Below are 288,358 nucleotides of genomic sequence, written 5' to 3'. Positions count from 1 at the left end.
TCAATTTCTGACTTGAAATAAATTTTTTCTACCTTCAAATATTTTTTTGTTGGCTATAATTCATATGAGTGGGTGAATGAGAATGATAGGCAGCTTTTCTGCTTCCATTCTGTCTCTGCTTTATGGCATGGTTTACCCAGATTAGACAGACATTGAAATCATTAATCCTGAATTTGCATGTCCCCTACATCTAGATATGCTTTGCACTCTGATTCTTAGGAGAGAGCAAGGGCTCATGTATCACATGTAAAATGAAGAGGCTACTGGGGCTCCAAGGACAGGAATTCCAAACCCACTATGTGAATTTTCTGCATTTGGAAAAAATCATCATGAATCTCACTCTCTTCCATATATGTTTTTCCTGGCAACATCCAAAAAAAAGGGTAGGTGAGGATAATATTCAGTCTTTATTGTTGGGCAACAGGTCTTCCCAATATGGAAAAGGATTGGACCAAAGAAGAATTAGTGAACCTATAAAAGCAGAGAGATGAACAACTTTTTGGTAGCTATCAAGGAGGGTTGAGGTAAGTAAGATGTTTTGCTTGCATGTATCTTTCCTGTTTAAGTTGCTAGGGATGTCACTAACTCAAGTGTGTCATTCTCTTCTAAGCAGAGGGATACGCTGTAGGATTAGGAATGGGATATTTAAATTTCTATTGCCTTGGATTTTCACAGAATCAGCTAAGTGTAGTGTTTTTTATTCCTCCTATTTTTATCCAGACCTACAATCCCCACCCTACCCTCCTTTTTTATCACCAAAGCTAGTTAGAAGAAAAAGATAAAGTCAAGAAAAGTATCTCTACTCTTTTTTTTTTTTCTTTAATGTTTCCTTTCCTTCCCTAAACCTCCCGTTAAAAATGTCCTTATCAGGGCAGAGTCCCATAGATGCATCCCAATTTCCCAGACTTGTCTCTTTATGGCCACATATTAGTCCTTATGCCCATATACTCAAGATTTGACAAGCAAAATTATGAAGTTGGTGGTTTTTCTTAGGTTTCCTTCAAGCTATTGATAACCAACTTAAGGCATCTAGAACATTCCTTAAATTATCCCCTGCTGTCACAAGGTCTTGACCCAGACCTGTTTGTCCAGGACAGTATCTATCTCTGCACCTCTACCTTCCTCTCAACAAAACTTACCTAAAGTGTATTTATTTTTATAGGGGCCTGTTTTCATTTTTTTTTCCTGACAAATTCATATTAGGTTTTTAACCTAAAGACCTTTTCATAAATTATTCCTTCTTTTGTAAGATAACAATGCTTAACCAAACAAATGAGCCTGTACTTGTAGAATTTCAGGGGTGTGTGTGTGTGTGTGTGTGTGTGTGTGTGTGTGTGTGAAAATTTAGACTGTGCACTGGTCTTCAACTCATATCATACAGGTAGGTTCCTACCCATAAAGACTAGATAGGACCCTTTCTCCATTCTGCCTAGTAGGCAGTTACTAACTGTAGAAACCTGGGAAGATTACTTAACCTTTCTCATTCTTAGTTGCCTTCTATAAAATGGATATAATACTTGTAACAACTGTTGATAACTGTTGTGAAATAATGTGTAAAGGACTTTGTAAATCTTAAATCTCAACATAAATGTTAGCAATACTGTTAATTGTCCAGAGCATCTTAGGTTACCCATCCAATGCTGTTTCATGATGACCCAGAATTTCATGTTGCCATCTTCTTATGCCTTAATTCACTTAAGAAAACCCTCCCAACCTATAGCTCCCTTCCTCAAAGCCAGATTTATGGTATTTTCCAAGCTTTCACTTAGTAAATGTAACTTATTCGTGTTAATAAGAGCTGGCATAAATTTTTTTCTAGGAAATGTGTTGCTTTTAAAAATATATATTTTCTTCAGATAGCATCACATCTTTTTATTTCAGTCTAAAGGAATGGGAATTTCAAATTGGATAGAAGGAAGGGAATGATATTGTCATAGAAAGTTGGTAGGAGGACTGCTTAGGACACATGGGTTTTTATTGTAGTTCAAATTATTATGTCTGTTGGGCAGAGCCTGCTTATACCTCTCATCAACCTGTGTATTCAGCAGTCCCCCTTCAGTTTGATCAACAAGCATTCCTAAGCATTTTGTTTGCCAAGAAATGATTAACTAAGACAACTATTTCTTGGGTATTTCTGAATTTTCTCTGTGGTTTGTCCATTGCAGGTCAGATATTTCCACCAGTTCTTTTCTTCTTGTTGTTGGCATAATTATAAGGTAAGAATTCTGACCATAATATATTATAGACTCTTGAGCTGGTCTAAAATGCTTGTTGACTCAACAAGTGACAGAGCTCTTTCTTGCTTGGAGCAAGTTGCTCAAGATGTGTTATGGTCCTTTCGTTTTCATTTAATAATGATCTTCTCTGGTCTTAGACTGATCTTTCAACAGGTAGTACAGTCAATCTCTGTCTCTATACTTGAAGCCTTTCATCTTGGTAGGACTAGTTAGAGTTTGTACTTTGCTAGTATGGACTTTGGGATGTCCAGGGATTGGCAGTGTCCACCAAATCTAATTGATTAGGTAGAAATATGGAAAACATGAGGTTAAATGGCTTTTCTAAGATTAGGGTCCTAAAAGAGTTAACTGTCTCTGCCTCAGAATCCTTAGGCCTACTTCGATGTGCAGAGCAATTATTATAATCTCTAAGTTTCAGATAGTGAAATTAGCTTACCTGAACTTGGAGGGACTCTTGCTAATAACAAGAATTGTTTTGATTCTGGAGTTCCCAATTTTGGATTATGAAGGATGTGAAATTCAAGCATTTAACTCTGCCAGGACAAAAGAATAGTGCTTCCCACTGTTAAGGTTGTCAGTGTAACTGATAGACTGATAGATGGTGCCATGAAGCACTATCTTCCTGGTGGGACTCAGCTCTATACATAATCTAGCTGATATTGATTGCTTTTAGCTGGCATCATGAGTAGCGATGCTGAGATGGAAGTGTTTGGCACAGCTGCTCCTTTTCTCCGCAAGTCAGAAAAGGAGCGGATAGAAGCTCAAAACCAGCCATTTGATGCTAAAACCTACTGCTTTGTGGTTGATGCAAAGGAAGAATATGCTAAAGGAAGAATCAAGAGTTCTCAAGATGGGAAGGTCATGGTGGAAACTGAAGATTATTAAATCTAATAAGATTTAATAAAATCCTCATAACACACTTGTCAGGTTGCCATTATTTTCACTTTACAAAAGACAAAACTGAGGTCTAAAAAGTAAGTTAAATGGCTGTAAAATCATTCTTCAGCTCACCAGATTGTTGCAAGGAAAGCATCCTATAAATTTTATGATGCTATACAAATATAAATTATTATTGTTTACTTACAATCCTCCTTCACACATTCTTTAGCTTCTTTCAAGGAAGTGAAAGTTAGTATGGTTTGTTGTATAAGCTTGCTGGAAGGGGATCTGGACAGCTGCTTTTGAAATATATAGGGTCATTCAAGGAATTATGCTGATGGTTCTGGCCTAAATCATATACATCAAGGGAACAATTCCCTTTCTACTCTGGGTTCTGTCCTAGGAATGCTAAGGGATAAGGAATATAATATCTTCTCTGTGAAGGCAGAAAAGCACAGATGAGCTGTGCTCTGAGCCCTCTGAGCTAGATGGTAATTTAGGTGATTGCTATTGAAACAAAAGAGCAATGTGGTATAGTAGAAAAAGAACTAGCTCTGGAATAAGAAAGTATCAGTTCAAATCAAAGCTTTTAATGAGATCTCAGTTTCCTCACCTGTAAAATGATGATTTCTGATGTTTCTTCTAGCTTGAGATTTATGATCCTGTGAATTCCCACTTCAACTATCCTATCTCATCTCAGTTTTCCAGTGCTTCTATCCTCTGGAGTCCCAAAAATTATAATCTTACAACATGGGGTCTTAATTGGCCATCCTTTCAGAATTCTCTAATTCAGCCATTGTAAAGATGCACAAAGAAAATGTTGACTAATAGTCCCGATTTTCTTTCTTACTGAAGGCACTGATGGTTAAACAAGAAGATGTGTATTCAATGAATCCACTCAAGTTCGATAAGATTGAAGACATGAAGAATGCTGACACATCTGAATGAGCCTGCTGTCCTATATAACCTTAAGGATCGTTATACTTCTTGGATGATCTATGTAAATAACTTTTTGGTCACTTCTGGGAGAGTCCATAAAAGACCATGGGCTATGATTTAGGAAAGGGGAATAATATGTGCATATGTTTAGATGGCTTTTAAAAGATATAATGAATGAATGAAAAGAAAATAGCAAAAAAGGGGGAAAGTATGGGTGGTTAAAAAAAAAAGGTAAGAGGAAGGTTACAATGAGAGAGATTAAAGAAAATTGAAGAAGAAAGAGAAGAGAGATCAAAAAAAAAGATGAGAGAAAGAGATGACAAGGAAACATATCTTCTCATTAAGCTTAGTAAAGGCAGTCAGATTCATCATTTAAGACCATTCTCTGCTTGGCTTTGTAAATAATTTTGTGTCTTCTGGCCCCATATAGTTGGGTCTAATGAGTCAAAACTGTTATTAATTGACAAATAAGACTTAGTTCCCAGTGGGCAAAGGCATTTTGTGTGCTATTACTGTTGTTGAATTGTTTCTTAGATTGGGACCAACAAAGACTGCCTTATTGGAGACTTGCTCACAGTGTTGACTCAGTACTTTAAATGTTACTTTAATAATTTCAAAAAGAATGACTCATTAGGAAAAATTTCTTTACCAATGAAGATCACACTTCTCTGAACCATAGGCAATCTAATTGGTTATAAGATTGTCCAAATTTTGTTAGATTGGTTCTCAGATATAGTCTATCACTAAGCCTATATTCAAAACCTTCCCATAGCATAGTATCAGGGACCAAGCTAATTTCCATGTCATGAAAATAGATAAAGAGGGATTTTGGTTAAGGTTTTAGACAATATTATGAAAATGATGGGAAATGATGTTATTTTTTTCTATAACAAAGGGAAAAAAAGATTAGTTCAGTGATTTAAAGTTTTAGTCATAGTTCCTAGAATCTTGGAATTTTCATTTCAAAGAGTTATATTAGTTATAAAACAACCCTAAATGCAAAACTCTTAGATTTTCCTTGTTTGGAAAATATTAAAATTTAGTAGAAATGCTGTCCCTTTTACTCAAGAATCTAGACCCTGTCTACAAACAGCTAAAGTTTATTTGGCACTATTATTTATTTATTTTGATAAGGGATCAGTAGAACAAAGAAATGAGCCTTGGAATTTGCCTCCTTTGCTTCTCTTCATTAGTCTAAATAATGCTCTAAGAAAACTCTGCATTTCATTGAGGCCAGGAAGAAGAAAGCTGTTTCGCTATAACTAGTAAAGGATAAGAGTAGTATTTGGGCTCCATCAAATTGGGAAAGTCACACACTCAACTCTGCAACAAGATTCATTTTGCTTCTTTTTTTTTTTTTTTGAGAGTTATTCTAAATTCAAAACATGTATAAGGACTTTGGTTTTTAAAGAAAAGGAACTCTAGAAATCCTCTTTATAGTGTAATTTTTGTTTGTCTTCTTTCAGACTTATTCTGGCCTCTTCTGTGTCATTGTCAATCCTTACAAGTGGCTGCCAGTATATAACCCAGAAGTGGTGAATGCTTACTAAGGCAAAAAGCGCCAAGAGGCTCCTCCCCACATCTTCTCCATCTCTGACAATGCCTATCAGTTCATGTTGACTGGTATGTTTCATTTAAGGAAAATAGAGCACATCATCTTTGCTAAAGCCATTCCAGTAAATAGATCTATCTGTTTTATCTTCTTTTTTTGACTCCATCCTCTAATTATCCTGGATAGTGAAGAATCTAGTGCTGAAAAGACTATCAATACTGAGTGAAAAGATTATAAAGAGTCAGGGTTCTAGGTTCTAGTCTTGCCTTTTTAAATAGTTAACTATATGATCTAGAGGATATCTCTTCCTATTTTGGAGTCTTGATTTCCCTTTTATGTAAAATGGAAGAAGGAAAGTAGCCCTAATGATCTCTAAGGTCTGCAGTATAATAGAAGATATATTGGATTTAAAATCTGGGATAAAATCTCAGCCCTGCCCTTTGCTTTCTGTGTGATCTTGGCAAGTCACTTCTACCCTTCTTGCCAGATTCAGTTTCCTTTTCTATTAAAGTATATTTTGTATATATTTACATATGCATGTCTTCCCCAATAGAATGTTTTGACTTTATATCCTCAGTGCCAAACATATTCAAGTGATATGGTGATTGTTCTATAAGATATGGTGATTGGAGCCTGGAGTTAGGAGCCTGGGCTCCTAAAGCAAGAATTTTAGGCTAATTTCCTTTAACTTTTCTTAAATATAAAATGGACTCATAGAGCCAGCAACTGACATATCAATGGGTTCCGTTAAAATCTTATGATAATATGCCCATTAAAATTTCAACTAATATATGATATTACAAGGCAATGTGATTGGGTGGGAGTCCCAGAACTAAGGAAATGAAAAGTTGGCAGGTGAATGAATTAGAATAGTAACAGTACCAGCAAGATGTAAACTAGAGAAAATGAAAGGTAATGGCTCTTTTGGCAGCTTTTGGTAATGATTCCTATGCTTTTCTTTGACAGATCGGGAAAACCAGTCTATTCTAATCACGTAAGTAGCAAAATCATTGCTAGTCTCAGTGGTCATGGCCCTCCCTTTTAACTTAGAAAGCAAATATGCTCTTTACTATGGTCTGTTCATTTTTTTTTTTAATTGTGGAATGGGTGGAAGAGAGTTCATGTGCATGTGTATATTTGTGCACATGTGTGAAAGTGAGGGTGGGGCATAGGTGAGATGACAAATGAGCCTTAAGAAAGCTATACTAAGTTGCATTTTACTTCCCACACTGGTGTTTACTTTGAATTTGGGATTCAACAGGTCAGGTATGAACATGATAAAGAGAGGCTTGAACAGTTGGTTTCTTTGAGATGCTAAAAAAGAAGAAAGGACACAGCATCTTTTGTTGAAGCCATCCTAATGGACAGATCTATCAATTTTATTTTATTTTTATCCTGGATAGTAGAGAATCTGGTTCTGGAAAGACTGTCAACACCAAGAGGGTTATCCAATACTTTGCAACAATTGCTGCTACTGGAGATCTTGCCAAGAAAAAGGAAAGCAAGATGAAGGTAGGATGAGAATGAACAATGAAATCTGAATCTAAGTTGCCTTAGTTTTACTTTTGTGAAAAGTGTTAACACTTTACTTCTTCCTCTATTATCAATCACATTCTCCTCATTGAAAATGTATTTAAGTTTCAGTTTGAAAGACTTTTCAAAAAAATCTTTTGAAAAAGTTTGAGAAACTTTTATGTAACAAAAAGAGAAGAAAAAGACTTGTCTTAGTAGAACAAAAATGGGAATTTCTTAAAAGGTAGCTTGATACTGTGCAAGGAACATTGGTACTGAAGTTGGAGAATTTCCGTTCAAATTCCATCAGCTCTCATTTTTTAAAAATCATAACTTTTTATTTACAAAACATATGCATGGGTAATTTTCAACATTGACCCTTGCAAAACGTTGTGTTCTAACTTTTCCCCTTCTTCCCCCACCCCTCCCCTAGATGGCAGATAGTTCAATACATGTTAAATATGTTAAAGTATATATTAAATCCAATATATGTATACATATGTATACAGTTATCTTGCTGCACAAGAAAAATCGGATCTAGAAAAAAAGGACAAAAGAAACTTGAAACAGAAAGAATGGAAGTACTATGTTGTAGTCCACACTCATTTCCCATAGTTCTCTCTCTGGATGTAGATGATTCTTTTCGTTAGTGAACAATTGGAACTAGTTTGAATCATCTCATTGTTGAAGAGAATCACATCCATCAGAGTTGATCATCGTATAATCTTTTTGCCATGTATAATGAACTCCTGGTTCTGCTTATTTCAATTAGCATCAATTCATGTAAGTCTCTCCAAGACTCTGAAATCATCCTGCTGGTCATTTCTTACAGAACAATAATATTCCATAACATTCATATACTACAATTTATTTAGCCATTCTCCAATTGATGGGCATCCATTCAATTTCCAGTTTCTAGCCACTACAAAAAAGGCTGCCACAAACATTTTTGCATATATGGGTCCCTTTCCCTTCTTTAAGATCTCTTTGGGATATAAGCCCAGTAATAACACTGCTGGATCAAAGGGTATGCACAATTTGATAACTTTTTGAGCATAGTTCCAAATTGCTCTCCAGAATGGTTGGATTCGTTCACAATTCCATCAACAATGTATCAATGTCCCAGTTTTCCCACATCCCCTCCAACATTCATCATTATCTATCTTTTCCTGTCATCTTAGCCAATCTTAGAGATGTGTGTATCTCTCACTTTTTACCTAGATGATCTTGGGTATACCAATTAAATTCTCTGAATCTCAGTTCCTTTATCTATAAAATAAGAGGGTTAAATTGGATGGTCTCCAAGGTCCCTTCCAACTAGAGATCTACATGATCATAAGACTTAGAGCTTGTTGGAATCTTAGAAGTCATCTAGTATAACTTACTTGACAAATGAAAGAAACTGAGATCACGGGAGAAGAAGTGACCTTCACAGTTTGACATGTGGGAGAATTAGAATTTGAATTTGGATCTTCTGACTCAATATTTAGAACTATTCTGTCAATTTCTTTTTATTATTTGAATTTATAACTAACATCCTTTAATTCTTAGGGCTATAAAGCAGTGCAGTGGACACTGTACTGGATTTGAAACCAGAGACCCTGGCTTCAATTTCTGACTTTGTCGATTACTTTTCGATCCTGAGTGATTCACCAATATTATTTGGGACTTAGTTTCTTTGTCTATAAAATAAAAAGTTTAGACTTGATTACCTTCAATGCTATGACCCTGTGAAAGACTTAGGAAAAAAAAGTCCAGTGCATATAGATAACTCTGAGAAGTGATTCATTTGGTGAAAATCACTTGGATAGGCAGTTGTGAATTGAAATTACATCTTTAAATAAATATTACAAGAGAACAATTTCATAATTATAAATATGACAAAAGGCAAAATCATTTAAGGGCAATGCCTTACATATTTATTTGAATTTCAAATTGAGAAACAAGTGGAGAAGTTACCTATCTAAGGAGTTAAGAGAATTCTCTAGGTTAGTGTAATAAATGGTTATCACAAATAACCAGCTAAATGCTCATTTTGTTTGTGAAGGTTTTTTTTTTTAATTTTGTTTTTTGAGGCAATCAGGGATAAATGACTTGCCCAGGGTCACATAGCTAGTAAATGTCTGAGGATGGATTTGAACATAGCTCCTCCTGACTGCAGGAAGTTTGTGGATTTTTTTGCTTTAGGAAATGAAGAAATCATCCCCTTCTTATTCTATTTATTTATAAATTCTTGAAGACCAGATTATTAGTGCCAACCCTCTGCTGGAAGCCTTCTGAAATGCCAAGACTGTGAGGAATGACAACTCATCTCGTTTTGTAAGTCAGATTAGAATGATGATTGAATTTTCAATGTAGTCTCCCCAAACCAAGAGAAAACAATAGAGGAATTATAGAACAAAAAGAAGAATTCCTGGAGAACAAAGTTACCACCATCTTCATTCCCAAGCAAAGATACTATACTTTTTCTTTTTTGGCTTTTGTAAATCCATGACCTAGTATAGTATGCTATTAAGCAGATAGTAGGTGCTTAATAAATGTTTATTGAATTGGATTATATTGAATGAGGAAAGAAGGTGAAAGGGAAGGCCATACGTTGTCAATCTAAAAAAAAAGAAAAAGTTTTTGAATAATAAATTTATATTTATTTTTCAAGTAGACCTCATGGGAAATGTTAACACTCTTAAGTCAGTCTGACTTGAAAATTATATTTGTGTTTGATTGTGGCCAACTATGGTTTCTTCTTGTCCTCATAGGGCAAGTTTATACGAATTCACTTTGGAACCATAGGAAAGCTTGCCTCTGCAGATATTGAGACCTGTAAGTAAATAATTAAGATCAGTTTACTGCTTACACTAACCAGAGGCAGTTTGGCAAATAAAAATGTATTTGTGTTCTAGATTTGCTAGAGAAGTCAAGGGTTACCTTCCAGTTAAAGGCTGAAAGAAGCTATCATATCTTCTACCAGATTTTTTCAAATAAGAAGCCTGAGCTCATTGATAAGAAAGATCTTTTACTTCAATGAGAAATGAACCAATATGTCTGGCTCTTAGACATTTCAGTCTTTTTTTTTTAATCATGTCAGTCAAATTGCTTTGCCTGTAGGTAGAGCATCATATATGTGTGTATATATATATATTTTAAAAGTCATTGGATTATAAGATTATAGAATAAGATCTGGGTAAGATGAGGGAAGAGACTACTCAGGGAATGAGTGATTTGTTCAAATCTACAGAGAACTAAGTTTGGAACTTAAGTTTTTAGACTTCCAATCCTTTGCTCTTCTCATTGCATCAAAATGGAGGCCAGTCCATTTTGGTAAACTATTCTGGGAATATGACTATGTTAACACAGACAAATCATTAAGAAAAAAAATTTTCAAAAATCTCTCATCACAGTGTACTTTATTACATAATGAAGAAAGTAATTTAAATATATATGTATATATCTATAGATATCTAGATATCTAGAAATATAAAACTGTAAACCACAGGCCCTTTAAACAAAGCTTGCCTACCCTGCAGAAACAATTCTCTTGTCCTTTAGCGCCATCTTGTGTCCTCATGCACAATTTACTAACGTGGAAAAAATTGGTCATTGATATGCACAATGTGGAAATCCACCAGCACATTTTTAGTGGAGAAAAATTAAATGGTGGTTTTAATTCCAGACAGTTTCATTTTAAAATAACACACTTCACTGGACCAATGAAGAAGCATTCAAATGGTCCAAGACATCTCAAGAATTCAAATTCCTGGCTAAGTCCAAAAAAAAGGTATTTCTTTTTTTTTTTTTTTTTTTTTTTGCCTTTTTTTTTAATTTAATTTTTATTTAATAATTACTTTATATTGACACTCGTTTCTGTTCCGATTTTTTTCCCTCCCTTCCTCCCTCCGCCCCCTCCCCTAGATGGCAAGCAGTCCTTTATATGTTGGATATGTTGCAGTATATCCTAGATACAATATATGTTTGCAGAACTGAACAGTTCTCTTGTTGCATAGGGAGAATTGGATTCAGAAGGTATAAATAACCCGGGAAGAAAAACAAAAATGCAGATAGTTCACATTCGTTTCCCAGTGTTCTTTCTTTGGGTGTAGCTGCTTTTGTCCGTCATTTATCAATTGAAACTCAGGTCTCTTTGTCAAAGAAATCCACTTCCATCAAAATATGTCCTCATACAATATCATTGTCGAAGTGTATAATGATCTCCTGGTTCTGCTCATTTCACTTAGCATCAGTTCATGTACGTCTCGCCAGTCCTCTCTGTATTCATCCTGCTGGTCATTTCTTACAGAACAATAATATTCCATAACATTCATATACCACAATTTACCCAGCCATTCTCCAATTGATGGGCATCCATTCATTTTCCAGTTTCTAGCCACTACAAACAGGGCTGCTACAAACATTTTGGCACATACAGGTCCCTTTCCCTTCTTTAGTATTTCTTTGGGATATAAGCCCAATAAAACACTGCTGGATCAAAGGGTATGCACAATTTGATAATTTTTTGGGCATAATTCCAGATTGCTCTCCAGAATGGTTGGATTCGTTCACAACTCCACCAACAATGCATTAGTGTCCCAGTTTTCCCGCATCCCCTCCAACATTCATCATTATTTTTTCCTGTCATCTTAGCCAATCTGACAGGTGTGTAGTGGTATCTCAGAGTTGTCTTAATTTGCATTTCTCTGATCAATAATGATTTGGAACACTCTTTCATATGAGTGGTAATAGTTTCAATTTCATCCTCTGAAAATTGTCTGTTCATATCCTTTGACCATTTATCAATTGGAGAATGGCTTGATTTCTTATAAATTTGAGTCAGTTCTCTATATATTTTGGAAATGAGGCCTTTATCAGAACCTTTAACTGTGAAAATGTTTTCCCAGTTTGTTGCTTCCCTTCTAATCTTGTTTGCATTAGTTTTATTTGTACAAAGGCTTTTTAATTTGATGTAATCAAAATTTTCTATTTTGTGATCAGTAATGGTCTCTAGTTCATCTTTGGTCACAAATTTCTTTCTCCTCCACAAGTCTGAGAGATAAACTATTCTATGTTCCTCTAATTTATTTATAATCTCGTTCTTTATGCCTAGGTCATAGACCCATTTTGATCTTATCTTGGTATATGGTGTTAAGTGTGGGTCCATGCCTAATTTCTGCCATACTAATTTCCAATTATCCCAGCAGTTTTTATCAAATAATGAATTCTTTTCCCAGAAGTTAGAGGCTTTGGGTTTGTCAAACACTAGATTGCTATAGTTGACTATTCTGTCTTGTGAACCTAGCCTTTTCCACTGATCCACTAATCTATTTCTTAGCCAATACCAAATGGTTTTGGTGGCTGCTGCTTTATAATATAATTTTAGATCAGGTACAGCTAGGCCAACTTCATTTGATTTTTTTTTTCATTAATTCCCTTGAGATTCTCGACTTTTTATTGTTCCATATGAATTTTGTTGTTATTTTTTCTAGATCAATAAAATATTTTCTTGGAAGTCTGATTGGTATAGCACTAAATAAATAGATTAGTTTAGGGAGTATTGTCATCTTTATTATGTTCGCTCGGCCGATCCAAGAGCACTTAATATTTTTCCAATTATTTAAGTCTGACTTTATTTGTGTGGAGACTTTTTTATAATTTTGCTCATATAATTCCTGACTTTCCTTTGGTAGATAGATTCCCAAATATTTTATGGTATCAACAGTTATTCTGAATGGAATTTCTCTTTATATCTCTTGCTGTTGGGTTTTATTGGTGATGTATAAAAATGCTGAGGATTTATGGGGATTTATTTTGTAGCCAGCTACTTTGCTAAAATTATGAATTATTTCCAATAGCTTTTTAGTAGAATCTCTGGGGTTCTCTAGGTATACCATCATATCATCTGCAAAGAGTGATAGTTTGGTTTCCTCATTGCCTACTCTAATTCCTTTTATATCTTTCTCGACTCTTATTGCCGAGGCTAGTGTTTCTAATACGATATTAAATAATAATGGTGATAGTGGGCAACCTTGCTTCACTCCAGATCTTACTGGGAAAGGTTCCAGTTTTTCCCCATTGCATATGATGCTTACTGATGGTTTTAAATATATGCTCCTGACTATTTTAAGGAAAAGTCCATTTATTCCTATGCTCTCAAGTGTTTTTATTAGGAATGGATGTTGGATTTTATCAGATGCTTTTTCTGCATCTATTGAGATGATCATATGGTTTTTGTTTGTTTGGTTATTGATATAGTCAATTATGCTAATAGTTTTCCTAATATTGAACCAGCCCTGCATTCCTGGTATAAATCCTACTTGGTCATAGTGTATTATCCTGGTGACGATTTTCTGTTATCTTTTTGCTAATATTTTATTTAAGATTTTAGCATCAATATTCATTAGGGAGATTGGTCTATAATTTTCTTTCTCTGTTTTCAGCCTACCTGGTTTAGGTATCAGTACCATGTCTGTGTCATAAAAGGAGTTTGGTAGGACTCCTTCAATCCCTATTTTTTCAAATAGTTTATATAACATTGGAATTAATTGTTCTTTAAATGTTTGGTAGAATTCACATGTAAATCCATCTGGTCCTGGGGATTTTTTCTTAGGGAGTTGATTGATAGTTTGTTCTATTTCTTTTTCTGAGATGGGACTGTTTAGGATATTTACTTCTTCCTCTGTTAGTTTGGGCAAGCTATATTTTTGGAGGTATTTTTCTATTTCATTTAAGTTGTCGAATTTATTGGCATAAAGTTGGGCAAAGTAACTCCTAATTATTGCTCTAATTTCCTCTTCGTTAGTGGCGAGCTCTCCCTTTTCATTTTTAAGACTAACAATTTGATTTTCCTCTTTCCTTTTTTTAATCAGATTTACTAAGGGTCTGTCTATTTTGTGGTTTTTTTCATAGAACCAACTCTTAGTTTTATTAATTAATTCAATAGTATTTTTACTTTCAATTTTATTGATCTCTCCTTTTATTTTTAGAATTTCAAGTTTAGTGTTTGACTGGGGGTTTTTAATTTGTTCCTTTTCTAGCATTTTTAGTTGCAAACCCAATTCATTGACCTTCTCTTTCTCTATTTTATACAAATAGGCCTCTAGAGATAGGAAATTTCCCCTTATTACCGCTTTGGCTGCATCCCATACATTTTGGTATGATGTCTCATTATTATCGTTTTCTTGGGTGAAGTTATTAATTATGTCTATGATTTGCTGTTTCACCCAATCATTCTTTAGTATGAGATTATTTAGTTTCCAATTATTTTTTGGTCTACTTCCCCCTGGCTTTTTGTTGAATGTAATTTTCATTGCATCGTGGTCTGAAAAGGATGCATTTACTATTTCTGCCTTACTGCATTTGAGTTTGAGGTTTTTATGTCCTAATATATGGTCAATTTTTGTATAGGTTCCATGAACTGCTGAAAAGAAAGTGTATTCCTTTCTGTCTCCATTACATTTTCTCCAGAGATCTATCATATCTAACTTTTCTAGTATTCTATTTACGTCTTTGACTTCTTTCTTATTTATTTTGTGGTTTGATTTATCTAATTCTGAGAGTGCAAGGTTAAGATCTCCCACTATTATAGTTTTACTGTCTATTTCTTCTTGCAGCTCTCTTAGTTTCTCTTTTAAGAATTTAGATGCTACCCACTTGGTGCATATATGTTTAATATAGATAGTGCTTCATTATCCATGCTACCCTTTAACAAGATATAGTGCCCTTCCTTATCTCTTTTAATTAGATCAATTTTTGCTTTAGCTTGATCTGAGATCAGGATGGCTACCTCTGCTTTTTTGACTTCACCTGAAGCATAGTAGATTTTGCTCCAACCTTTTACCTTTAACCTGCATGTATCTCCCCGCTTCAGGTGTGTTTCCTGTAAACAACATATTGTAGGATTCTGGCTTTTAATCCATTCTGCTGACCGCTTCCTCTTTATGGGGGAGTTTACCCCGTTCACATTTATGGTTAGAATGACCAATTCTGTATTACTTGCCATCTTGTTAACCCCGGTTTATGCTTTTCTCCCTTCTTTCCCCTTCCCCCTTCCCTTCCCAGTATTAAGCTTGTGAGCACCACTTGCTTCTCACAGCCCTCCCTTTTTAGTATCCCTCCCCCCGCCTTAGAGTTCCTCCCCCTATCTTACCCCTTTCCCTCCCAGTTTCCGTATTCCCTTCCGCTTAGCTTATTCCTTCCCTTTTCACTTTTCCCTTCTCACTTTTCAATGAGGTGGGAGAAGTTTCACCATAGATTGAATATGTCTTAAGATTTTTCACTTAAAGCCAATTCTGAAGGCAGTAAGATACCCACTATATTCATCCCCCTCCATTCTTTCTCTCAGATATAATAGGTTTCCTATGCCTCTTCATGAGATGTACTACCCCCACTTTACCCTTTTTCTGATACAATGTCCTTTCCACATCAATTTCTAGAACAAGGTATACATGTATTCTTTATATATCTATATAGTCAAAATATAGTTCCCAAAATTAATCTTTACCTTTTTAGATTTCTCTTGAGTTCTATATTTGTAGATCAAACTTTTTGTTAAGTTCTGGTTTTTTCATCAGAAATAGGTGAAATTCGCTTACTTCATTGAATGTCCATCTTCTTCCCTGGAAAAAGATGCTCATTCTCGCTGGGTAAGTTATTTTTGGTTGCATACCAAGTTCCTTAGCCTTTTGGAATATCATATTCCCTTCGATCTTTTAATGTGGATGCTGCCAGATCCTGGGTGATCCTTATTGTGGCTCCTTGATACTTGAATTGGGTTTTTCTAGCTGCTTGCAATATTTTTTTCTTCATCTGAGGGTTCTGGCATTTGGCCACTATATTCCTTGGTGTTTTGATTTTAGGATCCCTTTCAGTGGGTGATCGATGAATCCTTTCAATGTTTATTTTTTCCTCTGTTCCTATGACTTCTGGGCAGTTCTCTTTGATAATTTCCTGGAAAATAGTATCCAGGCTCTTTTTTTCATCATGCTTTTCTGGGAGTCCAATGATTCTCAGATTGTCTCTCCTGGATCTGTTTTCCAGGTCTGTTGTCTTCCCCAGAAGGTATTTCACATTTTTCTCCATTGTTTGATTTTTTTGTATTTGCTTGACTGATTCTTCTTGTCTCCTCGAGTCATTCAATTCCACTTGTTCAATTCTGATTTTTAGTGAAGTATTTTCTTCACTCACTTTTTTAAAATCTTTTTCTAATTGTCCAATTGAGTTCTTTTGTTCTGTGGAATTTTTTTCCATTTCGCCAATTTTGTTTTTTAGAGAGCTGTTTTCTGTTTCTAGTTCACTAATCCTATTTTTCAAGGATTTTACTTCTTTATCCACTCTCTCTTTAACTTTCTCCAGGCTCTTTTGCCAAGCCTCCCTCTCCTTTTCCCAAGCCTCACTCTGCTTTCCCCATTTTTCTTCTAGCTCCCTTGTGAGAGCCTTTTTAATCACTTCTATGAGGTTCATCTGTGCTGAGGAACAGATGATCTCCTCCTTTGGGGATTCACCTGGGGACTGTCTGCTTTTAGTCTCCTCAGGATTTAGAGTCTGCTCTCTATCTGTGTAGAAGCTGTCAAGGGTTAAAGTCCTCTTCAGTTTCTTGCTCATTCTGTCTAATAATCAGAGACAAACTACCAAAGAAAAACAGAAAAAACTGGAGTCTTTCTTTGGGGGAGGGGCTGGGTATGTTATCGAGCTTCCTCTACAGACTGCAGGAGGCAGCAGTGAGGCACTAGCAGGACTGTGTTGCGCGTGCGCTCTGAGATCCCAGAGTGTGCTGAGTCACTGTGGGGGGGAAAAGAGGGGGCGGCCAGGTCCCGAGAGACTCCAGCTGTTTGGGGTTGTATTCTTCAGCCCCGGTGTTTTTAGCTTCTCTGCTGGGCTGCTGACTTGCTGCCGGAGCAAAGTATCCAAACCTGTAGCGAAGCTCTCCCCGCAGAGATGGCTGCGATCACTTCCCACCCCCTCTCCAGTCTGCTCCCGTGCTCTCACTGCCGCTGCCCGCCTCCTGTGCCCGATCTAAAACCGTCCCAGCCCTCCAGTAAAGACAGACCTTTCTTGGGGGATCTCAAGGATGGCTTCTCTTGGTAACTATATGTGGGTTTTTTCAGTCAAGCATTAATTCAGAGACTTGTAATGAAGTGGATAGTGAGAGAAAGCGTGGAGCTTATGCAGCAGTGAGCCTCCTCTCCGCCATCTTAACCGGAAGTCCAAAAAAGGTATTTCTTATTCTGTCTTTTGAGTCCATCACTGGAACTGTGACTTAATAGTATTTTATTATAGTTCTAAAGTCATTCAGCATTATTTAACAATAGCAATGCTATTGTCATAATATAAATTGTCCTCTTGGCTCTGTTCACTTTCCCAGTTCCTAAAATATTCCATTTTGTTATATCTTATGCAACAATATTCCATTACACTCACAAACTATAATGTATTTAGTCATTTTTCAATAGGTAAGCACCTATTTAATTTCTAAGTTTTTTGCTATTACAAAAAACCTGCTACAGATATATATATTCTCTATATAAATCCCTTTCTTCTCTCTTTGAATTATAAGACTCCGAGCAGTTTCCTTAATGATTTTTATGGCATAGCTCAGAATTTGCTTTCCCTAATGACTGAACCAATTCACAGATTTATCAATAGTGCATTAGTGTGCCTTTCTAGTGAAGATTCTCCTACTTGTCTGTATTTCCTTACCAATTTCTTTTTGTTCACTTGAGTGCAGTTTTCAAAATGTTTCAATTGTAATGCCGGAGAAACTGAGGCATTAGAGATTAGAGAGTTTTTAATATTTTATTAATGGGAGAGTAAAATTGACTGGACAGGACTCTAGTCTCAAATTATCCAGTCAGACAGAGATAAAGATATACTGGGATCAAGGAATCCATGTTGGTCCCAGGGCTGCAGGAGACTGTCATCTCAAAGAATCCAGCGTCCAGCATCCAGCATCCTGCCTCCAGCCTCCAGCAATGAATGGAGGAACCCCAATTTCTTAAATACCTTTTCTCTAAACAAAGGAAGGGGTAAGAAGCATGGGAAAACTTCTGTCAGGATGGGGGAGGCCATAAATCCTAAAAACCCAGAAACAGGATGTCTGAATACACAGAAGTAAAGATATCAGTGAGGTATCTTGGAATATTTTAGAGGGATATTGTAAATTCTTGAGGAGAAAAGAGTCAGGAGGTCTACTCTCTTGTTTATCTTGCTAACAATTTATAACCTTAGAGCAAATGGTCCTCAGTCTTAATGGCCTAGAGGGGGAGTTACAACTTAGGGACTGAGACAGAACAGTTAAAGAAACTGAGACAAGGGAAACTCGTACGGGGAAACTGAGTCAGGACAGTTAAAGAGAACTGTGGCATAACACAATGGCGCTTTCCCATCTTGCTTTTTCTTTCTTTCAGATAAGAGTGAGTTTCCTTTGATACCTGTTTTCCCCATCCTTCCTCCATATTTGTATATACTCTTTTTCATATATACCTGGATTATAAGAAATAGCTAGCTTTAGCTTTTTCTTCCTCCTTTATATAATCAATATATCCCTCCTTTTGTCTTCTCTTCTATTTACTTTCTTCAAATCCTCAGAACAGAACCAATCTATTTCCAGGTCCTCTTTTTGCTATTTAATTCTATCACTATACTATGAAGATATTAAAGTTCTGAAGCAACACTTGTTTTATCTCACTTACTGGAATACAGAGTCTTCCATTTGCTGAAATAAATTTACCTTTCTAGATTTCTCTTAATTTGTATTTGTATTTCAAAATTTGTAAGAGCTTTAGTTTTTTCATCAGAAGTGCTTGAAAGACCATTATTCAAGTAAAATCTATTCTCAATCTGTAAAATTATACTAAACTTTTCAAGAAAGTGAATCTTGATTGTGTTTTGCCTTTTGGAATATTGTATCCAAAGATCTCTATATTTTAGGAGAAATTGTTGGATAATGTGTTCTACTCACTGTGATCCTTTGTTACTTCAGTTGCTTTTTTTCATATGTTTGAAGTATTCTATCTTTAACATAGGAGCTCTGGGCTTTGGTTATGAAGTTCATAAGATTTTCTTTTCTTTATTATAATGTTGTAAAAAAATTACCCTGGCATGGATTCTGTCAATATAAAGTAATTATTAAATAAAAATTAAAAATTAAAAAAAATGAAATGACTTTTTTTTTTTTACAAAAAAGCAAGCTTTTATTAAATTTTTACTATATGTCACATTCTATGCCACATTCAAAGGCAAAATCATTCTTTTTTATTAATATTACTTACAGCTTTTTATTTACAAAACATATGCATGGGTAATTTTTTAACACGGATCCTTGCAAAACCTTCTGTTCCCTAGATAGCAGGTAGTCCAATACATGTTAAATATGTTAAAGTATATTAAATCCAATATATGTATACATATTTATACTGTTATTTTGCTATACAGGAAAAATTGGACCTAGAAAGAAAGAAAAAAAATCTGAGAAGGAAAACAAGAATTTAAGCAAACAATAACAGAAAGAGTGGAAATGCTATGTTGTGGTTCACACTCATTTCCCATAGTTCTTTCTCTGAGCATAGCTGATTCTCTTCATTAGTGAACAATTGGAATTGGTTTGAATCCTCTCATTGTTGAAGAGAGCCACATATGATCATCATATAATCTTGTTGCTGTGTATAATAATCTCCTGGAAAATGAAATGATTCTTAAATTACCTCTCTTTGACTTGTTTTCCAGGTCAGTTATGTTTTATTTATGTCCCTGGATCTTTCTCAGTGGTCTTGCTATTCTAGATGTTGTGATGTTCTTCTTCTTTTTTATAATATAATGGTTCTCTGGGAGCAGGTTTCTTGGAGAGGTTTTCTGAAGGCAGCCTTAATTTCAGTTAAAAGTAATAATCACTTCAAAATGCAGCTAGCTGATAAAATCCAAATGTTTATTTTTTCCTTCCATGTCTTATCTCTTTCCTTGGGACCGGTTAGCTTTCTTAAAGGCCTATCTCCCTCCTTGGTTCCAAGAGCTCTTGCAGCTTGTTTTTTAGCTCTTCCAGCTTTTGCCTCTAGCTCAACTCTGACCCGTGGCTTCTCAATCTCCAACTGACGCTCCCCTCTTAATCTTTTCAACTGACTGACTGACTGAAGCTCTAAGAGCTTCTTATATATGATTCTCTTAAAGGTGTGAACTCAAAGATTGACTCCTCCTCTGAGAGAATGGGATTGTGGGCTTCTGACTTGTGAATCTCCCAAACCTGTGAACTCTAATGTGTGAGCTAATGTGTGAATTCTCAAAGGTGTAAACTGGGCTTCTGTCCCTGGCTCTAAGAGCTTCTTGCTTATATGCTGTACACTGAGTATACACCAATCATTATATCACTGGGAAACCATCATTTGTTGTTGGGTTAAATCAATTCTAAACTAGATTTAAACATTGTCTCCTCAATTCCACTTAGTACCTTGTTTCAAGTTCTGGCCCATAACATCTCTTTGTAGGATCAGATCAACCATACTGAACCATGCTAAATTAGATAATTATTGTCTCTATCAATTCTAGTGACTTAACACTTTGTAAGGATTGCAACAAGATGTCACTGGACATAGAGCCTTCCAGTGTATATATGCCTCTGGCCAGTTGTAGAGGCTAACAGTTTGTCTACTCTAGCATTGGTTTTGCTGGTGGCCTCCTTTTGTATTGCTTATGACTTGACTTTTCATGCAGTTCTGAAGTAGACGACGCTACTTATTATAGTTTCTCATTCTGTTTCTTGATTATTATTTCACCTGGATCAGATTTTAGCTTTTTTTGCTGGAGTACATGTGTGTGAGAACTGAGTGATCTATCTCTTGTTTGTGCATCTATCTTGCACCTGAATTTCCATAAATTTTTAGGGCATTCCCACATTTTTTCTGTGACCAGAATTTATTTACTGCCAGATGAGTGTTTAAAAACTGTACTGACTGGGATATTTTCCATCCTCTAACTCCTCCCTCCCTCTTTAACCCCAAATTTTTATTTCTTCCTATGTGTTATTTAAAATTTTTACAGATAGATTTTATTTGGACAGTAGAAGTAATATCTAATTTTCTCATTTTTCAAAATAGGAAACTGAGACCCAAAGAGATGAAATGACTTGCCTAAAGTCATAGAGGTAGTTTTGTCAATAATGGAGCCAGGATTTAAATATTCTAGATTTAAGGCTTATGACATAACAACACAATAAAATTCATATGAATATCACTCCCAGGTCAGCAGATACCTTTATGATAGCTGGTTGATGTATATCTTATCTCAAAACTGGAGATAGAGTATATTAGAGGCTAAAGATAGATTTCCAGAAGATTCAATGCCAGACTATTCCAGAAAACAGCACATATTAAATAAGCTGTATTTTCCCCCTACATGATTATACATACTATTATTTCTTAGTTGAGAAATGTCAATTTTCATTCAGATTTCTTGGGCTTGGTCACAATGATGACATATAAAGACAAAAGATCAGGAATTCTCTTTAAAAGCTTTTACCTAAGTAATATGTGCTTTAAAAAAAAAAAATCACTCATCCCTTCCCAACAATGAGAGGATTCAAACCAATTCCAATTGTTCACTAATGATATGTACTTACACAAAGTAACCTAGTAAACTCCAAGGAGTTTAATTTCTCACTAAAGAAGATTTCACTTCTCAGATTTAGATTTGTTTCTAAGAGGAGGCGAAGAGTAAAATGTAATGTTTAAAATTCATGGTATGGGTTCTAGAATCAAACTGTTCTTTCTTCTATTTGAGTCATTTAAAAAAATTCCTATTTTGTTTTAGAGTTGCTGCTTATTACAACCAATCCTTATGATTACCCATTCATTAGCCAAGGTGAAATCTTGGTGGCAAGCATGATACAGAGGAGTTGGTAGCTATAGATATAAGTAGAATGGAACAAATGCAGAAGATTTTTTTTTATCAGATTTTTTATTTTTAAAATTTCAATAGTATTTTATTTTCCCAATTACATGTAAAGATAGTTTTCAACAGTCATTAAAAAAAAAAATTTGCATTTCAGCTTTTTCTCTCTCTCCCTCCCTCATCTCCCCTTTCCTAAGACAGCAAGCAATCTGATTCAGGTTATACATATACAATTATTTAAAATATTTCCATCTTAGTCATGTTGTGAAAGAAAAAATCATAACAAAATGGGAAAACCATGAGAAAAAAAAAAGCAAACAAACAAATAAAAAAGTGAAAATAGCTTGCTTTGAAGTGCCTTCAGTCTCCTTAGTTCTCTCTGAATGAAGATGGTATTTTCTTTCCCAAGTCTATTAGAATTGTCTCGGATCACTATATTGCTGAGAAGGGTTATAACTGATCATCATATAATCTTGATGTTATTGTATACAATGTCCCCCTGGTTCTGTTCACAATACTCAGCATCAATTCATGTCTTTCCAAACTTTTTTAAAATCAGCCTGAAGCAAAAGATTATTTACTTACCATTCAAGTCAACTTATTTGCTATTCTTTAAATTCTAGAGTGCCATTGACATCCTGGGAGTTAGTCCAGATGAAAAATCAGGAATCAATAAGCTGACAGGGGCTGTGATGCATTATGGGACCATGAAGTTCAAGCAGAAACAGCGAGAAGAACAGGCAGAGCCAGATGGCACTGAAGGTAAAAATCTTGACAAGCAACTATAGTCCAGGCAGGAATTTTATTGTAATTATTCTCTAAGTCTTTTTTGTGGAAATAACCTAAAAGTTTTCCTTTGGAAGCTGCTGTCTTAACTTTAGGAGTTCCGATGCCCTCATTTTAACATAAGGAGACCAAAGCATAAAGAACTTAAATAACTAGCCAAAAGCTGGGTGCTGTGGGGTAGAGTGCTGGGCCTGGAGTCAGGAAGACTCATTTTATTTAGTTCAAATCTGGTCTCAGACACTGACTTACTGTGTGACTCTGTGCAAGTCACTTAACCCTGTTTCCTGTCTCAATTTCTTCATCTGTAAAAATGAGCTGGAGAAAGAAATAGCAAATCATTTCAGTATGTTTGCCAAGAAAACCCTAATGTGGTAATAAAGAATAAGACATGACTGAAAAACAACTGAACAACAATTATGACAAAGTCACACAGATTTAGAGTGGCAAAGCAGGGATTTGAACCCAAATCTGCCACTCTTATCCCTTTACCATATTTGCAAAGGTAGAGAATTTGGAAACATTGTTAACTTACATTTATTAAATTACTAGAATGCTGCTATTTAATTTCAGTGCCATTAATGTTTGGAGTCACTCTATGTGACATGTTTCCTGAGAGGCAAAAACCTCATTCTAAAGATTTTATTCTTTCATTACTGATAACTTTCTTTCACTGTAGATCATTGTTGGCCTATGGTGTATTGGTGTATTGGACTATGTCAGTTTTGTATACTTGATAATATAGACAGTGTTTTTTGTCCAGTGGCTTTTCTATGTTCAGAGAGACTCATCACCAAAATATGGCAAAATATGGCAATTAACTTTTTTTTTTCAACATAACAATTAATAAAACCATCTACTAGTATCTAAAGCATCTGGGAGTATTAGTGGAGGGAGTTCCTTATATTGATATAGTCAGTCTTTCTTTTGAAAGAGCAAATAGAAGAGGTAAAAACTATTGAGGGGAGGGAAAACTATACATTTGAAAAGAGCATCTGAGAATAGTTTAATAATGTACTATGTGGCTTTTCCATTTGATTTAACCTCATGTGATCTCACATGTAATTTGTCTTTCTTTTTCTGCCAGTGGCTGACAAAACAGCATATCTGATGGGCCTGAACTCATCTGATCTGCTGAAAGCCTTGTGTTCCCCAGGGTGAAAGTTGGAAATGAATATGTTATCAAAGGTCAAACTGTAGACCAGGTAAGTTACTATCTCAGAGCCAATAAGTAATGCTTAATACTTGACAACAATTGGTTTTAAGTTAAATGCCTGTTTGTTTTTCTTCCTAAGTACACCATGCTGTAAATGCTTTTTCCAAATCAATGTATGAAAAATTATTCTTGTGGATGGTAACACGTATCAACCAGCAATTAGATACTAAATTGCCAAGACAACATTTCATTGGTGTCTTAGATATTGCAGGCTTTGAAATATTTGAGGTTAGTCATATTCTTTTCTAATAGCAAATTTGCCTGTGACTTTGGTTCTAGGGGCTTTGGTATTTTTGATATTGCAGTCACTTTAAACTAACTTTATTGATAAAGGGATTTTTTTCTGTTAAAGGGGGATGGGATATTTGTAAGGTTTGAGATTATTTTTAGAAGATGGAATGATAGCCAACTAGAATTTTGAATTATATAGTATAGATTAAAATCAGAAAAAAAAACAAATTTATTTAAGAAAAACATCACAAGTTGACTTGGGGAAATGGTTAGAAATCAATAATGACTATATAATAATCACAATACAATGTACAATATTATATAATTGTATATTATATTTGAATACATTATACAATATAATATATTAAGTATATATAAAAGTATACAATAGTTACAATAATAACTAACAATCAGATGTTTTAAAATAAAAATTTTCTTGGTTGTAATGTAAGGAACAGATGTAGATGCATAAGTGAGATAGTGATTATGATCTACTCAAATTTGATAAGATAGATCATGCTATTTAGAGGCTGCTCTCTGGTTCAATTCCTTCCATTTATGGGATTAAACTGATGAAGTTTGATTTGAGAAACAAAGTAGAAAGCAAAGACTGAGATTGCAGAAAAGTCAAAACTTGAGGCAGTGAACTTTTGTTGAACTTTTAAATTTTGATTTGAAGTCTTATGTTTCATACTAAAATCATATGAAATTATACTTCCAGTATAACAGCCTGGAGCAGCTGTGTATCAACTTCACCAATGAGAAACTGCAACAGTTTTTCAACCACCACATGTTTGTCCTGGAGCAGGAAGAGTACAAAAACGAAGGCACTGAGTGGGAGTTCATTGACTTTGGGATGGACCTGGCTGCCTGCATTGAGCTCATTGAGAAAGTATTTACCTATGTACTATAAAAATGTCCTCCTGTACAAAGTTACCATATTTACCTGTGTTAACTTGTCCTGACTTAAATACAGCCAATGGGCATTTTCTCCATCCTGGAAGAAGAGTGTATGTTTCCCAAAGCCACAGATGCTTCTTTCAAGAACAAGCTGTATGAACATATATTATATCTAGGATATACTGCAACATATCCAACATATAAAGGACTGCTTGCCATCTAGGGGAGGGGGTGGAGGGAGGGAGGGGGAAAAAAATCGGAACAGAAACGAGTGTCAATATAATGTAATTATTAAATAAAAAATTAAAAAAAAAAAAAAAAGAACAAGCTGTATGACCAGCACTTTGGCAAGTCCAGCAACTTTCAGAAACCCAAGCCTGCTAAAGGGAAGGCTGAGGCCCATTTCTCCTTCATATACTATGCTGGTACAGTGGACTACAGTGTCACTGGTTGGCTGGAGAAGAACAAGAACAAGGATCCTCTGAATGAAACTGTTGTTGGATTATACCAGAAATCATCTAATAAACTTTTGGCTCGTCTTTATGCCACCTTTTCTGCTGTAGAAGGTAATAAAAGTAAGATGTTATCTTCTTTTTTGTTTTGTTTGATTTAGCTGAGAATTTATATTGTCACTTCTTTCAACAGATGGTAGAAAGAAGAAAGTAGCAAAGAAGAAGGGATCTTCATTCCAAACTGTCTCAGCTCTTTTCCGGGTAGGGGACATTTTAAAAGTACTTTTATACATTAAACTCAAACCCAGTTATTTTGGAGCTGTTATATTGCTTTATTTTTTTAAATTTATTTTCCTTCCTTAGGAAGGACTTTGAATATAGTCAGTTGCAAAGCAAACTAGAAGATGAACAGACTTTGGGCCTTCAATTCCAAAAGAAAATCAAAGAACTGCAGGTAAAAAAATTCATAAAGATGATGGAGAATTTGAGGCAACCAATCATATGCCCTATTAGGATAAATTAGGATAAACATCTCCTTACTAGAATACATGATTCAATCTCCAAAAAATATATATTCATCTAATTTAAATGATAAATTTGAAATTCTGAAGAAAGTCTCAATTTTCATTTGAAAATGATTTCCTATCAGCATTTCCCCATTTCAATTAACAAATAAAAAACCTAAATCTTAGGGCTAACTATACCACTTCCCAGCTTAATAAATTCCAATAACCTTTACAAAACCCCAGTCTTGTCATAAATAATTTATATTATACAATATAAATCCAACCAAACTAGTATTCTTGCTGTTCCTCAAATATGACATTCTTTCTCCTGTTTCCGTGTTTCACCCTTGTCTGGAGTAAACCTACTCCTTATATCTATCTGCCTCTTAGAATTTCTAGTTATTTTCAAAGAGATATTTCTTTTCAAAACTCAGCTCAAGTGTCATTTCTTACATTTGGCTTTCTAGATCCTTTTCCTCTCTCATTCTAGATCCTCCTAACTACTGGTTTCTCCCATCATGCAATCCACTTTGCATATACTTTGTACAGGAGGACATTTTTATAGTACATAGGTAAATACTTTCTCAATGAGCTCAATGCAGGCAGCCAGGTCCATCCCAAAGTCAATGAACTCCCACTCAATGCCTCAAAGAAAATATCAAAATATAAAGAAAAATATTGTTGGATTCAGAAAGGACATTAATAATCATCCAAACTGTTTTACAAACAAGGAAACTGAGATGCCTTTAATATGTGCATGATTGGAAATATCACTTCAACTCTTTGAATCTCGTTTCTTCATTTATATAATGAGTTGCTTGGATCTGTTCATCTTTAAGGTTTTTACAAATTTAGCAAACCAACATTTTCCTTATATTTAAATTTGCAGATACCATGTATTGAATGCCAGTGCTATCCCAGAGGGACAGTTTATTGACAGCAAGAAAGCTTGTGAAAAATTGTTGGCATCTATTGAAATTGACCACACTCAATATAAATTTGGACATACCAAAGTAATTAATATTTCCAACATATTTCAAATGTTAGCTACTCACTTTCTTACTCACAATCCCTGGCCAACTAAGTAATGTTTTGATTATTCTCTTTTAAGGTGTTCTTTAAAACTGGCTTATTGGGAACTCTGGAAGAGAGGAGGGACGATCGGTTAGCCAAACTGATTACGTGAACTCAAGCTATATGCAGAGGGTTCCTCATGAGAGTGGAATTCCAAAAAATGGTCCAGAGAAGGTAGAGTACCATCACACACACACACACACACACACACACACACACACACACACACACGGAATATTCTTCTCAAAGTAACTAAGGTTTTCTTACAGGGAATCTATCTTTTGTATTCAGTACAACATTCTTTCATTCACGAATGTCAAACACTGGCCTTGGATGAAATTGTTTTTCAAGATTAAGCCCCTCCTCAAGAGTGCTGAAACAGAGAAGGAGATGGCTACCATCAAGGAAGAATTCCAGAAAACTAAAGATGAACTTGCCAAATCAGAGGCAAAAAGAAAGGAGCTTGAGGAAAAAATGGTGACTCTGCTACAAGAAAAAAATGACCTTCAGCTCCAAGTACAAGCTGTATGTATTTGGTAAACCTTTCTATCATTTCCTTTTAGTGGCTTATTATAATACAATGAAAACAATGCTAGTTCTGAAGTCAAAGGACCCGGGGATCTGGATTTAATTATTCCTCTGTTATTATTTGACTGTGGACAAGTCACCTCACCTTTGGGCTTCAGTTTCATTATCCCAGAAATGAGGAAGTTGGACTAGTTGATTTCTAAGGTCCCTTTTTATTCTCAATCTATGATTAATTGAGGCACTAATTAATCTTATTCTTTTCCATCTTAAAGCTGACATTTACTAGCTGAAAAATATTACATGGTGCTTATTGAATAATTGAGGGTGTAAGGCATACAGAAACGTTTCTCCTAAAAATAAATAATTCTTTCTTTAAAAGGAAAGTGAAAATTTGTTGGATGCTGAAGAGAGATGTGACCAGCTGATTAAAGACAAATTTCAACTTGAAGCTAAAATCAAGGAAGTGACTGAAAGGGCTGAGGATGAAGAAGAGATCAATGCTGAACTGAGAGCCAAGAAGAGAAAACTGGAGGATGAATGTTCAGAACTCAAGAAAGACATTGATGACCTTGAGCTAACACTAGCCAAAGTTGAAAAAGAAAAACACGCTACAGAAAACAAGGTATGCTCTTTGTGGGCATTTCTTCTTGATGTAAGTCAGGGAAGGACTTGGAATGGTTGCTCAGATAATTTTCCATGTCTTCCTGTGTGTTCTTTCACAGATTAAAAACCTAACTGAGGAATTAGCAGGCCTGGATTGTTATGCCACAGTTTTCTTCAACTGTCCTGACTCAGTTTCCTTGTATAAGTTTCCCTTGTCTCAGTCTCCCTAATTACTCCCCTAAGCTGTAAATCTCCCTCTGGTCCATGAAGGCTGAGGACCAATTAGTCTAAGGATATAAATTGTTAGCCCAAGCAAAATAAACAAGAGAGTAGACTTCCTGATTATCTTCTGTCCTTGAGAAATTTACAACATCCCTTAAAGTATTCCAAGATATTTCACTGACATCTTTATCATAGCCTTTTCCAGCTGGGCTTTTCCCGCTCTTTTTCCCTCTTCTTTGTCTCTAAAAGGTATATAAAGGTTAGAGATTCTCCATTCATTGCTGGAGAATGGCGGCTGGCTGTGGATGCTGGACGCTGGATTCTTTGAGATGATAGTCTCCTCCAGACCTGGGACCAACATGAATTCCTTGGTCCCAGTATATCTTTATCTCTGTCTGACTGGATAATTTGAGACGAGAGTCCTGTCCAGTCAATCTTACTCTCCCATTAATAAAATATTAAAAACTCTCTAATCTCTCTCCTGCCTCAGTTTCTCTGGCATTACAGGATGAAACAATTGCGAAACTAACAAAGGAAAAGAAGGCTCTCCAAGAGGCCCATCAACAAACTTCAAGCTGAAGAAGACAAAGTCAATATACTGACAAAAACCAAGAGCAAATTGGAGCAACAAGTTGATGATGTTGATGCGGGAAAGATTCCTTTCTAGATTCCCACCCTCTCCTAGTTAATAATGTAAATTGCCCTTTAACTCACAAATCCTGGTCCCTTTGAATTCCAATAGAAGATCTGACCTGTTCCCAGCCCCACCCAGATATGAGCCAACTTTGGGGCTACACCCCAAAGCCCCTCGAGCTAAGTCTCCTATTATAAAAAGTCCACAGTGGGAACCCCTCTTTGCAGAGATTCCAAACATGGCTACCATGTGAGGATCCTCTGTCCACTGGACCCTCTGTCCAGTGCCCTCCTTATCTCTACCTTCACCTATACTTTAGCTTTGCTTACCCAATAATAAATCTCTTTTATCAATCTAGCTCTCTGGGCCAATAAATGCTTTTATTGGGAACTCGCGCCGCTACTAGACCCCCTTGCGCTGAATCTGTACCCCAAACCTGCCACTAGACCTTAATCCTAATTTCATTTAGGTACCCCAAAGCTAGACCTCAGCAATGTGAGTGATAGCCAGTTTGGCAAATGATTGTAATTTACAAGTTATTTGCTATCAAACTAAAAATATTCTTTCAGCTTGAAAGCTCCCTGGAACAAGAAAAGAAAGTTCATGTGGATCTTGAAAGGAATAAACGAAAGCTTGAAGGAGAGTTGAAACTTGCACAGGAATCCATATTAGAATTAGAAAATGACAAACAGCAGTTGGATGAAAGACTGAAGAAGTATGCCATAAAACCACTTATTTTTATTTTTAAATAATTTGCGTCTCAGTTTCTTTGTTTGTAAAACAGTTTGAATGATTTTTAATGTCCCTTCTGGATCTAAAAATATTTTTCTTTATATTTTGATATTTTCTTTATTTTCTTAAAATTTATTTTCCTTCCTTAGGAAAGACTGAATATAGTCAGTTGCAAAGCAAACTAGAAGATGAGCAGACTTTGGACCTTCAATTCCAAAAGAAAATCAAAGAACTGTAGTTAAAAAGATTCATAGAGATGATGGAGAATTTGAGGCAACCAATGAGATGCCCTATTCTCTTCCATATCTTCTGCTCCTGTAAAATGTAAAGATTTGCTAGAAAAGGAGATTTGGAGAGCTATAAAGATTAGTCAAATGTGTCTGGCTTTGGAGCCTACTCGTTCCTCCCAATTTTCTCTCTTTCTGCTCTCAGAAAAGTGACTTCCACAAAGGAAGAAAAACAAATCATCGCTGCATCTGCATTGAATAGAACAACCCACTTTCCTTGTTCAACAATACTTTTTTTTTTAATACTTAAAGTTATCCTTGATATAGCTACCTAGATTATCTATTTTATGCAGGTTCTAATTGAAGAGTTAGAAGAAGAGATTGAAGCAGAGAGGGCCACTCCAGGCAAAGGCAGAGAAACAACAGGGTGATTATGCCCGGGAGCTATGCAGTGCTGAGTGAAAGACTGGAGGAGGCTGGAGGCGTCACCTCTACTCAGATTGAGCTCAACAAGAAGAGAGAAGCAGAATTCCTGAAATTGCGCGGGGATCTTGAAGAGGCCACGCTGCAGCATGAAGCTATGGTTGCTACTTTGAGGAAGAAGCACGCCAATAGTGCGGCTGAACTTAGTGAGCAAATCGACAACCTGCAGAGGGTCAACAGAAATTGGAGAAGAAGAAGAGTGAACTCAAGTTGGAGATTGATGACCTTGCTAGTAATGTGGAAAGTGTATCTAAACACAAGGTGATTTTCTTTGAATGTCAGAATCAAAAGCTCTAACTGGAAACTTGAATGTTGATTCAACAGCAGAATAATGACGCTATGCTTTCTCAACATTTTAGGCAAATCTAGAAAGGATATATCGCACACTGGAGAATCAGATGAGTGAGTCACGGAGCAAGACAGAAGAAACACAAAGGAGTTTGAATGAGCTGACTGCTCAGAAGGTTCGTTTACAGACTGAATCAGGTGAGAATGGGACAGAAGGTAGAAAGTCCGGACATTACAATTCTGTTTTGACACTTCACCACCCTCCATTTTGCCATTAGTGAAATCAGGTGATTCATTTTCTGTGCCTTTTTAAAAATTGGGTTTAACAAGAGTTTTTGTTCATGCAAGGAAGATAGACATCCTAAAGAAATTATTTTTTTTAAACAAAAGACTAATTCTTCTTTTTATTCCAAGTGCCTCGTATGGTGTCTGGAATACAATAGGTACTTAATAAATACTATTGGTTGATCGAATCATTGAAGAAAAGGTGTTTTAGAAAAAGATAAGGGTTTGGGGCTTGAAAAAACAAGATTGGAAGCAAATGTTTTTAGTATCTTTGACTGGGAATGCATAACTCTTCCCAGATCCTCTATTGCCACACAGGTAAATTAACTTACCAAGAGCAACAATCAAAAAATTGAAAGGAAGTTTTGTTGAAGTTATTTCAATGGCTTTTATAATGCATCATCATAGCACTTGACACTTAGCATGTGCTACTTGATACTATTTATGATTTAACATGCATATCCTTTCTCCCCAGCAAAATTATAAGTGCAATAAGGTCAAGAATTTCTGTATCTTTAATAACCAGCAAAGGACCATATGTGGGTACTTAATAGAAATTTCTTGATGATATTAAAGAGTATTATCTTCCCCCCTCACCTTGGATCACAGGTGAGCTGAGTCGTCAGCTAGAAGAAAAAGAAAACATTGTTTCCCAGCTCTCTAGGAACAAACAAGCCTTTACTCAACAAATTGAAGAACTCAAGAGTCAGTTGGAGGAAGAGACCAAGGTAAATACTATAACTGCAATTATACTTACCTACTGCTCTACATTTTCTGTTACAATCTGCAGAATAAGAAAATTCTGTAGCTAACAGAAATAATCAAAATTGAATTCAACAAGTACTCCCAACATTTTATTTTAATCTATTTTGTTTTCTCTTTGTTCTTTATTTCCTAGGCCAAGAATGCCCTGGCCCATGGATTACAATCTTCCCGTCACGACTGTGATTTGTTATGGGAACAATATGAAGAAGAGCAAGAAGTCAAGGCTGAGCTTCAAAGGTCATTGTCCAAGGTTAACAGCGAGGTTGCCCAGTGGAGGACCAAATATGAGACAGATGCTATTCAGTGCACAGAGGAGCTGGAAGAGGCCAAGTATGAAACAGTGTTTGTTTTGGAAAGAATTAACAATCTAAAAATTCCACTGTGAAATGACCAATATTGATCAAGGTTTTCCCCTCATCTAAAATTGATATATGTTGGCATCCTGTTTGTCCAGGTCAAGTGTGACTAAATAAGGTACACATAGGTCATTAACCAGTTAACAAAAGGAGGTTTACTCAGCCCTTAGAAAGGATATACAGTAGCACTTAGCTCAGGTAGATGTAGCCTTCTTTGTTTCCATATGGACAGGCGTCTGGTCAACAGAATAAGGTTGTGGTCCTCAGACATGAACCAAGTCTGAAGAATGCCAATTCTCTGTGAGTAGGATTTTTTTATGTTCATAAGCAGCCAGTAAGCCCCATCAATGGAGACAGAACCCATCAAGAGACTATATCAGGGGAAACACAGCTTAAGCTGTGATCCAATCTGGGGCTAATAAAGTCATTGCCTTGTCCCTTTTTTGAGGAAACCTACAAGAAAGGAAGAGAGAGAGAGAGAGAGAAAGAGAGAGAGAGAGAGAGAGAGAGAGAGAGAGAGAGAGAGAGAGAGAGAGAGAGAGAGAGAGAAAGGAAAGGAAATTATTTTAAGGATGACAAAATAAGAAAATGTTAGGAAAAGAAGCATAAGCAATAAATTAAAGAAAGATGACATGTTACAGTGGAAAGAACTTTGACATTGGAATTGGAGGACTTGAGTTGAGATTCTCCTTCTGTAATTTGCCATAACAAATGTATGACCTTAGGCCACTCCCTCATCCTCTATGGACTACAATTTTCTCCTCTGTAAAATGAGGTTGGACTACATGACCTCCAAGATCCCTCCTAAATCTCAATACAAATCTATGAGTTCCTTGAGGAGAGGAGAGGAGAGGAGCTAGGTTTACCTTTCTTTGAATCCCTAACACAGATGTAAAGTGTAAAGTACTTAATAAATGCTTCTCAACTTGACTTGAATAAATATATTTTAAAAGCATTAAAATAATAGAATTTGCTTTTGTTTCTTATCCTTTAAGGAAAAAACTTGCTCAACGCCTTCAAGATGCTGAGGAGCAGGTTGAAGCTGTGAATGCAAAGTGTGCTTCCTTAGAGAAGACAAAGCAGCGGTTACAAGGAGAAGTGGAAGATCTTATAATAGATGTTGAGCGAGCCAACTCACTGGCAGCTGCTCTGGACAAAAAACAGAGAAATTTTGATAAGGTATCTTCAAAATGCACAGATTATAAGCAGTGGGTTTCAGTAGAAAATATAGTGGTTTGCTGTTTGATAAAGAGAGCCTTAATTGATCAAAGATGGGCAGAAGCAGCTACACCCAGAGAAAGAACACTGGAAATGAATATAAACTGCTTGCATTTATGTTTTTCCTCCCGGGTTATTTATACCTTCTGAATTCAATTCTCCCTGTGCAACAAGAAAACTGTTTGGTTCTGCACACATATATTGTATCTAGGATATACTGCAACCCATTCAACATGTAAAGGACTCTTGCCATCTGGGGGAAGGGGTGGAGGGTGGGAGGGGAAAAATCGGAACAGAAATGAATGCAAGGGATAATGCTGTAAAAAATTACCCTGGCATGCGTTCTAGCAATAAAAAATTATTAAAAAAAAAAAAAAGAAAATATAGTGGTTTGGAAGAAAGGATGTCTGGGTTCTCACCATTAAGAAAAGAGTAATTATTTATATTCCCAAAGGCCTAGTCTAGAACACAGTAGAGATTTAATACTGTTGATTGATTTAATCATTGAAGAAAAAGTAATTTAGAAAATTACCTTTAATTTTAATGATTTGGGGCTTGAAATAACAAGGATGAAAACAAATATTTTTAGGGTCATTGACTGGGAAAACATAACTCTTCCCAGACCCTCTATTGCCTCCTGCCAACTAGCCACATGATCTTGAACAAGTCATATCTCTTCTCCAACTTTCAGATTTAATAAAATGAACTTTAAAATTCCTTCCCAATCTGTCATTCCATGGTTCAATTTGAACCTGTGGTTGTTTCTATCCATGCAGATTTTTCCAAACTATATTATGCTGTTAAGTTTGAAATGACTTTTAAGGAACAGTAGTGGAAAGTGTGCTAGACTTGAAGTTTGAACCCTGGTTCTGCCATTTACAAACTAATGTGTTGTTGAGAAATTTACCTAATGGAGTCACAGTTACCTCATCTGTAAAATGAAGGAGTATCTATGACCTCTGAGGTAACTTCTAGCTATGTGATTCTATGATTTTTCTTCACCCTGTTGCTAGTGAAGATAAAGAGATAGTTAAAGACCTATTGAAAAAAATAGCTTGAGTCTTCGTATGGAAAGGTCCCTTTCAATAGGTGTAACCTTCCATTCCAAGGCTACTGATTGCCAAGGTCATACATACCAATCTTCCCTGGATAGACATGGTGAGTTGGTGTTAAGGTGCCAAACAGCCTTTCTTTATTAGTAATCTCAGCAGGGGTTAGCAGGAAGCAAGAGCAAGTGTATGTATGTCTCTGCCTATCTCTCTCTCTCTCTATCTATCTTTCTACATCTCTGCCTCTCATTTTTCTCTCCACATCCTATGGTAAAGCATTTATATTTACTCTCCTCTGGGATTATCTCGTGCCTAGCCCACTCAGCACTGCATAGGTAGGTCCGCAAAAGGGAGACACCTGCAGTTACTGCTGCATCCTAAGAAAAAAAGATTTAGCAAGATATCACACTCCTCATCTTCTCAAGGAAACACCTGTAAGACACAACATCCTGCCTCAGAGGCCAATCCCCCTTCTACCTCGTAGGTCCACCCTACCAGCTGACATGGCATATATGGCAATTCTCAGAAGGAAAATCTCTAAACAAATGGGGCCAAATATACTAATTTAAACCCTATGCCTGAAACATTTTATAGAACCAATTTCTATAATACTAAAAGAATATCCACAGACAACAAATACCATCTCTCTATCTCTGTTTCTGTATCTCCTTTCACATATATGCATATGCAAGGCTTATATAATTATTTTGAATATGAGGAATATATTTTAAAAATCCTAAATTACTTATAGAAATATTTGGAAGCATGGAAGAGAACAAAGTCTTGCATGAGATACTGATTTTTTGGGTTGTGCTCTTTCACAGAATGAGATTAAAGGAAAGGAGAAGTCAGAGACAGAAATGGTGTCTAGTTCTGATATTGTCTCTCCATACTAATGGTTGCAGATTTGGGAAGAGCAAAGCAGAAAAATCTGTTAGCTGTATAGTGCTGTGAATAACTCAGTACACCTTTGTTTTTTCAGGTCCTGGCTGAATGGAAGACAAAGTGTGAGGAAAGTCAGGTTGAGTTGGAAGCAGCGCTAAAGGAATCTTGCTCTCTAAGTACTGAACTCTTTAAATTGAAAAATGCTTATGAGGAATCCTTAGATCAACTGGAAACTGTGAAACGAGAAAATAAGAATTTAGAGCGTAAGTTCTAGTAGTTATAGAATATTTTGTGAAAATCCCTGTCTTTGTACTTCTTCCACATTATTGTGGTAGAATGAGGAATTGTGCTGACCCAGAATGCTTTCAGACTCACTTAGCAGTTCCAGTAATGCCACAAGAAGAATGTTGTAGCCTTTGTTAGTAATTAACATCAATGAAATTTGTAAGTACACAGTATCTTGACTCTGGGAGTCTAATAATATACTAACTATTATTGCCTAATTGTGTGTCATTCCATGGTTTAATTTGAACTTGTGATTGTTTCTATCCATGCGATTTTTGGGTAGACTCTCAGTCTAGCACTCTATCCATTCTGCCATCTAGAAATTTGAGAATTTCAGATTTAGTGGTTGAGAAAATCTTTTGAATTCTAGGCATTTTAACTTAAATCCACTTTTTACTTCATAGAGGAGATAGCAGATCTTTCTTAACAAATTGCTGAAAATGGTAAAACCATCCATGAACTTGAGAAATCAAGAAAGCAGATTGAGTTGGAAAAAGCTGATGCACAACTGGCTCTTGAGGAAGCAGAGGTAGATTTTGGAAATAGGGTGGAAATGACGCTAGCCCTGGCTTAGGTTTGGGATATCTGTTTTTATTTCCTAATTTTTTTCATTTTATTCATTTTCCTTTCTTTGTCTCTTAATTACTCTTCTGTAAAACAGCAGTGATAAAACCTTTATTATCCTTTGCCTAGTATTATTGTAAGGTATAATAATGCTTTTGAAGGCTTTTAAGAAAATTATTTCACAAATACAAATATAAGCTTGCAAATATGAGATTTATTATCATTGCCATTACCAATATGAATGTAAACTGAAGATAAGCTGAGAAACTTAGTTTCAAATATTACAAAAATGACAGATGATACATTTAACTGGGCCTTTGCTGGCCCCAAAAAGTATTCTCTAGATTGGTCCTGGTACATTTATTTTCTTTTTTCTTTTAAAGGCAGCTCTTGAGCATGAAGAGGCTAAAATCCTTCGCATTCAGCTTGAACTGACTCAAGTAAAATCAGAAATTGATAGAAAGATAGCAGAGAAAGATGAAGAGATTGAACATCTAAAGAGAAACTTCCAGAGAACTGTGGAGACCATGCAGAGTGCCCTAGACTCAGAAGTGTGAAGCAGGAATGAAGCCATACACATAAAGAAAAAGATGGAAGGAGATTTGAATGAAATAGAGATCCAACTGAACCATGCCAACCATCAGGCTGCTGAGACACTGAAACACCTTAAGAATGTGCAAGGGCAACTTAAGGTTGGTGATGTACACCCTAGTTTTTGACTTAGCTAATAAACCCAATACTTCTACTTCCAAGAACATCTTTCTTATCTTTCTGATTAGGATAGCCAATTACATCTGGATGATGCTGTCCGAGGCCAGGAGAACCTGAAAGAACAGCTTGCTATTGTGGCGCACAGAGCCAACTTGTTGCAGGCAGAAGTGGAAGAACTCTGAGCTGCTTTGGAACAGACCAAGAGAGCTCGAAAACTGGCTGAACAGGAGCTCTTGGATTCTAATGAGAGAGTGCAACTCCTACACACCCAAGTATGTAAAACTGAGAGAGAAGAGATGGAACCTTGGACACAAGGCTAACTTCATTCTTTTTCTTTACATTAGAACACTAGCCTTATTAATACAAAGAAGAAACTTGAAACAGATGTCACCCAACTCCAAAGTGAGATTGAGGAGGCCAGTAGGGATGCAAGAAATGTTGAAGAGAAAGCAAAGAAAGCAATGACAGATGTGAGGTTTTATTTATTTTTAATTTAATAACTACGTATTTTTATTCTACAGTCAACTGCCAAGAACTCTAATATTAGTTAGCATTTTATATGCTGTTTTGCAAAGCACTTTACTATGTTATATCTATGTCTCACTATGAGGCAAATAAATAGTACCCTGTTGGAGAAAGGAAGAAAGAATGAAATAAATGGGGTTAAAGTAAATCCTACTGCAAAAGAGATCTTAGTAATAGATAATTGAAAATAGATAATATATATAGGAATTTATATGTATAAATATATGCATATATATTTTCTTTTTCAAAATTTATTTTATTTGAATAAAACAATAAGAAAAAAAAGAAAAACACAAAAGAAATACAAAACAAAATAAAGCAAAACAAAAGAAAACATTGTCATGTGCCTAGCAGAACAGCAGGGAGGATTCAAAATATGTAACAACAAATTACCAGATCAAGAAAGTATACATACATACATATATGTGTGTGTGTGTGTATATATATATATATATATATATGTAGAAGAAATTATATTCATGAATGTCCATTTTTTTACTTCTTTGTAAATTGTTTTTTAGTTCTCTGCTGTGTACCTTATTTACACTATTCTTTCCCCACCTTTCGCCCCTTCCACCTCCAAGGAAGCTACAATTAAAAAATTTTTATGTATACATAGATACATATATACATAAATACACATACTCACATTCACATCTTCCCTTACATGTACATACATTTCTTTTCTATCCTGTCTGCCTCTTAATTCTGCTCCATAACTTGCCTTGTTTATATATATATATATTTACAACTACTTTACATATGTAGGTATTATTATTTATCCCATTTTACAAACTGAGTATGAAAAGGGGTAAGTGGAAAAGTAAAAAGCTCAGGTTATATAGCTAGCAAGCTTCTAAGACAGAATTTGAACCCAGTCTTCTTATCTCCAAGTTCAATTAAACTAAACTAGCAGCTTCATCATTTAATAGCAAGATTATTAAATCATTACTAGAAGTGGTTCTTAACCATCTGTCTAGGGAATATATATGTGAATGAGTGTGGTCAATGACATTTTGCTGCAAATTTACCTTCTATTTCTTTTATGTCTGTTTTGTATTAAATCCACCTTTTTATATCTCTGGTAGTATCTCATTGATTCTTGGGTCTTCTAATGCTACTCACTACAGATGCATCTCTATCCTTTAGCTTTCACTTTCTCTTGAGACCTGTGTTTTTTACTGTCTGTACATCATTAGAAATTATTGGCTTTCATGCCCCAAATCAGAAATTACAAAAGCAAAACTCTATTGAGCCAGACATTGCCCTTAGCATTAACACTACTACCACAACTCCCACTTTTTCTCTCCCATGACTAGGAAATACAGAATGAGTTATTATTATATTTATGACTTTTCAATATGTTAGTAGTTTTATGATCTCCATAACATGAGTTTTATAAAGTTCTTTGACTTTTCACCTTTGTGATTATTTATCCATATTCTTTCATAGATACTTCCCAAAGAATTCACTCAACATTCTGAAGGTCTCCCTATAAGTTCTGATTTTTTTTTTTTTAAATAGAATTTGGAGATGGCAGTGGAGCACTGTTCTCTCTTTCTACATTATTCTTTCTTCTTGCTAATTGATTGAAACAAATTAAGATGGACCCAAGCAGATGGAATCAGAATGTTACCAAGTTTCCTGAAGAGCCACCTTAGGAACTTCAGATATCCCAAGATATAAGGCATAAGACAGTCCTAACATTCACTATTTCATGGTATAGTAAAGAGACTGATGGATTGGTTTTAGATTCATCTTCTCAGTAACCTTGAGAATTTAAGCAAATCAATTCATTTTCCTGGGATTCAGTATATTTATTAACTCAGCACAACGAGAGAGTTAGGCTAGTTGAACTCTAAGATCCCTTGTATTCCGATTCTGTTTTTCTAGAATTTGGTAAAGAAATAATAATAGAAATGAACCTTTTCATGCTTCAGTTTCCTTTGTAAAATTGATATTTTAACTTCCAGAAGGAAATTACCACTGTTAAGTAATGACTAACACTAAACAATAAATGCACTGAATATAGTTGATAGAACTAAATGAGCCTAGCCTAAAAAAAGGGAAAAACATTCTTAATTGAGGAATACCACTTCAAGAGCTAAAGATTTTATTCTTTTCAATATACTTCAGAATTATAATCATAATTATTTAAAATATTTTTAAATTATCAATTTTTCTCTGATAGTAATCAATTTTTAATTAATACCTAATTCTTGCTTATATATATATTGAGAAGAAATGTTGAGAAAGAGTTGATCTTGGAATCAAGAAGACATGGTTTCAAGTTTTACCCCTGAAACAATACCGTGTGGCTCTAAACAAATCAGTTGTCCCTTCAGTATCCCTGTATTCTTCTAATTCTATATGTTATAGAATAGTTGCTCCTTGTATTGTAAGATTCCTTTCTTGAATTTCCTTATATCAATGAACTAACAGGTCTATATCAAAATTGTACATATAAATTCTTATATATTATGTATTTTTCAATTATTTATTATCTGTTTTTCAATTACCTATTGCTAAGATCTCTATTATATTGGCATTTACTCTTACATCTGGTGTTGTAAACCCATTTTTAAAAATTCTTTCTTCTTTTTTTTCCAATATGATCCTCTCTATTAGTGAGAAAAATTTTGTAAAGCTTGAAATCTTTATAAGTATGTGGTATTAAGTGACTGTAAATTATGTCACCAGGCAGCCATAATGGCTGAAGAGCTGAAGAAGGAGGAAGACACCAGTGCCTACCTAGAGCAGATGAAGAAGAATCTTGAGCAGACTGTGAAGGACTTACAGCACCGCCTAGATGAGGCTGAGCAGTTGGCCCTGAAAGGAGGAAAGAATCAGATCCAGAAACTGGAGACAAGGGTATCTATCAGAACTAAATGAAATTTTATATTTTAGAAATAATTGGTTGGGGGATTGTGTCTCCTGAATACTTTCTTCTTTTCTATGTTCTACCTGCTAACTGTTTTCAATTATTTTTCCAGATTCGAGAGTTAGAGTTTGAACTTGAAGGAGAACAGAAATGAAATACAGAGTCAGTTAAGAGACTCAGGAAATATGAACGGCGGGTCAAAGAGCTGACTTACCAGGCAAGTGGAAGAAAAACAAATACTTTCCTATTTTGCCTTTTCTGATAAGTTTGAATCTTACCATTTTTTCCTCTAAAAATGCTGAAATTAGGAATATCTTAGAATGTCAGAAGTAAAGGATAGAGAGAAAGAAGACCAAAGGAAAAAGAAAAGGTGTTTAGAAAATAAGGGTTTTTATGATGTAACTGTGTTCAAGGGAACACAGTTATGAGACAGAAACCAAATTCTTGGAGAAATCCTTAGCTTGGAATTTTAGAATTCCTTGCTTTCTTCAAAGCTCAGCTCAAACTCCACCTTTTATGTGAAGACTTCACTTATATTTCAGGATGAACAAGCTAATGCTCATCTAACCAAATTCAGAAAAGCTCAACATGAGCTGGAGGAGGCTGAAGAAAGAGCAGATATTGCAGAGTCTCAAGTCAGTAAACTAAGAGCTAAGACACGAGATTTTACCTCTACCAGAGTAAGTTGGTATTGAAGAACTCTGTTAGTAGTTATTAAATTGAGTTAGACAAAAGGTAGCAAGAATGGGTGAGGGAGCATAAGCTACCTCTTTGAAGAATTTTCCCAAAGAGAAAAAATAGAAGACCAGCATTGTTCCACTGATCTTTTCTCCTTTTAAGACTCTAAGAATTATATTTTGAGGATTCATCAAAGCAGGGAATTGAAAGTCTGATTTTATACACTTCTAATAATCTTTTACTTCAGATATTTTGTGTCCAAGCCTTAGTTTGGGGAGAAGGAAGTGTCTCTAATAGTGTAGAAGTAACAAGATAATAACAGAGAACAAAATAAGACATGGCTCATTGGAGAATTGTTTCCTATTGAAATATTACTAATTTTATAATTGAGTTAATGGCAAAATTTATTTTAATAAAACCACCACATTTGCGTTATAGTTGTGCCTCCACATCATGGGGGCTGGGGGTACAGTGCCCCCACAATCTGAAAAATCCACATAAAATTTTTGGTTTTCTCTTTGTACCAGAGAAGGAGTTTTTCCTCCCCTCTTTTCTTTTATAGGGTATTTACAATACTTTATTGTAAAATTTGCATTAAGTATTTGGTCATAGATTCTGTGTCATCTGTGAATTTTTGCATAATATCTGCAGCTTCCACAAACTACTCCACAATTCCCATTAAATTTCTTATGCTGATCCATGATATATTAATATATGGGGAAAGTTGCCATATGGAAGAGATAAGTGTAGTCATTTTTACTAAAAAAAAAAAAAAAAAAAAATCACTATATTTCCTGGCCTAACTTGTGGTTTATTCCCTTTTTAAAGAAGCTTTAGAGCCAGAATTTCTATATAATAAAATGCCTGAAATTGTGTATGTATCAGTCCATAGACATAAGGACTATAAAATGTATTTGAGTTCCCATATTGAAATATGGGACTGTAAATCCAAGAAGATGCCTTGAGTAAGGGTCTAATAACAGTGATATCTGAGGTGAATAAAAAAGGCTTTTTTTTTTTTTTTTTGTTCCCAGATGATGCATGAAAATGAAGAGTGAACTACTTCTAGGAGCGGGGCAAAAAATATGCAAAATGTATATTTCTCTGATTCCAAATCACGTGTGCTTGTAGCTTCCATGTGGCTTTTCCTCATCTGTATATACGTGCACATAATAAACTTTTCTTTGCTTTCACTCTTGAACAGCTTCAGTCTATCTTTTCCACTACTCAGAGCTGAATAATGTAGAGACCTTTGTCTTTATGTTGATGTCTCTCTAATCATCTTTATACTTTGTTGAGTCAAAAGAGTTTGTATCAATGTTGCAAGAGGATAACAACTACATTACTATCTGTCACAGCTTTGGGAAGAATGAGAGTGAAAGTACTTTGAAATGTCATGTCATCATGTTATTATCATTGTTATAGAATGGTTTGAAATAACTTAGTCAAGATCTCATAAAGTATCACATACCTTATCACTTCTTTGTCAGAGGAACACAATAGCAAGATTTATATTCCTCTTCCTGCCCCAATTTTCATTGGTTTGTTGGAATCCTAGTGTTAACTCAACTTGAACAAGGTGATAACTCAAGGGAGATGTTAGAATCCTATTGTTAACTCAATGTAATTGATACAATGCTTGTGTTCACACCTTTACTCATTGGAGTTCACACGTTTGGGAGATTTCAGGGTTTAGTGTGAGATATCTGAATTCACACCTTCCTTGAAGCTCCTAGGGCCAGAGCACTCTGGGAGAAAACCCATAATCCCATTCTCTCAGAAGAGTCATATATAAGCCCAGTTGAAAGAATTCAACTGAATTACATGGAGAGTGGAGCTGAATTGGAGGCTGAAGAAAGCAGAGGCAGAAGCAAAGGACAAAGCTGCAAGAGTTCTTGGAACCAAGCAGAGAGATAGGCCTCTAAGCTAACCAGGCTGTATTGGAGATAATAAAAGATCTGAACTTTTATCATCTGGCTGCATTTGGGGTAATTATTGATCTGAACTGATACTAAGGCTGCCTCCAGAAAACCTTCCTGAGAAACCTGCTTTCTCCCAGAGAGAACCATCTATATATTATATTTAAAAGAAGAAAATCACCACACATGTTGTTTAGCTTTTTTTTTTTTTAAAGTAATATCTCAGTCTTTGTGACCCAATTTGGAGTTTTCTTGACAAAAGTATTGGAGAGGTTTATCATTTCCTTTTTCAAATTATTTTGGGGAAATGGGGAAACTGAGACAAAGTGGATTAAGTGACTTTCTTTGGATCACACAGCTAGTGATTGAGGTTGGATTTGGACTGAGGTCTTTCTTTTAAACTTTTGACTTAGCAGTCTATCCATTGCCTCTCCTAGTCATCCCAGAATCTTTAGTTTCTGTTATTTTTCCTCAGCTATATTCCTATTTCCTTTCTGTTAAATCTTCTTGTATTCCCTAGAAAATCTATAATCTGGATTAATGGGTGAAAATGACAACATATAGATGGAATCAGGGAACTATAGAAATTAAGAGTGGAAAGGGGCATTAGAATACATCTCCTCTGCTTTGTTGAATTTTAGATGGATGCTTTTTTTCACAGAGTTTCAGAATAATTACTCTCAGATATGGGAGAGACAGAGACATTGGTCTGTCCTTAAAATGGATGGTAGTCTATTCTCATTAGTGATGAACTGCATACTCTCATCTCTCTTCATTCTTTTAGGGACAGTACAACTCCTGAAAAATTAAAATAGAAAAGAGAGAGACAGAGACTCTTTCCCTGCCTCCTTCAAGTCAAGTTGTTCTTGCACTATATCTACTAAGGCCTGAATTTTATCTCTTGTTAAGGGCCACTGTTCTACCCACACTGGTGTATCAGTTTTCCACTGAATAGGAACTGGTGAGAGTGCTGGCAGGCCTTCAACAGCAGCCCTGCCTAAAATGCCGAAGTACTTAATTGTAATCCTATCTGTTGTAAAATGTCTCTTCCCCACAGATTGATGGGGATTTTTTCAACCACAAAAGGAGTAAAAACTCCTGTTTCATTTTCAAATGTCCATTTCATAGGGGCAGCACTAACTTCTACTGCTATTGATCTTCCTACACCAGACATATAGGTGTCTGCCTTAATCTTTGGCCAGTGACTGGGCCAGCTGGCACCTCTAATTACAGTACGATCTGCACCTGTGTCTACCAATCCTTTTAGTGGTATTCCATTCACATAAATAGTGAGCATAGGTCTATATATTATATTTAAAAGAAGAAAATCACCACACATGTTGTTTAGCTTTTTTTTTTTTTTTTAAGTAATATCTCAGTCTTTGTGACCCAATTTGGAGTTTTCTTGACAAAAGTATTGGAGAGGTTTATCATTTCCTTTTTCAAATCATTTTGGGGAAATGGGGAAACTGAGACAAAGTGGATTAAGTGACTTTCTTTGGATCACACAGCTAGTGATTGAGGTTGGATTTGGACTGAGGTCTTTCTTTCAAACTTTTGACTTAGCAGTCTATCCATTGCCTCTCCTAGTCATCCCAGAATCTTTAGTTTCTGTTATTTTTCCTCAGCTATATTCCTATTTCCTTTCTGTTAAATCCTCTTGTATTCCCTAGAAAATCTATAATCTGGATTAATGGGTGAAAATGACAACATATAGATGGAATCAGGGAACTATAGAAATTAAGAGTGGAAAGGGGCATTAGAATACTCTGCTTTGTTGAATTTTAGATGGATGCTTTTTTTCACAGAGTTTCAGAATAATTATTCTCAGATATGGGAGAGACAGAGACATTGGTCTGTCCTTAAAATGGATGGTAGTCTATTCTCATTAGTGATGAACTGCATACTCTCATCTCTCTTCATTCTTTTAGGGACAGTACAACTCCTGAAAAATTAAAATAGAAAAGAGAGAGACAGAGACTCTTTCCCTGTCTCCTTTCTATCACTCTCTCTCTCCTCATGAGTTCTAGAGTTTATTTTGAACAAGCAGTTAACAACTAAACTGAAAATTTTTGAAGAACAAAACCTGAATCTCATTTAAAGAACCCAATCAACTCTTGGGCAGAGTAGCAATTTAATATTTTTAAAAATTATATCATATTTCCAATCACTTAGAAAGTATTACATGGAATCATAATAACTTTACTGGCTCTGGACAATTTCAAAGTAAAACATAAATTGAAGGCATCCTTTCCAATATGCAAATAAGAATCCTTAGGACATGTGTACACTTGGACTTAAACTCTGACTCGCCCTGCATCTTGGAGGCCTGCCTGAACCTGAATATAAGAAAAGGGAAATGATTGAAACTACTTATGGTACTGATAAGTCAATTGCTTCTTTTGACCGAGAATCAAGTCCTCTACTTCTTTTAACATCAGCCTTGTTCTTTTCCTCCATAACAGATCTTTAAAAAGATGGGGAGGGGAGAGGGGGGAGAGGGAGACTCACTATGCAAAATACTAAAGTTAAGTCTTTTGGATATACCTATAACACCAAGGTCATCTCACATATGCATTACAGAGGCAACAGGAGTGAGGAGCATGCTGGAAAATCCACGGAAACAAATAACTACAAAATTTACTATCATCTTCTGGATTTTGCCTTCAGAATAGATGTGAGACCATTATTTGTATGAGTCTATATAGTGATGTTTTCAAAGTTGTCTCTAATAACAATAATATTAATATATTACAGTTTTCAAAATTATTTTCTATATGTTGAATTTTCATAATAGTTCTGTATTTTAGATAATACAGTATGATTATCCTCATTTTACAGATGAGGAAATGGAGAGTCAGAGACAAAGTAATTAAACAAAATTCACATTATCAAAAGTGTATATAATAGGGAGGCTAAGTGTTATAAATGAGACTAGAACTCAGTCCAACTCCTTGTCTCTGTATATCACAGAACTTCTCTAGAGCTGATCTTAGGAATGTGTTTTTGTTTTATTTAAATGTCTCAGCAACATAATGCTAAGTAATCAAGTGGAATGGATTCCTGACTTGTGATTATCACTGATATTCAGAGATCAAAAATCAATCTTAAAAAACTATTAGCCCTCAAGCATTGCCATGGACAAAATAGTCATTTAAAAAGTCATCTGAACATTGAAAACTATCTTTGCATATATTTTGATAATAAAAAGCTATTACTAAAAAAAAATTAGAATGTCTATTGCCTGGCCCGTAAGAAAATTTTTCATTCATTCAAGATTTTTTTTTTTTTCTGGGTGGAAGATTTGGCCATTTTTATTAAAGAGACTTTGATTTAAAAAATAAATTTTAAAATGACCACTTGCATTTTAATGAGAATATGTATATAAAAGACAACAATACAGATCTCTTTTTGATTTAAATTAACTAAATTAACTCATTGTACAACATGTCTAAATTGAGAACAAAAAAGTACAATTTTTAGAAAATGGGGAGCTTCAAATTGAAGTTTCAGATCAAAACATGATATGTTTATAACAGTTCAGAGTGATTTTATGATCTAGTGATTTTGTATACTATAAATTCTCTTTTTAAAATAATTATAACTTTTTATTGACAGAACCCATGCCTGGGTAATTTTTTACATTATCTCTTGCACTCACTTCTGTTCCGACTTTTCCTCTTCCTCCCCCCACTCCCTCCCTCCAGATGGCAAGCAGTCCTATACATGTTAAATATCATACTATAAATTCTAAACATGAAGAAAAAGGAGGGAAATTAAATTTTGGAAGCTATTCATGGATGTGTCTACTAGGAGAAAGTTTATCTATCCCCTATTCCTTTATAATGAAATCATTGGGAAATTAATTTTTAAAAAATTTCCTTTATAGCTCACTTTGCTAGAATTCCCATTCTATAGAATGCTGTAGATTAACAAAATGCCAAGCTCATTTTTTTAAGTGGGTAAAAGCACTCAAATAAAAACTAAGAGTGAAAATTAAAGAATAAAAGAGAAGTCCTATTTTGGAAGCAAGGCATCAGGAGATTAAATAGCTGGTAATATGACCAAGAAATAGAAAATCGTAGAAATAAGAGAGTTATAAAAGAATAAGTAAAAGTTAATATTGGGTAAAATTTTATGCCTGCCTTTGAATATATTGATTCTCTCTTTCTGTAAAAATTGTTTCTGTTACTTATTCTTAATAGCAACACTTGAAATAAACACACTTTTTCTAATGTTGGAGAGATATAGATTTTTAAAAGATATTGAGAACTACAGTTTAAGAGAAAATGGAGATGAAGCATGTGAACAACTTTGATGAGGATGATTTTGAGGTGCCCTGTAATTTGATTGACAATTCCCTGCATGTTCACATGTGGGACACTGGTTCTAAAAAAATAACAAGTCCTTATGGGGAGAAAACTAATGTTTGAAGTTTTCCACCAGCTGGGGAGGTCAATCTTCAATTTCTTTTAGGCTGGTTCATCAGAGCAGCTGAGAATGCGGGGCAAAGAATCTGTCTAGCACACAGGAGTCTGTTTATACCTCTACAAATGATCTGTTTCTAAAAACAGTGTTGGGCTGAGGGGATTTGATAGCTACTCTTTGGGCCTGAACTGGGATCTGGTTACCCTCAGCAATGCTGAGACATTCCCAGGAGCTAGCCTGCCTCCAGTCTTCATGCCATCATGAAACAGTAATCCCTAAATGGCAAAGTCTATTTTTAGCTAAGATATTTTATGCTTTCATGGTCATGAGAAGAAAGAAGTCACAACTGGTGAATAGATTATTAATAGATCTCTTCCCTTTTGCCTCAGCGCCCCAGAGATTGATCCTCTTATTTCCTCCTCTTTTAAAAAATTTTTGTCACTATTCAATTTTCTACTTATTCTTATACCCTAATTTTAGGTCTGTTTCTGAATTGGTTAAAATTCCCTTCCTTTCTTGTTGAACAGGAAGAGAACAAAGATCTTAGGTTTTAAAATTGGGAAAAAATAGAAATTATTTAGTATAATCCTTACATTTTATCGGTGAGGAAATTGAGGTACCAAGATGGAAAATAGTTTGCTCCATGTCACATAGGTAGTAAATGGCCAAATTATGCTTTCAAGCCAAGTATTCAGACTCTGAATCCAATATTCTTCCAACTATACTACAAACTCCATGGAGATTTTTCAAACAGGAAAAGAGATAGGGGCCAAACTAAAACAATAATTTACTATAAGTCTTAAGATTAATAATTGTCCTGAATTATTAAAATGTAAATGGTAGTAGAACTGGTTTCTAGGCTTTTTTTTTCAATATCTCTCTCCTTTTCTGATTATCTACCCCAACTAAACATTCTTTTGATTTATATTATATAAATGCTGTTTCTAAGAGTCTTTCTTCAGTCTTTATTTTGTACCCTGAAGGTAGTGGAGCAAAGCACAGGACTAATGGTCAGCAGAACATTGCAAAAGGGTTAGGAGAATGACAGAAATAAAATCTCTTCTTGTTTCTGCTAGCCAAATATCTTTTTTTTTCTGCATGTGAAGAATTCTTTGCAGAAAAAGGAGGAAAGCCAACTAAGATATAATGTGATTTGAAGACCAAAAAGAAGAGGGGGGAGGAAGGAAAAAAGGAAAAGGAAAGGAAACTTTATAGGATCTTAGATTTAGAACTTGAAGGATAATAGAAATCTTTTAGATGCAAGGCCCATGAAAAAATATAAATGTTTTAGCAAACTAATTAAAATACAACTAAATATAGATAATGTTAATTTATGCTTTTTAAGTTAATATTTGGCTGGCAAGGATTAGTTTCTATGTGGTTTTTACATCATTGATCTAGGTCAACCTCTTCATTTTATAGAAAGGGAAACAGGTCCAGATAGATTATTATCAAGATCTCATAGGTTTATAACCTGCAGAACTAAAATTTGGACCCTATTCTTTAGACATCAAATCTAGAATTTCTTCCACCAAACCACATGGACTTCTTGCAATTAGAGTTGCAAGGAACCATACCAAGTATTTTTTTTTCTTGGTGATAAAATTGGTGGAAATAGGCTAACTTACTTCTAATTCATTAATTTTTAGAATGTTTTAGTATATTCTGTGAGATGCTAGTCTAATCCTGTTCTGCCCATATTGTTAGCTGCAAAACATGACCTAGAGTTCTTTGCTTCATTTTACTGTCCTTTGAAACTTCACCTAAAATGGAAAAACAAAACAAAACAAATGAAAAGTTCAGAACCAAGGTATGTTTCTCAGGGCCAAAATATCTGAGGCCTTAAGACCTTTTCTTCTTATACCAAGGTTTCTTACCAGACAGGAGGAGTGAAAAAGTCACTTAATGAATTGAAAAGAGGCAAAGAGAAAGTTCATCTGAAATTCTCCCTCTAATATCTACTTCTTATCTAACCTTGGGAACAAAGTTTTCTCATCTGTAAAATGAGTGGGAAATTGGATTAGATGGCCTCTGAGGTCTCTCAATTTTTTTTTCCAAATAAAATCTTTAATCTTCTTTGCCGGCATTTAATTGGCCCATAATTCTGATGTCACCCTGGTTTTTCATTCTTCTCTTATAATATAATTTATAATTATATTTTCTTCTCTGTAGTCTATATTTTTTAGCAAAGTTAATTTGTAAGTTAAGCTATAAAGATTAATGCTGTTTTTGATAGATAGGAAAATAAGGTTCAGCAATAATGAGAATAATTTTAGATGTACATGAATTCTTAAATTAAAGATAGCTTCTACTTTTGTCAAGTATAATCAATAATTCAGGACCAGAGATACAAAATACTGTCTTAACCTAAGGAATAGGACCTAGTGTAGGGCCATGTTCACAATGTGACAAATAAATATTTGTTGATTTGACTTGATTTGGTAACAAACTTACTCCTATTTGTTTGTCCATGAGGATAAGAATCTACTCCAATTTGATGAGTTATTCCCTTTTTTGATTAATGTTTAATGTTCTGGCTAACTAAGTGTCACTGGAAAGATAAGCACTTCAGCTGTTATTTCACAGAGTAGATTTAAATAGTAGATTCCTTCAAATCACCTGTTGCTTCCTTTTTGCATCCACCATGGTTCAGATGGTCAAAGTGGCAGCAACAGCTGGGTCACTCTAAAATCTAGGACCAGTGCTTACAATAGCACAGAAAAGTACTACCAAAGCCTCTTCAAGACTCTTAAGGTGGGACAGGGTAAGGCCTCTGTCCAAGCTCTCAACCCAAACTAGACTTCTAAATAGTGGGAGGGAGGAACTCTTGAATGGCTGAGAGACATAATATTGGTGGGAATCAAGATGTGATTTTATTGGAATAGAGGCTTACAAAAGACAAACTTTTGTACTAATACAGGTCTTCAACTCTTTCAAGGTTCTTTAGAGACATTGACAAAGTAAGTAATTTGTCTGGATCCAACAGCCAGCATGTGCTCAGAATCCCGTATCAAACTATCCCTCTTTGTGATTTAATCCTCCTGAACCCATTCTTTATTATCCCAATCACTTCCCCAGTACTTTCTCAAGGTGACACCCCTACTCTGACTTTACTCCCTTCCTAATTTTGACCCCATAATTAATTCCAACCTATACTGTGCATTGATTCCTCTCTCCCTATTCCTAATCACTCATGTCTTGCCAAAACCTAACTCTGGTTAATTTCCACCAACCTAGTTCATATGTAAATTGAGCTGGAGAGAAGAATAAAAGTGTGGTGACTATTAAAAACATAGGTTATCTAATATAAACTCTGCTCTGGCTGAAGCAAAAAAATCCCAAAATTCCTTCATAATTGGTTCTGTATCACTCTCTTAACAATGGCTGTTCCAAAAGTCCTCTTTCTTCAATCAAAGCACACCACCCTTATCCTCACTCTCTTAACTTCATTTTGATGTCATATAAACATCATCCTTCATTCTCTCTTCATTGCTTAGGTCTCCAGAGGGGGTAACCCTTCTCAGCAGGGCCAAAACCTCTCCATATACTCTGAGGTTATGCCTTCATCTCTTCCAACATATTGCCCTCATGTTGATGTACTTCTTATTTATAATTTTAAAAGAGATAATTAAATTAAAAGAGATAAGGAAGGGCACTATATCTTGCTAAAGGGTAGCATAGATAATGTAGCAATATCAACATTCAACATATATGCACCAAGTGGTGCAGCATCTAAATTCTTAAAGGAGAAATTAAGAGAACTGCAAGAAGAAATAGACAGCAAAACTATAATAGTGAAAGAGCTCAACCTCGCACTCTCAGAATTAGATAAATCAAACCACAAAATAAATAAGAAAGAAGTCAAAGAGAATACTAGAAAAATTAGGTGTGATAGATCTTTGGAGAAAACTAAATGGAGACAGAAAGGAATGCCCTAAGAGTGCCTGCTAGGGTATAACTGAGCTGTGAAAGTGAGAAGCACCACACTCTTTAAGCTAATTAGCATGGTATTTAAGATCCAACTCTCTATGCCTTTCAGCAGCTTTCTCTTCTTTCTCCTCACACTTCTTTGTCTGGCTGTCCTCCTTAGAACTTTTCCTTTTTTTGGAGCTTGTGGGATTCTTTAAAGCCAATTGTATTACATTGTACATAAGGAATGTTTCGTCAGGAATTGAATCAGGATTCATAGCTTTATAATATTCAATTAGTTGCTCTCCCACTAGTTCCCACATATGTGGCTCTAATTTTTCTTGGACAGCCAAGGAGACGTGCACTCTAATATATTTAAGAGTCCAGTGATCTGCTTCCAAGTTACCAACAAACCTTGCTTCTTTATTAACCTAACTATGCATTCTGTATACCTCCCCGGGTGAAGGAAGCTCTTTTCTTAGTATTTGTTCCATTTCAGCTAAAAAAAGAAACTGACTAGTTTAGCCCTTATCAAAGTATCCTGCTTGTCTATTTTTATACTCACTCTATTTCCGGGTCACAGGGACTTCTCCACTGAGCTTACAATTGTGCTAGTTGAACTGCTTTGTACCCTGCTTTGCTAGGCTCTGCATTTTTAGTGCCCCCATTTGGATGCCAAAATATAATGTCTGGACTAGCTCCCTGGAGGGCCTTGGGATCAGCCTGAGTCCTTGGTCTTTAGGGAAGGAGGCAGGAGAGCTACCACGTGGCTGGTCAAAGATGGGCTCTGTTGTTTGAAGTCTGGAGCCTGAAGTCTTCTCTGTGTCTGTGGCTGAGAGAGCGTTCTGTGCCTGAGACTCCCTTAAATATCTCTGTATGATTACATCACTACAACACACTGAGCACACGCAACCATTACATCATTATAAGTATGGTACTACTACATTCAAGTAGATTAGGCCTCTTCAGAGTTCAGCCCCTCTACAATGTTCTACAGTTGTACAGTTGGCACATGTTCAGTGTTCTGTAATGATGTAATTGTACCGACAAAAATGAATCTGTTCTTCTTTTGAAGAGCTCTAGTTCTATGGTGCAAGGAGTGGTGTTTGTGGCAAGGGTGGGGTGGGGGTACGGGTGGGGGGACAAGAATGTGAGAAGTACATAGAAAAATAAATACAAAACATAGGCAATAATTTCCAGTAAGGGGGAGTTGATTGGGAATCAGGCTAGGCTTCTCTCTCTCTCTCTCTTTTTTTTTTTTTTAAATCTAAGCTTTGAAATAAGCTAAGGATTATATGAGATGGAATTGGGAAGGAATTTGTTCTAGACATCCATGATAGTTTGTGCAAGAGCTTGGAGATAAGACGTTGAATGATTTTTTTCCCCAATTTTTTATTTTTATAAGAATTTAATAGGGGCAGCAAAGTGGTGCAGTAGATAGAGCACCAGCCCTGAAGTCAGGAGGACCTGAATTCAAATCTGACCTCAGATATTTAACACTTCCTAGCAAGTGACCCTGGGCAAGTCACTCAACCCCAATTGCCTCAGCACTAAAATAAATAATAAAAGCTTTTCTTTTTTCTTTCTTTTTTAAAATAATAGCTGTTCATTTTCAAAATATAGGTAAAGATGATTTTCAACATACATTCTTGCAAAAGCTTGTGTCCCCAATTTTTTCTCCCTTCCTCTCTCCCGTCCTTTTTCTAACTCCCCTAGACAGCAAGTAATCCAATACATGTTAAACATGTCAATTCTTCTATACATATTTCCACAATTATCATGCTGTACACACACAAAAAAATCAGATCAAAAAAGAAAAAAAAAGAGAGAAAACAAAAAGAAAGCAAACAACAACAACAAAAAAGTGAAAATACTATGTTGTGATCCACATTCAGTCTCCACAGTCCTCTTTCTGAATGCAGATGGCTTTCTCCATCACAAGATGGAACTGGCCTGAATCACCACATTGTTGACAAGAGCCACATCTATCAGAATTTATAATCGCATAATCTTGTTGCCATGTACAATGATCTCTTGGTTCTGCTCATTTCACTTAGCATCAGTTCATGTAAATCTCTCCAGGCCTTTCTGAATTTATCCTGTTGGTTGTTTCTTATAGAACAATAATATTCCATAACATTCATATAGCATGACTTATTTAGCCATTCCCCAAGTGATGAGTATCCACTCCCTTTCCAGTTCCTTGCCACTACAAAAAGGGCTGCTACAAATATTTTTGACATGTGAATCCTTTTTCCCTTTTTTATGATTTCTTTGGGATACAGGCCCTTTGGACATAGTTCCAAATTGCTCTCCAGAATGGCTGGATCAATTCACAATTCCACCAATAATGTATTACTATTCCAGTTTTTATACATCCCATCCAACATTTTTCATTATCTTTTCCTATCATCTTAGCCAATCTGAGAGCTGTGTAATGATAACTTAGAATAGTCTTCATTTGCATTTCTCTGATCAATAGTGATTTAGAATATTTTTTCATACAACTAAAAATGGTTTTAATTTCTTCTTGAGTCAATTCCCTATATTTTTAGAAATGAGTCCTTTATTAGAATCCTTGGATATAAAAATTTCGCCCAGTTTTCTGCTTCCTTTTTAACTTTGTCTGCATTAGTTTTGTTTATACAAAACCTTTTTGACTTAATATAATAAAAATTATCCATTTTGCATTTCATAATGCAGTTCCTTTTTGGTCACAAATTCTTTCCTTTTCCATAGATCTGAAAAGTAGACTATTCTTTGTTTTTCTAATTTTTTAGAAAATTTTTTATTTTCAAAATACATGCAAAGATAGTTTTCAATATTCACCCTTGCAAAACCTTGTGTTCCAAATTTTTCTCTTTCTTTCCTCCCATCTACCTTCCCCAGGCAGCAAGCAATCCAATACAGATTAAAAGGATGCAATTCTTCTAAACATATTTCCACATTTATCATACTGTACAAGAAAAAATCAGATCAAAAAGGAAAAAAATGAGAAAGGGGAAAAAAGCAAGCAAACAACAACAAAAAAGTTGAAAATAATATATTCTAATCCACATTCAGTTCCCACAGTCCTCTTTCTGAATACAGATGGCTCTCTCCATCATGTCTACTGGAATTGCCCTGAATCATCTCATTATTGAAAAGAGCTAAGTCTATCATATAATCTTGTTGCTGTGTACAATATTCTCTCTTTTTTTTAAAATTATTTTCCAGATTTATTTATTTATTTATTTAAATTTATTTTATTTTATTTTATAATAACTTTATATTGACAGAATCCATGCCAGGGTAATTTTTTTTAACAACATTATCTCTTGCACTCGCTTCTGTTCCAATTTTTCCCCTCCCTCCCTCCACCCCTTCCCCTAGATGGCAAGCAGTCCTATATATGTTAGATATGTTGCAGTATATCCTAGATACAATATATGTTTGCAGAACCGAACAGTTCTCTTGTTGCACAGAGAGAATTGGATTCAGAAGGTAAAAATAACCCGGGAAGAAAAACAAAAATGCAAATAGTTCACATTCATTTCCCAGTGTTCTTTCTTTGGATGTAGGTACAATATTCTCTTAATGAGATTGAATGATTTTTATGGGGAATAGCAATCAAGTCAATTAGCCTGTAATAAGTATGGGAAAGGAAAGTATAGAAGGTACATGTGAAGGAGAGTTATGTGTAATATTCCTGGAAAGGTAGGTTGGAGTCATATTGTGAAAGTCTTTGAAAGCTTACTGGAGGACCTGGAGCTTATTGATTAGAGGAATGATGAGGTAACATTTGCATTGCTCAGGGTCAGGCTAAATCACTCTGACTGCTGGTGGAAGATGAATCATAAGAGAGAGTTGAGGCAGGGAGGTTAATTAAGAGGCTATTTTTTTTTCCTTTCTGTATTTTCAGTACCTTCTTCAAAGCTAGCACACAGCAGGTATTTAATAAATAATCTTGACATGAATTAAATGAATGAATGAATGTTGATACTCTGTCATTGCTTTCCCTGTCTTGTCTGATTTGTGTGCTTTCCTTTCTTAGATTTAGTTGAACAACTTTTCTCCCTTAGTGATTCCAAAATGTATTTAGGACTCCTTAGTGACATTATTAACAAGGATAGAATAGTGGAGATCTCAATAATTTTATCTGGAGTACCTTCCCCTTAGCAGTATTGAAGAAGAGAAAATGAATGAAGGGCCAGAATGGATGGGAGTAGGTGGGCAATAGACCCACAAAAAGACAAGGAGATAGCTGGTACTTCTTATAAGTAGAGTAGGAAAAGGAAATATGTTGTGTACTCTTGGTCCATAACTTGGTAATATGAGTAGTAGTAGGCTGCTGGTGTTCTCTGGATCTCCACCCTTTTCCCTTCTCCTCCCCACTAACCCCAGGAGAGTTCCTTGCAGCCTTTTAGTCTGTTCTGGTCTCTGAAAGCCTGAGGTCACACACTAGCTTACTTTGACAGCAGAGAGAGGTAGTTTAATATTAGGAATAGTACTGGACATTTTGTGTTCTACTTTTGCCTCTATTATTAACTAGATGCAAGACCTTTGGGCAAGCTCAGGCAGGTGGATCCTTAGGGTTGTGCTGATTTACTTGGCTCAGTTGCTGCAGCTATAGCAGACTCTGCCATAGGATCCTGTTCAGGGTCCTCTGGTAGTTGTTCCAATCATTTAAATTCACAAAGTTATTTTGCTTCTATACTTATTCTCCTATCCACTGTGCCATCTGTCTGCCAATTCTATAATCTTCTGGGGACTCAGTTTCCTCATTCATAAAAGGGTTTGGACTAGGTCCTATGATCGCAGCAGCTTATGGTCTTGACTTAGTTCCCTTTTTGTATTTAACAAATGAATGCAAAGAAATTCTTAAATTTCAGAGGTGTTAAGTACATTAAAAATAGGTAAGAAAACAGAGGGCTAGAGCTAAGGTCAGGCAAGTAAGCAAAGCAGCAACCCCCAGATTTGGGGTCATGAAGGCTTGAATTAAAATTTTGATTTAGACATTTAATAACTATGTGACTGAGAAAATCATTTAATTTCTCTTAGCTTCAATTTCCTCATCTGTAAAATGGAGATAATAATAGCACTCCTAAGGTTGTGTGAAGATCAAATGAGATAATATTTGTAAAGTGTTTAGCAAGCCTCATTGCTAATTATTATTAAGTGGCAGAGTTCCTCTCATTATAAATACAAAATTATTTCTTTAGTTGTAAGGTGAGGGGTTTGTATTGGACAATTTCTAACTTGCTTTCCAGCAATAATAATCAATTATTTTCTGATTCCTTTTGATTTCCCAGTGCCAGCCATGTTGGGTATTGAGGAAGTCTGAGAAGATCTATTTGATCAACAATGCTTCAGGGCCAGCCAATTTGGAATATTGGAGACAAGAAAGTCCAGGAGATAGAGTACTATTTCCATCAGCTCTCTATTCCCCCAAATACTCTGGGATCCATAGTAGGACTACTCACATTAACAAAAATAACCCTCACCAAAAGCCAGTGGCTTCTTTAGAAATTGTAAATTAAACCAACTCCCAAAGATGAACTAGTCCTTTAGAGAGTGTTCTCTCTTAAACCAAGGCGTATTTAACATGACTTTCCACTGGAAGGCAGTGCTGTGCTACAAGTCCACGAAAACCAAACTGGCTTTGTCTAGAGATTGGCTGTCTCAATTTTGTAGCTCAATTAGCTACAAAATGGGGATGGGTTGAAGAGAAAATGAAATATGCTCTCGGAAAGAACATTACTCACCCCCAATTTTTTTCTTTACAATCACAGTGCTGTAAATGAACATTTGTATTTGGAAATCTTTAGTTTATATTAACTAGAAAAGGGACACTCAGTAAAATCATCCTTGGCAAGATTTTGGAGCAAATTATTCTTTGTGATTCTGATGGTCATATTAACCCACATTTCTAAAAACTTCAAGACTTTCCGAGCTTTCTTCATAACAGCTATCAGGAAACAGCTCTATAAGTATTTATACTCATTTTACAAGATGAGGAAGCCTAAGCTAAAGTGAAAAGACTTGTACTTTGTCACATAGCTAGTAAATAACCTAGAAAGGCAGGTCTCAGAGCAAAGTCTTCATACTCCATATGTAGCACTCTTTTCATAATGCCATGCTATATAGACTTTCCTTTTTCACCCCCCCCCCCAACAACATTCTATCATATGAAATCTGATTCAAATGGACTTCAAGGGCAACCATGTAGGGGAAAGAGGAGAACATTATATGAGGGCTACTAACAGCTGAATGAATGTTTCATGGTTAACTGGTTGTCTTAATCCTCAGAATTTTATCTTGATGATGGTCTTAAGCCATGTAAAGCAAAAGAAAGAATGCTGGGTTGGGGCTTAGAAGCTCTGTAATCTTGGTATTTAATCTTACTGACCTTCATTTTCTTTATCTATAAAATATCAGGAATTTGTACTGTAGAAAAATATGATTCTCAAACATAGGGAAATCCAACTGGATATTTGGTGCTAACTGATACAAATTAGCATTTCTAGAAAGATTTAAGATTTGCAAAGCATTTTACAAGTACCTCATTTTATCTTCAAAACAAACTTGAAAGGTAAAAAATTTATAATTTCAGAAGGAAGACAATATATAGAGGAATCTAAAAATAGTAATATGGGACTGGGGAAGAAAACATGTTGTGGAAGTCATGGTGGAGTCCAGTTTAAACAATACAATCTGGTGGAAAAAAGAAAAGATGGCTGGATTCTTTAGATGGAGGTGCTGAGAAGAATTCTTTATTCTGCCTTCCAGCCTTCTAATAAGAGTAGTAAAGAGTACTGAGAAAACTGATGTAATATGAGTGCCAAAACTGATGCAATTTCCCAGGATGAGGTTTCCTAGGAGCACAGTACAATCTAGTTCAAGAAATGAAAGCAGTAGGAATGCCCTGCTTAGGGGTATTGAGATAACTATTTGTTGACCTGACCACAACAGAAGGATTGTGTAGTCCATAGTCTGTGTAATGAGATTATGATGGACCTCTTCCTAAGAGATATCAAATCTGATATTTACTAACCTCTTATGGTGATTCATGTGGCCACAGATGATTATTTCAAAGGGAATCAAGAAAACATTTCTGAAGATTATGAAATTTTGACCAAGATAGATGCGGAGTATTAAGTATATATTATATTTAAGCACTGTGCTATATGCTGAGGACACAGAAACAAGAAAACAATACCATCCTTATGTCGTCCTTACATTCAAATAGGGAAAGACAAAACATAAAGAGAAGTGGGAAAGCAGTAAAGAAAGGAAGTGGGAGTAAGCCAGCTGGTGTGGAGATGAAACAGACTAAGAGACTCAATAGGAAGTGATATGATAGGTATATAATTGTTCCAAGAAAAAGGAAAAGAAAAAAAGATAAGGAGTTTGGGAAATAGGTATGATACAGTAGTTTTGGAAGTCAGTTATATAGATATCCATTTGCGTTCTCTGTCAAAAGTAGGGCAACTGATAACTTCTTGATTTATAAGCCTGTCCTGATATGACTCACAGGGAGATAAGAATAGATTTTTCTAGCATCTTCTCCCCCATCAATCTCCAAAGGAGACTTTGGTTCCTGTCAAGAAAGGAGAAGCAGGAGGTTGGCTAGAATTATATCTATCTATTCCTAATTTGTCAAAGGATGTAGTTTTTAGGTATTGCTATTCAATGATTGCCATTCATTGATTGGAAAAGAGGCAGGATATACTTTATATTTAAGGCTTGACTCTCTTCCTGTCATATGCTGGTTCTACAGTAAATTCATCTAGCAAAGGGTAAGAAAACTTATTTATTCAAGTCAATAGCTAAACAAAAATCATAGAAAGTATTCATATAAATATAAATATATATCCCATGTAGATATACTCTGAAACACCAGCACTTCATATTCCTTTTGAAATTTGGAAACCAGTAAATTCTCCAAGTTCTTAACATCTATGTACCACTTTAATCTCTATCTTTTCATAATGTCTCCTTAATTCTTTCTAGTTATCGATTTGTATTGTTTTAGGTGTAAGCTGCTTATCCCTATAAACTCACTGTCATTTCAATCATGTCTGACTCTTCATGACCCTATCTGGAGTTTTCTTGGCAAAGATACTGGAGTGATTTTCCATTTCCTTCTCTCATTTTACAAATGAAGAAACTGTAAGCAAACAGGGTTATATGATTTGCCTAAGGTTACAAAATTCTATTAGCTGTGTCTAATGTCTGAGACCAGATTTGAACTCAGGAAGATGAGCCTTTCTGATTCCTGATCTGGCACTCTAGCCACCCCACCACCTAATTGCCTTTGTCATACCATTGTGTTCAGGAAAAATTCTCTTTATATTCCTCCCTCTAACAATGTATTCTTATGTCCATGTTTTTGCTCACACTGTATCTAAAGCAACAGTAATAAAACAAACAAACAAACCCAAACCAACACCTTCCAGCAGTTGAATATCTACTCATTCTATAAAGGTCTAAACTCAAATTCACCCTCCCTGAAGAAGCCTCTTGATTTCTCCAGTTGACTGATTTTCCCACTGCTGAATTTCAAATGGAACTTGGCAAACACCTCGCTTGAGCATTTATTATTAATCATTTTGTATTATCTTCCTTTGCAAATTTGTTAAGATCCTACCTGTGTCTCTAATGTATTGTTAAACTATAAGAGAGGATGTACCCACTTGGTTCTTCTTATCTCATCTTCTCATCTGTTTGTTCTCATTCTCATTAATTTTCATGGATTCAATTATCAGTTCTTTTTTTTTCCTTCCTTCCTTCCATCCTTCTTTCCTTCCCCCTCTTTTTTTCAAATTGAAGTTTTGTGGCAATCTTGTGTTGAATACATCTATCAGCATCATTTTTTTAATATGTCACCTTTCTTAATCACATTTTGATAATTCTCAAAACATTTCAAACTTTTTTGTTATTATTTTATCTGTAATTGTGATTTTGTGATCAGTGATCTTTGATGTTATTATTGTTAATATTTTAGAGCACTATGAACCACACTCATATAAGATGGAAACTTAATCAATAAATGCTATGTATTTTCTGACTGATTCACCTATCAGTTATCCTCTATCTTTTTCCCTCTCCTCAGACCTCTCTATTTTATGAAGCACAATATTGAAGAATATTACATAAACAATGTTAGGGTGTGAGAAGTTTGATGCAAATTTTGAAAGTTTCTACTATAGATAAATACTATCAAACACCATTGCTTGGTACAGAGACATTTTCCATGAAGAGTCAATAGATGCAGCAAACTTTATTGTTTTCTTATTTTAAGAAATTATCATAGCTACCTCAATCTTCAGCAATCACCAGCTTGATTAATCAGTAATCTTGAGGCAAGACAATTCACCAGAAAAAAAAAATACTATTTGCTGAAAGCTCATATGGTTATTCATCTTTCTTTCTTTCTTTCTTTCTTTCTTTCTTTCTTTCTTTCTTTCTTTCTTTCTTTCTTTCTTTCTTTCTTTCTTTCTTTCTTTCTTTCTTTCTTTCTTTTTTTCTTTCTTGTAATAAGGCATTTTAAATTAAGGTATGTATATTTTTGGCATAATATTATTGCACACCACAGTTATAGCATAAACCTAATTTTTATATAAATTGGGAAGTCAAAAAATTTGTGACTCACTTTATTAAAGAGATATTTGCTTTATTGCAGTGGACTGAAACCAAACCTGCAATATATTCAAAGTATACTAAACTTTTGTGTTTATATGTTTTGTTCCTCCAGTGGATTGTAAGTTGCTTAAGAACAAGGATTCTTTTTTCCCTTTTTCTTTTTATTTCCAAGGCTTCACATGGAACCTTGAATGTAATGGGCATTTAATAATTATTTGCTAGATTGGATTAAATTAGAAGGTACTAATTGATCCATAGAGCTGGATCCTTCCCACACCTTGAAGAATTCACCCTCCTTTGGTCGAGTTGTGAGAGTTTCCAGAATTTCCTACTTACAGATTTGCATTGAATATAACCCACTCATTTTATAGATGAAGAATACTAATACCAGAGAGGTGGAATCACTTACTTATGTCTGTTATTGTTTAGTGAGTCATATTGTCTCATCTATGCCCTTTGACAGCACAGGCTGTTTTTGTTATCTTGAGCCTAAAAAGTACCTGGTACATATTAAGTGCTTAAAAAATCCTTGTTCAATAGTAGATTAAACTCTAATATCTACTAATATATCACCAACTTGAGAACTTAACATACACAGAAACAGGATTTGAATCCAGTTTTTTTTTTTAACATCTAGTATTGTTTCTGCTATATTGTGATTTATGAAAACCACAAAATGAATTTGGTCAAACTCTTGTGATTGCTACAGGTGATTACAATTAGTTTTCAGGGAATGAGACTATCACTATTTCTTTATTCACCACTAAGATCATATAGAATGAAAATGACCCTTGTTATCAATGTTATTTGTTTTTTAAATCTTTCTTATTGTTATTAATAATATTTTATTTTTCCAAATAGATGTAGAGATAGTTTTCAACATATACTTTTGTATAACTTTGTGTTCTAAATTTTTCTCCCTCCCTTCCCTAACTCCCTCCTCCTCAAGACAGCAATCAACCTGATATAGATTAAATATTTGCAATCCTTTTAAACATATTTACATATTTATCATTCAACAAATCATTTCAAGGAATAGCTTTGTTATGGTGCAAACATTAAAATTGCTCTTAAGGGAGGAAAAACACAAACTATTCTCGCAGAAGAGTTAAAAACAAATATTACAGGAAAAATTTTAGAATAGATGTTATTATCTAACCTCTTGGAATTTTGTTTTTATTAAATATAAAATTCTGAATTCAATTAACAACAAATAAAACAAACAATTCCATATACAAAGTAAACCTGAAAACAGGATTGTACATGAAGTTATGAATCTGTTTCATGACAATTTGTTTTCGTTTATAAATATTTTTCAAAGCTATCCTGTTTATTATCTACTGACCTTCTTTGCATGAAAACAAATGCTTCAATAAACTTTCTTTATTACTCTTTTTTATCTTTTTCATTTTGGTTATTCTATTTCTAGCTCCCTTCTTCCTATAATTTCCTTCCCCACTTCCATATTAGTTATTTAAAGGCAAGCAAAACAAATTTCCTTATTGTCCATGTCCAAAAATATGTCTACTTATGAGCCTTTCTATAGAATTATGTTTGATCATTGTATTAATCAAAATTCTTCAGACTCTCTAAATTGTTTTTTCATTAAAATATTATTATAGAAATTGGTCTTGATTCTACTGACTTTACTTTGCATCAGTTCATTCAGATCTTCCCAGTATTTTCTGAAATCATTCTTTTTGTTATTTTTATGTTATAATAATACTCTATTATATTATTATACCATAATTTGTTCATCCATTTCTCACTAGTTGGGCATTCCCTTAATTTTCATTTCTTTGCCACCATAAAAGAGCTGTTAATATTTTGTGTGTCTTTTTATTTTTTTATTGTTTTGTGGTATAGACCTACTATAGTGACTCTAGCAGGAAAACTCCCAAATTGCTTTAGAGAATGATCATACAGTTCATATTTCCACCAACAATGTATTATTATGCCTGTTTTCAAGGAGGCCCAAGAAACAATTTTTCTTTTCTTTTTAACATTTTTTTGTCATTTATACTGACTTGATGAGACTTAGTTGGAATTTTAGAGTTATGTCATATGTATGGAATTTTAAATTCAGCATTCTCTAAGTATTTCTTTGTAAGAGGTACTGATGTTTTTCTTTTGATATATTAATTTTGCTTTGTATTTCATTTAACAGTTCCCAAATGTAATGCAGATTTCTGGCCTGGAGAATGGAAAGAAAGAACATTTCCCCAGGGTTGAATTGTTCAACTTTCCCTGTTGAAGCAAATTTAGGAAATATTGACTATACATTAACCAAACAATTCTCTACAACCAAAGCTTACATTGAGTAGAATTTGTAGGATTTTATAGGCTGGCAGACTTGATTGATACTTGAAGAGTGAGAAGATAATGTTGGAAGAAGGAGCAAGGAAATATCTCTTCAATTAGAGTATGTAATGGAGAAGCACTTAAATTTTTAATTTTCTATTTGGAAACTACCAGAAATCCAAGACATTTCCACTCCTCTTATTTATTTAATTCTCAGATTAAAATGATTTAATTATTTTAAACACTTTTTAATGTTAAAAAAATTAAAACCCAAACTGAGCTTTGACAATGGAGAGTGGGAGGTAGGGATGGGATGGGATATTCACCTAAACACAGGTGAATTTGCCTATTTGCAAATATAGCACTTCTTATATGTGATATTTTATCTAACTTACAGAAATATTATGGTAAAATGTGTTAAAATGACCAGATTAAGTTGTAATTTCAATTCAACAACTATCTACTGAGGTGCAAAGAAGAAGATAATTTTTATCCCCCAGAATTCTACAGATAGCATATTATGGAAGAAATCAGAGATGGGATGTCCTCTTCTCTTCTTTAAGATTATGTGCCAGCTGTTACTAATAATGTCTCAGTTGCTTCATTCCTTCTCCTCCTCTAACCTTCCTTTTCACTCACTCACTATCCTTCTCTTTCCTCTAACTTTATCTTCATCATCTCTCTCATCCCACTCATTCCTTTCCTCCAACTTCTGAAAGCTTTCCATGTCACTCACTTATTTAGTAACTAGAGCCCTTCAGCTGTTTGACTCAGAGATTCCAAGGACACCTCTCTGTTTTTCTCAGTTCTTTCTGCTGCAATTTACTTTACAGACTTCTTTAGCTGAAGTAACTATAACGACAGAAGACTAAGTTTTGTTACAAGAACTTCACATTCTAAAATTTCATTTAAACAATTTATCTTGATTTTTTTCCCTGAAATTCCTTTTTCTAATCATTTCCTTCTCTGCTTACTGTTTACAATTACGAAAAATGATTTTCTTTTACTTGCAATAATATCACGAGCAGGAAGCCTATTCCTGATTTCCATTGATTTAGGAAAGGAGAAAAGTTCAGAGGCCTTTTAATATATCTCAGATTAGTAGGCAGCACACTCATTGAGGAAAATGGAAAATAGTAAAGATCAACAAACACATCAGCATATTTATAATAAGAATGATAAAAAAAATTACATCCATATTGCATTAATTTTTTTTTTTTACATTTTTTCCCCTATATCCCATAAAATACTGGGCTTCATTGATTTTCCATCATATGGGATTGTTTTGAATTCAAATAATACTAAGTGTTCTGATCCATACTTCTATCCTAAATATTTATACAGATCCCTAAAGGGAAAGAAGTTGGCTGAATATTAAAATATAGCAAATAGAATGTACTAAGCAGGCATTGTGACATAATGGCTAGAACACATGAAACCAGTGAGACTTGAATTTGAATCCCATTTCTCTCACTTACCTCTTATGAGACAAGTCAGCTCACCTACTCAAGCCTTAGTTGTCTTATTTGTAGAATGAGAAAGTTAGGCTAACTAGGTGGATTTTAAGGTCTTTTCCAACTCTAACTCTAAGATGTCAGGATTATATTTACCTGATATAACTCAATTAGATCATATTAAACTCATCAGCTAAATATGTATAATACTACAGAGAAGTAAATACATTGAAGGGTCTTCAAGGTCCAATTTCTAAGTTATGTTAAATGCTCATATCTAAGTACAAATAGCCTTAGACTGGGAAGCATTTGTTTGTTTGATGCCAAGACTAGGATAGGATCATTTTACAAACATAGCTACAAAAATATTAATGTAATCCAAGGCTCTAGATGACTCTCTTGGAGGGTAATCTGAGAACTCTATGAGCCTGTTAGGCATGTCCTTCTGGCACCCTAAGCTTGGCAGAGAACCATTGGCACAAGCTGAAAATCCCTCAGGGGTTGTTTTTTAGAAACTAATTGCTGTAGCCATTCAGTCATTCCTGGACTTGTCCAACTGTAGGATCACTTCAAAGGGAGTCTCAGTCAACTATAATCTTTTTTTTTTTTTTTTTTGGAGGGGAGGGGAAAGTGCTTAGAAAATATCAATAATCAGAATAAAAAAATAATCTTCCAGAATCATTTAATGATCTTTCATCTATAAAATATCATTTAAATATGAGAAAAGATATTGGCAGGAAGAAATTATTCTTAATAAGGAGAATAACTTAGAATTTACTAATTAACTTTTGAGAGAATGAGTGGCATGGGGAATAAAGAATTGGCTTCTAGAAGAAAGAAAATTAGTTCAAGATTTCTTTCGGACACCTCCTGATTGTATGATTCCGAGCAATTACTCATCTTCTCAGTGCCTCAGACAATTTTCTCCCTACCCCCCTCAGGGAAACACTTATTTATTTATTTGTTTAAAACATATTTCCATATTTGTCATGTTGTGCAAGAAAAAATCAGACCAAAAAGGAGAAAAAGAAAAAAGGATGCAAACAACCAAAAGAAGCTGAAAATACTATGCTTCGATCCACATCAGTTTCCATAGTTCTCTCTCTGGATGTAGATGACATTTTCCATCCCAGGTCTCTTGGAATTATCTTGAATCATCACATAGACAATTTTTCAAGATTATAAATGTCAATATGATTGCTAATCTGCTTTAGTAAAGGAGTTCTATACACCAGGGGTATCAAACTCATAGCTACTGACAGCAAGTAGCAACAAAACTCCTGAGATCAGACTCCTGAATCAGACTAAAATATAATTGGGGAACATTTAATAAAATGAATAAAAATGTAATACAGCATAGATGATCTTAATTTATGGTTTTCTAAGTTAGTATGCAGCTGGTAGAGATTCCTTTCTTTTTGAGTTTGCCAGCACTGCCCTATAGCTATCAAATAATAGATCTGAAGATACAGTTTTTTAAAGTTACTAGCTTTCCAAGGTATTACTCAAAAAATAGATGTTCTCTCATTATTTAGAACAAGTGAAACTAGTCATCCACTCAGACCACAAAGGTGTTAGCAACATAACAAAGTTAAAATTAATTAATGTTGGTTCTCCATCCATTATACAGCTCTTTAGCTTATCATACCATGTTTGCTCACACTATATCATAATAGCATATAATTAAAACTAGCCCAAGTGGAAAATTATATCATTAACTCTTTATGTCTTGGCTGTGGTAAGATTCAGGAAGTTTAATTCAATCAATGAACATTTATTAAACACCTAGATGTTGCAAAATGGTGGTAAGTACTGGGGATACAAAAAGAGACAAAAAAAAAAAAAAATAGTCCCTGACCTCAAGAAACTCACAATCTAATTATAGGAACAAAGTTGAAGTCTTGGCTTCTGAATTATCAAGGAGCATCTTTTTATGCAAAATTGCTTTCAAGGGTGATACTTTTCTTCCAAGATTATTCTTCTGAAAATCTGAGGACATTAAGTAGAGGCAGCAACAAAAACTCATTTGCCATAATTAACATTTACATAGGAAGGCACATTATCTTATTTGATCCCAGCAGTCACTCTAAAATGTATGTGCTACAAATATAATTAATTCTTATTTTACATATGAGATCTCATGCCCAATGTCACACATTTTAGTAACATACTATATTGGTGGATTTGGGATCAAGGAGATCTAGGTTCAAATCTGCTTTAGCTACCAACTAGTTATGTGACAATGGCTAAATTGTTTAATTCTCTGAGTGTGTTTTCTCACCTAAAATAAGGATAAAGATAGCTGTAATGTCTACCACATATTATTGTTGTGAAGATCAAGTGATACATCAACCTTACAGTACTCTCAGTAATGCCTGACAAATCTAAATTTCTTCTTAGGAATATCATTTTATGTTCAGAAAACTTCATCTTCAGATTGATGCAAATCAGAATCATTAGCAATCAGATGATCCACAGAAGGTATTCACTCTATCTCACCTTTGGGTCTCCAGCTTTTGGATCTTCAAAGACATTCTCAGCCTGGATTAGAAGTCCCAGATAGTTATAAATTCTACTACAATTGGAAGATTCATTTAAGATGTAATGTTGTGAGTCGGATTCCAAGACATTCAGTAACTATTGGTCTTCAGGCCATTTAGCAAAAATGAGTCAAATCCCTAACCATAATTCCTGAAAAAAGTTACTGGGTACTTTAAGTACTCCAAGAATCACTTAATATCAGTTTCCAGAAGAAAAAGTAGATGCAGAGCTTAAAGATCATATCATGACATTCTCTCGTCTTCAGATTTTAGGATAATTATGCTCACTTTCTGAAAAAGAGATGATAGACCAGATATGCAGGTGTTTTTTCTTTTGTCGATTATTTCCTTCAATTTAGGACTGAAGGGAGATGGAAGGAAGAGAAGGCAGATGTTTGTGAATGGGAAAAAAATTAATATAAAAAAGTATTGTCTATTGATTTCTCTTTGAGGCAGCACTTTAACTTAGAAGATCAATCATTGAATTAATCAATTAACATTTATTAAGTACTTTCTATGTGCCAGGTATCATACAAAGTTCAGATTAGAAAGACAAGAGTCAAATGAGCCCTCTTTCAAGGAGCTTACATTTTAAAGGATGAGATAATATGGATGTATAATAATGTTTTACTCATTCAGGAGGCTTATATTTAAAATTATTAAAATGTAATCACTTTGTAGAATTGCTAAATTGATACCATGGATCTGCACTACACAAACACCCCCTCCAGGTCTGTCTTCTAGTAGGACAGGTGAATCTTTGAACTTCTTCCCCTGTCAATGGACATCATTTTCAATCCAAAAACACCTTCTGTTGCCAGTCAATTCTTATAAAAAGTTCTAGAATCTTTGGTCTTTCAAACACAGAAGATTGCCCCCAAGATTAGATTCTTTCCATCTCTGAGCAACTATCTAGTCCAATGATCAGGACAGAAATAGAAAACAAAGGCAGGCAAGGACTGAAGGCCCAAGCTCTACTCACTTAGCTGAGTGCTGCTTTAGCTGCCCTGTTCCTTTAGTTGCCTTGCAACAGGGCTTTGGGGAAGGCTACTAGTCTCTCTCACCTCCTCATAGTAATTCTACTAAAAGTATGACAGAAAAAAAAGAGAAAGAACTAAAAGCTGTCTCCTTCCAGAATTGATGCAGCTCTTTCCTTTCTGTTGTCAGTAGGCTAAAATACTTACATCCCTAGATATCTAAAACTTTTAACTGCTGAATAGTTTCTCAGGAAGTAGCCAGGGTTGGGACTAATCCTCCATGGAGTTATACTTTAATTTAAACATTTCTATATAAGTATCTAAAGAATATACAAAATGAATACCTGGTAATTATGGGAGGAAGATGATAATGGCAAGTAAGGGAAATCAAAAAAGGTTTTATGCACACAAGTTGAATCCTGAAGGAAATCTGGGATCCCAAAAGGCAACAGTGAGGAGAGACAGATAGACATACAGAGACAGAGACAGAGAGAAGGAAGAGGAGGAGGAAAAGAAATAGGACGAGAAGGAGAAGAAAGAGGAAGAAAAGGAGAGAGAAACATAGAGAGACAGAGAGAGAGAGAAAGAGACACTGCAAGACTGAGAGACTGATCTCATAATATGGATTCCAGCGCATAGGAATGAATAATATAGGAGGTAGAATACTGGATGTGTATGAGTACATGAACAAGTAGACCAGTGTGGCTGGATTAGAATGTAGGTGAGCAATGTGTAAAAAGATTGGAAAGGTGAGAAGAAGATTGTAAAGGTTTTAAACAGATTTAAAAGTCAAAGGAGTTTATATAGGATAATAGAGGTAATAAGTACTCATGCTCTGTAACTTTATGAAGCATGTTGACTTCCTACCTGGCTGAGCTCTTACAAAGTGATTGCCCAGAAACACTAAAGTTTATTATTATGATGATTATTATGATTATTTGCTAAGGCAATTGGGTTTAAATGACTTGCTCAGGGTCACACAGCTAGGAAGTATTAAGTGTCTGAGACCAGATCACTAGAGTTTATTAAAACTGGATGGGGTAGAGAAGGGAAGAGAAAGCGGTAGTAGCATAATTAGACATGATTTTATCATGGCTGTGTGGAAGATATATTGGAATTGGGAAAGGCTTGGGGTACAAGAAATGATAAGAATGTGAATAAAATGTATTACTCTGTGAATAGAGAAGGAAAAATAACTTTTGAGAGAAGTTGTGGAGATAGAAACAACAATTTGCCAAATGATTGCCTATGTGGGTCAAGGAAGATTAAGAAGTCAAGGATGACCCTGAATTTGAAATCTGGATAGATTAGAAGGAGGATGGTATCTTCCACAATAATAGAGAAACTCTGAAGGAGAGTGGATTTGGGGGAAGACATTATTTAAATAATTTTAAAGAATTACCTGAATCTAGGAGAATTTAAATAGCTTACCCACTCTAAAGCTAGTGAGTATCAGAGGCTGTACTTAAATCTAGACTCTCCTAATTCAGACCAGCATTCTTAGGATACCATTTCCTCTCTGTCTTTGTCTCTCTCTACTCTTCTTCTTCGTCCTCCTCTTCCTCCTCCTTCTTCTCCTCCTCCTCCTCTTCCTTCTCCTTCTTGATATCTCTTTGTTGCTGTCTGTCTGTTTTTCCTCACTTTTGCCTTTTGGAATCCCAGATAGTCTTCATGATTTAACTTGTTTGCGTTAAACCTTTGAGTTCTGAGTTGCCATTGTCAGCTTCCTTTCAAAATTACCATGTATTCATTTTGTATATGCTTTATATACTTATATAGAGATTTTGAACTAAAGTACATCTCCTGGGAAACTCTTCAGCAGTTAAAAGTTTTAGGTTTCTGGGGATATGGGAACTTTAGCCTCCTGATAATAGGAAGGAAGGAGCTGCATCAGTTCTGAAAGGTCTAACAGCTTTTTATTATTAAGTTGTTTTTAAATCCCAGCTCTAAAACTGGGTGATCTTACCCAAGTTAATTATCCCCTCAAAGGCTGTAAAATGGTTGTATTTGCATTAATCCCTCAGGACTGTTAGGTATCAAGGAAAGAGTTTTGTGAATATTATAAAGTTCCACATAGTTCAGGGTTATTATTCTTGAGTTGTTAAATCCAATTTATGAGAAGTTTATTAAGTGCTATTATGTGTAGACATTCAAAAGTTAGAAAAGGCATCATCTGTGCCTTTAGAGTCTAGTGCGTATTTTTTTTTTTTGTAATCTAACTCAATAAAAATTATGTCTCAGCAATACATTCTCACACAGCTAGTATCTTTTGCATATTAAAATCAGCTTCTCCATTGTGGATTCTCTGGATGAAGTGCTACATAGATATCTCATCAGAAGAATGCAAGAGAAATGTCAGATAGTAGTTGGCTATGGTTCTGGAATTACTACAACAATGAGAATGACTGAGAGTGGCAGGACAATAGTTTCCAGTTAATGGGTGGTAACATGGTGGAGTGCTTTGTCAACATTCCAGAAGCTTAGAGAACTATTAACCTTGGAGTCCCTACAGTGATAGGGCAAAGAGCATATAATACTCATGCTCTGTAATTTTATGAAGCATGTTGACTTCCTACCTGTCTAAGCTCTTACAAAGTGATTCCCCAGATTTATATTGTGGCTTCCAAATATCTCCAAACACTTAGTGTATACTGAATTCCACTGAATTTTATGTTTCTTTGAGAAACAAATATTCAGTGATTTCGCCAATGGCCAAAACTATGTTTCATATCTTAGTAACACCACAGTGTCTGCTGTATGTACTGTATACTCCACTCCTTTTTGTTGACTTGATTTGAATTAGAAGTGGGAAAGATTATAGTTTCTCATTACATTCTGAATCTGCTCCAAAATTGCTATGTGATAGCACATAGTCATTCATTCATTCAATAATCATTTGCTGAAGATCTATCAAATATTTGGTACTTTAGGGAGATGTAAAAGAGTTTAAAAATTTAAAGGAAAGTGGCATAGCCATACCACATCTAAAACTATATTATAAAGTGGTACTAATCAACATTTGGTACTAGTTAAGAAATAGGGTGGTGGATTGTTGGAATCTTTACAAACTGCTAACTCATTAGAGTTGATAGATTAACCCTAACCCTCTGAATGTCTTCAAATCCAAAGGTTTGTCCTTCAGTCCTCCAGCCAGCCAAGTAGAAAATGGAATGGATCTCTCTTGCCTCGGAGAGAGGGCTTCTGGCCTAATTCAGCTGAAATCTGACTGACTTATATATGAGAGAGAGGAATTGTGGGATATGAGAGAGAGGGATTATGGGTTTTCTCCCATAGTGCTCTCTGGCCCTAAGAACTTCAAGGGAGGTGTGAATTCACAAAGTTACACAGTTAACTTTGTGAATCTTCCATACTTGTGAATTCCAATGAGTAAAGGTGTAAACACAAGCATTATATCAATTAGTTCTACTTAGTAAAGACTGTAAAGATTCCAACATAATACTTTGTTTCAGGTTCTGGCCCAAAACATCTTCTTGTAAGATCAGATCAATAATCTATCAACTCTAATGAGTTAGCAGTTTGTAAAGATTCCAACAGTGAATTATGAAATAGGTTATATATATAAGACACAGTGATGACTTAAGTAGTCTACCATTTGATAAACTCAAAGATTTCAGCTTCTGGATAAGAACTCATTATTTGACAAAAAACTAGACATAGATCAATACCATATACCAAAATAAGATCAAAATGGGTGCATGATTTACACATAAAGGGTGATACAAAAAGCAAATTAGGAGGCAAGGAATAGTTTATTTCTCAAATGGATGGAGAAGGGAAGAATTAATGAATAAACTAGAGATAAAGGACAATGTGAAATGCAAAATGAATAATTTTTATTACATTAAATTAAAACTTGTGTACAAACAAAGCCAGTGTAACCAACATTAGAAGGAAACCAGAAAGCTGTTAAAACCATTTTTGCAGTCAGGTTTTCCGAGTAAAGAGAACAGAGTCAAATTTGTAAGCATACAAATCATTCCCCAATTGACAAATGGGCAAAGGATACAAACAAGCAGTTTTCTTTTCTTTTCTTTTCTTTGTTTGACTTATCAGGATGATGTTTATTTTTGATAAGATTCATTTACAAAATTACTCTTGGTTCTTGATAATTGGTGAATTAAAGAAATAAAGAATTGGTAAATAAATGGTGAAAGACAGATTTTTTTTTTTCTTGCCATTTTTTCCCCTACCTGTACAGATTAATTATGAGGTAGTTGTGGCATAGCAGATTAAGTTCTGGTCTCAGAAAAGATCTAAATTTTTCTTGCCATTTTTTCCCTGCTTGTACAGACTAATTATGAAGTAGTTGTGGCATAGCAGATTAAGCTCTGGTCTCAGAAAAGATCTAAATACAAATTTCACCTTTGACATTTCCTAGTTGTATGGCTCTGAGCAAATCACTTAACTTGTATATGTCTCAGGCAACATCCTGAGTCTGGAGTTCCCTACACTGACACCAATGACTAATTTATTACATTTTAGATAAGAGGGACACTGTGTATTATTAGCTTTAGAACTAAAAGAGACCTTCATGGTTGTTTGGTCTAATTTTGTTATTTAAAATTTGTGGGAAATGGGGCATGCAGAGGGTTAAGTGACTTACTCAACCTCATGAGACAGATTTTTAAGTAATAGAGGAAGGCCCTATTCTTTTTTCCCTCTATACTTTCTTGTGCTAGGTAACCTTATCACAAAGGCTAATAGAATAACATTCCTAAAAATAGTTTACATTAACATGGAATTTAACCAATAGGTAAGTTCATTATTGTTGTTCAATTTTTTAGTTATGTCTGACTCTTAGTGATCCTGTGGACCATAGCATGCTAATATTGTCCAAGGGATTTTCTTGGCAAAGATACTGGAGTAGTTTGCCATTTACTTTTTCAGTAGATTGAGGCAAACAGAGATTAATTGACTTGTCCAGGATGACATGGCTGGGAAGTATCTGGGGCTGGATTTGAATTCAGTTTTTCCTGACTTCACAAAATCATGTAGCTGCCTTCAGTGAAGGTCATACTGGCCTCATTTTATAGATAATAAAATTAAAACTCAAAATGTTTCATGATTTGCCTATGATCACTTAGTTAATACATATCGGAGCTGGTTGAACCCAGGTCTTTTAACTGCCAGCCTATCCATTCTATCCAATACGGTTATCACCTCTGAGTTTAAAGATGCATTACAACAAAATACATGGGGCTGGTTATTAAGTTCATTGTTGAAACATAATCCACTATTTTCTCTTTTGTACCTATTGAAACAAAAATTTCTCATATGCTTAGAAAAAGTGAAAATTACTTTTTGTTTTTAATTCATGCTTTGTTTTTTTCACTCTCCTTTTTATTGACAGAACATATGCATGGTTAATTTTTTACAATATTATCCCTTGTACTCACTTCTGTTCCGACTTTTCCCTTCCCTTCCTCCACCCCTCCTCCCCTAGATGGCAGGAAGTCTTATACATGTTAAATATGTTATAATATGTCCTAGCTACAATATATGTGTGCAGAACCATACAGTTCTCTTGTTGCACAAGAAGAATTGGATTCAGAAGGTAAAAATAACCTGGGAAGAAAAACAAAAATTCAAATGGTTCACACTCATTTCCCAGTGTTTCTTTTCTGGGTTTAGCTGATTCTGTTATCATTGATCAATTGGAACTGAATTAGCTATTCTCTTTGTCGAAGATATCCACTTCCATCAGAATACATCCTCATACAATATTGTTGAAGTGTATAATCATCTTCTGGTTTTGCTCATTTCACTCAGCATCAATTCATGTGATTGAAATTGATGATTTCACATCATATACCTCAACAATGATACTGTTTGAGGATGTATTCTGATGGAAGTGGATCTCTTCCAAGCCTCTCTGTATTAATCCTGCTGGTCATTTCTTATAGAACAAGAATATTCCATAACATTCACATACCACAATTTACCCAACCATTCTCCAATTGATGGGCATCCATTCATTTTCCAGTTTCTAGCCACTACAATAAGGGCTGCCACAAACATTTTGGCACATATAGGTCCCTTTCCCTTCTTTAGTATCTCTTTGGGGTATAAGCCCCATAGTAACACTGCTGGATCAAAGGGTATGCAGTTTGATAACTTTCTGAGCATAGTTCCAAATTGCTCTCCAGAATGGTTAGATTCGTTCACAGCTCCACCAACAATGCATCAGTGTCCCAGTTTTCCCACATCTCCTCCAACATTCATCATTATTTTTTCCTGTCATCTTAGCCAATCTGACAGATGGTATTTCAGGATTGTCTTAATTTACATTTCTCTGATCAATAGTGATTTGGAACATTCTTTCATATGAGTAGAAGTAGTTTCAATTTCATCTGAAAATTGTTCATATCCTTTGATCGTTTATCAGTTGGAGAATGGCTTGATTTCTTATAAATTAGAGTCAATTCTCTATATATTTTGGAAATGAGGCCTTTATCAGAACCTTTAACTGTAAAGATGTTTTCCCAGTTTGTTGCTTCCCTTCTAATCTTGTTTGCATTCGTTTTGTTTGTACAAGGGCTTTTTAATATGATATAATCAAAATTTTCTATTTTGTGATCAATAATGATCTCTAGTTCTTCTTTTGTCACAAATTCCTTCCTTTTCCACAAGTCTGAGAGGTAAACTATCCTATATTCCTCTAATTTATTTATAATCTCGTTCTTTATGCCTAAATCATGGACCCATTTTGATCTTATCTTGGTGTATGGTGTTAAATGTGGGTCCATGGAACAGGCAGTTTTCAAATGAAGAAACTAAAGCTATTGATGATTAAAAAAAAAAGTTCTAAATCGCCATTGATTAGAGAAATGCAAATTAAAACAATTCTGAAGTATCATTTCACACCTATCAGACCAACTAATATGACAGAAAAAGAAAATAATAAAGTTGGAGAAGATGTGGGAAAATTGGAACACTGTTGGTAGAGTTGTAAACTGATCCAACCATTCTGGAGAGTAATTTGGAACCATGCTAAAGGGCTATAAAACTGTGCATATCCTCTGATCCAGGAATACTACTACTAGATCTGTATGCCAAAGAGATAATAAAAAAGGGGAAAGGTCCCACATTTACAAAAATATTTATAACAGATCTTTTTTGTGGTGGTGGCAAAGAATTAGAAATTGAGTGGATGCCCATCAATTGGGGAATGACTAAACAAGTTGTGGACATAATGTGAATATAATGAAATACTGCTATAGTATAAGAAATGATTAGGAGACAGATTTAAGAAAATCCTCAAAAAAAACTTACATGAAATGATACTAAGTGAAATGAGCCGAATCAAGAGAACATTATACACAGTAACAGCAACATCATGAGATGATCATTTGTGATAGACAGTGAAATGGCCAAGTCAACATGCCATTAGGTACATATGAGATACATGAGATACATACAGAATAGATGGCAGTTTCTTTCAGAAGGGAAAGCTCTAGCAGTATGCAATAATGTGGATAGACTTCCTGTAGAAAGTGGGATTTAAACTGAATCTTAAAAGAAACCAAAGAAAATATGAGATGAGAAAGAACATCATTGTAGACATGGAGGACAGCCACTACAAAGGCCTAGACACAAGGAACAACAAGGATACCTGTATAACTGGGTAATGTGATATGTGTGTGTGTAGGAATAAAATATAAGAAATATGGAAAGATAGGCCATATGATGAGAGACAATAGACTCCAAACTGCAGAGGGCTGGAACTCTGGAGAAGTAAACTTGAAACAAGGGGTTAACTCAGTGGAATTAATGAGATAACAGTTCTCTAGTTCACATATATACTTAGTACTTAATATGGTAATGTAACGGTTCTCTAAGTTCACACATAATCAGTATGCTTTATGATGTAATTACAATAAGGTATATAAGGGCTAAGAAGGACTGGAAGATGGACATTCTATCTTTGACCAGCCTTGAGGTGACTCTCATGCCTCCTGCACTAAGATCAAAACTAAGCCAGAATAAAGAATTTAGACTCTGTTCTTGACCACTCTCGTGGTGTCTAGCCTGCTGAGACCAAGGCCTGTCTGAAGGACCTCCAGAAAGCTAGCCCAAATATTACACCAAACAGAAGACTCATATTTGATAATAGCAGTAATATGGAGCCAATCATATTTATTTATTAAGGAAGTTACAGGGTCAGTCTTATGTTGTAACGTAATCATTTTGACAATTAAATGAAGTATTAACTTGAGATAGGAGGGACCTGAGGCAAGGAGATTAATTAGAAGATTATTGCAATAAAATAGGTAAGAGATCAGATAGTGGTTGTATGAGTGAAGAGAAGGGTATCTGTAAAAGAAATAGTGTGAAGGCAGGAATGATAAGATTTGGAAATGGATTATCTGTATAGGGTGAATAAAATTGAGGAGTTGAAGTGCTATCCAGATATCTAGATGATTAGGAATATTGTGATGCCTTCATCTGTAATAAGAAAGTTTGGAAGAGAAAGTTGAATGAAAAAGATAATGAGGTTTTTTTTAGATCTGTTGAGTTTGAGATTCCTTTGGCATATACAGTTTAAGATGTACAAAAAGAAGTTGATAATACAGAACTGAAATTCAGAAAAGTTATGCCAACTTTGGGAATCTTCTGAAGATATCTGAGCCTATAAGAACTAATAATATCATCTAGATTTTGAAAGTTGAAAAAAGAAGAGAGCACAAAATAGGAGCAAGGCAATTTCTTTTTTTTTTTTTAAAGAATAGTATTTTATTTTCCCAAATACATACAAAGAGAGTTTTTAACATTTGCTTTTGCTAAACCTTGTGTTCCAAAATTTTCTCCCTCTCTTCTCTCTCCCTTCCCCCAGAGAGCAAGCAATTCCATTTAGTTTAATCATATGCAATTTTTCTTTTCTTTTTTTTTTTTAATAACTTTTTATTGATAGAACCCATGCCAGGGTAATTTTTTACAGCATTATCCCTTGCATTCACTTCTATTCTGATTTTTCCCCTCCCTCCACTCCCTCCCCCAGATGGCAAGCAGTCCTTTACATGTTGAATAGGTTACAGTATATCCTAGATACAATATATGTGTGCAGAACCGAACAGTTTTCTTGTTGCACAGGGAGAATTGAATTCAGAAAGTATAAAAAACCCGGGAAGAAAAACAAAAATGCAAGCAGTTTATATTCATTTCCCAGTGTTCTTTCTTTGGGTGTAGCTGCTTCTGTCCATCTTTGATCAATTGAAACTGAATTAGCTCTCTTTATCGAAGAGATCCACTTCCATCAGAATACATCCTCAAACAGTATCATTGTTGAGGTATATAATGATCTCCTGGTTCTACTCATTTCACTTAGCATCAGTTCATGTAAGTCTCGCCAGTCCCCTATGTATTCATCTCGCTGGTCATTCCTTACAGAACAATAATATTCCATACGTTCATATACCACAATTTACTCAACCATTCTCCAATTGATGGGCATCCATTCATTTTCCAGCTTCTAGCCACTACAAACAGGGCTGCCACAAACATTTTGGCACATAAAGGGCCCTTTCCCTTCTTTAGTATCTCTTTGGGGTATAAGCCCAGTAGAAACACTGCTGGATCAAAGGGCATGCACAGTTTGATAACTTTTTGAGCATAGTTCCAAATTGCTCTCCAGAATGGCTGGATGTGTTCACAATTCCCCCAACAATGTATCAGTGTCCCTGTTTTCCCACATCCCCTCCAACATTCCACATTATCTTTCCCTGTCACTCTAGCCAATCTGACAGGTATGTAGTTGTATCTCAGAGTTGTCTTAATTTGCATTTCTCTGATTAATAATGATTTGGATCATATTTTCATATGTCTTTAAATAGTTTCCATTGTCTGAGAATTGTCTGTTCATATCCTTTGACCATTTATCAATTGGAGAATGGTTTGATTTCTTATAAATTAGAGTCAATTCTCTATATATTTTGGAAATGAGGCCTTTATCAGAACCTTTGATTGTAAAAATTTTTTTCCCAGTTTATTGTTTCCCTTCTAATCTTGTCTGCATTTGTTTTGTTTGTACAAAAACTTTTCAATTTGATATAATCAAAATTTTCTAATTTGTGTTCAATAGTGATCTCTAGTTCTTCCTTGGTCATAAATTCCTCCCTCTTCCACAGGTCTGAGAGGTAAACTATCCTGTGTTCTTCCAATTTATTTATAATCTCATTCTTTATGCCTAGGTCATGAACCCATTTTGACCTTATCTTGATGTATGGTGTTAAGTGTGAGTCAATGCCTAGTTTCTATGTGCAATTTTTCTAAACATATTTTCATATTTGTCATGCAACACAAGAAAAATCAGAAGAAAAGGGAAAAAAACACAAGAAAGGAAAAAACACCAGCAAACAACAAAAAAGGTAAAAATACTATGCTTTGATTCACATTCACTCTCCATAGTTCTCTCTCTGGATGTAGATGGCTCTTTCCATCACAAGTCTATTGGAATTGCCCTGAATCATCACATTGTAGAAAACAACCAAATCCATCACAGTTGATCATCACATAATCTTGTTGATTTGGACTTTTTTTTTCTTGGTTCTGTTCATTTTACTTAGCATCAACTCATGTAAGTCCATCTAGGTTTCTCTGAAATCACCCTGCTCATCATTTTTTATAGAACAAAAATATTTATTACATTCATATACCATAACTTATTCAGCCATTCCCCAACTCAATCCACTCAATTTCTAGTTCTTTGTCACTACAAAAAAGTCTGCTACAAACATTTTTGCATATGTGGGTTCTTTTTCCTCTTTTACGATATCTTTAGGATACAGTAACAGTAGAGACATTGGTAGATCAAAGAGTGTGCACAGTTTGATTACTCTTTTTGGACATAGATCCAAATTGCTTTCCAGAATGGTTGAATCATTTCACAACTCCACCAATAATGTATTAGTGTTCCAGTTTTTCTACATCCCCTCCAACATTTATCATTATCTTTTCCTGGCACTTTAGCCAATATGAGAGGTATGAAGTGGTATGTCAGAATTGTCTTAATTTGCACTTTTCTACTCAGTAGTGATTTAAAGAATTTTTTCATATAGCTAGAACTGAGCCTCAGCAATTTCAATTCAGAGTAGGAATAGGGGAGAATGATGAGAAATATATTGGGAAAAATTGCTGAGGAGTAAGAAATGAAAGAGACCAAGGTTTCTTACATTGTCTCATGGAATTCTAACACCTAAAGGCAGAACATTTCTTTTAATATAGTGTTGGGAATTGCTGGATATGATAAGCAACAAGTTATAACAGAAATATATTAATTATGTCTTGAAAGAAAATACCCCATTGGTTAGGACATAGAAGTCTTTTGTAAGGGCAATCAGATTATTCATTTGTTAGAACAAAGAACAAAACAACCATAAAATCAAAAAGGAAAATTACAATTAAATAATATAAAAAGCAGGTCTAATCCAACCAAATTAAACAAGCTGTTCATGTTAAAAAAAAAAACTGAGAAATGATTAAAAGACAGATATTGTCAGGCAGGCTAATATCAACTCCTATGTTTATTTGACATGTTAATTGTATCAATGATGATATTTTAAAAAGCTTAAAAACCACCCAACTACACTTAATCTTGCCAAATGGTATGATATGACAATCAAGGAGCTAACACTATTTTAGAATATAAACTTGTTTCCTTCACAGTATGCAGTGTCTTTTTCATGATAGAATCTGAATAACTATCTGTTGAATTGAATTGAATTGATTTGTTAATGGGAGTTACTTTGTCATTTAGTCAGATGATCTATTGAAAAAAGTCAAATGGTCTGAAAAAATATTTTTTTCCAGTAATTTCCTTTGAATTAAATCCATTTGGAATATCCTTAGAATGATATTTGAGTGAAAGAAGATAGCATGTGAAATCTGAGAAGCACATTTCCTTCCCTAAAGTTATCTCTTCAGCACTTTCACTACATGGGTACTTTGTCATCTCTAAAAACGATGGGGTGGGATTAAATGATCTCTAAGATCCCTTGCAGTTCTAATTCCATGATCCCAAAATCTATTTTAAGGAAACTAGAAGACACCATATAAGGACCTGTGGACAGGCAAAAGGAGATGATCCTGGAAGACTTAAAAAAAGCTGGTGATGCTTATAATGAATGTATAAATCTTTGCTTGACACATAGTAACTTCTGTTTGTAGTTGGGCTGACCATATGCTATGTTCATTCATTCTTCAGGAGTCATCAGTGCCCTTTAAAAGTATTAACATGTCAGCGAAAATCTACCTTCTTGTAAAGAAATCTTATCTGAAGGAGCAGGGTGGCTGACACTCATAAAAATAACAGCCTAGGTTTATGGTTTCTCAGGGACACACACCATGAAGAAGGGATCATAGAACCCCAAAAAAGGAACGCAGCAATATTTAGAATCTTGAGATCTCAGAATGAGAAGGGACCTTAAAATCTTTTAGTTCTTATTTTTCATTTTGTAAATTAAAAAAATGAAACTGAGACATGAGAAATATTTTGCTTCAAGGTTACAGAGAATATTAGTGGCAGGCCAAGAATAAGATCCAGGTTTTTTGATTCCTAGATTGGTGCTCTTTTCCTTCTAAATTTTAAACTTCCCCAGCAGTATTATTACTGGGTTTATATCCCAAAGAAATATTAAAGAAGGGAAAGGGACCTGTATGTGCAAAAATGTTTGTGGCAGCCCTTTTTTGTAGTGGCTAGAAACTGGAAATTAAATGGATGCCCATCAATTGGAGAATGGCTGGGTAAATTGTGGTATATGAATGTTATGGAATATTGTTGTTCTGTAAGAAATGACCAGCAGGATGAATACAGAGAGATTTACATGCACTCATGCTAAGTGAAATGAGCAAAACCAGGAGATCATTATACACTTCAACAATAATACTACATGAGAATCAATTCTGATGGAAGTGTTTATCTTCAAAAATGAGAGTATCCAAATCAGTTCCAATTGATCAGTAATGAACAGAACCTGCTACACCCAGCGAAAGAACACTAGGAAATGAGTATGGACCACAACATAGCATTTACACTTTCTGTTATCGTTTGCTTGCATTTTTGTTTTTCTTCCCAGATCATTTTTACCTTCTTTCTAAATTCAATTTTTCTTGTGTAGCAAGACAACTGTATAAATATGTATACATATATTATATTCAACATATACTTTAACATATTTAACATGTATGGGACTACCTGCCATCTGGGGAAAGGGTGGAGAGAAGGAGAGGAAAAGTTGGAACAAAAGTTTTTGCAAGGGTCAATGTTTACCCATGCATATATTTTGTCAATAAAAAGCTATAATAAACTTCCCATCATAGGTCATGGACCTTCTGATTCTACTCATGGAGATCAGGTTAAGAAGCCCCAACTAAAAACTTTCTGCAGGGTAACAAAGAAAGTAACATCGTACAATCTTCGCCCCAGGTCTTAACTGCAGCTATGTGGTATCATGGTTAGAGTATTGAACCTGAAGTCAGGAAGACTTGAGTTCAAATTCAGCCTCAAGCCTTGTGACCTTGACAAGCAAGGTATTGCTTCGCTTGTCAAATGGGAATAATAATAAAATCTTCCTTACAGGCTTATTATGAGGATTAAATGAAATTATATTTGTTAAGTCCTTAGGCACGGTGTTTTACACATAGAATATATTTAATATATATACTTGTTGTCTTCTTTCCATTCCTTCTTCCTAGTCTCTTTTCTTTCCTTCCTCCCTTTCTTCTGTCCTTCCATGTTGCCTCTCCAATTTTAGTTTAACAACTTAGAAATATGTACATCAGAACTAGTTCTTTCTTATTAAAAATATTCTGAATTTAAACATCAAAATAAGAGAATACAATCTTTGTATACAAAAGAACATAAAAGATATTCTATATGAAATGTGAACTTGTCTCATTCCACTTTCTTTTATTTTTTAAGAATATATAATAAATTATTTGTATTTGTATAAATTACTTCAAAACTGTCCTCCTTGTCTGTGCTTCTTTCTGTACTTAGTAGAAGTTGCTGGATCTTTTATTATCTTGATGGCAGTTCTCTCCAATGCATTAAATACTACTTCAAAGGACTTCTTTTTTTAGATTTCTTTTGTAACCTAATGATAACCCTATTGTACCTCCAATATCCTTTTCCTTCAAATAAAAAAGAGAAATAAAATAGGAAAGAAAAAATGAAAAAAGAGTTCTTTTAAAGACGGTAGGGAGGAAGGAAGAAAGATAAGATAGAAAAAAGGAAGGAAGGAAGGAAGAAGAAAAAGAAGGATGTTTTGTAATGAATAAATCTAGTCGAGCAAAAAAATCCACATGGTGGCAAGTTTAAAAAAATATGTGTTTTTCTGTACTTTGAACTCATCATCTTTTTTTTAGATGTAGATAACAAGATTCATTATAGGTCCTCTGGAGACATAATTAATCATTCCCTTGATCAAGATACTTTAAAATTTCAAAGTTGTTTTTCTTTATAGTGTAGTCCTAATATAAAATGTACTCCTGATTCCAAAATTGTCTCTTTTGTTATTTCTCATAGAGCAACACTTTTTTATATGCTACAATTTGTTCAGCCATTTCTCAGTTGTCTAAGAGGTAATTCAAGGGACCCCCTTAGATTATAATTCTTTGCTTTTTTCCTTCTGCTTTTAAACTACTCTCCTCAAGATTAGGGAATTTATTTTGCTTGTGATTATTTCCTACAAGTGTTATTGTCTTTCTATTCCTTCTCTCCCTCTCCAATATTGCTTGTTTTTCTGTTGAGTATGATGTATTTCTAAACTAAACTCTCTATGGAATATTATTGTTCTGTAAGAAATGACCAGCAGGATGAATACAGAGAGGACTGGCGAGACTTGCATGAACTGATGCTAAGTGAAATGAGCAGAACCAGGAGATCATTATACACTTCGACAACGATATTGTATGAGGACATATTTTGATAGAAGTGGATTTCTTTGACAAAGAGACCTAACTGAGTTTCAATTGATAAATGACGGACAAAAGCAGCTACACCCAAAGAAAGAACACTGGGAAACGAATGTGAACTATCTGCATTTTTGTTTTTCTTCCCGGGTTATTTATACCTTCTGAATCCAATTCTCCCTGTGCAACAAGAGAACTGTTCGGTTCTGCAAACATATATTGTATCTAGGATATACTGCAACATATCCAACATATAAAGGACTGCTTGCCATCTAGGGGAGGGGGTGGAGGGAGGGAGGGGGAAAAAATTGGAACAGAAATGAGTGCAAGGGATAATGTTGTAAAAAAAAAAAAATTACCCTGGCATGGATTCTGTCAATATAAAGTAATTATTAAATAAAAATTAAAAAAAAAAAAAAAACTAAACTCTCTCTTTTTCCCTCCCTCCATTCCCCTCTACCCCCTCTCTGTAATGTAGTATAATTGGAGTGTCTTTAATCATCCTTTTTCCTATTTCATGGAAGAATGAAATTCATCTGATGAACACTCCTCTCTCATCTCATCCTCCATATTTATAAACTATTTATAAATTTCAATTTTGAAAAATGGCAAACCTCAAAACTTTACTTTTTTTCTACACTGATGTATTCCTTTTACGCTTCTTCCTCCTTTCTTCTCTTTAACCATCTGAAAAAATCATTGAAGTGCCAGGACTTTATTTTTCCTATTTAACTACGTCAATTGCCTCCAAAGATAACAAGGTTTTGAAAGTATATTTTTTCTTCACCTGTTAGATTGTTAGTCCTATACCATCTTATAATGTCTTCCAATTGGTCAAATAGGTTTGCTTTTCTGGCTTTCTCCTAACTCTTTTGCTTTTACTTCAAGATTTCTATTCAGCTTTGTTCTTTTCATCTGAAAAGATTTAATACATTAAAGATTTGAGGTTTTTTGCCCTGTAATTTTATATTCAATTTTTCTAGGTAAGTTATTCTTGATTGTAACCCTCTATATTTTCTTTTTTGTAGTATTGTAGTTGAACATCTCTTCTCATTTATAACAGAAGCTGCTAGTTTTTCTGGCTGTAATGTCTTGATACTTAAACTGCTCTTTACTGGATGCTTACAGATTTTTTTTTTCATGGAGGTGGAAGTACTGAATTTTCATTGTAACATTCCTGGAACTTTTCCATTGGGATTCCTTTCAGGAGATGATCAGTGGATTCTTTTCTTTTTTGTCCTTCAATTCTAATAGAGATGAACTATTTCCATTTATGATTTTTTTATGTTTGTGTAAATTTTTTTAAAAAATCAATTTTTTTCAGAAAATTCAATGATTCTTAAATTATCTTTACTTATACTATTTTCCAGGTCAGTCATTTCTGATATCAGATGTCTTATATGTACTTTTTTCCCCCCTTTGATCTTTTGATTTTTCTATAATGTTTCTCGCCATTTCATGGCATTTACTTTTTCTGGTTAGTTTCTTTTAGTTTTCAGGGAGTCCATATATAATATTTACCACTTCCTCTTCTAGTCTAATAACCTCCTTCCAATTTTTTCCTATAAAGTTTCCATTTCATTTTTATTTTTTGCTTCATCTCATCTAGATAATCATCGATGTCCTTGTATGATGTCTTTTTCTTTTCTTCTTTGAATCTTGGTTTACAGGAATATTGGGAGTGGTCTGGTACATACTAAAGCTCCATTATGTTGTTTGGTTGATGAAACTTCTCCACATAAAAGATAATGAGGGTGTGGCTCCATGATGCTGACTAAAGAAAGTCTTGCCCCAAAATAATTGTCAAGAGTTCATGATAATACGATAATTGATTTTTCTTAACCTTGTGATGAGGAGGAAACTTTTGAAGAATTGATTGTATAGCCAAAATGTTTGACTTCTTCAGAAAGACTTGAATCAACTTTAGTCATCTTTTTAAATTCATTTGTATGTAGGGGAGTTTGGGGACTCTTGCTCATGGCACTGTTTGTTAACACACTATGAGATAAGGTAAAAGGCCTTGGGGATTTCTTTATCTCTGAGGCCATATGTGTTAGCATCTTTGGTCTTTTTCATACTTTTTTTTTTTCATTCTAGATGCAGAGGAGTATAGTCTACAACTACATGATAGGGGATCATGGGAATCTGGGAATCAGAATCCATGATGACTTCAAAGCCAGTGTAGCATCAGTTCCCCAAGAAGTAAAGAATGATTTTCAAGAGTAAACTTTGGGATCCCAGTCCAGTGGAAGGAGATGATTGAAAGTCATGCCACATCTGCCCATGAACTTTTTAGGAACACCAAAATGGTAAAGAAGAGCTTTGCCCCAGAAATATTGGAGAAATATTTGTACGTTTGTTCTTGCTATATCTTTGAAGTAACAATGCCTATATAAAAATCCAATTCATGCTAAGTGGTAAATTGGTAGTAGAGTACATAACAATGGGAACAGGGAGTTAACTGATGGGAGCTTGAGCTAATGATAGTAGGGGGAAAGACTTACAAATCCCTTAAGGTTCACTAAGGTCTTGAGGGAGGAGATGTGGTCCACCTGTCTCTGAGAGAGAGTTCAAAGGATAGTCACTAACTCCTTCCTGTTGGAGATCTCTAGATCTGCAATGGAATTGGATGCTACTTTATTAAAGACTGGTGTGAAGTTCTCAGTTTTGTTTAGCAACTTTTGAATTTCCTCATCATATATACTAAACATAAAAACAATGAGAACATAGATCTATCTGCTTAGGTCTTCTCTCAAGTTATCTTAAGTACAAAAAAATTCCAATGTAAGATGTCAGTGTTGCAGGGTTGACAATCTTTAGATGTCAATCCAGAGTTATGTGATCATAGGTTCCTAATTTTGGAAAGACTTAAGTCATAGCAATTTAGGAACCTCTGAACAGGCTGCCAAGAGCAGCTATGAAGTTCAAAGTGCTAGGAAGTAAACATATAATTAAAATATCTAACATCCAAGAAAGATTTATGATGATGGATATATGTCTATGTCTATAAATATATCTATATTTCCAATATTTCTTATACTACAAAACCTTAAAGTTCTGAGAAAAGTTGTGTGTATGGGAACCTATTAGTTATGGTTTTCTTTTTCAGCACAGATATATTTAAGTAAGTCTGATGCACTGATATTCAAGTGAAACATTTAAGTATGAAAAACAAACCGGTACCCGAGGGAGTCATACTATGGACAATTTTCTTCTTGAAAGAATTTGTACTCAGGAGCCAAAAGAGTCTAAGTTCTTCTAAGAGTGTTAGTAGAGCTGTAAACAATAAACATGAAGAGAAAATATCAAAAAGGGGAATGAAGTTTGTTGTTTTCAATGTGTGAAAATAAGGCTAGTATGTGGGAGATAGAAGATTTCTGTTCTGCTTCTAAAGAATACTGGGGTCTAAATGATTCAGGTTTTTAAATCTCCATTATTTTGATTATTTAAAATATTTTTTCTTTCTCTAAGTTTATTTATTTAACTCCCTGAAAAAGAACAATGATTTATTTTTAAGATAATGATTTATTATCCAAATAGATTTATAGTGTTTGATAACTTATAGTCTTGAAAAATCTCAAGTCACATTTCAATCACAACTTCAATAACATTTATTAAAGGCAAAGCATTGGTAAATACTGAGGATACAAAAAACAGAATTAAATACAATAAGAAAATAAAATTATCCCCGAGCTCATATCCTATATGAATTAGGATACAATACAAATATACACATGTTGAGTACATATCAAATTTATATAAAATACATAAAAATAATTTCAGGAGAGAATAAGAACTATTGGCTAAAATCAAATAGCAATCAATCAATCAATAAACATTCATTAAGTACCTTCTCAGTGCTAGACTACGCAGTAAATTAAGTGCTACCTATCTTTAGCTTTCTTTTTTGTTAAACAATAAGGGTTAAATGACTTATTCAGGATCACATGGCTAGTAAATATGATGTGTCTGAGGCTAGATTTGAACTCAGGTCCTCTTGACTTCAGAACTGGTAGTCTCCCCCTAACTGTGTCCTTAGCTTTCATTTAAAAAAATGCAATAAGGATAATATGCATTCTGATATAGGGACAATGTATATGAAGTCATAGGAGCAGAAAATGGAATACTGTGTATGAGGAATAACTTTTCAGTCCAGTTTTACTGAGATACAAAGAGTACAAAAGGAAATAATATGAAAATAAGACTAGAAGTATGTGTCTAATTTAGTGGAAAGTCCAAATTTATTTAGCGAAAGAGTTTTTGCTAAAATTAAGTAAAATACATAAGCTAGTTAGATATCTGATTCAAACCCATCACCAGTGGAGGACATACATCCTAGAATAGAATTGAATCCTAGAATCAGAAGAACCATCTAAAATGAGACATCCAAATATCCTACTATTTCCATTAGTCATAAGAAGCCACATCTTGTTCTCTCACTCTATGCTGCTGATCCCTCTCTAAAATATCCACCAATTTTGAAATTTCTAGTAAAAAAGACCCCCAAATAAGATTTAAAAAAAAAAAACCAGTGATTATGATTAAGGAGAAATGTCTTCGAAAATAATGAGTCATGCTTTGGAAAAAAAATTTAAATAATAGAATGACATAATATTAGCATTGGAGGGGACCTTGGGCTCATCTATGCTTGTGCAAAATATTTATCTGAGGGAGAAGTAGTCAGGGACAGTTGAAGGTCACAATGTAATAAATGTGTCCCTGGCTTGCAGTTGTGAGCCCAAGATTAAGGTGGTTTGTGTTTCATATCAAGTCCTGACCTTTATCACACACTCCTTACAGCAACATTCCTCTTCATGTATCTGTGGCCAAAGCATGCCTGGTTGAGATGAAGGGGCTATGAAGAACCCAGGAGAAAAAAGAAAATTTCTTCTTTTACTATTAGAAGATATATTTCATTTCCCGCTTTGATTTCTTCCTATCTCTCTGCCACATGAGTGTAGATCAGACTATAGTGGTGAAATAAGGTAGCAATCAATTCTTTTGATATCCTTGTGTAATGAAAAAGATAATGCAATACTATTTTATTTAAGATTATTGCCTGCTAACCTGATAACCATTTATTTAAAAAGAAGTATGATTCTTATTATGCAATTGAAGTAATATGTATAATTCAAACATTAAAGTATATGTAAATGATAGCTATAATTATTACCATATGCTGTTCCTAGATCGTTCTGTGTGCTAAAAATCTATCTAAAATAATCAAGACAATGTCCAAATTAAGTTTGATTTAAGGATTCACTCTGAATTAGGATAAGACTGAAAAATAATACCTTTAACACTCAAATATAGAGCCAAGGAGAAGGAAAACAGAATATTATTAGAATAACCCTTAACTATCAGTCAAAAGAATAAACTTTTCTCCTATCCTTGAGAGTAGTGAAACTAAAAACTGTTTAGGATCTATAGACATTATTTCAATACTAAAACTTTAAAGACAAAGTACTGGCAGAATACGCTGAAAACAGATATTTCATTTATTTTCTTCCTTTAATCCCTTGACTTGGCTTTTGATTTCTTTCCACATCTGCAACAACAGAACTACAACTAGTACAAGGTAAATGGGACTTCGTCCAGAGTATCAACATCCATGTAAGGAATAGGGAGAATGTTTCTTCCCTCAGAGTTCGCACTTCTTTCTCCACAGTGATAAACATCTCTGCACTTTGCCTTGAAGTTCTCTCCCATTATTGAGAAGCCTATGGGTTACTCCTCTCCAAGGATGTACCCCTTTTGCAGAGCTTGACTCCACCTCTTAATCCCAGGAATGTCGGTGGTTGGATTACCTCCTCTTCTAGCATAACTGAACCTGCAATTAGACTTGCCTCTGCCTCATCGACTTTCCTCTTACAGCTGTTTTTATTCTGTGTTCATATGTTGCTTAAAGCTTTGAAAAGTACCGTTAATTTCCTCCTCTCCTCTCTTGTTTCAGAATCCATCTCACAGTTTTTCTAATTCCTTCCTCTCACTCCCACTTTAGATCCTGCATATGCTACATAACTATTACCTATGATTTAACTCATTCCATATAAGTAATACCCTTTTACACCTGCCTTTTAGTCTGTATTATTTCAAGACTGCTACTTTAACTCCTTCCTATTTTTTAATTGCTTTCCATTCACCAGTCAATCCCACTACTTTTCCATAGCAGAAGCATATTCCTTAACACTCTACATGACACTTATATTAAACTACAAGTCTTCTAAGTCATTATGCTTTTCTTTTCATCTCTAAAACAATGGAAATTTTGTTGTTTTTCTCTTTTGTATCACCAACATCTTTATGAAACCTTGCAAATAGGTAATTAATAAATATTTATTGAATTAAATTAATAGAACAATAGATTTAGAGCTGGAAAAAACCTTGTAGATCAACCCTCTCTTTTTGTAGAGGAGGAATCTGAAGAACAATGAGATTGTCATTTGTTCAAGGTAATATTGGTACTTCTTTCTGCCTAACTTTGAATTTCCCTCTACAGAATTGTATGTTTTTCTTCTTGATCTGTTTCTGAACCCTTTCTTATGACACTGTCACCTCCCATCCTTCAATTTGACTCTAGCTCATTGCTGAGTTTTGCTCATGCTATCAGTTTTCACAATGATGTGGGCAGCAAGTCTGTATCTGAAAGCTACTTAGCTATTTGTCTTCAGTATGTGGCCATCAAAGTTTTCTGCCTGAAAGTGGAATGAGAAGAACCAGGAGAATGTTGTACATAGTAATGGCTGTATTGTCTGATGAAGAATTGAGAATAATTTAGTTATTCTCAGCAATATAATGATCCAGGACAGTATCTAAGGACTCATGATGAAGAATGCTATCTGCCTTCAGAGAAAGAACTGATACTGTCTGAATAAAAGCATGCTATTTTCACTTTTTTTCATTCTTTTATTTACTCAAGTTTTCTTGTACAAAATGACCAATATAGAAATGTTTTACATGATTATACATGTATAAGCTATACCAGATTGTTTACCATGGGGAGGAGGAAGGGAGAAATAGATTTTAGAACTTAAAACTTTTTTAAAGTTTAAAAATTGCTTTAGCATGTAATTGGGGAAAATAAAATGCAATTAACAAAAATTTTTCTGCCTGTTATTTAGAGGCTATACTGTATTGGTGATTTTGTTTTTAGTTTCTTTTTTATGATCTTTCAGTATACTTCATTTGTAGCATTTATCATTTATATTTAAATGTAGATAGACTCTCTAAGATCACTTATTTAAAAATTTAGGAAGAAATTCTAGTTATTTAGTCCAAGTTCTTCTTCTTGCCCCTTAAAAATCATAGTGTTATAGACTTAGAACTAGATGGAATTTTAGAAATCAATTAATCTAACTCTGTTTTTATAGATTGGGAAACTGAGATTTAGAAGGGTGAAATCATCTGCCCAGGGTCTATGTGGTAGAGCAAAGAATATAACTTAGGTACTCTGAGTTCAATGCAATGCAATGCATTTTTCATAATATTATACACTCTAATGTGGCATTTATGTGCATATTTATATGCACACCTATACATACATATGTAAAAACACAATGCATTCATACAATATACATGTATTCCTGCACATGTACTCATCTCTGCATATGTATATGTACTATATACATACATATATATATATGTATTGTATTATATGTGTATATGTTAGGTAGAGGTGTCCAGTGACACTTTAGAAAAACTGAAGGTCAAGGGAAAGAGAGCTGGTGAGTAATAGAAATATCTCAGCTGCACATAAAGAGTTCAGCAAGACAATGAATGTGCTTTTAGGACAGAGACTATATTGATCTTTTTGCCCATTCATCTATTTAAAATTTCTAAAAGATCAGAGGAAGATAAAATGAATGAATTGAAATTAATCCCCCTCAAGAAATATGGAGTGAGTTACTGAGGGAAAAGACTTTTGAACCATGAAGAATTTGTTGATAAGAGAAACAAGCCTTTTCCCTTCTCCTGACAGGAGGTAACAAACAAACTCTAAGGAACTAAAAAAAAAAAAAAAAAAAAAAAAAAAAGGCAGCTTCTGCCAAGTCCAAGCTAAGGATGATTTCAGCCTTAGTTCAAAGAACACAGTACTATCCAGTCTAAACAGTGAATGGATGTGGGGGGAATACCCTACAGCTTCCCATCAAAAAGCAAGCTTGGGGAACCAGTAGATTGACAGAGATGCTGAAGCTAAGGAAAAATCTAGTGGTTAAGGAACCTTGTCTAGCCCACCTTGCCAGCCACTATCAAAAACAGATTAGCTGGCTGAGTCTGATTCTGTCTAATAGCCTCTAGAAACTGCCTGGCCAAAGCCAGTAGTATTGGAGCCTGGTGAAAAGCCATTGAGTTATCAACTCTATTCAGTCTAGCAGCAGTTGAACTTGATAAGAAGTCAGAAGTCATCATATCAACTTATAACAAACTTTGTGAAAAATCCTTTGGAGAAAAAAAGGACACATGTGCATGTTCATAAGCATGTACATAAATACCACATTAGGGTGTATAGTACAATGGAAAACACATTGTACTGAATACACTGAACACTTAAATTCTATTCTTGGCTCTACCACATATGTGACCCTGGCAGGTGATTTTACCCATCTAAATCTCAGTTTCCTAATCTATAAGGTAATGTTTTTCTTACATGTATACATCACCATTAATATACTTTAAGTTCATGCCTACTCTTCTTCATTCCTGGATAATGGACATATTTATGACAGAATACAATTATGGTATTGTGAAAAATGCTTTATAATCATGGTTCTTGTTATGCTATTTGAGTAATGACTTTACTAAAGAGCTGAGTCCTCTAGCTGATTGTTAAAAGGAAGCATATTAGTACAGGCTCAAGAGACAGTATTTAGGACTATAGCTATTCACAAGGATACCCACAGTACCCTGACTATCATATTCTGGGAATTCAGCCTACAGTGGGAGCATGACTTTTATAAGTGATCTGTAAAGAAAGTTACATAAATAATATCAATTCATTTTCTAGATTATTATCATTATCTAGATTATTATTATTATTATTATATTCTAGATTATTATAATGTGCATTGTGCACATTAAGTAAAATAACACTTATCTATGATTTGTATTTATTCCATGTATATAAACATACATATATTTTCTTCACTAGTAGAGTATAAGGACTTTAAGAGAAAAGAAGGTCTGATTTTTATATTTATATTACCTAAGATGGTGCCTGGGACATAGTATGTATTTAAGAAATGCTTACTGTTTGATTGTATATTCTTGTACATATGTAAACTAAGTAATAATATGACTTATAAGTATCAGCATAGTGCTGCAATTGAATGACCATCTCTAGTGTCTGAGGCTTGCAGTACAGCAATTTGGCAACTTATTAAGGGATATTTCAAACTCCAGATAATATTTCAGCCTACACTATTCCCAGGGCTTAGATCCAAAGTAGAGAGACGACTGTTTAGCTAGAAACACAATGCAATGGCACCAAACTATCAATTTCTTAGGTGCCATGCAGCCTACCTTTAAGAAAGAAAAAATCATCTATGGAATTTGGAATTACTAATAAAAGCATAAACATGTTAGAACTATGAATGAGTAGATAGCCATTTATCTTGATCATTTTCCCTATAACACTTTCTTCTCCTATCTCAGTCCCATACCCTCACTCATTTCTTCCTTCTTTGAAAACATTCAAGTCTCTCTTTTCTTTCTTTACAAAATCCTTTTTAGCTCTTCAATGGAAAATAATATCTTTACCTACAATTTAATATGTAGGAAAGACCTTTGGATTTAAAGTTAAAACACCGAAGTTTCAATTCTGGTTCTGCTATGTACTACTAAAATGACTTTGGATAAAGTATTCTATCTGGTCTTTATAGTTTCCTCACTCATAAAAATAAAAAAAAGGATTGTTCTAAATCTAAGTACCTAAAAACTCTAAAATCTTTTCTTGAAAGATTCTACTTTTTATAAATATTCACTGGCTAAATGGCAACTTTGGCAAATTTTAAATTATGATACATGCATATATATGAGTAGGGATTAGGAACATATACACATCAATAAATAATTTGCTCTGAAAGATAAAATCTGATATGAAGCTGACCTACCCTACCCACAATTGTAAAGAAAAAGCAAAACCTTGCAATCAGAAAATATTTGATAAATGTTTGATGAATTTGACAGACTTTCCTCTGCAATAAATTGTGAGTTATAATCCCAATTTATAGATGAGAAAATTGAGTCTTAGTGTTCTCCAAAGTGACACATCTTGGAAACAGTGTATTCAGTACTAAGATTCACCTTTACAAATTCTATCTTTAGAGCTTTTTTTTTTTTTTTTTTTTTTAAGAGGGATTAGAAGAATTACAAGCTCTAGGAAAGGTAGCAGAAATGATGAAATTCAAATGATGGAAACATTGTACAAATTAAATAATTTTTAAAATTATGTTTTTGAATAGCTCAAATTGTTAGGAAATCTTTCTTTAAGTCACATAAAAATTTTCTCTTCTGCAACTTTAACTGATTACTATTCATTGTTACTTTTGGGGCTAAGCAGAGCAATAGGAGAGGTCATCTATGCTTTTCAGTTTATAGATATGGGTACTCACACACAGAGAGATTATGTATCCCTCCCTTGAAGCCACAGCCTAGTAAGTAGCAGAGCTGAAATTCAAATCCATATTCTCTGATTTCAAATCTATATACTATACTACCCTGCAGTTTGACAAAGTTAAGTATAGACTAAGATAAGCATTTAGGTCTTTGTATTTGTGACTAAGCACAATGTAAATAAAACTTCAAAGGCAATTGATCCCTTACATTCTTTTATCTTTTGAATTCTGAATAGAAATCAAGGGGATCAGGGAAGGACTCTTTATAAAGTTCCCTTTAAATGTCTCTTTGAAATAAAAGACTACTGTCTGAGTGAAGAGCTGTCCCAAACTGAGAGAATCCCAGAACCCTTCAGACCTCAGAATAAAAGAATACTTCCATCATTCGGTAGTGAAGTTGAGGGATTTTTATACAAACTGAGCCTTGTATTTTCCAATAAACTTTTCTTTGTGGATAAGGTAATTTCCTCAAATGTTTTGAAACTATGTAGGCAGAAGCAATAGTAGAAATAATTAGTCTCAAAATAATGGGTTTGGCAGGAACTAGATCTTCATGACTATACTGCAAAGATGAGAATATGTGAGTCAGATGCAAAAGTGCTATATACAGTAGCTGTTAATAAATATTCAAACTTCTATAATTACCAATTGTGATGACCACATATTTAAAATCAGCCGGAGTCAGGAATTCAGGTTAAGGGAAAAATCTTCAATCTTTATTGAAGTGAAGAGGTGAATAAGGATTGCAGTAGCAATATGGGCAAGAAAGATTGTGATAGCAATATGGGCAGCTGTGATAGGAAGCCAGCTAACAGAGGGAGATCTGAGCTGAAGGACCATCGCAATGGCAATGCAAGCAGCTGTGTCAAGACGCCAGTCAGCAGTCTCTCCTTCCCTTTTCTTTTTCACTCCCCTGCCTCCACCAAATCGTCATTTCCTATACAACACATCAGGACTTGCACAAAGAGTGGGCGGGGGCCATTCTTTCTCCAAGCTTATATATTAATAGAGTATGGTCCAATTACTATTTAGCCTCATGTGCTTGGGGCCTCAGTGCATCAACTTGAGCCTCAGCCCATTACCACCAATCCTATGCTAAGCTCCGAACTCCACTTCTATAGAACAGAACACATGGGGCCAGAAAACAATGAATAAAGTATGAATTACCAACAATTTTGAAGCAGCATAACCAATCAACAAACGAACTGTCTAAATTTTAATAAGATATCCTACATTTTTAGTCAATAGCACATATTAATGGTTCCTTATTTCAATTATTTCTGACAATCAATTGTCAGATCCTTTGCAGTTGGGGAGCATATGGACAGCTGTGGTCATTTGTGCATGACTCAGCCTCTGCTTACAGAGCAGCAGGGCTCAAGATAGTTGTGCTGCCCATTCAGAGGGGCAACCTGCTCCAGGGAAGAAGGGTGAAACTTGGAGTAGCTCCACCTGTCCCTGCCCAGAGGAACAAACAGGAATACAGAAAGGATCAGATTTCTGAGCAGATTATGCATGGTTAGACCAAGGCAGGCAAACCCCAAACTTTTAGAGGCTCAATAGCAACTACAAGGTCCTTTTAGGTATGCTGAAATACTAATTAAGGACTTGGGGTAACAGGAATGGAGAAACAGATCAGAGAGACTACCAGTTCCAAGACAGGTATCCGATTTCTGGTTGTTTCTAAAAAATAATCCCCAAAACTGTGTCTTCCAGGGCAATTCCAACAGGATAAGGGATTTTAAAATTAAAGCACAACCAGCAAATCATAGTCTAGTTAATTTAAGCAAGGAGTAAAGGACTTCCAATTAAATCTGAACTAGTAAGATAGGGGGTAGGGCAGAAGTGCCTAAGAAAATATACCAGTTTCCCCCATTTCCTATTTCTTCCTCCCTTTTTTACTTTTGGAAAGGAATTATCAAATAACCATCCCACGTATAAATCATATACATATGCATATATATAACAGACTTAAAATCCCTCAAACATAACAGCAATAGTTACATAAGTTTAACAATTTCCATCCCAAGTCTTAAACACACAGTAATACAGTTAAAATTCTAACAAGTCAACCACTTTCCCACTCCCCCATATCAGTCCAAATTACATCAGGAAAAGGGGCGATGGTTCTCAATAGCTGCTTCCTGCTGAAAAGGGAAGATGCTCAGTCCAGGGAGTATAGGTATTTATAGGGTGGCGTTCTGACAATCAGGGCTTGATGTAGGTCCCAGAAGCAAGTCAATATATCTGTAATTTGACCAAGTCTAGAAATAAAAACAAATCTAACAAAGAAAAATTAGAACAGTCTAAGATAGAAAGACTGGTCTACAAGGATTGCTACAAGATGTGGCCTCTCCTTACTTCACTCCAGGCTAACTAGATACTCCAATAGTTGAAGTAGCATCAGTGGGGGGTGAGTTTAAATCTTTACAAAAGATCCCTACCCCACCCAACATTTAAAGTAGCAGAAATCAGTGGGTGGGTGGGGGAATTCCATAAAACCCACATGTCCAGCAGAGCTGGATTTAAAGCATAATTTACAAGTTATAATATAGGTAACAAACAGCTTTAAATTCCCAATAATATAAAACTGCTTTTCTTATCTCATTTCAAATAATGAAACAGCATAGTTTCTTTCTCTCCTTTTGGCCCTATGTGGCTATTATTCCCAATGGACTCCTCCTGTAGTCTTTTTGCTAATATCTTATTTAAGATTTTAGCATCAATATTCATTAGGGAGATTGGTCTATAATTTTCTTTCTCTATTTTCAACCTACCTGGTTTTGGTATCAGTCTGTGCCCGATGGACTCCTCCTAAGCCCCAACTTGGCCAGAGTTGAAGCTTTCAAAAAAGTCAGATCCCTTTTGTTACACACTTTACCTAATTAGAGGCACATGACCTCTTTCAGGCAAGTTAACAGATCTTCTTTAACAAGCTATTGTTCCTTTAAGATCTTGTACTTAAAGATAACCAATTTATTCCCCAAATTTAGAATCATCTTTAAATTCCTAATCAAATGTTTTTTCCAGCTGGAGTTCAGTATTGAAATAACCAATTCCCAAATTTGACCATTGTTCTTAAATTTAACAGAGCTCTTAAATTAACAAAATGGACAAAACAAATTACAAACAATTTAACACAGACAAAAATCACACAAACTACAGAGCACAACTAGACTGTCTAATAATATACAAGACATACAGAACACTGATCACACTTAAACTGCACAATTATAACATTCAGTAGGACACTAACATTAAAACCAAGCTAAATGGCTTCTTAAAATCCCGTCTTTGTAGACAGCCCCCTGAGCATGAAAAAACATAATTCTGAGGCTTCTACAGTTAAAAGGCTGTGACAGGAAGGGCATTGCTCTAACACAGGTTGACCAAATCAGGGAAACCAAGTCCCGTTTTCAAATTTATACTCTCTCCACTCCATGGAAGAAATGGGAGGAAAGGCCAGATTGAGGGTGGGGGAGGAAGAGATGCCATCTTACCCTGTGTGGTGCATCCCGAATGGTGAGGGCTCCTCTGGTGGTTCCACATTGGAACTTGAGGGTGGGGTAACTCACCTAAGCCCCCAAATCTTGCTGGGAGAGCAAGACCTGAAGGAGAGACTGCTTACCCCTGTCCAGGGAGTAGCAGCCATGGGTAGAGACATTCTCTAAACTCACCTCAATTCAGTGACTTTCCTCCTCGTGGCTAGAGCCTGACCATTTGAGCCCTTCTCCCACTCCACTATTAAATGCAATGGCGTCTCCATTGTGGAGTGGGAGAAGGGCTCAAACACAGCTCCTCTTTTCTCTGGTTATCTCCCTAGAACAGATCAAAGAGAGCGCTGCCTGGGACCCCCGAGAAAGGTGGGGTCCCCAGAATGGCCATGTGTCTCCTTGGTCTGAGGGGGGTGTTAAAAGAAGTTTCCTCAAGCAAAGCATCTGCTCAAGAAAAGATTTTTTATCAAAAAACAAGCCAAATGGTGTCTCAAGGACATCCTAATAGTGACAACCATGTAAACAAGCCAAATGGGTATCTCAAGAACACCCCAATAGTTTTTTTTAAAATAACTTTTTATTGACAGAAACCATGCCAGGGTAATTTTTTATCCCTTATACTCACTTCTGTTCCAATTTTTCCCCTCCCTCCCTCCACCCCCTCCCCCAGATGGCAAGCAGTCCTATATATGTTAAATATGTCTCAGTATATCCTAGATACAATATATGTGTGCAGAACTGAACAGTTCTCTTGTTGCACAGGGAGAATTGGATTCAGAAGGTAGAAATAACCCGGGAAGAAAAACAAACATGCAAACAGTTTACATTTATTTCCCAGTGTTCTTTCTTTAGGTGTAGGCTGCTTCTGTCCATCATTGATCAGCTGGAACTGAGTTAGATCTCTTTATCAAAGAAATCCACTTCCATCAGAATACATCCTCATATAGTATCACTGTTGAAGTATATAATGATCTCCTGGTTCTGCTCATTTCACTTAGCATCAGTTCATGTAAGTCTCTCCAAGCCTCTCTGTATTCATCCTGCTGGTCATTTCTTACAGAATAATAATATTCCATAACATTCATCTACCACAATTTACCCAACCCTTCTCCAATTGATGGATTCATTTTCCAGTTTCTAGACACTACAAAAAGGGTTGCCACAAACATTTTGGTACATACAGGTCCCCTTCTTTAGTATCTCTTTGGGATATAAGCCTAGTAGTAGCACAGCTGGATCAAAGGATATACACAATTTGATAACTTTGGGGGCATAATTCCAGATTGCTCTCCAGAATGGTTGGATTCATTCACAACTCCACCAACAATGCATCAGTGTCCCAGTTTTCCGGCATCCCCTCCAACATTCATCATTATTTTTTCCTGTCATCTTAGCCACTCTGACAGGTGTGTAGTGGTATCTCAGAATTGTTTTAATTTGCATTTCTCTGATCATTTGGATGATCAGTGATTTGGAACACTCTTTCATATGAGTAGAAATAGTTTCAATTTCTTCATCTGAAAATTGTCTGTTCATATCCTTTGACCATTTATCAATTGGAGAATGGCTTGATTTCTTATAGAGTCAATTTTCTATATATTTTGGAAATGAAGCCTTTATCAGAACCTTTAACTATGGAGATGTTTTCCCAGTTTGTTGCTTCCCTTCTAATCTTTGCATTAGTTTTGTTTTTACAAAGGCTTTTTAATTTGATGTAATCAAAATTTTCTATTTTGTGATTAATAATTTTCTCTAGTTCATCTCTGGTCACAAATTTCTTCCTCCTCCACAAGTCTGAGAGTTAAAGTATCCTATGTTCCTCTAATTTATTTATAATCTCGTTCTTTATGCCTAAATCATGGACCCATTTTGATCTTATCTTGGTATATGGTGTTAAGTGTGGGTCCATGCCTAATTTCTGCCATACTAATTTCCAGTTATCCCAGCAGTTTTTGGTCAAATAATGAATTCTTACCCCAAAAGTTAGGATCTTTGGGTTTGTCAAACACTAGATTGCTATAGTTGGCTATTTTGTCTTGTGAACCTAACCTATTCCATTGATCAACTAATCTATTTCTTAGCCAATACCAAATGGTTTTGGTGACTGCTGCTTTATAATTTGGTTTTAGATCAGGTACAGCTAGGCCACCTTCATTTGATTTTTTTTCATTAATTCCCTTGAGATTCTCGATCTTTTGTTCTTCCATATGAATTTTGTTGTTATTTTTTCTAGATCATTAAAATATTTTCTTGGAAGTCTGATTTGTATAGCACTAAATAAATAGATTAGTTTAGGGAGTATTGTCATCTTTATTATATTTGCTCGGCCTATCCAAGAGCACTTAATATTTTTCTAATTATTTAAGTCTGATTTTATTTGTGTGGAAAGTTTTTTGTAATTTTGCTCATATAATTCCTGACTTTCCTTTGGTAGATAGATTCCCAAATATTTTATGCTGTCGACAGTTATTTTGAATTGAATTTCTCTTTGTATCTCTTGCTGTTGGATTTTGTTGGTGATGTATAAAAATGCTGAGGATTTATGGGGATTTATTTTGTATCCTGCAACTTTGCTAAAGTTATGAATTATTTCTAATAGCTTTGTAGTAGAATCTCTGGGGCTCTCTAAGTATACCATCATATCATCTGCAAAGAGTGATAGTTTGGTTTCCTCATTGCCTACTCTAATTCCTTTAATCTCTTTCTCAACTCTTATTAATAAGGGAGAACTCGACATTAAAGAAAAGAAAATTAGAGCAATAATTAGTAGTTACTTTGCCCAACTTTATGCCAATAAATTCGACAACTTAAATGAAATGGAAGAATACCTTCAAAAATATAGCTTGCCCAGATTAACAGAGGAAGAAGTAAATATCCTAAACAGTCCCATCTTAGAAAAAGAAATAGAACAAGTTATTAACCAACTCCCTAAGAAAAAATCCCCAGGACCAGATGGATTTACATGTGAATTCTACCAAACATTTAAAGAACAATTAACTCCAATGCTATATAAACTATTTGAAAAAATAGGGATTGAAGAAGTCCTACCTCTAAAAACAGAGAAAGAAAATTATAGACCAATCTCCCTAATGAATATTGATGCTAAAATCTTAAATAAAATATTAGCAAAAAGATTACAGAAAATCATCCCCAGGATAATACACTATGACAAAGTAGGATTTATACGAGGAATGCAGGGCTGGTTCAATATTAGGAAAACTATTAGCATAATTGACTATATCAATAACCAAACTAACAAAAACCATATGATCATCTCAATAGATGCAGAAAAAGCATTTGATAAAATCCAACATCCATTCCTAATGAAAACACTTGAGAGTATAGGAATAAATGGACTTTTCCTTTAAATAGTCAGGAGCATATATTTAAAACCATCAGTAAGCCTCATATGCAATGGGGAAAAACTGGAACCTTTCCCAGTAAGATCTGGAGTGAAGCAAGGACACCCCAATAGTGACAACTGCGACTGATTATTCACACATAAGGCTAAGCCAATGGTGTCTTTATAAAACACCCAAGGTTATACTCTGGAATGCCCAGAGTTGTGCTAACTGTCACACCAGATGTGTCTTAGGAGACACTCAGGTAGGGTCCCCTGCATCCAGAAGATCCTACTCCCAGAATCTATGTCCGTCAGCATTTCCTAATTCTGGGAATCCAAACAAAACAGGTCTTAAGACATAACCAGATGATACCCCAAAAGGTACCCAGACAGACTTACTCTCCTGTGGCCAAAATGGGGGTGTCTACCATCAGGCTGTTGTGATTGGAAATTGCTCTCTTTCCCAGAGGCTTTGGAAAAAATTCCAGAGGGCCCAACCTCTCCAGGCCAAGAATTCAGATAGATCCGCAACCACCCTGTCTAAAGCAGAGACCGGAAAGTCTCTTATCTCTAATCCTGCTCATTTTCTAATTATCTCACTGGGGAGCACCAAAATGTAATGCTGAAGAAACTGAGCAAGACAAAAGATTAGATACCAATTCAATAGTTTAATAAATGGAGAGAAATACTGAGACCAATGGATCCATGTTTGATCCCAGGGATGGACTAGATATCATCTTAAAGAGTCCAGCCCTGAATCATCAGAGGGTAAGCCTTTCATAGGATAACAAGAACAAAGACACAATTGGAGAGGCACCTGGGTGAGGATAACCCAATGGGGGGAGGCACCTAGGATGACACAATGGAGGGAGATACTGGAGAGGTTACTGATATTCTAATGACATCTAAAATGGATAAACCTTTATCCTATCAAACATTAAGAAGGAATGTCTATAACCTTAAGATATAAAACCTTTATCTCATCAACCATTTAAGAAGGAATGATTATAGCCTGGGGTTTTGGGGCAGAGCAACTGAGGTAGACCTTTATTTAATCAAACATTAAGAGGGAAAGGTTATAACCTGAGGCAGAATAACTAAATAGGACAATGGGGAAAAACAAGACATGTTTTTGTCTTGTCAGAAATAATAAAGTGAAAGAAATGATAAAGAGAAAACAAAATGTTTTCTTGAACCAATGCAGAGTAAAGTGAACAATTTATATAATAAGAACAATAATGTAAAGAAAAACAACTTTGAAAGCTCTAAGAACTCTAATTAGCACAATGACTAACCACAATTCTAGAAGATTTATGGTGCAAGAAGCTAGCACTCTCCTGACAGAGAGATCATAAATTCAGTGTGCAGATTCAGATATATAATTATTAGATGTGGACAATTCAGGAATTTTTTTACTATGCATATTTGCCTTAAGGATTTTCTGATATTCTATATCACTCCTTAGGCATACAATATATAATATTCCAAGAAAACACAATGGCTGACCACTGTGAATTAAGAAGGATCAGTTAGATAAAAAAGTTGTCTGAGACATCTATGTTTTATTTAAGGATTTATTAGGAGACTGCAAACTCATTAGTTCCATATTTTGCACTCTGCCTTTTTTTTTTTTCTCAGATCTTTCCCATCATTTGATAGTTGTCCTTTTTGGAAAAAACTCAACTTTGTCTTGGGTGAATTAAGGAGAAAAGGGACTTTATCTTTGCCTATGCCATCTAGGAGACCCCTGCTGAGCAAGATTATTCAGATGTGAATCAGGATTCATGTATTCTGGTCTTTGCTGATATCTAGTAATGTTACTTAAGTCATTTATCTCCCTGGGCTTGGGTTTTTAAATTTCTAAGATAAGAATAATGAGCAATTAATTGAATTGTAGATTTAGTGAGAACTGGAAATGAATACAGGACTTTTAAAGTCAAGTTCAAGCATAATATGAGCCATTTTGTATAGCTCTTTTAACTCTAGAAGGCAACTTGAAGAAGGAATAAATGAAATACAAGATCAAAGAAGTAAGGAGATATTCTTAGTTTTCTGGAAAACTATTTTGAAGGGCAAATATCTGTTGGCACAAGGATTGAGAATTAGATAAATAGTCCTTGATGGAAAAAAACAATTTTGTATCTATCAAGTTTTTAGTTTGACATTATTGATATGGATAGACACAAATGGTAGTTTGCTATTTTGACTATTTAGAAGATATAATTAAACAAATTCAACACACATTTATGCCTCTATTGTACAAGGCGCTGAGTAGTACTAACAAGGTTGACATTATAGCTTTGACTCTTGTATTGGTATTCAGTACAATGAAAAGATTAACTATGTACGGAAAGGTCAGTTAATGTGAAAACTCAAAAAAAAAAAAAAGTCCTTGTGTTTCAGAGATCAGAGGTGCCACTGAACCATTGGCACAATAGATAGGCTGCTAGATCTGGAGACAGTAAGACTTGAGTTTTTAACTAACTCCATGACTCTGGGCAAATAATTTCCTGCCTCAAGTTTCCTCCCCTGTAAAACAGGGAAAATAAAACCACAGGGTTGTCATAAGGATCAAATGGCATAATACCTAAATAGTGTTTAGCAAAATACTTAGCAAAAAGGAGGTACTTAATGTCTTTGCCTTCCTTCCTTCATCCTACATGCAAAGGATAGTTTCTTTTCTCTCTGTGTGTGTGTGTGTGTGTGTGTAAATCAGGGGTTAAGTGACTTGCTTAGGATCACACAGTTAGGAAGTGAGGCTGGATTTGTAATAGAGGTGTCTAATATTAATATCATTATTATTATTATTATTATTTTTGACAAGGCAATTAGGGTTAAATGACACAGCTAGTATCTGAGGTTGAGTTTGAACTCAGGTTCTCCTGCTTCATGTTCTATCTACTATAACACCTAGCTGTACCTCAAGAGAGTAGTTTCAGAAGAGTAGTGGGAAGTGGAAAGCTAGATTTCAGGAGGTTGAGGAGAGACTGGGTAGTGATGAAGAAAAGGAATTGGGTATAGACCATTTTTACATTTTTAGTAGTGAAGGAATAGAGATGGGATGGGAGTTGGATGGGATAGGAAAATGAGGGACAAGCTTTTTAAAAAGAATATGAAATTTGAACATATTTGTGAATAGATGGGTGACCCTATTGAAACTAGAATTGAAGACATATGGGTATAAGTGCTAGAGAAATATTTTAGAGGAGATCTGAGAAAATGGAATCAGGGCATAGGAAGAAGTATGAAATCTAAGAGTAGTAGAGACTTGTTCTATGAGGGAAAGACAACAGGGTTATGATGCTGAATTTTGAAGAAAGTCTTCTCAGTGAAAGAACAGGTTAAGTCATCTACAGTAAATGTGTGCTAGGGCATATGGCTATATGAAATAGAATAGAAGAAAAATATAACAGAAACAATGACATAAGGGGCTGATAAAAAAAATAAAGTAGGAAAAAAATGAGCAACAATGAGGTTATGGCCTATAAATTTGTAGTGGATAAAATCTGCTTAATTTCAAGATTTTCTGTAGTAATGCTTGAAGGTATTACTAGAGCAAGAGTGGAGAAATGGAATTATTCAAGGATAAGAATTCATAGATAGAATTCATAAATCAAGAAATTTGAGGTTCTAGCTAGTAAAACACCAAAGGAGCTTACCAGTCAACTGTATAAGGACTTGAGTCAAAGTAGAGAAGATGACATGGGAAAATAGAATGAATTAAGGACTAAAAGTCAAGACAAGATGGAAAAAATAGGTGCAGTGTGAGCAAAAAGAAATGGAAAAGATAGAAGGATAAATGGTCAGTAGATATCAATGAGAAGGATGGAAAAAGGTATGCTGTGGGGAAAAGCATTGACTCTGCAATCAGAAGACCTGGGTTCAAATCCAGAAATGACTCTGGAGAGAGAAGACCTTGTGATGAAATCTTTTTTACTTACTACTTATGTGATCCTGGGTAATTTATTTCTCTGGGCCTCAGTTTCCTTGTCTGTAAATTATTTAGGTTAAAACATATGGCCTACTAAAGTCTCTCTTTACTCTTTATTTATTATCAAAGTACTTGAAAGAAGAAAGATAGCCAAGGCATAGAAATGGAAGGATAATTTGGAAGTGAAAGTTGAGAGCAAGTAATATGTCCACTCCTCTTTGGTCTATGAGTCATAGAGCTTGGAAAGAGTACTCCACGTGAGACAACTGCAAGGGATGTAATGTCCTCAGAGTAAAGTTAGGTTACAGAGACCTGAGGAAAGACCTCAAAATAAAGAGATGAATGGAATATTGATTGAAAAGTATCAGTTCTTGTCAATTCTGTCTCCATATCTTTTTCATTTGTCCTTTTGCATCTATTTACAGAGTTCATCATTCCTTCCCATCAAATTAACAGCCTCCAAATAAGCAAATAGGGCTCCTGGCTCTTGCTTTCCACCCTCTTCTATTTACATTTTATATAGAAACCAAAATAATCTTCTTTACAGCACAGCTCTGAGCAGGTAACACCTCTGTTTAGGAATTTTCAGTGCCTCCTTTCTCTAGAATAAAATATAAATGCCTCAGTTTGACTTTTAAAACTCTTCACAATGTGGTCTGTCTCTGTCCCAGATTGCCTGGTGACAAAATATTGGAAGGAGTAAAGTTCCAATACACATCTCCTTTTTACTCTATCATTTAAGAGAAACATCATGGCATGATGGAACTTGGAAATGTGGGTAGCAGTCTAGGAAATTATCCCACACCACTTAAAGTAAGTGAGAAGAAGTTTTGTCTTGATATATTATCATTTTAGAGCACATCTCAATTGTTCATTAAATATGAACATGACTTAGATATCTCTCTAAGTTTAACAGAAAGCTTCATTGAATTGACTGTAAGAGTTTGGTTATGTATTCTAGCCTATATAAATTGCTGTTTTTTAATAGTTTTCAGTCATATTCAGTCAAAATCTTTGTTTCCCCATTTTGGATTTTCCTTTATTATTAGATATTAGAGTAGTTTCCCATTTCCTTTTCCAGTTCATTTTATAGAAGAGGAAACTAAGGCAAACAGAGTTAAGTGATTTGTCTATCACACAGCTAGTAAGTGTCTGAGGCCAGATTTGAGTGCCATCCAGCTGCATGGAGCTAATTGGAATTTACTATGTTTTTCCTATTTTGAGGATCTAGCAGTGGAGAAGAAGGAGTAGGGACATCAAGAGCTGAAACATAAAGAATCAGCCGCACAGGAACAGCAAGCAAGGAGATAAAGATAAAAATAAGATTGAACTGTTACTGAGAAGGAAGAGATTAAGGAGCGTTATTTACCCTCTCTGAACACCTTGGAGAGGAAAACTCAGGATGATGTTACCAATGGTAGCACTTCTACAAGACATGAGAAGTGCCAAGAAAACACCAACTCTTTTCTCTAAAGTCCTTATCTTGGTCCCTATCTTTCAATAGATTATGTAGTAATACACAACCATTTCTAGTATCCTAAATTTTGCCTCAAAAATGAAAAGATCAGTTCCAATGGAGCAGTAATGAACTGAACCAGCTATGCCCAGCGAAAGAACTCTGGGAGATGACTAAGAACTATTACATTGAATTCCCAATCCCTATATTTTCACCCGCCTGCATTTTGGATTTCCTTCACAGGCTAATTGTACAATATTTCAGAGTCTGATTCTTTTTGTACAGCAAAATAACGGTTTGGTCATGTATATTTATTGTGTATCTAATTTATACTTTAATATATTTAACATCTACTAGTCATCCTGCCATCTAGCGGAGGGGGTGGGGGGAAGGAGGGGAAAAATTGGAACAAAAGATTTGGCAATTGTCAATGCTGTAAAATTACCCATACATATAACTTGTAAATAAAAAGCTATTAAAAATTTTTTTAAAAAATGAAAAGGTCAGCTAGTAGATAATTAGAAGTAGAAACAGCAATTCAACTGAACTCTACCAACATTCCCCTCTAACCAATTTTAAATTAACTTCCCAAATCAAATTTTGAAGTGGCTGAGCCAATAAAAGATTGAATGAGATATTTTCCAGTCTAAAACAACTTAGGGAGTCAGAAAGAGATAGCTATGATACTAGGGTGGGGACTAGGCCAGAGTACACCAGGAGCAGTGGACCTTAGAGGCGACTGAAACAGCAACAGTTTTAGGAGTTCTTAACCCAGCAATGGTAAGGAGTTCATACAATTGGTCAGAAAGAAATTTACAAATGACCCTTTGCTGGTACTATGTGCAGAACTTGGAGCTATTTAGAAATTCTGTTGTCCATATTTGGAGTCACAATTCCAGAACAGAGATCATTTCTTGTGTCTTGTCACAATAGACTAGGGGACCTGGTGGCAGTTTCTGGGCCAAAAATGACACTACCTCTTGTGGATACAGGGAAGCAAATGTCTTTCCTGAGTAAAAATCATTGCACAGACCAGAGGAGAAATGACCATATCTCTCCATATCACATCACCTTGAAAGCATCAAAAAGTTACAGACCTTCTCAGAACTATCCCTGAAAATAGTAGCACATAACAGCCTGAACTTTGGGACAATGCTTCCCCATCTTTATGGGGAGAACGCAACTTTAATGTAATATATTGTAATGTAAAGTTCTTAATCGAGAAAAAAGCTAGAATGATCAATGTAGAAATATGTATAGATAGAATTGTGCATGTTTAACATATATTGATTACTTGCTTTCTAAAGGAGGGGGTATGGGGAAGGAAGGAAAAACTTAGAACACAAAGTTTTGCAAGGGTGAATGTTGAAAACTATCTTTGCATGTATTTTGAAAATAAAAAGTTATTATTAAAAAAGCTAGAAAATGAGCAAACAACAACAACAAAAGAATTAGCTAGGTGGTACTGTAATGCCAGAGAAACTGAGGCAGGAGAGAGATTAGAGAGTTTTAAATATTTTATTAATGGGAGAGTAAAATTGATTGGACAGGACTCTTGTCTCAAATTATCCAGTCAGACAAAGATATAGATATACTGGGACTAAGGAATCCATGTTGGTCCCAGGGCTGGAGGAGACTGTCATCCCAAAGAATCCAGCATCCAGCATACAGCCTCCAGCAATGAATGGAGGAACCCCAACTTCTTAAATACCTTTTCTCTAAACAAAGGAAGGGGTAAAAAGCGAGGGAAATTTTCTGTCAGGATGGGGGAGGCCATAAACCCCCAAAAACCCAGAAACAGGATGTCTGAATACACAGAGATAAAAATGTCACTGAGATATCTTGGAATATGTTAGAGGGATATTGTAAATTCTTGTGGACAGAAAAGAGTCAGGAGGTCTACTCTCTTGTTTATCTTGTTTGGGCTAACAATTTATGACCTTAGAGTAATTGGTCCTCAGTAATGGACCAGAGGGGGGTTTTTTACAACTTAGGGGATTGACACAGAACAGTTAAAGAAACGGAGACAAGGGAAACTAGTGCAGGGAAACTGAGTCAGGACAGTTAAAGAGAACTGTGGCATAACAAGAGGATAAAACAAAAATTGAACATATTCACCTATCACCTTTGGAAAGGAATGCTTTTCATTGGAATTGATTCAAAGAGCAAAAAATACACCCATTTTCCCCCTAACTACCTCTCTCCCCTTTCTCCCCTCCCCCCCCCCCCACCTTGCAACAGTTGGGTATAGAAATCTGTCTTGTCCATTAGGGAAGTAGGAGTGGAAGGAGATAAGAAATAGGAGGTGAGGAGATAATAAAAGAGGGACAGACCAAGAGAGGCAGTGGTCAGAAGCAAAACAGACTTTTCAGTGAGACAGGTTAAAAAAAAAAGAATTGATTAAACAGAAGAAAATTGAAATGGAGGGAATAGATAGATTCATGACTATGAATGTGAATGGAATGAGATCAGCTATAAAATGGACACAGATAACAGAATGGATTAGAAATCAGAATATAGACTAGAATCAGAATATTTGCAAGAGACACACCTGAAATACACATACAGAATTAAAATAAATGGCTATAGCAGAACCTATCAACAATCACGATCTCAGACAAAGCAAAGGTTAAAAAAAAAAAAAGACCTAATTCAAAGAAATAATAAGGGGAATTATAGTTTGCTAGAGCATCATAGACTGTTTTCTGGAACTTAAAGGAAGTCAGGGAACCTTTGAGACGGCAGGAAGGAGAATTTTAAGCAAGGAGGAAAACTAGAGAAAATATTCAGAGCCAAAAGATGGATTTTTGTTCATGGAACTGCAAGGAAAATGAATAAGTGAATGAATTTAAATGCTTATACTATTTCAGGCACTATGTTAAATATTGGGAACAAAGATACATTCAAGAAAGACAGTCTCAGAGAACTTGCTTCCTAATAAGGGAAAACAATAGTTGATACTTGATTAGCATATCTTTTTCAAGAGAATTGTAATATAAATTTTACTGCTATTCTCAGAGAAGATGTACAGAGAGAGAGAGACAATAGATAAGAGATGGGAGAAGTCAATTCAAATGATCAGAATTCATTTCAAAATGAGATCCAAGCCCTGACAGGATAAAAAAGAGGTCTATTTTGCATTTTTTTTGTCTTACTTTGTTAATCACATTATTTGTGGCCTTTTTGAATGTGTAGGATCCATAAATGTCAAATAAAATTATATAAAAATCCATAGACAATGACAAAATATTTTTGCAGAAAGTTTCTTTGATAAAGGTCATTTCTCAAATACATTGGGAAATGAGTCAAATTTACAAAAATAAGAGCCATTCTAAGAAATAGAATAGTTGATCAGTGGAATAGGTTAGGTTCACAATACAAAAGAGTCAGCTATAGCAATCTAGTGTTTGACAAACCCAAAGATCCAAATTTTTGGGATAAAAATTCATTATTTGACAAAAACTGCTGGGAAAATTGGAAATTAGTATGGCAGAAATTAGGTATGGACCCACATTTAACACTGTATACCAAGATAAGATCAAAATGGTTCCATGATTTAGGCATAAAGAAAGAGATTTTAAAGAAATTAGAAGAACATAGGATAGTTTATCTCTCAGACTTGTGAAGGAGGAAGAAATTTGTGCCAAAATTTTGATTATATCAAATTTAAAAGCCTTTGTATAAGCAAAACAAATGCAAACAAGATTAGAAGGGAAGCAACAACCTGGGAAAACGTTTTCACAGTTAAAAGTCCTGATAAAGGAATCATTTCCAAAATATATAGAGAATTGACTCTAATTTATAAGAAATCAAGTCATTCTCCAATTGATAAATGGTCAAAGGATATGAACAATTTTCAGATGATGAAATTGAAAGTATTTCCACTCATATGAAAGTGTTCCAAAACATTATTGATCAGAGAAATTCAAATTAAGACAACTCTGAGATACCACTACACAGCTATCAGTTGGCTAAGATGACAGGAAACAATAATGATGAATGTTGGAGGGGATGTGGGAAAACTGGGACACTGATGCATTGTTGGTGGAGTTGTGTATGAATCCAACCATTCTGGAGAGTAATCTGGAATTATGCCCAAAAAGTTGTCAAACTGTGCATACCTTTTGATCCAGCAATGCTACTACTGGGATTATACCCCAAAGAGATACTAAAGAAGGGAAAGGGACTTGTACGTGCCAAAATGTTTGTGGCAGCCCTGTTTGTAGTGTCTAGAAACTGGAAAATGAATGGATGCCCATCAATTGGAGAATGGTTGGATAAATTGTGGTATATGAATATTATGAAATATTATTGTTCTGTAAGAAATGACCAGCAAGATGAATACAGAGAGGCTTGGAGAGACTTACATGAACTGATGCTGAGTGAAATGAACAAAACCAGGAGATCATCATATACTTCAACAACGATACTGTATGAGGATGTATTCTGATGGAAGTGGATTTCTTCAAAAAAGAGAAGATCTAATTCAGTTCCAATTGATCAATGATGGACAGAAACAGCTATACCCAAAGAAAGATCACTGGGAAATGAATGCAAACTGTTTGCATTTTTGTTTTTCTTCCAGGGTTATTTTTACCTTCTGAATCCAATTCTCCCTGTGCAACAAGAGAGCTGTTTGGTTCTGCACACATATATTATTTCTAGAATATACTGTGACCTATTTAACATGTATAAGACTGCTTGCCATCTGGGGGAGGGAGTGGAGGGAGAGAGGGGAAAAATAGGAACAGAAGTGAATGTAAGGGATAATGTTGTAAAAAATTACGCAGGCATGGGTTCTGTCAATAAAAAGTTGTAATTAAAAAAAAAAAAGAAAAAAAAAAAGAGCCATTTACCAAATGATAATGGCCAGAGAATATAGAGTTTTAAGAAAACAAACCTATTTATATCATATTTAAAAAATGCTCTAAATCACTATGTATTGGGAAAATGCACATTAAAACAACTCTGAGGTACTATCTCACATGTTCAGAAATGACAGATGCTGGAGAGGATGAGGGAAATAGGCACACCAATGAATTGTTGATCAAGTTGTGGATTGGTTTGACCATTCTGGAGATCAATTTGGAACTAAGCCCAAAAGGATTATAAAACTGTGCATATGCTTTGATCCAACAAAATACCATTACTAGGTTTGTCCCCCAAAGAAGTCAAAGAAAACTGCGCAAAAATACTTATAGTAGATTTTTTTGTGTGTGGTAGCAAAGAATTTGAAATTGAGAAGATGCTTGTCAATTGGGAAAAAGCTAAACAAGTTGAGGTATATGTTTATGACAGGATACTATTGTGCTATAAAAACTGATGAAGGGTATGGGTTCAGAAAAGACAGGGAAAAATTTATATGGACTGATTCAAAGTGAAATGAAAAGAACTGGGAGATCATTATGAACAATAAGCAATTGTACATATGATTATCATAATCAACTGTGAAAGACTGATGATTCTGCTCAATACAATGATCCAAGATAATTCCAATGGACTTATGATGAAAAAATGCTATCCACCTTCAGAGAGAGAAATGATGAATTCTAAGTGTCAATTGAAACATAATTTCCTTCCCTCCCTCCTTCCTTCCTTCCTTCCTTCCTTCCTTCCTTCCTTCCTTTCTTCCTTCTGTCTTCCCTTCTTTCCCTCTTCTTTCTTTTTATTTTTGATTTTTTTGTGAATAAGGAAGTATGTTTGGTTTGATTTCACATGTATAATTTATATACTTTTGTTTGCCTTCTTAGCAGGTGTGGGAAGGATGGGAAGGAAATCAAGAATTCACATCTCAACATTTAAAAAAATATCTAAAATAAATAATAAAATGAAAAAGTTTAGTCATGAATTTTTAAAAGTTATTTCAATATTTTACCCATATTGCATTTTTGATCAATGACCAGGCTAAGTTAAAAATCTTAATTATTTAAATAAAGTTAATGATAATGATTTTTAAATTTAATTTAGCTATCAAAATCTAGATGGATCAATTTTTAAATTTTTTTGTTGAAAATAAATATGTATGTACATGCATGTATATGTTAAATCTCTGCCTAATTGCTAACAATTTTCTTATCTGAGGACTCAGAGCAATTGTGATCATTACTCCTAACTTTTCATTTTTAATGTAAATATTCTAAAAAAGAAGAGAAACACATGCATCATTTAATTAATCCTAAGTGTAACATAAGCCAATCTTGTAAATTGTTTAAAAAATATTTTGGATTTTAGGTCAGATGAACTGGGTTGAAATCTCAGTTTTCCCACTGTTGACTTTCAGGAAAGTTATTTGGTATCTCTGGCCCTCAATTACCTTTATTTGTAAAAGAAGGATTTTAGATTAGATTAAATGTAGAGTCCCTTCTACTTAAGTTTCAATATTGGGATCTATTTTTCAGCCAACTATTTCTACATGTAAATCTTTGCATGCTACTCAAAATTTTCTAGCTAATATAATTTTTGCAAATTGACATGACAATTTATGGCTTTAAATTTTTATCTTTATTCTTTCTTATTAAAGGGCAGAACATAGGAACCCAATAGTCCAACTAAAGAAAGTGCTAAGAGAATAAAATAAAAAATTCAAGTAAATGAGGGGCTTAGGGAATGGAAAGCAAGAATATTCATCCTTAGATTCATCCTCTAATTTTTCATGTGGTTCAGAAGAATGACTTGAATATGCATAACATTCGACTTCACAGCCTCTCTGACATTTGGTTCACATTACATTAGGAGCTCAGGCTGTGCCAGGTATTCATTCCTTTGCATTACTGGAGCTTTGAATGGATTGACATCCTTTACTTCAAATTAAAAAAAAGTTTCTTCCTCAAGATCTAAAAATACATCCTATTATTGTAGCACAGCCTTGTTTTTGTTTTAACCATCATTTGAGCTAGTTGTCTGACATAGGAAAAAAAACTCAAAAAATATAACAAAACAATTTTGAGAAATTGAGTGTGCCTTGGAAAAGACCCATCTCTTGCAAATTATAGTTAAGATAAAGGCTGTGAACAAATCTATCTTTTTTTAAATAATGTAAGATCTCTTTCTCCTAGACAGGATAAGAACAAGATATTTTAGTTTATAGTAGGAGATAAAGAAGTAATATAGTGGAATATCTATATCTATATTTATATATATTGCACTATAATATAGTGGAATTTGCTGTTGGTAGCAGCTCATTTAGTGGTGGCAAAGAATTGGAAATTGAAGGAAATTGGAGAGTGGCTGAACAAGTAGTTGAACATGATTGGGATATAAGAAATCACAAGCAGGATGGTTTTAGAAAAACCTGGAAAGACTTACATGAACTGATACAAAGTGAAATGAGCTGAACCAGGGAAACATTATATAGTTATAACAATATTGTATGAGGATCAACTGTGAATGATTTAGTCATTCTCAGCAGTACAATGATCCAAGATAACTCTGAAAGATTTATGTTAAAAAATGCTATCCATTTCCAGATAAAGAACTAATGAAATCTGAATGCAGATTGAAGAATACTTTTTCCTTTACTTTATTTATTTTTCTGTCTGTGTTTTCTTTAACAACATAACTAACATGGAAATATGTTTTCTATGACTGCATATGTATAACCTATAGCAAAGTGCTTGCCTTCTAAAGGAGGGGTCAGGGAAGGAAGTAAAGAGGGAGAGAAAGAATTTGGACTAAATTATTTTTAAAATGAAAGTTTAAATTGTTTAATAAGTAATTGGGGGAAAATAAAATATTAGAATTTTAAAAATGTAATTTGAGAGATCAGAATGTTGTAGCGAAATTACATTAGACTTGGAAATCCATGTTTCAGTTTTAGCTATCTTATAATACATCCCTGTTAGTTTCATGGAACCCTTCCTTATAAAAATAGTATAGTTAAACAAAACTCAATATGCTCAAGTTTTCCTCTAGGCACCTTAATGTTTTATAGGTACCACTGCAAACTTGGACTGGTTGTTATCTCTCACTTTTGCTGATCTTAGCCTTTTTATTTCTCTGCTAAAAATTGTATTAATGATTTTTTCTTTTCTTTTTTTTTTCACACAAACTGTGCTTGTAGTTGATATGCTGGAGTCTATTGGCATTTATTATGAGTCTCTCTGTGGCACTTTTTATCCTTTTCAATTTTGATTCTATAGTGATCATGATGTTCCAAAGAATGTTGACTTTCAAAATTTTGTATAAGGATACTACTTACAATCCTTTGATTACCTTGATAATTGGTTTTTATCTATTATGAAATGGATTCATAGGAAAAAAAAGAAGTCTCCTGAAAATAAATTATGCAACTTAACCTATGAATCTGTGAAAGGATTTTAGTGTTTTATAAAGTAATATAAATGAAACACAAGGCTTGTAACTGATATTAATGTTATTTTAATTTATAGGATTTTGTTTTATTTATAACTTCACCATTGCAGATAATGCTCTGGTATAAAAATTCCTTTCACCTTGATAGAATTTTGGTAATTTTAGCTCATGGACAAATAAAAGCAAAATAAAACTGACTTTTAGAGATATGGAAGAGATGCATTTGCATTCTTTGTCAATTCAAACTATTTGCACTGGCTATTTAAAAATATTAAAAAATACACATATAATAAAATGAATTCAATGGATACATTATTCTTTTTGACAGAAAGAAGTTTCTGTATTTCATCTGTATTTCAGAATTTAATGCAGTTCCATAATAGTGTTTTACTAATTCATATTGTTAGTCTTTCAGTTAAAATTTGATTTAATTCTTGCTATGGATTAATTATATTAATTTATAATCACTGAATATTGAAATCACAATTAGTTCATCTTCTAGCATCAAAGTATTTTATAAGTTCCATCACACAAATTTCTAGAAAATGTTAAGTACCAAATTCTACTGGAGTTCTATTCTTTTTTCCTAGATATAATTTAAATTTTATGTTCTTTTATAAAAATTTTATAAATTTTATATTTTTATTTTTAAATAAATTAATTAATGATATTAAATAAATATTATAATTTTATATTATATTATATATAATAATGTTATAAAATTTATAAATTCCTTAAATTTTTTTTACTTTTTATTTATTAAAAATAAAGCCTATCTCCAGCAGAGAGGCATGTTTCTTTCAACTGTTTTCCTTTGTCCTTTATTCTCATTCTTCTTATTTGAAAGCTAATTTTTATATCTTTTAAAAGATCTTTTACCTGAGCATAGGCCTATTAATATTTCAGAAATATTGGTGTAGTCTTGGCTTATTTGTTTTCTTCATTGTTGCTATTTTGATCTGTATCCTTTTCTGTTCATACATTTCATTAATGATATCTTTTCTGCAATTTCTTGAACACATTTTACCTGTAGTTATACTCTTATCTACTTATACTTATGAGTATCTCTATTGACCTTTTGGTTACTTTAAATTTTTATTATTTGAAGATCATGATGATCTACTATTCATTATTTATGCAATGATCAGGAGAATATTGATTTTCAAAAGATGGGATTTTGTGTAAAACAAACAAACAATTTTGAAAGTGCTTTAAAATTTCTCAAACAAAATCTAGGCCTGTCAGATTCTATGCCCAGATCATTGTTTCTCTGGAATATGTGTTGAACTAATTCAATGGGATGTTCATATAACTAACTACCTGTAGCAATTTAGGCAGTGTAAGTCTTAACCCATTTGGTTTTTCCTAGAGGGATTACTAAGCCTTTCTCTTTTAAGTGACTATGGATTTCATTGAGGAGTCCCTAAAGTATTCTGGGACTCAGTTATCAATATAATATAATCACAAATAGGAACAACTAAAAAATTTTACCATTTTCCTTTTCTGTTTAGATTTTGCACAAGGAATCCTTGATCACACTTGACAACTCATTTGAATAATAAATATTGCCCTAGCTATACCTTGATTAACTCTAAAAATCAATTGATCATGAAGCATTATCTGTAATTACATCTATCAAGGCATCTTACAAAATCTGAACGTATGTATGAAGTGAGTAGCTACTGGCCACTTTGTCTCATCTTCACATATATTTGGAAGCTGACATGGAGATTTTCATTTCTTTTCTTTTCTTTTCTTTCTTTTTTCTCTTTTTTTTCTTTTCTTTTCTTTCTTTTTTTTTTTTTTTTTTTTTTTTGCTGAGGCAATTGAGGTTTAGTGACTTACCCAGTGTCACACAGCTAGGAAGTATTAAGTATCTGAGGTCAGATTTGAATTCAAGTCCTCCTGACTTCAGGGCTGATGCTCTATCCATTGCACCATCTAGCTGCCCCCTACATAAAGATTTTCACATTTTTCAAAACATGCTGGAAATTTTCATTTCAGTTCCTAGGTCAGAGTTCTCATGGAATTGATTTCACATTTATTTTCTTCCCCTGCTTATTTATTCCAATGGTTTTGATAACACTTTTTTTCACTTACCAGTTCAAACCATCTGATAGATTACAGATACAAACAAGACCCTATAGGAGTCTGATGTCCTGGATCTTTCATTAAGGAAAAATAACTCCCTTACCCCATCACTGCAGATATCTGAAGCCATTCTGTAGAGCTCCAATTAATGATAAGCTGCCCTATTACATAATCCTGGAAGGCATTTCATTGTAGTAAAACCTTTAGCTTTCATTTTCTTTTACATGTATTAGGATCTTGTTTTCTCTATAAATTTTAGTCAGTTACATGGCTGTATATAAGTGGTATGTGATAGAGATTCATCTGTAAATAACCTGCCTGTTCCTTTCTTAAAATTGTATAACATACTGTATTTATACACATAAGTTATTCTCAAAAAGGTTTTATGAAGATAAGAAAGTATATGCATATGGAGTAATAATTGGTGAATTTTCTAATTTGCTTTTTAAAAATAACATTACGATGATTTTTAAAAATTTTAAAACTTTCCTTCTTCTTGACACCTTGAAAATTAATCTTTAAGCATTTTCAAAATTATGTTACCATCAGAATAGATCTCTTCTATAAGCAGTTCTAGCTGATATTTCAAACTTTATTTTCTTAAGTGTCATTTTCAAATGTGGGTGATTTACTGTAACTGATGATAACAATTCATTTCCCTTCTCTGCAAGGAACTGGAGGAGGTATGATTTCATATCTTTTCTTTATAAACAATCTTGTCCCTTGAAATTTTGCAATGTTTATTTTTTAGTTTGTTGTGTTGGTTGCTTTTTTGATTTATATTTTTGTAGATATAGTGTATATTATTTTCTTGGCTCTACTTTATTATCCTTTACTTCATATAAGTCTTTCTTTGCTTCTCTATATTCAACAAATTTATCATTTAAGTAATATTTTATCACTTTAATGTAACTGTGTATAGTTATTTCCCAATCAATGGGCAACTACTTTGTGTCCAATTGTTTGCTACCACAAAAAGTGATGCTACAAATATTTTATAGTGTATATAAAAGTTTTCATTCCATAAGTGACATTTATGGGGTATATACCTAGTACTACAATCTCCTAGTCAAAGTGTTTAGACATTTTAGCCAATTTATTTGCAAAATTACAAATTGTTTTCTAGAATGATCAATAACTTTACTAGCAACAAATTATTGTTTTTCTCTTTTTATAATCCTCCCAATATTTTGTCATCTGGGTCAAATTGTTGGATGTGAAGTGAACAGATCAAAACAAATCAGATCAAGAGATATTTCTGAAAATCCTATTACATTCAAAGCATTATAAGAGCTGAAAATACAAACGCAAGGAAAAAAAATTCTTGTCTTCAGGAACCAAATCCTTGGTTTAGGAGGTTCTTATGATTTTCATAGATATTTATTTCTATCTCTATTACTGATGGTGGTTAGTAAGCTAATATTATTTCTAAAATGGCCTTTTTGCTTGTGCTTCTCCTGAGAATTGTAATGAAGTTGACAAAAGATTTCACGATGTTTCTTACAGTCTTTAGTTATACAACAAAGTCAACTTTTTATTCACTTTTCTGGGGAGTCATCATTCAATTTAGGTGAATATTCTTCATATCCTCTAGTTTCTTTTAGAGCAAGAATATCAGTACTAAAACAGTCTAGCTGCTAGACTTTAATAATGTCTCAGTTATCCTCAATAATGTGTCAATTTATCTATAATGTGACCAAAAAGTTATTATACAAAGGTCTTAGATTAAAATAATAGTAGTAATAATTGATAATGTAGTGATGATAATAAACTATTAATTCATGCACATAGATGGCCTAAATACTTTGTGTTACTTTCTGCCTTCTAATCCTCTTTCTTGCCAGGCCACCATTCTGCCAAAGTATAAGAGATCTTAAATAGGAATAAGTTCCATTTAATATTTTTATTTGTTTCAAAGGTAGCCATGTCCAAAATGTTCATCCCCTGGTAGTTAGCCTGCTAGTAATGAACTTCCTGTAACTGGCAAAGTTGGTTCCTATAGAAGCTCAGTTTTCTAGCAGAAAGGTACTTTTCATCTGGATAAGATCTTCCAAATTTATGTTCTGCTGACAGTCTTTGAGAATTTAGGGTAACCTCTATATGCCAGTGAAATTTTAGAAAAGAATTTTTAAGAATATAGTATTACCCAATTTTAGACTGAAGAATATAGAGAATCATCTTCTTTATACTGGAAACCTTTATGAAGTCCAGTATAAAGGAGATATTCTGCCCTCATCAGAGAACATTTTATGATTTCTGGACAACACACTTTAGGATGGATATTGGCAATATTTAAAACATTTCCAAAGAAAGGAAATCAGTGAGGGGTCTGAAAATCAGGCCATATGAGTATTAGTTCCACTTAAAGGAACTGGAATTGTTTAGTTTGAGTAAGAGAAGACTTATGAGGGACATGATAGAATTTAATGGTCTACCTTGAAAGGTGATAGGTTGTCTCTGGCTAGAGGTCTTTAAAAAAAGGTTGGATATCAATCAATCAATATTTATTTATTATTAAGTACCTACTATGTGCCAAATATTATGCTAAACACTAAGTATTAAAAAAGCAAAATACAGTTCCTGCCTCAAGGAGCTTGCAATCGAATAGGGATGACAAAATGCAAACAAATATATACAAAACCAAGACATATACTGAATAAATAGGAAATAGTTAACAGAGAGGAGAGAGTTAGGAAAAGCATGTAAAAGATAGGATTTTAGTTGGAAATTAAAGAAGTCAGGTCAATAGGGATAGTTAAGGAGGGAGAGTATTTCAGGTACAGGGTATAGAGAAAATCTTGAGTCAAGAGATAGTATCTTGTCTATGAACATCAAGGACATCAATCACTAGACTGAAGATTATGTGTCAGGAAGTAAGGTATAAGAAAAAGGGAAAAGTAGGAAGAGGATAGGTTATGAAAGATTTCAAATGCCAAACAAGATTTTGTATTTGATCTTGGAGGCAATAGGGAATCACTGAAGTTTATTGAGAAGAGAAGAGATGCAGTTTGAGCTGAACTTCAGGAAAATCATTTTGGAGGCTGTATGTTGGATGGATTGGAATGGGGACTGACTTGAAGAAGGCAAACCCATCAGCAGGTTATTGCAGTAAATTAGGCCAAAAGTGATGAAAGGCTACATTAGAATGGGGTAGTGTCAGATGAGAGAAAGGGGTATATATGAGAGATGTTGCAAAGATGAAATCAATAGGCCTTGGCAACACCCAATTGGATGGCCTTGACAATAAGTCTTGGCAACACCTTGGCAATAACCAATTTATGATTGGTAAGAGATTGTAACATGTCAAGCATAACTTCTAGGTTGTAAACCAGGGAAGATGGCGTTGTCTTCCACAGTAATAGGGAAGGTAGATTTGAGAAAATAGGGAAGTTTTGGGGGGAAATAATGAATTCTGTTTTGAACAGGTTTAGTTTAAGATGTCAATGAAACATATAGTTACTCCATTAGATGCAATTCTACTTCAGTCATCTTCAGTATTATTTCCTCTGGTATTTTGAACATTGATCTATTCAAAAGATCCATAGGTAGCCACAAGAATTCAAAAGCATTCTTAAGTAGTTGTAAAGATATGAAATTTTGACTATGCCTAGACTACTATAGGCAGCTAAGTGAGGATAATTCATCTTCCTGAGTTCAAATCCTGCCTTGGACACTTATTCGATTTATGGCTCTGGCCAATTCACTTAATCTTGTTTACTTCAGTTTCTCATATGTTAAATGAATTGGAGATGGAAATGGCAAGTTACTCCAAGAGAGGAAAAACTACCAAGAAATATTGGAAAGGGATCATAGTTGGACAAGACTGAAAACAATTAAACAATAATTTTCCTTTACTCTCTTTTTTAAGTATTTCATATTCCAGCAAAACTTAATTGCTCTATATTCCTGTTATATGCCCTGCATTTTCTTGCTTCTATGCCTCTGTCCATGTAAAGAATCATACCCATACCTGAGCCTAAAGGAATATAAATGTTGATAACTAAAAGCTTACTAGATATCTTAGAGTTTATAGGCTACATTTCTTTTTTAAGGACCCCTATGCCTCAAACCCAAATCACTCTGGCTCTCAATTGCCAACAATAGGTTCCAAGTTTCACTTGATCATTGTTTGGGCTCTCATAGCTCAGAGTGAATGGAAACAGCAGTTATTTTTACTTTGGCCAGATAGCCTGAAGATCTTCCCCTCCCAGATTAATTATGTTTTATCTAGGTAAAAGAAGCCATTCTTTGTCTCAATTCTTATCTAGCTTTAATCATAAATGAACATGGCCTGAGACAAACTGAGAACTGATAAAGATTTTGGCTTAAGGAGCCCAAAATCTCCCATTGCATACAGGGCCACCTCTGATCTTCCTGATATATATCTTCCCCCTGTACTCAGATGGCTCTGGAAGAGAAAGTGAAGTTGCTGACTTTGCACAGCTCCCTCTCACTTAAATCCAACACACTTCCATGATATGACATCACCTGATATCACTTTTTTGAGAATCTTTTCCTGAAATGCCCTTCCTTCCATTTTTGCTTGTCTAAATCCTGCTTGTTCTTCAAAGTCCAAATGATAGCCACCTCATGAAGTCTTCCCTGATGTCCCCTAGTCAGAGAAAGTCACCTTGTACTCTGAATACTGGTAGCATGTCATACTTCTATTATACTAATTTGTGTATTTATCTTATTTCCACTATTCCTTGAGACCCGTAATTATATGTAACGACCACACTCACACCCAGAATACCCCAGAATCAGCCAGAGTCAGGATAAGCAAAAATCCTTAATCTTTATTCTTGGTCCCCAGACACAGAATTGAACAGAATGGAAACAGATTCTCTGCAACGCCTTCTTCCTCATCTACCATCGAGAGTGTGTTCCTGTCTAGCTTTACTCCACCCCCAGTCCCTCCTACAATCTTCTATACCCCAATCATTGAGCCAGTACGGATAGTGGAAAGGACCATTTTTCAAGCATATGCCCATAGAGTATCATCCAATTAGAAGTTAGCCTCAAGCGCTCAGCAGTCCCGACCTCAATGTATCCCAATTGTTTCAGCCCTCTACAATTATATATTTTTTATTTTTGTATTTTCTCTTATAGTATGTGTTTGTATGTTTATGTAATATGTAAATAAAAATTATATTTGTATAATACATGAATCATTGTAAATATGTAGAAATTGTGAAGAGACATTCTTGGAAGGCTCATGAGGGAATAAGGATATTTGGCTTCATTAAAGATAGAAACAAGAAGTGGAGATGGTTTTTTTCTTCCACAAATCTGGGGAAAGAACTCCACTAAATCTTGCCAAGCTGGAAGTGAGGAGTCAGATTGATTAACATCAACCTTGCAAAAGATATTTTGAAAAATATATCTTGCCAATACGATGTTAAAAATGCTGATGAAATGCAGACTTAGATTAAATGGTATAGCTAAAGAAATCTGGTAAGAAAATAGCAAAATTGTTGAAAAAGTTGAGTATCTTGGCCCCATATTTACTTCTTTACTCACCATCCTGCTTCCTCCTTTTATATCATCCTCTCAAATTATTCAGAGGAGATTTATTCACATACCCAATAAGAAAAATATGTCTAATTATATCCAAACATGCTTAATATGAATGAGAATTATGCTTGGCCTCTCGATTGCCAAAACAACCTTTGCCAAACAATTTTTCTTGACTTAAGAAAGGACAGGCAGCTGCATTGTTTCCATATCTATCCTTATAAAAGAGCTCTTGGAATGAGTCTGACTTGTCTTGCTTTTAAAAGCTCCAAGGTAAGTGAGACAAGGACCTGGATTTACAGAGAGGGTAAGCAAAGGGACCACACAGTCATACAACTCAGTTTTAGCTGTGACTGATAGAATTAAGCCTTAAATGTAAGAGGTGGCTTTTTTTTTTTGTTTTGTTTTTTGGTTTGTGTATTTTGGCCTTGTTTTGTCCTTAGCCACTTTGTGTTCATTTAAGCAAAAATGAGATTTTATGACTATATAACATAATTTCTTTATTTTCTTTTATAGCATTACCCTGCTTCAAGTCTTCTTCTTCTTCCCTTCTTGACATCTTCTACCCTACCATAAGAGGTAAGATCTTAATTTACTAATCACTAGAAAGATAATAAGAGAGGCTCCCAGATGGGATTTATGTAACTTAGCAACCTTCTAGAAAGTGCTTATCTCAGTAATTGTGTCTTCCAACTGGTGCTTCAGGCAAGTTACTAGAAAGTAGATCTTTTCTTTCTAGCAGAGTGCTTAGGTCATTGATGGAATGAGATATCATCTGGGCAAAGAGAGAATAGAGTTTTCAATATTATTAGTTACAGAATAGATCCAAGCTAAAGTCCTCTTGTGGAAGAGTATGGATTTTTTTTTTTAAAAACTGCCCTATTTAACTTTGCTTCAGATCAGATTACACTTAGAAACTTAATTTTATTTATTTATTCCAATGAATGGAAAAAGAGAGTAGAAAATCTATGAAGTACCTTTCAGATCTAAAATTCTTTGATCTTACAATCCTGAGTTTTCCATGAAGACATTTGACTGAGAAGTTTTTGTTGTACTTGGGGACATTCATTAATTATAATGAACTATTGTGAATAATTCTCAAATAATTTCAAAGGAAAGGTTTTTGGACAAATGAGTTGAAAATGTTTCAAGTAATTTTGTTAAAAAAAATAATGTTGTAGCATTCTTCTTCAAAAGTCCCATGCTTGAATTTCAGCTCTATCACTCAACTCTGTAAATATTAAGTAAGTCCATTCATTGAATCAATCTTTTCAATGACAAAAGGGAGGTGGTATTATTTGCACTTCCTACCTTAGATGTTGTTCTGAGAATCAAAGGAGAAATATATAAAAAGAATTTTGTAACTTTGAGAGACCATATCTTTATTACTTACAAGCTAAAACAAGCTTTGGGAGTAGACTGATCTCAGTTCAAATACTGCCTAACTCTGATTGTGTTACTTTGGATAAGTCACTTATAATCTCAGTATCCAATTAATTTTCTAGGTATAAAAGTTTCAGAATCATTGTTGATTTGCATCAATAGTAGAAGGAACAACAAGAGAGGGAATTTCCTCTACAGTGATGAAATCATAGGTCTGAGGGGAAAAAATTGCTGTCATTGAGAGAATTTAAGTGACTTGCCTAATATCTTATAGGTAATAAGTAGCAAAGTAGAACCAGTTTTCCTGGTTATAAAGCTAGTTTTTGAAGAATAAATTGTGGAAGGAATTATGGCATCCTAGCCTAGTGACAAGGCAGATAGTGGCTCAATGAGCAGTGAGTCTGGAGTAAGAAAAAAATCCAAGTTCAAATTCAGTTTCAGGCACTTTCTAGCTGTGCCATCCTTGGCAAATCACTTAACCTCTTATTGTCTGACAAAATGAATCTATTGGTAAAGAAAATGGAAAACCAGTCTAGTATCTTTGCCAAGAAAACCCCAAATTGGATCATGAAGAATTGGCCCAGATAAAACAACTGAACAACAACAAAGCCCCATGACACCCTCAAATCATAGAAATATGAGAGTGAAAAGGAGGAAAAACGGGTTGATATTGTACATTGCAAGAATACAGGACTTATCCTATCAATCAGACCAGAGATTTAGAATTGGAAGGTACCTTAAGTGTCATTTTTTCTGAATCATGTAAATGAGTAACTGAGACCCAGAGTAGTTAAGTAATTTTCCCATGCATAATCAGATAGTAAGTGACAGTTGGATACAGTTCCTCTAGCTCTAAATTCAGTGCTTTTTCTTCTTGAAGAGAGAGGACCTAACAATAACCATTTGCAAATTCTGTGTTCTTGGCAAAGTTCCTCTCTTTTTTATGTATTTTCATTTCTAGAGGAAGTGATCCTAACCAAGTAATTTATATAATCAGTGCCTTAGAATCAAGTGATCTAAGATTCCTTTCAGCATTTCCCTCTTGTAGAAGGCAGAGTTGAAGACCCACTATACATAAACCATAAGTTAAAAATAAAAGATGAATCCTCTGCTGAAGAGAAATAGAATTAAATAGATTTTTTGGGAAGGTGTCTTCTAAGAGAGACAGTAGCATCAATCCACAATATCTCTTACTGGTGGTGAACTTTAAATACTCTTTATATGTAAGAACAAGGAACACATAGAGAATATAATATATTTCTTAAAGGCTAAGACATGATTGGCTATTTTCCCTTCTAAAGCATGTAGCACTAAATAGACACCCAATTCAGTTGAGCTGGAATGATGGAAATGGAAACCAAAGGACATTGTCAATGTCCTGCTAGGCCAGTCTTCCCTAGTTGGAATGAGAAATAGAGAAAGGCAGATCATGGTCAAGGAGTATTGTATTTGGGATACAATCTCTCAAGAGAGGAAGCTAAGCTCAATTGTTTTTATATTGTTGAATGACTATAAAAGCTGTAACTATCTTCTAAATTTCTATGCCTTTGGATAAGGCTCTGGTCATCCTGTCCTAATAATAGTCCTACTCATAAGAGTTGTAAGGGGGAAATAAGTCATAAAACATGAAAATATGAATTATCTTAATTTTTTCAGGAATTAGAACAGTATAATTGATTACATTTCTCCAACAAATAAATATTAAGCACAAATAAATTTAGTGCTTGTATGAGGATATGGGCATGCAAATCCTGAATGATGACTTTTATCTTTTTGTTTAGGCTCGTGGTTCATAAACCATAGCCATGAGTTCAGACAATGAAATGGCCGTTTTTGGGGAAGCGGCCCCTTACTTAAGAAAGTCTGAAAAGGAACGTATTGAGGCTCAGAACAAGCCTTTTGATGCCAAGACATCGGTATTTGCTGTAGAACCTAAGGAATCTTTTGTAAAAAGCACCATCCAAAGCCGAGAAGGAGGAAAGGTGACTGTAAAAACGGAAGCTGGAGTAGTAAGTAAAAATATTATTATGCTGAATTCATGTTCAATTTATTCTTTCTCCTAGGCTATATGAACTTATGCCTTTGTTACTTTCTAGACACTAACAGTGCGGGAAGATCAAATCTTCCCTATGAACCCTCCCAAATATGACAAGATTGAGGACATGGCCATGATGACTCATTTGCATGAGCCTGCTGTCCTGTATAACCTCAAAGAACGTTATGCAGCCTGGATGATCTATGTAAGTATATCTCAAAGTATCTGTGATTTAGAATACATGCTATCTTAGACCCAATTCTAAATTCATTGAAATGAATTTATAAAGTTCAAAGGCCCTACTAGATAGCTTATCATCTAGCTAAAATATTCATGCCTTGAAAAACTCCCATTTTTAAAGTGTTTTCTTCTCCTTTGTTTAATTAATATTGATATGATTATTGTTTCTTCTTTCTTTGTACAGACTTACTCAGGACTCTTTTGTGTCACTGTCAATCCCTACAAGTGGTTGCCAGTGTATAACCCTGAGGTAGTGGCTGCCTACAGGGGCAAAAAGAGGCAGGAGGCCCCTCCCCACATCTTCTCCATCTCTGATAATGCCTATCAGTTCATGTTAACTGGTGAGTGGATCAATATTTATTAAGTACTTATGAAAAACTAGGAAATTCCAATTTCAAAAAATATCTAAAGTAGAACCAAGGCTAAGTGTTTGGAAATGAAATCTATATATGTGTGTGTGTGTGTGTGTGTGTGTGTGTGTGTGTGTGTGTGAGAGAGAGAGAGAGAGAGAGAGAGAGAGAGAGACAGACAGAGAGGGAGGGAAGGAGGGAGGGAGGAAGGGTGGGAGAATGAAAAGGAGGGAAGGAGGGAGAAAGAGAAAGAGAGACAGAGAGAGACAGAGACAGAGACATGGAAACTGAAGCAAAAAATTATGAGGCAATATATTTGTAATCAAGGACAACTAGTTGTAATCAGAAAGAGTCATTTTCTTCAGTTCAAATCTAACCTCAGACCCTTATTAGTCACGTAACCATGTTTGCCTCAATTTCCTCATCTATAAAATGAGTTGGAGAAGGAAATGACAATGTATTTCAGTGTCTTTGACAAGAAAATTCCAAATAGGGTCAAAAAGAGTAAGGCATAACTGAAAACAACTGAACAATAATAAATATTTGCAATTAAATATACAAGCTTGCAAGATTAAGGGGATTTCACTTGAATTACTGCTCTAATGCTCAAAGAACTTGGAATTAAATTTCTTAATTTGCTAGAATAGTAATCTACATTTAGAAAATCTGAGTTAGAGTCTAGATTCAAATTCAGTAGGTGTTTGGCCCAGAGCACATAAGTTTTTACTTATACTCTCTCTCATATGGGATTCATAAATAATGCTCTCTGTGAACTTTAAAACACAATTAAAAGTGCTTAGCCTATACCTAGCATTTAGTAGGTGCTTAATAGATATTTATTTACTAATTGAAATAGGAGTGACTATGAAAAACAACTTAAAAACCTACTTGAAATCTAATTCCTGCACTTCAATTCTACCAGATCAAACACCTGAAATTAAATTGATTCTTTTGAAAAGTAAAGAATTTTGATAAGACCACATGACTCCTCTATTCAAGGATAACTTCAATATACCTCTATTACTGGGGAGGGAGGAATGGGGGAGAGTGGCTGTAGTATAAACTCCTTAACAATTCTGGTTCTGGCCTACTTGCCAGATTATTGCACATGACCTTCTTTCTTTCTTTTAAATTTTTTTTTTTTAATTTATAGAATAAAATAAGCATTTCTATAACATAGTAAAATTTTAAAAAGATGATTGCTCATAAAAGTACAAATCTATTATATACTATTTCCTATCCCATTTAAATATGTAATAAAATTTGTGTTGCAGAAAAACTTGCTGTTCTTCAAATATAACATTCAACTATTGTTATTGGGTCTTTGCATGAGTTGTTCCCCATGTCCAGAATATACTCCCACCTTCCTACCACCTCATAGAATGCCCTCTTTCTTCAAGTCTCAGCTCATGCATTATTTCCAGGTTTCTTGATCAACTCAGTGCTATTCTCTTACCCATAGATTACACAAATACTTACATCTTGTATCTTCAAGTAGAATGTGAATTTTTTACTTTGTATCCAGTGTCTTCTAGTACACCTCTCGCCATCTGGAAGGTTAAAATGAAAGGGCTCTTGCCCTCCAGTAGTTGGCATTTTATCAGTTAGATAGGTGGTTGAATAAAACATAAAACTATGTAATTCACTATCATTATTTGTGTCTCATGAATAACAGCATTAGACTTTTCATGATATAGCACAATCAACATTACATGAGTAGCAAACATATCCTCTCCTGAGAGATACAACTTATTGTCTACCTCCTCTTAAAGGTTATTTTATGAGAGCAAGAGCACCTCAAAAATTCAAGAAATCTATTCTTGGTGAGCAGCAATTCAGTGATTTAAAAAAAAAAAGGAAACAGGCTACTTTTAAGGAAAAATTATTGTTTTGGAAACCAAGTTTATTTAAAGTTCCTTTGTTTTCTCTTTCACAGATCGGGAGAATCAGTCAATCTTGATCACGTAAGTAGATATCATGCTGGGGTTTGATCATTGCATTACTTAAGATTGTTTAAGAATATGACTACTTCTCTTCTATGGATTTGACAGTGGAGAATCCGGTGCTGGAAAGACTGTCAACACCAAGCGTGTCATTCAGTATTTTGCAACAATTGCAGTGACTGGAGAGAAGAAGAAGGAAGAGCCTGGAAAGATGCAGGTGGGTGGTGAACCAAGTCAAAGTCAAATTTCTGCCAATGCTCTTTTTTGTGTGAAGTCTCTGTTGTGGAGAATAACTTGTTATTGTTGTTTGTTTTAGGGGACACTGGAAGATCAAATCATCAGTGCCAATCCCCTGTTGGAAGCTTTTGGCAATGCCAAGACTGTGAGGAATGACAATTCTTCTCGCTTTGTAAGTCTCTTTGGAAATACTAATGATACTGTAAGTGTGAACTCTGATTACAATACCCAGGGACCTTACATCACTATGGTACTTGGCTAGATAAATGTGTTCCCTCTGGTTCTAATAATGGAACAGCCTGGGCTGATGATAGGTACTAGTTTGGGATTAGCATGGGTCCACAAGTAAAACTTTGTCCCTGACTTGCTATATAACCTCTATAATGTTACAATGTTGTTGCTCAATCCTATCCAATTCTTTATGACTCCATGGATCAAACTGATCCTGGGATTTTCTTGGCAATGATACTGGAATGGTTTGCCATTTCCTTCTTCAGTGGATTAAGGGAAACAAAAGTTAAGTGTCTTGCCTTAGGTCACACAGCTAGTAATTGACTGAGATCAAATTTAAACTCAGGTCTTCCTAACTCCAGATCTATTGCTGTATCCACTGAGCCACCTACTTGCCTCCCTACCATATTTAATATCTGCATTTAAAAGCAAACTTTACAAGTGGGGTATACTCATATTTTTCTTACAAATTGAGGGTGTTTATGGAATTAATTGTGTGTATAAGGGGTATTGAGCTACTCAAAGATTGATGTTTCAAAAAGACAAAGTCATATTCTTTTTCCTTCCCAGGGTAAGTTCATCAGGATTCATTTCAGTACCACAGGGAAACTAGCTTCAGCAGACATTGAAACATGTAAGTAACAAAGTTCTACTATTCTTAAGTGATTTTAAAATATACCCTTCAAAATCTTTTCCATTTGCTATACCTATGATATTTTTTGTTTAAAAATTAAAGTTTGTTTCTCACTTTGACTATTTTATTTATCTCTTTAGATCTGCTAGAGAAGTCTAGAGTTACTTTCCAGCTAAAAGCTGAAAGAAGCTATCACATTTTTTATCAGATCACATCAAACAAGAAACCAGAACTAATTGGTAAGACATTTCATAATTCCCTTCATTAAATCAAATAACAGAATTGATGAACTTGTTTAGAATAAAGGACTGTCTAGCAGAAGAGTCAGTCTTTTCAGGAGAGAGAGATGGAGGAGGATTAATCTTACATCAGTCCCAATATATTTGGACTGACTTCTCAGCCATTTTTATTATTCATTAATTACTTGTTGTGGCATAGGTTATAGCAATTGTGTGTATATATTGAATTTTTTATAAGAAGGATAATCCTGTCAATTTTATTTCATCAGAAATGCTTCTGATTACCACCAACCCATATGATTATCCATTTATAAGTCAAGGAGAGATCACTGTTGCCAGCATTAATGACCAAGAGGAGTTGATGGCTACTGATGTAAGTATTTCAGACCTTAAGTAATTCCACACTGGATGAGATCTCCAGTCCATCAAATTAAGTATTCTTTCTCTAACTGTAATAGCAAGAGATGGCTCAAGAATAGGTTGTCCTTCTTGTTGTTAAATTCAAAAGGTTGAGGAAAACATCATCTCCCTCAAACAAACAAAAATTCTAATTTCCCATAATAACCCATTAGGGTTCTATCATTCTTACATTTATCTAAAAACCTTCGTGAAAATCCCTGTTTTCCCATCTGCATCACTCCTTAGTAATAAAACATGTACTACAATGTAAATAGTACTGTTCTTGATAATAGGTTATTTGAATTATTGAGTCTTAGTTCAGACATTCATAAGATGTCTGAGTTTGAGAGTTTAATTTCTCTCCACCTTTGAGTCCTTGTTAGTAAAATGGGGTTAACAACAGTTACACTTTCAGTTTCAGAAGTTTGTTGTGAATAAATAACTTTTAAAACCTAAAAGCACTATATAAATGTAAACTGTAAATAGTTTTAAAAGTTATACAATTTTGTGTATCATTGTTCTGTTCAGTCACATAGATTGTATTCCCTACATCCCTTAGCAGATGATCTCCATACTTTTTATGTGCTTTACAAACTTCTTTTATTTCCAATTTAGCAAACATTAAATAAAATTAATATTTCCACATACATTGTAGAACAGAAGGTAGAACTTTATAGGAAACTGAAATTCACTATTGAACAAAGCTAACTTTTCTTTTTAACTATATAATAATTTCAACATGCAATTTTCAGAGCTCTTCTGTTCATCTGTAATTTCTTCTGACCTCTTGTTCTCTCATAATTTGGGGGTAAAAATGGACTCTTTCCCTAATACTCCATTTCCCTGCCATCCTTGAAAAGAAAGAAAAGAAAAACCTCCGAGACAAGGATGTATAGGCAAGCAAAACAAATTCACATTTTTGCCATGTCCAAAATGTATCTTTCATTCCACATCTTGAGTCTAATCACCTCTATATCTGGAGGAGCAAAATGTTTTGTCATGAGTAATCTAGAATTATAATTGGTCATTACATTGATTATATTCTTTCAAAAATGCTTTTTTCTTTATGTTATTGTTATTATATATTTTTCCTCCTAATGCTGATCACTTCTTCAATTCATAAAAGTCTTCCCAAATTCCTCTGAAACTAGCCATTTTATCAGTTCTTACAGGACAAAAACATTCTATTACATTCATATATACTAATTTCTTCAGCCATTCTCCAATTAATTTGCACCCTTTCTGTTTCCAGGTCCTTGCCAGTGCAGAAAAAAGATATATATAAAAATAGTTTTTGTACATTTGAGTTCTTATCTGTTTTTTTAAAATTTCTTTGTTGTATAATCCTAGTAATGTTATCACTGTGTTTAATGATTTTTGGGACATAGTATAAAATTGCTTTCCAGAGTGACTAAACAGATTCACAGCTCCACGAACATTTGTCATTTCCTTTTTTGGTCACCTTTGCTAATCTGATGGATGTGAAGTGAAATTTCAATGTTACTTTCATTTACATTTCTCTAATTATTAGTGATTTGGATTTGAAGCACTTAGAAAATTGCCTATTCCTAATCTTTGACCATTTATCTGTTGAAGAACAACTCTCATAAATTTTAAGCTAGTCTTTATATTTTGGGGAAATGAGACCTTTATAAGAAAAAAAAAAAACTTGCGGCAAATTTTTCTTTCTTGTTAATTGATTTTATTTCTATTTCCAACTACAAAGATTTTATTTATGTAAAAACTTTTACAACTTTTTTTTAATAACAACAACAAAAAACAAATTATCCTTTTATATTTTTGTGGTCCTTAGCATCCCTTGTTTGCCATGAACAATTACCTTTTCCATAAATCTGAAGAATATATATTTTCCTTACTCCTTTAATTTTATTTACAATGTGACATTTTATATCTAATTTGTGTATTCATTTGGATCTTTTCTTGGTAAATAGTGTGAGGGATTGTTCCATATCTTATTTCTGTCAGCCTACTTTCCAGTTTTCCTAACAGTTTTTGTTGAATAATGATTCACTACCCCAGTAGCTGGGGTCATAGGATTTAATGAGAGTGTTGCTGTTTTTGTTTCTGTGTTTTATGCTCCTAATTTGCTTTATACTAATAAACTTTTATCTTTTTAACCAGTATGAACAGTTTTATGATCACTGTTTTATAAAATACTTTGATTATTAAAAATACTTTGAATACTTCTAGGTCTTCTTCCTTTCAATTTTATTTCATTATTTCTCCTGATGTTCTAAACCTCCAGTTCTTCCGAATTAATTTTGTCCTTATTTTTCTAATTTTCTAAAGTAACCTTTTGATAATCTGACTAAATAAATTAATTAGATAGTATGGTAATTTTATTATATTGAATCAACCTACAATTACATTAAGTTTCTATGCCTACAAAAATCATCAGCTAATGATTAAAATGATTATGATGAGATACATGACCATGTGGTCATTCCATGTATGACCGATGCTTCTTCAAGTTGGCCTGTTTTCTAAACTTTTTCACATTAATACAAACTGCCAAGAATTTATGGTCTGCTGATATAGTCCTTAATAACTCAAATTTACTTCTATACTAGGATAAGGCACTAGACTATAGCTATTGTCAAAGAAGCTCTAATAAAAATAATAATTTTATACATTTCAAAAAGTACCATCTTTTCTTTCTGGTTTAAGTTCACTTCTTTGTATATGTTTAAGGGATGACCTGTAGCTCCAACACACTGGATTCTAGTTAATGTGTTTATATCTATCTCTTGTCAAGTTAACTGGGGAAAAAAAAGAAACTGGTAGTAGTATTCACTCTGATTCTAATTCAGTATTTACTTCATTGATTCTATTGACAGAGTGCCATTGATATATTGGGCTTCACACCTGATGAAAAAGTGGCCATTTACAAGCTTACTGGGGCCGTCATGCATTATGGGAACATGAAATTCAAACAAAAGCAGCGAGAGGAACAAGCTGAACCAGATGGCACTGAAGGTATTCATTAGTTCTTCTTAAGTTGCTTGATTATATAACTGAAGTCAAATCAAGTTTTTATCTCCTATTAACCTTAAGTTTAAGGAGAAGCACCATGGAATGTGTACAAATATTCATTGCTGTGTATACACACACACGCATGTATTATGGATATATGATGCATGCATGTGTATATGTATTGTACATGTATGTACATTTTCCTCTCATCTTGTCTCCACAGTTGCTGACAAAGCTGCCTATCTTCAGAGTCTGAATTCTGCAGACCTGCTCAAAGCATTGTGCTATCCTAGGGTGAAAGTTGGCAATGAATATGTCACCAAAGGCCAGACTGTAGAGCAAGTATGTGCCTTACTTCAGTTAATTGCAAATGATTTGGGTATTCTTTACATTTTCCCAATAACTACAGGAATTATATTTTTGTACTTCAAGGTGACTAATGCTGTAGGTGCACTAGCTAAAGCTATGTATGAGAAGATGTTCCTGTGGATGGTCACTCGTATCAACCAGCAACTGGATACCAAACAGCCCAGACAATACTTCATTGGAGTCTTGGACATTGCTGGATTTGAGATCTTTGATGTGAGTTAGCAGCAAGCTGGCAGAGGTGAAATTGAGAAACAGAGATCTATTTTCTTCTCTTGTGATTTCCCCAATTTTGATTTAAAAGAGAACGACTAGATAATTTCAAGAAATGTGATATTCTAGAAATTCCTATATATTCAAAAGAAAGCTGCCCCCCAAAAGCTTGATGGGTCATTGTAGTAGAATTTGAAACTCTCACTACAAGCTAAGGCTGACATTTAAAAATCATCCAGATATACTTAAAAGAGACAAGAAATCCAGAGTGGATACTGGAGAAATATATCAGTAGGAAGGTTAAGACTAAGACAATTTTGATTCACAGATCAGAATTACTAACAATTTTTGTATCTGTTCTATTGTTAGCACATAGATTTAAAAAAAACTGATTTTTGGAGACTAAATGTAAATCATCCCACACTGTATTCACTTTTTTACCCCTTTTTCTTCTGTTTTTTTTTTTCCTCTTGTGGTTTTTCCCTTTTTTATAACCAGAAAAAAAGAAAACAATAAAAAAAGAGAAAAAAGAAATATCTACTTTATACATTAGAGTATAAGTGCTTAGAAATGGAATAAAATGTTATGATTAATCCAAAAAAGACAGAGGAAATACTTTTTTACTATGGGAATCAAAAGAAGTTTCATATGGAAGAAAATCTTTGATCTGAGCATTGAAGGTAGTATAGGACTACTAGTCATAATAGATGACACATATCATGCTTTACATTTTGCAAATCGTTTTGCATATTCTATCCTATTTGGCCACCTTGTCTTTATCATGTGAAGAGGTATTTCAGGTATTATTGGCCCCTTTTTACAATTAGGAAACAGAAACTCAGAGAGCTTAGTCTCTGTGTTCATACTCACATAGCATGTAGGTATATAAAGGGAAATTAGATCTTTCCAAACTCCACTTCCAGTTCTTTCTTCACAATACTATGTGATCTCTCCTACGTGATAGTGTTTCTCATGTAAAAAGAGGTTGGAAATCACTAGCTCTGAGTTTAAATTCTGATTTTCACATTTAAAAAATGAAAAATCTTGGGCAAATTATTTTATCTATGACAACTAGAGTGTCTAACAATCTTTTCCAGATTTAAATGTTCTGTTTCTATAATCTCTCCATTCAGTTCAACAGCCTGGAGCAGCTGTGCATCAACTTTACTAATGAGAAACTGCAACAATTTTTCAACCACCACATGTTCGTGCTGGAGCAGGAGGAGTACAAGAAGGAAGGCATCGAGTGGGAGTTCATTGACTTTGGGATGGACCTGGCTGCCTGCATTGAGCTCATTGAAAAGGTGTGTTTGGATTTTTAGACATTAAAAAATAACTCATGAAAAAGATCATGGTTGAATTTCATTTCAATTTTATGGTCAAAATATAACCTGTAAACAACATAGTATTTATCTATCATCTTCCCTCTAGCCAATGGGCATTTTCTCCATCCTAGAAGAGGAATGTATGTTCCCCAAGGCAACAGACACTTCTTTCAAGAACAAGTTGTATGAGCAGCATCTTGGAAAGTCCAGCAATTTCCAGAAACCCAAAGTTGTCAAAGGAAAGGCTGAGGCCCACTTCTCTCTGATTCACTATGCTGGTACTGTGGACTACAACATTGCAGGCTGGTTGGACAAGAATAAGGACCCTCTGAATGAGACTGTGGTTGGACTGTACCAGAAATCCTCAATGAAAACTCTAGCTTTCCTATTCTCTGGGACACAGACAGCTGAAGCAGGTAATTCTTGATTACTACAAACTGGAGGCAGTACATTTCTTCTGTATTCATGGACATAAGTTCATATTGGCAACTGGATTTGGAGGTACAGAGGATAATTAATTATCCTTTAGGCCTTTAGGTGATTAATAATTTCTCTTCTAATGACCTATTTGTGTTCTTTTCCAATACTGGTATCAGCCTGGTGTCAAACTAGACATAAGAAAATTTAAAATTTTCCACCAATGGTATGCTTTTATTTAATATATTTTATTTCATGGTCTTAATAGCAAAAACATGCTAATAAGGCCAAAAGGACACTGTTGAATTCACCTTTATCCCCATATCTACCATTTTAATCTACCTTTCCTTTCCATTGTATGACAAGTGCCAAAAAGCTCCTAAGGATTAAACATATAAGAACAAGTGCATAACAGTTTATATTTTAGGTCCCTTAAAGCTCTACAAGTCTAAAATTTTTTGTTTCTTCCAATTCCATGCCTTCAGAATCTTGGACAGTTGAAGATGGCAATTTAGCCAAGTCAAAAGCTAACACTTGCTTCTCGGTATTGCCCTCCATCAGCAACCAATGTTTACATAATTTTTTCCTATTTTTTGGTAAAGGTCCATAGGGTCCTGGTGGGAAGTTCCTGGTGTAGTAATGCCCTTCACTAATATAATTAGCAATTTCCTCACAGCCTATGTCTTGGAATCTTACTTGAGGAAATAAGTTGTATCAAAGGAAAAATGTAAATTTTTGACTTCCTGTCAACTGAATTTTTTTTATTTACTCTATCCACTGTGCCACATATGCTCTTCACAGTTTTACTAAGTATATATAATAGTATGTTTAACAGAGGGCATAGAAGTATACTCAAATTTAGAAATGAATTTTTAGTGAGACAGAATTCTAACTCTGAACAAAGAAGGAGAAGGACCAAAAGCAATCTCAAAACAATTCATTTGTTTTGAGAAAGAAGCAAAAAGGTAACAAGGATCATGGATGACTGAAAGCCATGTATAAATAGCATACTTTCTTTTTTCTTCAGAGACTACTGGTGGAGCTGCCAAGAAAGGTTCTAAGAAAAAGGGTTCTTCTTTCCAGACAGTATCAGCTCTTTTCAGGGTAAGATAGAAAAACTGATTTGATGTTTCCTCATATCTGATAGTAAATACTAGTACTAAGTACTAATCTGGTATCCGATTTAAAAAGTAATTGCCCAAACTACTTGGGTAAAGTCTGATCTTAATAAATAAGAGATACCCTTTTTCCTTCTTTTCCTTTCCACTACATCTCCCTGGCTTTACCTCAGAATGATGGACTTTAAATTGCCTAGAATCTAGATGACTAGAAATCATCTTTCAGGCTGTATTAGAGAAAAGGACCATTTTTTTCCAGAAGGCTTTCTAACACGTTAAATGCCACAATTTCATTAAACAAACAGTGATATATTGTCAGAATTTTAAACAAATCATAGAAACTAATGAATATAAAGCAGGTGACCTAAAAAAATTTAGAGTGCCTCTCCTTGGTGCTCATAATTCTTAATTATCCATGGTTATTTTGTTCATCCTGTAGATAATCTGGAAGCCAGCTTACATAGTAAGGAAATCTGTGTTTGTCAAAAGATAGGGAATTCAGTGCTCGCAAATGTAAATCTTTTCCTAGAATGATATGAAATTTGGTAGAATGAAAAGTGAATGAGTAGCAGGGGAATGAAGGGGAAGAGAGAGTGGAAGTGAGTGCCTAAAATGAATGCAATTTTATGAACTGAGTATAATTCAGTTTTCAAATAAGTTTTGAAAATTCTACTTGAGATTTACTTGTATAGGTTCTTCCTGTCAGTCTGTTTATGAGAAAAATTGGAACTTCTGGAAAGATTATTTCCTTTAAAGCTTGGTTCAAGTCTCAAGTCGTATCTTTTATGTGATGCTTTTCTTGATCATTCCAGAAATTAATGCTTCTCTCACTCATCCCTGGAAATGGCCTTGTATGGTGTTCATTTTGTATATACATATGTATGTGTATATTGTCTCTCCTGATAGATTGTAAACCCCTTGAAGGCAGGGTATGGTTTTATTTTTGTTTTTATATTCTCAATATCAAAGCACAGTGGCTGGCACTAAATAAATGCTTGTGAATTTGTTTTAAAATGGCCTTAATCTGGTATTCAAAAGTTTCTGATAAAGTTAAACAAGTATAATCCTTTGGATTGGGTTTTATACTTTTAATAAGTCTTCTCATGTGGTCTTCTAGGAGAATTTAAATAAGTTGATGACCAACTTGAGGAGCACTCACCCTCATTTTGTACGGTGTATCATTCCCAATGAAACTAAAACTCCTGGTAAGATACTGTCAGATAAAAATACATAGCAAATCCTTTGTTTTATAATATGATAATTACATATATTTGGTTGTTTCAGGTGCCATGGAACATGAACTGGTCCTGCACCAGCTAAGGTGTAATGGTGTGCTAGAAGGCATCAGAATCTGTCGGAAAGGATTCCCAAGTAGAATCTTGTATGCTGACTTCAAACAGAGGTCAGCCTCTCGATATATTTTTTTTTGCTAGACTTTATATAATATCTAAAAGTTTGCAAAAACTTACATACACATATATGTATGTGTGTATATATGTATGTATGTATGTATATATATATATTTATAAACACATATATAATCTCACTGTATTCCCACAATAATCCACCTTTATGGATTTTGGTCTTTGATTTAATATAATCTTGTGAATATTTCTGAATTCTTTAGCACTCATTGCAAAAGAAAAAGAAAAAATAATATCCAAATATTGAAATTAGGCTAAAAAATTAAAGCCCAACTTTTTAAATACTTTGTAGAATTTTCAGTGGGTTCACTGACATATATGATTGAGGAATATATTTTTAAATAAGCAAAAATACAATAGAACATAGCTAATAATATATCTGGGATTTCCTCAATGTGCAAGTTTAGTGGTCTCTGTGTCTATTGGAGTTTGACAACCAGTGATAACAGAGGAGCAGTGGAAGATGAAGTCTGAAAGCCAGGCTGAGGAATCTTAAATGGCAGATAAAGCATCCAAGTAAAAGTGTCCAGGGAGTAGTTGGAAGTGGAAAGTTTCAGACTGGGAGAAAGGTTGAGACTAGAGATAAAGATTTAGGAGTCCATTAAGAATAGATGATTTTATATGATCAGTCATCTTATCCTTGGTGTGAATGACCACAATGTCCTTTCTTAAAAATAGGTTTGATAGAGCAGGATAAGAAGGAAGGGTACAAAACACTTGAAGGTAGAAAGAGGAAAATATTAATTTGGGGAAGAAAAAGAAAAACAAAAAGAGAAAATGTTGACCTGACTGGCCTTATGGTTGCAAGGTTGATTATCCTGATAAATAAAGTTGTCCATTTCACTAAGAATAAATATAGTAGTATAGGAAAGTGTATTATTTCTTCATGAATTATTTTATTTTTAGTTACTAGCTACTAAACATCAGAAAGGTCATTTATATGATATTTATTCCATCTCAATAGGTACAAAGTTTTAAACGCAAGTGCTATTCCTGAAGGACAATTCATTGATAGCAAGAAGGCATCTGAGAAACTTCTGGGATCTATTGATATTGATCATACCCAGTATAAATTTGGCCATACAAAGGTAATTATCTTATCCAAACTCTGTCCCTTTGTATTTTCTGAAGAATGTATCACTGATCTGTCATCTCTCCCTTATGCAGGTCTTTTTCAAAGCTGGTCTTTTGGGTCTCCTGGAAGAGATGAGAGATGACAAGTTAGCACAGCTTATTACGCGAACTCAAGCCATGTGCCGGGGTTTCTTAGCAAGAGTAGAATACCAGAAGATGGTGGAAAGAAGGTATGAATCCAATTAGAGTAAGACTTCAAAACTGTTTTACTGAGATCAGAAAGTTATCTTATCTACAAATTTTATTTTCATTACTTATATAACTTTTAATGCACATTAATTTAATATGTCAATAGGGAATCCATTTTCTGTATCCAATACAATATTCGAGCCTTCATGAATGTTAAGCATTGGCCCTGGATGAAACTATTTTTTAAAATCAAGCCTCTACTGAAGAGTGCTGAGACTGAAAAGGAGATGGCCACCATGAAGGAAGAATTTCAGAAAACTAAAGATGAACTTGCCAAATCTGAATCTAAAAGGAAAGAATTGGAAGAAAAAATGGTATCCTTGCTGAAAGAGAAAAATGATTTGCAACTCCAAGTCCAATCTGTATGTAATATCTGTTTTTTTCTCTCTTTAATGATTATAGAGGAGTTGGGGGGGCAGTTCTCTTAATTGACCCATTATTTACCTTTTGTTAAATTTATCTTGGCAAATGTCATTCTTATTCCCTGATGGAACATAGGCTGTTTCTGTAGCATATAACAGTGCCTAAAACACTGTAGGATCTCAAAAATATATGTTGAATTGAATCTATCTCTAAGGCAATCTGACACTTTTTCTCTCACAGTGAAAGTTTTATATAAATATTGGTTGAATGATTAAATGAATGACCTACATTGACTTTTGGTTGCTTATTATATCAAATTCTTCCATTTTCCTTTCAAGGTTTTTCATTATCTGATCTTATTTTTCTTCTTTGCTTTTCTAATTTGGGTTTTCCTTTAATTCAAGGAAGCTGAAAGTTTGGCTGATGCTGAGGAGAGATGCGACCAGCTAATCAAAACTAAAATCCAACTTGAGGCTAAAATCAAAGAAGTGACTGAAAGGGCTGAGGATGAGGAGGAAATCAATGCTGAACTGACAGCCAAGAAGAGGAAATTGGAAGATGAATGTTCAGAGCTTAAGAAAGATATTGATGACCTTGAGTTGACACTGGCCAAGGTGGAAAAGGAGAAACATGCTACTGAGAATAAGGTATGAATCTCACTATGAAGAAATAGGCTAAAAGAGATCTAGGAAAGTATATGCCTCTACTTGATAGAATATAAATATAAGATGTAATGAACAATAATATATTTTATGAAAATAATTTTCACTCATAAAGGTGAAAAACCTCACAGAGGAGATGGCAGGGCTAGATGAAACCATTGCTAAGCTTACCAAAGAGAAGAAAGCTCTCCAAGAGGCCCATCAGCAGACCCTGGATGATCTGCAGGCAGAAGAGGACAAAGTGAATACACTGACCAAAGCTAAAATCAAACTGGAACAGCAAGTGGATGATGTAAGTTTGAAATTATAAAGGAGATACAGTTCTTTGATAAGAACAAACTGGAAATTGTATTCTTCCTAGAAATTCATTCATGGTATTGTTAACTTTTAGCTTGAAGGTTCTCTTGAACAAGAAAAGAAACTCCGCATGGACCTAGAGAGAGCAAAGAGAAAACTTGAAGGTGACCTGAAGTTGGCCCAAGAATCAATCATGGATCTGGAAAATGAGAAACAACAGCTTGATGAAAAATTTAAAAAGTAAGCAGAGGAGTTATTTGTGAAATTGACTATAAATATTGGCAAACACTAATACGTGCCCTTTTATTTTTGAAAAAGGAAAGAGTTTGAAATCAGCAACCTACAAAGCAAAATTGAAGATGAACAAGTACTAGGGGTTCAGTTGCAGAAGAAGATCAAGGAGTTGCAGGTAAAGTCAGCACTTTTCTTCATGCCAACCCTTGGAGAATTAGCCATTGACAGGAAGAGGCTGATGGATGTGGTTTTCCTTATTGCCAGGCCCGCATTGAAGAACTGGAGGAGGAAATTGAAGCAGAACGCGCCTCACGGGCAAAAGCTGAGAAGCAGAGATCTGATCTCTCCAGGGAGCTTGAGGAGATCAGTGAGCGCTTGGAAGAAGCGGGTGGAGCAACTTCAGCTCAGATTGAGATGAACAAGAAACGAGAGGCTGAATTCCAGAAGATGCGCAGGGACCTTGAAGAGGCCACCCTGCAGCATGAAGCCACAGCTGCCACTCTGCGCAAGAAGCATGCTGATAGTGTTGCAGAACTTGGAGAACAAATTGATAATCTGCAGAGGGTCAAACAGAAACTGGAGAAAGAGAAGAGTGAAATGAAGATGGAGATTGATGACCTTGCCAGCAATGTAGAAACTATTTCTAAAGCCAAGGTACTGTGAATTGTTTTAAAAAAAATCCAGATTTTAAAACTATTATGCAGAAATGATGAAATATCTGTACAGCTCTTGTGCCATTCTTGTACCATTCTCATACAGGTTGAACTAAGAAAAGAACTTAGTTCTTTTCTTAGACATCTTTGCTAATTAGAAGATTAGGAACTTTCCAGGCAGGTTTGAATAACATATTAATATAAATCAATGTGTCTTTTATCTCCAGCTTCATATTATTAGCTATTATTAGCTTCATAAGATAGGGATTATTTCATTTTTGATTTTGTATGGCTAGTATTTAGCACAATGCTTTGCACATAGTAGATATTTGGTAAATGTTTGGGTATAGATTAATTCTTGCTTTGAAACAATTACAATTTTTTAAAAAATGTCCTTTTTCAAAGTTCAAGATAGGTAAGAAAAATATTCTTCTCTGATTAATTTTTGTTTCATTTTTCAATGCATCTATATGTAAAAAAATTATGATTATCTTTTAAAATGTTATATTTTCCATGTCTTATTTTATACATGTAGGGTAACCTTGAAAAAATGTGCCGTACCCTGGAGGATCAAGTTAGTGAGCTTAAATCAAAGGAAGAAGAACAGCAGCGCTTAATCAATGACTTGACAACTCAGAGAGGGCGCTTACAGACCGAATCTGGTAGCTTTCTTTCTCCTGTGTGTTTTTATGATAATAGATTTGCAGTTTTATGTGCAATCATCTTTTTATTAGCCTATGTTTCCATGTTTTGTTTTCTGCTTTGTGTTTATTTTATCTATGATGTGGAATACTTGGTTTATTCCATGAATTAAAAATGAAATAAATTTTTGAAAAGAAAGGCATGATATTTTGGCAAATAGTATTCAGAGAGCCACTTGCCAGCCTAAGTGGAGAGGTCCATGTAAGACAACCTAATAACAGTTTCACACTGGACAGAATTGTAGACCACCAATGATTTTGGCTAATCCTAGAAAGTGTTTAAATATTGGATCTATTTTTGAGGTACCTGGGAATTTGGGTATATTTCAGAATAGATCTAATGACTCTGAATTTAGTTTAGTTCTCTTTGTTTGACCCTGGACTGAACTAAAGAAGTCTAAATCCTTAAAATAGCTTTCAAAAAAAGACTTCCAAATGTCCACTAATTTAGAGAAGGGTATCTGACCCTGTCCGGGTTCAACTCACATGTCTTGTATCATGTCACATTATTTTGAAAGGATATGAAAAGATTGAATATAAGTTATAGTTTCTGACTCAGTTTAACTCAGAATAACTCATCACTGTACTATGGAGAAATCTGACATAGAATATATGCATTTTAATCTGAAAAGTGTAATAATACTACCCTGAACCCAGTTATATTTGAGGAGAAATGATTGTTACAGTTAATTCTCAATATAATTCTTTAAAAGATGCAATTGAATTTCCAATACTGTTTTTCCTTTCAGTACTACTGGTAATTTTCTCTATGTGTATGTCTCTATGTACACATCTATATATGTATATGTATACTTATGTATCTGTAACAGGTGAATATTCACGTCAGCTGGATGAAAAAGATGCTTTAGTTTCTCAGTTGTCAAGAGGAAAACAAGCATTTACACAGCAGATTGAGGAATTAAAAAGGCAACTTGAAGAAGAGACCAAGGTATTGCAAGACTTTCCCCCTGACTTCATGATAAAAATTACTTCCAGACTTAACTTTCCTCAGGATTTTCTTGACTTGTTTTACTAAATATCACACAATTAACTCTGGTATCTGCCCATAGGCCAAAAATGCACTAGCCCATGCCCTTCAGTCATCCCGCCATGACTGTGACTTGTTAAGAGAACAATATGAAGAAGAACAAGAATCCAAGGCTGAGCTACAGAGGGCATTGTCCAAGGCCAATAGTGAGGTTGCCCAATGGAGAACCAAATATGAGACAGATGCTATTCAACGCACAGAAGAACTGGAAGAGGCCAAGTATGTGCAGGGATCTTTTGGAATAAAGAAAAACTATGCATTGTAATTGGCAGAGAAATAACTGAATTCTGAATAGATTCTAAAAGAAAACAATCAGGCATTAGAATGTAGCTGAACTAATAGGTAAACAAACTACTACCTTGTAGGTTCAATATTGGTACCAATAAGAGGAAATACCTTATAGTGAGGTCCCTTTGACATATATGTATATGTATATGTGTTTATATGTATATATGTGTGTATGTATGTGTGTATGTAGAATAATCACCCGTCATGGGCTCCTTGCAAAGGCATGTGTGTGTGTATATTGATGGGGGAGGTAAGGAATCCAACTAAACTGAGGAATCCTCAAAACTATGTATGGGAATAATGTTATGGGCCAGAACTTGAAACAAGGTGCTAAGTCACTGGAATTGATAGAGACAATGCTTATGTACTTAGTTCACACCTTTAGAGTTCACACCTTTAAGAGAGTTCATACATTAGTTCACATATTAGAGTTCACACCTGTAGAGAGCATATATAAGCTAAGAACCTCGACTAGGATTAACTTCAGGAGATTCACAAGTCTAAGAGAAGCCCACTAGAAGCTCATTCAGGAGGAGCTCTTCCAACCAAGGAGAAAGATAGGCCTCTAAGAAAGCTAACTGGAAAAAAAAAAAAAGAAAGCTAACTGGGCTATTTTGAAGGAAATAATAAAGGATTTGGATTTTAACTCCTGGCTACATTTGAAGTGATTATTATTTTGACTGAAAGGAAGGCTGCTCCCAGAAGGCCCCAAGAAACTTGCTTCCAGAGAACATTATATTTAAGAGAACATTGCAGAATAATGCTGTTTTTGTTCTAGATTTATGATTCATTGGTGTGTAAACTCCAAATATGAAAATTTTGTCCACTAATACAGATCAATAGCTTTCCTATAATGTATAATCTTACAATGAGAGTAAATGAGAGGCTAGGTGACTTACCCAGGGTAATGCATTTAATAGTTAAGCGAATCAGGGTTTGAATCCTAGTTTTTCTGCTTAAAGACTGGAAGTTTATCCACAGTGACACATTACATCTCTGAGTATATATGTTTGCATATAAATATGTTTATAAATGTATTTAGGCACATGTTTACCCAAGGAGTTTAAGATGTTCACTTTATGCTAAATTATATTTACATTTCATAATTGCCAGTATTTTAATGAAGTTCCAACTCGCTTCTCTTTGATAGTTATTATTATTATTGAAGTTATTTATTTCTGGAAACATACACAATCCTGTAGGAAAAAGTTGGCCCAGCGTCTACAGGATGCTGAGGAACATGTAGAAGCTGTGAATGCCAAATGTGCCTCTCTCGAAAAGACTAAGCAAAGGCTGCAGAATGAAGTGGAGGACCTGATGCTTGATGTGGAGAGGACAAATGCAGCCTGTGCAGCCCTAGATAAAAAGCAAAGGAATTTTGACAAGGTATTCCATGCAATAGTTGATGATATTTATGTCTCTAATTTCTTCTTATTACTCTATTTGCAGTAAACTGATTATTTTTTCTTCAGATCTTGGCAGAATGGAAACAGAAATATGAAGAAACTCATGCTGAGTTAGAAGCTTCCCAGAAGGAGTCTCGATCCCTCAGCACAGAGCTGTTCAAAATGAAGAATGCTTATGAAGAATCTTTAGACCATCTTGAAACTCTCAAGAGAGAAAATAAGAACTTGCAGCGTGAGTTCCCTTTACTTACTCTACTAACAGTGGCTTGAATGACCCTTTCATTTTTCCACCTGTCTCATTCAATATCTACCTACCTCTCTACCCCTAGAGGAGATTTCTGATCTGACCGAGCAGATTGCTGAAGGAGGCAAACGAATCCATGAACTGGAGAAAATAAAGAAACAAATTGAGCAAGAAAAATGTGAACTTCAGACTGCTTTAGAAGAAGCTGAGGTACACATAGCATTGTAGATCTATGAAATGACCTAAAGAAAAATATAGAATAAACGTGGAAAATAATAGTTTCTTTGGAACCCAGGTTATTAGAACACAGAGGTCTTTCAATCTGTTACTGACTTGATTGTTGGCTTTCATTAAGGCTTCTCTTGAACATGAAGAAGGGAAAATCCTTCGCATCCAACTTGAGTTGAATCAAGTAAAGTCTGAAATTGATAGGAAAATCGCTGAAAAAGATGAAGAAATTGATCAGCTGAAAAGAAATCACATCCGTGTTGTGGAGTCTATGCAGAGCACACTAGATGCTGAGATCAGAAGCAGGAATGATGCTATAAGGATAAAGAAAAAGATGGAGGGAGATCTGAATGAAATGGAAATCCAGCTGAACCATGCCAACAGAATGGCTGCAGAGGCCCTAAGGAACTACAGAAATACTCAAGGAATACTTAAAGTAAATGGAACCATGCATTTAGCTATTTCTGAATGGTTGCTTTTAGCTGAGACCTAAGAACATGATGTATAACAGAATTTGTTTGCTGTACCCAGGATACTCAGATCCATCTGGATGATGCTCTCCGAGGTCAAGAAGACCTGAAAGAGCAGCTGGCAATGGTTGAGCGCAGAGCCAACCTCTTGCAAGCGGAGATTGAGGAGCTGCGGGCCACTTTGGAACAAACTGAGAGGAGCAGGAAGGTAGCAGAACAAGAACTTTTGGATGCCAGTGAGCGTGTGCAACTCCTACATACTCAGGTGAGCACAATTACAACAAAGTATGGATTGGGAAAATGAAAAAAAAAAAAGTCCCAATCAGATTCTGCTTAAGTATATCTTGGTAGTTGCTAAAATTCTTTTGAGGAGCTAAATTTTTTCTAGCTTTATAATAATAAGAATAGCAAACACCTTTATGCACCTTAATGTTATTCAGCACTTTACATTTTTATTTCACATAATCCCCATAATAACCCTATGAGGTATTATTATCCTCATTTTATATATGAGGGAATTGAAGTCAAGAGAGGTTAAATCACTTATCATTTCACATATGTAGTAGTTATCTGAGGCAAGATTCAAACTTAGTTCCTGAATGAATTTATGAATACAAATCTAATACTATATTTATGGAGCCTCCCAGTCACATTATTAGTATACAATATCCAAGTAGATGAAGGGAAGGATATCTCCATTGGGATGTCCTTCAAGTATCTAAAATTTAGCTTGCTTAAAACTAAACTTATTCTTTTTATCTACATTTGAATCTATATTTGAATCATATTTTGAGTCACTTTGGTTCAACATCTTTCCTCTGTTTTACATCTATCATCTCATCCATGCTTCAAATCCACCTCCTTCCTAAAGTCTTTCCTGTTTTCCTTTAATTGAATGTGATCCCTTCTTAATCTTTACCTATTTGGCATTCTGTACATCCTCTATTAAAGTTATACTATTCAGCCTTGTCTTATACTCCATTAGAATATAAATTCTATGATAAAAGGGCCTGCTTTCTATTCATCTCTTCTATACCACACAATGGTCTAGTATTGTGCTTTAATAAGTCAGTCATACCATGAATATTTATGAATCAAATTGAATCCCCACTATAAATGTTACCTTTGATGCTTAAGAATTGACCATATAAATAATATTGGGAATTATAGATAATAACTTCAGGTATATAGCCTTTGAGAGGCACCCTGGCACAGTGGATAGATGGCTACCCTTGGAGTCAACAAGACTTGACTTTGACACTTAATACAATCAGGCACTTAATACAATGAAACACTTAACACAACTATGAGTTATGGCTGATTGATGAATTTGCATGGGTACAGAGAGTTTCCTTTTGAAGTTCTTCCCACTGATGAAATCATAGATCCATATCTTCTCTCCACCTTCCCTAAAGAGTATTATTTCCTATTCTTATTTGAATCCTGTTATTATTTCCTTATTTGAGAAAGAAGGAAAATGGCCATTTGTTTTTATTTTTTACTCAGAACACCAGCTTGATCAACACCAAGAAGAAGCTGGAAACAGATATTGCCCAAATCCAGGGTGAGATGGAAGACATGATTCAGGAAGCCCGGAATGCAGAAGAGAAGGCCAAGAAGGCTATCACTGATGTGGGCAGAAAAGTCATCAATTTCCCTCCTTGATCTATTTAAATAATTACTTGACATTTATAGTTTTCTTGTTTACTTACTAACTAGGCAGCCATGATGGCTGAAGAGTTGAAGAAGGAGCAGGACACCAGTGCCCATCTGGAAAGGATGAAGAAGAACATGGAACAGACTGTGAAGGACTTGCAGCATCGCTTGGATGAGGCTGAGCAACTGGCACTGAAAGGAGGAAAGAAGCAGATCCAGAAACTGGAAGCCAGAGTAACTATCCCAAATCTTAGCATTGTATGTCTTGTCCCATTCAGTGGTTATGGTGAAGATCTTAAAACAAATCTAATGTTTTTATGTTAGGTACGTGAGCTTGAAGGGGAGGTTGAAAGTGAACAGAAACGCAATGTTGACACTGTGAAGAGTCTACGTAAACATGAGAGGAGAGTGAAGGAGCTCACTTACCAGGTGAGGATAAGAACTCATCTGGAGTAACTACCTGGAAAAAGCAGTAATAAATGAAGTATGGGGAATAGAGGATTTGGAGTTAGGATTTAGGTTTAGATTTTCCCTCTCTTATTTACTACCTATGTGAGGTTATACAATTAACTCTCTAGTCATTGAGTTTCTTCATTGTTTAAATAAGGAATTCAACTGAATGTTCCCTAAGATATCTTCTCTTCCTGTATTTGTGATCCCTTTTAGTATCTTATCGAGTTAGTGTTGTTATCAGCAAGATAGCAGTCACTCATTTTAATTATCTACAATTTTTCAGACTGAAGAAGACCGAAAGAATGTGCTCAGACTTCAGGACTTAGTGGATAAACTCCAGGCAAAAGTGAAATCTTACAAGAGACAAGCTGAGGAAGCTGTAAGTATCTTTACTATGTAAGAGAAATGCTTGTTTTATTTCATAAATTAAAAATAAAAAAATTTTTTAAAGAAAGTAGAGGAGAGAATTCTTCAGGCCTATAAATCCTAACAAAAAAAGTCATAGGATTCATGCTATTAGCAGTATCCTGGGTAAATACACCCAAACTCTTTGTTAACATGTCAGTTTTTAATATCCCTCATAATACCATATTTAAAAATAATATAATAGCCAATAATTTCTTTCCATTTCTCCAATATTCACACCTAACATCAAAAGTAAATAAAACTTCATTCTTCCAGAAAAAGGCTGAGTGATCTTTGCTGTATGTTAAAAGATCTGGAGTAACAGTACTCAGTCTGGCATCAAAGGGCTTCGGTTCAAACTTTTTCTCTGATTCTTAGTACTCGTGTAACATTGGACAAATCATTTAATCTCTCCAGGTTTTAGTTTCCTCATGTGTAAAATAAAGGGCTTGAGCTAGATGACTTCTGAGATTTTTTCTATGGAATTCTTTCTATTCTAGCTATATGATCCTAGATTACACTAAAACTCCCCATTGATTTAAGAGTTGTGCCTTGTGAAGTTTCAGAATAAAGTCACTGTTGTCTAACTGTGGAAACAACATATATGAAAAGTGACCATAAGTTATCACCTGAAAATTTTATAGTGTGAAAAACTTAGACAGTTAAGTTTTTTTTTCTTTAGTTTGTTTTCTGTTATATTTGGGTATTTTGGTAAAAAAAAAAAAAGTAGGCAAATATTTATGAAAAAAACAAAATTTCAATTTACAAAGTTAATTCTAAAGATAAGAAAATGTCTTCAGAATTAGATAACTATTAAAATTTCCTGTTAGCTATTTTAAAGGGTCAAAAATATTAGGGCCTTTCCCATCAAGGCCTAGAAACAGATCCTTTATTGCTGACAAGTCTCTTTCCTTTATCAGGAGGAACAGTCCAACACAAACCTCTCCAAATTCCGCAAGATTCAACATGAACTGGAAGAAGCTGAAGAGCGGGCAGACATTGCTGAGTCTCAGATCAACAAACTGCGGGTAAAGAGCAGGGAGGTTCACACGAAGATTGTAAGTGAAGAATAATCATGGCCTACTGCTACATATAAGGTGGCTGAAGAAATATACATAATGTGAAATTCTTGGTCACTTTAACCTGTAATTATGTCTTTCAAGTAAAGGAAATAAAAGTTGTAGGATGTTTTGCAAAGAAAATACCTTAGAGTGGACTTTAATTTTTTTTAACCATCTGTTTTGAAATGTAAAAATTTGTTCCATTATAACCACATTAAATAATCAATCTGTTGATATGAGCAGGAAATCTATTGCTTTTCCTCCTTGATCTATTTAAATGTCAAGTAGTTATTACTTGACATTTATAATTTTCTTAACTGAATAAGAAAGTTTTCCTTTTAATGTCCCTGTTAATATGACAAGGTGATAATGGCAAAATTTAATAGACTGAAAGATACCTTACTGACTTGAAATCTTAGTATGATTTTTTCACTTCTCTTTATCTATTTCTCACATAATTCAATTTAGCTGATAAACTCCCTGGAACTTCCCATCATGGTTTTCTGAGACTTCAAGTCTATATGCAGTCTGGCCCTACTTATATGTGCACACAAAGGCTGAGCGATATACCCTTTCTTCACAATGATTCTCTTCGCTTGATAACTTTCATCAAGCGCACATACCAAAACATTCTCATTTAGATATTAAACATTGTTATAATTAAGCATTGACTGCATAGCCACTGTTATTGCCTAAAATATTACCCACTTTCACTGACATATATAGATTCTGTCTCCTTTCAGAGCTTACAGTCAAAGCACTGAGGCAGCATGGACACTAATGAATGGCAACTTTAACTATTAAAAATCCATTCTAACTCAACTAACTGGAAGTTTACTACAGTAAGACAGTATGGGAATATTAATTGAACTTGGATCTAGATAAGTCAGTGATGTTTTTAGAGGAAAGAAGATTTTTAATCTGAGTTCAAGAAAGCTACAGGTCCAGGAAGTAGAAGAAGTCAGCTAACTAGAACTTTTCCATTTCCATATATAGAAGGAAAGAAGAATTTGATGTTAGCTGGCACCATTTAGGAGATATTTAAAACAAGGACAAATTTACAGTCTAAAGAAAGTTTTTTTTTGTTTTTTGTTTTTTTTGGCTGAGGCAATTGGGGTTAAGTAACTTGTCCAGGGTCAGGAAGTGTTAAAGTGTTTGAGGTCAAATTTGAATTCAGATCCTCCTGACTTCAGGGCTGGTACTCTATTCACTGTGCCACCTAGCTGCTCTGAAAGTATTTTTTTTCTTTACAGAAAATAAGTTAGCATCATAATGAAACAGTGAAATATCCATTTCTAAACTATCATGTGGTATAGAAGAGGGAATTGGAAAACCATGTGCCGAAGTTGGCTATTCTGTTATTATTCATTATGTGACCTTGGAGGAGTCAGTGCTATTCTCAGAAGTTGAATTATAATAATTTCTACATTCTGTCTCCAACATTTTATGGCTAACATTTACAACCAGTATTTCTAGGTATCTAATTTCAGATATCATAGGGACATTTCCTATGAGGAACAAGCCAGTGTATTCCTCAGGACTTCATTTTTTAATAAGGCTGTGTGCTTGTATACAGAGTAATTGTGCCATGAAGCATCAACTTTCGTTGGTGTGTGGAGACTTTACAGAAGGAGGGCAAGCTATGAAGGAAGGAACAATCATGGTAATACTTGATATAGAAGGGGATACAGCAGCAGTTCAGCCTGATTAATGGCTTTTGAGATAAAAAGAGGGGAGCTGAAAGAGGATCTCCATCTGTATTAGAGATGGAAAAAAACAACAATGTGAGTGAAGAGATCTAGATGCTGCATGAATTACATTCATGCATTCTGTATGAATTACATACATACATGTAAAGAATACATTACATACATAAACCACATGATAGTTTAGAAATGGATGTTTCACTGTTTCATTATGATGCTAACCTATTTTCTATAAAGAAAAAAAAATACTTTCAGAGCAGCTAGATGCTCAGATTATAAAACCTGAGATGTCATTTAATTTCAGTTTTTTCATTTATATAATGGAGATAACAGCACCTATTTCCCTAGGCTTTTGTGAAGATAACATTGGATAATATTTGTAAAGAAATATTTTTAAAGAACTACATAAGTGATAGCTATCATGCCCTTTCCTATGTCTGAGTAGGAGCCTTGGAATAGATCCTTATTCCTCTGATAATTGTTTCAGTCCTGATTAAATGATTTACTTTAAAAATGCATCCACTTTGTGTAGTGTGTTATTTTAATAAAAGTGAATTTAGGTGATCTTAGAGGTTTCCAGAAAAGCCAAATGAGGTACATTTATCATCAGATATTCTCCATACAAACCAAGAGATATACACTGTATTACATAGTTGATTGAGTGTTCTATTCTAATCAAATTAAGATTGCCAATATTTTAAAAAGACAATACTAATACAAAATCATAATATACATCAATAATATGACAAATATTTTAAAAGTTCAATATAAATATCAATTATCTGTAAAATAAATGAAAAAGTAATATATTTAACCATAGTAGCAAAAAAAAGAAAATAATATTTGGTGCAGGAAAAAGGGAGGGAGGGTCATAGATATTGCATACTTCAGCAAAGAAATATAAAAAGGAAAGTTCTTACTCAAGGCTTATAAAAGTCAGATTTTACAAGCTACTTGGTTAATGAGAAGCAAAGAAAAATTTGTAATCTTACTGGGAGAGCATTGCAGACATCAAAGGCAATTTTAAAGAAAGCTGGCAAAGGAGGATAAAATGATTAAACATGGTTAAGCAACTATGAAAAGAGTTTTGGGGACCCTTTTCAGGGGTAACCAATTAAAATGGAGGTCTATCTTAGCTAGTTTTTCCTTACTTAAACTTCTATATTTATTTTTAAATAAAGAACATAAACAAAATAAAGTCTCTTTCTTCATGGGAAAAAGTCATATATTTTTACTAGCAAAGAATACAAACGTTTCCCCAAAATATGTTTGCAATTATTTAGAAAGTTTTGGAGTTTGAAAAAGACAACACTGTGAGTTGAGTACAGTAGGCAACAAAATCCTGAGATCTTAATCCTTGACCAAGCTCTATGTTAGACAACACCTACATTATAACAACATAGTCTCTCAGATCACTTTCAGATTGCTCCCTTCCTGAATTATTTATAGGAGATTGATTCACATACTTACCCAGTATGGGATAAAATATTTCTAATTATATCCAAACATCTTTAATATGAATGAGAATTATGCTAGGAGACTAGATTGCCAAAAAAAAGTTTTGCCAACAATGTTTTGACTTAAGAAAGAGGAGGAGGCTACATATTTTCCATATTTGATCCTATAAAAGTGCCTTGTGGAATGAGAATGACTTGTCCTTCCACATAAAGCTTCAAGGTAAGTGTGTCTGAGGATAGCTCTGTGTCTGCAAAGGATGGGAATCAGGGAAAGCATTTCTGGCTGTCCACTTGCATGCCTTTCATCCTTGTTCCTGCTGCTTCTGGCACTCCTTTCAGTACAATATCAACTTGATCTGTAGGGATTTTAATTAGGTATTATAATGTTCCCAGTCATTTTCAAAAGTTCATATTTTAAAGCTAGGCAATTGCTGGAGCTTGAAAAAGTCAATTAGAAAGAACTTATTCTTTCTCCCACAGTTCTGACCTCTTTCAAGCTTGCATTCTTCAGCTGTAAAAACAAAAGGTAAGATCCTATTTCTATTCCATGGGTTCAGAGAAGTTGCTTTTCCTCCCATCATGTGAGTTTTATTATCCCCATTATACAGATGTGGAAATGAGCAGTGGGACCCCCTGAAGTGTAATGTAGAGGAGGATACCTGTTAACAGTAAAAGCATGTTCTTCTGCATCCCTAAATGCCTGATGCTACTGCATCTAAACATATCTTTTTTTTCTTTTCTTTTCTTTCTTTCTTTCTTTCTTTTTTTTTTAATTATGAATGTTCAGTAGTTAAAACACAAAGAGGCAATTGAGGGTTCTGGAAAGATTTCTCATCACTCACAAATATTGCCGCACAAGCAAACATTTTCTCAGATCTTTAGATAGTATACATTTTTGTTTCTATCATGAAGGCAACATTTAATACAATATTATTTTGATGATCAAATTATAAGGAACAGAAAATTATGTTCTAAAATGTTATTCCTTACTTGTAGAGGAAGTGCATATATAACTGGCATTTTATATAGTTTTAGTCAAAAGTGCCTTATGTCAAATGCATGATTTGAACCTAAATTTCTAGAGATGAGTTGATAAATGAATAGATAATGCTGAATTCTCCAATGACCTTGCAAAATATAAATTAAAACTATTTTTTATGCTCTATGAGTAAAATGGAGCTAAATATATTTATGAAGCTAAGGTAGAAGACAAATAATTTTAATCTTATCATCTTTACATTATTCTATTTAGCATGAATGGGATGATATTATAAAGTCTTTAAGAAAATTACTCTGGAGAAAATAATTGCAATCTTAGAGTTCTACCAAAATCCTCTCTAATAATGTCAAAAAATGATGAATGGAATTTAAAGTTGAAAGGGAAAAAAATCTTTTAAAAAATGGAGATACTCAAGGCAACAGCAGGAAAGCAAAATCTGGAACAAAGAAAATATTGTAATAATTTTTAAGTAATAAATATGAAGGATTTATAAAGAAGAGTCAATGAGGTTCAACAGAAAGAATACTGTTTTTGGAGTCAAAGCTTGAGGTACAAACCTGTGTTCTTATATTTACTGGTTGGTCACCATGGTCAAATCATTTAAGCTTCTCTGAACTCATTCCACATCTGTAACATAGGGATAATGACACATTAAATAACAACAATTAACTTTCTGAACCCTGGTTTCTTTCCTTCCCTTCTCAAATTTTCCTAGAAAGCTTCATTTGAATGTTTCTCTTACTCACATTACATTCTACCTTAGATCTTAAGATCATAGATTTAGAATTAGATGGAACCATGTCCAATATATATAATAAAAATGCTTAACAAATATATATTTCTATATGTATATATACTTGTACATATATTCTAAACTTATTGTTTCTCAGGAAACAATATGTATATTGTTTCTCTTGTTGAGAAACAAATATTTAAAAAGTATAATGTGTTTCATAAAAGTAAGCTATATTAACATAAGAAAACGTAAAAAGTTTTCTAAACAATGGAAAAACATAACAATCTTTCTTTAGACAATGTAGCCTTTAACAAAACGATTATCTTAATGAAAGAGCATTCATTGAGAACAAAATAATTGCTACTTTTTCATTCTCTCTATTTTCAATTCACAAAGTATAGATTGAGAATATACCAGGTACTCAGTACTACTCTGAGAATTATGGACTGCACAAAGGAAGTGAAAGAATAGTCCCTGTCGTCAAGGAGCATATAGTCTACTTGGGAATGCAAACATATATGAAAAAGCCAAAGAAAGATAACTTAGAGAGAAATATTTTGGGGTTTTAATTTTCAACATAAGTTCCTGAAAAAGCAGCTGCTCTCATGTCATGGCACTTCATGCAACCATAGTTATGAAGTGATGCTATGACAAATGAAGCAGGGAAAGCAGTTTAAAAATGTCACAGTAGGTGAGCCAGAATTCACTGTCTCATTCCAAAGGCATGACTGATTTCTGACCACACTAGCAAATGGCACCTGGGATTAACATTTCACCTGAAACAAAGCCAGGGAATTATATGTGAACAATATTATACTTAGAGATAAACTAGTAAGGGAATCAAGTTCAAATCCTGAATTTTCCTTGTCCTATCATTTTTCCCTCTTTCAAAGTCCTCTTCTGTGGAGGCACACATAATCTGCAACCATGAGTTCGGATGCTGAAATGGCGATCTTTGGAGAGGCTGCTCCTTTCCTCCGGAAATCTGAAAAGGAAAGGATTGAAGCCCAGAACAAGCCTTTTGATGCTAAGTCATCTGTCTTTGTGGTGGATCCTAAAGAATCATTTGTAAAGGCTATTGTTCAGAGTCGGGAAACTGGAAAGGTGACAGTGAAGACAGAAGGAGGAACGGTGAGCAAGTTTTCTGTAGTTGTCCCACCTGTTTTGTATCTATTTCGTTTATTTCATATTTCTTATTCTATTTTCCCTAATAGACTGTGACTGTTAAAGATGATCAGGTGTATCCCATGAACCCTCCCAAATATGACAAGATTGAGGATATGGCCATGATGACTCATCTGCACGAGCCAGCCGTCCTGTATAACCTCAAAGAGCGTTATGCAGCTTGGATGATCTACGTGAGTAAATTATCAAGATTCCTTTTCAGTTATCCCCTTGAAAAATTTCATTTTACTTAGTTACTTCATTGGTTGTTATGTACTTCTAATTCCTTTTTTTTCATGCAGACCTATTCAGGCCTCTTCTGTGTCACTGTCAATCCCTACAAATGGCTGCCAGTATATAATGCAGAGGTGGTAACTGCCTACAGGGGCAAAAAGCGTCAGGAGGCCCCTCCCCACATCTTCTCTATCTCTGACAATGCTTATCAGTTCATGTTAACTGGTGAGTGATTTAGTTCTTTGTAAAACTGGTTGTGTCATCAATTACAACTAGTAGGTATCTTATAGTGTCTCTAGAATTTTGTGCCCTCTACAAAAATAAACAAATAATGGGATTCAGAATAAGAAACAACCTACACTATTAGAGTAGAATCAAAATGTTATTATTTAAGCCAAATCTCTTAAGAGCTTAAGCTACTTATTAGTTATCAATTTTTGGAAATTTTAAGAGTTCTTCAAGAATGTTTTATTACATTATGAAAATGATACATCATTAGCCTACTTTGAAAAGGACACATAAGTTTTGAATTACTTTCCAGTAGTGGATATATGTAGTATGACTCATCTATTATCTCCCAGTTGGTCTTGCTTTTGACCTAAAACATTTGTGAGATGATTGATCAGGTGTAGAGTATAGAATATGGCTAAGAAATGGAATTTCTTCCTGCTTCCTCTGGGAAGCTAATTGTTCTACAAGGAGATAAAATTCCCAATTTTAGTCTCATTAATTAGCACTACATTTTGCTAAGCACCAGCAACTAAGCTGATTAGCTCAAACATGACTTAATATCTTGTCATCTAATTAGTCAGGGACATGCAGTACAAAGAGCCCAGGCTTTTTAATCCAGAATCCTAGATTCAAATAGCAGTTCTGCCCTTTATCACACAGTTCTCTCTGTGTGAATTTGGGAGAATCACTTCTCTCTAGCCTTTTTTCACCAATAAAGTAAAGAAGCTGAACAAAATTATCTATAAGGACTTTTCCAGTTCTGACTCCTAGGATCTTCCTGTGCTCCTAACTCTCTATGTTAATTATATGTATAATTTAAGCCTGCAAGTGACAACTAGGTAATAATTCTGGTGATCTGGTATGTGACACATAATTAAACTAAAATGAGCTAGTTTTTTTGTACTTAAGGAGTTAACTATTTTTTCTTTTCTCAACACAAATAGGAGATTTTGAGATAAAAGTTGACACATCCACATTCAGGTAGTAAAGAATTTTGTTTTTAAAATGTAGTGTTTTTCTTTGTATATCTGTAGATTTGTGAGAGGATAGAATTAAAATTAATTATATTGTAGGCTTCAATCCATTAAAAAGAAAAGATAATTTAAGCTCTCTCCATAAGCCTGGAATATTCATATAGATGAGATCAAGATTAGTACCTTCAAATACATTCATAGACTTATAGAATAATGTTTGAGTTAGAAAGGGATCTCAGTGACCATCTAATTCAGTCCATATAACCAAATAATCTTCTCTGTAACATGTCCATCAAATAGTCATCCAACCTCTGCTTTAAAGATCTTTAATAAAAGTAAACCTAACAAAGTTTGAGGTACACCTTCCACTTTTGGATAATTCTGATTATCAGGACGATAATGACATTTTTAAATTACCTTTCATTATTTGTGGTTGTTAGGCATTTCAGTCATATTCAACTCTTTGTGATCCCATTTGGGGCTTTCTTAGCAAAAATACTGTAGTGGTTTGCCATTTCCTTCTCCAGCTCATTTTATAGTTGAGAAAACTGAGGTAAACAGGGTTAACAATCTTATCCAGAGTCATATACCTAGTAGAGTCTGAGGTTGAATTTGAACTCAGATCTTCTTGACTCCAGGTCTAGTACTCTATTCATTGTGCTATCTAGCTGCCCCTTTTGGACTTCCACTGGAATTAAATACATGACTGGGTACTTTATGTTTTTGAGTATAGAATAGATGTAATCAAATATGTGACCGTAGATTATTTTTACTTTTATACGGGGAGGGAACAAAAATAAGAACAAGAAGTCTAATTAGAACACTACTTCTGATAGAAATAGAATTAGGACAAGAAATGAAATTAAGTTTAGAAAGAGCATTCTGATGAAGGAACTCCTGTGATTTCCTATCATACCTAGATCTAAATACAAACTTCTTTGTTTGGCTTTTTATGGCCTTACCCTTTCCCACCTTGTTATTTTTCATACACTGTTCCATCAGCTCTAGACCATGTGCTATTCCTCAAACACACACTTATTTTTTCTCCTGCTTTTCTCCTTGCTTAGAATGCTCTGTCTCCTAACCTTTACTCTTTAGTCCCCTTATCTTTCTATAAGATTCAACTCAAACTTCACCTACTCATTGATTTCTTCTTCCCCATCATGTTCCTCCACACCAGCTGTTAATGACTTCATTTCTTAGAGTGCCTTTTATGTAGACTGTTTAGATCTTCTATCTACCTAGCTGTTTACATTTTGTCTCCCCCATTGAAATACAAAGCTTCCGGAGGCAGGGAGTGTGTTTTTGCCTTTCTTTGTAGTCCAACACTTAGTACAGTGTCTGGCATATAGCCAGTATTTAATAAATAATTATTCACAGACTACTACAATAGCCTAAGAGAATAAATCAAAGGAGTGAATGTTCCCAAGTTTAGCTGTTCAAATGGGATCCTGAGATCCAATCCACCATTCTATTGGTAGTCAAAATGTTTGTTTGCCAGGCTGTTAGTACATGCGGATTATGCAGTTACTCAATAGCTCTCATTTTCTTTTATCTTTCAGATAGGGAGAATCAGTCTATTTTAATCACGTAAGTATTTTTATGTTAACATCAATGAATAAGGCATTTTAGCAATTGTGAAAATGAGACATAGCAGAAATAGAAATTTTCTCCAATCATTTAGCAAAACAGGGGCAGAATCAGAATCATCTACATATCAATTTTCATCTTTATATGTTTTAGATTTCATTTGAATGTAAAATTATGGTCAGAGGAGAGGGAGAGAGAGACAGGAAGACAGAGAGAAGAGAAGGATAAAATAAGTTACCATTTGTGAAGAACTTTGCAAACCTTTATTAGCTACATAAATGCTAGCTATTGTTATATTATGAATGGCACAGATAAATTTTATGGTACATTGAGAAGAGAAAGAGCAAAATTACTTTGGTAAGAACCATAATGGGGGTAAGCAATGTTTGTCATGTACATCCCTCTTTCCCTTCTTGACCAAAGCCACGACTAGTTCCATATTTTTTTCTATTTCTAATAAGCATGAAGCTGTAATGATGTCAGGTACCCAAGAAGAAAGGCTAGGACAAAGTAGCATCATCAACTGGAATTCAAGTTTTCATTTTTTCCAATATGAAGATGAATAAAATATTGGTTCTAGTTTAGGGTAACTCTATTGTTTCTCTGACTGAAGTTCTTGAAGATCTTAAACTTATGATTATTGTTTGGCAGTGGAGAATCCGGTGCTGGAAAGACTGTCAACACCAAACGTGTCATCCAGTACTTTGCAACAATTGCAGTGACTGGGGAGAAGAAGAAGGAAGAGCCTGGAAAGATGCAGGTGAGTCCATTACCAGAGTTAGAATGAAACTTTTTGCAGTGCTCTCAGATGTATGTACAAAGCCTTTGTTCCTCTGTAGGGGACACTAGAAGATCAAATCATTAGTGCCAATCCACTGCTGGAGGCTTTTGGCAATGCCAAGACTGTGAGGAATGATAACTCCTCTCGATTTGTAAGTTTTTTGGTTCCTTCAGAATTACTAGAGATATGTCTCTAATATGTATTTCAGTAGCATAATCAACAATCTGATAAATATATTTGCTTGCTTTCCATTTTTCATAGCTACACTTTTTTTTTTTTTAATTTCAAGGGTAAATTCATTAGGATCCACTTTGGCACTACTGGGAAATTGGCTTCAGCTGACATTGAAACATGTAAGTGATTAGAATAAACCATTTAAAGTATATTTGAATAATAGTTCAAGAGGTAAATGAATTTCAGCAGATGACAATTGATTGCTTGAATCCCCTGACATATTCTACTGTTTTAAATTATAAATTTATAAATTTGTGCAATCTGAACTTCGTTAATTTCTGATTCTGTTAAATATACATTTCTTTTAGATCTGCTAGAGAAGTCTAGGGTTACTTTCCAGCTAAAGGCTGAAAGAAGCTACCACATATTTTATCAGATCATGTCGAACAAGAAACCAGAACTGATTGGTAATTAACAAGAAAGAAAGATAATATCTTCTAAACAACATTTTAATGTTTTCCAATGTTTGAGACATATATTCTTTCTTTACTATAGAGATGCTACTGATCACCACCAACCCATATGACTATGCCTTTGTCAGTCAAGGAGAGATCACTGTTCCCAGCATTGATGACCAGGAAGAGCTAATTGCTACTGATGTAAGTAAATGATACAGAGCAAAATTAACCAATTTTCTTGTATATGATCTTCACAGAACTAAATGTCTTGCAGAGTGCTGTTGATATCCTGGGCTTTAGTGCTGATGAAAAAGTATCCATTTACAAGCTTACGGGGGCTGTTATGCATTATGGAAACATGAAATTCAAGCAAAAGCAGCGAGAGGAACAAGCTGAGCCAGATGGAACTGAAGGTATTAACTAAATCCTCATCTACTTTAAGAGACTGGAAATATAAATGGAAAAGAAACTTATCTTAAACCGCACACACACACACACACGTACATATACATATATATATATATATATATATGTGTGTGTGTGTGTGTGTGTGTGTGTGTGTATTTTTTTTGTTTTTTTTTTTGCTGAGGCAATTGGGGCTAAATGACTTGTCCAGGGTCACACAATCAGGAAGTTTTAAGTATCTGAGGTCACATTTGAACTCAGATCCTCCTGATTTCAGAATCAATGCTCTACCCATTTTGACACCTGGCTAAATGTTCTTTAAGATTTATTTCTAACTCTAAAATCATGTGATTCCCATATAAAGCAATGTGTATGAGTATATTTGAATCAATTACAAAATTGGTCAGGAGTTTTTGAAAGGCTCTTTTGAAAGCCTTGCAGGCCTTCTTGTGGTATATCAAAAGACCTTCAATATTTCAGTGTTTCAGGTATCTATAACTACATTGGTAGAAGTGATCTCTCATCTCACATAGTTCTGATAATAATAACTTTGTTATTTTTTGTCTAGACTTGAACTAATATCTTTTTAACTTTGATACCAGTTCTTTACTACTATGTGAAACAATCTCCCAATATTAACAAAAACAATAATTACAAAAAACTTTAAATAGTACCTCCATGATTACAGAACTCTTAAACTATATTGTCTCATTTGATTTAGTAGATATTCATAAAGTAAAATCAACAAACATTTATTGAACACCCACTATGTGTTAGGCACTCTACTAAGCACTGGGGATAAAAACTAAAGTAAAAACAGTTCCTGCCCTGAAGGGGGTGAGGAAGGGACAATGTGCAAAGCAATTATGTACAAAGATTATATAAATGATAAATTAGAAATAAATTTAAAGGAAAGGAACTAGCATTAAGGGAGACCAGCAAATTCCAGAAATATTTTCATTGGGAAACCAGGAAAGCCAGAAAGAAGAGATTAGGAGTGAGAGAATGTCAGGCATGGAGGAACACAAGTGAAAATGTATGGAGTTGGAAAATGGTATGTTTTGTGCAATGACAAACAAGGAAGCCAGAGTCATGGGATCATAGAGAGTAAGAGAGTAAGAAGAGTGAGATAGAATGCCACTGGGATGGTAGAAGAAGAGCATGATATGAAGGACTTTAAAGGGAAATATTTTATGAATATAAATATTAAACAAATTATGGTATGATTGTGATGTAATCACAATGCTATTGATCACTACCAACCCATATGAGCTTGATGATCTCAGAAAAGCATAGAGTTGCATAAAATAAGGAAGAATAAAATTAACAGAACCAAGAGAACATTTATATAGTAGCAGTAATATTGTTTTAATAATGATTTTGAGTGAATAAGTCATTTCGACTACTATAAATACCAAACTTAACTGAAAAGGACATATGAAGGAAAGCACTATCTGCATCCAAAGAAAGAACTGATAAATAGAAGTATGAAGTATAATAGAATGATTTTAAGTATGTGTTTATGTGTGTGTGTGTGTGTGTGTGTGTGTGTGTGTGTGTGTGTATTTATGTCTTATGGCAGCCAGCTCTAGAGAAGCGGAGAGAAGGAGAATGAAAAGAAAAAAAAAGAAGAAAAAAGCAAGTTTCATAATTTTATTTTATATTTAAAAAGAATAGCAAGGTCTACATAATAGAGTTGCAGCTTCATGTAAAATTATCTTTTTTTATTTTACTATGTTATGGAAATGCTTGTTTTATTTCTTAAGCTCAGAATAAATAATTTTTTAAAAAGGAAATAGAGGGATTTATATTTGATTCTGAAATTAAGAAGGAGCTACTGGATTTAAATGAATAGGGAAATGACTTTATCAGATCTGTCACTTTAGTAGCTGCAAAGAGGCACTGAAGTGGGGAGATACTCGAAGAAGAAAGAATGTCTAGAATACTATTATAATATTTCAGGCTTGAATTAATAAGAACTTACATTAGGGTAGTAGCAGGGTCAGAGAAGAAAAGGCAGCATCTATGAGAGATGTTACAAAGGTAGAATCCATGAGACTTAGCAATGAATTTTATAAGGAGGAGAGATATTGAGGAGTCAAGGATGATATTTAAGCCTAGATGACAGAGAGAATGGTAGAGTTCTCAACAGTAAGAGGAAAATTAGGAGGAAAGGAGGGTTTTGAGGAAAAGATAAAGAGTTCAATATTGCACATGTTGAATTTTAAAATGTCTACAGAACATCCAGTTCAAGATGTCCAATAGGCAGATGGGAATGCAAGATTGGAGGTAAGAAGAGAGATAAGAGTTAGATAAACACATCTAAAATATCATGTCCATGGAGATGATAGTTAAGAAGGATGCTGATAAAATTAGCATGCAAAATAGTATGGAGGGCAACGAAAGGAGGATCCAGGACAGAGTCTTGTGGAATATCTATTCCAAGCAAGAGTAACTTGGATAAATAAAAGAAGACTAAGAAGGAGTGGTCAATTAGACCACTCAGGAAAATTTAGAGAGAAGTGAATATCAAGGGTTAAAATATGACTGATTATTGAAGGCTATAGAAAAGTCAAGAAGGATAAGATTTGAGAAAAAGGCATGATATTTGTCAATTTAGAGATCACTGGTAATTTTAGAGAGAATGATTTCAGTTACATGATGAGTTCAGAAGCAAGAACACAGAAAACTAATAAGAAAGTGAGAGTAAAGTAAGTAAAGGCACAACTTATAAATGATTTTCTAAAGACAGCTAGCCACAAAAGATATAGAATGATATTTGGTGAGGATTGATTGATCATGTGAGAATTTTTTGAGAATTGGAAGAGATGGACACAGTTATAAGTAATGGGAAAGTAGTTAATAGAGAGGAAAAGATTGAAGATTAGTGACATTAGGGGTAATCTGGATGTAGAGGGGTTTTCATAGGCTGAGAAGAAGGGCCACATCTTCATGTGAGACAGTGGAGAAGGAAGAAAGTGGCAGAAAACATTTGGGTTGTGTGAGATTAAGGGGAGGGAGAATTAAAGACTCAGTAAATGTCCTCAATTTTTTCAGTGATCCTTGATATAAAATATTAAGCTGAGATAGTTAGAGGAGGGGAGCTATAGATCCATTCAAAATTTTTTTCCTCAGTTATATGTAAAAACAATTTTTAACATTCATTTTTAAAACTTTGAATTCCAAATATTCTTCCTTTCTCCATCTCTTCTCCCCCCCCCCCATTGAGAAAGCAAGCAATTCAATATAGGTTACACATGTGTGGTCATGAAATACATTTCCATGATAGTTATGTTGTGAAAGAAAACACAGGGGAAAAGAACTCTCAAGAAAAAGAAAGTTTAGAAAAATACTTCTATTTGTATTCAGACTACTTCAATTCTTTCTCTAGGTATGGATAACAATTTTTCATTATAAGTCCCTTAGAGATGTCTTGGATCATTGTGGTGCTGAGAATAGTTTTGTCATTCACAACTGATCATCTTACAAATACTTCTGAGAGCATTCTGCTCACCATTTCTTATTGCACAATAGTACTCCTCTTACTCTTGAGAATACTACCATTCTCTCTGTCTGTTTCCCAGTTACCTACAAATGTGCCCATGTATTGCAATTGCTAAATCTCAAATCCACTACAATTTGTACAGCAATTCCCCAATTGATGGACATCTGAAAGGGGAGCAATGTGAAGTTTGAATAACAATGAAATGGTCTGGAAAAGCCACTATGGTGAATGAGTTAGTGAATCAATTTGAGAGGTATAAAAAGACTGCTTTGTTGCAATGAGCATTTTCTCCAGCTTTGTTCAGCAAAATGTAAATAGGAGCAAAAGTAGCAGAGGGTGAGAATATCTAAGTCTGGGCTTAGCAAGCGAGACTGGTGATAAAATAAAGAAGCAAAAACTCAGAAGAAAAGGATAGTGTGTAGAGCTGAACTGGCTCACCAACTGGTCAAGATGGGGAAGGGGAGAAAGTATAAATAGTGCAGGAGTAATGGACTGAGAAAAAAAACAAGAGGTGGAGGAATTAGAAGTCATGGTATGAACAAATAATAGGGTTAAGAATCAAAAGGTGATGGGAAAGATAGGGTGATAAACTACTATGAGATAAAGGAATTTCAAAATTCATGAATATATAAGGAAAGGACTCATAAGAGATGGCAAAAGGCTTGCTAAAAAAAACTCTAACATTTTCATTATTTGATCAAATTCTTGAAATTTTCTGAATACAGTTATTCTATTTTCAGATAGAAGATATGCAATTTACAATACATGTAACATATACAATATATGTAATATAAAAATATAATATGCAATGAGGCTTTAGAGGTTTAAAAATTTTGTTTTAATAAATGGGTTTCTTTGGCCTGTAATATTTATCATTAGTATCGTTGTTCCTCCACAGTTGCTGACAAGGCTGCCTACCTACAAAGTCTAAATTCTGCTGATCTCCTCAAAGCTCTGTGTTACCCTAGAGTGAAGGTTGGCAATGAATATGTCACCAAAGGCCAGACTGTGCAGCAGGTAAATTAGTTTCTTAGCTAGAGACTTAGCTATCAAACAATCAACAAATACTTATTAGTCCCCTATTAGATATTAGATTCTGGTCTTGAATATTTTAATAGTTGTATGACCCTGGGCAAATTACTTAATCCTATTTGTCTCAGTTTCCTTATCTACAGAATGATCTGGAGAAGTACTCAAATACATATCAGTTTGGAAAAGTGGTCAAATATATTTATCAATCTAGAGAAGTGATCAAATGTCTTTGTCAGTCTAGTATCTTCACCAAGAAAACTTCAAATGGGGGTCACTGAACTGAAAAATGACTGAACAATTGAAAATATATCAAGCATTTTACTAAGTGCTGTAAAAGATGAAAGTGAGAACTGACAAACTGTTAGTGGTGATTACATGTGCATGCACCCAATTCACTTGCATGTCATAGCATCACCTCCCTGATGCCACGGTTGTCTTTGAAAATGAAGGACAAACAACAACATTGATATATATATATAAAATAAATATCCCTTACAATTCTCTAATAAAGACAGGAATTCTATATTGACTGACTTATCTGTACTTCAGGTGGTCAATTCTGTGGGTGCCCTGGCTAAAGCTGTATATGAGAAGATGTTCCTGTGGATGGTCACTCGTATCAACCAGCAGTTGGACACCAAGCAACCCAGACAGTATTTCATTGGAGTCTTAGATATTGCTGGCTTTGAGATCTTTGATGTGAGTTTGTAAAAATTTAGAAGTTTGTAGGTTCTAGAGATTGTTCTCCATGAAATGATGGTACCCTAAACTAAATTAGGGTTGAAAGAGGATGAAAAATCCCACTGTATGACACAGATATTAGCCATATGTTTTAGTAGCAAATCTAATTCCAAATCTTGTCGAGTAGAGGAAAGTTGAGCAATAATTGACTGAAACATATGAAATCTGAGAAGCCATCTATCTTAGTGACATATCACAACCATCCAAGTACTTTGGCATAAGAAATATAAGTAATCTAGAATGATTTCAGAAGAACAATTTCAATAGTACTTGTGATTTTTTTTTTAAGAGAAGTGGTTAGTTGGTTCAAAGATTTCAAGAGTTGAAAGTATAATACAGGGAAGCAGATGGCATAACTGAGATAGCTATCATGTGACTGAGCCAGTTATCACCTTACTGAGGAACACTTCACTGATAGTGATTGAGAAGGTAAGGGGAAAGTTCTCTGAATTGTGTGAACAATGCTAATGGAAGTGTAAATAAGCAGTGGTGGAAAGTGAGTAATTAATCCATCATCAGAGGAATGTAATAGTGTGAGCATTGCTGATTTTGTATCATCTAGAGAGAAATACAATAGTGAATTATTTATAAAATTATATTTGAGTGTGACAAAAAAATAACAATCTATTCTTTTGACTATTTGCCCCTGCTAGGGTGCAGTTCAGCCACTATAATAAAGTTATGCCATCATGTTTCACTGTAGGGATGTTGACTAAAAAATTAAAGCTATTTCATATTAGATATTACAGTAACATTTGCCTCATTTATGAGGAAGGTACTTATCAGAAAACTTTAGTTATCTAGAAAACAGAACATAGGATTGGGAGCTAGAAAGGACCTAGACCAAACTTTTATTTTATTTTACAGATTTAAGGAACTGAGGTTTCCAGAGATTGAAAATTTTTTTTTAATTTTTTTCAGATAACAATAGCAAGTTTATTTTATTTTATTTTATATAACTTTTTATTGACAGAACCCATGACGATAATTTTTTACAGCATTATCCCTTGTACTCACTTCTGTTCTGATTTTTACCCTCCCTTCCTCCACTCCTTCCCCCAGATGGCAAGCAGTCCTTTACATGTTAAATAGGTTACAGTATATCCTAGCTACAATATATGTGTGCAGAACCAAACAGTTCTCTTGTTGCACAGGGAGAATTGGATTCAGAAGGTATAAATAACCCGCAAAGAAAAACAAAAATGCAAGCAGTTTATATTCATTTCCCAGTGTTTTTTCTTTGGGTGTAGCTGCTTCTGTCCATCCTTGATCAATTGAAACTGAATTAGCTCTCTTTATCAAAGAGATCCACTTCCATCAGAATAAATCCTCAAACAGTATATACCTCAATATATATATATATATATATGTATGTATGTATATAATGATTTCCTGGTTCTGCTCATTTCACTTAACATCAGTTCATGTAAGTTTTGCCAGTCCAGAGATTAAAAATATTGACAAAATTATCTAGAAGATAACAAAGGAGGAATGTCTCATATTCCATATCCTAAAGTTCATACATAGAAGAATCTCTCATGCTCTTATTCACATTTTACTTTTACTTAAAAAAACAATAATAATAACTTTAGTTATCTGTTTCCAAACACATAGTGAATTAGAAGGATAGGTCTATTAAAATCAAGCATATTGACAGAAACAAGAGATGACAGATAAGAGCCTGATAGGGAAAAAAATATATTAAAAACAGGTACAAGAACTCAAGAAGCACAGTAGTCTATAGATATTGAGCATAAAGATAAACACCCTTGCATTTCTTTTAAATTTTTTTTGTTTTATTTTTTAAAATTAAATTTATTTCAAACTTAAATACAAAATAGGAAAAGAAAAGAACCCATTGTCATATGCATAGCAGAACATAGGGGGATTCAAAATACAAAGTAATATATTTCCATTTCAAGAAAGTCTATTTAATAAACACTACATATTATGTTCAGAGTTATTCCTCTTTTCTTTGCTTCCTTGTAGGTTTTCTTTAGTTCTCTTGCTATGAAGTTTTTATTTTCTTCTTTTCTCTCTCTTCCTCTCTCCCTCTTCCAAGAAGACTACAATTAAGCACAGATATATTTATGTGTATGTATATATATGTATATATAAACACACACACACACACACACACACATATATATATACACATACATATATATCTATTTTTGCATATTTCATTGACATCACTGTATAGTTATGGCATGCCCATGATCTTGAATTCATGTTATAATTTATCTTCATAATGATGAATAAATTATCAGGAAGAGATTGGACTAAGTTTAGAATGATTTCTATCCCAAATAATTAAAATATGATAAGTTTTGATCCTTAGGTTACATGGAAAATAGTCCACTTGTGTGGAAAACATTCTTTAATGATACCATGTAAATGAAATACTTCTGTGTATCTCTTCACTCAGTTCAACAGCCTGGAGCAGCTGTGCATCAACTTCACCAATGAGAAACTGCAACAGTTTTTCAACCACCACATGTTCGTGCTAGAACAGGAAGAGTACAAGAAGGAAGGCATCGAGTGGGAGTTCATTGACTTTGGGATGGACCTGGCTGCCTGCATTGAGCTCATTGAGAAGGTGTGTTTGACCATTGATTAATCTGTAGGCTTAAGGACCTTCCATTCAAAAATTAAGTGGTCATTAAAAGAGAAATATAATATCTTGTACATGATGCTATTTTTAAAGATTTACTTTCCCCCCCTCCTTCACAATTGAAATATAAATGAAAACAACAACAAAAATCTTTCCTCTAGCATTCCCTAATTTTGAATATCACAAGCAAGATGTATATCTATACAGATAGATGTATATATGTACATAATTTATACATGTATGCACATATCTATATTTGTATGCATGTTCATTTATATGCACATATTTTACACATGTATATACATACCTACATTTGTATGCATACACATTTATATATACATATTTAGACTTGAACTATGCTTGTGATTGCCATAGTATAGGTAATTCCTACTGAAGGAACTCTTACAAGAATCATCTGAACCTATTGTATTTTAGAAAGTTATCAGCACCCTTGAGAGATTGAATGACTTGTCCAGGGTCCCACAGCATTGTCTGTAAGAGATATGACTTAAATTCAAGTTTTTCTAATTCTCAGACTAGCTCTCCATCTTTTACAACATAGTTCTTCTTATATATAACATGGATTTGAGTCCTGAGTGTGCCACTTGTTCTAGGTGACTTTAAGAAAGTTGTTTCTCTAAACTTCAGTTTAGTTATTTGTAAACAAATTCATACTTTCTATTTATGTAAAAAAGTATATATATATACATGTGTATGACTATGTATTCTAGGGGAAGCTAAGTGGCACAATGGATTCAGGAAGACCTGAATTCTAATCAAGCTATAAATATTTATTAGCTGTGTGAACTTGGGCAAGTCACTTAGCTTCTATTTATCTCAGTTCCTTCAGCTATAAATGGAAGTAAGAATAGCAACTACTTACCAGGATTGTGAGGATCAAATGAGATAATAATTGTAAAATGCATAAGACAGTAGATGCACATAGTCAGCACTATATAAATGTTAGCACTTATTATTAGCTATTAGTGCAATCTTCATATACTTAAATATGTGTATGTGTGGGTAAATGGAAGAATGAAATTGATGGGTAGATAGATAAGCAGGAAGGAAGAAAGGAAGGAAGGAAGGAAGGAAGGAAGGAGGGAGGGAGGGAAGGAGGAAAAGAGGGAGGGGAGGAGGGAGGAAGGAAAGAAAGGCTTTTTTTCTCTAAAAAGAGGCTTTATGGGATGGAATGTTCTGATCTTTTAGGGGATAGCTAAGAATATTTTTTGGTCTTCTAGGTTACTTTTTAGTGGAAATTGGGAAATGTGGACCTTGTATTATGAGGCCTTTCAATAAATTTTTAATAGGCATAGCAGATCCTTGTAACCTCACCCAAACATATCAAGAAAAAATACCTTTATTAAAATCAATGGATTCACAATATTATTTCTATATATACATACTAAATCAGAGAATAATAGATTTGCTCCTAGAAGGGACATTGAAGGTCTGAGGCCCCATAGTCCAACAGATAAGAGAAGAAAATTGAAGCACATAAAAGTTGAGAGCTTTGTCAAAGGTACACACAGGATAGAAAAACCAGAAGTAGGATTTTAACACAGGTCTTCTCACAATGCAAGTCTAATGTTCTTAAGACTGTACCACATTGTATTTTTCATCTCAACTTCAAATCAAACTAAAATTGTGTATCTATTGTTCTCTTTTTAGCCAATGGGCATTTTCTCCATCCTAGAAGAAGAGTGTATGTTCCCCAAGGCAACAGACACTTCTTTCAAGAACAAGCTGTATGAGCAGCATCTTGGCAAGTCCAACAACTTCCAGAAACCTAAGGTTGTCAAAGGGAAGGCTGAGGGCCATTTCTCCCTGGTGCACTATGCTGGCACTGTGGACTACAACATTACTGGTTGGCTGGACAAGAACAAGGACCCTCTGAATGAGACCGTGGTTGGGTTGTACCAGAAATCCTCAATGAAAACTTTGGCCTTCCTCTTTTCTGGGGCAGCTGCTGCTGAAGCAGGTAAATACTACCGTAATTAGTATTTCTTTAAATTTTCATGATTTTAGCTGCAATTGCCTAATAGAAAGAAGTATCCTCTAACTATATGCATTTTCTTGTCCCTCAGAGGCTAGTGGTGGAGGAAAGAAAGGTGGCAAGAAGAAGGGTTCATCTTTCCAGACTGTGTCAGCTCTTTTCAGGGTACAATTTTCATTTGCATTTTATAATGTTTCAAAAAACTAAAAACTATTATGTAGTTTGTAGGGAAAATAAACTCCATGAAAAGAATATTTAGAGGACCAGAATATATATTGTTATAGAGAAATGTGTGTGGGTGTGTGTATTAGATATCTACAGTGCCTAGCATGTGATAGGAAGTTAATAAATTAATTTATCTGGCTGATTATATAGACATATGGGATGCAATGGAAGCTTGAAGAGAACTCAACAAATAAAGATAAAGATAATAGGATTAATATATTTGATAAAGTATCGCTATTTAATAATGAGTAGGATTCCATGATTATATGGGGAGGGGAGGGCTTGGTCAAGATAGAAACAGAGAAAATCAAAGTAAAATGGAGAGAGAATTTTTCAGCATTGAGAAATTAAAGATGGGAGATAGATGAAAAGCTGGGAATCAGTAAGCAAACAAAGATGATTATTTTCTTTATAATTCAATAGATATTTATTAAGCATCTAATATACATCCTTGTGCCCCAGGGACACAAAACTTCAAAAAATAGCATAGTCCATACCCACAAGGAATTTATATTTCACTAGAAAGTTGACATAGTGCTGAAATTAGGTGGTTGCAGAAATATTCAATAGTATATGAATATCTTACTTTAAGAGCTTCAATGGGTCCTTAAATATCAAATAAGAGAACTGAAACCTAGAAAAATTCTTAGAAAAATAGAAATTATTTAAAAAATATGGTTGTGTAATCCTTAGGAAATGTGGGGATAGAGAAGGAATTTAGAGAATACAGCATTAATAGAATGAGATTTAGAGATTGAAGTCAACTTAGAAACCACTAGTCTAATTCCCTCATTTTTAGAAGAGAAAACTTGCATAAATGTATAAAGTGACTTGCTAAATGGGTTATAAAGGTTGTAAATGACAGAACCATTGTTGGATTGAGTCACTTTGGATACAGTTTTTGGATATTTTTCTTCCTATTAATGTCAAAAATCACATTAATTACCTGTTAATTGCATATGAATAAAATGATATATGAATTCCCATATATATCCTTATCTTATAACCTCTTAGGAGAATTTAAACAAGCTGATGACCAATTTGAGGAGCACTCACCCTCATTTTGTACGTTGTATCATTCCCAATGAAACCAAAACTCCTGGTAAGGAACTCTAGAATTAAAATTCACAGCTTGACTTTTAGATTTTTATTTTGTGGTATGGTAACTTCATCAGTTTGGCTCTTTCAGGTGCCATGGAACATGAACTTGTCCTTCACCAGCTAAGGTGTAATGGTGTGCTAGAAGGCATCAGAATCTGCCGGAAGGGATTCCCAAGCAGAATCCTCTATGCTGACTTCAAACAGAGGTCAGTCTCTTTTCATTTTGAATTATTCTAAAGTATTTGATACTTACCATTATAAATGTTTACTGCTCACTTTTAAAATGATCAATGAAAATACTGAATTTAACCTTAGAGGAGCTAGAGTTTTGACTACTTTGGGGACCTTTTGTTGTTGTTTGGGGCTTTTCTTTGGCAAAGATATTGGAGTGGTTTTGGCATTTCCTTTTCCAGCTCATTTTAAACATGAGGAAACTGAGACAAATGGGGTGAAATAACTTGTCCATGGTCACACAGCCAGTAAGTGTCTTATGCTAGATTTGAACTGAGGGAGAAAAGTCTTCTTGATTCCAGGTCTGGTACTCTATCCACTGTACTATTTAGGGCTCTCTTTTTGCTATATTTAGATGTTATTTCCATTATAACTCTAGATTTCGTTTGAGAAAAAAAAATTTAGCTTTATGATTTTATAGCAAAAGAGAGAAATCAATACAATATAATATAATTAACAGATTTTTAACTCAGTAAATCTAGAGATCTAAGCTACTTTTTATATGTAACAAAAACCATGAGTAGGAGAATACTATTGTGGTATATCCATACTGCCAAACAACAATAAAAAACTATACTGCATAATATCTGCTCCATTTTTATAGTGGTCTGGGAAGAGAAGATCCATTAGTTAATGGTAGCAGTTTCATATGTGTATATATATGTTTTATTTTTTACTTCAACAGATACAAAGTTTTAAATGCAAGTGCTATTCCTGAAGGACAATTCATTGATAGCAAGAAGGCTTCTGAGAAGCTTCTTGGATCCATAGATATTGACCACACCCAATATAAATTTGGCCACACCAAGGTACTCTGTTAATTCTATCTGTACCAGATCCAGTCAGCCTCTACTTTTTTGTAGAATGAAGTCAATGATCTGCAAATGACTCTTTCATGTAGGTCTTCTTCAAAGCTGGTCTTCTGGGTCTCCTAGAGGAGATGAGAGATGACAAGCTTGCACAGCTTATTACCCGAACTCAAGCCATGTGCCGTGGTTTTCTAGCAAGAGTGGAGTACCAGAAGATGGTGGAAAGAAGGTAAATGAATTCATTTATTTAGCCCACTTGGCACAAGTCTCAAAATTGATCTGCTGTTTTATTTTTACATTGGACCTATTAACATTTTATTTTAAAGTATATTTTATTGATATTTTTATATCATCTAATTTTTTTCATGCCTCACTTTCCCGTGCCCTCTCACAGTTCCAGTTAACAAAAAAAAAATGCATTTTTGTCATATCACAGAGAATCCATCTTTTGCATCCAGTACAATGTCCGTTCCTTCATGAATGTCAAGCACTGGCCCTGGATGAAACTATATTTCAAAATCAAGCCTCTGCTCAAGAGTGCAGAGACAGAGAAAGAAATGGCCAACATGAAGGAAGAGTTTGAAAAAACTAAAGAAAACCTTGCAAAGGCAGAAGCAAAAAGGAAAGAGCTAGAAGAAAAAATGGTGGCTTTAATGCAAGAAAAAAATGATTTGCAGCTCCAAGTTCAATCTGTGAGTATTATATATCATTTTACTGAATCTTTGTCTTAAAGAGAAATATTTTTTGACTCAAAGATCTTAAAAAAATAAATCTAATACTTCTTTTCATACTGCTACTCCTTAAATATTTAATTGTCAAGTCTTCTGCAGTCGTAAATCAATGATTCTTCTCATACTCAACATCATTTCTTTCCTAAAAGAAAAAAGTAGAGTAGTATTTTTATTCAGAAAGGTTTAACTATGACTCTCAGAGATAATATGATGTACTGGACAGAGTACTGGAGTTTAAATCCATCACTTAATTCTCAAAGATTACTCTTCCACTGAATTTGATTTCTCTGGGCTTCCTTTTCTGAGGCAGCTAGGTGTCATTGTTGATAGAACTAGATCTAAAATCAGGAAAACCTAAGCTCAAATTCAACCTCAGACACTTGCCAGCTTTGTGACCTTGGGCATTATGTCTTTTAACTTCAGCCTGCCTCAATTTCTTCTTCTGGAAAATGGAGATAATAATTCTATCTACTTCTCAGGATTATTATGAGGATAAAATGAAATAATATTTGTAAAGTGCTTTGCAAGCACTTTATCTCTAAAGCTTGTATTTATTTACAATTTTATTGTTTTTTGCAAAGGATTTTACATAAATTATCTCATTTCATTTTCACAATAACCCTTTAAGTTAGATGCTATTATTTTTTTCTGTTTTAGGCGGTTTGCTGTTGTCACATAGCTGGTAAGTTCTTGAAACAGAATTTGATCCTAGCTCAGTCTAGTTTCAAAATCATGGAGCAAATTCTTATACTAGTTAACTCACAGGAATGTTGTGAGTAAGGTACACTGTGAACCTTAAAGATAAAAATGTTGATTTTTGTTATTATCGCCTACCTTCACAGAGGTTCTTGGGGGAATCAAATGAGATGATGTATAGAAACATGTTCTATAACCAATAAAAGACTAAACAAATATAAGTTCAAACTTCCCCCTTTGTTTCACCTAGAGAAAGAAAACATTGTACTCTCTAAAAATTTACTATTAACAAGTCCTGACAAAAGATTATTGCTGATATTGCTGAAGAGGGAAGATCTTGTTAATGAGTAAGTTCTCAGATGAGATAATTGTTTTGAGCATAACAATAATGATTGTGATCATTATTTATATGGTGCTCTGAATACATCATCTTATTTGATCTTCATAACAATCCATCCTCTTCACTTTAGTTCTATATACACAGATTTCAGCATCCTTCTCCTTCTAGATAACATATATGCTATTTGTCTCTTTATCCTTCTTCCCACATCAGTGCATCACATCAATCCTTGATGGTTCTATCTCTTCTCAATTATGTGCTTCTTCCAGAAAAGACCCTCTAATGTCAATCTACTGTATCCCTTATTTGTATTTGTCACCTTGTCATCTGATACTTTTTTGTCCCTTTGCCCCACCCTAGAAAAAGATATAGACATCTACGCCATCTTAGTGTCAAAGAGAGCCATGTTCTTATTTTCTGAAGATGAATATGAAACAAGGAGAAATGTTGCTTATGACTGAATTTAAGAGCACTGAGATAAAGTTATAGAATTTTTAAAAATTACTAATTTAAATTCTCCATGAACAGGTCAGAGATGGATCATATTTTAGAAAATAATATGAGATTATATGTTTCTCTATAATTCCATTCTACAGAATTTTGCAAATGATAGGGATTTAATTCAAAGCAAATATTAGCTCTGTAATAGAAGCTACAACAGATCTTTTCTTTCATATGTGTACTGATCGAGGTAAAATCAAGTGAACCAACAAATAGAAAATATGTTATTGGTATAATATAGAGCATCAAAAAAACCTCTCAAATATCTAATATCTTTTTCAGGAAGCAGATAGTTTGGCTGATGCTGAGGAGAGATGCGACCAGCTAATCAAAACCAAAATCCAACTTGAGGCTAAAATCAAAGAAGTGACTGAAAGAGCTGAGGATGAGGAAGAAATCAATGCTGAACTGACAGCCAAAAAAAGGAAACTGGAAGATGAATGTTCAGAACTCAAGAAAGACATTGATGACCTTGAGCTGACACTAGCCAAAGTGGAAAAGGAGAAACATGCTACTGAGAACAAAGTACAAATAACACCCATGGGAATAGAATAATGTATAGTTGCATATGGTATGTGTAAGTATGATAGATACTAAATGCACAATAATACAAAAGCATTTTCCCTCAAAAGGTGAAAAACCTCACAGAGGAGATGGCTGGGCTGGATGAAACCATTGCTAAGCTCACCAAAGAAAAGAAGGCTCTCCAAGAGGCTCATCAGCAGACTCTGGATGACCTGCAGGCAGAAGAGGACAAAGTGAATACACTGACCAAAGCTAAAATCAAACTGGAGCAACAAGTGGATGATGTAAGCCTAAAATTATAAAGAAAAATTGTTCTTTTTTTGAGACAAACATTATGGAATCATGTTTACTTGATGAATCAATATTAATCCATTATCTGCTGGTCCTGGTAAGTATTTTATGTTTTTAAGAACAAATTTCTAGACAGAAAAATGACAAAGGTATAACTCAGTCTTCTACCCAGAGTTTTTTTTTTTTTAAACTTCCTTATTGGGTGGCTAATCAGAGCTGAAAAGGATGAAGTAACTTGATTAGGGATATAGTCAAGTCATTTGAAGAGCCTGGACCAGGTACTCCATTCATCACACATCCAATAGTAGTAGATATTATGAAAAATCTACAGAAGAAACATAAAATAACTACCCACCCATGAGAAATTTTTAATATTACAGAAGAAAAAAAGTATATGATCAAATGTTAATAGAGACAAACAATAACTTTAGAACCAATAGAAGTTAAAGAAGTAAGGATTATTGATTTGTTGTAGTCACAAGAGAATGGGTCTTATCAATTCTCCCTCTATAATATCTCTTTCTTGTAAATTCCCTTCTCTTTACCATGCAGTTGTTGCCACCCTAGTTGAGGAATTCATCCTGCCTTGCCTGGACTATTGTAAGAGTTCTTAATTAGTCTTACTACTTCTAGTGTCTCTCCTCTCCAATTGACCTGCCAAAATAATTTTTCTAAGGGACAGAACTGACCATGTCACTCCTCTGGTTAAAAAACATTAGGTGGTTTCCCATTGCCTATCAGACAAAATACAAATTCCTAATTCTGACAAGAAGGATCTCTGTCATATAACTCCACAGCTATCCACTTTCTGTAATCCATAGTTCATCTTCATCTTAAGCCTCTTCAGAGTAAATATACTTCAGAATTAACCATGCCTCAATTTCTTGAATTCACTTCTTTCAGAATAGTTGTCCTTTAGGTTCAATTCATGCTACTTCCTCGATGGAATCTTCTGTGATCATCACTTTGATTTCATTTTTAATGCTTTCTCCATCTTTCATTTTATTTTATTTTATTGCATTATATCTGTGTACCAAGCATAACCCATATCAATGAATAGTCCTTGTAGTTAGCAGGCCTATTTTGTTTTTGGCCCTCTGTCTTCAATACCTACATTGTGCCCTAGATATAATGAATATTTTAAAATTTTTTTTATTGTGGAATTGAAGAGATATTGAACAGGTAAAGTGAGAGATAGTACAAGAAAAGATTCTGTAGAAGCTGATGACTGAGGGCCAAAAAAAAAAAAAAAAAGCAAGAAAGAGGAAAAGATAACCTCAGAACTTCTAGACTAAAGTATTTAATAGGGAGTAAATTAAAGGACTTGGGGATTAGAAGAATGGGGCTATTAGCAGAAATTGCCATATATTAATTAAATTATTTACCATTAGCTTGAAGGGTCTTTGGAGCAAGAAAAGAAAATTCGCATGGATCTGGAGAGAGCAAAGAGAAAACTTGAAGGAGATTTAAAATTGGCCCAGGAATCCATCATGGATGTAGAAAATGACAAACAGCAGCTTGATGAAAAGTTTAAAAAGTAAGTAGTTGAGGAACACAGTTTCTTGTGGAAAAAAGACCTTTTGAAACTTTAAGTACAAATACAAAGCATGCATTGCTTTTCTAAAAGGAAAGAGTTTGAAATGAGCAACCTGCAAAGCAAAATTGAGGATGAACAAGCTTTGGGTATGCAGTTGCAGAAGAAGATCAAGGAGTTGCAGGTAAAGTCAGTACTTCTTTGGGTTCCAGACATCATAGAAACATTCATGACAGAAAAGGGCTAATGGATGTGTTTTTCCTTATTGCCAGGCCCGCATTGAAGAACTGGAGGAGGAAATTGAGGCAGAACGTGCCTCGCGGGCAAAAGCTGAGAAGCAGAGATCTGATCTCTCCAGGGAACTTGAGGAGATCAGTGAGCGCTTGGAAGAAGCTGGAGGAGCGACTTCAGCTCAGATTGAGATGAATAAGAAACGAGAGGCTGAATTCCAGAAGATGCGCAGGGACCTTGAAGAGGCCACTCTGCAGCATGAAGCCACAGCTGCCACTCTACGCAAGAAGCATGCAGACAGTGTTGCTGAGCTTGGGGAACAAATTGATAACCTGCAGAGGGTCAAACAGAAACTGGAGAAAGAGAAGAGTGAATTGAAAATGGAGATCGATGATCTTGCCAGCAATATGGAATCTGTATCCAAAGCTAAAGTAGGTCCCTGAATTTAATTTAAACAGAATAAACAATGCAAGGTTCCACAATATCTGAAGTTCTGTAATTAAAAATCATTCCTTTGGAGATGAACAATAACATAAGCATTGGGGAAAAATAACACTTTACAATGTATTTGCTTATTTTTTCCTGACAAGAAGAGTTTAGTTATTTGTTAGAGCAAAGGAATCACTGGGCAAATCATGACAATTCCCTGAGCCTCAGTTTCCTTATCTGTAAAATGAAGAATTTGACTAAGCTTCTTCACAATCTCATTTCCAACAAAATGTTTGAAATCCTACTCTACTAATTTTAAATCTACTATTTATATTTACATCCTAATAATAACTTACATATTATGGAATTTTAAAGCTTTAAAGGAATTTTTTATGATTGTTTTTTTTTAATCTTTATAACTCCTGTGTGAGAGATAAAAGGACTATTATCATTTCTGTTTTTCATATAAGAAAACCAAAACAATGAGAGATGAGTTAGTGAAAGAATTGTGGGAGAACTTAGTTGGCACTGTGGTCCTGGACCTCAAATCAGGAGGACCTAAATTCAAATCCAGTCTCATACACTTACTATGACCTTGGACAAGTCACTTAACCTTGATTGCTTTCAGACAGAGAGACAGAAATGTCCTTGCTTTGTTCCCCTATTTCCTGGTTATTAAGTTTAGCTTTCTTTCTCTCTATACTGGCTCTCTTGTCATGGTGATGCTGGACCTCTGAAAGTGTTTTAGGGAACTCTTACAATAATCCTCCTTTACAATGAGGAAATTCCCTGTATAAATTTAGCACATTCTTTTCAATTTAAAGAGTTGCATTGAGCTCTGAGAATTTAAGTGCCTTTCTCATGTCAGAGACAGAACTTCACTCTGGTTTTCCTGACTTCAAGGTATGTTATCTATAGATACCAAACTTTATTCTTCCAACAAATAGATTCTGTGCTGCTACAAAAACTTTAGATAAGAATATGATTTTATTTAAATATTTTGAGATCATGTAGCCCAAACCTCTTATTTTTATAGATGAGAAAATTGAGGCCCAGAGATGAAATGGCTTTTTCAAGGTAATGGTTAGTAGAGTTGGTCATAAACCCAGGTCCTTCAACTCAAAGTCTATCCTTCCACTACATCACAATGCCTTCTATAATTTTGCATGCAGGGCAACCTTGAAAAAATGTGCCGTACTCTAGAAGATCAAGTTAGTGAACTTAAATCAAAAGAAGAGGAACAGCAGCGTCTGATCAATGACCTAACTGCCCAGAGAGGGCGCTTACAGACTGAATCTGGTAAGTCATTTACTGGGGCCCATCTTGGACTACTAGTTCTAAATTGCTTTAAAAGTTTTTTGTGTTAAATCAATTAGGTACACATTTATATGCAGTTACTATGTACAATATACATTGTGCAAGGAACTGGGGATAAATAGATGAGCCAAGGATCTTACAATCTAGTAAGAGAGGGAAACAAAATCTTTGATAAGGGCATGAAAGCCCCAAGCTAAGTGATATAAGAAAGACAGATGATATACCCCAAAGGGCCAAATTCTATTAATAAAAACCTTTACATATTTTTTCACAAGAACTGTCTTTTTATCATGACTTCCCCATCCTTTACTTGGGTAGCTAATTTTTTGAACCCAAGTACAGAACTTTGCATTTATACCTCTGCACTTCCATCTTTTAGATAGCCAACCATTCTAGTCTGTTGAGATATTTTGAGATTCTGAATTTGTGAGCAATAAATTTGATAAACATTCATATCTTTATCCAAGTCACAAAGTCACAAATTAAAATAAAATGAACAAATGCAAGGACAAGTAGAGATCCCTATGTCTCCTCTAGAAATTCTTCTCTAAGATATCTTTAAATAAATGACTATTCTTTCTTTGGTTATTCAGATCTTTATCCATCTAATAGTGTTTTTATCTTCACATCATGTTCATAAACATAGCATGACAGATTTGGTTAAAAAGCAAATAGGATTAGTTTGATATGACCTATATTCTTAATGAAATCATGCTTTTTGATCACCATTTCTTTTTCTTCACTGACCAGGATTTGGGTAGAAACCAAAGTCAAGTCCAATATCCTAGAGTTGCAGATTTCATTCAAACTCTATTATTTTCCTATTTGGGGAAAATTGGGATAACAGTGGATCCAAACCAGAAATCCTTAAGATAGGTGCTGCTAATATAAATATCAAAACTTAAACAATCCCTATTCTCGCAGAACTTATGTTCCTAATTGTAGTCTTCGGACCCAAGATAAGCAAAATTTGATTTAATTCTTTCTCTACCAATTATTCACGTAACTTTCTGTCAAAACTCAGATGATATTAGTGGCATGTGGACTAGAAAATCTTGGAGCCCAGTAGTGGTTCATAGGTCAGAGTTGAGAAGCATTGTATTAGATTATGCTTCATTGCATAAGATCACAAAATTCAGAGCTGGCAGAGAATTTGAAAGTCATTTAGTACAAACTCCTCATTTTAAAATTTAAAAAAACTGAGTTCTAATGAGGTAAAAGGGCACAGGTAGTAAGTACTAAGATTTGAACCCACATTTTACTAATTTTAAATACCCTGTTCTTTTTACTATCTTACTACTACATCCTGATAGAAAGAAACTCAATTTTAAAAATCTTCCTTTTTAAAATGTTATGTGAATAGTTATGAAAAAAAAAAATAATCAAGTGCCCCAAAAAGGTTAAGTAAAACTGACACAGTGGTTTGAATATAATAGGAACTTAATAAAGTTTTTACTTCTAAAATCAGATCTACCTCCACTAATTTGATATATCTGGGAACTAAAAATGAGATTTGTGAGTCATAAATTCTTGTAGACCATTTTGCTCATTCAAAAAAAGATGTATTAAAATGTTTTTATTGTTATCTATTTTTAAATTTAAAATGTAAATACTTCTAGGCTCTTTAAGTTGTTCCCCTTCTCTTCCTCCTCACTTATAGGTGAATATTCACGTCAACTTGATGAAAAAGACTCTTTAGTTTCTCAATTATCAAGAGGCAAACAAGCATTTACTCAACAAATTGAGGAACTGAAGAGGCAGCTTGAAGAGGAGATAAAAGTAGGCTTCAGTGATTCTGTTAGCCTGAGTTGTAGTCATTTTCTTTATTGATGAGGAATCAGCAATTTTGGTTCAAATATCTAGTAAGAAATAAAATTATGACATCAAATTTGCTTTTTTCAAAGGCCAAGAATGCTCTGGCCCATGCCCTGCAGTCATCCCGTCATGACTGTGACTTGTTACGGGAACAATATGAAGAGGAGCAGGAAGCCAAAGCCGAACTACAGAGGGCAATGTCCAAAGCCAATAGCGAGGTTGCCCAATGGAGGACCAAATATGAAACAGATGCCATTCAGCGCACAGAGGAATTGGAGGAAGCCAAGTATGCTTGAAAGAATTAATGGGAAGGAGAAAATGTTAATAAATAATGAATATAATTATCCAAATAATCTAATCCAATTTGTAAATTGTGAGAGTAGCTTTCTACAGATTGCTTTGCTTCTCCTGGACAGAATAGAATAGATATTTTATATTTGTACAGAGTTATAACTAGAAATTTTGGCATTTAGGACAAATCACATGGAACACTCCCTAGTCAACTTTGTAATTCATAATATGAAAATGATACAAGTTGCAAATAATACAAATTCAGTTTATCTAGGGTGGGAATTATGATTATTAAAGTGCTGGAAAATGAATTAATATAGCCTCTTAGATGTTATTAATTAGTCCCATCTAGTAGTTTTCTATTTTAACAATTCTTACTAAGTATTTCTACTTTAGTGAAGAAGTAAGTTGTCAACATATAAATAAAAGTACTTGTTGAATTAAAAAATTATTGTATTTTTTCCACTTCTATTTTTTCTTCAAATTATTTTCACAAATCTGAATTTGTAAAATTATTCTTGCTGCTAATGCATGACCACTTCCATAAACTCCAAGTTGGGTGGTCAAGTATAGTTCTTGTGAGACAGATAAATGAGACAGATGAGACAGAGAGAGAGAGAGAGAGAGAGAGAGAGAGAGAGAGAGAGAGAGAGAGGAACTTCCACAATATATAGTTCTGCTTATGGTCACTAATCAGAACTGCAAACTACCCTTTTCAGGAAGAAGCTGGCCCAACGTCTACAAGATGCTGAGGAACATGTAGAAGCTGTGAATGCCAAATGTGCTTCCCTTGAAAAGACCAAGCAACGGTTGCAGAATGAAGTGGAGGACCTCATGATTGATGTAGAAAGGACAAATGCAGCCTGTGCAGCTCTGGATAAAAAGCAAAGGAATTTTGATAAAGTATTTCACACTAAGTTTTGTGCTTTATATAGTCAATTCCCAATTATCAACGTCAAGATTATTTGTTTGGATTCTAGAGGTATGCTGGAAGGGCTCTTGAGCAATGACTGTTAAATTTTCAGTGGGAACATTTATACCTTGGAAATCTGCAAACTACAAATCAGGGCTTAATTTTTGTTTCATTTTTATTGTCAAGTGAAAATTATGGAGAAGTTATTAACAATGCTGGTTAAACTTTAAAGTATTTTGTATGTACTCTCTCCTCTCCCTCCCAAGCATTAGTTTTTAAGCATTTATCATCACATACCTGTGTATTTATACATGAGTTATACATACATGATCCTTTATTGAAGTTGTTCATGTCTATAGAGCTATATAAGAATTTGAACCACATACTGTCATAAATATAAAATACCTGGATAATCAGGCATGTTGCTTTTCCTGTATTCATGTTATAAGAGATATGCAAGGGACAGATAAGAGTGATAAGACTAGGTAAAATAGCTGTAAGAAATCAAAATATCATGTATTGCTCCAAACAACCTAAAGGGGATATTTGTGGGTTTCCAATGTCTAATGTCATTTACTATATATATCCTTCCAAATCCATTGATGTTGATTATGTGAACTCAATCCTTGTAATTTCCTCCATTGAATAGGCTGATAAACTTATATTTTTCTTCAGGTCTTGGCAGAATGGAAGCAAAAATATGAAGAAACTCATGCTGAATTAGAAGCTTCCCAGAAGGAGTCTCGATCCCTCAGTACAGAGCTGTTCAAGATTAAGAATGCTTATGAGGAATCCTTGGACCAACTTGAAACACTCAAGAGAGAAAATAAAAACTTGCAACGTGAGTCCCTTTCACTTGCTCTGTTTATAGTGACTTGAAAGACCTTTTATTTTTCCACCTGTATCATTGCTTCTACCTACCTTTCTACCCCTAGAGGAGATTTCTGACCTGACTGAGCAGATTGCTGAGGGAGGCAAACGAATCCATGAGCTAGAGAAAATAAAGAAACAAATTGAGCAAGAAAAGTGTGAACTTCAGGCTGCTTTGGAAGAAGCTGAGGTAACATAGCATTGTAAACTAGTACATTTAGAAAAACTTAAGCTTGACATGGAATAAACGTGGAAAATAATAGTTCCTTGGGAATTAGATAATTAGAACACAGATTATTATTTGTTATTCACTTGATTGTTGGCTTTCATTAAGGCTTCTCTTGAACATGAAGAAGGGAAAATCCTTCGCATCCAACTTGAGTTGAATCAAGTAAAGTCTGAAATTGATAGGAAAATCGCTGAAAAAGATGAAGAAATTGATCAGCTGAAAAGAAATCACATCCGTGTTGTGGAGTCTATGCAGAGCACACTAGATGCTGAGATCAGAAGCAGGAATGATGCTATAAGGATAAAAAAGAAGATGGAGGGAGATCTGAATGAAATGGAAATCCAGCTGAATCATGCCAACAGAATGGCTGCAGAGGCCCTAAGGAACTACAGAAATACTCAAGGAATACTTAAAGTAAATGGAACCATGCATTTAGCCATATTGAATGGTTGCTTTTAGCTGAGTCCTGAGAATATGATATATAACGGAGTTTGTTTGCTGTACCCAGGATACTCAGATCCATCTGGATGATGCCCTCCGAGGTCAAGAAGACCTGAAAGAGCAGCTGGCAATGGTTGAGCGCAGAGCCAACCTCTTGCAGGCTGAGATTGAGGAGCTGCGGACTACTCTGGAACAAACTGAGAGGAGCAGGAAGGTAGCAGAACAAGAACTTCTGGATGCCAGTGAACGTGTGCAACTTCTACATACCCAGGTGAGCACAATTACAACAGAGTCTGTGTTGAGATCTATCCACTGGAAAGACAAATACTAAGCTGAAATGTAAATAATTTGGCCACATAATGAGAAGACAGGACTCATTGGGAAAAGGACCTTGACATTGGGAAAGATTGTAGACAAAAAGAAAAGTGAAGGGCAGAGGATTGAGATGGCTAGATATTGTCATGGAAGCAAAGAATATGACTTTGGACAGATTTCTGGAGATAGTGAAGGATAGTCAGGCCTGGCATACTATGTTTCATAAGGGTCACAAAGAGTCATACACAATTGAAATCCATTGGGAGAATAGAAAAAAAGGAAAAACTCAAATTAGGTCCTGCTTAAATATAGCTAGAGATTTGTCAAAACTCTGTTAAGGAATTTCTATTGGGCAGAGGGTTGGTTTTTTTTTGTTTGTTTGTTTGTTTGTTTTTAAGATTTTTATATTGGGGATTTGCTACTAATCCCCAAATATCCAATGGACATCTCTACTGATATATCCTTTAAATACTTAAAATTCAACACATTCAAAACTAAATTCTTTCTATTAATGTCTGTGTCATCTTTTCAATAACCTTAACTCAACATCTCATGTCACTTTTGACTCTTTCCTTTACCTTATACTCTCAAAGTTTTATTCATCTTTCAAGGCTTACTCTTTCTTGTTTCCTTTAACAAAATATGATATCTTCTTCCTCTCCATGTAGTATTTTTGTACATCTGTTATTACCCTGTATTATTTAGCCTTGTATAATTATACTCTGCTGGAATATAAATTCAATGGTGAGGGACCTATTTTTCACTTATCTTTGCAACTTATCTCTGAGGTATACTATTGTATCTTACATAAAGTGACCAAAATATTTATTAAATTGAATTGAATCCCTACCAGGAATGTTACTAGGAATATTCAGTAATTAGCTATATAAAGCTGTGACGACCGTGCTAGCACCCAGGATACCCCAGAAGCAGCCAGAGTCAGGATAAGCAAAAATCCTTAGTCTTTATTCTTGGTCTTTAGACGCAGGATTGAACAGGATAGAAGCAGAATCTCTGCAACTGCCTTCTCCCTTGTCTATGGCCAAAGTGATTCTGGCTAGTCTTACTCCACCCCCTAGTCCCTCCTACAATCCTCTGTACACACCAATCATTGAGCCAGCACAGGATGGGGGGAAGGACCATTTTCCAAGCTCATGCCTATAGAGTATTGTCCAATCAGCAATTAGCCCTAAGTGCTTGAACCAACCTCAGTGCAATGACTCAAGAGTTTCAACCTTCTACACAAAGCATCTTTAGCATTTTAGAGTCTCTGAGAGGTAGCATGGTATAGTGATAGATGACCAGTCTTAGAGTAAGGAAGACCTGACTTTGACATTGAGTGACTATGTAACCTTGGACAAGGCATTTAATCTTTTCAATATCTCAATATTAATCCTCCAACACTCTTTTATAGATGATTTTCTTTTTTTTTTAAACTATATTCTTTTTTTATAATATTTTATTTTATTTAATAATAACTTTATATTGACAGAATCCATGCCAGGGTAATTTTTTTTACAATATTATCCCTTGCATTCGTTTCTGTTCCGATTTTTCCCCTCCTTCCCTCCACCCCCTCCCCTAGATGGCAAGCAGTCCTATATATGTTAGATATGTTGCAGTATATCCTAGATACAATATATGTTTGCAGAACTGAACAGTTCTCTTGTTGCACAGGGAGAATTGGATTCAGAAGGTAAAAATAACCCGGGAAGAAAAACAAAAATGCAAATAGTTCACATTCGTTTCCCAGTGTTCTTTCTTTGGGTGTAGCTGTATAGATGATTTTCTAATATGCATGGACGTAAGGAGTTTCCTTTTGAAGCTCTTCCTACTAATGAAATTACAGGTCTATCTCTCTCCCACCCCTTTCTCAAAGATTATGATCTCTGGTTGTTATTTGAGAAAGATGAAACATGGCAATTTGTGATTTTTTTCTCTTTTTTACCCAGAATACCAGCTTGATCAATACCAAGAAGAAGCTAGAAACAGACATTTCCCAAATCCAGGGGGAGATGGAAGACATGATTCAGGAAGCCCGTAATGCAGAAGAAAAGGCCAAGAAGGCTATCACTGATGTGAGAAGAAAACCTACTAATTTCTCTCTTTGATATATTTATATGACTACTTGACATTTATAGTTTTCTTGGTTTCTTGCTAACTAGGCAGCCATGATGGCTGAGGAGCTGAAGAAGGAGCAAGATACCAGTGCCCATTTGGAGAGGATGAAGAAGAACTTAGAGCAGACAGTAAAAGACTTGCAGCATCGCTTGGATGAGGCTGAGCAGCTGGCCCTGAAAGGAGGAAAAAAGCAGATCCAGAAACTGGAAGCCAGAGTAAGTATTCCTGATGTCTGTACTTTTTTGGTGCTGTTTCAAATCATAACAAAAAAAAATTGGTGCGTTTTTTTGAAATAAGAAATCCCCAAAACAAAACAATGAGCAGGTGGCAATGGTTGAAGTCTGAGCTGAAATCCTCTCTCCTTTCTTAGGTGCGAGAGCTTGAAGGGGAGGTAGAAAGTGAGCAGAAACGCAATGCTGAAACTGTGAAAAGTCTACGCAAACATGAAAGGAGAGTGAAGGAGCTCACTTACCAGGTAAAGGGAAGAGACTTTCTGGACTCTGGAAGTCTACAATGGAATTACAAATATTTCTACTTTTAAGGATAATGAAAATGAAATGATATTTTCAAATAAACCACTTATTTACAAAATCTTTCAGACTGAAGAAGACCGTAAGAATGTTCTCAGGCTTCAGGACTTGGTGGACAAACTGCAGTCTAAAGTGAAAGCATACAAGAGACAAGCAGAGGAAGCTGTGAGTACAGATTTGCTCATAATAATGATTTTTTTTTAAATTTGTACCATTCTAGATTTTATCAAGGATTTTATGTGAGGCCTTTTATTTAAGCCTCACAAAAACCTTTTGAAGGTGGTATAGTTATTATCATTCCCCATTTTATGGATGAAAATATTGAGCAGAAAATGTCAGTCTCTTGTCCCAAGGGCCAGGCCTTAAAGATGGATCTTATAACATTAAATTCAACACTAATTCAATGACACTACACTGATTTTTTAGATTGAACATGTGCTCAAAGCTCCTTATTCTACTGTGCTTTCAGGCACAGTTCAGTTCCAGAGCTAAGTAGAAAAAAGGAATAAATAAGCAAAGGTCAAGGAAGGAAGGGAAAGAAATAGAAAAAGGGAAAAGGGGAGACTATTGCCAGCAAAGCAGTAACATTAAAAAGCCCATTTCAATGATGCCAGGACCACATTGAATGATTTAATCTCTGGCTTAGCACTTCTGTCTGCAAACTTTCCACTCAAAGATAATATAGATTTATCTTTTTTATCGATCCCACAAATAAATTTTTCTAAAAAATTCATATAAAATTTTTTGATTTGAGGATAACTAGGGATGATAGCCTAGGCACAGACCAATGTTTATCTATTTATTTTTTGTACTTGTAATTCCAGCATCTAGAACTATCTTATATAATAAATGTTTATTAAATTAAACTGTTGAATTCACAGATGTAGATTAGTATAAGGTGGCATGTACAATCAAGACTTAAATAAGATAGGAAATATCAGATCTTATAAGTGTTAAGCATTTTTTATTTTGTTTCTTTGCCTGGTTTCCAATTTTGCAGCCTTATAAAAATAAGCTTAGGGACTTGAAATTATTTATTTGAATGTTTTATTTACATATTGTTAAATTTTTTATTGAATGAAAATTACTAATAAGTAGTTTAAAAATCAAATAAGACATAGATAAAGAATTGAAGATACCTTAAAGGTCCATTGGTTAGTCCTCATTTTTAGATGAAGACCCAATAGGCAATAAGGTGGCACAGGGGATCTACAATTAGTATAGATGTGAGTTAAAATCTAGTCTCAGACACTTATTATCAATGTGTCCCTGAAAAACTCATTAAACCTCTGTCTGACTAAATTTTTTTAATCTGAAAAATGAAGATAATAATAGCACCTATCTCCAAGTGTTGTTGTGAGAATAAAATGAGAAATCTTAAAATGCTACATAACCAGTTATGTTGTATTGCTATTACGTTATTGTTGATGTTATTATTTTGGATAACTTCCAAGGGGACAAAAGTTAATCTCAAAGGTGCTCTTTCCATTGTGCCCATGTGTTGAAAAATATCAAGGAAATTAATCCTAATATTTTAAAGATGAGTTCTATAGGAGTCAATAGACCTTGTGTGATTTTGTATTCAAGAAAAATCAGAGAATCAAAGTCTAGAGCCAAAAGTTACCTTAGAAAATATTTAATCCAATCTCATTATTTTATAGTTTCAAAATCAAGGTCTAGAAGGGTTCAATGATTTCCTCATGGTCATATCTCATAAGTTTTTTTTTTTCTTTTTTTATTGTTATAATAACTTTTTATTGACAGAACCCATGCCAGGGTAATTTTTTACAACATTATCCCTTGCACTCACTTCTGCTCTGATTTTCCTCTCTCTCCCTCCACCGCTTCCCCTAGATGGCAAGGAGTCCTATGTATGTTAAATATGTGGCAGTATATCCTAGATATAATATATGTGTGCAGAACCAAACAGTTCTCTTATTGCACAGGGAGAATTGGATTCAGAAGGTAGAAATGACCCAGGAAGAAAAAAAATGCAAACAATTTACATTCATTTCCCAGTGTTCTTTCTTTGGGTATAGCTGCTTCTGTCCATCATTCATCAACTGAAACTGAGTTAGGTCTCTTTGTCAAAGAAATCTACTTCTATCAGAATACATCTTCATACAGTATCATTGTTGAAGTATATAATAATCTCCTTTGCTCATTTCATTTAGCATCAGTTCATGTAAGTCTCTCCAAGCCTCTCTGTATTCATCCTGCTGGTCATTTTTTACAGAACAATAATATTCCATAACATTCATATACCACAATTTACCCAACCATTCTCCAATTGATGGGTATCCATTCATTTTCTAGTTTCTAGCCACTACAAACAGGGTTTCCACAAACATTTTGGCACATACAGGTCCCTTTCCCTTCTTTAGTATCTCTTTGGGGTATAAGCCCAGTAGTAGCACTGCTGGATCAAAGGGTATGCATAGTTTGATAACTTTGGGGGCATAATTCCAGATTGCTCTCCAGAATGGTTGGATTCGTTCACAACTCCACCAAAAATGCATCAGTGTCCCAGTTTTCCCGCATCCCCTCCAACATTCATCGTTATTTTTTCCTGTCATCTTAGCCAATCTGACAGGTGTGTAGTGGTATCTCAGAGTTGTCTTAATTTGCATTTCTCTGATCAATAGTGATTTGGAACACTCTTTCATATGAGTGGTAATAGTTTAAATTTCATCATCTGAAAATTGTTCATATCTTTAACCATTTATCAATTGGAGAACGGCTTAATTTCTTATAAACTAGAGTCAATTCTCTATATATTTTCGAAATGAGGCCTTTATCAGAACCTTTAACTGTGAAGATGTTTTCCCAGTTTGTTGCTTCCCTTCTAATCTTGTTTGCATTAGTTTTGTTTGTACAAAGGCTTTTTAATTTGATGTAATCAAAATTTTCTATTTTGTAATCAGTAATGGACTCTAGTTCATCTTTGGTCACAAATTTCTTCCTCCTTCAGAAGTCTGAGAGATAAATTATCCTATGTTCCTCTAATTTATTTATAATCTTGTTCTTTATGCCTAAATCATGGACCCATTTTGATCTTATCTTGGTATATGGTGTTAAGTGTGGGTCCATGCCTAATTTCTGCCATACTAATTTCCAGTTATCCCAGCAGTTTTTGTCAAATAATGAATTCTTATCCCAAAAGTTAGGATCTTTGGGTTTGTCAAAACACTAGATTGCTATAGTTGACTATTTTGTCTTGCGAACCTAACCTATTCCACTGTTCAACTAATCTATTTCTTAGCCAATACCAAATGATTTTGGTGACTGCTGCTTTATAAAATAGTTTTAGATCCAGTACAGCTAGGCCACCTTCATTTGATTTTTTTTTCATTAATTGCCTGAGATTCTTGATCTTTTGTTTTTCCATAGGAATTTTGTTGTTATTTTTTCTAGAGCATTAAAATATTTTCTTGGAAGTCTGATTAGTATAGCACTAAATAAATAGATTAGTTTAGGGAGTATTGTCATCTTTATTATATTTGCTCGGCCTATCCAATAGCACTTAATATTTTTCCAATTATTTAAGTCTGACTTTATTTGTGTGGAAAGATTTTTGTAATTTTACTCATATAATTCCTGACTTTCCTTTGGTAGATAGATTCCCAAACATTGTATGTTGTTGACAGTTATTTTGAATGGAACTTCTCTTTGTATCTCTTGCTGTTGGATTTTGTTGGTCATGTATAAAAATGCTGAGGATTTATGGGGATTTATTTTGTATCCTGCAACTTTGCTAAAGTTATGAATTATTTCTAATAGTTTTTTAGTAGAGTCTGTGGGGTTCTCTAGGTATACCATCATATCATCTGCAAAGAGTGATAGTTTGGTTTCCTTCTTGCCTACTCTAATTCCTTTAATCTCTTTCTTGACTCTTATTGCAGAGGCTAGTGTTTCTAATATAATATTGAATAATAATGGTCATAGTGGGCAACCTTGCTTCACTCCAGATCTTAATGGAAAATGTTCCAGTTTTTCCTCATTGCATATGATGCTTACTAACGGTTTTAAATATATGCTCCTGACTATCTTAAGGAAAAGTCCATTTATTCCTATTAGGAATGGATGTTGGATTTTATCAAATGCTTTTTCTGCGTCTATTGAGATGATCATATGGTTTTTGTTTGATTGGTTATTGATATAGTCAATTATGCTAATAGTTTTCCTAATATTGAACCAGCCCTGCATTCTTGGTATAAATCCTAGTTGGTCATAGTGTATTATGCTGGGGATGATTTTCTGTAATCTTTTTGCTAATATTTTATTTAAGATTTTAGCATCAATATTCATTAGGGAGATTGGTCTATAATTTTCTTTCTCTGTTTTCAGCCTACCTGGTTTAGGTATCAGTACCATGTCTGTGTCATAAAAGGAGTTTGGTAGGACTCCTTCAATCCCTATTTTTTCAAATAGTTTATATAGCATTGGAGTTAATTGTTCTTTAAATGTTTGGTAGAATTCACATGTAAATCCATCTGGTCCTGGGGATTTTTCTTAGGGAGTGGGTTAATAGCTTGTTCTATTTCTTTTTCTAAGATGGGACTGTTTAGGATATTTACTTCTTCCTCTGTTAGTTTGGGCAAGCTATATTTTTGGAGGTATTCTTCTATTTCATTTAAGTTGTCGAATTTATTGGCATAAAGTTGGGCAAAGTAACTCCTAATTATTGCTCTAATTTCCTCTTCGTTAGTGGCGAGTTCTCCCTTTTCATTTTTAAGACTAACAATTTGATTTTCCTCTTTCCTTTTTTAAATCAGATTTACTAAGGGTCTGTCTATTTTGTGGTTTTTTCATAGAACCAACTCTTAGTTTTATTAATTAATTCAATAGTTTTTTTACTTTCAATTTTATTGATCTCTCCTTTTATTTTTAGAATTTCAAGTTTAGTGTTTGACTGGGGGTTTTTAATTTGTTCCTTTTCTAGCATTTTTAGTTGCAAGCCCAATTCATTGACCTTCTCTTTCTCTATTTTATGCAAGTAGGCCTCTAGAGATATGAAATTTCCCCTTATTACCGCTTTGGCTGCATCCCATACATTTTGGTATGATGTCTCATTATTTTCATTTTCTTGGGTGAAGTTATTATGTCTATGATTTGCTGTTTCACCCAATCATTCTTTAGTATGAGATTATTTAGTTTCCAATTATTTTTTGGTCTACTTTCCCCTGGCTTTTTGTTGAATCTAATTTTCATTGCATCGTGGTCTGAAAAGGATGCATTTACTATTTCTGCCTTACTGCGTTTGAGTTTGAGGTTTTTATGTCCTATTAATATGGTCAATTTTTGTATAGGTTCCATGAACTGCTGAAAAGAAAGTGTACTCCTTTCTGTCTCCATTTTGTTTTCTCCAGGGAGCTATCATATCTAACTTTTCTAGTATTCTATTTACCTCTTTGATTTCTTTCTTATTTATTTTGTGGTTTGATTTATCTAATTCTGAGAATGCAAGTTGATATCTCCCACTATTATACTTTTGCTGTCTATTTCTTCTTGCAGCTCTCTTAATTTCTCTTTTAAGAATTTAGATATGGTGCATATATGTTTAATATTGATATTGCTTCACAGAGTCTTTCATTCTCTCACAAATTCATTTCTATTCTCAGGAGGAACAGTCTAATGTCAACCTTTCTAAATTCCGCAAGATCCAGCATGAGCTGGAGGAAGCTGAGGAACGGGCTGATATTGCTGAGTCCCAGGTCAACAAGCTCCGGGTGAAGAGTAGGGAGGTCCATACAAAGATTATAAGTGAGGAATAATCTTCATACCTCCAGGTGATTGAAGAAACACAGAATGTGAAAATCTTTATCACTCTGATTTGTACCTATTTTCTAGAAGATAAAGACTCTAGGAAACTGAAAAGAACTCTCTTGTCTGTCTTTTTCTTTTACCACAACTATTCATTAATTATTATGTGACTTGAGAAAGGACTATGGGGGCTTATACAAAATTCACAATATTCATAGCCTTAGTCATTCAGAAATGAATAAAGAATAGTTGGATTCCTAGGCACAATCTGCAAAGGACATAAGTATATCAGGGGGAAAAGATAAGGAGTAGTTTGTTTTTCTGGCACATTTATATTTTTTAATCTTCTTTTGTCCCTTATTTCCTATGCACCTTAGTGCCCTTATGTATAGGTTGCCCAGAATCTAAAACAATCCCCCATGATAATTCTCCATAAATCCTAAATCCTAAAATCCACAAATCCTAAATCCTTCCTTTCATGTATAGCAATGCCTACCATGGTCCCCGCTACTAGAAGAAAATGTGTTACATTTCACCCTTTTCCCTTGGTTCTCCAGTATTCTTAAATGGCTAAAAGACATCTAGTCTCTCTGCTATTGACTCTAGTGACTACAAACTGTGTTGTTCCAATTTTAAGGGAGAGATCTTGCATTCCAGTTCCATTTAATCATTAAAAGTCCAAAGAGGCTTTATAAAAGAATATTTACTTCAAAAATATAAAAAGAGGAAACATATAAATGTTCCCAACTATCGGCCATATGGGTTCTTAATCCTCCTGTATCCCTACTCCCCATACACATACAAACACTACCTTAATCTCTGAAAAGGGGAGACCAATTAGGTTCATGGTCTAATCCAGTTCCTATAATGCCAACTTCCACTAAGTTCTAAATCTAAAGCTACTCTTGGGCTTAAATCCTAGGTACTTTGGCGTCTAAGAGTTTCTCTGCTATACTGGTTGAAGATCTGAATTGAAATCTAGCCTCAAAGACCAGTATTACTTTGAGACTAGATTTGGGAACTCCATTGCTTATGCCTAAAGTTTAATTAAAAGGACAAAGGAAATAGACAAGACCAAAATCCCAAGCCTAATTCTCAAAAACATAAGAGAAGAGGGAAAAGCAGTCCTTCTATTCACTCAGCTTAGTTCATGGTATATACCCATGCTATAGGTCAGGACTGAGAAACCTTTTTTTCTCTCAAAGATCATTAGGATATTTATAACATAATTCACAAGCCATACAAAATTATCGACTTATAGAACTCAAGTAGTGGAAGATTGCTGTATCTAGCTGTCAATTCATTATCCTGTGATTACCTTGGCAAGGCGAGACCAAATGATTTCACAGACCTTATAAGGCCCTCGGGCAGTTTGTTTTCCCCCTTACTACAGGTGAACAGAATCTTCACCCTTTGTATGGAACCAGAAAAAGAGAGACTATCTGAATCAAGTTAATATTCAATCCAATATTAGATTGGAAAAACATTTTAGATGCTTAATATGTACTAAACTATGTGGAAACAAACAGAAAAGTGAGCCAATCCTTAATCTTAAAAGAATGCATTCTAATTGGAAGAGACAACATATATAGGAAAGTTTTCATCTAAGTACTAGGACAAGGGATATTTAGGCTATCCAGGTAGGAATGAAAGATCCTGGAGAGAAAGGGAAATTTTGGAGAAGCTAAAAGTGAGAGAAGTGGCTTGATGGCTAAAGTCTGAGGTAGGGCTGTTAGTGTAATAGGCTCTGATGTCCTTAACTATGTGGTGGGCTCAAATAAGCTTAATTTTCCCTATTGTCTCCAAAAGAACACACTTTATACTAAATTCATGAAGCGGGGGTTCTATAGACACAAATAGAATAGTGGGTATTGGTTTACCTAATTTGGGACTACAAAATAATTTCTGACCAAATAATTATATTTTACTTTTGACTTTTATTGTAGAATAAGAGATATCCTTCCTACAAGAAAACTTTTGTTCCCCAAGACTCAATAAAATCAATTAAACTTTGGAAATCATATACCCAAAATTAAAAAAAAAACATTTTTCAGTAAAGCAATATATATATATATATATATATATATATATATATATATATATATATATATTATATATATATATATATATATATATAGTATATATATATAGTATATAGTATAGGTACTAGATACTAGGGGAAAAAAGGACTAACACAAGCCAGAATTCGCCTTAGAAAAATTGACATTCTAATTTATGATTCAGATTCCTACATGATAGCTTTCAAGTCACTGCCATAGGCTCACAAAATCCTGTATCTTGTGGATTTCCTAACAAACAGAAGAATGTGGAAATGACCGAAGACCTTATAATATCTATGGTACCATCTTAGACTTGCCATTTTTAACAGATAATGTGGGTGATAATAGAACAAGACAGAGCCTTCCAAAAATTGACTGGTTATATCTGGTGATTAAACTGCCAAGGTAGCTAGAATTCTTTACTTCTTCTCTTTCTACTAATGGGAACTTAGTTCAAAAACTTAATCTCCAGTTATCATCTGGATGTTTATCATCTTGTTTCCTTCCAGGAAAGGAGGAGAGAAAGGAAGAGAGACAAGCTATTTATCCCTCCCAGGCTGCCAATCAAAAGTGGACAGTAATGCCTTTACATTTGTTTGACTTAAAAAACTTATGTTTTATGAAAAAATTCTCTAAATCACTATTGATCAAAGAAATGCAAATTAAGACAACTGTGAGATACCACTATATACCTCACAGATTGACTAAGATGACAGGAAAAGATAATGATAAATGTTGGAGGAGATGTGGGAAAACTGGAACACTTAAATATATTATTGGTGGAGTTATGAACTGATTCAATCATTCTGTGGAGCAATTTGGAACTATACCCAAAGAGCTATCAAATTGTGCATACCTTTTGATCCAGCAGTGTGTCTACTGTATCTATATCCTATAAAAAAATAGAAAAAGATCCATTTGTGCAAAAATGTTTATAGCAGCCCTTTTTGTAGTGACAAGGACCTGGAAACTGAGTGGATGCCCATCAGCTGGATAATGGCTGAATAAAATGTGGTATATGAATGTTATGGAATATTATTGTTCTATAAGAAATGATCAGCAAGATGCTTTCAGAAAGGCCTAATGAGATTTAAATGGACTGAAACTAAGTGAAGTGAGTAGAAGCAAGAGAACATTGTGCACAGCAACAACAACATTATGCTATGATTAATTCTGATGGACATGGCTCTTTTCAACAATGAGGTGATTCAGGCTAATTCTAATAGATTAGTGATGGATAGAGCCATCTGCATCCAGACAGTGGACTATGGGGACTGAATGTGAATCACAACATAGTATCTTTACCTTTTTGTTGCTGTTTGCTTGCTTTTTTTGTTTTCTTTCTCATTTTTTCTTTTTGATCTGATTTTTCTTGTGCAACATGATAATTGTGGAAATTTGTATAGAAGAACTGCACATGTTTAATATATATTGGATTGTTTACTGTCTAGGAGAGGAGGTGGGGGGAAGAGATAGAGAAAAATTTTGGAACAGAAGGTTTTGCAAGAGTGAATGTTGAGGACAATTTTGCATATTTTTTGAAAATAAAAAATATTATTAAAAAAACTTATGATTAAATTCACCTAGGCTAACTTGTTTTATTATCTGAGGTGTGGAAGTACTGGAGGGAAGAGGGTTTGTCCTCCTAGAAATGATAGAGATGGCTCTCTTAATGCTTAAAGTAGAGAGAGAAATGTATGTATTAATATCCTCCCCAGGCCCATTTAGAAAATATATCTTAAGCAAACATGAGAAGCTTATGAGTTTTTCTGCCATTTTGGCTTGAGGCATCATTTCTGCAGCTGTTGATTGGGCACTGAGGGTGCTTGGCTGAGTCCATGTGTGCTTTCTGCTTTGCCCCTGATATTAGAAGGATTACTACCACTAAGCTAAGTTTGAAACCAGAAAATATGTGTGAGTATCTCAATTGTATAAAGACATTTGATAAAGTTTCTAATGATACACTTTTCTCCAAGACAGATAAATGTAAATTGATTTGGAATTCTGCTTCTGCTAATTACTGTGCTACATTGGGCAAAATACTTTTTGCTCTAGTCCTCAGTTTTCTCATATGTAAAATGAGGGTATTGTAGATAGAGATAGAGATAGACAGACAGAGACATCTACATCTACATCTATATATATCTATATCTATATCTATATATCTATATATAAATATATAGATATATGTACTGTATATAGCTATAAAATGATGAGGTTTCATTAGATAATTTCTAAGTTTCTAGTTCTAAATTCTATGAGAATGTAATCATACCCTAGCAAACTGAAATTTGACTCTTGAAATTTAACCTCAAATTTTACTTTCTTTGCAATGTCTCCCATGCTAGACATCCAACAGGACTCAATTCAAATTTCTCTCAGTTAATCTCAATAGTACTCTTAAAGCTACATAACAATCTTTTATTCTTCTCTGCTTAACTTTCTATCATGTTCCCTGCAGCAATTACTATTAGCCTTTTCTCTCATAAAGTCTATTATTGAATACCTACTTCCACTTTCTAAGGAAATGAATTTGCCTTTTACTTTACTAAGTAATTAACAATCATCACTCATGAATTACCTCATTTTGCCTCCTGAAATCTACAAAAATCTATTTTCATAATCCTCTCCTCCTTTGTTTTAATGTCCCTAACTGATGAAATGTAGACCTGCTATGACTATTCACATGTAATAATGCTTATTTATTAGATAGAATTGTGTAGATGATAGAATACCCACAAGTAAACAAACTCTTTGACTTGGGAGTAGTTAAAATTACAGCTAAATCAAGGAGAAAACAATTCCACCAGCTCTGGCTCCTCTCAGCAGTCTCTAAGGTTTCAGGTATTGGGAATCAATTTCTTGATTCCCAATGGAGGACTGGTTTATGATACTTCATGATACTCATATGAGTGCCTAATTAGAAAACTGGAAAAATTCCATAGATCACACTTATCTAGATTTTAGCAAAATATTTGACAAAATCTCTTGTGCTTTCTGTGTGGCAAAATGAAATAATATATGGGCTATGTGAGAACTGGTTTAAGTAGATTTGGAACTGATTCAATCTTAATTTGTCATGAGGTCTTTGGTGGAATAGATCTACATTTAACCTGTGCCATTTTTATTAATGACGGATAAATTCAGAGGTGTAATTCTTATCAGAGTTGCATATGACACAAAACTGGGAGCTAAAGTTAATACATCAGATAACCATGATGATATACAGATTTTTAACAGGCTAGAATCCTGGGCTAAATTGAAAAATGAAATTTAAGAGGGATGAATATGGAGTTTTAAACTACCCAATAATGATCCAGATTCATATCCTAAACGAGACTTAAGTTATGGGAATTAGAAACAATGAATAGATATTGAAGGGGAGCAAATTTCTACTCAACCTAAGAAGGAACTATTTAATACTATGCAACAGGCATTGTCTTAAGCACCAAAGAAGAGTAAAAGATTACCCTACCCTGAGATAATAATATGCAAACAACTATGTACATACAAGATAAATACAGAGTTGATTAAAAGTCATCTAAGAGGTATGGCCTTAACATTAAAGAAGATCTGGGGAAGGATACTCAGGAAAAATATCCTTCAGAAGATGGAGTGTGATCTGAGTCTTGAAGAAAGCCAGAGAAACAGAGGTAAAGAAAGCATCTAAGCATGGAAGGATAGTCAATGATAAAGTAGAGTTAAGTTATTGTGTCTTGTGAAAGAAGGCCACTGTTGGTGTATCATAGAATATTTTAAAGGGAGTAAAGACTAGAAAATTAGAAAAAAGATTAGAAAAATGAGAAAAGTCAAGGTCATAAAGAAGTGTAAATGCTGAACAACGAATTTAATATTTGATTTTGAAATTAATGAGGAGTTACTGAAGTTTGTTATTGACAGGGAAAATGATGCAAACTTGAGCTTTACAAAAATCTCTTTGGCAGTTGAGTAGAGAAAAGATTATATTGAAAAAATATTTGACCACAGGGACAAACTCTTGAAAAAGGATATCATCTCAGAAAAAATAGTGATAATTACAATAATAATAATTACCATTTTATATTTATTGTAATTTATTTATATAATAATAATAGCTAGCTTGAAGGTTTACAAATCCCCTTGCAAATACTATCTCATATATCATTGCAATAACCATGTCCCTATTACTTTCTTAAGCTCAGACAATCAATAAAACAATAAATTGAGCCCTGATTTATAGCTTTTGGTGTTTTCAAGTTGTAAATGCTTGCACTGTAAATTTAACAATGGAACTTTTTCAGACCTCCAACCCACCCTTGGGTAAAACCTAGAGGTGATTTTGATTGACATTTCTCTTATTATTAGTGATCAGGAGCATTTCATATAGTTGTTAATAGTTTGCAATTCTTTTGAGAATCATTTGTTCCCATCCTTTGACCAAATGGGAATGGCTTTCAGTTTGATATTTAAACAAATGAAGGAGAAAAAAATTTACTCAATTGTACAGAACTGATATTAAGAAAAGCAAAAAATTTTTTCTTCTTTGTCTCAGAATAAGTTACTTGTTCCAATGTATTAATCATAAAGTTCCAGTAAACCATAATTCAATTAACAGATATCTTAAGCCTGTGGATTACAATTCAAAATACATTGATACATATGATACTCATACTTCATTAGGTGCATTCTTTTTATTTTATTCAACACCAAGTGTCTATAAAGAAGCATGCAGTTCTTGTGTATAACTTGTAATTCTACAATACTTTCAGGTTTAAAAATTTTTCTGTTAACCCTGTAAGGTAAATTTTATGAAATTGTACCTGTTTTAAATTGAAGCTCAGAAAGCTGAAGCAACTTTTCCAGAATCATATGGAAAATGAACATCAAAGCTGAAGTTCAAATTCAGGTCTCCTGACTGCAGAACTAATTCCTGTATGTTATATTGAATATGGGAAAGTAGCCTACCTCCTTGTCCCATAGTGAAAGTACCTGGGAGATTTGTCATTTTCAATAAATAGTGGGTGAAAAATTAAGAGGTGATTAAGATCTATTTGCTGGGCCATTTGCTGTGGGTCACAGTGAAAAGTGACAAATCCTTTTCATATGCTTTTCACTATATCATGAGTATCATTAAGTATCATTAGTTATATATAATGTTATATGTTATATGCATTATATATAAATATATAGAAAGATATGTGTTAATATAAGCTATAGACCATTATACCATTATTATTTTATATACCATAATATCATAGGCATAATATAAAAATTATATAAATATATATTTATATAAAATATAATGTTATATATAACATAAGTTAGGGGCAGCTAGGTAATGTAGTGGATAGAGTGTTGACCCTGGAGGTAGGAGGACCTGAATTCAAATCCAGTTTCAGACATTTACTAGCTATGTGACAATCAACAAGTCACTTAATCCTATTTGCTTCAGTTCCTTGTCTATAAAATGAGCTGGAGAAGGAAATGTTAAATCACTCTAATATGTTTGCCAAGAAAACCAAAAATGGGATCACAAAGAGTCACACATGTCTGAAAATGATTTAATACACATAACATAAGCTATATAATATTACCCATACTCTGAATTCATCACTCTTTTCTTTGGCCCTAATACCAGAACTCTCCTTTCCACAATTCTCTAATTCCTCACACTGCCCAAGTGTGGCAATTGAATTGAAAGAAGGAAATTTCTGTCTCATGTTCATTAGTGAAGCAGTTTGGCTAACACATTCTGGGTTCTATGAACTTAAAAAAATAATTTCCATAACTTTCTGAAATTAGTTTCTTGGTAATCTTATATATTTTTATTTTATGCTTTTAAAAGCATTATTCTGACATTTTCTCTTTATTTAAGATAGTTTATTTAAGATAAGTTAAGATTTAAAAAAATTTAAGATATTTAAGTTTATTTAAGACATTTTCTCTTTTTGGTTTACAAGGAAAAAACCTCATCAATTTGCAAAAAGGGTCCATAACATAAAAAAAAAAAAGACAACCCCCAGTCTAGGGTACAGAGAGCTGACCTTGAAGTCAGGGAAAGCTGACATATAATACTGAAGAAGTTGTTTAACCTCTTTGTACCTCAAGCATATTACAAAACAGATGCTGATTTGCATTTATTCGGGGGAATTTCATCACTGAAAATTCCTTTTACCCCAATGAAATCAGAAGTCTAATTTCCATCTTCCCCTGTCCCCTAAAGTGCATTACTACTTACTCCCAAGTGAATTGCTTGAGGCTCTTCTACCAAAAAAAAAAAAAAAAAGATTGATTCCTTTTAAGAGTTAATAAATAACATTACAAAACCTTCCACACAATAGGCTACCTATTTTTTGGTGCTAATCTAATGAGAAACTGGCTGAGAGTTGGCAGAGAGGATGAGTGATACAATGATTGAGCTAGTTAAAAGCATCTAGAAGCCCTGAATCCCAATCTCCTGTTTAATACCGATATAGAACCCAGGATCATCCTATTTATAGGAGATTGATTCACTTACTTAATGTGACAAGAAATATTTCTAATTATATCCATTCACAGTTAGTTGTTGCATATTAAGCTAGGAGATTGCCAAAAATGTTTTGCCAAAAATGTTTTGAGCAACGAAAGCAGAGGAGCCTGCTGTGTTGGCAGATCGGTCTCTATAAAAGTGCTGTTGGGGCAGCTCAGTCCTGTCCTTCCTCAAAATCTTTCAAGGTATGTGCTCATACACATTTGCATATTTAGAAGTGTTCATATTTGTGGGAACAGGGGAAAATGAGATATAAACTTCTCATGAAGTTTGTATCTCCTCTTCCAAATGAGAGTTCTACTCCCTGTGGATGCTGTATTGATGCATCCCTGAACTGCAACAGTTATTTCCTGGAATTTTAATGTTGCATTCCTAATGATCCTGATGCCTTAATAATCCCAGCTCTCAGAGCTTAACTGACAATCACAGCATCACTAAGTAGCATCTTGTGATTAAATGTCATGTTTTCTTTCTCCCTCTACCCATCTCTTGTAGTGATCTGCCTCGAACCTGTATCTTCTTCATCTGGTAACACAAGAGGTAAGAGACAAATTTAATTGTATCATATATTAACAGTAATAATAATAGAAATAATAATGTCTTGCATTGATAGAGTACTTTATTGTTAATAGTGTTTTTCACATTTTTTGTCTTATTTGACCCTTGTAGTAACTCATGAGGTAGACAGAGCCAGTATTATCATCCTATCTTACAGATGAGAACACCAAGAAGCACAGAAAAGAAGTGGCTTCTCTTCTATCCCAGTTAGGATAGTCTCTGGACAAGAAAGCAATGATATCATTGCATATCAATGAGTAACTGTTTTATGTACTAGTATCAAAAATATAGAAACATAAGAAGCAAATTATCTCTTGAAATCATGAAAAAAATCTTCCTTATAATTTTTTACAAATTCAGCAAGAATATAGTCTTTCATATTTTTATCTAGAACAAAGTTCTGAACTTTTTTGTATTGCAGCTCTTTGCTAGATCTGGACTTCTCTTAAAATAATATTGATAAATGCATAACATAAAATACATAGGATTACAAAGAAAACCAATTCTAGTGAAATCCAGTTATAAAAATGTTCTTTTTTTAAAGTTCACAAATTATAGATTAAGAATTTTTGAATTCTAGATGCTTATCCTAATTGGAGCAAACAGATGTAACAAAGTATTCGTGGCCTAAACAAGCATAATAATTCATTTCTTTAAGCAGTCAAATTTACAAAGTATTTTCCTCCAACAAACCTTTGAGTGAAAATATCTTCATTTCAGATAGGTTATAGGATTCTTGAGGTCAGAGACTGTTTCACTTGGGTTTTTGTGTCCTGAGTTCCTGACACAGTGTTTGGCATACAGTAAGTTCTTAATAGACATTTATCAATGAAGAAATTAACAGTCATAATCACTCAGTAGCAATCCTGGTATTTCTATTGACTCTTGCTACTTATGTAAGGTTAGTTGACATCTCTCTTAGTTTACAAGTCATAAAATAGGGATTGTATATAACTGTTTTCTATTACTCAAAGCAATTGAGAAGCTGTATTAGTAAATAAATTCATAATTGTCTAGTGGTCAAAAACATTAGCAACAGACAAAATGACCTTTTTAGCTTCTACACAAATTCAAAAGTCTTATGAAGCACCTTGCCCATTGCTTTGGAAACCTCTGTTTCACTTCTTATTTAAAGTCTCTGCCATCAATGATAATATTCCTTAAATCTTTGTGGCATATACTTAGGTAGATAAATAAAATACTTAATTTTGCTTTGAAACTTTAGATCAGCAGGTAATTGTATTTAGAGGATTAATAAAAATAAATTAAACAATGAATAAATAAAAATATGAATATAAAATTATTTCAAAGTGGAAGCAAGCCAGACAAAATATAAATGAAGCAAAAAGCTCTGGGCTAGGATTTAGAAGTCTTCCATTCCAGTTGTAGTTCTGTTGTTATATGTCCTTGGGCAAAGAACTTTTTCTTATTTAGGCCTCAGTTTACTCCCTTATAAAATAAGAAAAGTGGACTAGATTAGTGTTTCTCAAACTTTTGTTTCCAGTATCTTTATACTACTAAAATTATTGAGGATCTGTCCAAAAAGTTTTTGTGATTTATATTTATAGATATTTATCATATTAGAAATAAAAAACAATTATGAATTTTCAGATCCTCTAAAAGAATTTCAGAGATGCCCAGAATTCTCTGGACCACACTTTAAGAACTAGTAGACAAGATGATCACAAAAGTATCTTTCTTCTCTAAAAATTTATGAACCTATCCAGGTAATCTTTTTGACACAAAATCTATGCACCAGACAACTTTACAACTAAAATTGTTAAATGCCCAACCACATTGATAGAGGGAGTTTACTCACCAGGAGTTCTCCACACTGATGAAATCACAGGTGTAGATCAAAAAAGAAAAAAAATACACACTCAAAACTCCACAGGTACCATGAAACTGGGTAAAAAAAATCTGATCTTCTAATCTTTTTTTCACCCATGAACTCATGAGAAACACAATTATGCCAAATAGAAAATAATTATACCTCTGGCACTATTGACTGAATTTTCACATTTAAAAAAATGAATAATTGATTATTCAGTCTTCATTGTTTTCTTTCCTTCATCCAGATTATTTATATTTAAGGCATTTTCTGCAAATAAGCCAATTCTTAGAGATAACTAGTAGCATTAATATACCTTTAGCTGTATATGTGATTTATAATAATGACCCAGAATGACTTGGGCCAGTAGAGAATCCACTTTGTGTTCTTTGAAAGTTCTCCTTTTAGACTCATTAACTCCTCAAAGGCAATGGATTTTAATTTAGTTTTTATCCCCTCAAGGTCTGTTTCATGGCTTTGCAGATACCAAGTGCTCAGAATACTTGTGTTGACTGGCTGAAATTTCAATTCCCTTGCACTTTTAACTGAGGGCTCAAAATACACAACATAGGATGGAACTTAACATGTCATAAAAAACTAAGTTGTTAAAACATAAGGTTCCAAAATCAGTGATCTGATCTCCTTTGTCAGGTATATCTGGTGGCAAACTGGAGTGATCATAGAACTAAAGCTGGTAGGGAAAGTAAACCTGGCAAATGGTCTATCTGAGGCTAACTCAGCAAAACTGAATCATCCTTTTATTAATTTGCATGATATACACAATGAATTTGCTGAATCACCTTGCCCATTTTTTGTCATTGTTGCTTTTTTAAAAAAATTAATCTAGACCTAATATTTCATCTATGTAAGATACTTCTGATTCAGAAATTTCCTCTACCAATTTAGATTTGCAAATTATTTGCAAATAGTAGTCTTAGAGAATTGTGAAAGTATTGAGAGGTTAAGTGATTTGTTCATGAACACACTCTCTAGAACTTGTCAGAGGTGGACTGGGGATACAAAAATATAAATGAAACAAAGGCAGTTTTTAACAAACTTGCATTATACATATATATGTATATTAGTACAAAAATATGTACATTTTGAAGAAGATCTATGAAAAAATTGTTATAGACAACTCCCATTTAGGAAATTCCTTCTTCCATTGCAAATCAGTATCTATTCTGTAGGTTATGGTATTCAAAAAATGCCTTGAACTCAAGAGATTAAATGACTTTCTCAGGAACACGTAGCCAAATATGGATCAAAGGTGAATGAAATTTATTAGCATCAAAGCAAAATCTCTAAAAATTGTGCCCTTCTTCTTCTCATACAAAATAAATCCAATGTATAATAAAAAAAGAAGTACTGAGGCATTAGAGAAATATTTATGTGGGATGGGGAAATTTTAAGAAAGGTCTTCTGTAGGAGATAGTAAGTCATTTTCTTGCTCTACTCTTCAAATTCTTTTCTGGAAAATGAAGAAGTTCAACAACTAAGTTAAGTCATCTTTAAGTTCCCCTTCAGCTCAAAAATCTCCTGAATCTATATTTTTCCCCTTCAGGTCCCTGAAGTGTGCTGCCACCAATAAGCCGCAGCCATGAGTTCAGATGCTGAGATGGCTGTTTTTGGGGAAGCCGCTCCTTATCTCAGGAAGTCTGAGAAGGAGCGGATTGAAGCCCAGAACAAGCCTTTTGATGCAAAGAATTCTGTATTTGTTGTGGAACCCAAGGAATCCTATGTGAAAAGTACCATTCAGAGTAGGGAAGGGGGGAAGGTGACAGTGAAGACTGAAGGTGGAGCGGTGAGTAAGGGATGGGTTGGGAGGAAGGAGGGAAGAAGAGAAAAAAAGAGAGAGACACAGAGAGAGAGAGACAGAGACAGAGAGATATAGCCAGAGATAGAAAGAGACAGAGATAGAAAGACAGACAGACAGAGATAGAGAGACAGAAACAGAGAGACAGAGACAGACAAAAGCAAGAGAGAGAGATAACAGAGACAGAGAAACAGAGACAGACAAAAGCAAGAGAGAGAGATAACAGAGACAAAGAGACAGAAACAGATAGACCCACAGTGAGAAATAGAGAGAAAAAAGTGGGGGTGGGGGGTGGGAGATGATTAGACAAAGAAGGGAAAGGAGCAGGAGGAGGAGAAGGAAAAAGAAGGAAAGAAAGAAGAAAGGAAGGAAAGAAAGAAGGAAGGAAGGAAAAAAGGAAAGAAAGAAGGAAGGAAAGAAGGAAGGAAGGAGGAAGAGAAAAATAGCGACATACAGAGGTGCAGATAGAAACAAGAGACAGAAGCATAAAGAAATAGAGAATGAAATAGAAATAGATCACAGAGAGAAAGAGAAAGAGAGGAAGAAGAGAAACAGAGAGACAAAGACAGACAGAGACAAAGATAGAAACAGAGAAAGACAGAGATAAAGAACAAAGAAAGAGAGAATGAATGAGAATTTCTTTTTTATCAACTTAGTTGATACTTACTTGTTTTCTGTTTTGAGTTTTATTTTTTATTTTATTTTTGGCCAGACTCTGACAGTAAAGGAAGATCAAATTTTCTCCATGAATCCTCCCAAATATGACAAGATCGAGGATATGGCCATGATGACCCATTTGCACGAGCCAGCTGTCTTGTATAACCTCAAAGAGCGTTATGCAGCCTGGATGATCTATGTGAGTACACACCTGAGTTCTGTAGCAATTCATTCAAGTTTGGCCCTCTAGCAACTCACAAATTTAATGTGAAAGCACAAACAAATGATGCATTCAAGATATTGAGGTTTATGAAACAAGTTACTAGGTTACCCAGATCAAATATACAGGTCAATTAAACAGAGAAATTGATGAGGTAATTATTTCCTTTCTTCATACAGACTTACTCAGGGCTCTTCTGTGTCACTGTTAATCCCTACAAGTGGCTGCCAGTGTATAACCCAGAGGTAGTGGCTGCCTACAGGGGTAAAAAGCGACAAGAGGCCCCGCCCCACATCTTCTCCATCTCTGACAATGCTTATCAGTTCATGTTAACTGGTAAGTGATTCAATATTAACCAATCTAAAGTATACAAGACATCTAATAACAATGATAATAATACTAATACTAGCAATGAAGAGCACAGCTAGGGCCAATACCTTGGAAGTAAAACATTTCCACAAAAGAATAATAAGTCATCAAGTCATTGGGAAATGTTTTCAGGATAAAATTCCATTCCAAAGATGAAGAGAGTATTTCTTACATAGCTATCCTAATGTTCTAGTTAACCAGAGCTAACTTCAATTTAACTAACTTTGAACTTAGAATCTCTTTTTCTATTATGCCAAAATAAATGAAATACTTGTGGTGGGCTTTATCTCTGCCAAAAGCTAATAGATAGATCATATAGACAATTTTACTTAAGAACTTTCAAGCATTATTGAAGTAATATTATATTTAAACTATCATCTTGACAGGTGATTGAATATATAACATGAAACTGAAATTTTTCACTACAATCATTTGTATCTCCATTACATATCACAGATTGTACCATAATCAGTAGTTTATAAGATTATAAACTTTACCTTTTCAGGAATATTTTATGATCTACTTAAATATGTTTGGAATTTTGTAAAACAAAGAAAACTCAAAATCACTTTTTATATCGTTCAGAAATGATCATTTTAAGAAAACAATCTTTTTTTATTTCAATTTACTCCTTCTAGGAAGTTAAGTATACTTAAAACTCTTGTTTTCTTTTTCACAGATCGGGAGAATCAGTCAATCTTGATCACGTATGTACATGTCATATTAGAGGATAGGGATGAAGGTTAATAATTGCATTGCTTATAATTATTTGAGAGTCTGATCATTTCTCTCATATGGGTTGGCAGTGGAGAATCCGGGGCTGGAAAGACTGTTAACACCAAACGTGTCATCCAGTACTTTGCAACAATTGCAGTGACTGGGGAAAAGAAGAAAGAAGAACCAACTCCTGGAAAGATGCAGGTAAACCCTTCCTGACATTGGAGACAATGGAAAGCAGCATTGTAGAGTATATACAAATGTCTGACAACAATCTTTCAGAAATGTAGTGATGAGATCCCTATTGCCAGAGGCTGTGACCATGGTAAAGGAAAGAGCTAAAATTGTGAGGCTAGGACCAGTGAATGGAAATATTTAACAAAAAGGTTGCCTCTTCTAGTATTCTTTTATTTATTTATTCATAAAATTAAATCCATTCATAAACATTTATTAATCATAAACATTTATTAATTGTTCATTAAATATTTTAAGGTAAAACATTGTTCTAGTACCAGGGAAATATAAAAATTAGTTAAGATGCTTTGCTTGACTGCACTGACATTACAGTCTAGTAACACGATAGATATCAATTCTGATAACACAAGGTAAGATGATAACTGGAGTAGCAAGAGAAGAACAGAAGAGATTATTTAGTAATACAGAAATCCCTTAGCTTAGTTGAATTCCTGTAAATTTCCTTTCTGCTGATTCTTAGAATCATAAGAAATATACAACATCAGCTAGATTAGAAGGGGAACCAGGTGAGTCATTTCAGCAGAATACAGACGATTTCCCCTAAAGACATTCATCCTTTACGCTTTTTATTTTAAGGGGACCCTTGAAGATCAAATCATCAGTGCCAATCCCCTACTGGAGGCCTTTGGCAATGCCAAGACAGTGAGAAATGACAATTCTTCTCGTTTTGTAAGTTTCCATCTATTCTTTCTCATTTACCAAGTATTAGGACTATCATATCTATGTGATATGTCAGTATTCCTGAATATAGTTCTCAGAAGCACAAATAAATTCTGTATTCCCATTGATATATATGACAACAAAAACTCTTTTATGATCTTCTTTTAAAGGGTAAATTCATTAGGATTCATTTTGGCACCACAGGAAAACTGGCTTCTGCTGATATTGAAACTTGTAAGTGCATCGAAAAGAGTAATCTAGCTTTTTTTTTTTCCTTTAGAGATTTAAAACAAAAATCATCTCCTTATCTATTTTCTTTTCTTCTTGTTTTCAGTCTTTATATTTACATTTTTTTCTTTTATACATACTTTAGATCTATTAGAGAAGTCCAGAGTTACCTTTCAGCTCAAGGCTGAAAGAAGTTATCACATCTTTTATCAGATCATGTCCAACAAGAAGCCAGAGCTTATTGGTGAATAAATCACTTTTGATTTATATGTCAGATATTAATAACTTTTCAAATAATTTATATTGTGATGTTTTATATAAAAGTAATAATTCTGTCTACATTTGCCCATTTGTGCAGAGATGCTTTTGATCACCACCAACCCATATGACTTTGCATTTGTCAGTCAAGGGGAGATCACTGTTCCTAGCATCGATGACCAAGAAGAGCTAATGGCTACTGATGTAAGTTGCACAGAGTGAAAAACAAAAGGATCATTTTCATTTGTGAAATATATTCAACTTTCATTTTTCCATTTATTTAAAAGGAATAGCAAGTTGTACATAATAGTTGTGCAGCTTCATGTGCAATCATTTTTTATTATACTGTTAGGAAAATGCTTGTTTCATCCTACAAATTTAAAATAAAATAAATTTTAAATAGGAAATAGCTAATTGACCTTAGGATCAGGTGATTCAAAATCAACTTCCAATACATATGAGCTAAGTGAAGGTGAGGAAATTGCTTAATCTCTTAGTGGCCCCAGTCAACTTCTTAAATTGAATAAAGTTATAGAATAACATTGGTAATTGGAATTTCCTCATTGAAAGTCCCCAATATCAATGAAGTCACAGGATTGGGATTTTTTTGTTTACAAAAGTAAACAGTAGTTAAGCATTTTTTTCTTTTTCTTTACCAAATCTGTAATTTCATCAGTATACAAGATAGAACCTACCTACTTTCCAACTCTCAGTCTTACAGAGGGTGTGTGTGTGTGTGTGTGTGTGTGTGTGTGTGTGTGGTCCTTCTGACTTGAAAGAGCTTTCATTGGAGCAAGGTTATTAAAAAAAATTTAATGCCTCACAGTGGGATAATAGAGAATTAAGTAACTGGAAATTTGTATGAATAAAAAAAAAGAGAAGCGAGAAAAATAATGGGGAAATAGGAAAGCTTTGCCTGTTATTGTTAAAGCAATCTTCAGGATTGGTAAAGTGATGAAGAAACCTTCCCACTCCCGTAATGAAGAGCATCTACAACTTTGACATTCTCCTTCATACATATCATATTTGCCTTGTATTATAGTTATTTGTGTCCAAATATTCAGTCCCCCTTGTTTAATTGTAAGTTTTTTGAAAATGAGTCTGTCTCATTTATCTTTAAAGATCCTCTAGTACCTAGTCTAGTGTCTCATATGCTTAATAAATGTTTGTTAAATAGATTTGAAGACAATATGCTTATAGATAACTGAGATTGGGGAATTTATTGTATTAAATCTTTTGTCAGAGTGCTGTTGATATCCTGGGTTTCAGTAATGATGAAAAAGTGGCCATTTATAAGCTAACGGGAGCTGTCATGCATTATGGTAACATGAAATTCAAACAAAAGCAACGAGAGGAGCAGGCTGAACCAGATGGCACAGAAGGTATTGATAATTCTAGATAGCACTTATGAATGATAGACTTGTCTAATAAATAACTAATTGAATCACAGAAATATAATATGCCTTTCTATACCTTGTACTGCTAAGCCTAGAAAAGACATAATAAACAGTTGTTAATGGAATAACAGTGCCATGTTCTCAGAAGCCAATTGGCCAATAAACATGACCGATGATTTTAATGCTGTATCCACACGAATTTAATTCTCTCTAGTTTCTCTCTGACTCTAGCCTGCATTCTTCTTTCTATTTAGCAGTATTCCAAATTAGTTATTCTTTCCAGACATCAAACTCCTCACCTATAAAATGAGGGTGTCAGGTAGCTAGGTGATTCAACAAACAAACATACTCAAATAGGGTCATGACATGACTAATAGACTAAACAATAACAACAAAAAGGTGCTTTTAAAATGTTTATTGACTAATTGATACAATCCTTCTCCTGTAGAGTTTATAATCTAATAAGAGCATCATAGTAGATTACCAATACTTTTGATCTATAGATAGTATTTATAGGTAAAATATTTTTATATCACATGTCCCAATTGTCACTGCAAAAATTAATCAACAAAATTCAAAAGACCAAATTGCTAATAAAAAACATCTTTGTAAATGAATTTTAATCAGAATCTAAAGGTTAGGGATTGTGGAATTAGAAACATCAATATCACAAGGGATCACAGTGTAAACTACTTTTGAAGAATCAAGGATTTGTTAACATCCATATTTCTCTCAGAAATTTTGAGATCAATTTGATTTTTTCTGCTCTGTGAACCCCCTTTTCTTCTCTCTATGCTTTTATAGTTGCTGACAAGGCTGCCTACCTTCAAAGTTTGAATTCTGCTGACCTCCTTAAAGCTCTTTGCTATCCTAGAGTGAAGGTTGGAAATGAATATGTAACCAAAGGTCAGACTGTACAGCAGGTAAATATGGTTAAAGTCAATTAATTCAAATCAATCAAAGAAAACTCTAAGGGTTCGTTCTTCTCTCTGACTTCAGAAACGATATATTCTTCTTAAAGGTATACAATTCTGTGGGTGCTTTGGCAAAAGCTATCTATGAGAAGATGTTCTTGTGGATGGTCACTCGTATCAACCAGCAACTAGACACCAAGCAGCCCAGACAATACTTCATTGGAGTCTTGGACATTGCTGGCTTCGAGATCTTTGATGTAAGTTATTAGGAAAAACAGAGCACTAAATGGAGAAGTCTACATAATTTGCTTTTCTCTAACTTCCCTTGTTTTTCAACTCATTCATATGTTTTGCATTTGACACATTCAGTTCAATAGCCTGGAGCAGCTGTGCATCAACTTCACCAATGAGAAACTACAACAGTTCTTCAACCACCACATGTTCGTGCTGGAGCAGGAGGAGTACAAGAAGGAAGGCATCGAGTGGGAGTTCATTGACTTTGGGATGGATCTGGCTGCCTGTATTGAACTTATTGAGAAGGTGTGTATACCTTCATTACTCAAAATGCTTAAGAAAATTTTAATTTTTGCTCAAGAATTTTTTTTATTATAGCTTTTTATTTACAAGATATATGCATGGGTAATTTTTCAGCATTGACAATTGCAAAACCTTTTGTTCCAGTTTTTCCCCTCTTTCCTCCTATTCCTCCCCCAGATGGCAGATAGACCAATATATGTTAAATATGTTAAAATATATGTTAAATATAATATATGTATACACATCCATACAGTTATTTTGCTACACAAGAAGAATTGGACTTTGAAATAATGTACAATTAATCTGTGAAGGAAATCAAAAATGCAAGCAAACAAAAACAGAGGGATTAGAAATGCTATGTAGTAGTTCACACTCATTTCTCAGAGTTCTTTTGCTGGGTATAGCTGGTTCTATTCATTATTGAACAAATGGAACTGATTTGGTTCATCTCATTGTTGAAGAGAGTCACATTCATCAGAACTGATCATCATATGGTATTGTTGAAGTACAAAATGATCTCCTGGTCCTGCTCTTTTCACTCAGCATCAGTTCATATAAGTCTCTCCAGGCCTTTCTGAAATCATCCTGTTGGTCATTTCTTACAGAACAATCATATTCCATAACATTCATATGCCACAATTTATTCAGCCATTCTCCAATTGATGGGCATCCACTCAGTTTCCAGTTTCTAGCCACTACAAAGAGGACTGCCACAAACATTCTTGCACATATGGGTCCCTTCCCCTTCTTTAAAATTTCTTTGGGATATAAGTCCAATAATAACACTGCTGGATCAAAAGGTATGCACAGTTTGATAACTTTTTGAGCATAGCTCCAAATCGCTCTCCAGAATGTCTGGATGTATTCACAATTCCACCAACAATGTATCAGTGTCCCAGTTTTCCCACATCCCCTCCAACAGTCACCATTATCTTTTCCTGTCATCCTAGCCAATCTGAGAGGAGTGTAGTGGTATCTCAGAGTTCTAATTTGCATTTCTCTGATCAATAGTGATTTAGAGCACCTTTTCATATGACTAGAAATAGTTTCAATTTCTTCATCTGAAAATTGTTCATATCCTTTGGCCATTTATTAATGGCTTGATTTCTTATAAATTAGAGTCAGTTCTCTATATATTTTGGAAATGTTGCTCAAGAATTGTTAACACTCCTAAAATTAATTGCTTCCTCACCTCTTCAGAGTAGGAAGCTTTGTGTGAATTTATTATTGTACTTGGAGCATTCCTGCCTCTAGGTCATTGACAAATAAATGGATCTCGACTTTTTTATTCATACTTCCAAGAAAAGTGCTTTTCTTCTTTTTCTAATTCAAAAGCATATTCTCAGTTATCTATTTCTTAAAGTATTGTTATAGGCACTTATTTTAAGGTCAGTAGTCTCTTGGTTCAAGACTGATGTTGAGATAAAATTATACACTCATAAGTTGCTGATTATCTAACAAAGGAGGAAGTTTACTTTGCCCTAACACAGCCAGAATATGCAAAAAAAAATATACAATGACCTTCTCTAATGTTAAATGGCCCCATCATCTCCAGTTGGAAATAGATCTGGTCAGTTAATCATCAGGGCATAAAAATTGTTGGTTCTACCATACTAGCATATTTTGACAATTTAAGCAGAGGGATTCTCATGAAGTGAATAAAATTTTATATCTTGAAGACTATTCTGGTTTTTGATACCACCTGAGATATCATGTTATTCTAACTATTAATTTAGATATTTCTTTTGAGATTGTCTTTTGAATCAGTCATGTTGTCTAATAGTTTAATTTTAATAGAAAACTAAAAGACAAAACAAATTATAATCATATATTTCACAATGTGGAGTCATAGTTCCAGGGGCATATAATTTTATAACGTAAGATGTACTTTTATATTAGAAAAGGTAGCTTTTTTTATCTCCATATAACTTTTCTTTTTATTTGATTTTGTTATCTCATTCTTGGTATTAACTATGTAGTAGTATTTATATTCACCTAAATTCACATATATCTACATATATCACATACATCTAAAAAGATGTATTTTCTGGCTATATAATTTCTACATACAGTTGAAGTAGTTTTTCCTGGGAGAATGTAATTAAATATCTCTTCTCTATCCTTAGCCAATGGGCATTTTCTCCATCCTAGAAGAAGAATGTATGTTCCCCAAGGCAACAGATACTTCTTTCAAGAACAAGCTGTATGAACAACATTTGGGAAAATCCAACAACTTCCAGAAACCCAAGCCTGCCAAAGGGAAGGCTGAGGCCCACTTCTCCCTGGTTCACTATGCTGGTACTGTGGACTACAACATTGCAGGCTGGTTAGACAAGAACAAGGATCCCCTGAATGAAACCGTGGTTGGGCTCTACCAGAAATCTGCAATGAAAACTTTGGCCTTCCTCTTTGCTGGAGGAGCTGCTGCTGAAGCAGGTAATTTTTCTTAGTACCAAGGATTCTTAACCATTTTTGTGTCATGAGCCTGTTTGGCAGCCTGGTGAAATCTATGGTTCCCTTTCAGAAGAATATTTTTATGTACATAAAATATATAGAGCTACAACGAAAACTATAAGTAATTACCAAAATATTTTCAGCATTGACAATAAGTTCATGAACTCCAGTTAAGAACCCTTTATACAGGGAGTTGGGTATCTGAAAAGTTATACTAAATGTTACCTCCAGGAAACAGGCCTATTTTGCTCAGGATAGAGAGATCCCATCCCTTCTCTATAATTCCTCTTATAATTATGTTTTGATGGATTTATCCTGGGAATCTCCTTTAATAAAATTGTATTCTCCTAGCCTACTGATATGTATAATAATCAATAATAATGAATAATAATAATAATAGTGTATGTAGGACAGTGTAAATAAGGACAAATTTTAAGAACTAAAAGGAATTTGGGTAGGAATTTTTTTAATTATAAGTAATAAATATGTAACATTTTATTTCTTTTTATTTTTCCAGAGGGTGGTGGTGGTGGCAAAAAGGGTGGCAAGAAGAAGGGTTCTTCTTTCCAGACGGTGTCAGCTCTTTTTAGGGTATGATATGATCTTTAAATCTATAGTAAGATGTAAAAACAATTATTCTTAAAAAGACCTAGAAAGTCTCTCAGGGAAAAATTTTAACTGAAGATATTCCAAAGAATTGATCAATCCACAAATACTTATAATGTCATTTCTCCAGTATATACTACAAATTTATTATAACAAAAGCCAAATTTCCTTTCAATCTAAAACTCAAGAGATATGCTCACATAATTATTGAAGGTTCAAGATTAAACTAAAATCTGCTTTCAGACCCAACTTTTTCTCTGTTATGTCAGTCTCACATAAGACTATTCAACCTTTCTCTGAATGGCAGTGTTTGAGATAAAGTTCAACTGAATTTGTATATAAACTTAAAGGATGAATACATTATTAAGATGTCCTTACTATCTGTCTGCTTTCATTTTCTTGGTGCATCCCAGTTTTTTTTTTTTTAACTTTTTTAAAGGTTAGTTATATTTATATCAACAAACCTAAAAGTCTAAAGAGAGCCCCAAATTCCTTTTCACATTTTTCTCCTTGCACAATAGCTTTTCTTGACAATATAGAGGAGGAGGCAACTAGGTGGCGTAGTGCATAGAGCACCAGATCTGAAGTCAGGAGGACCTGAGTTCAAATCTAGTCTCAGACACGCAATACTTCCTAGCTATGTGTCCCTGGGCAAGTCACTTAACCCCAATTGCCTCAGTCAAAAAAAAAAAAAAAAAAAGACAACATAGCACGAATAAACTTATTTTCTAACCCCTTTTAAATTTTTTCCAGGTAGTACTACAAAATTATAGTGAAGGATCATCAAAAATATTTATTGCTACTGTATATCTTGTTGGCATAATAAACTTACTATGTCTAAAACAAACCTTACTATCTTTTACTCCAAACCATTCTCTCTTCCAAATTTCACTTCTCAGGGCATCACTACTCTGCCAGTAATGCAAGGATCAAAACCCTGGTGTTATCCACAATACCTCTCACTCATTTCACATTTCAGTCCATTGATAAATCTTATTTCTACTTTCACATCAATCCTATATGTCTCATCTCCAACTACATAGACATTATCCTAGTTTAGGCTCTTATTACCTTACCTCTGGGCTATGGTAATAGCTTTCTAATATGTCTCCCTTTGCTCCAATTCATTCTCCACATAGCTGCCCAAGTAATTTTTTGAAGGCATAGGTCTATCACTCATCTACTCAAAAAATAAAAAAGGCTCCCTATCACCTCTAGAATCAAATATAAATCTCTCTGATAAAATCTCTTCAAAATCTGGCTCATTCCTACCTTTCCAGTCTTCTTACACTTTACTACTTTCCCATGATAACTCTATGTTTGAGACACTAATGTATTTGCTATTCCTAACACATGACATGTTCATTTCTCCATCTTCATGGTACTTTACATTAGCTGTCCACCATGTCTGGAATTCTCTCCCTCCAGTATCTGTTTCCTGGCTTCTTTTCCATATCACTTCAAACAATATCTTCTGCAAGAAGTCTTTTCCAGTCCTTCATAATATTTGTATTTTTACTCTGATATTTGTTCAAATTTACTGATTTTTCTTGTTTGTTTGTACATAGTCGTTTGTGTTTTGACTCTCACATTAGATCATCATCTCCCTAAGAACAAGGATTGGTTTTGTTTGTTTTTGTATCCCTAGCACTTGCCATAGTACCTAGCGCATAGTAAGGGCTTGTTGTTTGTTCATTCTTGAAGAGGACCATGATATCAGAGAGGTGATGCCATAGCATGCAAGTGAATTGGATTTGAGTGAGGGATGACTATATGAGATCACATGCTTCACTTTTCCCTCCAGACCATCTGGATCCAGTGGTCAGATGTAGATAAGGATGATTGAAGATGGCCCTGGATGAAATGGGAGACAAACCTTGGCCTTTTTAAGCTAAGATCTTAATAAATGCTTGTTGACTTATTAATATACTAGCATGAAGGTGACTCCTCTAAAAGAATATGTCAATAAAGCTCAAGTTCTGTTAGGCATAAAAAGCTTTAAGATGAACTATGTATCTGTTGCTTGAGAACCAGCCTAAATAATCTTCTGCTAAAAAGAATCATCAGATTTATTTAGAAGTTCTGCTTTGGTAAAGGAAGAATCCATGCCAAATGGAATCCCAGATTTTTGAGATGTTGAAGTGAGATAGGTGACTGATAAGGTTTTCAGGTAGTTAACAAGAGGAAATTATTAACATCTTTTCATGTGGTTTTATAGGAGAATTTAAATAAGCTGATGACCAACCTTAGAAGCACTCATCCTCATTTTGTACGCTGCCTCATTCCCAATGAAACTAAAACACCTGGTAAGAAACTGGTGATATTCAAGTAGGTGCCACTGTTTTTACCTTGATTTTTAAGTAAAATTTATGAGCTTTGGTATTGTTTTTCTCAGGTGCCATGGAACATGAACTTGTCTTGCACCAGCTGAGATGTAATGGTGTGCTAGAGGGCATCAGAATCTGCCGGAAAGGATTTCCAAGCAGAATCCTATATGCTGACTTCAAACAACGGTAAGACCTTCTCTATTAACATTATTTTCACCTTTAAATATCATATCATCTCTCTTTTACATGATTGCGCTTTTCAATGTTTCAACAACAAAATTTTAAATATTATCAATTGAAAAGTTATCTGAAAAGAGAAAAAGTCTGAGTAATTAATAGCACAGGAAATTTATTCTTCTAGCTACAGTAGAGAAATATCCTGGTCTGGATGGAACTCCATTTGATGGAAAACAGTACTATGTTTATTCATTCATTCATTCATTTGTTTATTTATTTATTTACCTGCCCATCTATTCATTTATTCACTAGTTTGTTTATTTATTTTTGAGACTGAGTTTTCCTATCTTGACCTATGTGGAAGCATAGCAGCTAGCACAGGCCCAATCTTTTTTTTTTTTTTTTAATAACTTTTTATTGACAGAACCCATGCCAGGGTAATTTTTTACAACATTATCCCTTGCACTCACTTTTGTTCTGATTTTTCCCCTCCCTCCCTCCACTCTCTCCCCCAGATGGCAAGCAGTCCTTTACATGTTAAATAGGTTACAGTATATCCTAGATACAATATATGTGTACAGAACTGAACAGTTTTCTTGTTGCACAGGAAGAATTGGATTCAGAAGGTATAAATAACTGGGGAAGAAAAACAAAAATGCAAGCAGTTTATATTCATTTCCCAGTGTTCTTTCTTTGGGTGTAGCTGCTTCTGTCCATTCTTGATCAATTGAAACTGAATTAGCTCTCTTTATCGAAGAAATCCACTTCCATCAGAATACATCCTCAAACAGTATCGTTGTTGAGGTATATAATGATCTCCTGGTTCTGCTCATTTCACTTAGCATCAATTCATGTAAGTCTCACCAGTCCTCTCTGTATTCATCCTGCGCATAGGCCCAATCTTACTACTGATTAGCATGAGACTTTTGATCTTTTCTGTTTCTGGCTTACACTGGTTCACCCTGCCTTTTAAACAGTCTACTGGCCCTTGATTCCCAGGAGCTTATTTACTAGTTTTAGTGCAGAATACTGATTTGTTTATCCAACTTCTGAAAAGAACTCCTAAAGTCAAGTAATCCCCCAGCCTCAACTTCTACCAGCAGCAGAGCCTACTTCATTAAAAAAAAATCAATATCTTTCATTTATATATCATCTCCATTTCCCAGCATATTCTTTCCTCCTCCAATATACATAAAGTTATAGTTCATAACAAAGAATACAAAAGAGGGAGGAAAAGTAGTCCATCAAATCTAACTAGTAAATCAACAAGTCTCCCACCTCTGCAAAGAAAGAGGTAGGGGGGTATTTATTCTTAGATATCTTCTTTAGGGCCAAGCTTGGTTATTAACCAAGTGTTTGTTTTGATTTTCTTGAATCAACACAATTTATAAACATTCTGGTGAGGCCGCAATGGTTATTCTTATTATTATAATAGATACAAGGTTTGTATAAGTTATTTGTATATAGATGATTCTCTTTAGCAGAAGATTAGCTCCCATCTGAAAATAACTTGATATTCTTCTTATTATAATAGATACAAGGTTTTAAATGCAAGTGCTATTCCAGAGGGACAGTTCATTGACAGCAAGAAGGCTTCAGAGAAACTTCTTGGATCCATTGACATTGACCATACCCAGTATAAATTTGGGCACACCAAGGTACCACTAACCACTAATTATAATTTCTACACTGGATAATTACTTTCCATTTGAAATATCTACTGGAAATTATCAAAATTAACTTTTCCTTTGTGAAGGTCTTCTTTAAGGCTGGTCTTCTGGGAACTCTGGAGGAGATGCGAGATGATAAATTAGCTCAACTTATTACCCGTACTCAAGCCATATGCCGAGGCTACCTGATGAGAGTAGAATTCAAGAAAATGATGGAAAGGAGGTGAGACCCATTTTTCACAGCGTCTATATTTCCTTTTCTTTTCATTGAATACTATTATACAATCTGCTAAATATATCCCTAATTAACCAGTCTATAAGCATTTATTAAATGTATTTTTCCAGAAACTATAGTAGGCATTGAGGATACAAATATGAAATTGAGACATCCTCTGTCCGTAATGAGATTGTATTCTCTTTTTCATAGGCCTCATTAATTTTTAATGGTACTTTATTTTCCAAATACATACAAAGACAGATTTCAATATTCACCTTTGCAAAACCTTATGTTCCAATTTTTTCTCCCTGTCTTCTCCTCTGTCCTCTTCCTAAGACAGCAAGCAATCTGATAGAGGTTAAACATGTACAATTCTTCTAAATATATTTTATATTCTTCATGCTGAGCAAAGAAAAAAAGATCAAAAGGGAAAAGACAAGGAAAAAAATAAATAACAATAAAAAAGTGAAAATACTATATATGATCCTTTGTTCTCCTAATTTGCTTATAGTATCACCTTTTATGTGTAAATCTCGAATCCTTATCTTTATACAGGGTGTTAGATATTGGTCTATGCCTAGTTTCTGCAATACTGGTTTCCAAGCTTTTTTTAATTTAATTTTATTTTTTTAGCAATTCTTGACAAATAGTGAGTTCTTATCCCAGAAACTAGAGTCTTTGGGTTTATCAAACATATTGACTATTGTGTCTTGTGAACCTAACCTATTCCACTGATCCAATACTCTGTTTCTTAGCCAGTACCAAGTGGTTCTGATGACCACTCCTTTATAATATAGTAAATCTCGCACATCTAGCTTCATTACTTTTGAAATGGATTTTCATTTACAGAGAATCCATCTTCTGCATCCAGTACAATGTCCGTGCTTTCATGAATGTCAAGCACTGGCCCTGGATGAATCTATTTTTCAAGATCAAACCCCTGCTTAAGAGTGCAGAAACAGAAAAAGAGATGGCCAACATGAAGGAAGAATTTGAAAAAGCCAAAGAAGATCTTGCCAAGTCTGAGGCTAAGAGAAAGGAACTGGAGGAAAAAATGGTGGCTCTGGCACAAGAGAAAAATGACCTCCTTCTCCAAGTACAATCTGTGAGTATCCTGCTATAGTCATTCTGCAGCAATCAGGTTTATTTAATAATAACAATCATTTAGTTTTTATTAAGTGTCTACTCTCATTTATTATTCTATCACTACCATATAAGATATGATATATTTTTTAAATTTATAACTTTAATTTAATTTAATTTTTTATAATAACTTTTTATTGACAGAACCCATGCCAGGATAATTTTTTACAACATTATCCCTTGCACTCACTTCTGTTCCAATTTTTCCCCTCCCTCCTTCCACCCCCTCTCCCAGATGGCAAGCAATCCAAATATGTTAAATATGTTGCAGTATATCCTAGATATAATATATGTATGCAGAACCAAACAGTTCTCTTGTTGCACAGGGAGAATTGGATTCAGAAGGTAGAAATAACCCGGGAAGAAAAACAAAAATGCACACAGTTTACATTCCTTTCCCAGTGTTTTTTCTTTGCATATAGCTGCTTCTGTCCATCATTGATCAGTTGGAACTGAGGTAGATCTCTTTGTCAAAGAAATCCACTTCCATCAGAATACATCCTCATACAGTATCGTTGTTGAAGTATATAATGATCTCTTGGTTCTGCTCATTTCACTTAGCATCAGTTCATGTATGTCTCTCCAAGCTTCTCTGTATTCATCCTGCTGCTCATTTCTTATAGAACAATAATATTCCATAACATTCATATACCACAATTTACCCAACCATTCTCCAATTGATGGGCATCCATTCATTTTCCAGTTTCTAGCCACTACAAACAGGGCTGTCACAAACATTTTGGCACATACAGGTAGGTCCTTTTTCCTTCTTTAATATCTCTTTGGGATATAAGCCCAGTAATAGCACTGCTAGATCAAAGGGTATGCACAGTTTGATAACTTTTTGGGCATAATTCCAGATTGCTCTCCAGAATGGTTGGATTCATTCACAACTTCACCAACAATGCTTCAGTGTCCCAGTTTTCCCCGCATTCCCTCCAACATTCATCACTATTTTTTCCTGTCAAGATATGATATTTTTAAAAATTATTTTAGAAAGATATAAACTGAACAGGAAAAGATATTGGTTGTAGAATTAGAAATCATGAGTTTGACTCCAGGCTCTGTTATTAGTTTTGTAACTCTGACAAAATTGCCCCTGTGCCTCAGTCTTATTTGTAAAATGAACTTAACAATTATATTACCTATCTCACAAATTTTTTTTGTAAAATATTTTATGAACCTTTAAGTGCTATGTAAATGTGAATTGTTATTTCAATCTAATTTTCAAAAACACCTGAAACAACTCTTGAAAGCAAAAGATAGACACTTCCTAAATAATTTTTACACATGTGTATACTATTCATTTAATGTAAACTTACAAACACATTTGTACATATCTACAAAAATCCATAAAAAACCAGAAACACATATATGTGGGTATATCCATCTACATGGGTGTAAATACACATGTACACACATGGTTCCATACATAAGTACATATATGTTTATATGTGCATGTATGTGTATGTGTTGTATATTCCTTGATTTTTTTTGTCCTGACTTCCCAAAATTCTTTAATTAGATTGGGCTAAATTTTCCTTTGGAAAAAAATTTTTTTGAGTGGCCAACATAAATCAGAATGTGCTTTTTCTTCATCAGGACAAAAAGTAAGCTAAAAGAAGTTACACATAGAACTCTTAATAATGGATAGATGTAGAAGAGGGAAATAGTCTCTGTTCTTCCATAGTCACTGATTTTTCTTTCTTCCCCCTTTTCCCCTGAAAGGGAGCTCCCTTTCAACTTCTTAGGGTACTGGCACTAATATTCAATTAATCACAATCAAATAAAATCGTAATCGATAGTATCTGCAATATAATAAGTTTAACTTATAAGCAAGATAGTGCTTTGTTGAATTTGAATCAACAGCTACTGTCTATTTCTACTTCCCTTTTAGTAGATATGCTTTGAACCTAAATCCTAGGTTTCAAAGGAAAAGAAAACAAAATAGATCACTCTGAAAATTATTTTGTGTTCTCATTCTCCTACCTGTTTTTTTTCCTTCAAGCTTTCTTTTATAGATTATATACATTTACAATGCCATTTCACACCTAAACTTTCCAATGTACTTCCTCATTTTAACCATTTATCCTGTAAATTAAGAGTGCAAGAAGTCCAGGACACAAGTGATAACACAAAGGATTACATGTTATTTGTCTTTATTACATATCTATTTCAGATTTTAAATATTTTAGGGAAATATGAATAAAGATGGTAACTTATGGTGTTCCTCAAAAATATATATTCCTATTTAGGGTTTTTTTTTTTTTAACAAACTGGAGAATTTCAGTTTTGTAAAATGTCTGCTTTTTTCTCTCTGCTCTGGCTCTGTCTTCCACACTTCAAGCTTGTTATAAGATTAAAATCAGATAATTTACATTGAAGGAATTTTTAAATGATAAAAGCATGATAGAATTTTAGGGCACTATTATGCAAAATAAATTGATAAATTAATTTTAACTGATCAGTTGGATGAATCAGTCAATCAAGTTAGCACATATAAATCCAAAAACTGATTTTTTTCTTGGATTTCTCTACTTTTTGGACAAGTTGCTTTGTGTAATATAGACATAGCTTTAGAAAAAAAAAAAACTTTCCTATCATAGGAAGCAGAAGGCTTGGCTGATGCAGAGGAGAGATGTGACCAGTTAATCAAAGCCAAAATCCAACTTGAAGCTAAAATCAAGGAAGTGACTGAAAGAGCTGAGGATGAGGAGGAGATCAATGCTGAACTGACAGCCAAAAAAAGGAAACTGGAAGATGAATGTTCAGAACTCAAAAAAGACATTGATGATCTTGAACTGACCCTAGCCAAGGTGGAAAAGGAGAAACATGCTACAGAAAACAAGGTACAAATAGTATCCATGAAAATGAAATGATTTATATTATGCGTATATTGTGTACAAGTATGACACAATGTAAACTAATGCAAAAATATTTTCTCTCATAAAGGTCAAAAACCTCACAGAGGAGATGGCAGGGCTGGATGAAAACATTGCTAAGCTCACCAAAGAAAAGAAAGCACTCCAAGAGGCTCATCAGCAGACCCTGGATGACTTGCAGGCAGAAGAAGACAAAGTGAATACATTGACTAAAGCCAAAACCAAATTGGAACAACAAGTAGATGATGTAAGTATTAAAACACATAGACCCATACAGTTGTGTGGTTTTTTTTAAACACTAATTAACTCATAGAATTTTAAAGCTGGAAATTTTTTTAAAAGGTAATTTTCTTCTTTAATACAAAATAAACCATTTTCATATCAAAGAAATAACGATACTGCCTTCATGAAATGTTTTTAACATAGCTGATTTTCCACCAACAATCGTATTATTTTAAAAATTGGAATTAGTTTGGTTTAAAATTTTTCATCTTACTACATATATATTAGTGACAACATATTCATATTTATAGAAAACAAATTAATAAAATGCATTTAAAAACAGCTTGAAGGATCTTTGGAACAAGAAAAGAAACTCCGCATGGATCTAGAGAGAGCAAAGAGGAAACTAGAAGGTGACCTAAAGTTGGCCCAAGAATCCACAATGGATATTGAAAATGACAAAGCTCAGCTTGATGAAAAATTAAAAAAGTAAGTAAAAGTACAGCATAACTCCATTATTAAACTGAATGATAAAATGTTGCTAAAAAAAAAAAGATAGGTCTGGAAAAGTTTTATAGGACAAATTTAATTAGCTTAGAAAGTGTTTATTTGTTAGCCCTGTTTTCTAAAATTCACATAACAGAGGGATACTAATGTTTTGTTTTAAAAAATAAAGAGAACCTTATGGAATTATTGTTTTCAACTTTCATTGCTTTTCTAAAAGGAAAGAGTTTGAAATGAGCAACCTGCAAAGCAAAATTGAAGACGAACAAGCTTTGGGTATGCAGTTGCAGAAGAAGATCAAGGAGTTGCAGGTAAAGTCAGCACTTCTTTGTGTTTCAGACATCATAGAAACATTCATTGACAGAAAAGGGCTAATGGATGTGTTTTTCCTTATTGCCAGGCCCGCATTGAAGAACTGGAGGAGGAAATTGAGGCAGAACGCGCCTCACGGGCAAAAGCTGAGAAGCAGAGATCTGATCTCTCCAGGGAACTTGAGGAGATCAGTGAGCGCTTGGAAGAAGCTGGAGGAGCGACTTCAGCTCAGATTGAGATGAACAAGAAACGAGAAGCTGAATTCCAGAAGATGCGCAGGGACCTTGAAGAAGCCACCTTGCAGCATGAATCCACAGCTGCTGCCCTCCGCAAGAAGCATGCAGACAGTGTTGCTGAGCTTGGGGAACAAATTGATAACCTGCAGAGGGTCAAACAGAAACTGGAGAAGGAGAAGAGTGAATTGAAAATGGAGATTGATGACCTTGCTAGTAATATGGAGACTGTTTCCAAAGCCAAGGTACTGTGGTCTCCCTTCATTTTTGTTTGCAAAGAAAAAATGAAAACAAATGTCTATTTTTGCCTATATTGAATATCAAGTTTTTGGGAATATAAGATTCAGAGCTAGAAGAGAACTTAGACACCATCTAACCTACTCATTTACCCGAGAAAAATGATGATTTTGCTGACTAGATATTGCCAGTATGAAGAAGAAGAAACTAAGGCTGACTCCCATGCAAAAGAGTTCCCAGTTAACTAGTTCTTGATAGAAGATAAAGCAATATCTTTAATAATGAAGTTTGTGTATCTTAATTAGAATTATTTTATTAGAAAGGATTACATTCAATCTTCCCACATTTAATTTGCTGATGCAAATTTTCTTTAAGTTTTTTTCTTTATGTATAAGATATGATGGCAAAGAAAATAATTCTCTTGACTTTAGGCACATCTCTTATAGTACACAATTTTAATGATGCTAAAAGCATAAGCCAGTTTTGAATTTTCTTTGATTTCAGACTTACAAACTAAATTATAATTTCTTTTTTAATTCCTTATTTTATAGGCAAATCTGGAAAAAATGTGCCGTACCCTGGAAGACCAGCTTAGTGAAGTAAAAACCAAGGAGGAAGAGCAACAACGCCTAATAAATGACCTATCAGCTCAAAGAGCACGCTTGCACACAGAATCAGGTAAAGTATGTAGGATTTCTTGTAATCAGAGGGACTAGGTTCAAAGCCAGTCACATCATATCTTGGGCAGGTTACTTATCCCATCTGGACCTCAGCTACAATATAAGAGTTAAATAAGATGGCCTCATATATCCTATTCTTATAATATCCCTGAAGATGTTCTGAAAGGGAAGAAAATATCTTTTATTTTACTACTTCTATCAAATACAAATACCACTCAGTCAACACTGCAACTAATTGCTTCATGCTCATCTCCAACTTAATCTTTAAAAAAAAAAAAAAAGTTTTTTTAAATACATACAAAGTTAGTTTTCAACATCCACCCTTCCAAAACCTTGTGTTCCAAATTTTTCTCCTTCTCTCCCATTCTCACCCTCTCCTAGACAGCAAGTAATCCAATATAGGTTAAGCATGCAGTTCTTCAAAGCTTATTTCCACATTCATCATAATGCATGAGAAAAATCAGATCAAAAGGGAAAAAATGAGAAAGAAAGAAAAAGACAAACAACATCATCAACAACAAAGTAAAAATACTGTTTTGATCTTTTTTCCGTCTCCATAGTTCTCTCTCTGGATTCAGATTGCTTTTTCCACATAAGTCTTTTGGAACTGCATTAAATCATCTCATTGTCTTCAACTTAATCTTAATAGTGAAATATGAAGTTTATGTAACTGACAAATATTCCCTATAATCAATCAAAAGCATTTAATAAGGGCCTATTATGTGTCAGTTATTGTACTTGGGATAGAACTATAAAAGTAATAGAGTCCCTGTACCCAAGGAGTTCATATTTTAGTGGGAGATATGATTGCTCATAGATAAATAAATATAGTGTGTAAATAAAATAAGTATACAAGTGATTGGGAAGAGAAGAGTGTTAACACAAATGGAAGATCAAGTAAAGCTTTTTGAAGAAGTTAGACTTTGAGATGAATCTTAAAAGATGATACAGTTTCTAAGAACAACATGGGGCAAAAGCTATGCAAAGTCACAGGGATGTGAACAATGTGTACAATATGTAACTTTTTATTATCTCAATAATCAAGGAAAAACAGACTCCTAAAAATTAAATAAAGCCAGTACTTTTGAAGAGCTGTCTATTATTCCAAATTTCTCTACATCAAAGCAAATTCATTAGCTAAATTCACTTCACAAGAAGTACAATGGGGAAAAAAACATGTTTTATATAATGTTAATATGATTCCATTTTACATTATACCTTCTCCTTGATAGATGTATAAAATTTCTCATATATTGTACTTCTGTAGGTGAATTTTCACGTCAGCTTGATGAGAAAGACTCATTACTTTCTCAGTTGTCAAGAGGCAAACAAGCATTTACCCAGCAAATTGAGGAACTGAAGAGACAGCTTGAAGAAGAGACTAAGGTAAAATTTTCATTCCTGAGGTTTTAGAATATGTCCTCTCATTGAAGCAATGAGAGAAATAACATTGTCCAAGGCAATCATAAATCTTCTCTTTTTCATAGGCAAAAAATGCTTTGGCCCATGCTTTACAATCCGCTCGCCATGACTGTGACTTGTTACGGGAACAATATGAAGAGGAGCAGGAAGCCAAGGCTGAGCTACAGAGGGCAATGTCCAAGGCCAACAGTGAAGTTGCCCAGTGGAGGACCAAATATGAAACAGACGCTATTCAACGCACAGAAGAATTGGAGGAGGCCAAGTAAGGATCTTGGTTGAAGGGGCAAGAAATGGCAAAGATTAGGAAAGCATGTGGGAAAGAATAAATAATTTAGAGCTAGGAAGAATAAAAAATGCTTTAATATTTTGATAGTTTCTGTAATCTCTACAGGCCCCAGTTTCCTTATCTCTAGAATGGGGAATTGGATTAGGTTATCTCTAAAGTCTCTTTCAATACTAACTGTGAGGGTTATCTCTACTTTGTAGTGGGACAAGAAAAGAGGTCATTTACTGGTCAAATTCACAGTGGAATGTACAGGAAAGGAATTGCGCCCACATCCTTTTCTCACAGACATTTCTAGAAGAGAATGGGATATATCAAAATCCATATTACTCCCTCCCACTCAACAATTTCATACTCCCTTTTTATGTCAAAATTAAAGGATTTATCCCTCACATATACCAGAAAGATGCATATGCATATACTCACACAAATACAAAGATTTCAGGGCTTTGAAGAAATAAAAGCTTTGTCCTCAAAATATTAGATTCCCTTGTGCTGGATCTAAGGAAGTAAAAAAGAAATTCTGAGAGACAGATTGTCTTGAGAGGAACTATCTTGAGAAACACAGGAAAATAAATATTTTAAGAATAGCCTTGTAAAATTAAATTTCATAACTCACTCTTTTCCTGGTCATTCACTTTATTAAATGTGGCTCTTTTCAGAAAGAAACTGGCCCAGCGCCTGCAAGATGCTGAGGAACATGTGGAAGCTGTGAATTCTAAATGTGCTTCCCTTGAAAAGACCAAGCAGCGCCTACAGAATGAAGTAGAGGATCTCATGATTGATGTAGAGCGCTCCAATGCCGCCTGCGCTGCTCTCGATAAAAAACAAAGGAATTTTGACAAGGTATTTCAAGAGAAGTTTCTGTTTTGTGGGAAATATGCAAAACACATTGTTCTTGCCCATAGAGAATAATTATTAGCTGCTCTCTTAGGTATTGTCAGAATGGAAACAGAAATATGAGGAAACTCAGGCTGAACTTGAAGCTTCCCAGAAGGAGTCCCGGGCTCTCAGCACAGAGCTGTTCAAAATGAAGAATGCTTATGAAGAATCCTTGGATCAACTGGAAACCCTGAAGCGAGAGAACAAGAACTTGCAGCGTAAGTGCTTTTCTTCTCTTTTACCAGTAAAATGCTGGAGGGAAATCTTTTTTCTTTTCCTTTCCTGTTTGTTTGTTATCCTCACTCAGTTGACTTTTGTTTTTTGTTTACTAACCAACAGAGGAGATTTCTGACTTAACTGAGCAGATCGCAACCGGTGGGAAGCAGATCCACGAACTGGAGAAAATAAAGAAACAAATTGAGCAAGAAAAAGGCGAACTTCAGGCTGCCTTGGAAGAGGCTGAGGTATATGACAATCAATTAAACAAACAAGAAATTATTAAGCATTTGCTTTATGCCAATTGCTGATACAAATATACAGATGATAACACAAATATAAAAATGATATAAATATAAAAATGAGCTGATCTCTGCTTTTAGGAAACTTACATTATATCAGTATAGAAAAATACAACAAATGCTGTTTTCCCCATCCATTTAATAATCTATAATAATAATTTAATAATATAGTCATTGCAACCTAGCTCTATCATGTTAAAAAGGGGTGTTTCATGCATATGAGAAGCATAGTTACAATACTTTCCAAAATTAAAAAAATGAAATCACTATATCAAGATATAGTAATTGCTTCTTTTAAAAACTCATTGTATTGTTTAGAAGATACCTTTGTGCTCAACTGATTTTTTTTTTCCCATTAAGGCTTCACTTGAGCATGAAGAAGGAAAAATTCTGCGTATTCAACTTGAGTTAAATCAAGTGAAATCTGAAATTGACAGGAAAATTGCTGAGAAGGATGAGGAAATTGATCAGCTAAAGAGGAATCACCTCAGAGTTGTGGAATCCATGCAGAGCACACTGGATGCTGAGATCAGAAGCAGGAATGACGCCCTGAGGATAAAGAAGAAAATGGAAGGAGATCTGAATGAAATGGAAATTCAGCTGAACCATGCCAATCGCCAAGCTGCAGAAGCCCTAAGGAATCTGAGGAACACTCAAGGTATCCTGAAGGTAAGTTGACTTAAGTACATAAGATCTTTTATTAAATCTTCCATTCAGTTTTATATTTTTTAATTTTATAGTTAATATGTAAATATGATCTTAAAAATAATTTGTTCATGAGTGATGGGTTTAAGACACAGTTTACTTTGACTACAGTTTTTCAGATCGTAGGGCCTGAAAAAAAAATGCATACCCATTTGTATGATGTGGTTCTTCTAATCAGTTTTAATTTAAAATTAGATTTGTAATTTGTTTCTCTTATATTTGTAATCTAAATTATAAAAGACTCTAAGTACATAATGATTTTGTTAAAAAAAAAAAACTGTATTTGCCTAAGCTTTACTTTGATGTGTGAACATAAGAATGATTAGATGTCCAAAAGTGATTTTCCTTTGACATGCAGGACACCCAACTGCATCTGGATGATGCTATTAGAGGCCAAGATGACCTTAAGGAGCAGTTGGCAATGGTTGAGAGGAGAGCAAACTTGATGCAGGCTGAAATTGAAGAATTAAGAGCTTCTCTAGAACAGACTGAAAGGAGCAGGAAGGTAGCTGAACAAGAGCTTCTGGATGCCAGTGAAAGAGTACAACTTCTACACACCCAGGTAAGATTCATTTTTATCAATTGATCAAGAAGCGTTTATTAAGCACATAGTACCTAAAAGGCTCTATCCAAGGCATTGAAGATACAAAGACAAAAATAGTCTCCATCTTCAAGGGGCTTACATTCTATCAGAAATTAGAAATAGTTTCTAAAGATTGAGACAATTTTAGAAGTTATATCTAGCACTTGATATAAAATAATTATTGACTTTTCTAAAGTTCTAGAAAGACTACATAGTTGATATAATAATACCTATCTGAGTTTCAGATATATTTAGAGACCCCTTAGGTTTCAAGTTACATGAAAAGTATGTTGATTACAGTCTGGAGTGTTGCCTATTTCTAAGAAACAAATATAGAAAAACCTCTTCCAACCACTCTAAAATTCTAAAATTAAAATTAAAAGAATAAGTTTTAAAATATAAACCCAGGTGGATGAAGAAGCTAAGAGGCAAATTGAAAGTTTAGTGCTAATTTTGCTTATATTCTAAACTTTTTTTATCATATTTATCACATATATATATGGTTTAATTTTAATTATGTTATCAAGATTACTAATTGTGCAATATTTTAAAAAATATTTTAATCAGAACACTAGCCTGATCAACACTAAGAAGAAGCTGGAAACAGACATTACTCAAATACAGGGTGAGATGGAAGACATGGTTCAGGAAGCCCGTAATGCAGAAGAGAAAGCCAAGAAGGCTATCACTGATGTAAGCAGAAAACTCATTGATTTCTCTCCTTGATCTATTTCTATGACTACATGACATAGTTGTCTTGGTTTACTTGATAACCAGGCAGCCATGATGGCTGAGGAACTGAAGAAGGAACAAGACACCAGCGCTCACCTGGAAAGGATGAAGAAGAACATGGAACAGACTGTGAAGGACTTGCAGCATCGCCTTGATGAGGCTGAGCAGCTGGCCCTGAAAGGTGGAAAGAAGCAGATTCAGAAACTGGAAGCCAGAGTATATATCCTAAATATTAGATCTTTTCTAGTCTATTCTGTTGTCTGATTTCAGCAAAAACCATTGAAAACCAAATCAAATTAAACTTTGTTTTTTTCAAGGTTCGTGAGCTTGAAAATGAGGTTGAAAATGAACAGAAACGCAATGTTGAAGCTGTAAAGGGCCTACGTAAACATGAAAGACGAGTGAAGGAACTCACTTATCAGGTGAAGCTTTCTACCATTTTATATACCTGATTCTCCTTTCTCTTTCCCCTCAACCCCTTCTCCTCCCTCTCCCCAGCCCATGGAAATGAAAGATAATTATAGCTGTTGCATTTGAAATAATGAAATTACCTATTCATCAACTTTCAGACTGAGGAAGACCGTAAGAATGTTCTCAGGCTTCAGGACCTAGTAGACAAATTACAAACCAAAGTGAAAGCATATAAGAGACAAGCTGAAGAGGCGGTGAGTATAGTTCCTTGGCTATCATTTTTTTTTTAAATTTTATTTTATTTAATAATAACTTTGTATTGACAGAATCCATGCCAGGATAATTTTTACACGACATTATCCCTTGCAATCACTTATGTTTCGTTTTTTCCCCTCCCTTCCTCCTCCCCTCCCCCCCCCCAGGATGGCAAGCAGTCCTATATATGTTAAATATGTTGCAGTATATCCTAGATACAATACATATTTGCAGAACCGAACAGTTCTCTTGTTGCACAGGGAGAATTGGATTCAGAAGGTAAAAATAACTCGGGAAGAAAATCAAAAATGCAAATAGTTCACATTCATTTCCCAGTATTCCTTCTTTGGGTGTGGCTGTTTCTGTCCATCATTTCTCCAATGAAACTCAGTTAAGTCTCTTTGTCAGAGAAATCCACTTCCATCAGAATACATCCTCATACAATATCGTTGTCGAAGTGTATAATGATCTCCTGGTTCTGCTCATCTCACTTAGCATCAGTCCATGTAGGTCTCTCCAAGCCTCTCTGTATTCATCCTGCTGGTCATTCCTTACAGAGCAATAATATTCCATAACATTCATATACCACAATTTACCCAGCCATTCTCCAATTGATGGGCATCCATTCATTTTCCAGTTTCTAGCCATTACAAACAGGGCTGCTACAAACATTTTGGCACATACAGGTCCCCTTCCCTTTTTTAGTATCTCTTTGGGGTATAAGCCCAATAGAAACACTGCTGGATCAAAGGGTATGCACAGTTTGATAACTTTTTGGGCATAATTCCAGATCGCTCTCCAGAATGGCTGGATTCGTTCACAACTCCACCAACAATGCATCAGTGTCCCCGTTTTCCCGCATCCCCTCCAACATTCATCATTATTTTTTCCTGTCATCTTAGCCTTGGCTATCATTTGGATAAAGCAAATGTGTTTTATTTTTTCTTCTCTAGTTCTTTGGTGGTTACTGCATGATAATTCCCCACACCCCACACATTGCCTCCAAGAAACTAAACAGATCTGTGTTTCTTTTCTTGCCTTGCTGGCAACATCTTAAATTTAGGAAGGGTGGGAAAATAACAAGATGAGGAGGAAGTAGTCAGCTGAATTGTTCCATAGTCCCAAACTCTTCATTGCCAGCATTCAGCAATATTTTCCTTCTTCCTCTGAAAAAGAAATGCACACATCTCTTTTTTTTTCTGATGAATATGTTTTTTATTCTTAGGAGGAACAGTCCAATGTCAACCTCTCCAAATTCCGCAAGATCCAGCATGAGCTGGAGGAGGCTGAAGAACGGGCTGACATTGCTGAATCTCAGGTCAACAAACTTCGGGTTAAGAGTCGAGAAGTTCACACAAAGATTATAAGTGAAGAGTAATCACAACCTGATGCTTTGATGTGACTGAAGAAATGAACATAATGTGAAATTCTTGGTTACTTCATTCTGTAATTATTGTCTACTCTGTCTTTAATATCAAGGTAATAAATCCTAAAGAAAAATTTGCAAACCAAAGTTGCATTTGTCTTCTTACAATATTACTCCAGTAATATTAGGGGTAATAATAGTTCACATTTATATGGTGCCTTAAATTTGGAAAGTATTTATGTATTAGCACCTGAATTAATGACCATGTAATATAAAGTATTCCCATTTTACAGATTAGGTTTCTGAGGCTCAGAGATTAAATGATTTGTGTAGGGTTACTCTAATAGCAAATATTTGAAGTTTTAAATCCAAATCTTTTTTATTCCAACTCCAACATTCTATCAAATATGCTACTAATACTTTGGTTAAATCTCCATAATTCTGTTTCATGTTTTAGTTTCTTCTTTAAGGAATTATTTATCAACTCTCCCTCCTCTTTAAGAGATAATATAGGTTTTATTAAATTAGGTCTTACTAGGTAGTGGAGAGTAAAGTTGATGTTGTTTTCTAAATGATTTTTTCACCACTCAGAATTTCAATGTTTAAAGAGACTTTAGTCAGTCAGTGTCAGACAATATTTATCAAAGGCTTTCTATGTTATAGCACTGAAGATTAAAAAAGTAATAATAATAACAGGCAAAAGACTGTCTCTATCTATAAAGAGATCACAATATAATGGGGGAAACAGTTAGTAAACAAATATATACAAACAAGCTGTAAACATAAAAAACAGGAAATAATTAGAAGAAAGAAGGCACAAAAATTAAGAGGGGTTGAAAAAAACAACAGAAGATGTGATTTCAATTGCAATTTGAAGGAAACCAGGCAAACCAGTATGTAAAGATGAAGAAGGACAGTATTCCAGGTATGGAGAACAGACTGCCAAAGAAAATGCCTACAGCCAAGAAATGGAGTATCTTATTTATGAAGTAGCATGGGGGATAATGTAACTAGATCAAAATGTAGGTATTAGGAAGAAAAGTGTAAGAATCTTAGAAAGGTGGGAGGTAGGTAGATTATGAAGGTCTTTAAATGCCACGCAGAGTATTTCATTTTGTATCCTGGAGGCAATAGATAGTCACTGGAGTTTATTGAGGAGGGAAAATGATCAGACCTGTGTTTTAAGAACATCACTTTGGTGAATGAATGAAGGATAGACTGGAGTAGAAAGAGACTTGAAGCAGGCCGGACCACTTGCAATCTATTGCAAGGTCAAAGTGTGGGGTGAGGAAGGCCTACATCAAAAGTTTGTAGATGTCAGAGGAGAGAAAGGGGTATTCAAGAGGTGTCACAAAAATAAAATCAACAGGCCTTTGACTACAGATTAGACATTGGGGATGAGGGAGTAGGCAGGGAGAACATTAAATTGCCAGCCTGAAGGACTTGGATACAGGGCTACAGAGTTGGCTTGACAATATTTGGGAAGTTAAGAGCAGGGAAGGATTTAAAGGTAAAGATAATGGTGCCCTGGATAGGGCACTTGAAGTCAGGAGGACCTGAGTTCAAATCTGGTCTCAGACACTTAACACTTCCTAGCTGTGTGATCCCTATAGCTAGAGGACATGACCCAGATGAAGATACAGCAAAGCAAATAAGTAGGAGGAGAAGTAGGAGAGAGTAGTGTTGTGAAAACCTAGAGAGAAGGGAGTATCAAGAAGAGGAGGATGATTAACAATGTTAAAGCCTATGGAGAAGTCAAGAAGAATGAGAAATGAGAAAAAGTCATTGGATATGGCAATTAAGAGATCACAGGTAACCTTAGAGACAACAGTCTTGATAGAATGGTGAGAGCAGAAATCAGATTACAAGAGATTATAAGAAAGTGAGAAGAGATTAAATGGAGCCACTTTTTCAAAGAGTTTAGTTACAAAGGGCAGAAGATAGACAAGACATAAGGTTCAAGTGAGGGTTTTGTTTGTTTGTAGTGCGAAGAAGAGACGGTCACATTTGTAGGTAATAGTGAAGGAACAAGTAGATAAGGGGAGATTGAAGAAAAATGGTAAAGTGGAGATACCAAAATGGACAATCTGTTGAGGTAGACTTAGAGATCATCTAATTTAACTCCCATCTTTGAAACAGCCATTCAGATAATTCAGAATGATTCCAAATTCATGAGTAATCAGAAAAAAAATATTGTAATATATTCCAAAGGACAAAAAAGCTCAAGATATAACTTAAAATAATATATCCTGCATGATTTTACTTAAAAATCACTGGGAAAAAAAAAGACTGATTTCCAAAAAAAAGTTATTTGAGACTCTCCTGAAGAAATTAAACAAAAACATAGTTTACTAGAGCTAAACTTTAAAGTGTCCCAAATAAAAATACAAGATAAATATACTTACTAAGGTGGGGAGAAGTCTAATCAAAAAATCCCTCATTTTTCTAAATCATTAAAAAATCAGATTGAAGAGTAAAAATGAAAAAGGAAAATGAATAAGGAAAAATTTTGTGGAATATTAAAGAGTTAGGAGAAAAAAGGAAAAGCTAATTTTAAATATCTATAGTTTATATCCTATAGTAACCTATAAGAAAACAAGAAGTGGGAAATAGTCAATTAACCACCATAAAGAAACCCATTATAAAGATAATGAAACCCATTAAAAAGATAACATGAATTAGAAAACAGAATGCAACAATATTTTCTCATAAACAATGTATTTGAAACACAAAAAGTCACATAGAGCAAAATGAGGGACTATAGCAAAATCTATTATGCTTCAGAATTAATTTTAAAAATCAGAGTTAGTAGTCATGATTGAGATAAAGCTACAGTAAATATAATTAAGATAAAAAAGATAAGCAGGGAAAATACATTATCTTAAAGGCATTTATATAATTAATAAATACTAACACTTACTATAGATGCACCAAAATTAAGGGAAAGAACACAGGACTTAACTATCTTATCCAAGAGCACTAGAGAGAGCTTGGCCATGACACAAAAAACAATAAGTTCCTAAGTGTTATTATTTAACTTATATGCAGAGTGTATCATACAATTCCAGGCTGGATGAATCAATAGCCAACATAAAGGTGGCCAGGAGAAATATCAATAATCTCAGAAATACAGATTATACCATCTGATGGCAAAATGTGAAGAATTAAGAAGCCTCTTGATAAGGATGAAATAAGGTAGCTTGAAGCTTAACCTCAAAAAACAAAAAAAACAAAACAAAACAAAAAAAAAAACCCTAAGTTCTTGACAACTGATTCCATCACTTCCTGGCAAATAGAGGAAGAAGAAATGCAAGAAATGTTAGATTTCATATTCTTAAATTCAAAAGACCACTACAGATGGTGACTACAACCATAGAATTAAAAAATAATTGCTCCTTGGAAGGAAAGCTAAAGCAAATCTGGACAGCATACTACAAAACAAAGACCTCACTTTGCCAACAAAGATCTATATAAGCAAAATTATGGTTTTCCCAATAACAATGTATGATGGCAAGAATGGAGTATAAGCTGAATAACACAAAATTATGGCTTTCAAATTATGACATTGAAAAAGACTTTTGAGAGTCCCTTAGACAGCAATATCAAATCAGTCAACATTGAAAGAAATTAATTCAGGTTGTTCACTGGAAGGTTATATGCTAAAGCTGAATCTTAAACAATTTAGCCATGTTAACAGAAATTCACTGTTATCTGTCTCTAAATTGTAAATATCTGAAACTGCACAAAGCAAGTCTAGAGATAGGTTTTTAGAGATCAAATAGTGGTTTAATTAATCATTTCAAACTGAGGCATGAATACAGTTTACAAAGCAGAAGCTCTCCTGGGCAGGAGATCTTGTCTGTTGCAGTAAAACCAGAGATTTTATATATTAATAAATAGGAAGAGAGGAAAAAGATGGATTACAATACATCATTCCCAGTATTTGAGCTGTTTCCCACAAAAAGCACATGAGTGAAAGACAGTACAACAATTCTTGGATTATTTAAAATCTTGAGGGTCATGACCACCCTCTCCTTAGGGCATAGAACCAGAGTTCTGTGACAGGAACAGTTTTCTCTAGTCCTCTATTGGTGCCACTTAACATACACAGAAGAACATTGTCAACATACAAAGAGATCACTTGTTTGATCTTTCCAAGACATATTGTGACACTAACTCCCAAGTCAGAATCTACTGGGAAAATGATAGTTCTGAAAAATTAAATTATTGGTATATTCATTACACATGTCATACTTATTATGAAACTCATAATCATCTTCACAGTCATATAATGAAAAGACAGGATATATTGAAGAAGACTTTGATGCTGAAAGAGATTGAAGACAAAAAAAAAAAAGAGGAAAGCAAAGGATGAAACTGAATTAGTATCATGGAAACAAGGAACATGCAATTGGACAGACTTTCAAGACAGTGGAGGATATAAAGGTCTGGGACACTATGGTCCAAGGAGTCACAAAGAGTCAGACACACATGAATGACTGAACAACAACAGTAAATGCATTTGAGCAATTGGAAGGTGATAAATAATGCCAAAGTACTTATATTATGCTTGGGGGAAAAAAAAAAGTGTTCCTTCAAAATCTAAATGTCAAAGATTACAGATGGAATTAAGACAGTAAGTCATTTGTTAAGCATTTATATGCTAATCATAAGCTAACCACTGAAAAAATACAAAGAAATATCTCTGCCCTCAAAGATCTTGAATTCTAATAGAGGAAGAGAAATAACATGCAAACTATGAGGTATATATAAGATATATACAGAATAAATAGAACATCTCAAAGGAAAGGTTCTAGCAGTAAGGGAAGACTTGGAAAGATCTCTTAAAGGTGAAACTTGAGGGCAGTGTTGCAAGAGATCTGGAGGAATAGCATTCTATGTATGGAGGGTAATCAGCAAAAAAGTCACAGAATTAGGAGATGAAATATTGTGTGAGAGAATACGCAAATAGCCCAGTACACCTGCATCAAAGCATAAAATGTAAAAAAGACTGCAAATGTAGAAAGAAGCCAGTTTAGGAAAGGTTTTGAATGCTAAATATCTTATATTTGGTCTCAGAGGTAAAACAGGGAGACACTGGAATTTATTGAGTTGGGGGAAGGGGAGTGACATGGTAAGGTCTGCACTTTAGAAAGATCACTCAGCTGAGTTGAGAATGAATTGGGAATAAATTGAAAACTATTTGCACCAGGTTGATGGGTGTGTGAATTAAGAGAAAAGGACAGTTACAAGAGCTGTTATGAAGATAAAAACATTGAGACTTGGTAACAAATTGAATATGTGGTAAGGGCAAAGGAAGAGTATAGGAAGAGGTTGTGAGTCAAATAAGTGAGAAAATGCTGGCGTACTGAACAATAATAAGCAAGGTTGGAAGAGGAGTTCATTTGGGAGATAAAGTATTACATTTTGTTTTGGACATGTATTTGAGATGCTTACAAATATTTAAAAGGCAGTTGGTAACATGAGATAAACAGGATGGGCTGTTTATATACCTCTGAAAATCATTTGCATAAAAACTGAATTTGTGGGAGCTAATGATATCCCCCAATTTAGTTAGTTTAGAAAGAGACAAAAAAGAGGGCTCAGGACAGAGATTTGAAGATTCACAGTTACAAGGGTGACCTAGAGAAGAATCAGCAAAAGAGATCGAGGAGTGTTTGAGTAAGAAAGGAGCCAGAGTTGTTACAAAAATATTGAGTAATCAACAGCAGCTAAGACTGCAATGAGGTCAATAATGAGATTAAGAAAACATATTTTTGGTACTTTGGATAGAGCAGTTTCAATTGAATGATGGTGTTTAAATTAGAATAGATTGAAGGGAGACAAAATGCCAACAAATTTGGTTTTGTTCTATTTTGATAATCTTAAAAGAAGAGAAAACAGAAGGGAAAAATTATACACTAGAGAAAAAATGTAGGAAAAGGTGAGAGATACTATTTTTTTCTAATCAGAGTAGATTTGAAGAAGAGTATATAAACATGGACAAATGAGTGGGGGAGAGGTTATGACACGAATCCCGCTCTTAGAAGAACTTAACAAAAGAGAGCTAACTAATATTTCTGGTAGACATCTTCCAACGTACTTTAACTTTTCCCCACTGCCAGGATTTGGTCTAGATCAATCTTCTGTTTTTATCCTGCTTTTTTCAGCATCCACAGTAGCAGAAAAGTCACATTGGATATTTTTAGTCTGTCCAGATAGTCAAACCTCAGTTCAACTCAAAAAAATCACAGTTGGAATTGCTCATTAGAAAAGTATGTTCTTTGTGGAGGAATGAATGGAATTGTGAGAACAGATTTTTGCTTTTGGTTGTGAGGCAGTGGTTAATCCAATCATCCTGGAGGTATGAAGCAATGAGAGTACTAAATCTAAATACTTCAAAATACTTCAATATGTGACAGGGAAAGAAGTTAATTTTGACCATAAATTCAATTGAAGTGAATAAAAATGCAGGTATACAGTATGAACTAATGTCCTTTGACCTAGATGAAGTGGAAAGAACTCCATGAAACCAGAAGACTCTTTTGGATTATTGTGTGTATATGTGTGTTTGGGGGGCTTTAAGAGGAGCAGTATATATTGAAACTGCAAGATGAGTACCCTCTAGTGGCCAATAAGGGCTATTGCAGTCTCTCAAGAGGGTTATCTAATGTGTACACTAGAAAGATATGGTGGAGCCCAATGGATCAGTAGTCTAAAAGGTAACTTAGATATTGCACTACTTCAGTGAATAATTAATCCAATGACAGGCTATCTTTTTGTTGGCTTAAAGAATGCCATTCCCAATCCAAATAATTGAATGGCACCAGGAAAGGAGCCACTTTATGTCACATCTCCTTAGAGGTCCCAAGATGAAGAGTGCTGTTTATAAGCCTTCATAACAATGGGACCAAGCAGAAAAGAGACAAAACCAGGTTTATATGGAGTCAAGAATGAATGCTTTTCCCCTTAAATTGAGGAGATAAACCCTTGGGCCCCAGAACACTAAAGAACAATACATTTTTATTTCAACACATCAAAAGGGATGAGTGAGTTCTGACAGCATGGTATTAAGTGAATGTAAAAAAGTATGCTTACCATAGTTTTATTTTTTGGTTGAAGGCAATGGAAATAAGTCTTAAACAATGAGCAAGGTGAAAACAATTAGAGGGTTCCTTGGGGCAGCAGAGAGAAGAAAATATTAAACTTTAATGGGGTCTTTTAATGGGGTCCTCAAACTATGGCCCACAGGCCAGATGTGGCAGCTGAGGACATTTATCCCCCTCACCCAGGGCTATGAAGTTTCTTTATTTAAAGGCCCACAAAACAAAGTTTTTGTTTTTACTATAGTCCGTCCCTCCTACAGTCTGAGGGATAGTGAATTGGCCTCCTATTTAAAACGTTTGAGGACCCCTGCATTAAAGACTTTCTGTATAAATAATTCTGGCAAAGCTGTATAGTATCCTAGATTTCCATGGGAATGTGTACTAGGAGCTGCCAACCCTGATATAGCCCATTACTAAATTGCTACGAGTCTCCCAACAAGCTACTGTAAAAGATTGCCTTCTCAATATACTAGAAAATGTTCCCGGTCTTCAGATTGGCTGCTGTCAAATTATTTATAGGCTATTGGTTTGCATACTCAAAATGGCAAGGAATATTTCTAATTATATCCAAACATCCCTAATGTCAGTAGGAATTATGCTGAGTGTTTAAATTGCCAAATGTTTTGTCCATACAAAGGGGAGGTGGCTTTGGCAAGAACAGATCAGTCTCTATATAAGTATCCCCAGAGACCTGAGTGTCTCATCTCCCCCAGCAGCCTGGAGGTAAGTGTCTAAAGATTTGGGATTAGAAAAAGAATGGAAGAAAGGAATCTTGATTTTCATTTTACTTTGGCTTTCATATTATAGTTTCTGCTGTTTGGAACCTTCATTTTTGTATAAACTCTTGTCAACACAAGTGTTTAATTCTGCTGTCCAGTTTACATCCAATAGTATTATACTATTTTGGAAGTGCTTCAGTAACAAGGATTTGCTCTTCTTTTTTCTAGTACTGACTATTTTTCAAGGTGTATCTACTTCATCTGGCACTAAAAGAGGTAAGATCTACTTTATTAATCCTTTAAAATGCTATTTAGTTTAGTGGGGGAATATTGTGTTCTTGATCATTTTAAAGGACATGAGTTCTCCTAATGAATGTTTGTAAATATTTAATTTTGACAGTGTGTTGTTTAGGGATTCTGCAATATTGTAGGGTCGGTTCACAGAGAATAGATTTCAATAGTAGGACTTCAGCTGGGCTCAGGCTATTTGGCTTAATAAATGATTCCACTTTATTCTCCCTTTATAAAAATGTTTTGAATGCTATATTTTACAAAGTATTTTAAAAAATATATCCTAGAATAACACCCATCTAATTCAAAGTACCTTTTTTGCTTAGCGTATGCTGAATAAATATTTCATGAATCAGTTTTGGGGATGAATTTCATGAATGAAAATATAAATTAAATTTAAATCTCAATTTAAAAGATTAATATAGATACTATTTTCTGATTTTCTATTAGAATAATTTTTTTGCAGGTAAAAATTTTCAAGAACATTCTGTGAGTTTACTTTTAATTTTTAATTAGACCTATGATTTTAATGATTTAGGGATCCCTGTAAAGGAGATCATCACTTGTTTTAGAGAATCGTTCAAGGTCCTAAGGTGAAATGCCTTGCCCAGGGTCACACAGTCATATTATGTCAGAGGTAGAACTTTACCACAGATCTTTACTTATTATGCCATGTCACCTCTCCATGAAATGTTGTGGTTCAGTCATTTTTCAGTTGTATCTGACTTTTCATGACTGCATTTGGGATTTTCTTGGCAAAGATACAAGAGTGGCTTGCCATTTCTTCCTCCTGCTCATTGTACAGATTAGGATACTGAGGTAAATTAATTAAGTGATTTGCCTAGTCACACAGCCAACAAGTGCCTGAAATCAGATTTGAATTCAAGAAGAGTCTTCCTAATTCCAGTCTACATTCTCTATCCGAATACCATCTGGCTGCCCTTCTGAAATAACTTGCCTAACTAAGATGAATCTTGATCCTTTCTCAAGATTAAATCTAATTACAATTGCAGAGCCTTAGTTTCTTAGTTTTTACAATGAGAATTGGAACTAACTGTTCTTTACAATCTATTACAACTCCAATAAATCTATGTGAAATTTAAAGGGAAAAAACTAGGGACATTTATTTTGGGGATGGGGAAAAAGAATAGCGATAAGAATAATGCCATGCAGTACTTATAATTAAAATTCCTATTTTTGTGCTGCTTTCCTTTTTCCAATCAGAAGAAAACATATGGAAATAAAGTGAAGAAATAGATCTTTTCCACTACAAAATTCTCATTCTTTTACTATCAGAGATTGAATTATTAGTGGAATTCTTGGTGTAATGAAGAGTCAAGGAATAGTATCATGAAAGATTGTAAGGAATTAAGGAGAGGCCAACTCCATGGTTCACAGTTCAACTACAAATGATTTAGTGGGCTACACATAAACTAAAAGTTAAAAAACCAACCTCAAGGAAGGAGCATCAAACATTAGTATAAATATGCTCTTAAAAATAAGCAACAGATCAGTGAAATAACCACACATTGACCATGAAACGTTAAGAAAACAAAAATATTCAGACTCAAAAGCACTACAAATCTCAATTTCCTTTTCCATAAACTTCAATCTTTCTTTTTGAAGCATGTTATTTATAACGAGAAAGCCTTCAAAAGCAGGAAATAACTGTAGTTGGTACAAAAAAAAAATCTCCTTTGTATTTAGATGATGATTTTTTTCCTTTTTCCATATGAAGAAACATATTATTAATAATAAAATATAATGTGATATATAATATGATGTTATATAGTGTGACATATGAAAAATTTAACATGATATGATATAGAAATTACATTAAAATCATATTCTGTTACAGTGTTGGTCATCTAATTCTGAGATGGGTGTAGAAATAACTTTAGAGCTCATCTAGTTCAAGTCTCTATTTTCCATATAAGGAAACTGAGGTCCAAAGAGGGAAAGATTGCAAAGATAGCAAGTGACAAAGTTGGAATTCAAATCCTTCTCACTCCATATTTATCATTTGCTTCATTAGGCCACATTGCCTATCTTTAAGTAATATGGAAAAGAGATTTATAGCTTGCTAACAATGAAACCCTAAATCAGCATCTCATTCCATACTAATCCTTTGAGTTCTCTTGGCACTAGTGAGTAGTAGCTAAGAGATACTTAGATTCTGTCCAAGGCTCCAGTTTTGGTATCATAGATTTAGATCAGCCTTCAAGATCAACTATACTAGAGAATCTTAATCTGGACTGCACAGATCTCCAAGGAATGTATGTATAAATTTTAGGGGGTCTGTAAACTTGAATGGGAAAAATATATCTTTATTTTCACAATTCTTTCATTGAAAGTTAGTATTGCCTTTGATTATGATTTTTTTTAATTATGAATTTTTTGAAACAGCAAACAACATTATTCTGAAAAGGTGTTCATTGATTTCACAAGACTGACTGCCAAAGGGGTCTATGACACAAAAGTACTTCTGTCCTAAACAAATCATTTTTTACAAATAAGGAAACTGGGATTCAGGAAGCTTATTTTTCATATTTCTTTCATTTTTACCTCATAATTCATGCTTACTATTTTTTCCTCTCATTTTTCTCTCACTAGCAGAATTCTCTAAATTGCAGCCATGAGTTCGGATTCTGAAATGGCCATTTTTGGGGAGGCTGCTCCTTACCTCCGAAAGTCTGAGAAGGAGAGAATTGAAGCCCAAAACAAGCCTTTTGATGCTAAAACTTCTGTCTTTGTGGTGGAATCCAAGGAATCTTATGTGAAGAGTACCATACAGAGCAGAGAAGGGGGAAAAGTGACAGTGAAGACAGAAGGTGGAGCTGTGAGTAACAATATAGATGGAAAAGTCTTTTCCTTTAGTTCAGGGATCTCCAACCAGCAAGTTATTTATAGATTTACAATGATATGTATGGACTTATTATACAGATCTAATTACTGGCAGGATTAGGTGTCCTGACTTCTTTTTTCAACTATTAGGAAGACTGTGTTTGACAGCTATGTATAATGACATTACTCATATATATATTAGGTTCATTGAAGCCTCCTGGCTAGATAAAAACTCACTATTATATCTTTAGCATTATCTAACAGACCTCCAAGGTGGTGATCACTGTCATGTCCATGTATTTATTTGTTTATTTTTCTGAGCAAGAAGGGGAATGTAACCCATAGAAGAAGCCCCCTACTCAGGGACTTTCTCAAGTGATCCTAGTTGTTCAGAAATGAACATGGTTTAAAAGTGGCTATAGAGTACAGAGCACTGTTCTGGATACTGGGGGAGATACAAAATTTATATAAGAAATGAAATTTGCTATCTGTGTGGTTTGAATCTTCCATGGGTTTTACAGGATTCTCAAAAGGTGAAAAAATTCTCTTATTTCCAAAAGCTATGTGATCTCCTCATTGTGGATATTCTCTTAATCAATGCAGATCTAAACTATATCCACAGTAACGTGTGATGAATTTATAGATCAATGTAGACAAAGAATGAGGTCCAAAAGAGAATCAGGAGAGGTTTCATGGAGAAGATGGAATTTGAACTGAGTTTTAAAGAGTTTTAATTTTAATTTTAAAGAATTTGTAGAGATTGAAAAGAGAAGGAAAAAGCAGTGTAGAAGAATAGAGAACAAACACTATTTGGTTCAAGAATCTTTGGTTTAAATCTAACTACAAATTCTTGATAGCTGTATTATTGTTTAGTTCTTTCAGTTGTGACATTCTTCATGATCTCATTTGGGATTTTCTTGGCAAATATTCTAGAGTACTTTGCCATTTCCTTATCCAATTCATTTCTAGATGAGTAAATGGAAGCAAAGAAGTTTAAGTGATTTGCCCAGGATCACACAATTAGTGTTGTATGAGGTCAGATTTGAATTCATGAAAATTAATCTTCCTCATCCCAAATCCAGCTTTCTATCCACTGAACTATCTAGCTGCCTTAGTTTCTTGTATTTATAGAATTAAAAATGATTCTATTTTCTGATTTATTGTTAGAATGATTTATCATTGTTCATTTTAAGTATGTAAAAGTATTCCTTGAATTCTTTTTCTGGATTTAGATTGTACTTTTGATCTCATTGGTTTGGGGAATCCCAATGAGGGAGATTAGCACCTGTTTTGCAATCTCAAATTGCTGCCTGGGACACTGAGAGTTTAAGCCCCTAACAAAAAATATATCAGAGACCAGAAAAGCCCCTGGTTTTCATAATTTCTTTGAAGCAGTTTCCTCCTTTCCTCAGAGGGTAATTGGGAAAAATTTGTCTTGGGAGCTTTAAAGTTTTATATAAATATAAATTATTACTATTCCAGTCATAAGGAAGAGTGTGAACAATGAGAGAATACAGAGGATATTTATGAAATAGTGAATAGATAAGTTTGATTTGAACAAGAAGTACATGAACAGGAATAATCTAAGTATGGAAGAGTTAAACTAGTTCCAGATGGTAGGAGGTCTTAAATATCTGTCAACTTACCTTAGGCATCAACAGAAGAGAGCTGCTAAAGTTTTTATTTTTAAAAGAGATGCAACAGATGTAAAAGAAAAAAATTTTAAGAGTCTGGAGTCAGAAAAAAGTAGATATACTGTGTCTCTCTTTTTTTTAAATTTAATTTTATTTAATAATAACTTTACATTGACAGAATCCATGCCAGGGTAATTTTTTACAACATTATCCCTTGCACTCGCTTATGTTTCGATTTTTCCCCTCTCTCCCTCCACCCCCTCCCCAAGATGGCAAGCAGTCCTATATATGTTAGATATGTTGCAGTGATATACTATGTCTCTGTTATAATTTCTGTTACCTCTTTGCCTTATAAAGAACTTCCAAACCTTCTCTCCTTAAATTCCATGTTTCTTTTTTTCCTACTCTCTCCCATCTTTTGAGTTGAGAATCTTGCCTCATATTTCACTGAAAAGAAATTGAAGCCATTTTCAAAGAGCTCCTTCATATCCCTTCCTTTTTATTTCACAACACTCAGATGATTTACTCCACTATTTCCTTTGCCTCTGTCTCACATAATAAAGTAGCCTTTCTCCTTGCCAATCAGACTCCACTAAATACCCAACTGATTTTATTCCATCCTATACTCTCTATCAGATTGCTCTTATCATCCCCATTTCTCACTTAATTTCAGTCTCTACCTATCTACTGGAAGATGGAAGCCATCTTTTCCTGGTCTTTAAAAACACTCTCACTTGGTCTGTCTATTCCCACTAACTATTATGCTGTATCTCTCATCTTTTTAACACCTTTAGAAGGCCATTTAGAATCATGATCCTCTCTTCTATTCTCATCTTAACTTTCTTCTCTCTAGTTTCAGACCTCATTGTTCAACTAAACTCGTCCTCTCTAAAGTTACTAGTAATCTCTTAGATGCTAAATCTTTTCTCAGTCCTTCCCATAATCTCAATTATCATCTCTGTGAAGATGATTCTTAGATCTATTTTCCCATCATCATAATTTCCAACATTTATACAGTAATTAATATTAATTATTAATAGGCACTATCTTCCCAACAATACTGTGAAATAGATATTATTATTATCCCCATGTTACAGATGAGAAAACTAAGGAAAACTGAAGGTAAGTGACTTGCCAAGGATCACAGTTAGTATATGTCTAAGGTTTCATTTGAACTCTGGTATTTCTGACTCCAGCCACTGCATCAGCCATCTGCCTACCCAGCTCACCCATTTACTTATAACGCCTCTGCTGATTTCCAATCTCGCATCTCCAACTGCCTCTTGCACATCACAACTGGATTATATATATAATAAACTCTACATGTCCAAAATTGAACTTATCTTTTTTTTTCCTCCACACTTTCCTTTTATTCTCAAGGGAACTACCAAACTCCCAATCACAGCCTAATAACATTGTTGGTGGTATTTTTGATTCTTCACTCTTTCTTAGCATCTTTATACAATATGTTGCCATATCCTACCAATTCTACCTCTTCAGTATCTCTCACATATATTCCCTTCTTTCCTTTGATCTTCAGCGTTAATACATGCTATCATCACTTCATGCTTAGACTATTACAATAGCCTAATGTTTGGTCTCTAGTCTCAAGTTTTACCCCACTCCTATCCATCTTCCACTAAACACCATACTGGCCTTCCTAAAAAACTGATCTAATGAGGTCACTCTACTTTATAAATTCCACTGATTTCCTCAAGAATAAAATATTAGATTCCCTGTTTGACTTTCAAAGTCCTTAATAACCCACCACCTTTCCATGCTTCTCACATTTTGCTCCCTTCCATAATCCAAAAACACCAATCTTTTTTCTATTCCTTATATAAGGCACTCCATTTCCTGGCTCCATGCATTTTCATTGATTTTCTTTCATCTCAGGAATTCTCTCTCTTCTCATCTTTTCCTCCTGGCCTCCTTGGCTTTTTTTATGTTCCACCTAAAATTCTGCCTTCTGTTATAAACATTCCCATATATATTTTATTCATACATAGCTATTTGCAAGTTATCTCCCTCATTAGATTGTGATCTCCTTCAGGGCAGGGTTTTTGTTTTTTGCCTTTCTTTGCATCTCCAGCTCTTAGCACAGTGTCTGACACATAATGGATGATTAATAAATGATGATTTGCTTTGACTTGACTTTACTACTGGGTCTCCTCATTCATACATAACTTTGCTCTATTAGTGCTTACTAGTAACTAGTAGCTTCAGTGTTTAAAAAAGGAAAAGTCACTCTCCACAAAATGCCTAGAGCAAAATGATCTCTTCCTTTCCTTGTCAGACTCTCACAGTGAGGGATGACCAAGTCTTCCCCATGAACCCTCCCAAATATGACAAGATTGAGGATATGGCCATGATGACTCACCTGCATGAACCTGGGGTCCTGTATAATCTGAAAGAGCGTTATGCAGCCTGGATGATCTATGTAAGTGCACTTTAAGTAATTCTTTTTATTTGCATAATGTCTTTGAGGAATCACTACTTTGACAACCCAGTTGTCAACTGATTAATTTTCTGATTTCCTACAGACCTATTCAGGCCTCTTCTGTGTCACTGTCAATCCCTACAAATGGCTGCCAGTATATAACCCAGAAGTAGTGGCTGCCTACAGGGGCAAGAAGAGACAGGAGGCCCCTCCCCACATATTCTCCATCTCTGATAATGCCTATCAGTTCATGTTAACTGGTGAGATATTCATTTCTTTTCATATGAATCATATTTACATTGTACTTTCATTATAACACTTATGTAAAATATTACTTTTATCACTATCCCAGATAAAGAAGGTGACTTGTAGGACATCTCATAGCCACCAAGTATCAGAATTATGATGTCATCTCAAGCCTCTACTGGTCTAGCACTCTTTTCTCTATACTATATGGCCTCTTTCTCATGTAGATTAATCTTGTAAATTATATTCCTAAATTCTCAAATTCTTAGAAATAGCAAGCTTATCTTTCCTCTTTCAAATCTTCAAAGTGTCAGCTATCCCTCCCTGATGTGAACAACTACCAGTCTCCCTTCAGTCTGTGATTCACCATTGTCCAACTGAAAAAATAAAAAAACATTTCTAGACTCTAAGAACTACTACTATTGTGGCTTATGCTTTGGTTTTAACTAGGCATTTAAGAACTATATTTTCTGAATTTTAAGAAATGTTTATTGTAATACTCTACTCCTAAATGCTTATCAAACAAAAAATGATGCACATCCTTCCTTTAAAGAGCTTGTAATCCACTAGAGATGATATTTAAGGATTTCTGATCTGATATATTCCTTAATAAGAATATATTTTCTTTTACAAAAAAACTAGACTTTCTCAGAAAACTTGTGGGATATTGGAAAGTATTTGATCACTGGATTCAGAGAACCTAAAATCAAATCCCATCTTTTAAGCTTACTATCTATGTGATCTTGGCCAAATTACCTCATCTCCCTGAGCCTCAATTTCTTTATCTATAAAATAAAAGTGTTGTACTAGATCACATCTGAAGTCCTTTTCAGTTCTGGAATTATAATCTGTGATTCATGATACTATATACATGTTTCTATTTAAGTTTTTGCAAGTCAGAAAATCACAAAGATCTTAACTTCAAAGTCTATCTTATATATAAGGAAATTGACACCTTAATAAGGTGAAATTGATTGCCCTAATGCTCATTTCCACTACTCCATGGAATCTATCCTTGTCTGCGATACAAAACAATATATGCATATATGGCTATAGTTCTTCTGAGAACTATTGGAAATTATTGAAAAATATTTACTCACTCTCCTTATTTCCAGAAACAGAATCTAGCTAAATACATTTTCTTTTCAAATATCAAATATATTAGCAGTAATGATAAATTTTTTAAATTTTTTTCCTAAAAGGAACCAAATAGATTTGTATGCCATTCATTTTAAATCCAGAGGTTGTTTAAAGAATTTAAGTGCCTTACTATATGTTGGGCAATGGGCTAGGTGCTGGGGATACAGCGATATGTTAAAACAGTTCTTACCTTCAAGGGGCTGATATATTCTGAGGGGTTTTTCAAGTGAGAACTGTATAATCACCAATTGAACATTGAATGAATGGTTTTTTTTTTTTGGTCAAGTTAATTTTTATCATTTTCACATGAAGTTGATAATCAGAAGTTAGCAAGAGTATTTCTCTATATATTTACACACACATGCATACACATGCATATATACATGCATAAACACACTTGTATATACAGGCACATATGTATATCCAAACCTATGAATATATATACATGTGTATGTGTACACACACACATTAATTAATACTAAAATATATAAGCTCTTTTGACATTAGATGCTTTTAAAGAACCTTTATGCTAAATGCCAATTTTCACTATAAAAATATTTTTCTTTTTTCTTTCTTAGACCGTGAGAATCAGTCAATCTTGATCACGTAAGTACATCATATGCATTTTTGTGCCCATTTTTCAAATTATATTGACTATATAGTTCAAGGGTTTGAACTGCTTCATTCATTTGGATTTGGCAGTGGAGAATCTGGTGCTGGAAAGACTGTAAATACCAAGCGTGTCATCCAATACTTTGCAACAATTGCAGTTACTGGGGAAAAGAAGAAGGAAGATTCTTCTGGAAAGATGCAGGTAGGTTCTTTATTAAAGTCAAATTAAAAGTCTCTCTCCATGCTCTCAGGTATATATATATATATATATACACAAAAGCCTAAATATAACAATTGCTTCCTCCTTTTTTAAGGGGACATTAGAAGATCAAATCATCAGTGCCAATCCCCTGCTAGAGGCCTTTGGAAATGCCAAAACTGTGAGGAATGACAACTCATCTCGTTTTGTAAGCTTCTTGGTCACTATGACTCTTATATAATTCATAGGGACTAGACCTCTCATGTTTTTTCCCCCACATTTATAATTTCTTTTTTTTTATTATATCTTTTTATTTACAAGATATATGCATGGGTAAATTTTTCAGATTGACAATTGCAAAACCTTTTGTTCCAGCTTTTCCCCTCCTTCTCTCCACCCCTTCCCCGAGATGGCAGGTTGACCAATACATTATACCTCTCATGTTTATGAATTTATGCATTCTGTTTACTGCGTATGTTTTATTTGTTTACAGATTTATAAACCTTTTTTTTCCCCCCTCTTAAGGGAAAATTCATCAGGATCCACTTTGGTACCACAGGGAAACTGGCTTCAGCTGACATTGAAACGTGTAAGTAACAAGGGAAGTGAAAATATTAATCTGTTGCGGTTTTTTCTTTGGGGCATTCTTCATTTGCAGATGTTTTTGATTCTGGATCTTATAAATTACCAATCTGCTGTCAGAAAGTACTGCCTGTGATAAATATGTTTATCTTACCCATGAGTGACTACTTTTACTAAATACTTTTACTGACTCTCCTTATATCCAGAAACAGAATCTAGTTAAATATATTTTCTTTTTAAATATCTAATATGTAGGCAGTAATGATATATTCTATTAATTTTTCTCTACAATGAACCAAATAGATTTGTGAATTTTTTTATGTATATCTATGTATAGATTTTTAAATCCAGAGGTTGTTTAATAATTTAAGTGCTCTACTATATGCTTGGTTAGGTGCTAAAAATACAGAGATATGATTAAAATACTTGTTTTCAAGAAGCCTGTATATTTTAGGAAGTTCTTTAAGTGAGGGCTATATAACTACCTACTCAAGATTTGATAAATGGAATTTTTGGTCAAGTATGAATTAATTTTTTTTTTCATTTCCACATAAAGTTGGAAACCTAGATGAGATACTATCCCCCAGGGAATTCTGATATAACTAGAAAATTCTAGACTTGGAATCAGTACCTTTACCTGACAAATATTACCTAATCAGGAGGATATTGAGTAGATTTGAGTTTTCAGAGGACCCAGTTTTGAGTTAGATGCCATAGGCTTTTCTTTTTATTTCAATAATTCAGTAAACATTAATTACATTCCTACAACATGCACATCACTGGGCACAACATTGAGAAAACAAAGATAAAAATCACAAACTGTCCCCATGGCCAAAGAGTTCACATTTTTTCTAGAATTGTAATATGTAAAAAAATAAAGCCAAGATAATTTAAGGAAAAATTAGAACATTTAAAACTATAGGGATTGTAAAGGGCTTTTTTAAAGAGGTAATATTTATATTAGTTGCCTTTAGCAGCCCTTCCATTAGGTGAATTTTCTGTCCCAGAGATACCACAGAAGAAATTGACTTAATCAACTTTAATAGATGGTGCCTTTAGCATTTCATCCAAATGCCAGCACCTTTCCAAATCAAGAATAAATCTGTCTATCAGTGCTAGGTTTATACCTCAATAAGATCAAAGAAAGAAGAAATGGATCTATATGTAAAAAAAGTTATTGATACAGTTCTTTTTTGGTGGAAAAAACTGGAAAATAAGGGAGTTCCCAATAAGGAAATAGCTGAATAAGTTATAATATATGAATATGATAGAATATTATGGTACTGTGAGAAATTATCACCGGAAATATTTCAGAGAGATTCAGAAAGACTTATATGAACTGAAGCAGAATGAAATGAGCAATAGCAGGAAAAAACTTATATAATGACCACAACATTGTAAAGACAACTTTGAAAGACTCTAGGAACTCTAACTTATAGTATAAATTTTAACTACTACCAAGAAGCCATCTTCCTCTAAGAGAAATATACTCATTTAGATAGAAAAGGCCTCAAATTCATACTTATGATTAATACTTGCTTTCTTGAGTATTGTTATCCCTGTTTTTACAAATAGAAAGAGGTAGTGACTTGCATACAATCATAAACGGTTAGTAAATCAATAACCTATAATTTGAATTAAACTCTTATTCTGAATCCATATCTTATGCTCTATCCACAATTACCATGTGAATCCAATTACAGAACTTCTTAAATGGTAATATGATTGGAACTATAGTTAAAAAAACAAAAACCATCTAATTACTCCTGTCAAACATATACACTACATTACATATTCATTGTCATTGTGTATATCTCACAACATGATTAGGAGACTTTTGTTCTTTTTTTTTTTTTTTTCATTTCTGTAAACTTTCTAAATTTGTCAAAGCTCACATTTTTCTGCATTTACTGGTCATTTCAGATCTGTTAGAAAAGTCTCGAGTTACCTTTCAGCTAAAGGCGGAAAGAAGCTATCACATTTTTTATCAGATCACATCCAATAAGAAGCCGGAACTAATTGGTAGGCACTGTTTTAATTTATTACCTGGGTACTAATACTCTCATTAGCAAGTGCAAATTTAAACCATGTGTCCTTTACTTTATGTGCTTAGAGATGCTTCTCATCACCACCAACCCATATGATTATGCCTTTGTCAGTCAAGGGGAGATCACTGTTCCCAGTATTGATGATCAGGAAGAATTGATTGCTACTGATGTAAGTAATTTCTACAAAAAAGCTGGTTCTCTTCTGATATGAAGCTGGTGTCACTGGCTCAGTTTCAATATAGAGAACATATATTTTTGATTTGATACTAGCAGGTTTTGTTGATGGGTTCATATATTTGTCTGACTTTTCTGTGGCTGTCTTGTGACATCCCTTGAGATGTAGCATTTAGCCATGTAAAAGTTTGGAGTTTTTTTCCATGTAAAATTCCATGTAATATATGCCATATATTATAAGTGACAAATTCATGACACATCATATCTTGTAACTAAGAAAATCAATAAATGCTTCTTCCTAAAACCAAATGAAATGTTGAAAATATTATGCCTGATCTCTGTCATTACTCTTTTTTTTTTATAGAGTGCTATTGATATCCTGGGTTTTACTTCAGATGAAAAAGTGTCAATTTACAAGCTTACAGGAGCTGTCATGCATTATGGGAACATGAAATTCAAGCAAAAGCAGAGAGAGGAACAAGCTGAGCCTGATGGCACTGAAGGTAACAAATAACTATCCATTTGACTTAATGCAAAATCTAAACAGAAACTAATTTTTAACTAATCATTGTTGAATACATACATACATACATACAAATATGATATAATATACATATGACATACTGGGGGTGTCTAGGTGGCACAGTAGAGAGAGCACTAGGGCTGGAGTCAGGAAAACCTGGCTTCAAATCTGGCTCAGATATTTTCTAGTTTGTGACCCTAAGCAAGTCAATTAATTCTGTTTCTGTCAGATTCCACATGTGTAAAACAAGCTAGAGAAAGAAATGGTAAACCACTCCAGTATGTTTACCAAGAAAACCTCAAATTGGAGGTCACAAAGAGTGACCTGAATTGAACTGAAAAAAAGTTGAACAATATATACTCTGTGTGTGTGTGTGTGTGTGTGTGTGTGTGTGTGTTTGTGTGTGTAATTTTAGGAGGGATAATTTACTAAGAACAAGAAGGTAGGTGACACATTGAATAGAGCATTGGGCTTAGAATCAGGAAGACTCATCTTCATGAGTTCAGATCTATCCTCAGATATTTATTATCTCATTATTAATACACACACACACACACACACACACACACACACTATTTATCAGTTGCCTGATTAGACAAGTCATTAAACCCTGTTAGCCTCAGTTTCTCATCTGTTAAATGAGCTGAAGAAGGAAATGGCAAATTACTCCAATATATTTGCTGAGAAAATCCCAAAATGGGTCATATAGTCACAAGCAGTTGGACATGATCAAAAAAATGACTGAACAATGACAACAAACTCACTAAAAACTGGAAATATGAGGGAAGAATGTGACTTCTGACCTGAATTGATGATGATGGTGATGATGAAGATAATGATGACTATGACAATCCCATGGGTATTTGAGGATATGTGAAACAAAAATTCATCTTGGCCAATGGAGGTCATGAACAGTTTAATGGAAATAATAAGTCATAGTATTTCAAAGGATTTTGGTGATCAATTAAAAAAAAATGTTGCTGCAAAAAAAACCTTGAATGGTAGGTTGGGAGGGTGGTAAGAATGATAATCGGATTTTATTTTATCTTACCCCACAGTTGCTGATAAGGCTGCTTATCTTCAAAATCTGAATTCTGCTGACCTCCTTAAAGCATTGTGCTACCCTAGAGTGAAGGTGGGCAATGAATATGTCACCAAAGGCCAGACTGTGCAGCAGGTGAATTTACTATTTAAATTTATTATGAGTCACTGATATATCCTTGACATTCCTTTAGCAGTTCTATGAATTAACACTCGGTCTTTGAAGGTACACAATGCTGTGGGTGCCCTGGCTAAAGCTGTATATGAGAAGATGTTTCTGTGGATGGTCACTCGTATCAACCAACAGCTGGATACCAAGCAGCCCAGACAGTACTTCATTGGAGTCCTGGACATTGCTGGCTTTGAGATCTTTGATGTGAGTAACCAAATTCTAAATATACCAGTCTACATCATAACTTGATTTACCACAGCATTCCTTGTTTCTCCAGTCTCACTCAAAAGGTTTTACTTATTCAGTTCAACAGCCTGGAGCAGCTGTGCATCAACTTCACCAATGAGAAACTGCAACAGTTTTTCAACCACCACATGTTCGTGCTAGAACAAGAGGAATATAAGAAAGAAGGCATTGAGTGGGAATTCATTGACTTTGGGATGGACCTGGCTGCCTGCATCGAGCTCATTGAGAAGGTGTGTTTGGTCTTCTTTGAAAAGTGGTTTAACCATATCATCATTTAAGGTTCACGCTTTCTCTTATGTCTCTTCAAGGACAGCCAAAGCATCTCTTGTCATTTTAATTATATTCCTTTAGGTTAGAACTTGGGACATTTAAAATGTTGCATTTCATAATTTGGAAAGAACTTCCCTTTTCCAACTCATACATATAAATAATGAGAGAGAACATTTTCTTAGAACTGATATGGGACCTATTTTAAAACATTTAATCGAAAGCCAAGTAAATGGGCTTGAAGTTTTTTTTTCTCTAAAAAATAACTGCTTTCCTTTATTATAATAAAATATATTACAATTTAAACCAAATATACTTTGGATTTTTATTTTGAATATTTCATAAATGACACCAGAAAAAATATGGTCCCATTACTTCCCATAATTACTACCAGTCAAACAGCTACCCTATTCAGAAGCAAGAAACCAAGGAACAGAATTCAAATTATTTTAATTCTTTCCATGTAAATCGCAAATAAACTTTAAAATATTAAAGAAATTTAATTATAAGGGTTATTTTAAATTTCAATGTAATTATAACATTATAGGATATATACTTCTGGATCAGCAAGGTTGGATTTAATGATGAAAACTGTAAAAGTAGACTCACTTGCCTAAAAAAAATATTTAAAATGTTGTAAACAACATTTAAAAACAAACTCTTACTGTAAAATTTGGACCTGAACATCTTTTTTTCTTTAAAAAGAAAAGTATTCATAATGGAGTTGTCCTATAACATGGTGGTTGTGATGGAACTATGGCATAATCTGAGGGACAACTCATTAAATAGGCAAAATTGTTTTTAATATGTGCAATCAAATAATTTTCCCCAAATAAGGGCATTTTCTTGATCTGTGACATGAATTTGCTTAATTTAGATCTGTGCATAACCCAAAGAAATGGCCATATCAATATTTGCTTTTGAAAGAGGATGGTTTAAAATTAAATTCTCTCATCTGTCTTTAAGCCACTGGGAATTTTCTCCATCCTAGAAGAAGAGTGTATGTTCCCCAAGGCAACAGACACATCTTTCAAGAACAAGCTATATGATCAGCATCTTGGCAAATCCAACAACTTTCAGAAACCCAAGCCTGCCAAAGGGAAGGCTGAGGCTCACTTCTCCCTTGTGCATTATGCTGGCACTGTGGACTACAACATTGCAGGCTGGCTAGATAAGAATAAAGACCCCCTAAATGAGACAGTAGTTGGACTATACCAGAAATCCTCCATGAAAACTCTGGCTTATCTCTTCTCTGCATATGCTGCAGCTGAAGCAGGTAAAATCTATGATATTTGTGTAAACATAATGATTTTTATAGATTATCAAGTCATATTCCAGAGCCCAGATTCTATTTTAATGTGTTGTTTTTATTTTTTCGTCTCAGAGGGTGGAGCAAAGAAAAGTTCCAAGAAGAAGGGTTCATCTTTCCAGACTGTGTCAGCTCTTTTCAGGGTACAGTGCAAACTTCATTCAACATTCCTTAGTCAGTTTCAAGAAATGTTTATAATTATTGCACCTTGGATAGATTTTTGTTTGGAGGGAGAAGAAAATGCGAATTTCTTATCCTGACCACTTGGGTATTAAATTTTGCCCTGAGGATGCTGAGAAATTAGGTAGTCCAAGAAACTAGACCTACCTAAAATTTACATACTAAGTCTGCATAATTAAGGCAAGACTAGTTTTAATGCCTTAGAGAATCTAGTGAGTTCAGGACCTTAAGAAAAATGCCCTTGAGGAATAAAGAGATCTTAAATATCTTTAAATTCACCACTCATGGCTAAGCTAGATAAGTTAAAGGAGTTTGTGGAATCACTCTAGTGTTTAGGAGGTGTTTTTATGGACTGTTTTTGTCTTTCTGCCTTTTCCTTTATTCATTCTGACCAGACTATAACATATGTTTCCATTTCTCCTTTTCAATACTCATCAAGACTGGGAGGAATCATGAACACATTGGACAAAAGCGTCAGAGGTAGTATAGTAACCACAGCAGCAGTAATAATATCTAGAATTTTTATAGTATGCTAGGGCTTGCAAAGTGCTTTACATAATTTATCTCATTTAATCCAAATACACACACATATTATATATGTAAATACATACACATCACATACACACACACACACACACACACACACACACACACAGAGTAGGTTAATAGACTTAAGTCTAAAAAGGTCAGTTTTATAAGATAAAAAGTCCTTTACTTGGAATTTAAAAAGTCAACCTCACAAGAATAAGAGGGAAAAAATTATGACAAAACTGCAATTTTTCCAAAAATTTTCTTGGGGAATTAATGGACTGAAGTTTTTTGTCAGTCAAAATTTTGATAGTTTGGCTTTTTTGTGGCTAAAAAACAACAGCAACAAAACCCAGTATGATTGTAGGTTGTAATGAGAAGCACTGTGTCCAGAATATAGGAGGCAGCAAAATCTTGTAATTTAATTTGATCAGCTGACATGTGGAGTATTTTTTTCAATTCTAGATACCATTTTTATTTTTATTTTTTAATTTTAAAAGTGATTCCAATGCAATTGCAAATCTACACTGCATAATACTTCCTTTTAAATAGGCAACAAAATTATCATGTAAATTTCTCTTTTTCCCCTCCTCCACCCTAAAGATGGCTACATTAGCTATCTATTATATATATGTATATATATATATATAATTATTCTATACATCTATTTATCAGTTATTTCTCTAGACATCACAATTTTTTAAAAAGTTGTTGCTATTCAATTATGTACAACTCTTTGTGAACTCATTTGCAGTTTTCTTGGCAAAGATACTACAGTGGTTGCATTTCTTGTTCTGCTCATTTTACAGATGAGGAAACTAAGATAAACAGGGTTAAGTGGCTTTCCTAGAGACACACACAGCTAAGGATCTGAAATCATATTTGAACCTTGGCAAATGAGTCTTCCTGATCCCAGGCCCAGGACTCTATGCACTGCACCATCTAGCTGCCCCTATGATATCCAAATAAGACTAATCAATACAATAAGGGGAAAAGAGACCATGTCATATGAGGATTGGTTGAAGGTCCTAGAGATATTTAATTTAGAGAAGAGACAATGGAAAGAGAAGACGTGGGACAAGAGACAGGGAAGGAACACGATAGCTACTTTTTTAAGTATTTGAAGTGGTAGGATGTACAAGGGTTAGACCTATTCTGCTTAGTCCCCAAATAGAAAACAAAAATAAAATGGTAGACATGGAGAAGTCAACTTTGGTTTGAGATTTTTAAAATCCCAAAACAAAACTATCTAAAAGTGGGGTGAGTTGTCTTTGAGGAATAATAGGTTCCTCTATCCCTTATTTCATTGAGAATCTTCAAGCAGAGAGAAGGCCCTAGGAGGGATTGGTTAGATATGGCTTAGACTAAAACAGCTTTTGAAATCTTTTCAAAGTTGAGATTCTGTAGTTAAGAATGTCATTCCTATCTATTTTATAGTGTTGTTATGAGATAATACAAAGGAGTATTTTTAAGTCTTATAAAGTATAAGGTTGTTATAGAACACTGATAGTGAGAGAAATCTTAAGATCATTAAGAACTGAGTTAAAACTCCACTTCTATCACATACTAGCAGTGTGATAGTGACAGGCCACTTAAACTCTCAGGGACCTTAGTCCATTTTCTAAGATTATAAGTTGCAGAACAGTTGCTGAAAGCTTCTTTTCTGGGATTGCCCAACAACAATGAAGTCCCAAGACCAGATTCTGAAATGACATCAGCATTCTGGTCTCCTCAGCACAAATTATTGCTTTCTGTAAGAAGTCAACTATCCACAAGGCTATTTACAATGGTATTCTTGTTAGAGAACTGATCTTTCAAAAGAATTTTCCATCAGATACAGGTTAAACAGGATTTTAGGTTGGTTCTGATTCTGAGGTTCTATAATTCTTATGTCATCTACATTCATGAAATGTTTGTCTTTTGGTCTTCTAGGAGAACTTAAACAAGCTGATGACCAACCTGAGGAGCACTCACCCTCATTTCGTACGATGTATCATTCCTAATGAAACTAAAACTCCTGGTAAGAGAATCTCAGATTAAAATATACATGTTGGCTCTGAGTTCTTTATTTGCCAAGATAGTAAACAAATATGGTGGTTTCTTTCAGGTGCCATGGAACATGAACTTGTTCTACACCAGCTGAGGTGTAATGGTGTGCTAGAAGGCATCAGAATCTGCCGGAAGGGATTCCCAAGCAGAATCTTGTATGGTGATTTCAAACAGAGGTCAGCCTTTCCTTGATCTATTTCATATAACACAGCAATGCAACATTATGTAATACTGCATATTTCATGTTTAACTGGTTAAATAAACATATAAGATGTTACATAGGATAGAATACCAAGATGGATAAAAATGTAACATTCTTTGAAGATGAGAACTACACTTGGATTAAACAGTAGAAAAACAGATTTTCCCAGGACACAGTTAATGAAGTTTCATGAAGGCAAAGCAGTAAATAGGCAAAGTAAAAACAATATTGGATTTGGAGTCAAATTATGTAGATCTGAATTCAAATTCCACTATTATTTTTACTCCCTCTGTGACTTTGGACTAGTCATACTCTCTCAATTTTCTCATCTGTACAATGAGATAGTTGGCCATGAAATCTTTCAGTTCTTCAATCATTTTTTAGATTTTCTTTTTAATTTTTTTATTTAATAGTATTTTGTGTTTCTCCAATTACATGTAAAAATAGTTTTCAACATTTACCTTTGTAAGATTTTGAGTTCCAAATTTTTCTTTCTCCCTTCCTTACCTCCCTCACCCCAAGACAGAAAGCAATCTGATATAGATACATGCACTATCACATTAAACTATTTGCAAAATTGTCATGTTTGGAAAGAAGACTAAGAACAAAAGAGAAAACCACAAGAAAGAAAAAAAATCAAAATAGTATGCTTTAATCAACATTCAGACTCCATAGTTTTTGTGGGTGTAGTTAGCATTTTCCTTTATGAATTCCTTGGAATTCTCTTAGATTATTGCCTTGCTGAGAGGAGCTAATTCTATCATAGTTGATTATTTTATATTGTTGCTGTTATTGTACTATGTTTTCCTAATTCTGCTCATTTCACTCAGAATCAGTTCAGATTTTTTTGAAACCCTCCTGTTCATCATTTTTTATAGATCAATAGCATTCCATTAGATTCATACAATACAACTTGTTCAGCCATTTCTAATTTTTTTTGCCTCCACAAAAAGAGGTGATATAAGTATTTTTGTACATGTGGGTCCTTTCCCCTTAATGGTCTCTTTCTTCAAACATTTTGATTTTTATCTTTCTTCTCATGTTATCATTAGTATTTCTTTGGATATATTTATTGTTTAGGATTTTTGTTTGCTTGTTTATCCAGACTTCTGATTTCATCAAATGAAGGAGGCTCACTGGGAGGAAACCTTCTACAAATGTATAGAAGCAATTGCATTACAACTTATAGTTTTAGAACGTTGCCTAGGGGCAGGGGGAGTGTGAGCTATTAAGTGTTTTCCTAGGATCATACTGGACTGTGTCAGTAAATCAAAAATCATTTAATGAGTGCTATGTGTCAAGCACTATTCTAAGGCTAGGGATTTAAAGAAAGGCAAAAATATGGTTTTTGCCTAAAAGGAGGACCAATTCTAGTAGTGAAAACCATATGTAAATAATTAGGTACATATAAAATATATAAATAGCAGATAGAAGGTAATTTGAGAGGAAAAAACATTGACAGAGACAGAATTTGAATTCAGATTCCAAGGTGGAAATTTTCCAGGTCTGGAGCCGAGAAGATCTAGATTCAAATATAACTTCAGACACTTACTAGACACATCCCTAGACATGCCATTCATTCATAAAATGTGAATAAGGACAGTACCTATATCCTAGGGTTATTGTAAAGATGAAATAAAATAATAATTGTAAAGCACTTAGCACATAGTAAGCACTATAATAAATATTAGTTGTTAGATGAACTATTTCACTTGAGATTCAGTTATATTTACCAAATTCATTCAGAAATTGTTATTTATTACCTGCCATTTACTCAACGCAGGCCTTTGAAGCTATCTAGACTGCATTGTTAGGAATATCAAGGTATGTGACACATAAGACATTTGATTCATAGTGTTATCATTTTTCTATTGGTGGAAGTTAATTGAAATCAGCAAACAACAACTTAATTACCTACTACACTAATATATCTATGGATTATAACACTTTCCAATTTGTTTAATCTAACAGATACAAGGTTTTAAATGCAAGTGCTATTCCTGAAGGGCAGTTCATTGATAGCAAGAAGGCTTCAGAGAAGCTTCTTGCATCTATTGACGTGGATCATACCCAGTATAAATTTGGTCACACCAAGGTATAAACACTAATTCTTTGTGTCCAATATGATATAAGTAACTTCCATATTTGTGTTTCCTGAAAAATGAAAATTATTTGTTATCTTTTCTTTGTTAAGGTTTTCTTCAAAGCTGGTCTTTTGGGTCTCTTGGAAGAGATGAGAGATGACAAACTAGCACAGATTATCACTCGAACTCAAGCCATGTGCAGAGGATTCCTCATGAGGGTGGAGTATCAGAAAATGTTGCAAAGAAGGTAACAAAAATAACAATAATGTTTCTGTTTCTGTTTCAATTCCCCTGGAGACACAAAATCATCAAATTTTTAGCACTAAGCCTTAGGAAGAACCCAGCTGTCCCAATCCCAGTTAAAGCAACAATACCCTAGTTAACATTCCTAAAAGATTCATCTTGGATACTCCCAGAATGAAGGAACTCACTATTTCATACAGCAAAGTATTTCATGAACTCAGAACTTCATTACAACCTAACTTGTTCGCTTGCCTCTAATCTCTCCCCACCAATTTATTCTACATATAACTCTCAAAAAGCTTTTTTTGTTAAGAAAATTTTGATCATGTTACAATCTTGTTTAGGAGCCTATTGTAGTTTTCTTTGCCATTTATCAAATCCAAATTTCAGTATTCAGATGCCTGACATTTTGTTATGCCACAGTTTTCTTTAACTGTCCTGACTCAGTTTCCCTGTCTCAGTTACCTTAACTGTTCTGTCTCTGACCAGTAAAACTAAGGATTATTCGCTCTCGGGTTGTAAATTAGCAAGATAAAAGAGTAGCTCTCCTGACTCTTTTATGGATTTACAATATTCCTTTAGAATATTCCAAGACCAACCCATGATATCTTTACTTCTTTGTCTCTGGAATTTTTAGGTTTTATGGCTTCCCCTCCCTGATAAAAACTTTCCCTCCCTTTCTCTTCTTTGTCTCCAAAAAGGTATTTAAGAAGTTGGAGTTCCTTTATTCATGGCTGGAGAATGGCGTCTGGCAGCTGTATGCTGGACGCTGGATTCTTTGGGTCCTCCAGCCCTGGGACCAATATGGATTCCTTGGTCCCAGTACACTTATCTCTGTCTGACTGGATAATCTGAGACGAGAGTCCTGTCCAGTCAATCTTACTCTCCCATTAATAAAATATTAAAAACTCTCTAATCTCTCTCCTGCCTCAGTTTCTCCGGCATTACAATTTTCGAACTAAGCTGAGGCCTGGTCTCATTATTCATTATTTATAAATGTGTCAAAGCTCAAGAGCTGGATACTTATTGGGTCCTTTTTCATTGCATTGTAAATTGCATTTTCTTCATCTAGTAGATACTGTCATCAAATCTGAATCCATTTGCATTTCTTTTGAAAGTGCAGTTTAAAGATATCAGGAGCAAAAGAGATATAGTTTAATAAATATAATTTCCTGAATCCAGAAGAGAGATTGGATCCAAGTTGTGTGTGTACAATGAGCTAATTCCATATTTTTATTTTTAAAGATTATATAAATTTTATTTTAATTCCCAATGATAAACTTAGAAATTAAACACATCAACAAAAAAATACACTTATGTGTTTTAACACATCTTTTAGCTTGTTGCATCCTGATATAGTAGAGTATATTGTAAATTGTACAATTGTACAAATTGTAAAAGTCCAAGTGTAAAATCTCCATGATCAACAGAATACTTCAGAGTCTTGACAGATCTTCTCCATTTTTCTTGTATTTCTTGTCCTTCCTGTTTCATCATTCACAGTTCTAAGAATAATCTCTGTCTTTTTCTTCGTCTCCTTTTTTGTCTCCTCTGTCTCTCTGTTTCTCTCCTCTCACTTGTTTTATGAGACATTACTGCTTGTTATCTTTTACCTTTCTCTATAAGATTTTAGAAAGGAGTTTCTAATCAAAACTTACACAGCCCTTTACTACAATATCTTTCCTCTTGACAAGATGATCAAATATGAAGTTTTTGAATCTTTTTGTTTTTCTCATTGTAACAATTGATATATTCAGTAGAGAATGCTATTGATGAGGTTCCGCTCAGGGCAGGGAGTTGTGAGAACCCCCTTCTGGTCGGGGCAGGTCCTTCATAAATTAATTTACCAACTCAAAAAATTAAACTGAAAAAAGAAGTTTATTATTAGAACTGAGAAGTCAGCTTTTGCAGACTGACTTCCTTAACAGAAGGGTAGCAGAGAAATCCTGACAGAGAGGTGAATAGGGTCCTGTTAGGGAATAGGTGAGAGAGATAAAAAGGGAATAACACTGAAAGAAAGGACAGAGGATTGCAGCTATGCTAAGGGGAGAGAGAGGTTCCTTGGCATGATGAAGTCCTCTGCAAGGAATGAGCCTCAAATTGCCTATTTTTATTATTGAAACTGGCTAGAGGCTGGGGGGGGGGGGGGGAGAAAGAGGGAGGAGGGAGGGACAGTTGGAGTTGGAATCAGACAGAGATTTTTGGAATTGAATAGAAATTTTCCATTTGAATGAGTATCCCTGGACTAATCTCCATAGAGATTAGTTGGATAGGAATAGAGTTGGATGGAAATCTCAGGCTAAATAGGAGTGGTCCTAGACTCAACTAGGTCCATCCAGATAACAGAATGAAACCACTTTATCTTGATTCTTTGGGGCAGGTCTTTCAGGAGAGAGCTTCTCTGAGGGGGTTTCCTAAGCTTTCCCCCCAAAGTCTGAGAGAAAGAATGAGAGAGTTTCGGGGCTTCCCTCATCACTATTAGTTTCTGATATAATCCATGACCCATTTTTTAAAAAGCAACATTTTAAAAGGAGAGGGGGGTACTTTGCTATTTCCAAGACACCTAAGGGGATAATTTTTTCTGTATTTTATCCCTTCTTTTGTAACTGAATTATTTTGGTCCTCTTCAAAAATAAAGGACAACAAAAACAAAAAAAAAAATTAGGCAATAGATAATTTTTTAGGATTTTTTTTATGTATTACATTGTTTAAAATACTGATTTTAGAAATTTTGTTTTCATTTGTTTTCTTGACTTTACAAAGGATAAGGTTGGGAATTTCAGATCATGTACAGGGCAGAGAATTTTTTAACTGATATGATTACTTTGTGAATTAACATATTAATCAGTAAATACTAAGCATTCAACAGTGAGGTAGGTACCTACCTCTTTACTTATTCATCCTCAGTTCTTTTACTCAATTGTTTAGTTTTTGCCTTGTCTTGATAAATTGCTCCCATCTTTCTTCTGCATCAGCCAAATTATCACGGTCTTCAGAAAATACTATATTCACATATTAATTTAAGGACTTAAATTTAAGCATGTTCTTTGGTGAGAAAGAACAATCTTATTGAATTATGGCAAGGAAATTATTATTTAATTCAGGAAAGAATATAAAATATAATTCCTAAACACAAGAAGCTCTAAATCTGGTTGGAGAGATTAGATTAACATGATGCAAGTAGAGAACTCTATAAAATAATAGATCATCAAGTATTATTTAGGACATTGCAATGCAGAGTTTAAAAAAACTGAGAAGTCAGTGGAGTTTCAGAATAATGAGAAGAGCATGAAATAACTATATGCCAGCTTAGTTTAGGAATGGAAACTTACAAACATCTCATGATTTTGATTTGAATAGCAATGACCAAGAAGTATTACTCCCTCACCTTACCTTCCATATTATTCTCATATTATTTTCCATGTTTTCCTATACATTATTTTGAAAATTAGGTCCTATATAATATTGTACATATATTCAAATATGGATTTGCCTATAGTCTTACCAAAAAAGACAAATTATGGTTGTTAATAAATAGAAATTCCCAAATGCAGCTTTATGTAGACTTGTTATTCATCAGAATTCATTAATAAAGCAGTATCAATACAGATTTTATCTAGAAATAGAATTAACATTATTTAAAAATAGGATGACATTTACAATAATTCAATTTAAAAAACCAAACACTTACTATGGGCAAGACACCTGTATTATGCCCTGATACTACTAGTAATAACTTATCTAGTACAGAGCTATAGCAATTCAATTTGCCCTTTTCTTAAATTTCAGAGAAGCTCTCTTCTGCATTCAGTACAATGTCCGTGCCTTCATGAATGTCAAGCATTGGCCTTGGATGAAATTATTCTTTAAAATCAAGCCTTTGCTCAAGAGTGCTGAAACTGAAAAAGAGATGGCCACCATGAAAGAAGAGTTTGAGAAAACAAAAGAAAGTCTTGCAAAGTCTGAGGCAAAAAGGAAGGAACTGGAAGAAAAGATGGTATCTCTCCTGAAAGAGAAAAATGACTTGCAGCTCCAAGTTCAATCAGTGCGTATTCAATATTCAACTAAGAGATTACTATTATTGAAAGCATTCTAAAAGTAACATTCTATTATTCTACAGTAGCAATGCTTTGTATTGATGGAGAGTCACTTTTCTACAAGATATTCACATGAACCTTGTTTTTCACAATTGAAATTGCTCCCCTGAACCCCCTTGGAATTCAGCACAAGGATAGGGAGTTTTCAGGAATTCCCATCTGGCGGTGCAGAGATTCTCTGTAAAGGAATTTACAGACCCGAAAACCTAGATTAATAAAAGAATTTTAATTATAGAGATTGGGAAGTAAGGTTAGAAATCCTGACAGAGAGACATAAAGTCTCATTAGGGAAATAAGTGAGGATAAAGAGAGTGTGGCACTGGAAAAGAATTATTCCAGTGGGCAGAGGCCCTTGACATAGCAAGCATGGCATAGCTGGCATATTTAGAAGCTCTGCAAAGAGAGGATTTTAGATTGGCTCTTTTATAATAGGAGCTTTGACTACCATCTGAAGGGAACTCATGGGTGGAGTTCTACAAGCTGGCTTTTAGCTTGAGCTGGAATTCAATGAGTTTCAATAGAATTGGAATTCCTTTTGCTAGATAACAGAGTGAAACTGTCTTGTTTGCTTTCTCTTGGGCGGGCGCAGGGTCCCTCACTGAGGCTGAGTTGAAGGAGATTTTCTCCTTCAAGGATTTTTAGATTTTTGGGGTCCCTTCTTCACTAATATCAATTCAACCCATTTATAGGATACAATCTTTTTCATATGTTTTTAGTCTTTTTGCTGATAATTTTTATTTAAATTTACTTATTTTTATTTTCATCAGGGATATTGGTCTATTATAGGGGTTCTCACTCTTTTTTATGTGGTACAAAGTCTGTGAAGCATCTTATAAAGATGCTTCATCTTCTGATATGAAATCCATCTCAGATAGGATAACAAAGTGGCACAGTGGACAGACATTAGGGCTGGAATCAGGAAGACCTGAGTTACACCTGTTCTCAGACACTAGCTGTGTGACTCTGGGCAAGTTGTTTAACATTTGTTTATCTCAGTTTCGTCATCTATAAAATGGGAATAATAATAATACTTACCTCCCAGAGTTGTTGTGAGGATGTGATAAGATGATTGTAAAGTGCTTAGCACAGTGCCAAGTACATAATGAGTACTATATAAATGTTAACTCTTATTTTTCAAATATATAAAATATAAGTACATAGAATTAAAATTATATTTAAATACAGTTATTAATACTTTAAAATAATTTTATGGATCCTAGATTAAGAATTCCTGGTAAAGTTTTCTTTCTCTGCTTTGTGTCCCTATGGTTTAGATATAAAGACTATATTATCTCATAAAAAAATTTAATAATAAAAAGAATTTCCTATTTTTTAAACAGCTCATGTAATAATGGAATTAGTTGTTCTTTGATAGAATTCATTTATAAATCCATTTAGTTTTATGTTTTTTTTTTTCTTCAGGGAATTCAATTATGACTTTTTTAAAAAACTGAGTTATTTAAATTTTCTACTTCTCATTCTGTTAATCTGCATATTTTATGTTTTTATAAATGTTGAGCCATTTCAGTTATCAGTTTAATTGTCCATTTAATTGGACCAAATGGTTTCAAATAATTTCTTTTATTTTCTCTTCATTTCTTGTGAATTCTCACTTTTCCTTTTGGCAATTTAGTTTTCCTCTCTTTTAGTTGATAATATTTTTTCCCAAAAATTAGCGCCAAATCTTATTAATTTAGTAGGCTTTTTTTATTTTCAATTTTGTTAATCTTTTATTTCTAGAATTTACATTTCCATATAACTGAGAAGTTTTTTATTTGTTTTTCTTATTTTTCATTTTAAGATACATATACAACTCATTTACTTTGTTTTACTTTTGTTGATAAAAGTTTTTACAGATAGAACATTTCTATTCATAAAAATTAACTTCTTCCCAAAGAAATAGCTAGATGGTGTAGTGGACTTATGGTCAAAAAGGCCACAGCTCTAATTGTATGCGTATGTGTCCTTTGCCTCTTTCTTCATCTCTGGAATGTAATCCTGGTAGTGGTATCACTGAGTCAAAGGATTGGCTGAATCCTTTCTTCAGAGGCCCTTTGTTATTTAGGAGTCTGCCGAAAGGATAGGTTAGTGTGGTGATCAGCAAACAATGTTTTTCTGCATTTTTTGGATGCTTTAATGACAGTGGTTTCTTTGCTATCCAAGACACTCTACCTTCTTACTCCATACTTTTCACTGTCTGTCTCTCAAGCCTAAAATACTCTCCCTTTTTATCTCTGCCACTTCCTCAGCTCACCTTCTATAAAAGGCCTTCCCTGATTCACCTCAAAGCTAGCAACTTCCCTTTGTTATTACCTTTATTTATCTTATATGTACATATTTATTGATGCTGGTCCCTCCCTCCCCCACCACATTAATTTGCAAAATCTTTGTGGACAAGGGCTATTTTTGCTTTTCTTTGTATCCTCAGTGTTCAGTACTAGGCCTTACTCATACTAGAGACTTAATAAATAATTATCAACTTGGCTTGGAGTAGCAGTTATTTTCCAGACAATAAGAAAGCAGAGGCAGTGAAAGTAAAAATTTTCAAATAAACCTATGCCTTCTGAATGTCATCCAATAAAGCATTTCTTCTAGTAGATTTCGATACTTATTTTTATTCTTACAGACAATCATCCCATTATTTAAGTCCTGTTTCCTAGGAAGTTTGGTCAGGTTTCCATGGGTAGACACTTTATTCCTACTTGTTTTTTTGGAATTTTTGAAGTCAACATAATAAAATTAGCTATGCTTCTTTAAAATAGAAAACATTCATCATAATTCAGTAAGTGTGGCTTTTTCTCTTCAAAGAACATGTTTAAAGTTTAAATCCCTAAGGCAATAATTGAATACATTCCCTCCACAGGAAGCTGATAGTTTGGCTGACGCAGAGGAACGATGTGAACAGCTTATCAAGAATAAAATCCAGCTTGAGGCAAAAATCAAAGAATTAACTGAAAGAGCTGAAGATGAAGAAGAAGTAAATGCTGAACTGACAGCCAAAAAGAGGAAATTGGAGGATGAGTGTTCAGAGCTTAAAAAAGACATTGATGACCTTGAACTAACACTAGCTAAGGTGGAAAAGGAAAAACATGCTACAGAAAACAAGGTCTAAGCTATGTTCTTTAAATTTTTGTCATAAGTATTCAGCACTACTGGTAGTTAATGTGTTTTATGTTAAAACAATTTTGCTCTCCACTTATTAAGGTGAAAAACCTAACAGAAGAGATGGCAGGATTGGATGAAACCATTGCTAAGCTCACCAAAGAGAAGAAAGCTCTCCAAGAGGCCCACCAGCAGACCCTGGATGATTTGCAGGCAGAGGAGGACAAAGTGAATACACTGACCAAAGCCAAAACCAAATTGGAACAGCAAGTAGATGATGTAAGTCTTAAAAAATAAACTTCTTTCCTTCTGAAAAAGAAAACCAAAAAATAAAAAACTTACTTTAATATTTAAAAACTACTTACATCTTTCTAATTCAGCTTGAAGGGTCATTGGAGCAAGAAAAGAAACTTCGAATGGACCTGGAGAGAGCCAAGAGAAAACTTGAGGGTGACCTGAAGTTAGCCCAAGAATCCACAATGGATATGGAAAATGACAAAGCACAGCTTGATGAAAAACTTAAAAAGTAAGCAGCTTTAAATGCAATCCTTGAAATGGAAAAAAAAAAAAAAAACCAAAAAAAAAACAGCAACCACACACAAATTATAATGCCCACTCTTGACTAGGAGAAAGAGTAAAAAACAAACAAATAAAAACTTTCCTCACTTTTTTGCAAAGTTGGAGATGAGGAGAGTGGAAAATAGATGGGAACTATGGGATATGGAATATTCCAAATATTATCAGATTAGTTTTATGAGATAGTTTTGCTGTATCACTCTTTTATTCTTCCTTGTAAAGGATAGATTCTTGGGTAGAAAAAGAGGAGGAAGATTTGGAAATGAAGGTGATATAAAATTGAAAAATAGAAGTATTATTTAAGCAGTTTTGTTTTAATTTTGTTGCAAGGAAAACAATATCTATATGAGATTGTCTTTTTTTTTTTTTTTTTTTTTTTTTTGAGATTGTCTTTTTAATTCATGAGTCAGGCTATAACCCTGATAGGCCCTTCTAGTGGGAAAGTTGAGCTTAGTGTATTACTTGAGCTCAGAAATTCTAAACTGCTTAACCAATTAGGAGAATGTATTAAATTTGGCACTGATAAGGCCAGCTTCCATGAGCAAGAGGGCCAACCAGACTGCCTAAAGAAGAGTGAAGCAGTCCATATTGAAAATAAAGCAGTTCAAATATCCTATGTAGATTGGCAAAAGGATTAGGCCCATGGGTAGGCTCTGAACTCCTAATTTGTGCGAGACAGGAAGACCTAGATTAAAATAAAATAAAACCCTAACAGTTTGTTGTTCTAAAAGGAAAGAGTTTGAAATCAGCAATCTGCAAAGCAAGATTGAAGATGAACAGGCAGTGGAAATTCAACTACAGAAGAAGATTAAGGAGTTGCAGGTAAAGTCAATACCTCCTTGGGTTCTAACCCTCAGAGAATTAGCTATTAATGGGAAGGAGCTAATGGATGTGCTTTTCCCTGTTGCCAGGCCCGTATTGAAGAATTGGAGGAAGAAATTGAGGCAGAACGCGCCTCCCGGGCAAAAGCTGAAAAGCAGAGATCTGATTTGTCACGGGAACTTGAGGAGATCAGTGAGCGCCTAGAAGAAGCTGGTGGAGCAACTTCAGCTCAGGTGGAGCTGAACAAGAAAAGAGAGGCTGAATTCCAGAAGATGCGCAGGGACCTTGAAGAGGCCACCTTGCAGCATGAAGCCACAGCTGCCACTCTGCGCAAGAAGCATGCAGACAGTGTTGCTGAGCTTGGGGAACAAATTGATAACTTGCAGAGGGTCAAACAGAAACTAGAGAAAGAGAAGAGTGAATTGAAGTTGGAGATTGATGATCTTTCAAGTAACATGGAGATGCTCTCCAAAGCTAAGGTAGTGTAGGAGCTTACATATAGTTTTCTAAATAGTATTTTATTTTTCCAAATACATGTAAAATAGTTTTCAGCATTCACCTTTTTTTTTAAATTTAAATTTTATTTTATTTAATAATAACTTTGTATTGACAGAATCCATGCCAGGATAATTTTTTTTACAACATTATCCTTTGCACTCGCTTATGTTTCGTTTTTTCCCCTCCCTCCCTCCACACCACCCCCTCAAGATGGCAAGCAGTCCTATATACAGCATTCACCTTTGCAAAACCTTGTGTTCCAAATTTTTCTACTTATCTTCCTGTCTCCCTTCTCCCCCAAATCACAAGCAATCCAATATAGGTTAAACATTACATATATTTTGGTTACAAATAAAAATAATCCTCCCCTTCTTTGTAGAGATGAAGAACAATGAATATGAAAAGTTGTATAGACTGTCATATTTGGTTGATGTGAGTTTTGCCAAGCTGCTTGTTTTCTTTCTTTTTTTAATTGTTTATAGTTTACTGAGGAGAGAAGGATAGATATTGGATAATGAAGATAAAGTTAAAACAAGATATCAATAGAAATTTAGTACTCTTAAAATCAACAGTAGAACATGCTAAAGATATCTAATTCAAGAAAAAAGAAAAATAATCAAAATAAGATTTAATATTATCTTGCTATTTTTAGTTTCTCACTCATCTTTCTCAGTTGTGACTGTTTTGATTCTTTTTACCTGTCACACCTGTTCTATTTGTTTAAATGTACTTCCTGCTACAGATGTTGAATTTTCTTCTTTCAAAATGATATAATTTTATTATGAATTTTCTTGCAGACTAGTTTCAGGTTATTGGAAGATATTCACCAATTTACAAACTGGCCAGCATTTGTCCAGTTCTAAACTTCCATGATGTAGACAGGCCTCTAAAGCTGTCAAAACTTCTACGGTTCTCAAGGATAGATCTAGATCAGACTTTCAAATCTACCAAAAAGTTGGAATATCAGAACTTAATTTTTAGAGCAATATAATAATACCCAGGAAACTTTTTAATATATTCAAATGTACAGAACTCCTATGTTAGATTAGAACCCTGACTCTAAAAATAAACTAACCAACCTACTCCTGATTTCTAGCCTGAGAAGACATCTGTGATGTAGTGAGAAAAGCACTAAACCTAGGTATTAAAAATCCAAATTCTAGTTTTAATTACCATTTTTCACCGTGTGAACGAGGTCAAGCCATGTTAGTGTGGCTCTCATTAGTAAACTGAATAAGCTAGATTATGTGATCCCTAAAATCTCTTTCCCCTTAATACTTATGATTCAATTTGCTCCTGAATTTGCTAGGAGTTGATCTAGGTTTAGAGAAGATTGACTGGCAGTAGAAGCAAGTTTCCTGAAATAGGATTATAGATTTAGAGCTGACTCCCCTTCCACTTCCCCCCATTCATTTATATATTAGAAAGTTGAGGTACCAAGATTTTAAATGACTTGCCCAATATCACACAGCTAATAAATATCAAAGGCTGGGAAAGGATCCTGATTTCTGGAAATCATGCTACATGATCTTGATCTAGATGGAGAGGATACATAGGCAGTCAGGAGTCATATAAGCTTGCTCATAGTTTAACAAGAATCCATTCTTTGACATATGGTTGTATAGACTTTATCTGAAGACCTGTAGTGAGAAGCAGTACACTACTCTGTAAAGAAGCATTTTACTTTCAGAAAGCTCTAATTGCTAAGAAGTTTTACTTACATAAAGTAATTTGGCTCCTTGCAATTTCCTCCCATTGCTCCAACTAAGACAAGGCAGACTAAATATAATCTTTACATATGACAGTCATTCAGTCTTTATCCATACAATTAGATTCCCTCTGGTAATATCATTCATTTACTTTCTTATGAATCACCAAAAATTAGTAGTAATGACCAAGTCAAACAAGTCACTGACCTAGATATATGTTTCAGGAATACAATAGATCTCTATTGTCAGATACTTTGGAATCACCTAGAGAATTGATTCATTGTTTTATTTTTCCATTGCCGTGGACAAACAGAAATTTGGGAAAGGTCTTAGCTTTAATTAAACAAGTCAAAATTTCCCACTGCATCCAGGGCCATTTCCAGTCCCCTTGACTTATATCTTTCCATTCTGATGACTCTGGAAGAGAAAATGAGATTGTTGAATTTACACAACTCTGTCTTACTTAAATCCAATTCTCTTGCAAGTCAAAAACATCACCATGGTTCTCTTTGAGAACGAAAAACCAATAACAACCTTTTCCCAAATATCTTATAGTGTCTAAGTCATTCTCTAAGAGTAAGTGTTGAAAAAATTAACATTAGTTTCTCTAGACCTCCAAAGTCACTACTTTAAGAGACGGACATCCATTTAGATATGTTAATTCTGGCATGTTTATTTTCATTATTTTATAACCACTTCTAATATGTTGTATTTAAAAGTGGCCAAAGGCAAAATTTTCACTCTTCTCATTGCATTCATTGCTTCATTGACCTCTCCTAGGCAAATCTTGAAAAACTGTCCCGAAGTCTGGAAGATCAAGTTAGTGAACTTAAGAACAGAGAAGAAGAGCAACAGCGTTTGGTCAATGAGCTCACAGCCCAGAGAGCTCGGCTGCAGACAGAAGCAGGCAAGCTTCTTTGTTGGTCTATAAATGTATGGGAGGCAGCTCACTGTGGCAAGGAGCCTAAAGGGTTAAAGTTAAAGTCTCCCACTTTGACCAAAGCACCTCATCTTTCTGGTTTTTTTTTTCTATAAAATGTAATATAAATACATATAAAATGTTTGATGGTTTTTTTCTACTTCTAAATCCATGATTTTAGATTTAGATTAGATTAGAAAAGAAGTTCTAGGTTAGAAGCAGAATCTCCATTTTGTAAATGAGAAATGTGTCTCAAAAGGTAAACAATTAATGTTCATCAAACAAGTCAGAAATTTCCATAGAATTTGGGTTTGGTTTATTAATTAGGTATAATTAGCAACTAGTAGGAGTGGGTTCTAAATACAAGGATTTGCAGGCCTTAAGCTTCTTTTCTTTGTCTATCATCCTAATAAAACATTCCTCTTTTTTATTTTAGGTGAATATTCCCGGCAATTAGATGAGAAAGAAATTTTAGTCTCTCAGCTTTTAAGGGGTAAACAAGCTTTTACCCAACAAGTTGAAGAACTGAAGCGACAACTAGAAGAGGAATCTAAAGTGAGTAATGAATGGATGGTAACTTTTCTTTGTTTTTGTTTATGTGTATTTTTGTATCTCAAGAATTTTTTTACCTTATTCATTTTTTATACTGGTAAAAATGAAAATTCCTTATAAGCAAATGAAACTAACACATAGATGGGACCATTTTCATAGGCCAAGAATGCTCTCGCCCATGCCCTGCAATCATCCCGCCATGACTGTGACTTATTACGGGAACAATATGAAGAGGAACAGGAAGCAAAAGCTGAGATGCAAAGGGCATTATCCAAGGCCAATGGAGAAGTTGCCCAGTGGAGGACCAAATATGAGACAGATGCCATTCAACGCACAGAGGAATTAGAGGAGGCCAAGTATGTATGATGAACCTTAGGACAAAGAAAAGGAATGATTTGATATCTAATCATTAGTTGAGAAGAGGTATGCCTATAAGTCATTAATCTTAAATCTAGCATTAAAGGATATGGAATTAGTCTAAACCTGTAATACTCATTCTTAAAATAGACTAAACCAGAGCTTTCAGAGGGCCTTGGCTTCACACACACATATATCCCTGTACTTTATATGTAGGACCCCTTTCTGAACATAAAAAAATCACTTTAATCAATCAATTAAGCAACCAAGTATTAATTTAAGTAGTCAAACTACTGACTGCACTGTGTTGTACCTATGACACAAACATACACTGCATATATATAAATGCAAATATACATAAAAAGCAACTACAAAAGTATACTATCTGCTTGACCATAAGCAATTAATTAACTTCAATCCTTTGAGTCATAGTTTCTTCATCTATAAGATAAGATAATGAAACTAACACTATTTACTTAAAGATGACATAAGCATTTTGCTAAGAGTAAGTGCTATAGAAATATAAGCATTATTGAATAGGAACCATCCAAAAATTTAATGAATACAATAATACCACTTGTACTTGCCACTTGAGGGCTCCAGACCCTGAAATGTAGAAAATTATCTTAGCTGCCATCATTTGGCATAGTGAAATTCATTAACTGTATAGAAATAATTCAGTTATGTGCTTCTTCAGTGAGGCACTCTATCAATGAATGAGTTGCAGGCTCTTTTAAAGCAATTGAATCTAATTCTCATTGGACAGTTTGATTCTGTTCTTGTTCATTCATGCTTTTGAATCTCTCCAGGAGAAAGCTGGCCCAGCGCCTACAAGATGCTGAAGAACATGTAGAAGCTGTGAATGCCAAATGTGCATCCCTTGAAAAGACCAAGCAGAGACTGCAAAATGAAGTGGAAGATCTCATGCTTGATGTAGAGCGATCCAATGCTGCCTGTGCTGCTCTTGATAAAAAGCAAAGGAATTTTGACAAGGTATTCCCAGGCCGTTATCTTTACTAACTGCTTATTTTGCTCTAATTTTATTCACCCCATAAACTGACCATTCCTCTTGGTCTAGATCTTATCAGAAGGGAAACAGAAATATGAGGAAACTCAGGCTGAGCTCGAAGCTTCCCAGAAGGAGTCCCGGGCTCTGAGCACGGAGTTGTTCAAGATGAAGAATGCCTTCGAGGAATCCTTGGATCACCTGGAGACCCTGAAGCGAGAGAACAAGAACTTACAGCGTGAGTGCTTTCAAAAAACGTTTACCAAGGTGCCATAGCAGACCATTAGTCATCTTCTGACTAACCTTCTCTCTGTCTATTAACCAACAGAGGAGATATCTGATCTCACTGAGCAGGTTGCAGAGGGAGGAAAACAACTTCATGAATTGGAGAAAATAAAGAAGCAAGTAGAACAAGAAAAGTGTGAACTGCAAGCTTCCCTTGAAGAAGCTGAGGTAAGATTATAAAATTTTCTAGCTAGCCCAGACATTTGATTTCACCTAATTCTAAACCCTCATGAATTAATGGATGCATGCATGCATGATTATATGAATGAATTTTAAAAAGCATTTATCGTTTGCTATAAATAAAGTTTGGAATATAAGTAGAAAGGCAAAACAAGTTTCATATTAAGGCATTCTATTAGGGAAATCAACACATATGAGTGAAGCAGCAATGTAGATGATAATTTATCTTCTTGATATTATTTCCACCAATAAAGTCATGTTCATTTCCAAAGCTGGACCATTTAACAGTGCCAAAAACGTAATTGGCAAGAATTTTCTTTTGTGGCTATTGAGAAGGCGGGGCCTGAAAAACTTGCTGAAGTAGTTGCTAGATTTTAGTATCATTTAGAATCTCTGGATGATGGATGCAGAAAAGTTTTTATAAAGCGTGATGAGTGGTATGGGTGATAGTGGAAGCAGTTCTAATCAGGCTGAAAGGGCACTATTGTCTGGGCTCTTAAGCTTTAGGATCTTTAGAGTTTTTGTTTCATGGTCTAAGGGTAGTTGGTAGTGGTGGTCTTGTCTGACTTGGCACATACTACTCCTGTCTCATTTCAAGTATTCACTAATATGTAAATTTTAAAATTTACTGAGTATGATTACTTCAGATATGAAGGAAAAAAAAAACTTCTGGATTTCTTGTACTTGAACTAAAACAAACCTAGGGTATAAAGGGCCACAGAAAATGGAGGATCTCTGGGTAAGATATAAGATCCTTTAGCCCAGAGGGAACTTGCTAACAATGCCTGGTTCAGCTTCCCATCTCCCCTAAGGGTTCTTGGCTTTCTTGAGAAGTCAGGAGGCGGTGAGAACCTGTGTTGTAATGGAAACAGAGTGATACCAGGTGGCAATCTACAGACAATAGCAAGTTGTTTTTGTGGTATATACTTATATTCTTATATACTTGTGCGCATGCACAAGTGCTGGTTTGGTTATATAAGGGTATGAGGATATATAAAGGGGGAAGATCTTGGAATAAATGGATTCCATATTTAAACCCATCCTCGGGAGTCTCACATCATCACTCCTCCACTAAGATGGTATGTTTTGACACCCCAATGTGGGAGTTCTAGAAAGCACAATACATTTGGCACCCTTACTTAGGGGCTTTAGAAAGCACACAACACCCCAGTGTGAGGGCTCTAGAAAGCACAGTATGTTTTGTCACCCCAACTTCGGGGTTCTAGAAAACAGGACACAACACTAGGGAAATATGGATTTAACAATAGTTCACATTTGCATAGTACTTTATAGTTGACACTGCATTTTCCTCATAACAACCTTGTGAGATAGGTAGGATGTGGCAATACTCATTTTATAGTTGAAAATTTTGAGTCGTATTAAATTAGAGGACTTTAAAAGGATTTTAATGTGTCAGTACCAGCATTTAATCATGAGTCTCTACTCCACTTTACTGTCTCTCACTTTCAAAACAAATAATTTAGGTGTTGATCACTAGCATTCCAAAAAGTTTCATACAGATTACTTTTAAATAACAAGTATAATGTTCTGGTTAGCTCTCTGGAGGTCCTCCGAGAGGGCCTTTATTCAGCAGAATAATCACCACCAGAAAAATCAGGAATAAAATCTAAAATCTTTATTATCTTCTTCACAGTCTGTCTCCTTCACCTGAAGCTGGGCTAGCTTTCTGGGTGACCTTCAATGGGGCCTTGATCTCAGTGGAAAAGTGAAGGCCAGGCCAGCCACAGGTCTTTGTTTTCAATCTGGCCTCCAGCCTCCAGTCCTCTGTCTTTTCTGTCTATCTCTAAATCTGTCTTCCCTGCCAAATCTCTTAGCTCTTATATACTCTTAAGTACATCATCATAGGTGTCAATCTTGTAGAATAGGTGTCACCTTGTAAGATCTATACTAAGTACATGTAAACTGGAGAATCATTATCTTAATTCCACTGAGTTAACACCTTGTTGTAGGTTTAAATCAATCATACTGAGCCTTAAGTATACTTTTCTGGGATCCTGCCCTCTACAAACAAGCTGCCCTATTTTGTTTAAAATTTAATTTCCAAAATTTTGCTTTATTCAGAATAATTCCAATGTGTGTGTGTTTATGCATATGTATGTGTTTGTTTTATATACATGTAATTCATACATGTGTAGATTAAATATGTGTAGATATATACATACATATATATTATATATACAATTATATATATATAATATATATACAATATACGATACAATTGTATATATATCATATATATTCAGATGATCCTGAATATATATATATTATATTATATATATTTGTTTTATATATAGTATATATGTAATTGTACAAAGTGAGGCAATCTGGTATTAACAAGGAGGTGGAATTGAGTCCAGAAGGGATTTGATTTCTAGTCCAGAGGTTTCAAAAATTCAAGCAGTAATCATTTTCTGTCACTAACTAACAATTTAGGCATCGCTTGAACATGAAGAGGGAAAAATCTTGCGTATCCAACTTGAGTTGAATCAAGTCAAGTCTGACATCGACAGGAAATTGGCTGAAAAGGATGAGGAACTTGAACAGTTTAAAAGAAATCACATTAGAATTGTGGAGTCTATGCAGAGCACATTGGATGCTGAGATTAGAAGCAGAAATGATGCTTTAAGAATAAAAAAGAAGATGGAGGGAGACCTGAATGAAATGGAGATTCAACTAAATCATGCCAATCGCCAAGCTGCAGAGGCCATAAGGAACTACAGAAATACCCAAGTATTATTAAAGGTAAATAGATTTAACTAGCCTGTCAAATGAACTCTTCCCCATCTCCACCTCCCAAAAAAGCTGTCAGGAGTAAAATGCATTTTTAACAGTCTTCCTTTCCAAAAAGCTATGAAATTGAACCCATGTAGTTAATTAAATCAGAGAAATTTGGCATAGTAGAAATACTAGGAATCATTTAGTCTAACACTTTTTAAATTTAGAAATGAATAAACAAAAGAATGAAAGTGATTGTGTATCATTCCAGGCCACACAAGTACTAAGTATCTCAGAATTTTTGAATTACAAGGAATTTGAGAAGTTGTCTAGGTCATCTTATACACAAAAATCACAGACATATACATGTGTCAAATGGTCATCTAGGTTCAACTTAGACATTTCTTTTTAGTAAGAACAATCCATTTCACTTCTGAGTTGCTCTGATTCTTAGGAAGTTTTTATTTACATCAAATCTAAATTTTCTTATTTGCTTCTAAGTCTATTCTGAAGCCAAACATTATTAGTCTAATCCCTCTTTCACATGATAGTCTTTTAAATTCTTTAAGAAAGTCTCATGTCTCTCCTCAGTTTTTTTTTTTTTTTCCAAGCTAGATATTCCTGATTCTTTCACTGATCTTCATAAGAGAGGACCTCAAGGCCTTTTTGCCTTTCTTGCTATCTTTTTCTGGTCCCTATCTAGCTTTTAATTGTCTTTCCCAGAATGTGGTGACCAGGAATGAACACAATTACCACAGATATGGATTGACTACATAATCTTTTTTGATTGCCATGTCATTGTGAGCAATAAAACCCCAATATCTTTTTCAGGGCAACTATATTTCTAAATATGCCTCCTCCTTCTTTTATTTGTTAGATTAAATTTTAATCTCAATATAAGAATTTATCTATGTTAAATTTTATCTAGTTAGATTCAATTCAATGGTCTACTTTCTTAAAAATTTTAGGTATCCTAACAGTCTTATCCAGTGTGTTAGGTATCACTCATAGACTTGTATCATCGGAAAATATCATAATTATGCTTATTATCAATCATTAATAAAATGTTCAACAGTACTAGGTCAAACATCTGAAAATTTCATAATTATGCTCATCATCAATCATTAATCAAAATTTTCAACAATATTAGATCAAACACTCTGCTAAATGTCTCAGGTTCAACCACTCTAATCACCCATTTTCATCTGGTCTACATCTCTCTCTTTCATCCACAAGAATTTTATAAGACTTTGGGAAATGTTTTGATAAAAACCTAGAATCAGCATTACCTTGACTTCTATCAGTCAAATAACTCAGTGAAGAAACATAGCTAAAACCTCTTGTCTTGTAGCCCAATGTACTCTCTCTTTCACAATAGAAAAATCAACATTGTAATAAAAAAAAATCACTCATGGAAATTTTAAAAACCTCAGATGTCATCTGTTCCAACTCATATAGTTATAAGAACCTCCTCTTCAAAATCCCTAATAAATGTTCATAGAGCTTATTTTTGAAAAACATAGACAATTACCTCCTAAAGTAACCAACTTCACTTCTGAACAGTTTAAGTACAGACAATTTTTCCCCTTGAATGAACCAAGATATTCTTCCTATTAATCTCTCAGTTATAATTCTGTCTCCTGGGGCCAAGCAGAACAAACTTAAGTTTTATTACATGAGTCTACCCTTCTAACATTTGAAGAAGGTTATTATACTTTCTAAAGCATTCTCTTCCTTGAGCTAAAAATCCCCAGTTCTTTTGACTAATACTGTATTAGTATGGTTTCAAGTTCACTCCCCAACTTGTTTACACTCTTCTTTATGCTATCCAGCTTGTCAATGTTCTTCCTAAAATATGATACACAAACCTAAATCCAAAACTTCAAAGGGGAGCTTACTAAAGCAGAAATCCCCTTTTTCATTCAAGAATCTATCTCTCAAAATTCCAGACCAAGATCACATTAGCTCTTTGCTCTGTCATTTTGGTACAATTGACTCATGCTGAGATTACAATTCACTAAAAATCCTCAGACCCATTTTTTTGGTCAGCCTGAATTTGTGAAGTTGTTTATTTGAATCTGAATAAATGGTTTAGAATCTATTCATCCCTATTAAATTTTTTTCATTAGATTCTATCCACTTTATAGTCTTCATTCAATCCCAATTCTGTTATGAAGCTTAATAGCAATTCCTCTTCAGTTTGTATCATTAGACCTTTTATCTCTTAGAGGGGAAGAGTGTGGCTTCATGTTAGACATGGAACTGGGAAGGCCTAAACTCCATTCTTTCCTCTGACGTGTGCAAGTTATTTGATTTTCCTTAGTGCAAATTTCCTTATTTTTAGTATACATGAAATCATTCCTGAAGTGACTATAGTATTTGATATTCAAACAAGATAATGCATGTAAAACATTATATAATTATCAACAATTATTGTTACTCCAATTGTATGGAGGAAGAGGTAGGAAGAGAAAGTCTCTATCTGCATTACCAAGTAATCATAATCATCCAGTTCAAGTCATGGTATAAATACGTGGAATAAATTTCACACAAGTAAAGCAATTTTCTTTATTACCCAGGATACCCAGATTCACCTAGATGATGCTCTCCGAGGCCAGGAGGACCTAAAGGAGCAGTTAGCAATGGTTGAGCGCAGAGCCAACCTATTGCAGGCTGAGATTGAGGAACTGCGGATAACTCTAGAACAGACTGAGAGAAGCAGGAAGATAGCAGAACAAGAGCTTCTGGATGCCAGTGAACGTGTACAACTCCTACATACACAGGTGAGGATCTATTGAGTCCTTAGTTCTCTCCAAAACCAGTGATGAGGAACAAATCAGATTGAAATTATTAATAAAGTGAATTAGCAAATGTTTGCTAGTTTCTTCAAAACGATATATAAGTCATAATGCTAGATGCTAGGAGGAGCAAAATAAAAAGACACAGTCCCTACCCTTAAGGAATTTATAATCGAGAAGGAAAAATGCAATAAGAATGCAAATAATTATAACACAAATTAAAGTGTAGGAAGTCTAGAAGAGAAATACAAAATACCTTAATGAGAGCTTCAAAGAAGAGATTCCTTCCTGCTTTTGAGATGGGATGTGGGAGATAAAAAGGGAACAGATTAAAGATAGTATTATGATGGAAGAGTGATGTTTGAACTGGACTTTGAAAAAACTACCTTCAGTGTTTTTAACTATTCTCTCAATTTCCAAGAAAATATTTTCACAAGGCAAATTTATATATTTCTGAAATCAATAGAGTAAACATGAATTAAATCACAAATGTTCAAAGGAAATAAATACCTTCAGAAATTCTTCATTCCAGTAAATAACAAAGAGCATTTACTTTTGTTTAATGTCTCTATCCCTTTAAAGCTAAAACCTAAAAATATTTAAAAGATAATCAGACATTCTAACCCCCTGGCATGCAAACATTCTCTTATTAAGGAATAATTTCTTTTATTGTCTTTAGAGGGGATTTTATATAAGCAATTATTGGCCATGGGATATGAGGTGTCTCCAAAGTTTTAAAGCAGATTTAAGTTTTGTTGGTTAATAATATTTTGTTTATTCAATAGCTCAATAGCTTAAAACTGTACTAAAACTTTTGGGCAAAGCCCAAAGCTGCTGAAGTGGCAGAGGAGAGAATGGGAAATGAGAGCTCTCACCTTTGACTTCTCATTTCATTGCTGACTATTTTATTTGCCTAGGACAGCAGCTTAACAAAAGTTTTTGAGCATAGATTAGGTGTCCTTAGATGCTTGGTATCCCCTCTTATTACTAAGCATCAAAATGAAGCACCTTAGAAAAAGCAGAACTGGGTGTGGTTCTTTTGGAATATATGGAGGTGACATACAGAGAAAGAAAGTCTAAGGTCCATAGTACAGAGGCTAGGGTTTGGGTTAGGGCATGGCTATCTTGTTTTCAGATGTCAGCCTGAATCTTCCTCTCCTCCTCTTTCTTCTCCTCCTCATCATCACTGATTCTCTCAGCCCTGAAAGGCTTTTGTAACAGTTCATGTATGAATTTGTATTAAACTTTCATAAATAAATAAAGCTCAGGAAATACCCTATATAATAATGTCCTGTTACCCACGCCAATTTGAAAAAAAAAAAATTGATCTCTGATCTCCTTTCATAGCAGTTCAATCTTTTTTGGATATGTGTATATATATGTATATACAGACACATACGTATATATGTATGCACAGATATATGTAAGTGGAGACACATAGATGTAATACAACTATTAACTGAAATCTTTTGTCACTTTCCTTTCCAAATATATCCTTGTCCACTCTCCTACTTTATAACTGAGCAACAAGAATAACATTATTAATGATAACAACAATAAAAATCAATTCAGTAAAACTAACTAAAACAACACCTAGTGTGATTACATATAATTATTCTTTCCATATTGTGGGAGTTAGATATGAAGTCCCCCCTCAATCTAGAAAATCTACATAAAATTTTTGGCTCTCCCTTCATATCAGAGAAGTTGTTATGATAGTAAAAGATAAAATATGTTGGTATAATATATTGTATTCACACATATATTTTATGCATTTTTTTGAGTTTCTAAACTTTTTCTATGCCACCTACTGACCCTTGCGTATTATCTGAGGCTTCTGCAAAACTAAAATATTCCCATTTCATTTCTTATGCCAACCCACAATATTTTGAAATCCAAATAGGAAAAGTCACAATGTAGAAACAATAATTGTATACATATATGCCCACATATACACATGGTATACCAAAAAAGGTGAAATAAAGAAAGCTTTATTTAGGGAAGAATAGCAAATAGTTGCTCTGTCATTTCTAGTTGTGTCCAACTCTTCTGTGATCCCATTTGAGGTTTCTTGGCAAAGATACAAGAGTAGTTTGCCATTTCCTTCTCCAAGTAATTTTATAGATGAGGAAACTGAGACAAACAGAATTAAGAGTTGCCCAGATTCATAATTATTTGTACTCAGGTCTTCCTGAATCCAGGCCTGGCTCTATTGCCACTTAGCCACCCTCATAGCAACAGAGCACTTACTAGGTCCAAAATAACAGACAATTGAGGCTTCCCAGCTACTTTTAACAGAGGAGTACCTTATGAAAAACCATTAAGCATATTTCACTGATTTTAACCAGAACACCAGCCTGATCAACACCAAGAAGAAATTGGAGACTGACGTTTCTCAGCTCCAAAGTGAAATGGAGGAAGTAATTCAAGAATCTCGAAATGCAGAAGAGAAGGCAAAGAAAGCAATCAATGATGTAAGTAGAAGAACCATGTCTTTTGCCATCAGGGATTGGACTACCTGATATTTTCAGGTTTCATACTTTTTTTTATTTAATTGCTAACCAGGCAGCAATGATGGCTGAGGAGCTGAAGAAGGAGCAGGACACCAGTGCCCACCTGGAGAGGATGAAGAAAAACCTGGAGCAGACCGTGAAGGACTTGCAGCACCGTCTGGATGAGGCTGAACAGCTAGCCTTGAAAGGAGGGAGAAAGCAGATCCAGAAATTGGAGGCCAGAGTAACTATCCCAAATCTTAATGCATTGCCATTCAGCTGCAACAGTTTGGTGTGGATATCAGCGATACAGTTGTTATTACAAAGCCTTAGAATCAACCAGCCAGCATTTATTAAACTAACCATGTTCCAGGCACTATGCTAAACATTACAAAGAAAGGCAAAAAATAGACTATATTCTCCAGAAGTTCAAATTCTGAGAGAGACAATGGAAAAAACAACCTACCAATGAGCAGTAGACAGAGTAAATTGAGGGCACATTCAGAGGGAAGCCCCTCTGGTTAAAGAAGACTGAGAAGGGTTTCTGTCTCAAAACTAGAGGTAGTTTCCAGAGATCATCCAGTTTAGTCCCTTATCTCCAGTCAGGGCTGTGACAAAAAAAACCCTCAAAATATATTTGCAGTAGTTTACCGACTTGGAAAAAAAAGTGCCGGATTTATAATCAGAACAGGTCTCAATCTTTTCTTAGATTCTTGTTAGCTTGGTGATCATGGGCAAATTACTTTGCCTCTCCAAGTCATCAAGGACAAGAACAAGGGAATAAGCATTTATATAGTACCTACTATATACCAGGCACGTACTAAATGCTTTTTTTCATATTTTCTCATATTCTCACAAAAACCCTACAAGAGAGGTGCTGTTATTATATCTTTTTATGGTTGAGGAAACTGAGGCAAACAGAGAATAAGTGACTTGCCTAGAATGACCCAGCTCTGATTTGAATTCCAGATCCAGCAGGAATAACTACCACTCACACAGGTTTATGTGAAGAAAGTGCTTTGAGAACCTTAAAGTTTAATATAAATGTGAGTTAGTATTCTTTGTCTCTTAGTTTCCTCTGCTGCTCACCCTGATAGACATTTTCTAACTCAGATTAGGTGATTTAGAGCATCAATGGAAGCAAGAGATGGAAAACATATTTATGTTTAAATGTGCCTAATTAACTCCTCCAGTCCAAAATAGCATAGAGAACAATCAGCATCAGGGATTTAGAGTTGAAGGTACCTGAGAAAGTATGTAGTTCAAACCCCTCATTTTAAAACAAGGAAGCTAACTTAACTAGTTTCCCAAGATAAAACAACTCTTGTTAAGTAGCTCACCTAATGTGACACAGCACACAAGAAATTTAAACAGCAGGTCTCAAATCAAGCTTCACTACCTCCAAATCTAGCTATACTTTCTTGCCTCCCCAAAGTTAATCTCTAGCCTTTGAGTTTAGTATTGTTGGTGTTCTAGTACCAGAGGATTTTTAGTTAGGGCTTCCTAGAAAGTCATTTGTGAAGTGGAGTTGAGAAAGATACTCCCCTGACTGCATTCCCATAACTCAACCATTCCTGAATGATTCCTTTTCTTCTTTTCCTTTTTCCCAGGGAAAAGTCCTTTCCTTTCCTTCTTTCTTATCCCCAAACCTAAACTACTTTATTTTAAGTCGTTATATTTGATTTTAGGTACGTGAGCTTGAAGGAGAGGTTGAAAGTGAACAAAAACGTAATGCTGAGGCTGTTAAAGGTCTACGAAAACATGAGAGGAGGGTAAAGGAACTCACTTACCAGGTAAGTAGAACCAACTCTTCTGTATTTGGGCCTCCTCCTTCGTAAGAAATTGGAAAAGCCCTATAGTGTTGTGGAAAGAGTACATTGGGTTTTGATAAGTTTAAGAGACATGCTGGCTGGTAATTAATCATTTTATTAATCACAATAGGATTCCCCCTCAGTTAGGTCAAAGGGTCCTTGGTTTGTTTCTGCTAATGTAGAGATATATCATATTATGGCAAGTGGTCATGCTGTAATGATAAGTCATCAGTTCTCTTGAGTGATTGAAAGTGTTTTTAAGGTAAATGAGCCTACTTGATTAGTATGATTGAGAGGAGAATAATAGCTAGTGATACTTCATATGAGATCAATATCATGATAGCAATTACAATAGCAATATAAAGCATGATAGCATGATGGAACTCTTGGATGCAAAGGGGGTCCTTCATGGAATTTACTCAGTGCTTTATATGCCACTAGAAGAATGGGTATTTCTGAGTGTGGCAATCAATTTTGGTTGGGCAACAAATAATGAGGAGAATTAATATTATAATGAGAGGTGGATTTTTTTCCAAAGGGACTAGGGAGATGTGATTTTGTTTAAATCATTTACTTCCAAATCACCCCCATCCCTAAGCAATCTAGACAAAGTATCTATCCCCATCTAAATCTGAGTAGAACACAATGGATGTGCCATTTGGATGAGCTTTGAACAAGACTGAGGAAAAAGTTAATTCAATTTCATTATCAACAGTGTCCTTCAGATGCTGATTTGACTGAGTGAATAAGACCTAGGAAAGGAAAAAAACCTGGATTGTATACCCAATGATATGTTATTTAGTAGTCATTTCTCTCAATTTGGAATCTTTACACCTGAATTCTAGTCCTGGATCCAACCCTTAGAAACTATGTGGCCATAGACGAGCTTCTTAGCCTCAATTTCTTCATCTATAAAATGGGCCATGAGGAAAATGCTTTGCAAACTTAAAATTGTTATTATCTATCTTTCAAGTTATTATTCAATATACCTAGACACACATTAATTTGGTGAATATGAGTTATGAGGCCCAATGTATAATACAGTCCTATTACAGCTATATATCAATGAGGATATCTCCAGATATGACCAAATCTGTTCCAGGCCCACCCAGATGCTTTCATTAAAATTGCATGCAATCCTTTGTGACTGCTGCCTTAAGTGCACAAAGATAATTTGTCAAAGCCTTGATATCAGACATTTGTTTTTTGACTGAGTATATTGTTTTTCCAAATTCATTCAGACTGAAGAGGATCGTAAGAATGTTCTCAGGCTCCAAGACCTGGTAGATAAATTGCAGGCAAAGGTGAAATCTTATAAGAGACAAGCTGAGGAAGCTGTGAGTATTTTCAAAGCTTGGAGAGAAGAGACTTTATTTAAACATGGCAATTATACTATAAGAGTTTTAGTCATTTTGATTAATTCAATAAATAGTTATTAAACATCTACTACTATGTGTAAGGCACTGAAGAAAAGGGGAAGCTGTATTTTAGGAGAAATGATTTTGTGAACAACTACACCCACCCACCCCCAGTGGAAAAAAATTCTTCATTTCAGAATGAGTCCTCACATAAAATGTTTCTGAATCTTAAATTACTTAGGATGATATAGAGCTTTAAATAACTCACTTAACTGATTATCTGTATAATTAAAACATGTATTTTATATGTAAATTAAGATATCAAAGGCATCCTAAGATTTTGCATCATCATCACTCTCCAGAAAAAAGCATTTTTAAAACTCCATATGTGTAGATTTTTATTTCTACTATCATATCTTTATATCAACTATTGGCACTTAAATCTTCTATAGTTCTTTTCTCTGGAAACCTACAGCATTTTCACTGGAATAATCAATAGTCTTTTTTTATATATGACATAATGAGTAGTATAGTGAATGTAAAGTAATTTATAAAGTCTATATAGCATGAGTTCAACTCCCCCTTTTTGCACATACTGGGAAAATATATATTCTTGTTATTGCCCTAATCAGTTCTATAAGATTGTAAATTGCAGAACATTTGCCAGCCTTTGTTAGTTAAAGGAATTTCCTTACCAAGAAACCTCCTTTATTGATGAAATCATAGATCAAGAAAATGGAAGAAATTGATTTGTGGGAAGCCCTTAGTGAATCTTTCCTGGTGGCTCCCTCCTACTTCATATAGTGGGTTAAAAAAACAAGTAATGATGAACCTAACCAAAGGAGGCTTCCTTCCTTTTCCCTTTTCTGCTACAATGGAGTCACAATTTGTGGCTAGAGAGATCAGGGCTTACATATAGCCACAATTTCACAATATCAGAGTATAACAACTACATAAAGAAGTTTAACAACTACATAAAGATGTATAATCCATCTCCTCTACCATTTTCAGGTGGACTCTGAGTCTATTCACTATATTCACTATTCACTTCATCTATTCACTAAGACTTTTCTGAACTGTGCATTTAATATTGTTAATTAATTATTAATTGATTAATTATTAATATGATTGCAAAAGTGCATAATTATATGATGTGGTATATAATAATATAATTAATATTAATATAAAAGTAATCCTCTATTTTTCCCAAGCTAAGGTGCTTCATAAATTTCCTGGAATAAAATATAATTAAAATTACAAATTACATCCTGATATTTAAGGTCAGAAACAGGAAGGACAAGGAAAATAAGCAACAAAAGGACTGAGACTAAGACAAACACATTTCTTTTCTTCTAATAAATTTATTTCTATTTTCAGGAGGAACAGTCCAATGTTAATCTCTCTAAATTCCGCAAACTCCAACATGAGCTGGAGGAGGCTGAGGAACGGGCTGACATTGCTGAATCCCAGGTCAATAAACTTCGGGTGAAGAGCCGGGAAGTTCACACCAAAGTAGTTAGTGCTGAGTAATCAGCACTAACTGAATCCTCTAAGTGACTGAAGAAATGCGCAAAATGTGATATTTTTGGTCACTTAGTCCTATAAATATTGTTTATTCTGTCTTTCCTAACTGAGAAATAAAGCAAATTTTGCTAACAACTTAGGCTTATCTTTCATTTTTAAAGTTCTTTGTTCTAAAATATGCGACCTACTAAGCTGTAGGTGGCATAATTATAGAATGTTAGAGTTTAGGATTCTTAATCTGAATTCTATGAATTTGATTTTGTAGTTGCTGTTAGAATTTTGACAACTATATTTCAATATAAGAAGGTTCCATAGCATGTGTGCACACCCCCACACACAAGTTGAGAACCCCAAATATATCTTAGTCTAACCCATACCCAAAAGATCTAGCAGTGATCCTCTAGCTTCTCCTTTGAAGATCCAAATTAAGGGAGAACTCATAACATCCAGAGGCAGCCTGTTGCTCAGATTGTTGGGAAGCTTTTCTTGATATAAATGCCTTTGTAAAGTAAGAACATTTCTTATTTGAATGTGTCAGAACAAAGTGTTAATGGGGCCTGTTCACATTCAAACAAAGCCATTGCAGAGAGACTTTGTCTTGGCTAAGAACCAATATAAAATAGACAACCTGTCTCAGAGCCAGATAGAGATGTTGAGGTTCTGGAAACAAAGAGAAAGGACTGGATCTAACAGAGATGAACAGAAAGTAATGGCAGGCCCAAGATCAGCAAAAAGAGGAAAGACAAAGTAGAACTGATTTGTAACAAGAGCAGACTTTTTCTTGAGACTTCCTTTAGTCCTTGAATTTCAGCACAATTAGACTGATGGAATTACCCCCAAGGTCTTACTCTGAGATGCTGTTGAGCC

General features: G+C 34.5%; 4 protein-coding genes, 2 long non-coding RNA genes and 1 pseudogene across 7 annotated transcripts; 5 read left to right on the top strand and 2 right to left on the bottom strand.

Moving 5' to 3' along the window:
* The first annotated feature begins 2,918 nt into the window (after nt 1-2,918).
* On the top strand, nt 2,919-42,364 carry LOC127560731 (myosin-3-like; annotated as a pseudogene).
* LOC127560743 (uncharacterized) lies at nt 32,250-64,963 on the bottom strand. The gene is made up of 3 exons (XR_007953398.1): nt 64,725-64,963; nt 40,258-40,335; nt 32,250-32,722 (listed from the first exon to the last, which is right to left on the bottom strand). It is a non-coding gene; the product is annotated as an uncharacterized LOC127560743 (long non-coding RNA).
* A 57,444-nt stretch (nt 64,964-122,407) lies between these two features.
* On the top strand, nt 122,408-149,078 carry LOC127560727 (myosin-2). 2 transcript variants are annotated; one of them, XM_051995552.1, is made up of 39 exons: nt 122,408-122,476; nt 125,062-125,289; nt 125,377-125,520; nt 125,740-125,896; nt 127,842-127,869; nt 127,957-128,065; nt 128,165-128,257; nt 128,887-128,950; nt 129,091-129,189; nt 129,459-129,562; nt 132,447-132,585; nt 132,806-132,924; nt 133,015-133,164; nt 134,295-134,465; nt 134,593-134,902; nt 135,931-136,007; nt 137,139-137,226; nt 137,306-137,423; nt 138,410-138,533; nt 138,613-138,749; nt 138,875-139,130; nt 139,536-139,778; nt 139,909-140,085; nt 140,185-140,330; nt 140,409-140,499; nt 140,589-140,978; nt 141,513-141,639; nt 142,509-142,627; nt 142,749-142,945; nt 144,217-144,400; nt 144,487-144,652; nt 144,750-144,874; nt 145,020-145,328; nt 145,424-145,627; nt 146,869-146,994; nt 147,082-147,252; nt 147,343-147,447; nt 147,755-147,850; nt 148,797-149,078. In XM_051995552.1, exons 2-39 carry the CDS (start codon nt 125,086-125,088, stop codon nt 148,947-148,949), a joined length of 5,820 nt encoding a protein of 1,939 aa, XP_051851512.1. In that variant the 5' UTR covers nt 122,408-122,476; nt 125,062-125,085; the 3' UTR covers nt 148,950-149,078. The 2 variants fall into 2 exon arrangements, with proteins under 2 accessions (XP_051851512.1, XP_051851511.1); XM_051995551.1 differs by having other exon boundaries at nt 132,806-133,164.
* A 3,502-nt stretch (nt 149,079-152,580) lies between these two features.
* LOC127560730 (myosin-1) lies at nt 152,581-192,101 on the top strand. Its single transcript, XM_051995554.1, has 39 exons — nt 152,581-152,626; nt 154,730-154,967; nt 155,051-155,194; nt 155,303-155,459; nt 158,002-158,029; nt 158,681-158,789; nt 158,869-158,961; nt 159,100-159,163; nt 159,353-159,451; nt 159,540-159,643; nt 159,717-159,855; nt 164,251-164,369; nt 164,934-165,083; nt 167,554-167,724; nt 169,411-169,720; nt 169,827-169,900; nt 170,975-171,062; nt 171,150-171,267; nt 171,978-172,101; nt 172,194-172,330; nt 172,538-172,793; nt 174,652-174,894; nt 175,002-175,178; nt 176,577-176,722; nt 176,813-176,903; nt 176,992-177,381; nt 178,552-178,678; nt 180,357-180,475; nt 180,601-180,797; nt 181,522-181,705; nt 182,391-182,556; nt 182,651-182,775; nt 182,920-183,228; nt 183,323-183,526; nt 185,523-185,648; nt 185,736-185,906; nt 186,062-186,166; nt 186,291-186,386; nt 191,843-192,101. The coding sequence occupies exons 2-39, from the start codon at nt 154,764-154,766 to the stop codon at nt 191,993-191,995; spliced, it is 5,817 nt and encodes a 1,938-aa protein (XP_051851514.1). The 5' UTR covers nt 152,581-152,626; nt 154,730-154,763; the 3' UTR covers nt 191,996-192,101.
* Nucleotides 192,102-201,047: 8,946 nt separating this feature from the next.
* Nucleotides 201,048-231,937, top strand: LOC127560729 (myosin-4). Its single transcript, XM_051995553.1, has 39 exons — nt 201,048-201,092; nt 204,506-204,745; nt 205,470-205,613; nt 205,814-205,970; nt 206,683-206,710; nt 206,810-206,924; nt 207,552-207,644; nt 207,806-207,869; nt 208,009-208,107; nt 208,222-208,325; nt 209,365-209,503; nt 210,323-210,441; nt 210,540-210,689; nt 210,802-210,972; nt 213,096-213,405; nt 213,941-214,014; nt 216,248-216,335; nt 216,425-216,542; nt 218,068-218,191; nt 218,290-218,426; nt 219,270-219,525; nt 222,170-222,412; nt 222,516-222,692; nt 223,011-223,156; nt 223,392-223,482; nt 223,572-223,961; nt 224,505-224,631; nt 225,901-226,019; nt 226,121-226,317; nt 227,001-227,184; nt 227,273-227,438; nt 227,560-227,684; nt 228,099-228,407; nt 228,802-229,005; nt 229,594-229,719; nt 229,804-229,974; nt 230,076-230,180; nt 230,328-230,423; nt 231,650-231,937. Exons 2-39 carry the CDS (start codon nt 204,542-204,544, stop codon nt 231,800-231,802), a joined length of 5,823 nt encoding a protein of 1,940 aa, XP_051851513.1. The 5' UTR covers nt 201,048-201,092; nt 204,506-204,541; the 3' UTR covers nt 231,803-231,937.
* On the bottom strand, nt 219,546-227,038 carry LOC127560744 (uncharacterized). The gene is made up of 3 exons (XR_007953399.1): nt 226,958-227,038; nt 226,765-226,839; nt 219,546-220,524 (listed from the first exon to the last, which is right to left on the bottom strand). It is a non-coding gene; the product is annotated as an uncharacterized LOC127560744 (long non-coding RNA).
* A 7,904-nt stretch (nt 231,938-239,841) lies between the features above and the next one.
* On the top strand, nt 239,842-287,626 carry LOC127560742 (myosin-8). The gene is made up of 39 exons (XM_051995577.1): nt 239,842-239,891; nt 242,523-242,745; nt 246,681-246,824; nt 246,928-247,084; nt 248,789-248,816; nt 248,913-249,024; nt 249,137-249,229; nt 249,547-249,610; nt 251,527-251,625; nt 251,717-251,820; nt 252,190-252,328; nt 253,407-253,525; nt 253,616-253,765; nt 253,867-254,037; nt 255,041-255,350; nt 255,459-255,526; nt 258,024-258,111; nt 258,199-258,316; nt 260,314-260,437; nt 260,537-260,673; nt 264,459-264,714; nt 267,630-267,872; nt 267,971-268,147; nt 268,249-268,394; nt 269,176-269,266; nt 269,356-269,745; nt 272,254-272,380; nt 272,829-272,947; nt 273,104-273,300; nt 274,111-274,294; nt 274,380-274,545; nt 274,636-274,760; nt 277,227-277,535; nt 280,088-280,291; nt 282,655-282,780; nt 282,872-283,042; nt 284,487-284,591; nt 285,851-285,946; nt 287,345-287,626. The coding sequence occupies exons 2-39, from the start codon at nt 242,542-242,544 to the stop codon at nt 287,495-287,497; spliced, it is 5,814 nt and encodes a 1,937-aa protein (XP_051851537.1). The 5' UTR covers nt 239,842-239,891; nt 242,523-242,541; the 3' UTR covers nt 287,498-287,626.
* The last annotated feature ends 732 nt before the right edge of the window (nt 287,627-288,358 follow it).

The sequence above is a fragment of the Antechinus flavipes genome, chromosome 4 (assembly GCF_016432865.1).
Source record: "Antechinus flavipes isolate AdamAnt ecotype Samford, QLD, Australia chromosome 4, AdamAnt_v2, whole genome shotgun sequence".
NCBI classification, from domain to species: domain Eukaryota; kingdom Metazoa; phylum Chordata; class Mammalia; order Dasyuromorphia; family Dasyuridae; genus Antechinus; species Antechinus flavipes.
This window is presented reverse-complemented; position numbering and strand designations above follow the sequence as displayed.

Excerpts from the sequence above, each read along its gene's own strand:
- LOC127560727 (XM_051995551.1), top strand. The coding sequence starts at position 125,086 with ATGAGTTCAGACAATGAAATGGCCGTTTTTGGGGAAGCGGCCCCTTAC. Across the intron at positions 128,066-128,164 it reads AAGAGCCTGGAAAGATGCAG|GGGACACTGGAAGATCAAAT; the intron begins GTGGGTGGTGAA and ends TGTTTGTTTTAG. Across the intron at positions 128,258-128,886 it reads ATGACAATTCTTCTCGCTTT|GGTAAGTTCATCAGGATTCA; the intron begins GTAAGTCTCTTT and ends TTTCCTTCCCAG.
- LOC127560730 (XM_051995554.1), top strand. The coding sequence starts at position 154,764 with ATGAGTTCGGATGCTGAAATGGCGATCTTTGGAGAGGCTGCTCCTTTC. Across the intron at positions 176,723-176,812 it reads CTTGATGAAAAGTTTAAAAA|GAAAGAGTTTGAAATGAGCA; the intron begins GTAAGTAGTTGA and ends CTTTTCTAAAAG. Across the intron at positions 181,706-182,390 it reads AGCAAAGGAATTTTGATAAA|GTCTTGGCAGAATGGAAGCA; the intron begins GTATTTCACACT and ends ATTTTTCTTCAG.
- LOC127560729 (XM_051995553.1), top strand. The coding sequence starts at position 204,542 with ATGAGTTCAGATGCTGAGATGGCTGTTTTTGGGGAAGCCGCTCCTTAT. Across the intron at positions 205,614-205,813 it reads ATGCAGCCTGGATGATCTAT|ACTTACTCAGGGCTCTTCTG; the intron begins GTGAGTACACAC and ends TTCTTCATACAG. Across the intron at positions 223,483-223,571 it reads AGAAGATCAAGGAGTTGCAG|GCCCGCATTGAAGAACTGGA; the intron begins GTAAAGTCAGCA and ends CCTTATTGCCAG.
- LOC127560742 (XM_051995577.1), top strand. The coding sequence starts at position 242,542 with ATGAGTTCGGATTCTGAAATGGCCATTTTTGGGGAGGCTGCTCCTTAC. Across the intron at positions 255,527-258,023 it reads CTGTGTCAGCTCTTTTCAGG|GAGAACTTAAACAAGCTGAT; the intron begins GTACAGTGCAAA and ends TTGGTCTTCTAG. Across the intron at positions 282,781-282,871 it reads CAAAGAAAGCAATCAATGAT|GCAGCAATGATGGCTGAGGA; the intron begins GTAAGTAGAAGA and ends ATTGCTAACCAG.